The sequence below is a fragment of the Sebastes umbrosus genome, chromosome 7 (assembly GCF_015220745.1).
Source record: "Sebastes umbrosus isolate fSebUmb1 chromosome 7, fSebUmb1.pri, whole genome shotgun sequence".
Taxonomy (NCBI): Eukaryota; Metazoa; Chordata; class Actinopteri; order Perciformes; family Sebastidae; genus Sebastes; species Sebastes umbrosus.
The window spans coordinates 7,114,554-7,402,911 of NC_051275.1; the positions used below are offsets into that span (position 1 = coordinate 7,114,554).

Genomic DNA, 288,358 nt, shown 5'->3' on the forward strand with positions numbered 1-288,358 from the left:
TGAAAATAGCTACAGCAAAACAAACCCCTGATCATGACTTCCAGTGAATAGACTAGTGATAATATCAAACAAAAGTCCTTTCAAATAGCCTCCTGTTATTTTATTGTGGCCTAACATACAAGCTTTCACTAAAACATGTTGAGCTGTTATGTGTTAACCTGGTTCACTGATGTTATGTGTTAACCTGGTTCACTGATGTTATGTGTTAGTTCACTGATGTTATGTTATGATGTTATGTGTTAACCTGGTTCACTGATGCTTCACTCTGAGCAATGTCCACAGGCTGAAAGTGACGTCACTAACTAGCTAGCTAAGTTTATCTAGTGTTCGGTTCATCAGTTGTCTGTCAGGAGAACTGATGAGCCCTCACGGAGACAGTAAATGCCTTCACATTGAAGTAAGACATGAATGAAGCTGACACGTGGATAGTTTGTTTTACTGTGAATGAATGAAACTAATCACAGCAGCGGTGTGTTTCAACTCTCGTTCACGAGACTAGAGCAGCACGACACGAGCTAAATAAAACGTCAATACGGCGTCATGTTGAAGGAGAACATGAAGTTTTATTCTGTTTTACAGTCAGATAAAGTGGGTTTGTGGATAAAAGAAAAAGCCCAGCTCACCATAACAGTCGCTACTTCCGGCATTTGTCTCCATAGCAACCATAGTGACGCCTCGTTTTGCTTCTTCTTTTGACTTTAATGGCGGTTGGCAAACATCTTCCGGGTGCATTAACACCACCCGCTGATCTGGACTGTGGACTAAAGACCTACCAGAGCACTTCTCTAACCTAGACCACGAGGAGAACATTTTATTAATTCGTTCCCTCAAATTAGTAACTCAAGTTACTTCATAGTGCACTTCCTCCAATCATTCCAAGAGTTGCTAAATCGAGGGAACGAGTTACTAACTTTGAGTTACTAACTTGAGGGAACAAGTTATAACTTTGAGTTACTAACTTGAGGGAATGAGTTACTAACTTTGGGTTACTAACTAGAGGGAACAAGTTACTAACTTTGAGTTACTAACTTGAGGGAACAAGTTATAACTTTGAGTTACTAACTTGAGGGAACGAGTACTAACTTGAGGGAACAAGTTATAACTTTGAGTTACTAACTTGAGGGAACGAGTTACTAACTGAGTTACTAACTTGAGGGAACGAGTTACTAACTTTGAGTTACTAACTTGAGGGAACGAGTACTAACTTTGAGTTACTAACTTGAGGGAACGAGTTACTAACTTTGAGTTACTAACTTGAGGGAACAAGTTATAACTTTGAGTTACTAACTTGAGGGAATGAGTTACTAACTTTGGGTTACTAACTAGAGGGAACAAGTTACTAACTTTGAGTTACTAACTTGAGGGAACAAGTTATAATTTTGAGTTACTAACTTGAGGGAACGAGTACTAACTTGAGGGAACAAGTTATAACTTTGAGTTACTAACTTGAGGGAACGAGTTACTAACTGAGTTACTAACTTGAGGGAACGAGTTACTAACTTTGAGTTACTAACTTGAGGGAACGAGTACTAACTTTGAGTTACTAACTTGAGGGAATGAGTTACTAACTTTGAGTTACTAACTTGAGGGAACGAGTTACTAACTTTGAGTTACTAACTTGAGGGAACGAGTACTAACTTTGAGTTACTAACTTGAGGGAACGAGTTACTAACTTTGAGTTACTAACTTGAGGGAATGAGTTACTAACTTTGAGTTCCTAACTTGAGGGAACGAGTTACTAACTTTGAGTTACTAACTTGAGGGAACGAGTACTAACTTGAGGGAACAAGTTATAACTTTGAGTTACTAACTTGAGGGAACGAGTTACTAACTTTGAGTTACTAACTTGAGGGAACGAGTACTAACTTGAGGGAACAAGTTATAACTTTGAGTTACTAACTTGAGGGAACGAGTTACTAATTTTGAGTTACTAACTTGAGGGAACGAGTACTAACTTGAGGGAACAAGTTATAACTTTGAGTTACTAACTTGAGGGAACGAGTTACTAACTTTGAGTTACTAACTTGAGGGAACGAGTACTAACTTGAGGGAACAAGTTATAACTTTGAGTTACTAACTTGAGGGAACGAGTTAGTAACTTCGAGTTACTAACTTGAGGGAACGAGTTACTAACTTTAGACTAAATTGAGGGAACGAGTTACTAACTTGAGGGAACGAGTTACTAACTTTGAGTTACTAACTTGAGGGAACAATTTACTAACTTTAGGGAACAAGATACTAAATTGAGGGAACGAGTTACTAACTTGAGGGAACAAGATACTAAATTGAGGGAACAATTTACTAACTTTAGGGAACAAGATACTAAATTGAGGGAATCAGTTATTAATTTGAGGGAACAAGATACTAACTTGAGGGAACAAGATACTAAATTGAGGGAACGAGTTACTAAGTTGAGAAAACACAACGATTCTTATTTTCAGGTGATTATACACTTAAGAAAACATACTTATTAACATTAATATTATATTCCATTTCTGCCAATAGAGCCACCTAAATGTTACACACTGGTCCTTTAGCCTACAATTTCAACAAAAAATAAACAAAAACATTATAACCTTCATGAAGACAGGATTTATTGCAGGACTGTTGTATTAGATAGTATTCATTTTTGTTAGATGAATCCAATAAACTGGCAACTGAATAAAAATACAGCACAAGTCTCTTAAAGTGTCACTTCCTTCAAAATGTGACTTTGTATTTTCATCATCTGATCACTCACCACTGACCTTCGCTCTAACTCATCCTCTCCCCTTTGTCCAGCAGCTCACTGAGTCCATCAAAAGCAGTAGCCTAGTACTTCATTATGGTAATTAATTAACTGCTGAATCCAGCTTCCTCCCATGATGTCATGTCTATCAGGGGTTATTAAATATACTCTACGATCACCTTGTAGTTGAAACCTAAGGACAATGGGTTATAATTAGGGCTGTCAAAGTTAACATGATAATAACGCGTTAATGCAAATTTTGTTAACGCCACTAATTTCTTTTAACGATAAACGCAACTTGCAGTTTTTAGGTTGTAGCGGGCTCAGTTTTAAAGCTAGAGTGAAGATACTGGTATCAGATACTGGTAAACTAAGAAATCCATTGGTGCAAACCATGTCATACAAGCTTTTCGCAACTGGCCATTTTCAAAGGGGTTGCTTGACCTCTGACCTCAAGATATGTGAATGAAAATGGGTTCTATGGGTACCAACGAGTCTCCCCTTTACAGACTTGCCCACTTTCACATGCAGTTTGGGGCAAGTCATAGTCAAGTCAGCACACTGACACACTGACAGCTTTTGTTGCCTGTTGGGCTGCAGTTTGCCATGTTATGATTTGAGCATATTATTTTTTTATTCTAAATGCAGTACCTGTGAGGGTTTGTGGACAACATTTGTCATTGTTTTGTGTTGTTAATTGATTTCCAATAATAAATGTATTCACACATTTGCATAAAGCAGCATATTTGTCCACTCCTATGTTGATAAGTGTATTAAATACTTGACAGATCTCCCTTTAAGGTGAATTTTGAACAGATAAAAAATGTGTGATTGATTTGGGATTAATTGTGATTAACTATGGACAATCATGCCATCAACGGCGATTAATTATTTTAATTGATTGACAGCCCTAATTATAATATCACACATTTAACAGTTCAAGACACAGCTAATGCCCACATCATGTTAGTTGGGCAATAACGTTACTCAATTATTGTTCAGGCAGAATATTGACATATGTTTTGAGGACCCAAGACCATTTACACAGTTTATATATATATAATATATATACTGTATATCTCAGCTGTTCAGTCACAATCAGGCTCAACAGACACAACCAGAGCGGTCATATTGGACCTTTGGCGCCATCCTGTGGTGGCAGATAAGCACAACAGTAGCAACCTGTGGTGCAACAGAATGATTTCACTTTCTATTCTGGTGAATCGAGACGAAAATATCAAGTCAGACTTTTAAACTTCTTCTTCTTCTCCTGAGGATCATCACTGAAGGGTTTCTGTCGATGGAGAACAACGAGGAGGCAACACGCACCTGCGACAAGTGGTGAGAGTTTATTAGTTTATTGTGTCAAATGGCAAATTAACTTTAAAAGTCAGGTGGTTTCATGTTGTTTTGACAAGCAAATATAGGAGGCTACTGTACGAAGGGCGTGAAACAATCTGGACCTTTTACACATGGGTTGCAGTTAAAGTTCGCATAATTTAACTTTATATTGAATAATATTTAAGTCTCTGTATGATTTGGGCGGCTGTATTCCAACTAACACCTCACAAGGCAGTGGGATCAAGTCCTGCTTGGTGTATTATAGGTAATCTATGTCAGCCGATATTTGAAAGAAATTAGAAATCAAACACATTGTACTGGTGAATATGTGATGGAAAGGGAATATGAATTTGTAAAATGTTTTAATGGAGTTTTATACGAGTACTTTCATGAGAAAACATTAAGTGAAACAGAGGATACAAAGTGTCCTTTCACTTTCTATATTTAGTACGTCATGTTCCTGTCATGATACAGGATTGACAGGTTTGAATATATAATATAATAAAACGAAGGCTGTCAATCGATTAAAATATTTAATCGCATGATTGTCGCACATTTTTGAATCTGTTCAAAATATATCTTAAAGGGAGATTTGTCAAATATTTAATACTCTTATCAAAATGGGAGTGGGAAAATATGCTGCTTTATGCAAATGTATGTATATATTTAATATTTGAAATCAATTAACAACACAAAACAATGACAGATATTGTCCAGAAACCCTCACAGGTACTGCATTTAGCATAAAAAATATGATCAAATCATAGTGGCAAATTGCAGCCCAACAGGCAACAACAGCTGTCAGTGTGTCAGTGTGCTGACTTGACTATGACTTGCCCCAAACTGGATGTGATTATCATAAAGTGGGCATGTCTGTAAAGGGGAGACTCGTGGGTACCCATAGAACCCATTTACATTCACATATCTTGAGGTCAGAGGTCAAAGGAGCCCTTTGAAAATTGCCATGCCAGTTTTTCCTCGCCAAACATTTAGCATAAGTTTGGAGCGTTATATATAAGAGGAGGAAAACTGAGCAAATTATATTTATGTAGAGAGGGTGGTTGAATCTAAATATGATAGAATAATGTACGAACCCTTAAGGAAATACAGTAAATCTCTGCATATATAAGCAGTGGCTTTCTATTCCTTGTCATGATAGTTGTAATAAACCTTCCCCAAACAGAAAAGACAGAAGATGACCCTCTCTCTCTCTCTCTCTCTCTTCTCTTTAAGCCACAAAGAGGTTGCAGAAGCCAACTTCGCTCTGCATGAAACACACTGCAGACGCTTCTTATGTCTCTGTCCTGACTGTGAGGAATACGTTCCCAGAGAGCAACTGAACGAACACAGAGAGACACAGCACACCCTGGTACCCGCACGCACGCACGCACGCACACACGCACGCACGCACGCACGCGTACACATGATGGTGTATGTTCTGTAGGTTTACAACTCTGTATGTTTGCAGGTGAGGTGCTCCAAGTGTAACCAGAAGATGGAACGCTGTCAACTAACGGATCATGAGGTAAGTCCAGTAAATACTGTTGGTGCCGTTTGTCTGGACATAACGTATCGTATTGTACCGTCAAAGAACATATATTGCTAAGAAGTGAAAGTCAATTGTTCGTTCCATTGCAACGTCAGGGCCCAGCAGCAGAGCTACGCCTCTGAAAGCAACTATCGGACACCAGTAAAACGTCCTCCTACAAAGTGCCGTACAAAAGTAAAACAAAATGATTTCTATTCTATTGTCATAATTAATGTCTCTAATGAAATGGCCTGTATTGAACAATAACAATATTATAAAGACGCATACTATTATAACTATTTACTCACTTACTTATTTATTTACTAAACTTTTTTGCCCAGCTGCTTCCCAGAGGAGCATAAAGTAAGCGATGGACATAAATGGAAGTTAAAAAAATGCAGCACACAGATTTTGAGAGCGATCTCAAGCTTTTTCACGTCAAGGATCCAAAATGGAGTCCAATAGACCACAGACCATGGATGTATAAGAGGTTGTGTCCTGTGCTTTTGCCCTGCATGTTAGTTAATAGACTACAACTCCATTAAATTCTGTTTATGTCATGCTACTAGCACTACTAGCTACTGGCCGATAGCCGGTTGTTTGGGAACAGAGACGTTAGCACATCCACCAGGGTACAGGCTTACAGCATACAGCACATGGGTGTATTAATAAGATAATAAAAGTGATGAATTACAACCAATATATCCATTATTACAGCCGCATACAGCTAGCAGGAAGCTGGCAGAACCAAATATGTCATATGCAGGGCGGTGCAGTCCCCTGGGTCTGACTCTGGATTCAGCTATTAGTTAATTTTACAACTTTTAGGACATAAAGGTTTAAATGAGGGCTATTTAAGTGTTCGCACTGGGAAGTTGATTTACCTCGAAAAAAATTATCCTCTGATTTATAGACTCATTGGCGTTTTCAATCCAAAATGGCAGCAGCGCTACCGCAGCTGTTGTCAATAAAGCTCCAAAGTTTCGCCTCTTTGCTTCTATATTCTTTGGTATCGTACAGTAAAGGAAACATCTCTACTGATCTTGTTGCATTATGGGAACTGTAGGATCCAGTGTTTGTGGAGCTTAAGCCACACTAGGGATTAGAAGTTAGGATATTTAGGGCGCCGTTGCTTCAACTTGAACTATACTTTTTAAAACTGGTCTCTTGTCACGGTTTTCAAGGGTCGATAATATTTCTGGATTGAAACTTCAGATAATTCATCCACTTTCATGCCAAAAAATCCCAGAATATGCAAATATTCAGTTTTACCCCATAACTGAATTTCTGTCAATGTGAAAAAAAGAGCGAAAGCCTCCTAAAGATCAACACTGGCTAAAGGTTAAACACCTGTTCACCGGTCTGACTCTGCTCTGCTCCGTCTCCCAGTCCGATGAGTGCGTGGAGCGTCTGCAGTGCTGTCAGTTCTGCGAGCTGGAGCTGCCGGTGAAGGAGCTGGACGAACACTGTCTGGCCTGCGGAAGTCGAACTGAACTCTGCAGGGAGTGCGGCCGCTACGTCACCCTGAAGGACCAGCCCGAGCATGACTTGACCTGCTCAGCTGCTGACGATGACTCAGGTCCTCCTCAGACTACCAGCAAACTACCACCAAACAACAGTAAGGGGATGCAGGCTTTAAAGGTTTCTGCACAAACACCAACTAACTTCCACAATACTTTATTTTTCTTTAACTATCATCATGCCTGTTTTTTTTTTCCACAGCAACAACAACAGCGAGTTGTAGCAGATGTATGGTGTCATTACCAGCTGAGGAGATAGAAGAACATGAGGTATACGTTTTATGCAAGCATATCTCTTACATATTATGGGAAAAATTCCTGAAACTAAACATATGTTATGTGTTATATGTAATGATCTCACTCAAGAATGACTGGTATAAACGTGATAGACAGTTAGCAACTGGCTGGTGATCACAGTGGAACATTTAGCAGCTAAAAAGTCAGTATATGTCTCAGGAGTTAGTAGAGACCAACGACAGATTAAAGGAGAGTGAATATCGGACTCACCAGGTGGCCACAAACAAGACTACAATTTAATGATGTTGCTCTGTAACTACTGGATGTGTAAGTAATAGTGCTGTCAAACAATTAAAATATTTAATTGCGATTAATCGCATGATTGTCCATAGTTGAGTACTACATATTGCTCCTTTAAAAGGGACATTTGTCAAGTATTTAATACTCTTATCAACATGGGAGTGGACAAATATGCTTGCTTTAGGAAAATGTATGTATATATTTATTATTGGACATCAATTAAGAACACAGAGCAATGACAAATATTGTCCAGAAACCCTCACAGGTACTGTATTTAGCATAAAAAATATGCTCAAATCATAACATGGCAAACTCAAGCCCAACCACCATAAGCTACTGGTCATACCAGACCAAAGTAAGGCTGTGTCAGTAAAACCCCTGAGTGTACTGAATTGAGCAAAGGTGTGTTTAACTGCATTTCAACTTTTAATTTGCAAGAAAAAGAATGTTGTTCGTTCTTCTCACATCAGTGTGTAATACCTTTGTCTGTATCTCCCCCCCAAAACCAGCTGAAGTGTGTTCCAGCGAGCAGGTTGGACGATGAAGAGGCCGCGCCAGAGGAGGAAGAGAGCAAGGAAGAGGGCGAGGATGAGGGTGATTTCTCCGAGCAGGTGGCCACTCCTCGGCTAAGCAGCACCTATAAGGCGATGTCCCTGTCAAACGGACCCAGCAGAGGTCCCTGGGTCAATGGAGTTGACCCAGACCAGATCAGCACCTGCCCCCACTGTCACCTGGCCCTGCCCGTCTTCACACTACGTTGGCATCAGGTAACTCTCCTGCATCAGACAAGATTCATATATGCATTGTTAAAACGTTCCCATGGTAAGACGTTTCCTTTTCCTCTCTGTGTGTTTATAGGTGAAGTGCCAAATCCTCATTCACCTGAAATAAAGGGAGAGATGTCCTCTGAATGGATAAGCTGCTTCAGAGAGCTTTGATCAATACGTATTTAGCAAAGGGAGGGAAGACAAGTATTTGGGCTGTTCAAATGTAATTTCATCATTGGCCTACTTTAGAGTATTTTCTTTATGTTTATATGAAGGCTTAAATTTGGGTTTTTAGTTTTAGTTAGTGTGTGCATGACTTTGTGCTTGCATAAGAGAAAGTGGCTCAGAGACTCTGTATCTAAGTTAACTTGACACGCCTGATAACTTTGTAATGTTCCTTTTGTTAATTACAAATACTGATACTAAACTGTAATGCTAATTACCTCTGTTTAAACCAGTAAATATTATGTTTTGAGTCAGAAACATCATATGGAGCAATTTTCACAGTAATTAATGTTAAAAAAAAAAGTCTCCGTTAACAATAAAAGGTTTATGTTATAGTCTGAGATGCATTCATTTCAAATACATATTAAAGGTGCTAAGTTCCAAATTCAGAGCATTAATATGGCATGTAAAGATATAGAGTAATGTCTACCTGAGCAGAGAACGAAGTCACTCCCCCTCTGTGTGTGGTGTAATCTGAGCTTCTCTATGCTCTGAATTTGGAATTTTGCACCTTTAACATACGTAAGAAGTAAGTTCCTGTGACATATTGACACGATCTCACAAGGTGAACGCTTTTCTTTCATTGTTTGGAGTCCATATGAAGTTTAGTTAATAGTATTCATGTAATTTAGAGAAAGAGGACAAGATTAAGCTAATTTGACCAACGTCATTTAGGCTAATGTTATTAGTATTATGTAACTTGAGGTACATTGTGTGTTAACTTTGGGAAATATATATATTTTTTAAGTTTTAATTGTTGTCGAACCAAATTTTCATCAAGTGTCAGGTCAGATATGTTGACAATATTCCATGTTACCTCTTTTACAGTTCAATCTAGTTAAGAAAATAATATATTAACAAGCTAACCAGAGTTTTGTCGGTTGGTTCAGTTAGCTACGCAAAAGTTACACCGGGCAGTTACTAAGCCTAATTATTTAGTCATAGTTAATCTCTATGTAAGAACTAGCTTGTATGATGCCATTTTAATTAAGTAGCATGTAAATCTCCACTTAGTAAACACAACAGCTGGAGCAACTGGCTCTGGTTACTTGTTGCAGCTTTTGCTAAATATAATAAGATAATAAGATTCAGGGGTTTTGTAGGCCATATTAGGACAAATGTAAGCTTTTCATAAGAGGCTCAGACAAACTCATAGGATTGAAACCAGTGTAACCATTACTGAGAATTTGTTAGATCGCACAAAGAAAGTCTCTTACAGTGACATTTAGAATAAAGCGAAGAAAACACTATTGAAATTAAATTGAAACCCTATGAAAAAGAAATAGATTCACACATAGATTTTGAAGTGAACTTTATAAAACTGGATCTTGAAAAAAAACATAGTTGCTGTTGCTGACTGCTCAGAAGATATGTATAATAATAGGCTCCCTGTGCTGGGTGCAGATGACATGGTCAATATAGAGAACGCTGTCTGAGGGTTGTCTGAGTTGCACCATGTTAGCAAACAGGAGCACAACTATTTTTTTTTAAATCACAATCTGTGCAATCCATGTAAATCAGACATTTGCAACATGGCGGGTACTTTCTGAGCATTTATAGTAGTAATAATTCAATTTTCTTTTTTTACTGCTACTTTTTGAAAACCTTTATTATACGGTTATATATATACTTGTTAATTTTTTATGTCTCCGTGCTGGCAACAGCCGTGGCGTTATGTTTTTTGGTTGTCCGTCCGTCCGAACCATTCTCGTGAACACGATATCTCAGGGACACCTTCTTCATATTTGACACGAACGTCCACCTGGACTCCAGGATGAACTGATTCGACTTTGGTGATAAAAGGTCAAAGTCACATCAAGGTACGAGGTATGTATTCGGGAATTTCTTCAAATTTCACACAAACATCCACTTGGACTCAAGGATTAACTGATTAGAAGTTGGAGGTCAAAGGTCACTGTGACCTCACAAAACTAATGTTTTGCCATAACTGAAGAATTCATATGCTAATTATGACAATTTCACACAATGTCTAATAGAATGAAGTGATGACATTTTGGACAGACATGGATGCAAACCGCAACTTGACTGGTTGGTGGAGGCATACAGTTACAACCGTGAGGCGGTAATTCGAGTTTGACATGTTAAAATTGTCATTTGCATTATATTGTTTGAATTCTTCCCATATGGTGTATTTATATTGTAGATTTCTTGATTATAGCCTTTCTAAACTAGCAGGTATAATAGCCGTATGTCCACTGGCATCATTAAACTGTCTCACTTTAAAAACAGTTGTTGCCTTTTCCCCTTCTAATCAGAGGTGAGTGTGTCCTGGCCTTACTTGTTGATGAGAGCTGCTGGACCTCAGCGAGCAGCTGGGACCGTGCTGGATGATTGTGGCGTTGCTCTTTGGCAGGCCTCAGGAGGCAACAAAGCCAGCCGGACCTAGGCCAAACTCCAAACAAGTTCATTCTCTACGATGGCCGCTTGGAGATCATCTCTGATCCTCTGCTGGCCGGCAACCTCAGACAGAATCTAGAGGGGATGGAGAGGTGAAAATTAGATGGAAATGACATCAAGCTATTGCTACTCGAGACACAAAACTGTTGTATGCATGTGAAAAATAGATCCTAATCTGAGCTAGGAGATCATATTAAGAATGTCTATATAAGAACGGCTGATGAACTTTTAGAACTAGATTTTATTATAAATAATGTTTTGAAGGTTTTCTTGCAAAAGAATCCCAAGAATGTCATATTGGGAGTAATCCCTTAAGTCGTATTTGATGAATATTCTTTTGGTTACAGAAAGGAAATGTATAACAGCACACTAGTTTAATGAGGATGAACCTTCCACAGGAGAATAGACGAGCAGATTAAAAGGAACAGGAAGTAATTACCAATATACTAGAATTATAGATAAAGACATTTGAAAAAACAGAATGGCATCACTTATTACAAATCATTTAATGGGCCTCTGAAATGAAGTGAAACTGAAAAATTAATTTCTTTACAGCTTCTTTATACAAAAGAAATAGCAAAGACACATCATGGCTCCTCAGCAAAAAAAAAGTATCATCTTCAACCATACCTTGTTCGGGTGCAGTTGAAGACACCCAGATGTATCCGTTTTGATGTCTTCTGCCTCCTGCTCGAGGTCAAATGTATTTCAACAAATGGTTACTATGGCAACAGACGACATGTCATGACACGGTCATGTTTTCTGGTGCTGCAATCAATATCTTTACATTTGACTGTTCTGGTAAAATTAAATTCAAAGTAATAAGATAGAAGGTACTTAGAAAAAAAATTATACACCTAATGACTGGTAATAATAAAAATATTATTATTAAGAACAGAACAGTAATAAACCACACAAAGAATGAAGTGAGACTTATTTAATATTTCCATTTGCAAAGCTATAAATTTGTTGGTATTCTCTTACAGTACATTACAACATTTCATTTCTAGTTCAGAAAATAGCTCAATTTTTAGTAAAAAAAAAACAACAACAAAAAACATAAATTGGCAAATATAATTGATTCCAGCAAGCCAATAACAGTACTATTCAGTAGAAGAGATCTTTGTGTTGGTGGAAGTTTAGAACAGCAATATTTATAATCAAGAGGAACAAGAAGAGGCTGCCGTGTTAAGATAAATAATCTGATGAATATTAATAATACATATTGTATCATTGAGCAGCATAAGTACAGTACACTAAATATATAGCAACAATCATTTCAAAGGCACTTGCTGAATCCATATATTTTTCTGAAAACAAAATATTCTTTCTCACTACACACGAAAAAAATAACATGACAACCTATAAATAGTTATACGATAAACAGTGCAACATATCTTTATGTTCACCAATTCACTGTGATACCACAATCAGTATTAAAATGAAAAGAATAATATTTCTTTAACAGCTGCAATGTGCTGGTTGACTAATGAGACTGCAAGCAAGAAAATGAGCCACAGGTTCCACAAAATTTAAAAAAAAAAAGTTATGTTATATAATATAGCTATGTGTCAAGTCCTCCAGGAACAACTGAAGTTAGTTAAAATACTGTGAGGAGAAAATCAAAACTGATACGTTTTCCACAAATAAAAAGTAATGACTGTCCAGCTTACTTTTGAAGGAAGTCCTTGGTACTAAATCACGGATGATCAACGCATTTCGACTTAACAAGTCTTCATCAGAATTCAAAACGCGTTGGTCATCCATGATTTAAAAAGGGACAGTATGTAGGATTTGGCGGCATCTAGTGGTGTGGTTGCAGATTGCAACCAACTGAGTACCCCTCCGTTCACTCCTCCCTTTCCAAGACAGCAGTAACGTGAGCCGCCGAGTGTAAAACCGTGGTAACGCCGTTCGCCTCGCTCAGAGGCCATCCTCACCATAATAACACTACTTTAGGAGCAACGGAAGTCAGATGGCGTCTGGCGGTACCACGGTTTTACCCTCTGCGGTTCACGTTATCGCAGTTTCACAAGAGTGTCGGAGAACTACGGTGCCCTTCAGGTAACGTAAAAACATGAAAGTCTCTCTCTAGAGCCAGTGTTTGGTTTGTCCGTTCAGGGCTACTGTAGAAACATGGTGGACTCCGTGAAGAGGACCCGCTCCCTATGTAGATATGAAGGGGCTCATTCTAAGCTAACGGAAACGCAACGATTCTTAGTTTCAGGTGTTAAATGAAAACATGGTTATGAATATTATATTCCATTTCTGCTAATAGATCCCCCGAAATGTTACACACTGTTCCTTTAATAACAGATTTTTAACTTCAAATCAGAATGCCTCAGATGTTTTCCAGACTTCCAACTAATACCAAGGACTTCCTTCAAAAGTAAGCTGGACAATCATTGTTTTTTATTTGTACTCGACTACTTGCCCCTATCCTTGAAGAGCATCACCAACACCCAGTTTCTTGACCTATTCTTTTCTTCACAGCTAATCTTCTCTTATCTTCCTACAGCAGCCCATCCACAACACTTAAGGTGAGATATTCCCCTATGGCCCCTACGACCTCTACATACAAAACCTCTAAAACCATGAATACATTCAGCGTACATACTACAGCTATGCTTTCAGGACAGTGCACGGTGCATATTCCTAAATAAATATTTACTTTTTAGCCTATAATACAGGACAGTACAGGACTGTATACATAGAGTCAGATCTTCATCTTCTTCCTCAATACATTTTAATTTCTCTTTATTTCTGCCTTAAATAGTTTTATTTGTGTCATTATGTAATATTTACCTCCATGTCTGCAGGACCACCAAACCTACAAAGTATTACTGAACTACTCAAACTCCTGAAAGTTGGGCTGAATTTAAACAGTCGACAAAATACAGCATAAAATATCCATAATATATTTCTCCAATAACTGCATAATACAAATGTGTTGTCTTAAAATGGGTTTTGTCTAATTGTATCCTTTATTATCTTCACTTGCCATGCTCTGGCCACTTGCTACTTCCTACAGTGCTAGCAGATCACTGGTGGTAAGGAATGTTATTTCTGTGAGGAACTGTGATTGAACCACTGGATGTTCAATGACCCTAGCAACTTCTCAGGAGTTTCAGGTGACCTGGGTTCGATGTATAGCTTCCAAATTTTCATTTTAGGTGGAGCTTCACCTTTAAACCTTTCCTCCTTTGAACATGCACTTTATTTTAAAGCTTTAAATCAGACTCCAGCATCATATGGGCTTTGCCATTAAGTCGTTTATATCTACAGACTGGCTTCAAGGACATATATCTTTTAATATTTGTAAAGTGTGCAGTGGACATTGATTCGCTCATTTTGCTGCAAAATGACAACAAATGGTCTATGAGCTTTGTTAATCTTGTAATTCCCTTTTTCTCTTCGTAACTGTAGCAGTCAGGTGAAGTTTGGCCGGGGTGTTTTCACCCTTCAGAAACGAGCCAAATTTTAAATGTGTTCCAGCTTTTCTTTTCAGCCACACCGAAGCAGCTGCGAGAGCGTGAAGTTCAGCATTAAAACACGGAGTTTACGCAAATATTTTGATCCGTTAAACACAGCTTCCTTTCATCAACTGACACAAAGCAGCAGGCCTGTACAGAACCTACAACATACTTCCCCCTTCTGTTTCATCAACCTGTTACCTCCCGTTCCTCACTAACCAAACACGTAACATTCAATCAAAGCCCTTCATCATATCTTATAATGCCATCTAATACACAGTATAGTAAAGCTCAAGTTATACTTTCCGTGTCCGAGATGGTATGCGTGACGTAAATTTGTTGTGATCGCACTGAGAGTCCGAGTCCTACAAGCGGACAGTATGTACAGAACTACTACACGTGCGTTCATCTGTCCGTGTAAGCCTCTGTTTGGTAGTATAACCGAGGCTTTAGTTTGTCATTTTATCCTGCTTTAGTCCAGGACACGGAGCTGCCACTTCTTTGTTCAGTGGAAGGAAATTTGAGTTTCCATTCTAGGGAAACTCATTCTCAGGTTTTATGTCAGCTGATGAAGGATTGCTCATAGTTTCTGCTTTCCGTGATTTCAATCAGACCTTAAAGTCCACATATGTAGAAAAAAAAATGACCAGCCATGAAAAAGTGTACAAGAGGTGTAAATAACTACTAGCCACAGCGGCAGTATTAGAGAGGTCAGTGGAGATGTGAAACAGCCCTTCCTAATCTGCTCCTTTGGTGGCAAGTTAGGAAACACAGTGATTAAAAGCCTTGTTGAGGTTCAGACACATTTTTATATATCATACCACACTGAGAGGTCAGTTCAATAAGTCTTCACCCGCTATGGTTTTGTCAAGTCCGTTGATCCTCTCGGGCATCAAGCCTTCCTCGCTGGCTACCTTGGACTCATGTACCTACGAGAGAGACCAGCAGGTCAGACTGGTGCTTACTAACATGCCCAGGAAGTTTTCTGACAAATTAAATCATTTTCAAGTTGTCAAATAGGATGAAGGGGGAAAATAAATGTCTATTAGTGGATTCATCTTGGTATACAGTAGAGTGCTTAAAGCCTATTCTGGCATTTCTATAATATTTTATATTTAATTGAGTCATTTCCTGACTAAGCTGATAAGCCACACTGTTTGCCAATTTTTTTTGACGAATAACTTAATTTTGTGCTCAAAATAAAAAAATAAAAAAAGGTTGTTGCTAAAAAAGGAATATGACGTATGACTAGAATAGCAGCGGCAAGTCACACGTCATCCTTCAAGCTTGCGCAGGCGCATTCATGCTCATTTGCATCTGAGCAGCGACAGAATTAACACAACACACTGACCGTCTCTCACTCGCTCTCTTCTTTACCGTCTCCTCCTGGAGATAAATTAACGGAAAGCAGCCAATGCCATTTTGGAGGTTTGGGGACCTCTAAGAGGTCCGTACGACGGGGCGTGCACAACTTTCAGCCCAAGAGAAAACAAGAGAGAAGTCCCGTTAGAGAAATAGACGAATCACAGTGCAGCCAGGTGTGGTGTCGATGCTCCAAAACTGCATTTCAAATGGCGGACCTCGGCAACACGTCTATCCGTCCTCCGGTGTGCTGTGGCCCGGCGTGCAGCGGTGAGGCTCCTCGGTGCCGCAGCAGTCAGACGGCCGCCTCGCCAGGAGGAGACGGTGAAGAAGAGAGCGAGTGAGAGAGAGTCGGTGTGTTGTGCTAATTCTTGTCTCATTTGTGGTCTGATAAACAGTAAATTCATCTAAGATGGTTCCATCTAAACTGGGTTGAAAAACGATGCAATCTGGTTGCCATGGTAATGAATTACGTCTGACTATTAACCGCACCCCCATTCTCCGTTTGAGAAGGAACGTTAACCAAAAAACAGGAAGTGACACTGGCTGGAGATGGGCTTTAATACTCACCTTGAATGGTTCACTGATTCCAATGATGCACTGCAGAGTATGACTGTAGTAGCACAGCACACACTCTCCTCCCCGCACAGGGATTTCCTCTTTACTAACATATACCTACAAAAACAGAGACACTGTTGATTATTCATGTAATTTTATTATATCATCAGTGTTTTTTTCTGATGTCAGAATAGTCATCGGTACACATTGGAGTTAGTACCTGTATGAATTCTTCATTGAAGGCCACTTCGTCGTCTTTGACCCACGTGTAGGTGATGTAGTCCGACACGCTGGCGAATCCAACCTGAATTTCATACACATCACACACATTCAAGATATACATACTGAAATATCACATTTAAATAGCCAGTGGTAAATGGTTGTTGTTCAGCCAACCTTAAAGAGTCCGATCCAGTCCCATGTACTGGAGGGGAACGGCTGCAGAGGGCTGTAGAGAACCATGGCGTCGATGTCTGCGCTCCAGTCGCCCTCTGCCTGCAGAAGCACCAGAGGAGTCTCGTACATCTTCCTCAGCTGGACAGACGGAGAAATAAACTTTCGAAGGTAAATGTTATACAGTTTGATCTGTAAATGTATTTGCTGTCAAAGTTAACGCAATAGTAACGTGTTGCCGACTTTCAAAAGCCTGCCAATGGATCGGGATACACGGTACTTGTTAGAAAGTCAATTAATTGTTGGTTTGAGTCTTGATGGGATTTGTTCCCATAACAAAACAAGAATTTGACTATAAAATAAATATGTAATCCAACCAACTGCTTCACTGTCAGAAAGGAGAGGATAATGGGTGTGTGAGAGTGAAGTCAAGTAGGATGGCTGAGTGTATCTGTGTCACTCTGGCGAGCACAGTCAGTGTTCCAGTTTCTCACCTCCAGTGTGAAGACGCTGACGACAGGCTTGTGGTCACTGATGACGTACTCCATGTTGCTGGTGTACAAGTCCTGCCTGATCTTCAGCGGGTACTCCTCATCCTCTTCCACATGCCCGACATTCTTCGCATCCAGTCCAACCCTGTTGTCGTCTCGCTCGTCAGGGGGCGGGGCGTTGGGTCGGAGACGCCACAGAATCCTGTCGGTCCACGCGGGCTTACGCTTCTTTCCGCTGGACATTGTGTTTACGGACGATGAGCGGACAGAGAGTAGAAAAGTGGAAAGGCTTTAGTTGGGAGACAAAGTCAGCTCTTTATAGCAAGAATCAAGGGTGCTGTGAGGTGCATGACTGGGTGGTGGGGTGAAAAAGTGGAAGGAAATAAACAGACAAATGTGAAGGTATACAATATTGACACAAAACAAGGAACGTTATCTATTTCAAAGTGGCCTTGACCATGGGCTCACATGAACACATTTTGCTGTTTTTCCAACTCCATCTTACGTCTCTCACAAGCCTTTCTGCAATCATCAGGCTGCCACGTACATATTACAGTAGTAGCTGCTCTCTGACCAGCCTGATAATCAGACTTAATTGATATTTTGTTTCACTTCATTATTAAATTTGACATTGTGTTCATGTAAGCAGATTTCTGTTTGGGAGAGCAGTTAACTTAAAAATGTTCACAACTATGAAAGAAATATTCCAATTGTTGAGCTGTACGTAGTTGACTTACAACAACCTGTAGAGCAGAATCAATCCCATTCACCCTTGTCCCTATTTTTGTGGCCTGCATTTTTAATCTTGCCTCAAAGCACCAACTGGTCGGTTGTTTTTTAAACCCGGGAAACCAGTCTTCAACGATCCACAACATCAGACCTGATCAGAGAGGTCTGGAACCAGGCTACAGTCTGACCACTCTGTCATACATACAAATTAACACGATCAACTAATTGTACAGTAAACTGCTAGGTTTTTTTTTGCAATAATGTAATTTCACCGTATAACAGCATATCAGACAAAGTGCCAAACATGTTGCAAGCTTAGTGGACCTGTATATAGTACACACAGTACAACAGGTAAAGGTTTAATTTGTTCATGTACTGTAAATATGAAAGTATTACATTCCATCATACAAGCTGTTATTTTGTGCCATGGAATAAAATAGATATATTTCATGCTAATATTTGATATTATGTCTAGATAAAAAAAAAAAAGATTCTCGCCACATCTCAAAGATTTCTTCAGACATAAGAGTTTTCAAGAGTTAAACTGATTTTGATATGAGGAGATGTCGAAAATGACATGACTTAAAATATATTTACTAGAATGGAAGGCAAGGTAAGCTAGGCAGCTACAATTCACAATGATATATTAAAGGATATGGGTATATAATACAATTTAATCTTTGTTATAGTAAATGTGACATTTCTTTTTTTTTTTTTTTTTAAAAGAACAACACTTCATTGCAGATTTTTACAGACCACACAGTAGCCGTTGTCTGCCAGCAACCTCCATCATTGGTGGTACCATGTCTGGGTGATCCAATTATAATCCAACAACAACACATATTGAATTATCCATGGTCATAGATCCCGTAATACCAAAACATCTATTTCTGGCCATGCATGTTAGCCGTTATGTGTAGCAGCTGTTCTGGGACCCAGAGAGGTGTACAGCTTTTATACAGTATAAACAAGCTCTGAAAGCAGTAAGATGGTATTACACACTGTAGGTTAAATGCGGGTTAATATGGACTTACTGATATTTAGCTATTTAAAAGTACCCTGTGGAGTTTTTTTAAACAAACAGTTGTACTTACATTTAGTGTTTCTCATTAAAACACATGTATGCATCCTTAATGTTTTAAGGGATAGTTTGGATTGGGCTGTCTAAAGCGGTGAAAATATTCTTAATATAGCGCACCCTTAAATTGATATTGTTTTTTTTAGGTGAGCCTTTCTTTTAGGTTGCTAAAATACGTTTTGCTGCTGCCGCCACCCACAGCAGTACATTGCTTTGCTCCTGTGCAGTAACTCCTATCTGCTTCTCCAAACTGGGGGCGTGCCCTTCAAAAAATCCAAACTATCTACATTTTTTACATAGATGTTTGCTAGCTAGAAGTCCCTACATTTTGCATCTACCAACTGTCGATCAGTAGAATAACATGAAACCGTCGTAAGGACTGTGCATCTCGCCTGTGTCCTCATGCGCTCAACAATAATACAGAAAGAAAAAAAACAGGAATCCGTTCATAAGAACATCATTCCATAGTGCCACTAGTGGTCAAAAACTCCACAGGGTAGTTTTAACAGCATTAGTATTTGCTCCCAAAACAACAGGTCTGTGAGCTCAGACAACATTTTGTAAAATAAACAAGCATTTCAGTCTTTTCTTTGCACAGACAACAATCTGACATTTGTCTTGAAAAGACTGTTCGCTCCAACTGCTTGTTTGTTTCATTTGCAGGATGTTACAGATGACGATAATCTTTATCAAACCTTTGAAAAGTGGTTAAGACGTACGTTACTGCATAGAAAAAAAAAAGACACTACTTTTAGCATCTTGTTAAAAGTAGCATGTGTGCACATACTGGACTACAGTTAGGTGAATTAAGGGGTGACATGATATATTAAGAACTCTTACTTAAAGCCAAACCATGTCCTGTAGAGTCTGTGAAGTTGAAAAAAGGCGTAGATGAAATATATCCAAATTAACATTTTAAGAGGTAAATACTGGAAATAAAAAGAGATTTTAAAATTATGATTATGATTCATTAGGATGATGTTACTTGGAAACAGTTACCTGCTGTCGTATGTATCGGAGTTTAAGTCAAACTTGTACGTGGGTTGAAAGTCCAGAGGCCCTTCCTCAAACTCCTGGAGCATCTGTTCTTTCTTCTTCATCATGGTCAACTGAGAACGACAACACAAATATCATGACCTCCCAAACTCCCAAATGACTGTAATGAATCATGACTAATAATATTCTGGTTACTCATGCACAGATCATTCAAGTGTTGTGCATGTGAACCCTCATAAGAAACAGGAGCTGATTATGCTGTAAACAGATTAATGATTCTGGAAGTGTCAAACCTGGTCATTGCTCCACAGCAGGTTGTAGGTTTGATCGTTGATACAGGTGCGGACAAAGTGCATGCCGTGGTCATGAATTCGGAAGTTGAGATCTCCAAACCAGAACACCAGCCTGGATCAAGAGGGGGCGGGGGGAGCGGTTAATTGATAGAGAAATGAGAAATTTTGAAAAATTAAAGAAAGTGGATGTGAGACTGTACAGATTTTATACACGGACAACAAACCGATCTGGTCCACATGCTGTGAGATGAATGAAACTTAAAGAGCTCCTTTAAATGAAATAGTTCAGGCGTTTTGAAGTGGGGTTGTACGAGGACCTTATCCATAGTGAGAGTAGTTCTTCTCCAGTTTGGAGAAGCAGACAGGAGTACCGACACGGGAGCAAAGCGATGTACTGCTGTGGACAGAGGCCGGCAGCAAAACGTATTCTAGACACCTAAGAGAATCAATGTCAGTTTAAGAGTACGCTAAATTTAGAGTATTTTCGCCAGTTCATCTTGCCATGAGACAGGTATACAGTCTATGTTTCTGACTAGGAACTGAAGCTGTTTTCTATGCTCTCACCAAAGTAACCAGACTCCATTGAACATTTTTTTTAATTTTAGCTCACAGAACACGGGAGTTGCTGGTCTACTGCTGCCTCCATTGGTTAGTTTGTTTGTGTTATTGTAGGACTTTTGTTAGTTCGGATTCACCAAAGTCACACAATGACACAAAAAAACTAACCAATCAAGGCAGCAGTAGACCAGCAACACCCTTGTTCTGCAAGGTAAAATTACAGGTTTTATCAATGGAGTCTGGTGACTTTTGTGAGAGCATAGATGGATATAATGGCTTGAGTTCCCCGTCGGAAAGGGAGGTCTCATAGCAAGGTAAAGCTGTGAAAATATTCTAAATATAGCGTACACTTAAATTGATATTGATTTTTTTTTAGGTGACCCTTTCTTTTAGGTGTCTAAAAGATGTTTTGCTGCTGCCGTCGATCACAGCAGTACATCGCTTTGCTTCTGTGCGGTAACTCCTGTCTGCTTCACCAAGCTAGGGGAGTGCTCTTCAAAAAATCCAAACTATCTGCATTGTTTACATACATGTTTGCTAGCTAGAAGTCCCTGCATTTTGCATCGCTACGTTTCTTGATGCATTACCTCTACCAACTGTCAATCAGTAGAATAACATGAAACCATCGCCGACCGTCATCTACTGTAGGTAATACACTGACTATGGATAAGAACCTTATACAATCTCACTTCAAAAAACCCGAACTATCCCTTTAATATTAATATCCCTCTAATGTTTTTGAAAACATCTGTTTGGGTAAACTGGAGTTTGTATTCTGTGTATCTACTCACCGGTGGTCAACAATTCTCGGAGCCTTTTTACAGTCGAAGGTCTGCCTGTCCATGATGTACTCAAACTCATCCACTCTCTCTGTGGCGTATTTCATATGTGCAGCCAAGTGACAGTTGAGGAAACAGAGCATGTGGCCATAGAAGGACAGGCGAACGGACACGCCGCCTTTGTTACCCTGAGAGACAAACAGAAAGACATGAGAAGACAAAGAAACAACAACTTCTGTTGAACTACTCTGTTGCGCTGTTCACCAACGAACCAATGCTTTTACAACTAAGACAAAAGACAACATTATCAACTCGAGTGCAAGAACTCATGAGCTATTTTTGACATTTTGGAGGGAAAAAAAACAGCAAGTACAAACATGTACTTCTGCTTCTGTGGTTCAGTTCACAAATGTGACACAAGTGAAAAGAGAACTGTGCCAATTCTACATATTAGTGTTTTCATGTGTTGGGGAGTACTGCTGCCCTTTGTGGCTCCAGAGGAAGCTGTGTGGAGTTAGAAGGAAGTGAGCTTACTAGACCTATAGGGATGCGAATTTTGAAAAATGTACTTAACCGATAACCTACCCTCCTTAACCGATTATTAACCGACAAGATTTGTGCCTAGCATGCAGCGGTGCGCCAGCTGCAGTGTATGAGCACAACAGACAAGGGAGTCCCCAGTTCAGCGTCCGGGAGTTTGTCCGACAAACAGCTGTAGCTCTGCTGGTAGCTTCGTGCTCACCATTGTCACACACACACGGTCTGTCAGAGCAGCGAAACTTCAGCGAGTTTCCGACAGACCGTGTGTGTTTGGCGTTCTAGCTGTGAACGTAGGTGTAGCAGTCAGTGTGTGTACACTTTATTTGTCGGTGAATAAATGCTACGAGGCTACATCTCCTCCGCTCAAGCGAGCTCAAGACCCAGAGCCAACTTCCTGTATCTGTAACTCCGGCTCAGACTGTCTTAAGGTGGGCTCTTAAGGTGGACCAGCTTTTCCCCTTAAAGTGACATGTTTTTCTCAGTTTTTTAATTAATTGTTAACATTTCTTTTAATCGTTTTTAACCGATAACGTTAATCAGTTAAAATGCTTAATGTCAGTTAACGGTTAGTTATTAACATCCCTACTCTGTAGCCTGCTCTTCAACTCTGGATGAGGCTAGGGGCTGGAGGATAGATTAGCCACTACTAGCATAACACACCTGATTCTCTCACCAAACTGTCAGTGACAGCGGTTGATTGTATTTTGGGTACAGGAAGAATGCTCCTGCATCAATTTTGATCCCTTTTTTTTTTTTACTGTTCATCATGAGTCTGACAGTGTTTTAGAAGTACAATGCTAAATCAGTGGAGTACTGTGTGTGTGCGTTTGTGTGTGTTTCTCACCCAGTAACCGAAAATGCCTGTGCGTGTGTATGTGGCCTGGATGTCTCTGATGAAGGGGACGTGCTCCAGTTTGGAAAAGAAGAGCAGCAGCAGGCCCTGCATTCTGATGGATGACACCTGAAACACACATACAAATATAGCATGTACAGCATAATACTCTAATTAATAACTATCAAGGATTTACACTTAGTACAAGAAATAAACTTGAATCATCAATTTGTTAATGTTTACCTGTGAAAATGGATGTCACTTCTACTGTGTGTGCGTGTGTATGAGGGTGTTTTGAGAAGATTTGTACCTTAACGTATTTCCGTGGTGCCAAGGTGGTCATAAACAAATGACTCCACGGGTCATCAAACACAGTGTCTGACACAAACCTCAATGGCCCCGAGTACACCTCCTGCAAACTGGCACACACACACAGGGTCTTACTTGACAGTCACTCTGCCCCATATCCAGCTAGGCCCTGTTCAGACCTGGCATTAACATGCGTCTTGGGTGATCCGATCACAAGTAGACAGCTCTAAGTACGTCTGTTCACACCTGGCATTAGAATGCGTCTCCACATGCGTCTCGAGTGACCACCTGTGATCCGATATCACTACCCCGCTCTATATGCAAATAAACACATAGTTAACACATGGCTAATACAGCAGACCTTGTGACATAATATTAGAGGAATGTCAGTAGTGATATCCTACATATTCCTGAATTTGGGTACATTTATTAACATCAAAATATAAGGTTATTGTCTACGGGCGGTCCCCGTGGACCTCTGTGACGCCGGCACCGCCGCCTTTGCCAGAGGTACAGAGCTTCAGAGAGCAGGGAATGAGAGCGAGCGAGCGGGCGGGTGGGCGTCAGCTCTGTGCAGAGCACAGGAACAAAAACATGGACACATCTCCGACAGTATGGTAATAATGCACTTTGTATGCCTATAGTCTGATAGTCTGTAGATATGTAGCCTATAGTTGAGATACATTTTAATAAAATACAGTTGTACCGACAGGATACAGTAGAGCACAGAGGCCGTTTTCATGCCGCGAGGCAAACAAGCGCTTGCATCTGTCTGTCTATTCACATGAGGAGCGCAGAGAACCGCGGATCCAAGCAGCACGTCAGTTGAGTAGGCGGTCCTTAATGTGGCCCAGGACACATTTGCGTACACACTGCTAAAAGAATGTGGTCTGAAAGATCCGATCTCAATGCGTCTTGAGTGCGTTCGCACCTGTACTTAGAGCTATCCACTTGTGATCCGATCACTGAGGACGCATGTTAATACCAGTTCTGAACAGGGCCTTATATACACAACAATAGAGTGCCACAGGGATGATATACAGTATTTTTGTAGGCCAACCAGGAAGTTAGCATCGTCCTGGGTTCCCTCGACAAAAAGCCAATGGGATTTTTCCATTGGGTTTCGGATTATTGCAGAAAATAAGCTCCGTGGCAAACAAACGTTTATGACACTTAGACGTTTTGTTCAGTTAGATAATCTTTACAAATGATCACCACTTTTATGATTTTTGAAACGTAAATGAAATCGGCAGAAGTAAAAAGCTAACACGGTCGCATGAGCGCGAGTATACACAACGAGGCTGTAAAGGCAGAGGAGTCGGCGTGATGACGTTTGGTTGTCTCATTTAGGCACTTGTTAGCAACCACCTTTTTTAAGACGCATACAGGCTTCAAAATTCACAAGTGGGATATTTATTGCTGTATTTTATGTCGTAAAACAAAACGTTAAAATCTCTTAAGCGTGTGTTAACCAAAGACCTTATCTCATGCATCTAACTAAAAACCCATTCAAAAAACCCATTGACTTCCAGACGAGGGAACCGGAGGTGCTAAAATACTAACTCTTCTCCGGGTTTTAGGACTCATTCCTGTAGCATTCTATATATACTATATACAAAATACTGACTCCAACAATCAATTCACATTCCCTGCACCACCTACCCGATGACGTAGAGGTCTGGGCTCTTTGGGGAGTTCAGCTGGAGAAGCAAGGTCAGGTCATCTGGAGGATCAGCCGTGGCCACGTTCCACGTCACCATGTGCAGCCTGCGGACACGGGAGACGGAAGAATAGTCATTTGTGCAGCACTTTCATCCAAAAATATACATATTCCATCAATAATAGACGGACATAGATGGTTAGAACTAAACAAGCTATTGGGTATGACAATATACCTTCAAAATACAAGATTACCTTACGACTGAATTGAAAAAACATCCAAATACAAATCCAGCAGACAATCTAAGAGCTTCATTCAGTGTGGCAAAAACCACAGATAAGCACATCATCTGAGTGTAAAAGCCATCACAGTAAAAAGCACTGTTCAACTACCATAAGCAGGTCAGGCTGCTACAGTGAACACATAATGAGACCAGTCATCCTTTCAACCAAACTCGGAACATTCATAAGGTTGAATTTTCTGTGCTCAGCTACGACAGTAAAATGTCTGACAGAAATTCAAAAGAACAAAGTTCAACAGGAGGGTTTCAATTAGCAAGAATGAAGAGGGTCTTTTGTTGGCCAGCGTGATAGAGCAGTTCACTGAGCCCACAGAGGAGAAAAACAATCCATGAAGCATGTTAAAGAGAAAAGCATAAGAGAAAATAATATAGAGCTGAATATAAGCAGAGGAATATTATTCCTGTATGAAAAATCGCAAACTCTTTCCAGCTTCAGCACACAGAAAAGACATCGAAGAGGTGACATTTGTTCTCCACCTGAAACGGTCCTTTTTCAGCTTGTTGGCTCTCTTGCCACAGACGAGGAAGGCGTTATCTAGAGTCTTGACAATTTTCTCATGCAGCTTGTTTTGGGAATCTAAGTCATCCATGCATGTCATCAGCTGGTTGAGCCGATGGCGCAGAACCAGTTTGCCGACGGTTGACTGCGTGGCATCGCTGCCAAGGCTGTCAGAACGGACGCGCCCCATGGTGCCATACAGCCTACCGATATCATCCATTCTGGCTGGAACTATTAAATGCGGCACGGTCAGCTGTCTCCTTGAAAGCCTGAGTATTGTTGAAGTGGCAAAATACGAAAGCGCAAAGTATTTCCTAAAGGACCAAAAATTGTTGGCAGTATACCACAAAAAAAATCCAAATTTTTACAGTTTTAAGTATGTTTGTATTGCACAAAGAGAATCGAATGAGCAACAGTCCGAAGTTTTGGTTGTTTCTGTAGAATCAAACCACTGAGTGAAATGAGGAAAGTCCTGGTGCAAGGATTTGGGTGCTCTGGAGTTGGACAGAGTGATTGGGGAATTGGTTACAAGTCTTCTTTGTGTGCTAAAAACTCTGCATAATCTCATTGTAAAGTGTTTCAACATTAGGCCTATTAAACAATAGGGAAGCACAGCAAAGCATTGTTTTTTTCTTCAAATCCGCATTAGGTGTGTACTGTTGGGCAACCCTAATCCACCTGTCAGAATGCAGTCTGATTTGTAGACTGGCCAACATGGCACTGTGTTAAATCTTGGGAGCCCATTCAACCCTACATGAGACAGACAATTATGCTTTCAGGAAAGCCTTGAAGTTCTGGTACTGGCGGCAGGCACTGACAACTAATGATGTCACACCTTTAATTAAATGAATAGACTGGAATATTTTGCAACTGTAAACTTAAATGTCACATACAAAATGCAAGACTAAAGAGGTGAAGAGAAAAGAACTGAAGAATAATGTTGTTAAAGCCTGTCTTTCTGACTGACTTTAACCACCATCCAGCTATCCAACTGTTCCCTGACAGAGCAGTTTTCTTCCCACATACCATTACAGCAGGTAAGCCCACTTTATGGATCTGACAGCACAACTGTGCAATACTTACTTACACAACAGCAACACATACACACTCTTTCACATAACATGTCAACACTCTCATTTCAACAGGTGTTGTTGCAGTAGCTGTACGTAGTGCATCCATGATGGATTTGATGATTGTCTAGTGGGCAATATGTCAGGCCAAGGTCCATTCAGAAATCTGCTGCTTATTGGCAAAATGTCTGATACTGCTAGACTTAAACCTGCAGTAGGCTTAATGTCTTTGGCATCATTGGTAAAAAATTCCATAATAACCTTTCAGCAAATTGTAATTCAAGTGTTCTGAGAGAAAACTAGACTTCTGCACCTCCTCATGGCTGTTTCCCGTGACGGGAAACTTTTGCCGATCACAGGTAATTTCAGAGAGAGAGCGTTCCTATTGGCTGTTCATTCAACGGAGGCAGCTCTAAATCACTCGCAAACTCGTGTAAAATGTTTTCAGAAACATCTTGTAGTGTACTGTTTAGCTGTAAAATGAGAACGTTTGCTCCGGCTGGTGGGCGGTGCTTGATATTTCCTCAACATGGCTGCCGTGTCACAAACTTTCTCATTTTACAGCTAAGCAGTACACTACAATATGTTTCTGACAACATTTGAGGAGAGAAATAGGCATTACAGTAACAGAATATTGATTCGTATTTGATCAGCGCTGCCTAGATTGATTGTTTGGTCGGAGTTCGCAAGTGATTGACAGCTGCTCAGAGACGGCAAGACTCTAGATCAGCTCTGATTGGTTTATTTCTTCCTGTCTGTGACACCGGAGGACACAGAGGCACATGATTTTTATTTCAGATTACCTGTCTCATACACTACTGTCAGGATGCTTATTGCTTATATGCTTATTAGACACTTTAGTTACTTTTAATTAACTGTTAATTAAGGCCTATTAATACATTAACTCATGTTAATTAATGGACCCACTTTAGTTACTGTTAATTAACTGTTAATTAAGGCTTATTAATGCGTTAATAACGTCTTTTAAAACATTAAATAATGTATAAATGAATATCTTAGTTAACACCGTTAGTAAATGCTTATTAGACACTTTAGTTACTATTAATTAACTGTTAATGAAGGCTTATTAATGCATTAACTAATTTTAATTAATGTACCCTTATTGTAAAGTGTTACCGGATATAGTGACCATTAAATAAAAATAACTTTTTTAATCATATTTGCTCCAATTCCACCCACTGCAGCTTTAACATCTTTTTAAAACTCTGGTAAAACCTGGCATACCACTACATCATCAAGGAACACTTCACCGTGGTGGGCGGTGACCCTCAATGAAGCTGCATAAGGTTAAACTAGGAGGTCTGTGCATTATATATAATGTGCTAACGTGTTGGTTTGTTTGCAGAGAAGCATTGACTTTTCATGCAACACTGGTGGCAGGGCAGAGTCCAACCTGAAGCTGTCTGCCTCGTAGTTTCCCTTCCTCAAACTGAGGTCTGCCTGCTGGGCATCTGGCTGCTGCTCAGTCTCCTCCATCATCATCTCCACACCTGGAAGACAGTCAAGCAAATCACAGCTACAACTCACACTATGGCAGTACAACTACAGCTGGAGCCAGAACAAAGTAATAATAAATGCACCAGTAAAGCACCAACACTAGTCTAACCAACAGGTGTTCAGCCTCTATACTTTGTGAGAGAGCTGACTGTTGACAGGCATGTGTATCTGCCAGCTGATATATTTCCTCTCTGGCTGGAGCAGACTGGGTTATTACTCACCGTTAGTTAGCTGCTAACATGAATGTACGTGGAGCTGACTACACACAGCTAATGCACGCTGCTGAACGTACATGACGTTGCTATAGCTACATCACTCAGCTAGCTAAACAAGCCTTGTTGTTTTCTCCATCTAACTCTTATTAACACTGGAGTTACCAACCTGTAAGAGTGAGGGTGTTGCATCGTATATTACCTGCTATGCTTTGGTAGTACTTGTCTTCGTTGTTTATCTAAGGTTAGTAGAGTAGAGACGTCCAGTAGAGCCGCAGCAGCAGTCTGTCAGTACAGTAACAGTACAGTAGATGCTGTTGTTGTTATTGTTACCGCCTCTTAACCGGAACACTGCTTATTTGCCTTCAAAATAAGAGCGTGACGTTCTTTTTCTTCTTTGGTGTTTATTGGCGGTTGGCAAACCATCTTAGAGGTGCATTAACGCCACCATCTGGACTGCTGGAGGGTGGATCAGGAGATTGTGCAGAAACAAAATAAAAACATTTTTTAATTAAATAATAGTTTTAAAAAAAGTTCATCAGTTTCTCTTAAAGGTCCCTTATTATAAAAAAGAGAGATTTTCATGTTTTTTTATTATAAAGCAGGCTTTAGTCCTATATAAATACTGTGAAAGTATCGAAATGCTCAATCCACAGGGAAACACACACAGCCCGTATTTAGAAACTCTGAATTTGAAACAAGCTGACAGGATTTCTGCCCATTTGTGATGTCACAAATATACAATATTTAGACCATTACACAGATTTAAACATAAACATTCTAAATGTGTCCCAGTTTATTCCTGTTGCAGTGGATGTGAATGACATCAGCTGACAAGAAGTACACATGGACCCAAGCGGTTGCCTAGCAACGTAATTCTGTTGCAATTTCGCGCAATTCCGTCAAAATGCTCTAAAACAGAGCGTTTCAGATATGATCAGATGCAAATACAGGCATATTCAGGCCGACAGCATGAGGATAATAAAGTTTTTTTTCAACATTACAGCATGTAAACATGTTCTAGTAGAAACACAAAATACAAGTATGAACCTGAAAATGAGCACGATATGGGACCTTTAAAAACGGAATAATGTCACAGTATACAGTATGTTATCTGCTGCATTCCCCAATAGACCTGACAATGAAAAGTCATGATGTTTTGCCTTCCTTAGTGAAGCGTGACATTGTCAGGTAAATGAGAACTTAAAGAAAGATGAATTTAATAACACTTCCGTGTCAAAGTCGCATAATTAGACAGTATGCCTGACCGTCCTGAAGCATTTTGTGTCTAACACAGCTAAAGATTAATGTTATTGTGAGGATAGTGAAAATAAGCATTTTGACATAGTCTGTGCAGCTTTTATGTCAAATGAAGAGTTTTTAGTCAGTTAACACTTGTGGGAACTTAAACTTTATGAGTGTAGTCCTGAAATTTAGGCAAATAGCACACCTCCTAAAGAAACCAATTTTCAAACAAAACAACATAATAGCAAACCACCACGTTCTGAGAAGGAAAAGGAAACCGTGACTTTATGTGAGCATTTCGGACGCCAGACATTTCATCTGACTGAGTGATAATCTGTGAGTGATAATCTGTGAGTGCAATCAATGTGGTCTTTCCCAGTCTGTATGGGATGGGGTGTTAGCTGCCAGCAGAAGTACAGTGTACAAATATCCAAAAAGCAAGGAACATTTACAGTGTCTTTAATATACTACACAATCATATAACTCATAACATTAAAATCCAGGATATTTCATTCAGCACAGGACAAGATTTACAATGATGTCGGCCAAGTTTGGAATCCAAAACAGAACTGCTTCATGCGTCATTGTTATCATCATCATCATCATCATCATCATCATATTATTATTATTATCATCATCACCAACACTGAAAACTTCAACCCAAAGCTAGAATTACAGCCGCTGGCATCTTTGTATGAAGCTAAACCGACCACCTGACAAACACCAGGTGTAGTTAGACCAGCATTTACTATGTTCAATAAGATTAAATGTCTCTGATGGGAGTCTTTTCAAAGTAAATACCTCACATGTAATAGGTTTTATGTGGCCTCCAGCCACCATGTTATGATGAATCAAATTACTTGAGGGTGGAAGAATTTTCAGTTTAACAAAACAGAGCAATAAGTGCACTTGTGAGATCAGGAAATTAACAGATTTTTTTTTTTTTTTTCAAAAGCAATTGATCCTGGTAACCAGAGCTTTTGTGGATGTAGTCATGAGGCACAATTTTAAACAATAAATAAAAACCAAACAAATCACAGAGAACTGGAAAATACAAAATAAAGAAAAAGAACAAAACCCAAATAACTGCAATTAAAAAAGGATAACAGTAATCAGAAATGTTTCCTCAGAGAGAACCCGCACCTTTTCCCTAATGTTTTAAAATGTAAGAGGACCAATTAGGCGTAAGCAAGAACGCTTCACCCTCAAAACGGATCCCCAAACTTGCCCCTTAAAAAAAAAAAAAAAACTAAAATATGCTGTAATTGTATTCAAATGTAGTACATAAATACACAAAATTGCTTTACAATAATGAGCTCTTATTAAGAGCAAATTTTATTTGAATGTAAGTGTGGTGTTCTTGATTATGCCTATCAGGCTGTTCTAGGTCCAGTGTCCAAGGAGAGGAGTCTGAGCTTGCTAAATGGAGTCGAACCCTCCCGTATCAGAGTGATCTGAAGAGGTAAATGGAACAAGTAAAAAATGATCAATCCAAATTTGCAAATGTTAAATCTCACCAGAAACAATAGTGTAATACTCACTGTGTTAGCCTTCAACACTCATGCCTTTAATTTGATCATTGAGCCTCATCTATGAAATGGAGAGACACGTGTTACTGAGAAGTCAACACAAATACTGGATTTCTTTTATTCAGCACAAGCACTGCTGTTGAGGGCAAAGCAATAAATATATGGCAAAGTATACTGTGCTCAGTCACCTCATCCAGCTCCTTCTTTGTCTCGTCCTCCATGCGTCGTATGTCCTCCATCGTCAGACCGTGCCATTTGTCAATCCAGCAGAACAGCTGTCTGTGGAAGTGGGTGAATATACGCCTCTCCATCTGGACAGCCAGGGCAATATTTGAAAAAGACAGCGTGAGGACACAGATAAATAGAGGAGAGATTAGACCATAGTTACGTGGAGACATATAAACGTCACCTGAAGTACATCGGTGGCATTTCAACTCAAAGTTTTAAAAATGATTTTTTTTCTCAGTGCAGAAATTCATATAGTGGCCACCAGGAGGAAATCTCCTCTAAAATAAGGATGCACCAATCTCAGTCCTGATACCAATACGTGGGCTTTGGATATCGGCCGATAACGAGTACCGATCCGATAAGAGTGTTTAATTAATAAGCTGTATGCCTCACTGTGTGGAAGTCACTGGGATCATTCTTTTATGTGTAAGGCGACATCAGGCTTCACTTAAACATTGCTTTCCTAACTTTGTAAAACAAAAATGTAACAAATGTATACATAGATAAACATTTACTGAATTGTTATTAAAATAATAAGTACATATACACGCAACTTCGTAAAAACAAATCTTCAAAATTAACAGGAACCTGTTAAAACAATAACAACCAGTTTTAATGTAGCAAAAAATTGGTCAAAACTTAAACAGGAATTTAAATTCCAGTCTATAATGTATATAGTATGTAAACATAGAAGTGAATTGAATAGATCGGCAGCGTCACAATGCCCGATCCAACTGTTTGAGTCCGTATCAGCCCGATATCCGATCCGGTATCGGTGCATCCCTACTCTAAAACGACATAAAGAAAGCAACACTTGTTTACCTTCTGAATGATACTCTCCACAGTGTTCTGTAATCCAAACCAGACGAAATCAACACTGACTAGCTTGTAGGCACACATGTGTGGACAGTTGGGGTTGTCAGCGAGTTCTCCCTGTAAAAACACATAGATGCACAGATAATATAAAACACAAAGTCTCCAGGCCTTAAAAGACAATCTTTTCATTTCTTTAATGAAGTGAGCCACAGTGAAGAGCGACAGGAAGTGTAGTACCTGCCACTGAGGTCCCAGAGGCCCTCTACCTGTCTTCTCTGACTTAAAGATGGTTGGATCTTGATCCTCCTTGTAATCCTGAAGAACGAATGCAACCAATCAGTACAATGATATACAGTGTGGCCACGATAAACATGGAGCAAGCTAATAAGCAGCAGGTTTATTAGACTGAAGGTTCAGTAGATAAATGTGCTACTCAAACATAGAGAGTGTGACTCTAAGCAATTCCAAGAAGATGGTAAAACTCCCAAAACCTGGGCTTGTTTCAAAAAGCATGCAGAATTTTTGCCCTTACCTTTGGACTTATGCCTTTATTGTCAGCAATGTCAATGGGAATTACTTCCCTTTTCTCCAATTTTATACCCTCCAGTCCGTGTACCTGCAGCGAGGCAAAAAAATCAAACCATCAAGGTCAGTTGGTTGGTAAAGGCAGGGAACTAGGGCTGTGAATTGATTCAAATATCTAATCGCGTTTCATCACATGATTGTCCATAGTTAATCACCATTCATCACAAATTAATCAAACATTTTTTTATCTGTTCAAAATGTACCTTAAAGCAAGATTTATCAAGTATTTAATACTCTTATCAACATGGGAGTGGGCAAATATGCTGCTTTATACAAATGTATGTATATATTAATTATTGGAAATCAATTAACAACACAAAACAATGACAAATATTGTCCAGAAACCCTCACAGGTACATTCATAACATGGTAAACTCAAGCCCAAAGGGCAACAACAGCTGTCAGTGTGCTGACTTGACTATGACTTGCCCCAAACTGCATGTGATTATCATAAAGTGGGCGTGTCTGTAAAGGGGAGACTCGTGGGTACCCATAGAACCCATTTACATTCACATATCTTGAGGTCAGAGGTAATGATACCTGTAATGGATTTGCTTGTCCTACATGGAAGGTAAAGTATGACCACAATTAGTTACATGACTTACATTATCCTCCTGCCCCATGTCAGGCTTGTGCCACGTCTCAATCGTAATAGAGAACTTTTCTTTCATGTAGACATTCTGTAAGCATGAGACAGATACATGATAGGGTCAGTCAACAATCATAATCACACACACACAGTGATCTCCTTTCGTCTAACATGGTTACCAGCTCATCTTTCATCGTGTTAAGTTGAACAATGTTTCACTGAACACAGTTTTGATTCTACTCCCTATACTATATCATGAAAGTTAGTTAATCACAAAAACAATATACGTACCGTAATGACTGCATCAGAAGACAGGGTGGATGGTGATGGAAAGAGGATGGATCAGAAAGAGAAAGAGAGACGAGGTTTTAGATAATACACAGATTCCAAGCATCGCGCTTTTTGCTTGTGAAATTCCACAACACATACTGAAATTGTGCACTGTATATTCAAACAGCTAGGGTTGGTCTTTACTGTACAATGGGACCACAAGGCACTGAGAATGGGTTGCTAATTGTATTAGGGCTGCACAATTAATCGAATATTAATCGCGATCACGATTATGGCTTCCCACAATTAAATGGACATAAAATGTGTGCTCTGCTCATAGAAAACTCTGCTGCATAAATCAAGCACTTTCTAAACTAACAGCTAGATCAGTCAGCAGCCAATCGAAGGATGCAGCTATTCAGCAGTCTCATACATTAGATTTTTTGCCGGTCACACACACACACATGCGCAGTCGCCACATGATGGTTTTAGGTCGGCACACAGCAGCACAGTCAGTAACGTCTCGCACACAACACGTCGTCGGTGTGGAAGTTCTTCAGCGTGAGTGAAGAAGACATAAAGCTGCAATTTGTCACAACTGTAAGTCCGAAATAAGCCGTGGAGGAACTTCACTAAAAATATTTGAAACAACTAACTTAATCATACTCTTCTTATATCGTAGTTCATTCCCAGGATGCTGCTCAGAGTAATCACAGAGGTTCCATTGAGGTGTGTTCAAGCTCTACTCAGTACAAATGAGTATTGGGCGTTGGTAAATTCTAAACACTATCATGATGCGTTCAAATGTAATCTTGTAAAATGTAGTTTTTTGGCGAGAAACTTGAATAAATCTAGTTGATATGCTTGAAGGAGATGTTTTTACAGCAAGATAAAATAGATAATAAAGAGGGAATTATGACTTGTTTAACTTCCCAACACTACCTCTAAGCAACTTAAAATATATAATTAGAACTACTAATGACAAGATTTTTTTTTTTATCAAAGCAAATATTTAAATAAAAATACAATAATTTATTTCCTAATCATTTGAATTGTGTGTTTTTATGCAAGTAACCACTATAGATGGCAATAACAAAGTAAAAGGATAACATTTAGAGTGTTTGACTGTTGGAATGTAGCACAACATGTAAGTGAAAGCAGCGCTCTGTTTATTTAAATGTGAAATTGCAATAAAAATATTTTGTCCCTGATCTATAAATAATCGTGATCTCAATATCTCAAATCTTTTTCATAGTCACCCAACATGTCGTGTGTATGAGGTGGGACTCACCGGTTTTACAGTAAGGATATGCATTCCAGGCCTTCTCGTGAACCTCGAGAGAACCTTTCGGCGCGAGCCTAGCGATAATTCGTGGCACTTTACTGCAGAGACACAAACATGAATTGATAGCAGTCACACAAGTGGACACAATCACAAAACACAGATTCTTGTAGCTGAGACATAAAGAAATATTGGACTCATTAGGTACAATTTAGTAGTTTTTTTTATAGTGTCACTTTTTTATAAGTGCTTTTCCACTATAATCCTATAATGTCCTATCTATGATGTTTGCACTTTGACAGAATGTAGCTTAAGGTAAACAGAGCATGTTTTAGCTGCTGCTTTTGCGTTACTAAGCGCCTTGCGTTTTTCCTGTTCTATACGCCGTGAACACCTCGAGTTGAAAAAAAATCCAACTCAGAGCGGAAAATCGGCCAACGTCATTAGCAAAGAACATACACCTATCAGCCATAACATTAGGACAGCATGGGCACCCTGACCGGTCTGCGGCTACGCAGCCCCGTACGCAACAAACTGCGATGGGTTGTGTGTTCTGACACCTTTCTATCAGAACCAGCATTAACTTTTTCAGCAATTTGAGCTACAGTAGCTCTTCTATTGGATCAGACAACACGGGCCAGCCTTCGCTCCCCACATGCATCAATGAGCCTCCGGTCTGACCCTGTCGCCGTTTCACCGGTTTTCCTTCCTTGGACCACTTTTGGTAGGTCCTGACCGCTGCAGACCGGGAACATCCCGCAAGAGCTGAAGTTCTGGAGATGCTCTGACCCAGTCGTCTAGCTATCACAATTTGGCCCTTGTCAAAGTCGCTCACATCCTTACACTGGCCCATTTTTTTCTGCTTCCAACACAAAGTTCAAAATGTTCACTTGCTGTCCAATATATCCCCCCCCCCCACTGCCAGGTGCCATTTTAACGAGATAATCAATGTTATTCACTTCACCCGTCAGTGGTCTTAATGTTATGGCTGATCGGTGTGTATGAAGCATACTGCAAAAATCACGCTCTGTCTGTCCGGGCAATAAAGAGGCAGAGCGGTACAACGTGACATTCTGTTGAGGGTCTGGTCACACAGCGTTTAAACAAGCATTCCGCACCAAAATCACTTTGCATTTGCACATTTTTCCCCGTTGACTAATAGCAGGCTTTCTTGACAATGCTGACCTTTGAGGGAAAAGACATAAGACACAACAATAACAAAGCCATAGAGTCCAAAGGTGTGAGGTATGCAGTACGTAGCTGTGTGAATGTAGCCGTGCGGAGCTGCCTACCTCTTCAGGTGGTAGATCTTGTGGGTGTACTGTCCCTTCTCTCCATCATCGTTCTCATAGGGCTCGTTGACCAACACCTCCACGCCTTCTCCTCCACCCGTCTCATTCTTGCTGGCCTCTGCTACTGTATACAGCTGACCCACTTGGTACTGGGAGGACAGAAGAGGATGAGCATGGTTATTGTGGTTAACAGATACATTTATACAATAATGAATTCACTCAATTTTCTCATCCTGTGTAATGTGTTGGTGCCCTGTTCAGAGCCAAAACTGCATACTAATTTATGTGGTGGGCTCAAGGAAGTTTCCAAGGAAAAGCTGATCAAATCTGAGATTTTGGAAGGAATTACCCTTTAGTAATAAGCTTCCCTCCCTTGTTGAAGTAATGTTAACTGGTGACAGTTTGTGTAGTAATAGATCTTTTCCACAGCAGACATTTTTATCTTTTCATAGCAGGAAAAATACAGGTGGAACTACAGAAATAAGGTTAGGTTAATGGACATTAAAGATGCACTAATTCATATTTTTATATCAATGTTAGATCAAATTAGAGGCGTCAGCCCATCAACCTCGTTTTCAGCAAAAAAAAAGAAGTTTTCATACACTCACTGCACTAAATGACAGACAAAAGTTAGCTCCGTGTTTGCTGGATGTGTAAATAACACGTTCGCCAAACTTTGTACGACAACAATACATATGTTATTAGGGCTGTCAAACAATTCAAATATTTAATCGTGATTAATCGCGTGAAGTTCCATAGTTAATAGCGATTAATCACAAATGAATCACACGTTTTTATCTGTTCAAAATGTAACTTAAAGTGAGACTTGTCAAGTATTCAATACTCTTATGTATTTAATACTCTTATCAACATGGGAGTGGGCAAATCTGCTTGCTTTATGAAAATGTCGGTATATATGTATTAATGGAAATCAATTAACAACACAAAACAATGATGAATGTTGTCTAGAAACCCTCACAGGTACTGCATTTAACATAAAAAATATGCTCAAAAAATCATAACATGGCAAACTGCAGCCCAACAGGCAACAACAGCTGTCAGTGTGTCAGTGTGCTGACTTGACTATGACTTGCCCCAAACTGCATGTGATTATCATAAAGTGGGCATGTCTGTAAAGGGGAGACTCGTGGGTACCCATAGAACCCATTTACATTCACTGATCTTGAGGTCAGAGGTCAGCGGTCAAGGGACCCCTTTGAAAAGTATGTATATCAATGCTGTCTTTACAGCTTGTTCTGCCGCCCCCAAGTGGCCAAAACAATCTATTAATACACCTTTAAAAATGGGATTTCAGATGATTTCTTCCTTAACAATTTCTGTGTTTCACCATAGTGCTGATGTATTTCTGAAAAAGTACAGAAGTTTTGTTACACTACTGTAAAACTAAACGCCACAATAATAACCCAACAGAGACACAACAGAATGGAAAGACAAGTTCAAAGACCCCTGTTGAGAATCAATCTATCATGACTTTGAGCTAACCATTTCCCTTTCGATACCCCAGACACAGACCTCAGCGGCATAAAAGCAGCAGAGTAAGCCTTTTCTTAACGTTTTCCCCACCCTTCCCCTTACTCCTCCAACCCCCATAGGTCAGACCCTTCCTGAGTCAGGCAAAAGTGCTGTGACACTTGGAAAGAGTGACTCGTAACACTGGTGTCGTCAGCCTGGCCAGGCCCACACAAAGAGTTTCTGTGTGTGCGTTAAGTAGGAGTACTTAACGCACACACAGAAACTCTTTCTGAAGTTGCGCAAAAGATGTGTCATGCAAATGCTGAAACAGTGAATGTGGCTACTTTATGAGGGTAACTGAAGATCACTTCCTGCATTTGTCAAAATTTGGAGTGGATGGACAGCAATGCTGTAGTGATTTTAAATTTAAAAAAACAAAAACAGGACAGGACTTTTCTAGGACTGTCAATCGATAAACTATGAACAATCATGCGATTAATTGCCATTAAAATATTTATCGCAAATTGATCACACATTTTTTTATCTAATCAAAAATGAACCTTAAAAGGGAGATTTGTCAAGTATTTAATACTCTTATCAACATGGGAGTGGGCGAACATGCTTGCATTATGTAAATGTATGTGTATATGTTTACTAGAAATCAATTAACAACACAAAACAAAGACAAATATTGTCTGTAAAGGGGAGACTCGTGGGTACCCAGAGAACCCATTCAAATTCACATAGAGGTCAGAGGTCAAGGGTACATTTTAAACTGATAAATGTATGATTAATTTGCGATTAACTATGGACAATCATGTGATTAATCTTGATTAAATATTTTAATCAATTGACAGCCCTACTTTTTTTGCTTCATGCACCACTGAGCAACTTCCATAGGAATGAATGCTGTTCCTGTGTAGCGTAAATGAGCTGATAAATGATGTGACAACGTGATATTGGATCGGTGCATAGACTCGCACACTCGCCGATACCCCATCCAGCATTTTAGGTCGTATCTGAGGCACTGAACAACTATAAATTTGGGTGACAGTTGGTCACCCAGCAGACGCAGACCAGCCATGACACATCTGTAGTTTAGCTGGACAAAAATCTTGTAGCTGAATCAAGACAAGCCCTCTTCTTCCTAGCTTCACAGCGCTGCTACAGGTTAGTAACCTATTTTGGGTAGCTGTGGATGCTCCGCCTTGAAACTGTGAGCAGGAACTTAGGAATGTGACTTGTCGTGAATAACCAGAGTATCTTCTCATTGTCAAAGACAGTCAAACCAGACGTAATGCAGGCCTTTATGAGCAGCTCAGGGACAGGAGCACAACATTCGGCTGCAAACAACAAACAGGCTGAACCTGACGGGAGTTGGTCACCAATACTGGACAAAACATGTTGAGGCAACGTGCTGCCTGTCAAGTTTGTCAGAGAGAACGTAAACCTGCTGGTTCACAAAATGCCGTTTACTGACAAAAACAAGGTGTGGACCGCGAACAAACGTTATTATCATTGCTTTACAATAAGAACAACAATCACTGGGTTCAAATCTTATGCTGCTGGAGTGTGAAAGGTGTGGGCTCTATTGAGTTCCATTATGGGAAGCGTGAGATCCCGTGTTTTCCCATACAAGAGACTGAAACTTTTGGCCTCTGCTGCTTCGATTGTGACTGATTTGTTTTTGTAAGTTCCCTAACTTTATATAAGTGCAACACTAAAAAAAAACAATTAATGATTTACTCTATAAAATGTGAGAGAGCAGTTAAAAAAAATGCCCATTACAAGTTATGCAATAGTTACACATATGACAGGACATGCAGATTAGTCTCACAGTCTACAGAGCTAACTCCTGTTTCATTCAGATTTGATCCAGCTCAAGCGGTTCCAATTGTGACAGTTACTCAGCTAACACAGGAATCCAGCCAACGCGTCTACACTGAAAGGGATCAGATGGAAAAGCCGGTCACACAGCAAACGGTGATTACGTGGCTTGGTGAAATACCGGCTTCTGCTTTGTGTTAAGCAATGGTATAACAAAAGAGTACAGTGTTGTATGGAACATTTGGATTAAAACGTAGAATGAGCCAATAGCATTTAGGGTATAAAAAGGAAGGGGGTTGACACACAACTGCAGTGAGAAAAGGTTAATAAAAGCCCTGATGGTTCTTCCATAAAGCACACATCTAATGAAGGGAAAAGGTAAATAGACTGGAGCCTGCTCTCTTGATAACATGGTAGCAGCCAATGGTAAGGTAGATTGAACACAGCTAAATTAAATTCTGGACCTGATAACCAAGTGTTTCAAATGCAAGGGCATCTAAAGGCAGTCTAAAGTGACAGTCCTGAGAGTGGCTAACTCCAACAACAGCACACGTCAGGGCACAGTGTGTGTTGAGTGGTAGCCACTTAGTGTAGTATGTGTAAAATCCCATCTGCTCTGTTGTGCCTTTAATCATCTCTACAGGCAGTAAGATCAGATGCATAGTGATAACTGAAATATGTTTATCAGCACCCTGGAGAATTACAAAACAGCATTCCAGCGAGGAAAACTGAAGAGTATTTACTGTCACGGAGTGAAAAATAAGAACTGGTACTGCAAATGGCAAAAATCTCCACAATAATAGTCACGATTAAGAGGAAGTGATGAAAAATCATTGTGAAATGTGGACTTCATTTTATCGAATGCTTGGGAAAAACTACACTTTTTATACACAGAGTTTAGCCGGAAAAAAAATACAAACGTCAAATCAAACGTTTAATGTTGAGTTGTTCGCCAAGACGGAGTGCTCGCTGTGCTTCAAATGTGATGCAACTGTGTTCATAATACATGCTGTGGGCAGATATTCTAGGTTGTAATTGTCAACCGTGAGTCAAAACACACAGCCAACAGATGAGGGGACTGCAAATTAATTTAGCTATCTACCTAAATATTTACATGACATTTAAATCAAATTAAAATTAAAGCAAACAAATGAGTCCTTACCTCCTCCACTGAAATGGGCAGGACGATTTGGCTACAAGAGACAGGAAAAAAAACAAAAACAAGATATTAGGGCACAGATATCCCAATCAGCAATAAAACAGACAATGCAACAATGACATTTATACTTTTAACCTACAAGAAGTGGATGAGGATGTGTTATCGTTGGTCAACATATCAACATTTTGTTTCTAGGTTTAACTCACAGAGAACCGTCCAGAAACTGATTCTAGACGTGGAAATTTAAAGGAATACTTGGACATTTTGGGAAATTCACTCTATTGCCGAGAGTTGGATGAGAGGATAGATACAACTCTCATAACTGTAGGGTAAATATGAAGCCCTGAGCGAGCAGTCGGTTAGCTTAGCTTACCATTAACAGTGGAAAAAGAAGGAAACGGCTAGCTTGGCTGTCCAAAGATAACAGCACCTCTAAAGCTCGCTAACCTGTACAAAAGTATAAGTAAATGTAAGTATAATCTCAGTATAATAAAGACAATCCACTTTTTTATGGGGGGGTTATGTGGCAGACTGTTTCTTGGCCAGGCTAGCTGTTTCGCCCTATTTACAATCTTTCTTCTAAGATAAGCTAACCTGCTGCTGGCTCCAGCTAACGGTGCAAATTTCTGTATAGCCATGGGAGTGGTATCAAACTTCTCATCCAACTCTTAGCAAGAAAGAGAATAAGCGCATGTGTCAAACTATTGCTTTAACCTTTAGGATCAATATCATTAATCAACTTCAATTTTGTAATATATCGCACCTTTGCCTCTGTCAGCTTCTCTTTATGGGTATTTCTCTTTCGTACATACTTTATACATTTCTGATGATGAACGATTGACAGATGAATAGACTGATGAAATAATGACAGTCTACCGTAGCTCCCTACGCTGCCTACCCTCCAAAAATGGCGGAGCACCCCAGAATCAAGCCCCCAGAAAGTGTGTCGGTCGTTGATCCCAATTTTTTGTAGTGGCCAAACGGCGGTACTACGGCTTCCGTGTCCGTCACACGATGCCATTGTGCCCAAAAAGGCTTTTTCCAATAGACTTACATTGGAAAAGAGATGTCTGTAACTCAGCAGATATTTTCTTCTAGGTGAATCAACCTCCCAGTATGAACACTCTAATAGCCCTTATTTAAATCATTAAGTCCTAAAAGTTCTAAAATGCACAAATAGCCAAATCCAGAGTTATTTCCCTTCCTCCGTTCATGTGAATGAGACGCAGACCGAGGCTATAGCAGGAGCTGGGAGGCGGAGTTAGCAAGCCGTGACAACGCTGTGACGGCTGTGACCCCGTGACCAAGCCTTGTGACGGAGTGGACGCTACTGCGCCTGATCCATGGTCCCAATGGATGCGGAAGATCGCCGGAGGATCCGGGTACTTTTCCAGTCGGAAGTAGAGCCATTTTGACATCATGCGCCACTTAGCAACTTTCATAGGAATGAACGGGGCCCCGCCTCCAATGCTGTATCCAGTTCTCTTAATACATCCATGCCCAGAACGCTCCACGATTCCCATTCTCTATTTAAGAGGTATTGCTCTGCCACAGAGTTGGGGGACCCACAAGAGACGGATTTAGAAAAGAATGGTTTAAACTCAAGGCAGCAGAAGCCAAGCTATCCTTACTTTCAGCACCTAGTAGGCTAAAGGTCAAGCTCCAAAAACACTGGATCCTACACTTCCCATAATGCAACTCAACAGTGTCTTTCATTATATCCTCCCTGCTTCCTAAATACCTTTGTTAAGCTCACCCCAGAGCCACAGAAGACATTATACAGCCGTTTACCCATGCTGGATGGGTAGTACACCTCATGATGAGTAAACCGAGCACCATGTTGTAAAATCAGAGGAGTGCTCCTTTATCCAATCAGAGCTGAGGGCGTGGGTTTGATTTCAACACACATAAGAAATCTGACTTTTAGATAGATGTGACATGGAAAACAATCTTCCAGTGCAACTGCAGGAACAACAAGAATCAGTGGTTATCCAGCTGGCCTATGGAGTGCTACAGGAATAAGTCCTGAAATGTGGAAATGAGTTAGCATTTTAGGACTTCCAGTTCCCTCGTCTGGAAGTCAATGAGTTTTTTGAATGGGTTTTTAGTTAGATGCCTGAACTAAAAATACATCAATAAATACCCCACTTGTGAATTTTTAAGCCTTTATATGTGTCTTGAAAAAAGGCGGTTGCTAACAAATAGCTAAATGAGACTACTAAATGTCATCACGCCGATTCGTCCGCCTTTACAGCCTCGTTGTGTATATACTCGCACTCATGCCACCGTGGTGTATCGTTTATAGCCTTATGTTAGCTTTTTACTTCTACTCTTCACATTTACTCTTCAACAATCATAAAAGTGGTGTTAATTTGTTAAGATTATCTCGCTGAACAAAACGTGCAAGTATCATAAATGTTTGTTTGCCACGGAGCTTATTTTCTGCAATAATCCAATGTTTGTCGAGGGAACCAAGAGCACTCTATTGAGGTGACTGACAAGGACCTTATGAAACTACTAATGTCTCTCAGCACCTGGAGATTCAGCCATAAAAACAACAAAGATCACAAAATATGCCGTTCCTTCTCCCCAAGGCTCCGGCGTTGTCACACCCTGCACGATAACAACATCATGACTCAGGATTGTATTCAGGGCACTGCTTTGAAGAGTGTATTTGGGAAGTAGCAAGACAGTTAGTTCCCTGGTAGTCTCCCATTAATCATAGGGAACCTAGAGAAGAGGAAGAGGAAATTATAGACCTGTAATCAATGCTGCCACTGAGAGAGAACAAATAAACCTGGAATTTTTGGTGGAAACCCTGCATGTCTGTGTGTGTGTGTGTGTGTGTGTTCTCTGTGTATCCTTCTCTAGTGTGCCCTGATACAATAGCCAATTAATCGCCACCTGTTGCCAGCCTAGCAGAGCCTGAATATTTCATTAGAACAGATCAGAGTGAAAGAGGAGCCTTCCAGGCATGAACTTGATGGCGGCTGGTGTGATGAAAAATATATACTATTGCCTCATACACTCACAGAAAATGGTCCATTGATCTTATTTTACAGACAGTATTTTTTTTTTTTTGCTCCTAAGCATAAAAAAATGTAACATGGCTAAACTTTTAATGTACTTTGCCCCATGGTCAGATGACAGACAGCTACTGGATGTTGTTCCAGAGGTGGTGTGCACATGACATCACTGTCATAAAACTTCCTGGGTTAGGACTTACAAAAGGTGTCATTAAATCATACACTCCCTTTAACCAAGCCCATTTATGATTTGTGACATTTGGCTGACTTGAATTAATTTACTCCCGCCAAGCCCAAAAATCCCAGACCCCGTCCACATTTTTACCAATTTGAGATTTGCCACCCTTATAACTTCATGCAGGTGCCTTATGAAAAGTGAATTATACCTTTGACTAACACTCAAGACGAACTCTTCAAATCGGCACACATCAACACCTCAAATAATAAACTAAGTCAATGGAAATTGACCTCTGAATATTGTTTCGCCGCACCCATAGACGCCCTCTTCCTACCAAGCTACAGTGAAATGTCAGCAAGTTAGTCAACCTCTGTCTGTGGTGGGCAGTGTCAACCAAACCTAAACGTTTAGTGGAGTTAAATTAAACCGCTGTTTCAAACACATAGCTCAACACATCTATGCCGAAATTACTCTCATTCTCACAGTAATGTAACTAGTATACATAATAATGTATCTAGTACACATGTGTTTTCAGTAACAACCAATACACGTTAAAGTGACAGAATTCTCTATGGAGTTCTGAATGATCCAGCTGGAGTTCTAACAGCTCCACCAGGCTAAAGGTGCTGAACCGCGGGGAGGTTATTCACCGGTACAAAACACCGTTAACTAAGATAAAGACACGTTTAAGAACAACAGCAGCGTTATCACGGCCTCCTGTCCTCTGTTACGGTTAATAATTTAAGGAAAGTTGATGCGTTTTATCGACAGAAACGGAGCCAGTGTGTCTCTCCTGTCTGATAAGAAGAACAACGTAGTTTGATAAAGTTGAGATACTCACAACTCTTTAATCAACATGTTGACTGGTCACCGTCCAGACAGCAGCATACACGAGAGAGAGAGGGAAACCCGGGTAAAATCCTCTGGAAAGCTGCCGTTCATTCACCGCTTATGGCTGTTTTAATCCGGTGTTTCTTCCTGTTAGAGACGGTGTGAGCTGCTGTGTGATGGGCGCGGCCTCCAGAGAGGAGGAGACTCCACCTTTAGTTTCAGGTAACTCCATGGTGCGTTCAAGTGCAGCTGGTAGATCAGGTCTTACCAATGTGAATTTCATGTTGGGGTTATTTGCATGACAATACCCCTACACCAGGGGTCAGCGACCTTTACTATCAAAAGAGACATTTAAGGCAACAAAAAAAAAATCTGTCTGGAGCCGCAAAACATTTGAGCATTGTGATGAAGGTAACACAGTTTATAGTCTAAGTATATAGTATATAAGTCTAATGCAGTGAGGGCCAAAGAGACAATGTACTACAGAGTATTAGGGCCACATTGAGGGGAAAAAACATCTGAGATTTACAGAATAAAGTCATAATATTAGGAGAAAAATGTCAAAATATTACGAGAATAAAGTCATAACTTTACGAGAAAAAAGTCATAATATTACGAGAATAAAGTCATAACTTTACGAGAAAAAAAGGCGTAATATTACAAGAATAAAGTCATAACTTTACGAAAAAAAAGAAAATAACACGTAAAATTATTACTTTATAAACATGACTTTATTCTCATAATATTACGACTTTTTACTTTTAAACTTATGACTTTATTCTCATAATATTAAGACTTTTTTTTCTCGTGAACTTATGACTTTATTCTCATAATATGACTACTATTTTTCTCGTAAACCTATGGCTTTATTCTTGTAATGTTTCAATTTTATTCTTGAAATCTCAGATTTATTTTATTTCCTCAATGTGGCCCTAATACTCCGTCGTACCGTCGTACCATAGACCTACAACAACGATAAATAAAAATGCAAATGTAAAGAAAAAAAAGTTATTCATTTCCATTTTTAAAAATCCACAGGGAGCCACTGGAGAGGAGCTGAAGAGCCGCATGTGGCTCCGGAGACGCAGGATGCAGACCCCTGGACTACACTGTACTGCTTTTAATTACAAGGACAAGTTTCTACCTATTCTATTACTCCAACCACTGCTATCATTGCTGCTGCAACTAATATAAAACAACATTCATGATATTCATACTCATGGTGATACTGAGAATAATAGGTGGTGGTTTGACTTTAAGCACCAGCAGCCTCAACATTGACATGTTCCCTGTTGTGGTGTAGGTTAAAGCAGAAAGAATCACATGCCTTTTTATTTGCAGAATGGACTTTACCACATTGTCACATTGTCACATGACACAAAGATCCTCATGAGCCTAACAGATATTATCCTATGTGACATCAAACTGATGGAGATCATAAGGTTGACCTTTCACTTACTATTGAATTAATGATCATGTGTGTGTTAAACCATTACAGGGAGAAACCGCCCAATGTCGTTCGGGTTCAACCTGTTCATGAGACATCGCAGACAGTTCACGTCCTTTAAGGATGTTCCCTCTGTGGTTGCTGTTGCCAAACAGGTTTGCCTACAAAGTCGTCTCATGTAGGCCTATCAAAGTATGCATAGTATCAAGCAGACACTTCCACTCCATTTGACCCCACATACCATGAGTAGACCTGTCAGTATTATTACAGTGAGAGTCTGACCCCTGCTGCTCTTGTCCTTCCTCTACAACGGGGTTTCTCAAGGTGGGGTTTGGGGACCCCCCAGGGGTCTGTGGCACTCTGCCAGGGGGTCCGCGAAAAGTTTTCAGATTCATTCATTTAAACTACTACTTATAGTAGTACGGTCTAGACCTGCTTTATATGAAAAGCATCTCAAGATAATTTCTGTTATGATTTGACGCTATATACAAATAAATTGAATTGAATTGAAAATGATCATATCATTTTTAATAATATTTAAATTTTTAAATCTACACTTTCACTCAGGAGACCACCGTTAATGTCCCGTGTGAAACCAAAAGTAAACACTGACTTTACGCTTGTTGCGTACTGTTGTTTCACGTGGCCTAAGATTGTTTTACTTAACGTTGTTTTACATTAAATTTTTTTACATAATATTTTTTTACATAACGTTGTTTTACATAACATTTTTTTACATAACGTTGTTTTACTTAATGTTGTTTTACTTAATGTTGTTTTACTTAATGTTGTTTTACTTAACATTATTTTACGTAACGTTGTTTTCCGTAATGTTGTTTTCCGTTACGTTGTTTTCCGTTACGTTGTTTTCCGTTACATTGTTTTCCGTAACGTTGTTTTCCGTAACGTTGTTTTCCGTATCGTTGTTTCCCGTATCGTTGTTTCCCGTATCGTTGTTTCCCGTAGCCTAGCATTGTTTTCCGTAACGTTGTTTTCCGTTGTTTTCCGTAATGTTGTTTTCCGTATCATTGTTTTCCGTATCGTTGTTTTCCGTATCGTTGTTTTATGTTTCGCTGTTACGCTTGTTACGTAACGTTAAGTAAGAAAGTCCGCTTATTTTATACTTAACATTGTTTGCCGTAACATTTTATGTGTCGTTTTCCGTAACGTTGTTTTCCATATCATTGTTTTATGTATCGCTATTACGCTTGTTACGTAATGTTAAGTAAGAAAGTCCGCTAAGGGCGGCTTTTAACTTCACCAAGTAGTTTTGTTGTCGAAACCTAACCAATCGTTTGACGACATTAACCACGTATCATTGCGCATTTTTGCAAGCGAGATATGAGGCTGATATGAAACCAAGTCAACGTATCCCGTGGTTTGCAGAAATGCACAATACCAAAAAAAATTCTGGTGACTGGTTTGGTATAATAGTTCATAAATTGCGTTCTATTCTAACAAATCTATAACTCTTAGAATATGCAAATATGTTTAATGTCTAATATCTTTCTATTATATTTCTCTTGTGTTGTTCTTTCATATAACTAAGACTATAGAAGTGTGAAAAATAGGCTACGTCAAATTATTCCAAGATACATACATGAGGGGATCCCCGGTATATACAGTATATCTTGTTAGTCCTTGACTGAAAAAGGATTGAGAACCTCTGCTCTACAAGATCACAGAAGTGTGCACAGTGATCATTTGAAATAAGAGACACATTTATACAAATGATTGTGTTTATTTTGCTTCATATATTGATCTATTTTTTTTTTCTTTCAATTGAAACAACATGACTTGTCAATGGTAATGGTTATACTGTGGTACAAGACAAAAGAAAAACAAATATACAATATAAGACCATGAAAATACACATTCTTGTAAACAACAGAGGGGGAAAAAAGGCTTAATAAAAGACAATAAAACTAAACTGGAGCATGGTAGGTAGAAAAAAATACAAAAGGTACATGCCAGGGGGAGGGAAACAAGATGTCTGTGTTCCAACTGAAATCCCCCATTTCCTATCATCACACACAACCATAAAACACCCGCTGACGCTAGGAATCATCTCCAGAGAATACACAATTAATCAATACATCGATCAATAAACCAAACTACTGCAGAATTCCTATCCTAGGAGGCTGGGGTGAGACCGGGAAGGTGATGGCATTGAGGGCAGGGTGAGTCGTTTAAGGTACGGCAGTGAAGAAAGGTGCTTGAGGGAATGGAGATGTCACCTGGTAACTCGTCGCTCATACATCCGGGCTCAGCTACCACACGATGTTATACAGTAAATGAGCTAATCTCGCGTTAAACCGCAGAGTGAGTTCAACATGGGTTACCAGGCGAATGAAAAATCAACGTCCACCATCACCCACATTCATAGCGCTGGAGTAAAGTACTGCATCAGAGTGTATCTGTACCTGCCTGTCGTCTCTGTAGTCTCACAGGAGTATTAGTTACACACACACGCCAGGAGATACACCCTGTGGAGTTAAATTATTCACACGTGTTTTATAAGAATGGCAAATGTGAACAAGGTTCCGTGAAGTGAAAAACAAAAATTGTACTCTTATAATTAATGGATTTGTGGAAATACATTTACATTCCTATGCACAAAATCACATTGTTGTATCTCTCAAGTACAAAGCGGTATGCATTTAAGCATATGAGAATTTCCTCCCATACATTTCGAGGAATAATAGTGCAAAAACAATCAGCGTCACTGTGCGGGTTTGTATCTACAAAAAAAGATTGACAAAATTCAGAGAGGGACGTCCGGGTTTCCTTACTGACTTACTGAAATGGAGGAGAATAGGGATGCACCGATACTGGATCAGATATCGGGCCGATATTGATTCAAATAGCTGGATCGGATATCGACAACAATGGGGCAGATCTATTAAATTCAAATCTATGTTTATATATTATATACCTTACATACTGGAATTTTAATTCCTGTTTTTGTTTTGATTTTTGACTAATTTGTTGCATTTAAAAGGTTTACACTTGAATTGTAATCCTTGTTAAAATGGATGGATGGATCTGTTCTTGTTACACAAATTTTGCACTTTAGAGATACAACAATGTAAAAGTTTGGATTAAGAAATGCAAAATAGTTTAATAAAAAAACACAAAAGAATGTAATGAATTCCCGCACACTATCTGAGTAGGAAAATCAAACGTTTTGGTCATAGACTTTGGTCAGGACTTCAATGTCTGATGAATATCTATGACAAAAAAAGTGACTTTTTTTAAATAAATGGAGTGCTGGCACTGTGTGAGGACTCATTACTTTCTTCTGCATGAATACATTTTCCTTCCCAGCTGTGTACCAGGCGAGAACATCCCATTTGACATGCATAAAAATGTAGAATTTAGTTTCTATGCAAAAATGTATTTTTTTCCCACTATCTTCACATTTGTCATCTAACTAAACACATTTAAATAATCACTGCCAATTTTACTCCATATAATTCTCTTTTCCTCAAACTCATGCAATGAAGTAACAATGACTTTCTTTGCCTAACATCTGATTGGTATGTCCACGCGTATGACAGCTCCTGAACTGAGAGACTAGACTCTGCCACGCTGTCCGTGCACATAAAGGCGATATAATGTGAAGCAATAGTTTTCTTTTTTGAATCTATGATTATAAAAAAATAACAGCATCTTTCGGTTCCCGTGTCCTGAATTAAAAATCTAAGCTCTTGAGTATACATTCTTTGCATCATGCACCGCTAGTAAGCAGCCATGCACTGGGTGTACGATACAGTGTGGGCAGAAATGACATGACTGAGGTCCGTTTCTAGAGGTCTAAAGTGCGTCGTGTGCCATTCGTTTCATTTGGGAGCACCTGATGGCGGCGGAGGCTCGTCTCTCAGCTCCTGTCACCTGTCATCGGTAAACATTTCAAGGCGTGTTTGCGGACGGATGGGTGGATGAAAGTGATAGATGGATGGATGGATAGATGGAGGGAGGGAGAGAGGGACTGGGTGCGCCACATCCTGCCTGGATCCACTCCTCCTGTCTTCTGTACACATAGAGAGGCACTCTGAGGGTCATGGCTGTCTTTGGAAGTGCCTCTGTGAGTTACTGCCAGGCAGGAAATATCTGAGGAGCTTTCTCTGTATGGCATCTGAAGACAGCAGGCTGAATCAAACGGCTATTATTATGTACACACTCCTGTGCTTTTCCTTTCAAAGACAAAGACTCCTTATTGTCTGTGTTGAGTCTCATGACGCTTCACTTTTTTCAGAAGCTGCAGGAGTGCGTCTCTATCAGCCTGCTGCCAAGTAAATCTCCCTTAATGTCTGTAAAGAGGTGAATTCAAGTTTCCCAGAGCTGCTGCTGTAGTTGCACGTTGTGTTACCGTGCAGAATTACCACAAAACCGATAAACAAACCAAGAGCAAAGTGGTCATTTGAACCTGACTGATTCTTTGGAATCCACTGAATAAAGTAACAGCTCTTGTGAATAATTTGGTGGCAATTTGCTGCCTTTGTGGTAAAATGACCTTTAAAGCCACTTTAAATCAAAATGCAAAAAAAAAACACATTTCTGTGATTCAACTAGCACCTTTTCGATTTAGAAATACAGTTCATAAAATGTACACGTTATCCTGTCTGTGTGTGAGTGTGTGTTCCCCAGCACCTCACAGAAGCACTTATTGCTACAACGAATCAAGACTCCAAATGTTTTAGCGAGCGGACACTACTCCACGCCACTCTGACCTTTAAAAACACACCGCATCTAACGTCTTCGTCTCCGTCTACCTACTCTAAACACATTTCCTTCTCCAGATCATGTATGGGGAGCGAAGATTCAACAACGTATCTGCGATTCATATTGCAAGTAAATACATTTGAGGAGAAAAAAAAAACATATTTCAAACACACAAAAGGAATTCATGAGCAAAACAAAAAAACAAAAAAAGGTGTCTTCCTGAACTAGTGACTGAGTGAAATAGGACCAGCATTGTCTCTGGCATCATGCAGTGTCGTCTATCTGACCCCAGAAAGCAGTTTTTCTCACATTGCATTATGTAACACACACACGCAGAGATGCTGCTGCCGTGTTTTCTTCACTAACATTATCTGTGCATCGTGATTAAAAAGCCATCGTACTGTGATCTGTAATGCTACCAATACTGCTGTCTGTGGATTCAGTTAATGCCCTCGAGCACAAGAGGAAGCAGAGATGCCATGATCAAGGCTGCCACTTGTGTTAAGTCCTCAAAACTAAGACAGAAACCAAGCAGCCCCGTTAAACACTGTCTGAGAGAGATGACAGCTTACCGGGTGACAAACCTGGACCGATCAAAAAGCAAAGGTCGTCATGGTTACTGCGGTACAGTCAGTTTCTGTGAGGTCTCCTCTGAAATCTCCTCACTGTGGCTTTCCATTGGCTGGCATCTTCTTCTTCTGTGTTTTTTTAAGTTGGACTGGCAGAGGTTGAACCAGTCAACCGTCACCGACAGACGGAACAGCGAGAAATAAAAATGTCAAGTGAAGAAAAGATGTGTAGTGGAGTCATTTGGGGAGATATAAAAAAAAAAAGTCCGCCATTGCTTCTTTCTCCCATTAGTCTTTTTTCTTCTCAGTTCAGAGATGCAATGTCGATGGAGTGGGATTGCTCCATGTGTGTGTGTGTGTGTGTGTGTGTGTGCGTGTGTGTGTGTGTGTGTGTGTGTGTGTCAGGTTTCTCACAGTGTATAGTATCAGAGAGGGTGAGACTGGGTGTCACAGTGGTGTATTGTCATATTGACCAGATTGGCAGTAACACGGTGTGAAAGTGAAAGCGTGTTTATGGGAATGTGAGGGATCTGTGAGTCGTCTGAATGCAGACGAACCGAGAGAGGTGGCCTCCGCCACTCTCTCCTCTCCCCTCTCTTCTTCTCTTTTTCATTGTAGCTTGTACTCTCCGTTTTTTAAAAGATCATCGTTCTCTCCGCTCTCACTCCCGGTCTAGACAAAAGCCTCAGGCTTGCTGTCGTTGTTAATCTTGACGTAGATCTTGGGGTCTTCGTCGCGCTCGTCTCTGAGGCGCTGGAGGTAGCGGCTGTGGCACAGCAGGTAGAGGGGGAGGCAGAATCCCAGCATGCTCAGCACCAGCAGGCCCACGTTCACCTGAATGCAACATAAGGGTCAGACCAACGTCACGATACGGACATTTGACTAAAAAAAATCACAGCTCAAATAAAAAAATTTCCCACAGTACTCGCTCCTTTACTCATTTATGCTAATATCCACATGTTAGTGTCATCTCACCCATAAAGGGTCTCCCTCCAGGGGTCCAACCATAGCCATGAAGAGAGGCTGCTGGAGCAGGGCGAACAGAGCGCTGATCAGAGACTGCATGCCGGTCAGGCTGCCAAACTGAGAGGACGGGTACCTGCAAGGGACAAACAATGACTCAGAATTCAAACAAGTTTCATAACTAACCTAAGTATGTGGACACAATTTTAGTTTTTTCTTGGTTTGGACCAAAATCTTAAAGTTGCGATGAAATGATGCCTTTTAGATCACCTCCCTGGTCATATTGTGCACCTCTTTAGCAATATATGCACAAATAATACACAAAAAAAATCTATTTCTTTGTATTTTTATATCAAAATCCAATCATCTTGTCTTCCTGTAAATCAAAATGTGTGCTTACGTAAGCTAGTACTAACCAATTTCAACCAATAATATCATGACAGCCATGCATCAATCAATATGCAGTTTTTAGCAAAATGGGAGGTGTATGTGGAGGCGTGCTATATTCTAAGAACGTCCTCTTTTTAGCGTGACCCCAGAAGGTGGCGCCCTAGGCGACCGCCTATATGGCCTATGCCTTAAGCCGGCCTTGCCCTTATGTTTTGAACATGTCGACACTTACACAGCAGCATAGAGGCCTCCGACAGCAGAGTGGATGAAGCCTCTGACAATAGTGTGCAGGATGAAGGACAGAATCTGAGGAGGAACAGAAAAGTGAAACAAAAAGATTAATTTTGCATTAAGTACCAGATCAGTTCACAGCTGGCCTGTCCTCTCACTGAGAAATGGCTTTCGTCTTTAATAAATGAGATTCAGGATGAGTAAATAACACGCAATGACTATGTTGTCCAGTAGATGTCACCGAAGCACTTAGTGATGTCAGGGGCTGCATTGCCATGTGAGCCTCTCCTGTTTGAACATTGTGTTCACCTCTCAGTCTCCTCTTCTCTCTCTGCAGTGTTAGACTTGGAGGCTTAAGCAGCAGCACATGCTGAGAAATGTGCATCCCCCGAAAAGCTTCAAAGAAATAAGATAGTTCTTGCATCCTGTGTGTGTTTGTGTACCTGAAGTTGCAGGTTAGGGATGAGGCAGATGGCTCCAAAGCCGACCAGGAGCAGGTTGGTGAAGATGAAGGCTCTGGTGGCGTTGACGATCTTCTGAATCTGTTTGTCGGGGCGACGGGGCTGACCAGGCTCCCTATTAGAACACAACAGAATAAAATAGAGTCAGGCTTTTTTTATCGTATGCTTTTTCTTATTATTTTATTCGGCGTGTATTTTATGTGTGCATCCTCACCTCTTGCCACTCTTGTCACTGTCGTCCTCGCAGTCTTTGAGCTTCCAGTCCATGACTTGGCCGATCACAGGAGAGGTGACCAGACACAGAAGCTGGAGCACGCCAAAGATGGACGTGTAAACGCTCACTGAGAGACACACACCACAGTACAGACAGAGTTATTGTTGTGTATTTTATGCTATACTTTTGAACATGAAATGAAAGGTATGAAGAGTTTAGAGGGCATAGAAACAAGGAAACACAAAGAGGACAGGCAGTTGAGGAGAATCATGGCAGAAGAGGGTAGGTGGTTAGATCATTGTAAGTGAAGCCTGAGGTCTCTTACCCACTTGCATCTTCTCCACTGCAACAGCAGCAAGAAGCCGGCATGATAGGAGAAAGAGCAAGAGAGAAAAACGGAAAAGGAAAGACGGAGCTGAGTTAACAACAAGCAACAATGCGGTTTAGCTGAGAGGAAAGCAGCTGAGAGAGGATTGTTAGGTGTCAGACAGTCGAAAGACGAGACACAAATAGTCTCGAGAAGAGGTGCAACACGGTTGTCTGTGGTCAGATGTTAAAGATAAAAACGCATTCACAGACACACCACCTGTGTTCATAATACAGTTTAATCCACTATGTGCTGGCAACAACAGCGACACACACCTGTGCTGAGGTCTCCCTCCGTCAGGGACTCCAGGATGGTGTTCATGGCTCCCATGTAGAAGATGAGGCGCAGCTGGGTCACACACATGGTGATGAGGCTCAGCAAGAAGATGGTACTGAAGATACTCTTCATGAAGGACTGGGCTGCAAAGGAAATTAAAGAAGAGTCAGGGTTAGATCAGATCAGTTGGCTAATACATCTGGCTTCTTATCAAATACCAGATATTGGCTATGTCAGTTTTGTTGACAGAGATTCTTCCCTGAACACAGCAACATGAAAACTTATAATTAAGTGTTTTTTTAGGGCTGTCAATCGATTATTCAAATGATTGTTCATGATAAATCGCAATTAATTGCAAATTAATCAAAACATTTTTTATCTGTTCAAAATATTTGGATGGAAAAAAAATGGATTCAAAGAAAGGTGGGTTCTGGGAAAAGTTGATCATTAATCCAAGTTGTGAATATAAATGGAAATTGGACACAACTGCCCATATGTTGAAGCACTGGACAAACCAACTAATTGATGGAGCAGATGGGTTTATTACCAAGTACAGGTACCCATCTAAATTACAGGATACAGGAATTGTCCTGTAACAGGTCATGCTTGCAAGGCATTATAATGTTTCCTAGGCCCTTTTACACACACGTTGCATTTTTAAACATTAACAACTTATCTGTGATCAAATTAGAATATAAAGGCCCTAACACATCAAGCTGAGGGTCAGCCGTCAGCCAGTTTTGGGCCGTCGGTGAGCGTCTGTCGGCCTAGTTTTTGCGGTGTGTCCCGCACTGTTGGCTCTAATCTGCCCGTGTCGGAAGCTTTTCGGACAATTCTCAAACACAGATATTTTCGCAACAACATGGCCATCTGGAATGAAGCTAAGTGGTGAGTGAGAGTGGTGTGAAAACGGTCGGCAAACGCTGCTTTGTTTCATGAACGTATCATAACAACAGCTTGTATATCCACAGCACTCGGTCTTCCGGTTTCCCTTTCTGAATGACAAATACTATAATATTAGTTATTATAATTAGTTCTGAGGGGGTCCATGAATGTCTGTATCATTTCATGGGAATCAATCCAATAGTTCATCAAAACCACAAATATCAACTTCATGGTGGCGGCAGGAAAAGTCAATAGTTGTTCAGTGTGGCGTGGTTTGATACTCCTGCATTGATCAAGGTACTAGTAGCCATAACGCCATGAAGAGAAGCCCAAAGACCATTAGGTCCAAGACTCAAAGGAAAACACCTGAAGAGGCTGAGATTCTATCTATCTTCCATGCTAGCTCAAAATGTAGTTTACATACCAAACTAGCACACTGTGGCCATGCTGAGTGTTTCAGTGCAGCTACTTGAGCTGTTACTAATGATAGAATAAAAGAATGATATGTGTTCGAATTCAAATGCGGCCTTTCAGCTCTCAGGAGACCGGAGGAAAACAAACGATGCGTTATAAAGTAAATATTCTGCAACCTTCACAGCTGCCATCAAATTAGAGAGGAATGAGGCAGGTTGTAATTTGGGCCTCTTTAAAGCTCCTGACAAGACGGAACATGTCCAGCTGTTATGAAACCAACCATGGACGTCCTGACTGACCAAACACACACACACACAGCAACGGACACACACTCTGAACCGGATGACGTTTGGCCTTCAAACCACAACAATGCTTCTCTGGGGCTCCCTGCCAGCGCGCCACACACCTGCTGAGCGGCTTTTCTAGGAACGGGGTCCGAACCAATTCCACGGTCCATTTGCTACAAAAGAGACCCCTCTTCCCCCCACTGGGAGTCCCTGACCCTGGTGTAGAAGAGTCAGGAGGGCCTGAGGAGGCCTGGAGGTGTAGGGGTTACGGAGGTTAGCTTAGCGTGGATGTAGGGCGGAGGTTAAGGGGCATTTAAGGGGTGTTTGTGCCTGATTGTTGAGTACAGATGTAGGTCATGTGGACTTATCTGTGATGTAGAAAAGCTCTCTTTCTACAGTTGGATTTCCTGTCTCTCTGGTTACTTTCACTGCCACCTTCCTACAGATTCCTAACATTACAGAACTTCTATGATCTACTTTGTTTCAGACTTACTCTCCTCCTTGGGCTTGCAATTCACCTCCAGGTCGACGGTGGACAGGCACAGCTTGTTGGCCTCCTGTGTGGCCAGGTCTCTGCCCGGCTGGTTCGGCTGCTTTATGGAGTTGCCGACGCTGAGGCGGCGTCCCACTGTGGTCACCTGCCGATAAAACTGCTTCCCTGTGATCTTGTGGTCAAAGCCCAGCCAGCTGAACTTGATCTTCACCCTGAAGGAACGATGGAAAGAGAAGAGAGGGTGAAAGTGTGATTGAGGGCACAAAATACAGAGCATGGAAAACTGTCAAATGAAAGGAGGTGGAGAGCAAGAAAGAAGTGAAAAAAAGTGAGCAGAGAAAGAGAGGAAAAGGAGGATCCAGGTGATTGAGAGCAAAGCCAGCTGAAGATCTGGTTTTAGAGTCTTTCCTGCCTTTAGGGCTCACTTGGCCTCTGCTGCATTACACTGGGATTTATTGCGCGTGAGTGTGTGAGCGTGCATGTCTATATGCAATCTGTGTGTAATGCAGTGATCTCTGTGCAGAACACAGGCTGTCTGGGCTCACCTGGAATCCCTTTACAGCAGGTATAACCTGAGGTCAGGTAGTAGCATTACGATGGCTGCCTAATAATGATAGCTGGAGGCTACAGAAATGTTTATATGACTTTGTGTGTGCGAGAGCGACTGCGCCTATCCGTCTTACGTGTAGTCCATGTCCTCTGGGCCGGGGAAGGGCTCCAGTGGCCAGTTGACGAAGCAGTTTAAGAAGACGAGGCAGGCGCACGCGGCCCAAACCAGCAGGATGATGATGAAGGTGGCACCCAGATCATAGATCACCTAGAGGCGGGCAGACAGTACCCAAACAGACACATTATAATGGAGAATCAATAACCCATTCTGTGCTGGCAGTGTCATTCTTTATGTGAATCCTTACAGGATGGATGAAGACAAATGAATGAATATTTTGGGGTATATCCAGAATCCATGAATCAAATGTTACCTTGATGCCGGGGAAAGTGACAGCGGAGGAGGCGTAGGATCCAATCATCAGGGCAATGAAGGTCGACCTCAGGTCTCCAAACATGTTGGGGAGCTATGGAGAGAACAGAAAGAACAGGTTAGGTGACTAACTTAAACATAATACAGAGCAAGTTCATATATGTACATACAAACATAAGTTCATACAAGTACACATATACATAAAAGATTCATTTAAAACTCGTTATAACATCTGAATATTATTTAAACCCCTGTGAAACACGATTAGCCTGGGGCTTCAAGGAGAAAAGTCAATTACCCACTTGCTAAAACAACATGCAAAAGCACAGACTGGTCTTGAATTTCCCTGCGGAAGTAGAGGACAAATCTTTCTCAAGTGTTCACTTCAGTGCTTTGGTGATGGAACTAGGAGGTCTTTTTCTTTGACACCCCACAAAATAAGCGGCACGGGCACAGACAGTACTACAGAGTCTGATTGCTGACTTTGAGAAGAGTTCTTCTCTGTGCGAATTTGTTTAGACCAGTGGGCAACCTCCGCGTCTGAAAAGTGAAGCCAACGCTGAAGTGCCTTAAACTTGCATTCTTTCTAACAGCCAGCAGGGGGCGACTCCTCTGGTTGCAAAAAGAAGTCTGATTGTATAGAAGTCTATGAGAAAATGAGCCTACTTCTCACTTGATTTATTACCTCAGTATACATTGTAAACATGATTTTATGGTCTCAATCGCTAATTTCAAGTCTTCTTCAATACAGCATGATGTTCATTTCGTAAATTATGGTCCCATTTAGAGTCAAATAGACCATAAAGCAGGGGATGCTTTAGGGCGGGGCTATGTTGTGATTGACAGGTCGCTACCACGGCGTTGTCCGGTCTGGGTGTTGTCTGCGTTTTCGACGTAGAACTTTAACCCTTTCACAGTGTGTTAATTGTTAATTTTGGTTGCCTGGAAATGTCTTATTCAGCATTCGGCTGTACTTAACTCCACTCTCTTGTGTTGCTTCTGGTTGCAAAACACCAAGATGACGACAGCCAAAATGCTGAGCTCGAGACTTAAAAACGGAAGTTCACAAACTGATGGGTGATGTCATGGTTACTACGTCCACTTCTTGTGCAGGTTGCGACCGGGTGGACAAGTCTAGACAAGTCCGCGCAGTCACAGCAAATTGGCCACTACTCTTGGTGGTAGTGTAGGAATGTACTGTATAGGCTATGTGGGGAACGCACCCTCAAATCTGACAATATAATGCTGTTAGCTTGCACATTGATATTTGTTGACATATTTCCTTTTCCCACAACCCACATGATCTCTGACTGTTAAAAATTTAGCAAATTGCACACATCCAGGCAAATACTTCACCTCAGTGCTCTACAAAATTGACTATTGATAGGCTTGTCTGCACAAAGTACACCATGTAGGGGAGAGTGGGGTAAGATGAGCCAATTTTTACTTATGCTGTCCTCGAGGTTAGGAAAAATGAGACAGAAGCAGAATGAAAACTTGAACCTTAAATTCAGGATCTCTCCTATCAAATGAAATGATCAGCATGCATCCATCACAAAGCTGTCTGGAAAAAATGACCTTCCCAAAAAAAGTGCTCCTGTGGCTCAACTTGCCCCAGGTAAGGGGTAAGTTGATCCGAGTCAGTGGGTAAGTTGAGCCATCGTGGGGTAAACTGAACATCTGAGTTTTTAAGTTTAAACCTCAGCATAAGTGTGTTAACAAACAGTTTCACAGTTATGAACTTGTGAGAACAAACCACCTGTGAGTTTTAAGACCATTGAACAATCAAAATATCATTCAATATTCGACAATATTCCAGTCGTCAAGGTTGCAGTGAAATATGAACTGTTGCTCCCTCCTTGCAGTTCCTCCAGCCTTTTGAGGTTGAGGTAGCTCCTTCAGCACATCACTCAGTGGAAAAGATGCCTCATCCTTTTCCTTGAATACAAAGGTGGGCTTCTCACGTCAAGTGTTCCCCCGGATTCTTCTGAGAAATCTTGCACTCACTTCGTTGCCCTCCAGGCTCTCAACCAAGCCAATGTAATGGTAGCTTCTGCCTTTGGATACAAAGTTTACTATGACAAAGTCACCAACTGACAGATCTGAGATGTCTGATTCACTTCTCTCATCATTAGAACTCTCATGCTCAGAAGTGTCATCAAATGGGATGGCATCACACTCTCCTCAGAACTGCTGTACGCTGTGATTTTCGTCTTGGTCTTTGGTTTGACCTAGGCCTACCTGCTAAACCCTGCTCTTTCCAGTTGTTGGGGACAGGAAGGTTGTTCTTTCTGCCAATTCCAATGCCAGTTCACAGCATTTCTTTGGAGTAAGGCCGTGGAACTGTTCAGCCAGCTTCTTGATATGGTCTGCAAGCTTCTTCTCTACCTCCTCTGTGAGGACCCTCTTTGCCTCTGCTGTTCCACTATAACCAACTGTGTTAACTTCCTTTATCTCCCTCTTCTATAAAGGTTAACACATAAAAAAATCAAACCAAGTTGTGTAACACTCAACAGTAATACCATTTTATACATCAGAGAATTAATTTGGTTAATTTATGGTGGGGTAAGTTGAGCCAGTGGCTCGGAATAATAGTAGAATATTAGTGAGCCAGTGGCTCAACTTACCCCATAGCCTTTGGCTCACTTTGCCCCATAGCTACCATTTTGGAAAAAATGGCCCAGTTTAGCAATTCAGGCTAATCTTTAGCGAAGGGATTAACATGGTGTTATATCTTAGTAAATCACCAACATGTATAATATATTTTTTTAGACCTGGATAAATTTGCTTTGACCTAACATTCATTATTCCTGACATGCAGAAAATTTACTTTGATAGGGAAAAAACTGTTTTTGGTGTAAAAAAGTACTTACTATTTCTCCCATGTGCTTGACTCCATCACAGCAAGATAGAAATGATGGGTACTTCCTGAATTTATGGTCACATGACAAAACATAATCACAGTTGCCAAGATACAGGGGGTGGGTCAACTTACCCACTGGCTCATCTTACCCCACTCTCCCCTACTGTATGCAGCAGGGTGTTGCTTGTTTTTGTAGCAGCATTTGAAGTGGAGCAGAGACAGAAAAAGCCAGAGAGAGTCTTGCACAATGACGCTCAACCCTCAACTTGAGACAAGAGAGGCACATGCTGTTCTTAACTCAGCAACTTCAAAGCGTAAACAGCCTTCTTCAAGAGGCAAGAAAAGAGAAAGAGCAAGACATGGCAACAGAGAGCGTGAGAGCAACGTGTGGCTGAGATATTTATTGCCTGTATCAGTTTGCTGTTTCATCTGTGCCATCTGGAGAACATATAGTTTTATCATGGAGGAGAGGAGCTCAAACTGATGTGGGAGGGAGTTAAAAATTGGGTTGTAACATTATTATGGGTCGTAAATAGCCAAGCATTCCCCTCCCATTGTCCTCATCTGTCCGTCCACGCGTCCATCCGGCCGCTGTTCTCACCACAGGGGTGCAGCTTGTTAAGCAGCTGCTTGAACCCTTTCACCCCACACGGACGTCACTCCCCAGATTAATTGGACCAAAGGTGAGCTACGAAAATCACTACATCCCTGCCATGACATCCAAAACAACAAGGGCTCCACTCCTGTTTCTCTGTAGCAGCGCTCAACTGGAAGGATCCAGTTGTGACACTTTACGGGAGGAGACTAACTGACTGACTGCATCAGGAGTAAAATGGGTCAGATGGAGGAGAGGAGGGGGAAGCACAAATCACACAGCAGCTCAGCTTGTGTCTAGCTCAGCAGACTTGTTGCAGTCATGACGCATCAAGGCCTTGATAGACGCAGAGTCAACAGGTTCAGATTTCCTCAACTGCCACTCTATCACTTACTCATCCTCTAGCCTGGGTCATTTTTCATGTTCAGTCTTTTGCAAGAGCTCTATCAATAGCGGAAATCTTGAAAAGAATTTGGTATGCTGTGGAGTAAGGGACTGTATGAAAATTATTATTATTATCAGCCTTCCTTTGTAATATAGTTAATAGTTACATTAACAATCAAAAAATAAAACTTTCACTTGTGCCATGAATCATAAAGGCACACTTTGCAATATGAAGAGGACAGCAGTTCTCTCTGAAACAGGGTTTTATTAAGTTGTACATTATAAGTTAGGGATAGAGATTGGGATAGATGATAAAACAAGTATTGTGAATTTAACATTTTGTGGTCAATTTATGCGGTCATCTGTCCAATAAAGGCAAAAATGCCAAAAAGACTAGTCTTTTAAAATTAAAAAGTTCTATTATTTTAATATGTTGTGATGTGTTCTTTTCTAAGTCAAGAGGGGGGTTCAAAGAAAACATTAATAACCTTGGCCTTGCTTTTTTTTACATAAAAAAGTACATATTCGGCTCCACTCACCACCTCAATCATTTTCATACAGTCCTTAAGTCACCGGTTCAAATAAGCATTCACCTCCTTGGTGTCTCTCCCACTAGGATAGTACAACCAGGCTTGTTTATTCACTCTGGGAACAGGTTCATTTGAGAGCAGCACTGTTGCCACTGACGATAACTTCTGCAAGCCCACGGGTGACGGGGAGAAAACAAAATCACGTGAGGGAACGGTGCAGTGCCAGAGCGAAAAACCTCAAACCATCTGTGTGTGCAGCAGCATGCCCAAACTGGAGTCAAAACCACATCTAGTCCTTGTGATGCTGAGCGTTGGCCTGAAAGCCATTACGTCACACCTGGAGTTTCTCTGGGTTACTAGGTCTGACTCACAGTCAGCTGCAACCACTGCTTCCCAAAAAACATGTCACAAACCGGTTTGGTCTACTCATCATGAAAGAAGAAGTGGATTAATGGGCTCAGCAGCGTGAGGATAACGTTAGGGTGAGTGTGTTGAAGGGAGGAGTAGCTGTCAGGCTTGGCGAGGAGCAGATAACAGTGTTATTGGAGCTGGAATCAATAACACATCAGTCAAGCGGACAGGTGAGTTTGTGACTGTTAAACACCAGAGGACAAAGAATCCTCTGTGGCTTCAGGCGCTAACAGACACACAACAAGCAACCGTAACTGTACACAGTCACAAGATAACAGACATGATGAATGTTACTGCCATGATATGTTATAAACACATTTGACCCTATAGATGAGCTTTTTGGCCTAGGAAAACCCACTAGCTTTATATAATAAAGATATATATATTCTGCCGTGTTTTGGATAGGAATCATTCTGTAAAAGTAGCTAAATTCTACAAATGTATTGTTGTCAGTTTAAAAAGAGTCGACAGCCAGCATGGCAGACTCCGTAAGCCCCTGCAGTGTTTAGGCAACATCATGGTTTGGGTTAAAATAACTACAAAAGTGGCTTTACTTAAGTACGGAAATTACGTGAAAAATAAGTCAACATTTAGGTTAAAATAATTACGGAAGTGTCGACACTTAAGTACGGAAGTTACGTGACAAATAAGTCAACGTTGATTTCTGGTTTCACGCGGGACACAAACGTGGTCTCCTGGGGAAAAAGTCTGTTATTTTTAGACCCACCCGTCCACCCTGACCACCTCCGTACGCTGACTTTATCGCTCTATTCTACATGGCCTGTCCTGGCTCACGATTACGTGGATTACATACGAATTGTATGCGTGGGATATATATACGAATTATAGTGCATTACTGTTCGTAGGTAGAGCTACGAACAGTGTATGAGAACAGCCTGAACAAAGTACTGCTGAAACTGATGGGAATGTTGTTAGTTTTTTAGGTATTTGTTCATAAACCAAATTATTAGACACATTTTGACCTAATGGTGGCACAAGATGAAAAGTTAAGGGATCACCAAAGTGATTAAAATTCCTCCTAAGGTGAACAGTGTGTGTAGCTGTCCAACATTGCCATTCCTAAATCCACACTTCTGGCTAGTTAGCTAGTGATTTTCTAATCATCAAAGGAATGTATCGGCCGTGTTTCTCAGTCGTCAAGGTACGGTATGTGATTACGTAGTTGCTAATCAGAGGCATTCCCAGTGTTTGTTCTGGAGATTTCACCTCATTCCCTCACCTACCCTTTTCTACCTCATTAAACACCACAGGCTTTATTAATCTCCTAACTACTTCTACTAGTCTCCTAATCTCAGTTACATCATGAATATAAGAGTCAGCAGGGGAGCGACTGAGAGCAGTCCTGTGTCTTTAAAATAATAACACCCACCATATATCTTGTTATTGCTCCTTCCCTGAATAGCTCTTTTGTTAGCTCTGTGGTCGGAGTGTATCCATGCAGAGAGTGGCAGGGTACACACACAGATGGGCTCAGTGTTTAGACAGCCACTAAAGGTCTATTTCAGCTTCAGGGCAGTCAGCTGGAGATAAGAGCTCAGGGTTCAGTGGGTGGCACGGTTCGGTTAGAGGCAGGTGGAGAGTTTATTTTAGGGGGATGCAGGCGTTCATCAATAAGTGGATCTGTGCATGTCGGGGTTTTGTTTGAACAGTATCCAGGTAACTCAGTATTTAATACAAGCACCGCTGTTTGTCATGACTCAGCATGACATTTTGTTTAGGAAAATGCACTTGCTGGCCAAACTTGAACTGAACAAAACAAAAAAAATGGGTTAAAGACTTCCCTTTTTGGCTAATCTCGAGACATTTACACCCAACAGCTCTTGAGCCACTGCCAAAATGTCCTGGAGCAATGTAAATGCTTTTAAATGTCCCTGGATTTGCCAATACAACAGCAGCTTCTGAACGGGCTGCACAGAGGTCAGCAAAGAAGTGATCGAAGGAGAGTGAACTCACTTAACCCAACCTGCTAAATGGCAATTGTGAGCATGTTAGCATTTAGTACAAGTTTGGCATCATTGGGCAAAAATTCCATAATGACCTTTCAGCATATTGTAATTCAAGTGTTCTGAGAGAAAACTAGACTTCTGCTCCTCCTCATGGCTCTGTTTTCAGGCTTTAAAACATCTAGCCCGTGACGGGAGACTTTGACCAATCACAGGTCATTTCAGAAAGAAAGTGTTCCTATTGGCTGTTCATTCAACGGAGGCAGCTGTCAATCACTAACGAACTCCGATCAACCGGTCAAACTAGGCAGCGCTGATCAAATATGAATCAATATTCTATTACTGTAATGCTGTTCGTGAGTGATTGACAGCTGCTCAGAGACGGCAAGGCTCCAGATCAGCTCTGACTGCTTGTTTTCCTCCGGTCTGTGAAATCCTTTAGATGCCATTAGGAGCACCGAAGGACACCGGAGGACACAGAGGCACATGATTTCTTTCAGATTACCTGTCTCATGCACTACTGTCAGGATATAGCGACCGTTTTATAAAAATAACTTTTTTTAATCATATTTGCTCCAATCTGCCTACTGCAGCTTTAATACTGTGCAACATGTTTCTAGGTTTATGTTTCTAGGTTTAATTAAGGTAAGGGCCTTATGAAACCTGTTCAGCTGTGATTGGATCTTGTTTCGGTCAGAGTGCTGAATGTTATCAGTACACACTGTACACCATGTGACCTACTAACATATAATCAGTATATTTACTTGTTGATGATATTTGAGCAGAGTTTCAGGCTAGACTGTTCTGATCTTTTCCACAGTCTAGTTCTGTCTCGTTTCAACCCTTAACTCTTCGTTGGGCACATGTTTTGAATGTAATAATATGTAAATGTAAAATGTAAATGTATTCTACGGGGTGTGAGAGATACTGTAAGTCTGGAATCATATAAGGGCGCTAAACCTCTCATGTTGGACTTGGTGAATGAACTTAATTCTAACTTCTCGCTAAAAAGTTTTGATGCTTGCTTAGTTCAAAGTTTCCCCTGTGACTGCAAACTTTTTTAGCCATACTGCACGTATTTTGTAAGTCTGGATAAGAGCATGTGCTGAGTGTTGAAAATGGAAATGGAAAAGGCAGCTTGAGGTGACAAAGAGGGTTAGGGAGTGAGAAAACTTGCTGAGCCTAGAGGCAGACGGGTGGAGAAAGAGGAAACTGGACGGGGCAGTTTGGGAGGAAAGAACAGAGAAACGAAAGGAGGAAGAGGGTTTTGCTGCAGCAAGTGGAAACTTCGGCTGCCTGCTGGCGGACCATTGAGAACCAGCTCTGACCGGTCCTGTCCTGCACACAGGATGGAACTCGCTCCATCCATCATAAAGAGCAGCCGAGTGGGCTGTAAGATTAGCAAACACCAGCTGACGAACACCAGGCTGCATACCTCCATCGACCTGACGTCATCTTTTTAGGAGTCCAATAAATCTCAAGGCTGAGCTTTGATATATATTTGGACTGAAACCAATTCGACTTCAATGCAAAACATTTGAGCGTTATCACCAGAAACAAGTTTTTTGGAAGGGTGGAGAGATGAGAGACCCCTCTGAGTCTGGAAGGGATTTACATTCACTCTAGCTGCACAAAAAAAAAACTAAAACCTGGATCCAGCAACCAGCTGGAACAGACATTCACACCACTACACAAAACCACATCCACATGCGCCTGACATCAGCAACTGCCGCTGTCTGGCTATAGCTCGGATCTCAAATGACTTGACCTTTGGCATTCAATCATCTTTTTTTTTTCCCCCTCAAATCTCCCCCTCCCTTCATTTCATGTGGTCAAATGCTAACAGAGCATGTACTGTACTTCCTCCATCTCAGCATGGTAAAAAAAAAATAGTTCACATGCGGATCTCACTGCCTTTTTGCTCTCACCCTTTCACCAAGTATGAAATACTGCATGTGTGCGCTTCATGAATTTTCCACCTTACAAGAAATCACTCAGTCGCTGGTGGAGAAAATGTTCAGGACATTTAGAAAAACACATCTATGGCCATTTTGTTGACAGTTTTTCACGCAGACAGGGAATCAGTCAGACCATCAGTGAGGCTTTTAAGAGCGTCCCCAGATGGACCGGTGACACAGAAAAAAAAAGGGGGGATTGGGAACAGAGGAAATGCACGTTGCAGATAGAAAGTAGATTATGGCAGCGAGCAGAGCATCAGACAGGGAGACCAAGCCCAGGAAGCAGAGGGGGCTCCAACACGTGCCACGGACGGGAGGAAGGACAAGGGGAGGAGCTTCATGTCTGCTTGTGGGTGTGTCTGGATATATGTTTACATGTGTATGTAGAGGCGGGCCTGTTAGTAAGAAGGAGGAGAGATTCTCAGAAACATGAAGCTGTGTACAAGCACAGAATAGGAGGAATGTTGAGCAGAGAGGCAATCAAGCACCCCATCCTCCTCCTCCTCCTCCTCCTCCTCCTCCTCAGCTTCATTTGCTGTTTTATCATCATGTCACCGAGTGCTGAGTGTGCATCCGCTGGAGAACACGAGGAAGTGACGCAACGATTGATAAAGAGAAGAAATAACAGAGAAAGAGGGCGAGGAGCCAAACAGCACACTTTGAGCTCATTAAGAAAGGAGCAGAGACAAAGAACGATAAGGATGAAAGATAAGGATGAAAGATGAGGATGAAAGAAATATTCTAGTCCCAAAAAGGACTAGAACGCACAGTCACTAAGTGAATTAGGTGGGTCACCATGACCTGAGGAGTTTCAATAACTCATGATGCTGCGTCAGAGCGTTTTACCCCCTGATACATAAAGATTACAGGTTTCTGAAAATAGCTGTTTTCCTCGACCCAGAAGATTCAGGAAAGGGCAGGGAGAAGGAAGAGCCCGAGCAAAGCATCCTCACAACCTCGCTTACTACTTACTCTGTCTCGATCTCTTTCTCTCTCATACATACACACACCGAAACGCGCACACCGAGGCAGTAGGGCTGCGCATTGGCAAAAATCTGGCGATACGATACGTATCACGATACAGGCGTTACGATTCAATATATTGCGATACTGTAAGCAAGGTGATATATTGCGATTTATGAAATATAATTTTAGGAAAACAGTCAGTATAAAGAACACATCACCATATGCATAAAATCTGAGTAAAATCTTTACTTTTCTTCTGCAGTCAGAACAGTGGGATCTGTATTTGTATTTTTCAGTCCCTGTAACATCCAACATCATAGAACTACTTTGAGAGGGCAAATACACTGAGAGGTAGCTTCTCTTTGTAAATTAAATAAAGTATTGACTGAGTTAATCTTTGCATGTGAACTCTTAATTAAAAATCGATACAGTGTTTTTGAGAACCAATACAGTATCACAAAACGTAATATTGCGACATTCGATATTTTCTTACACCCCTACGAGGCACGTAGTATAAAGCAGGGGTTCTCAAACTTTATTGGGCCAGGGACCCCTTACAGGGGAGGGCATTTTCCATGGACCACTCATAATCGTAACACCGATCAAGCATAAAGCTTAGCACCATTTGTACTCTTAGATGCCATTGGAACTATTTGTATTTGAAAACTTTACAACCTAAATACTTCCGACCTGTATCATAGTGATAAACAGAAACACATTTCAATTTGAACCATGTTAAGATAAGATGCGATAATCCTTTCATTAGTCCCACAGCGGGGAAATTTGCCATGTTATTTAATGTTACTACCATTTATTTAACTTTAAAAAGAGGGTGATTTTACTCAAATTGCATTTGGACTCATAGTCCAACTTAAAAATGATGAATTCATCACTGTGTATCACAATCATATCAGAGTTTCTATTGGTCCGAAGCTAACGTGGGTGGGAGTAATGGACATCCAATATGCTTGTTGTATTGGTGCAAATGATCCCCATCTGTAGATATGTACTTTTTAATGATACAGCCCAATTTTATTAGTTATAGCAAATTATTTCACGGACCCCTGAGAGATTGCCACGGACCCCACTTTGAGAATCACTGGTATAAACTAAACATTTGTCGAGGCCTGCAGGGAGCTGTAACTCAGCCCGCTGAAGGTCCGAGTCGCTCAACAGCTAACACAACACCAGCAGTGCTGACACACAGTAACATACAGTACTCTGCACACAAGACTGTTTTGGCAGTTGTGTGTACACGTCCAGTCTTGCTGAGGGAGGGCAGCTGAAACTGGAGAAGACAAAAACAACCAGACTAAAGACTGGGCGGTCGGGTGGAGATTGGGGGGGGGCACAGTAGGATGAAACCAGCTGAGCAACTTCTGTGTGTGTGTGTGTGTGTGTCAGTCAGGGTCCCAGTGGGCAGCCTGAATAGGAAACAGCACAGCATGGGTGGGGAGTCGCACGCAGACACGCACGCACCCGGTTGCTGCTTCCTGTTTGTCTCCTCTGTGACAGACTGTCCCTGCTCTGCTTTGTGATAAAGCAACAGACTGTTGAGGCCACGAGCAACAAAGAAATATCTACCGTAACAAAGTAACACATAATATTCAACAATCCACGGCTGATGTTAATGGTTATGATACAGTTTGTTGACATGTTTATCATCTCAGAATTTTTTTTTTTGACACCTTCAGTGCTTCAACTCTATTGTGCTGTTAGAACAACGACACATCTGTAGACTTGCCCTGTAAACAACACACACTATATAGATCCGTGTGTCCTTGTGTGGATGAATTAGTAATGAGCAGAGGTCTTTTTTTGGCTCGCAGCCAGAGCGGCAGAGAAGGAGTGAATAATAAATGACTAATGCAGACTAGCTCTCTCCCCGTGTCTCTCTCTCTCACGTGGCCTCTCCTGTGATGCAGCACTTTCTCTGACTGATGAGCTCATCCCGATCACTGGCTTTCACTCATCCGCTCCATCCCTCCCTCTCCTCCCGTCTGCACATCAGTGCTCATGCCTTTCTCCCAGCGGTCTCTTGTCAACTGCTCAGCCATCTTTTCCAATGTTCCCTCTCTCTGGCGCGTCTGTCTTTCTGCCCGTCTCTGTCTCTAGCCACTCTTGGTTTGTCCTCTCTTCATCAGTGTCTGATGCTATCACTTCACAGCGCTCTAATCCACTCTCCTGCCTCTCTGTCTTCTCTGTCTCCTCTTCCTCCTCACCCACTCCTCTTCATTTCATTTCCCCTCACACAACATCTACAGTATGCATGATGCTTGTCTTTTGGTTTGCTGGTATTTACATTTTATTAGAAACTGGCTTTCTGTCACTCAGTGTTGTTTCTTTTGACTTGTCAGACGCTAAATAAACTAATCTTAATAAAGTGTTTTAGTGTCGGTCATATAAGAGAAAGTGGCATCAAGAAATGTATTCGTTAGGGCTGTCAAAGTTTACGTGATAATAACGTGTTGACGCAAATTCGTTTTAACGCCAATTTCTCTGACCTCGAGATATGTGAATGAAAATGGGTTCTGTGGGTACCCACGAGTCTCCCCTTTACAGACATGCCCACTTATGGGGTTTATAAGTAATGTAATCTTAATAAAGCTTTGATACTCACTGTCAGAGAAGTGAAGGTCATGCACATGCCTCCAAAGCCATTTATCGCCAAAGCAAAGAAGATCAGGATGGACAGATCTGCAGGAAAAAGAGCAGATTAGTAACATAGATAGACACTCTGCTGACACAAAGTGTCCTGTCTGATTGATTAAAGTGTCACCAATGCATCGATACACTGCATGTGCCTGTGCGTAAACATGCTGTTCAATGTGGCTCACATACATAAGCAACATGATCGAGATCAGCGAAGCAGTACAGCCTCAGGGTGAACACGTGATGCCGTTAAAGTGATGTATGTGAGATGATATGAGTAGAGATACGTACTGTTGGGATCATTGGCACCGTAGGCGATGAGGAGGCAGGAGAAGGCAAAGCAGGCACTGGGAAACACAAAGCAATGGGTATGAATAAGGCAATAAATAAACCGAACAGACCATTACCGTCTGATAGTATATCATATCAAGTGGAAAATGGATTTAGACGTTCTTCTCAAGGCTCACCTGCCCAGAAGTCGTAGCTTCCTTGGACCATATTTGTCCATGACGATGCCCATGGGCAGGGTGATGGCAGACAGCAGGAAGGAGCCAACGGTGAAGGCCAAGTTCAGCATCTCGTCCTGGTCTTTGCAGATGGGCCAGCCATTCATCTCCAGGTACTCCTCATCATCAGACGGCTCAGAGGTGGACATGTTGGAGAGGTTGAGACTGGAGCTGTTGTCTGGATGGGGAGAAAAATGAGAGAGCGAAGAGGTAAATACTTCAGATTTCAACTGTTAGATGAGGAAACCCTTTCTTAACTGGATTTTAAAATGCAGCAACTAAGTTTGGAGCGTCATTTAGCCTGCTTCGCGACTTAAAACTGAGCTCGCTACAACCTAAAAATGGCAAGTTGTGTAATGCGTTAAAGAAGTTGGTGCCGTTAAAACAAATTTGCATTAACACGTTAACTTTGACAGCCCTAATGTTTACATAAAAATATATGACCTGTATATAAAATACAAAGCATTTTCATAGATTAAACACATACATTAGTTCCACTCCAGACTGCAACATTAGAATGCTGCTTGCACATTCATGCATTATTAATAATAATCTAATAATAGCCTATAATTTATACAATAATAGAACACTCTGAACACTTTTAATTGGACTTCTGCTTGTAATTAAGTACTTTTAAATGGTAATATAGCCGTTCTGGCAGTTTCGGTGTGATCTAAAATGATTCTTGGTATTTCAAGGGATCTAATTTCTAATGTTGCCTTTTGAGGTGTGAGTTTCTACATTTACCCCTCCCTCTCTGAGAGCTGAGCTGCTGATCAGCAAACCAGGAGACTTATTAAAGGTCAAGTAAACACACCGGACGGAAAACAACACAACGCCGGGTAAACAGACTCCGACTGAACCCCCGCACGGTGGAGGGGAACTCTCTGTAACAGTTTCACACGGACAGACGGCGACTCAGTCTGAATCACTGGTAAACACAGTCCACTGGGTTCATGGGGAGTCTATTTTAGTCTATCTGCTCTATTAGGGCGTTGCCTCCGGTGAAACTCTGCTGGGATCAACAGACAGAAAGACGGGGGATGAGGAGGAGGAAAACAACTCCTCACTCACCTTGACTTGTTTTTGGTTAAAGAGCCAGGAGAACAATAGAGGCAGACTCAGCAGTTACCACATATTTAATGTGTGGAGGAGGGAGGGAGGTACGAAGGCCTTAGTCATCAGAGTGTTTTCCTCATTTCAGTCCTGGGGGCAAGTTGTCAACAGCAGCTAGTCTCGGCTGTGTCTAATAAACAACAGAGCTGAAAATCTGCTTTCAAACTATGTTCTTAGAGGGGTGTGTGATGTTGACATTTGGCCTCTGTTGACCAGCTTAAGGCAAAAGGTGGGATGGAGGAAGTGTTGACGCTGGTCTCTGGGCCAAGGGGAGGATTTAGAGTAACAACAGGAAGCTATTGTGTCATATTTAATGCATCCTGGTGCCCAAAATTAGCCCATGCCCTGTGAGGATGGAAGTAGGTGAAAGGTAAGGTTGTAGTGTTGTTTTAATGATGGTACATACATTCACTGAGAGCTGCAGAAAGGACTAGTTTGATTTAACATGAGGATGCAGAGCGATTATGATCTGTGGGCTTTTATTTAAAGTCTGTGATGCATTCAAGTACACAAAGTAGTCTATTGGGATAACCTTCACCTGAATGGATTTCCATGCAAACAGAAGAGAGTTTTAGAGTCTTTTAAAAGTGTTGTTGTCCAACCTAATGGGACATTCCATCCCTCCTCAGCCTAGGCTGATGGGAATGACTGTAGTTTCACAGGCACGCCTGATAATGACGCTAGAACCATGTACCATGAACGTCTGAACAAAGGTTTGTGCCAGCTCATCTAGCAGACGTGGACACATTACACTGGACACGTGATAAACGTCTGTACAAAATATCAAGCCAATGCATTCAATAGAGATATTTCAAGTGGTGGAACGATGGCCGGCATTGCGAATGACGGTCTAGCGCATAAGTTGCAGTTTGAACTTTAAGGTTGGGAGTTCACAAATAAAAAATCTAGAGGAAATGTAATGAAACAGTGGCTTTGTTTACATAAAATTCATAATCAGGCACCAGTAGGTACATTTTTTATATCCAGACTAATATGCCCAATGATGAGTGATGGAATATTGTGAGAATTACCATAAAAAACGAACTCACACAAACCGCAAAAGCCAACAGTAAACCGGAGATGAGGCCTGCAGACTCGTTGATTGACCTTAACAGTAGGCTACCTGGTGGTGTCTAATGGCATATATGGTAAAACACAGAGAGGTCTAGTGTATTGAGATGCTGTGTGTTAGGGCTGTGTATTGGTAAGAATCTGGTGATACTATATGTGTCGTGACACAGGGGTTACGTTTCAATATATCGCGATATATTTATATCATACCGTAAACAAAGTGATATATTGACATTTTTTAAATCTAAGTTTAGGAAAACTGTCATAAAATAAAGAACATACCGCCATATGCATAAAATCTTTTTTACTTTTTTATGCAATTTACATTTATCACAGACCCTGTAACATCCAACATCATAGTACTACTTTGAGTGGACACATACACTGAGAGGTCGCTTGTCTTTGCAAATTAGATAAAGTATTCACTGAGTAAATGTTTGCATGTAAACTATGAATTAAAAAATGTATACAGTGTTTTTTGAGAATCGATACTGTATCACAAAACAAAATATTGCGATACTCAATATTTTCTTTCACCCCTAATGTGTATACTAATAACTGAAAGTGGCGCGAGCGAGCGTGAGCGACAAAATCAGTTTGATGACGTTGTTTTCTACTGGAATGTCCTAACTGGCCGTGAGTGACGCAGCACTGTGCAAAGCGACCTTTAGAGCTGAACATTTGTCAGATGCTGTTCCTATTTATTCCTGTCGCTCTCATTGAAAGGTCTCTAACTCCAGTGTGATCTCGAGCGCACAGCTGATCGGTACGTGGTTTGCTTACATGACGTAACCGAACAGAGAGCTCCGATGTTATTATAAGTAAATAAAAAGACCACAAAAAGTTATCGTGTTGGTTTCTTATTCTGTCAATAAGAAGACACAACAAGGTCAATAATATTATAATATTCATCATTACATTAATTATTAGTTCTGTGTTATTATAAAAGATAATATTTAAATCCCTACATGTACTTTTGGCTCCGGCCACTAGTGGGTTCAGTGAACCAACACAAGCTGCGCCTATGTCCCAGCATGGCTAAAACCTCCAAAAGATGGACTTCGTATCAGCACTTTGTGATCAAACATCTCTGTCAATATGTTGATCTTGTGCTCGATCCTCTCGGGCTGGTATTTGAGATGTATTGCAGCATTAAGTGCTGACTGTTGGACTAACAGAAGATAGCAGCATCTGTCCCCCAGCGGTCTCGGCTGCTGACTAATCAAATGGTCGCAGCGAACCTGAGTCAATAAGGAAAGAGCCCCGACCAAACATACACAGACACACACAGAGAGGCAAATACACTCCAGGGTATAGCCTAAAGGCTGACTGATCTTCTGTGAGAAGCTCTTTCTGGGGAATCACACTGTGTGCTATCCTTCAGAGGCTGTTTCTCATTCATGTCAACGACATAAAGGCTTTTTTGTGTGTGTATGTTTCGCCAAATTTTTGCTTTTTTTACGCCACTCCCTTCTCTCCTATAAGCTTCCCCAGTACATACAGCTGATGTCAAACCCACCCACCTCCTACAGAGTCAGTTTAATAATTACCAGGCTGCACCAACAGATTTGTTTCCTCGGCTTCAAAGTTGTCCCTCAGATAGCACCAAGATTACACAACGCAACCTGATTGTCAGCGTATTAAAACAATGCACTGACAGTCGAGTAGTCAATCACACAGGATGTTATAGGAGGAATAATGCTGACGGATCCTGCAGTACACAAACCTCTTCAATGTAATAGAGGACATGTCAACAAAGGCTCTGCTCCTCATGATTAGAGGCTGCTTGTATAAGGAAACAGTCCGTATTGTGTAAAGGTGACGAGGTCAAGTGATGGTTAGCAGGTCGTATTTAACAGCCTCAAGGCAACGTGCACAAGTGGATACGCAGAGCGTTCAAGAAGATGAGAAAGGGAAACAAAGCAAATCCTTTCCTTTCGGGGATGACGTACATTCTGTCCACACTGAGCAGGAACAACATTTTCTAGTGACGGAGCAAACAGAGTCATACACACATTTTATCTGGCAGAAACAAGCAATCAGTTCTCAGTGAGAGAACCGTGCTGACGGGCCCAGTCATCATGAGAAACAAAGCCAGACTAAAGGGAGGCGAGCGTTGATGAGTTAGACGTAGGAGTGTACACCTTTCTCTTTCCGCTGCGGGACACAAACACACACACACACACACACACACACCTCACACCAGCAACCACAACCTAACGTGGGAGAGAACACTGAGCTGTGCTGATGAACAACAGAGTTTCATCAAAACATTTGAACGTCAAAACAGAGCCACAGTGGAGGAATAGAAACGTTTAGGGAAGGTTTACATGCAAATTAAACATACAGCTAATTCAAACGTGGCGTGTGTGACCTGATATGTGTCCTATGTGCTTAACTGTAGGTGAAATGCCACTTTGGTGAAATTCCCCGACACATTCTGGAGCTGTGTTTTGTCTCCTCAGCCAAACGCTGGACCACCTTTTACAAAGTGCAGAACAGCTGTAGTCTGGCCAGCTCGGCCTCTGACTCAGTGTCGTCTCGTTAGCCTTTTGACATGAGCAGTGACAGCCCAGTCGCACAACAGTTTCACGAAATGTAATGTATTGATTCATGTACATAGACACAAATTTCAAAACATATTTTCGTGATGGTCAGCATGAAATCAATTTGTATGTAATCCACGTAATTGTGAACCGGGAAGGGAGGAGGGTCAGGGTGGATGGGTGGGTCAAAAAACACAGGACTTTCACCCAGAAGACTGGTGTTTGTGTCCTGTGTGGAACCACAAGTCAAAGTTGATTTATTTGTCGCGTAACTTCTGTACTTAAGTTACAGCACTTCCGGTGTTATTTTAACCCAAACCGAGATATTTTCCTAAGCCTAACTAAGTAGTTTGTTGCCTAAGCCTAACCAAGTCGATCTTTTCCTTAACCTAACTAAGTAGTTTTATTTTGAAATGGAGCGGAAATTGACACGTGCGTCATGTGTTGCTGGACATTCGTAGGAAAAAGCACAAAAATACGTTGTCGAAAGTCGAGCTGAGCGTCACAAAAAAAAAAGTGAAATTTGTGTCAATGTACATGAATCAAATAGATTAAATTTCGGGACTATTTCACAAACTGCTGTGTTGGCTGTAGATGGAAGCACAGGTGGTTATGTGCTGCCTAGAGACTGTGTTGGCTGTAACAGTTTTTAAAGAGGAATTCCAACAATTTTACACATCAAAGTCTGAGAAAGAGGAGGAGGGTTGATTACAGTGACCAATAACTGTTTCAATGCTCATATGGGCATGCAGGTATTGTTTCAAGATAGAATAAAACAAAAAATGAACCTTTCCTTTAATCTGATCTCTTTATAACTTCAGACTGAAAAGGCTTCACAACAATAGTAGCATGGTAGGGCTCAACTTTTTTGCCAAGTTCTCCACAATGTCAAACATTTCACAATGTTATTTCAACCTATTAATGAATGCAAACAGCTCCTGTGCACACTAGAAGTAGGACAATGCAATGTGTTTGCACCGAGGACAGAGAAACACATTATTGACTACACTGTGAGTGAAGACATACACAAAAACAGCGCATGTAGCACCTTCTTGACCTGATTTCAGACTTCTCGCCACACCAAAAAACTGCTGATTCAACACCACTTATCAGGTCAGAGAGCTGGGACCTGTAGTGATGGGGCTGGGGTCAGGTCACTGTGGAAGGAGCTGAGTCATTGGCAAGAGATCCCTAAACCTAATCCGATCAGATGAACAGGCTATAATAAAACATCGATGGATAATCAGCTTTCATTCTTGGTAGATTACACAATGCTGTATCCACTGATAGACAAAGAAATGAGAGTGATCTACCAGCAGTTAACACAGCTAACGCTGCAGTGGGTGGAAATGGCACAAAGATGATTAAAAAAGGTTATTTTTATTAAAAAAAATTGCTATATCCTGACAGTAGTGCATGAAACAGGTAATCTAAAATCCTGTGTTCCAAATGGTATCTGCAAGATTTCACAGACTGGAGAAAAACAACCAATCAGAGCTGATCTGGAGCCTTGCCGTCTCTGAGCAGCTGTCAATCACTCGCAAACTCTGATCAAACGGTCAAACTAGGCAGCTTTGTTTGTGACAAACGGGCAGCCATGTTGAGATCAGTTGAGGAAATACCAAGCACCACCCACCAGCCAGAACAAACTTTCTCATTTTACAGCTAAACAGTACACTACAAGATGTTTCTGAAAACATTTTACAAAAGAAATAGACATTACAGTAACAGAATATTGATTCATATTTGATCCGCGCTGCCTAGTTTGACTGTTTGATCGGAGTTTGCGAGTGATTGACAGCTGCATCTGTTGAATGAACAGCCAATAGGAGCGCTCTCTCTCTGAAATGACCTGTGATTGGCCAACGATTTTTGAAAGCCTGAAAACAGAGCCATGAGGAGGAGCAGAAGTCTAGTTTTCTCTCAGAACACTTGAATTACAATACGCTGAAAGGTTATTACGGATTTATTGACCAATGATACTGAAAAAATTCTGCCTACTGCCGCTTTAATGCAGACCTACAGTCATGTTTTCTCTACAGTGACAATGCTCTCATGTCAAGGAGTGAATGTGTGAGAGCGATAGAACCATTAAAAAGGTTCATATGCGCAGATGAACCCTTCGAGGCTTTCATCGCAGCTGCTTTGTAGGATACAAAGACAGAAATACACAGACAGACACAATCAAACGATCAAAGAGACTAAAGCAACCCGCGTGATAATAATGAATGGTCTCATTCACGCATCGATCAGCTGCCTGGCAATAGAGACAACCACAAACCCCTCTGATGATGAATATGATGATTATTAACTGCTGTTTTAGTATCTCGTTGTTATGTTTAATCTGACCTACATTGCTCCTATATGACAAAAGAGTTGTTCCCAAATCCTGCAAAGAGGAACCAAAGTCCTCATCTGACCCAAGCAGAAGCAATTTTGTGTCATAAAGACAAAAACTAATAATGACTGGCTGAGTGCAGCAGCTCCCTGCATCACCTTTGATCATAGAGAACTGAGGACAGAATAAAATAATATTAAAATAACTGAATCTGATCTGTCTGATAGGAGCACTTCATAGCTGCTTTTGAAGCTTGTGTGGAGCCTGGCTGCTGCTGGCATATTGACTTGTCTTCCAAGAGGAAATCCCAACTGTTGGATCAATACGAAATCTTGTGTGTTTGCTTATATGCAGGTAGCTGCTTCTCTCAAAGGTCGCTGTCTTCACTGACGAATAACACTTGAGTAACACGAATGAGAACTGTAGAATATGGAGAGGCTGTTTCTGAAGTGAAACCTGAGCACTTCCTGAAAAAGCCTTTTGTACACGTGTTTGTGTGTCCTTAAATCTCCATAATCCCACCACACCCGCTCAGCAAAAAGAACCCCAGAGTGTCACAATCAGTCTGCTGAAAGCTTTTGGTTACCCAGCAGCTAGTAGAGAGATACTCGGGGCGTCGTCGTGTAAGGTCGTGTCATTAACATCCCATTCAAACTCTAATTGAATCCGAAAAGCCCAGAATGAGGCTGTTTTTGTAAAATACTGGAGGCAAACAGGACTGTCTGCCTGAGATGAGCTATATGGAGCTTCTTTGCATGACAATGTGTTCATGTTAGTAGCAGCAGTCGTAGTAGTGGAAGTAGTGGTAATAGTATCAGTGAAGCAAGTGATGAAATAAACTGTTTGCTACCACTTTACTTATTATAGTTTCTAATATGATCAACTAAAATACAAGTAATTTATATCAAGTTTATCACATAGTCATTCATCTGATTGCAGTGCTATTACATACAATATGTTCTTCCAGGGGTCCAGTGGTGTGAGAAGTATTCAGATCCTTTACTTAAAGCTAGGGTTGGTAATGTTGACAAAACTAGCAAGAGTACGCTAGATTTTTAAAAAATGATCCAAGCCCAGTGTTACCAACTCTGTTCCAATGAAAGTAGCTAGCAGCACTAGCTCCAAAAGTCCCTAAATCTAGCAAGAAAGTCAGCAAGTCAGCAACACTGACAGTCCGTCCCTTCAGGCCTCCCTCTAAAGGGTTAGGCTTAGGTTAGGCTTTAGGTTGTAGCGGACTCTGTTTTAAAGCTGGAGTGAAGATAGTGTCATACTAGCTTGTCGCAAAGGAGGGTCAATAACGCTCCAAACTTACGCGAAAGTTTTTCCTCGCTAAATTTTGGCGAGTAAAAACTGGCATGGCCGTTTCAAAGCGGTCCCTTGACCTCTGACCTCAAGATATGTGAATGAAAATGGGTTCTATGGGTACCCACGAGTCTCCCCGTTACAGACATGCCCACTTTATGATAATCACATGCAGTTTGAGGCAAGTCATAGTCAAGTCAGCACCCTGATGTTATGTTATGATTTGAGCATATTTTTTATGCTAAATGCAGTACCTGTGAGGGTTTCTGGACAATATTTGTCATTGTTTTGTGTTGTTAATTGATTTACAATAATACATATAGACATACATTTGCATGAAGGAAGCATATTTGTCCACCACCATGTTGATAAGAGTATTAAATTCTTGACAAATCTCCCTTTAAGGTACATTTTGAACAGATAAAAAAATGTGTGATTAATTTGTGATTAATCACGATTAAATATTGTAATCTTACAGCCCTAATAATGCGTAGCCTAATGTAGGTGGCAGTTTTTGATATCAGTAACAGCAAATAAATGTAGTGGAGTAGATTTATAAAGTTGCATAAAATGTAAATACTCAAGTTAAGTACAAGTACCTTGAAACTGTACTTAAGCACAGTACTTGAGTAAATGTAGTCAACTTTCCACCACTAACGGGGTCAAACAGTTCTGCAGCCTCCCTCATCTAAAACAACTCACCCACAACCTCCCCGTCCTCCTGCTAATGATAACCATATAAAGCTGCTGACTCACCCAGTCCCTTGCACATGTAGGAGTAGAATCCCTCAGACTTCAGCATGATGAGCAGGGATCCCCAGCCCAGCAGCACGGCAGAGAAAAGCAGGTTCTCAATGACCGCCGTCACCGCCATCCACCAGCGGCGGGCGAACGCCGTGGCCAGCGTGGGAGCCATCTCGGCTGGGTCGGAGGCAGCACTTCACCGGCCTGACTGGAAGTGAGGGAGGCTGCTGGAGCCTGGAGGAATAGACGGGAGGGATAGTGATGAGAAGATGAGCATGTTATTAAGGATCCTTCTGGGGTTAAACGTTCAACAAGATAGAAAAAATTATGCCAAATAACGTATTATTTTGATACTCACTGGGAACTTTAGCTATGACAGATATTATTAAGGATGCACCGATACAGGATTTAATATCGGGCCAATACTGACTCAAATAGCTGGATCGGGTATCGGTGACAATGGGGCCGATCTATTAAATGAATTTCATTCAATTCTATTTTTATATAACATATACATTATATACTGGAATATCAATTCCTGTTTAAGTTTGGACCAACTTGCTGCTGCATTAAAAAGGTTCGCACTTGAATTGTAATTCCTGTTATTTTTGCCGATTTATTTTACAAGTTGCTGGTGTACGATTTATTATTTGAATAATGAAGAACAATTCACTAAGTTTATATCTAAATATTTATTTGTTTCATTTAGGTTTACAAAGTTAAGAAAGTAATGTTTTAAGTCAAGCCTGATGTTGCACACATCAAAGAATGATCCCAGTCACTTCCACACAGTGAGGCATACAGATTATTAATTAAACACTGGTATCGGCCGATACCCAAAGCCCAGTTATCGCTATCGATATCTGGACTGAAAAAGTCGAATCGGTGCATCCCTAGATATCATCACACACTATACCAAATGGTCAGTTGTTTACAGCACTCTTGGACTTTTGCATTCTTTTCACAGAGAATTCACAGAAAATTGACTTGTAAATAGACATCGTGGTTCATTGTTACTTTTTATACATATTCATACATGCACCTACTTGTATATGCACATAATAGTCTTTGTTGAGCTGTGTCGTCCTTGTTTTTAGCTGTAATGTCTATTTCTATGTATCAGCCTGAAAACTGTTCTTGGAACTGCGTTTAAGTAGGTTTAGAGCAACTTAAAGCCAGAGACAAATTCTTTGTATGTGTGCACATACTTGGTTAATAAAGCTGCTTAATTTCACAATAAAGTGTTTTGGATGACTCTCTGGGCCTGGATCATATACATGTCTTTGTTCATGCCTGATGATGATGATGATGATGGTGGTGGTGGTGGTGGAGGTCTAGATGAAGACTCCCACAAACTGTAAACAGCTGAGGCCTTTGAGGAGCATTATATATAAAGCCCTCCTATAAATATGAATAAGTCCCGCCCCCTGACTTATCTGATTGGCTCCACGGTTTATCAGCTCTTCTCCTATTGGCTGCCAGTGACATCGCTCGTGCAGCAGCTACACGTGAGGTTGATGTTGCATTCAGGCCCCGTGGGGAAACACTGTGGAGGCTCTTTATTGTTAGGTAATTATGACTCTGTTGGGCTTTAACGTTAAAGAAAATCAATAGAGTTCATGATTTTCACGCTAGAGCTTCCAAATGCATTAACTCCAGCTTTCTAAATTTCGATGTCAACAAATCTCAGATAAAAACAAACAAACACATGTAATGTACCGTCATTTGTTGCTTTAAAATCACCTCGACATGACAGATACTACCTGCTTTATATTCCTTTGTTTGTATGGAAACATGACTGTTTCACTGTTAAAGTGGATGTCTGTCGAGTGTAACAAAGCTACTTTGGTCAAAACAAGGGTGTGTTTACAGAAAACCCCACTGCACGTGAAGGCAGCGCCGAGCTCCAGCCGGTTCGAACCAGCGCGGCGCGAGATTCACGGTGTCATTCAGCTGTCAGCGCGAGCGCAACTGCCCCTGCACATCTGTTATAGCCTATAGGGTTATTACAGCCTGCTATTACACTGTGGAGAACCGCACTAGGAATTAATAATAAAATCATAAATATACATACAAAAATAACAATAAACCCTCGAGATAAATAAAAAATGAAGTCTAATTTGTATAATTCACCAATATCTAAAACAAATTTAGGCCTACTTTACTGCAAAGGTCAAAACAATAAAATCACTTATTGAAAAAAGTGAGGAAATATGTGCCATGTTATTGTGTAGCCTAATGTGGGAACTTTCAGATGTTACAGGGTTCACATACAAACATGACCTGATTTTAATACATAATAGAAATTACTCGCATTAGCAGGCGTTTTTCATTATATTCTGTTATATACAGCTAATAACTATTGAAGAATTTAACACTGTCCTCCTGTTGTTTGTCATACTGTTTTTGTCTGATGAAGAACTTGATGTGACTCATCGCCCCCAGCAGCTCTGAGGACCATGAACAATAAGCAGACTATGTGACATGCAGACTTCACTTGTATTATAAAGTGTTTTTTAATCAGTAGAATACATCACAGCCTGCACACTGACAACAACAATAACACTAAGTATATTGCGGTGAATGAAGAGCAGCGCTGGAACTGGTCTGAACTGGACTGAAATCATCCGCAACAATACACCCCCCTACCAACCCCAATCTGCATCTCTAGTCCCCCTCCCTCCATGCATCCATGCTCTCTGCACAGAGACAAGCCAGACACAATACTACATACGGGTTCCGGTTGGTGCTCTCAAAATAAAGGTCGAGAGAGTGTTACTGCTTATGAGTGAATTTTTTGTTTTTGTTTTTTTTTTACATTTATCCTTTGATATTGCAATATATTGTTATTAATTGTTTTTTTTATTTGTTTGTTTGTTTTATTGACACAACAAACTTGTTTGATATCTATAAATATCTATATAAATATCTATGTATTGTAATTTGCTTAATGAATTGTATACATGTATATATATGTTTTTGTTTTTATTTCGTTCTTTTTATTATTTGTATTTATTATTGAATTGACGCTTTGGCAATATTGTTCACCTGACAGTCATGCCAATAAAGCAAATTGAATTGAATTGAATTGAGTTGATTAAAAAAAAATTAAATGTAGGTAAACCTAAAGCTTAGTCTTACTCTGACTTTGCTTTTATCATTATAATCAAGAAAAACAAATAAATAAATAAAATTAGGTAGCCTAGAATAAACGAAAAACGACCTTGTTACGGATATGAGTAATAACATATGCTGATCACACTGTGCAATAATTATATAATTATCTGACGGACACTTTGTTCAATAATCTGGCAAAACTGTCATCTCATCAAAATACATTGTATTTTTATATTTTATATTGTATTATCTTTTATATGGGATTGTCACAATCTAATTTCGTTGTACTACACAATGACAATAAAAGGCTTGAGTCTTGAATAAAGCATTGTGTAAATTCCACTACAATATAGAAGGCCATAATACAACAATTCATAAAAGTAAGTAATGTATTTGAGTGCGACTGATAGAGGACGTTTAACATCATTTGAAAGCAGAACAAAGACCCTGAATACTTCAAAAAAACTCAATTTTCTTCTGCCTTTTTCCGAATGTATTTTTTATGCTTTTATTTTGAAAACAACATCTGTAGTTTCCCGGTATCACACGGCTCGTTTATCCGGTGTCTTGACTTACATCTACACTAGACGCGCTCAGCTGTTCAGTATCAACAACAGTAAAACGGGGGAATCACCATCAGAGCTGCTGAAACAAAGACACTTAACTAGAAGCAAACCTGGCAACAAAAACGCCTCCGCATACATACACAGAGTCTCTGCTGTTATTCCGCCTTCTCATCACCCACTCCTATAGAGACATACAGACGCTTATCTTTAAAAACTCAAATTAAATCATACCTTTCATGCAACTGTCGTCACCGTGGCGACATAAAGGGAAACGGAAGAAGTGAGGAAGACTGAAAGAAACAATTGATCTAATCTAATACACTGAGTGTGTTTAGCAGTAAATGAACAGAATGAAGAACAGGGACTTAAAGTTGCTAAGAGTCTGTTGCAGCTTCAGTTTCCTCTCTGCCACCAGCCAAACAAAGGACAACACAGAGAGGAAGACGCTCAAAGTGAAGAAGACTTTGCAGCAGAATGACTCCCATGATAAACGGTGTCACAGTGAGATGATGAGTCCTTGTATGAAACCAGCCAACAACATGAGTCATCCTCCCCTCCAGTAGTGAGGTGTGTGAGTGAGTGAGTGTGTGGAGCATCCTCTGGTGAGGTCTTACCTGAGAGTCTGTGGATTCAAGGGGGACAATAGAGACGCTCAGTCCTCGGTCAAATCCTCCTCCTCAGGTCCAAATGTCCCTCGACGACAGTCACACAGAGCAGCTGTGGACACTTCACACGTAGGACGCGTGTTTGGTGTGTTTGACTCACTATAGTCCTCTCTTCATCCTTCATCATCTCTGCTGCTCTTTATAGCAGCAGCAGCGGTGCACAAACAAAGGAGCCCTCCTATTGGCTGCAGGCTGAGCTAGAGACCAGCAGCAGCCAATCACAGCGAGGCAATATTATTACGTGTGTGGTGTTTCTCAATACTGACTGAGATGTTGGGGGAACAGGTATGTTTGGACACAGCCTGATGATTATTTGACTCAAGATAACCTCTACTTTGAAACAAAAGCACTGATGTGACAACACAGAGATGCGTTTAATTATGTTGCCATTATCAAAAAACTGAACTACAAGCCAATAAAATCACTAAAGGTTTGGCAGGAGAACAATGTTGAATGTTGGCTTCAATGTAGATAAGATAAGATAAGATAAGATGAACCTTTATTAATCTCTGTAGGGAAATTCAGGTGTCAAAGCAGCATCATCAGCAAACATCAGCAAACAGAGTGAAACACAAATGACAGTAAATGCACCTAAAATGATGATTAGTACAACAAAATGACTATTAACTTGTAACAATAGGCCTAACAGAACCATTTTTGGTGCAACAACACCATTGATAGAACGTCTTCTGTGCGTTAATGGGGTCGAGTCTAGATGGTAAACACCCATTCTAAGAAAATCCTATACCTGTCTGTTCTGATTTGAGTATTCCGTGAATGAACTGTGACCCAATGACCCCTACTTGTTTTCAGTGTGTAACAAATGTCTACAGGGCTCCTATAAGCGCTGCTGCAGCACCTACAGCACACGCAGGCAATAAATCCTCACATCAGCTTGTGAGGTGACTCACTGTTTACTTCCAACAACAGACAAAAACTTGCAATTCCTAGAAATACAGGAGAGGAGTGTTCACATGGTCCAGTGGAAAAGACACCTGAAAACAAAAAACCCCACCTGAGGGAGATATTCACACTGAGGGCGACACCTGGTGGCTGCTTCAAACCAGGCTTCATACTGTCAACAAAAAGGTTACAAAATGAAGAGCCATATTTGGTTGAAAACTAACTGAACTTCAGTATTTGGGGATACCAAAGCTTCTTTCCACACCAGATCCACATATTGTATATAATACTATAGGATTGTATTAATATAATACAGAATAATATAGCAAAGCATCAAATGGAACATTTAATGAAGGTTATATTTTTTTAAAGGTGAGTTATTCCACTGTCAAACACTGAGTTATTAATTTTATTGTAGCCTTGGTATTGACTAAAGTGGTGTTATGTTGGAAAAAAATAAACAAAAAATATAATAAAATAAATATCGCATCAGGCGGATCAGTTTGGTTTGTATGAGGTCCTCCCTTCTATTGATAAAAAATATATATATTTTTATGCAATTTTCAGAGTACAGCAACAATAAAACATAATCTTGCAACATGCTAATGAGGTCAGTATTTGAGATTGATAAAGTAAAGAAAAAGGGAGTAAAAAACAGTCCACATTACAGTCAACAGGTCATCCAGTCAAATACCCCGTAGACGTTAAGCAAATCATTGTTCACCAGACAATTGTAGAAAGAATGCTGGATCTTATCAGCATCTCTACTCCCTTGACTTTTGTAAGAGAAATGTTAATAACAGTCCCTCCATAAAGAGGCTCGGGCCTAGGCTCTGTGCCTGGTGGTCCGGTGTTTTAATCCATTAAAAGCAGTGGAATGTAATTTAATAGTAAATTTATTAAATTACATTCTTAAGTACAATTTTGAAATATCTGTATCTGTGTATTTCCCTTTTATTCAACCATACTTACTCTACTCCATTTATTTGACAGCTTGTTACTTTGCAGTTTATATAATATGATGCATTGCTATAGATAAAACAAATAGTATTAGCTAAAACATTAAAATGCTATATAATAATAAAATAATTATGGATTAATAATAATCCACAGATATACATCACCATTCTACATAATGAGTACTTTTGATACTTTAAGTACATTTTGCTGATAATACTACAGTACCTTTAAAGCTGCTATAATCAATATCTTTATAATAACAATGAATCACATCACACCAAATCTATGTGTGTTTACATTGTTTGATCATTAGAAGATCATCATTTATTAGGAGTTTAATTAGCCCATTCCTTAGTTATGTCTTGTTAAGCACAGAAACACTTATTTTGTTAAAAAAAAGTTTCAAACTGAATAAATAAAGAGGTTAAATGCAACATTGTATTTATTAAAACAATAATGTACTGGGATTAAAAAGGTGTATTGTTTTCACATTTAAATTCCTAGTTTAGCGGATCAGATAGGAAATGTTGTTCAAATCTGGCCCTTTTAAAAAGTAACTGAATAAGCCTGACCTACAGAGAGTTATCACATGAATCTGCAGCTCCTCTCGTCTTTTCACAGTCGTAAAGTGAGTTTCAGCTCATTGTTTAGACTGACTGCTACCAACTCAGTATCCCCCCGCTCACTCCTCCCTTTTCAAGACTAATGGTGCCTTCAAAGGAATCTCGTGAGCTTGTGTGTACAATATGGGAAGACCTGTACACGATATGCTTGGCCTTCAAGTGGTTAAAGGTCTCATATTGTAAAAAGTGAGATTTGCATGTCTTTTATATTATAAAGCAGGTTTAAGTGCTATATAAATACTGTTAAACTATCAAAACGCTCAATATACGGAGAAATACTCACAGCCCGTATTCAGAAATTGTGCGTTTGAAACAAGCCGTTAGGATTTCTGTCCATTTGTGATGTCACAAATCTACAATATTTAGACCATTACGTGGTTTTAAACGTAAATATTCTAAATGTGTCCCAGTTTATTTCCTGTTGCAGTATATGTAAATAACATCAGCTGACAGGAAGTAAACATGGACCCAAGCTGTTGCCTAGCAACGCAATTCCGTTGAAATGTACTAAAACGGAGCGTTTCAGACAGAGGGTGCATACAGGTATATTCAGGTAGACAGTACGAGGAAAATAATGTGTTTTTTTACTGCATGTAAACATGTTCTAGTAGAAACACAAAAATACGAGTATGAACCTGAAAATGAGCACGATATGGGACCTTTAAATTGTGAGAACACCACTGCTAAGCAACGGCAATATAAACGTTACTGTCTGCGTAGAAGCCACAGAGGCTAACAATTTAGCAAGCTAGCAAGTGGGTAACATAATGCAGTAAATGCAAAGACATAATGACAGAAGAGAAAGATGAGGCCGTTGGGAATATCAATATTTTCCTCAGACCTATTATAAAATTACGAAGAAAAACAATATACGACTAAAATTATAATATATTAACTTATTATGTACTGAAAAAATATCTTCCATAACTTCCGCCATTTCTGTCATCATGAAAAAACACGTCACAAGTCGATAATTCGAAAATTTCAGAAACTTTCCACTTCCGAGGTTGTGAATACGACATGAACTAGTAAACACGACCCCATTTGAGGGCACCAAAATGTAACGTGAGCCGCCGAGTGCAAAGCCGTGTTAATGCCGTTCGCCTTGTTTAGAAGCCATCCTTACCGTAATAACACTACTATAGTTGGACGGCGGTTTTGCACCCTGCAGCTCACGTTTCTGCAGGTTCACAAGCGTGACGGAGAACTACGGTGGCCTTCAGGTAACGTAAAAACTTGAAAGGCTCTCTCTAGAGCCAGTGTTTGGTTTGTCCGTTCTGGGCTACTGTAGAAACATGGTGGAGCAACATGGTGGACTCCGTGAAGAGGACCCGCTCCCTATGTTGATATGAATGACTCATTCTAAGCTAACGAAAAACACAACGATTCTTAGTTTCAGGTGATTATACACTAATGAAAACATAGAATATTATATTCCGTTTCTGATAATAGATCCCCCTAAATGTTACATACTGGACCTTTAAAACAGTCAAACGGACCTTTCTGCTTCCTGTTTACATGGTATCTGACAGTAAATTGGTGTCAGTTTCTCCCTTAATCCATATACTATTACTCCCAAAAGTTTTAAGATTGAGTTATTAACATTGAAACGTAGAATACAAAGACACTGAACAGGGATGACGAAACAAACCACAAACAGCCATTCATCAGTTTGTATTTACTTTTCAAATTTATTTTTAAATCTTTAGTATCTTATCTTTTAGTGTGTCGGTATAATTCTACATTGGTTTGGTGCATACAGTAAGTCAGGACCGATAACAGGAGTGCATCTGTAAATCAACGGACAAACTTAGGATTTGGTTTGAATGAAGCTTATACACACAGAGCAGAGGGAGGAAACCTTTAGGCGCTGCTGGGAAACTTTCAGAAACGGCCCGACAGCCGTCGTCGGCCGAGGACTCTGGCAGGGAGGTATTTCTCTTAGAATTCCACACAAATCTGCTGTATTGCTATCCAACAAGGCACACGGACGAGTTTGCGTCAACAAACAATACTAGAAGCTTTTTTTTTTCTCCCCGAATGTTTCACATCAACAAACCTCACTTGGCTTGAATCTCTCATTTATAACACAGAACACAAACTGTACATACAGATCTCCCTCCTGAAAAAAACAACATAACATTCAGAACAATAATATCATATAAATCATACAAACACAGAATCACTAGAAATCAACAGGGTCTTTGGCTAGTATATTTTTAAGTGCAGTAGCACAGTCCTGCCTGGGTCCGCCTCGCCACCCAGAGCCATGCAGAGAAAAAGTTCTGTCATTGAGCGAGAACAAAAATAAAAACTAACTTGGAAACATTTTGGAGCTCCTCTCAAAAGTTTTCAATGACACAACTTTTCCAGGATCAGTCTTTGGTCAAAGTTAGACAGAGATATTTATAATAGAACTGTTCTATAGGAGGCCCTTCATCTGAACTGGTTAGATCTTTAGTGTTGCATGATTTTAGAATGTAATTCCAGATGTTTTCTACCCTGAAAAGGGCAAAATTATGGAGAGAACTCTGGATATTTATATTTTTTGGCACTAAAGGAATAGTCATACATTTCAAGAAATGCACTAATGCGAGAGTTAGATGAGAAGATCGATACAACTTTCATATCTGTACGATAAAAATATGAAGCTACAGCCAGGAGACGGTTAGATTAGCTTAGCATAAAGACTGGAAACGGGGGCAAACAGCTGGCCTTTGTAGGTCGATTTTTTCTTACCTTTGGACAGAGCTAATCTAGCTGTTTCCCCCTAAGATAAAATAGCAATCCCCTGGCTGTGGCTTCCTAGTTAGCATACAGACAAGTGGTATCAATCTTATCTAACTCTCCGGCAGGAAGTGATTACGCGCGTTTCCCAAAAGGTCAAACTATTCCTTTAAAAATGTCACATTTAATCATGTCAATCATCTAGAGTCTAGACAATATGCAGCTTTTAGTAGCTTCAACTGTTTTTGGCCTTTACACCCAGATTAAGTAGTCCAAAAGTTCAATAACATGGCTTCAAACTGTGAGTTATAGTTTCACATTTTGGTCTAAATGCTGTTTTCAAAGACATAGAACTGTAAAAAAATGGAGAAATATATTGAATATAAGCCCAAAACAACAACATGTAGCCATCAGACCAGCTCAGTCAAAGCCCCAGTTCTCTTAACAGACAACAGGCGTGAGGTGAGGGAGGAGGCCGGAGAGGCAAAGCAGAGAGGAGGAGAGGTGGAGGGAGAGAGATGCTGAGGCCTTAAACACAGTCAGAGCTGGTTATGTGGTTCTGAACAAAGAGAAGAAGTTGTACAGGCAGCTGCTGCTGAACATGATCCCAGTCAGAGGACGACGGGTTTCTATCTACACTGAACTCGACTCATTCTCACGCTGAGTGTCATGGTTTTCATACATCGATATACAGCTCAACTCATTTACTATGAATAAATTAGAGAAAGGCACAAGCATCTGGCGTCAAGGCAATTAACTGCAGCGTTCTTTCACCTTTCTCTTCTCACCAACTTCTCACGTACTTTTACACTGTTTTATGTAGTGAATCCCTCGACAAACTTCCTTCTCATTTAAACACTGCACAAATAGACTTGTGAAATATATTCAGTAGTACATCCAACTATTTGTTCTGATTTAGAGAACCACAGCCTGACACTACCAGCCTTTGATTGAAAAGTGGTTCTTCCTCATCCCCGGACCTCTCAAACAGCTGTCCTACATACCGCCAGCCTTGTTCTACACACCTTCAAGCTTCGATAACGAGACATCCACCCCAGTTAGAAAAGTCAGCAAGACAATCAAGCCTATAAGTCGAGCAGGAAATAGTAAACAGGAAAAAAAAAAGAGGCAGCAGGCAACAACTAACCCTGATTTTCATCAACAACAATCCCCTTCTTCTCATTGTTGTCTCTTATTCTGACTCTTCCCTCATTGTTTTCTTGGTCATGTTCCCAAATAAAGCACAATAAACACACACGGTGCCAGAAAAATGCACCAAAAATATTTGTTATTCCTTGGCCTCATATATAAAATCAGAATATTCAAACAGCAACAGTATTAATCCCCAAAAATATAATATATAAACATAAATATATCAATTAGTTTTGCTGGATTTTTATTTATTTATTTGTTTTTTTGTTTTTTTAATTGGAAGCACATGCCACCTAGTGACAGCTGGCGTCTGATTGGCTTAGGCAGAGCGGGGTCTGCGGTCATGTGATTGGAGGATGGGAGAGGTCAGGAGCGCTTAGTTCCTGGTGGATGTGGTCAGAGGTGGCCATCATCTGGAGTTGAGTCTGGGAGCCGTCTGGAAGAAAAACATCACGTCACGTCAGAGGTCAACAGAGTGACCTCGGCTCTCCGGACAGGAAGTAACCACACGACAACAACAACAACAGTAACTTAGATTCTGTGAATCTAATTTCTCCATTCACATCTCATTCCAAATAACACAACATTGATGTTTTGATGTTTTTGAATCTGTCAAATTTAAAGATACTGGCAAAGAGTATAGAAGCAAAGAGATGAAACTCCGGTGCATTTTTGACAATAGCAGCTGGATAGCGCTGCGGTAGCGTTGCTGCCATTTTGGACTGTAAACGCCAATGAGTCCGTTGCCATGGATGAATAAAGACACGTCTGTAAATCACACAATTCTTTTTTTTTACGTTAATCAACTTCCCAGTACGAACACTTAAATAGCCCTCATTTAAATCATTATGTCCTAAAAGTTGTAAAATGAACTAACAGCTGAATCCAGAGTTATTTTCCTCGGCATAATGAACGTGCATCAAACCCACGGGACTGCACCGCCCTGCACTCTCATATGACATATCCGGTTCTGATGCGACCCGGCAAAAAAGTTGAATAAATACAGTAAGTAAGTAAGTTAATAGTTATAATAGTATGCATATTTATAATATTTCTATCGTTCAATACAGGCCATTTGGGTAGAGACATTAAATATATGACATATAGAATAGAAATTATGTTGTTTTACTTTTTTTACGGCACTTTGTAGGCGGATGTTTTACTGGTGTTCGGTAGCCGCTTTCAGTCCAAAATGGCGGAGACGTAGCTCTGCTGCTGGGCGCTGATGTTGCAATGTAACGACCAATTGGCTTTCACTTCTTAGCAATATATGTTCTTTCATTATAGCGAAGTGTCGTTCGGGACGTGGCCGTTTGGAACGGGCCGTTTGCTTGGCCGCTCATCGCTCGTTGACTCCAGGGAAGTGAAGAAGAGTTCAGTTGTAACGTTAGTAGCCTACAGTATATCCATCCAGCAGCAAAAGTGATCTGCAGTCGCGGTCCGTAAAGGCCCGCCCCGCTGCGGACGATATGCTCGCCTCAGTCTGCAGATCCCTGAAGTCCAGCCCCCCCGTACAGTGCGTTATTCTTGTTGATTCAAAGTTTGTTACTACTAAACATGTTGACATTGCAGCAACTTGGACACTGCATGTCCTTGGGTCCCCAGCAATACACCCGCCAAGTGTGAAGTAGATCTGATGAACAGTTCTCAAGATATGCGAAGGATTCCTTGCTTTATAGTTACATATGCTTTAATCTAGCCATTAATTGATTTTTTTAGCCACTTGAAGGCTGTGCAACAAGCTGTAATCACAACATTAAAGGGACTGTTTGTAACTTCTTACGCGTATAGATCAATCCGGGTCGGTGTCCCATGCGCGCTCGCGTGTGGCTACGCTGTTCAGACAAGACTCCAACACAAACTACACGGAAGCACCAAAACCGCAAAGTTATATCTAGTGCAGCCCGTCTGTTAAACAGTGTTTGGCCGCGGTCGGAGGACGCGGGGGAGACCGTAGCTTTGGTCTCCAGGGCCGGAGTCTCTGCTGTACTCTACTCCTCTGATTGCCTTCATTCACACAGCACGCTCGTTACTTGCTCAGCTCTCTCCACCTCTACACGTGCATGCGTGCACACTCCACACTGCAGAAGAGTTAGTTTAGCTCTGAGAATATCTAGTGAATGTACAGTGGAAGTTTGTGCAGAAATAAATGCTGCAGCTCCTCCAGGACCAACAGAGGATTTTCGTGTTTTGTGAAGTGACGGGGCTCCGCAGCGAGAAACGTTATCGTCTCCGACCGAGTGCCGGTGTCTCCCTCCGGCCGCGGTCGGGAGGCTGAAGCAGGAAAAGCCAACACTAGGATCAGCATTGATTCATGGAGAGACCTTCGTCTGGTCAGTTAACATTACTGCCAAGCAGCTGAAATATAGAGTGATATTGTGGTTTTAGCTGACGTGTGTCGCCTCACTGTGTTGAGCGATGTTCGTTCATGTCTATTTAGAGCGAGCAAGGGAGAGTCCCTTTAAAGGCCCTGAAAACCTATTTTCTCAACCAGCTTCTTACTGTGAGCGGTGAAGTTTTATAATTTATTAGCACAATATTTTCTGCCAAAGTTGGAACAGTTTTTGGTTATTTCACGAGAGGTTTCTGTATTCTTTTTGTTTGTGTGTGTGTGGAGTTAAGTGGGTGGGACTCAGTTAGGAAAAGGTGATGTCATATATTTCTGTGCACCAATCAGGATAGAGCAACGTTTGAATTAAAATCAGATGACAGCTGTGGGGTTGTAGTTTTTGAGTGTTACATTTTTAATAAATAATACCAATTTTGTTTTAATATATTCTTTCCCAAGCTTCACTCATGGTGACCAGCATAAACATTTTTCAAATTCTATCAGTTAGGATTAAGAAAATCAAATGTATTTACATTTCAGTTTTCAATTTAGAAAAAAAAAAACATGAGAAAGGAAGCACTCACCACAGACAGGTGTCCGTTCTTAGCCTTGGCCACCAGTAGTTCTGATCCAGGTGTGAAGTCTATGATCCCCTCTTTCCCCTGACCCACTGTAAACGTTATACTGGAGGAGGAACAGAGGGAGGGTTAGACAGCTCTTCCTGCTTTTTACCACCTGCAGATGCTTGAGTGTGTAGGAGTAGAGGTTTATTTTGAAGAGTTATACTGCTGTTAGCATTACGTAAGCACAGACACACACACACAGAGAAAAACAGAATGAAGCTTTAATTAAAGAGCGCAGTGTTACTGTAGCAATGCTCTACTTCTCACCTGCCCTGGTTGATGTTGATGCTGTTTACTTTTTCAGAACAGATCGCAATCTTGGTCAAGGTCTCGATCACATGGTCGCTCTGCAGAACCACATCTCCCTGAGGAAGAGAGCATCAAACGCATAGTGAGAACTCACAGCAAAACTGTCATACAAAGCCACATGAGATCTGGTTCATTTATAATGATTCATGTATATATTATAGTCTTGGTTTCACCTTCTGTTTGTTGTCGTCACTGGGCACGTGCAGAACAAACAAGCCGTCGCTGAGAGAGCTGACTGAGATACCTGCAGGGAACGGACAGTCTTAATGAGTATGGAGTAAGGTACTGCATTTAGCATTAAAAATATGCTCCAATCATAACATGACAAACTGCAGCCCAACAGGCAACAACAGCTGTCAGTGTGTCAGTGTGCTGACTTGACTATGACTTGCCCCAAACTGCATGTGATTATCATAAAGTGGGCATGTCTGTAAAGGGGAGACTCGTGGGTACCCATAGAACCCATTTTCATTCACAGTTTTTCCTCGCCAAAATTTAGCGCAAGGTTGGAGCGTTATTTAGCTTCCTTTGCGACAAGCTAATATGACATGGTTGGTGCCAATGGATTCCTTAGGTTTTTTAGTTTTATATGATGCCATGTATGCGTGTATCTTCACTCTAGCTTTAAAACTGTGACCGCAACAACCTAAAAAATCACAAGTTGTGTTAATGCGTTAAAGAAATTAGCGGCGTTAAAACCAATTTGCATTAACACGTTATCGTGTTAACTTTGACAGCCCTAATGTTTTACTGCAAGTCAAATTAATTTATAATTAAGAATGTATTAATGCAAATCCAAAAGTTTTGTTTGCACATTCAAATCAAAACATCCAGCATAACTTTTGGATTTGTGTTAATACATTTTTAATCATAAATTTATTTATACAAACATTTGTTGATTGCTCTCAAACCTATTCTGTTTGACTGGATGATAAAGACACAAAACTACCTCCATGAATGAGAACCAACACTGTCCACATCCAAAACAAACAACCCCCCTTCGCAAATAATGACTGGCTGTTGACCTCTGACCTTTCAGAGCCCCGTAGTCAATGCGCTGCTTGAGTTTGGCCTCCTCCACGATAACGGCACTGTTGGCGGTGAGCAGCAGCTGGCGGGGCCGAGCCTTGTAGCCCTTTCTGTCGTACTTGGTGACTGGCACTGCATACTGGGAACAGAAGGACAACGGTCAGGACGCTACATGAATACACTTTCAAACCACCCTTTGCTTTGTTGATTCTGCTCCACTAACCTTCATCTTCTCGCTGCCCAGAGCCTGCACCACCTTGGGGTTAATATCCTCGCCGTCTGAACGAAGAAGAGACATGCTGCTAAAAATCTTTTACACGTTGTGCAATACGAGAAGCCTGTACAAGTTTCACAACTCATGTGTCGTAGTAGGAAAAATGTCTTACTGAGTCTTGTGCTGACAAACAGTTTGGGGACGCTCTGCGGGTAGTTGTCCTTCTTGTCCTTGAAGAGCTCACTGGCGATCATCTTCTGCTCCATCTATTCACATAGATTAGAGAACAGTGAAGCAAAGGAAAGAAGCAGCAAACAAAGAGACCTTATGGGACAGTACTCACCTGGTGTTTCCACTCAGGACTGATCTTCTTGCAGTAGCTCCACACCATGTTCTGCATGCACAGCTTACGCAAGTGCTCCGAAGCCTAAAGACACAGACAATGTTTTCACAATACACCTTTTACAGCTCACTCAAGCCAAGTGCACTACCATGTTGATCTGTGTGTGTGTGTGTTGTATAGTCTCACCTCAGTGAGAGCAGCCGGAGGTGTCGGCCAGCTCTTGTCCAGGACGTTCTTGGGCAGGTTCCTGCGCAGCTTCATGAGGAAGGAGTAACGCACATAATCCAGGAAGTACTCGTTCTCTGGACAGCGCTCTCTGTGGCGGTAGATGAAGCCTTTGATGAACCTGAGGATGGGACAAGGAAAGGAATCAGAAATTTAAAACAAAGTCTATACATGTTGTGCTCATTTTAAAAATCACGTTTTCTTTCAGACTGAGGTGTATTCATCACACAGTGAGTGTATTGCGCCATCTGCTGGTCAGGTCCTGTAAGGTCTGTTACCTGCGGATAGTATCAGCAGCCTGTCGCCTGCGTCGGGCTCTCCTCCTGGCCAGGATCCCTCTCCACCATGCCTGGATGGCAATAGCTGCGAGGTACATTATATACACGATCACATTTCAACTCACAAAGAATGGTTGTAAACTCTAACATGACATTAGCAGGAGAAAAAAGCTAAATGATCCCAGTGGAGATGCGAGTAAGTTTCCTCACCTGAGGTTCTGAGTTTTTGGAATTTGGACTTTTGGCTGTAGCCTCTCCATCCTGCCTGCAGCTTGGTGGCTGTGGGGGGGAAAAGAAGACAAATGGTTCAAGTTTGTGGCAATAATGAAAACTATTTGGCTCAAATCATCGGTTGTGTCAGAGGCTCTCACCCAGACTATGTTTCCTGGTCTCTAGTGCTTCCTCAGTGGCAAACAAGGTCTTTGGGAAACGGATGAAGATTTTGGATCTAAAAGGTTGAGTTTAAAGTAAAATATGTATTAAATCAAATACATTTTAAAATGCAGTTCAGGGTCAGGAAGAAGCACAGGGAAGACAACAAACATCATAACATCAGGGCTATGAAGAGAAAAATCAATTTAAAAAATGCGTGTTTAAAAAGATGTTCCACACTACTTCTTAAAGTTACAACGCGGAACTTTCATTTTGTGCTGATCTTGACAGTCCCTGTGGACAAAGTGTTTCCAAGAACCACAGTCCCTTTACAAAATCTCTCATTTTACTGCAACAGGCTCTGACAGTCTGCCCCGTGCAGTCCTGGTTCTGGTTCTCCCTTGCCTCTCTTCCTTCAAATGGGCCCAGCAATACGGTCTGGGCCTCCAGCAGCGTGGTGTCAATGTTGGCTTCCAGCGGGGACTGGCGGAGCAGCGAGGCAAAGCTCTGCTCCTGGCCGGATGAGGAGCCGCTGCTGCCGGGCGCAGAGCTCTCCACCTCCCGCCAGAGCTCTGACTGCAGGTCGAGGGCAGCAGCAAAGCCAGATCTGGGTTTGTCAGTGGCGGGCCGGTCGCTGCTGGAGGCCCCGCTTGAGTCTGAGCTGAAGGAGATTCTTCTGATTTTGTCGGAATCGGACCCGGTGGCACCGATGACAAGCATTAAGAGATAACCAACCAATCTTCTCACTGATGGTCTCGTTTACTTAGTAGGTCGTATAGAGGCATCACTATTAAATGTAGACTGTTTCATAACCAGATAAAGGTTCCTCACAGTAACTTAAAGCTTGTACCACATGATCCGAGACATCGATTTGACTCATATGAAAGTGTCTTTATACGTTTGTGTGTTGCTGACCTGCCCAGTTTGTACTCCTCAGGCTTGTATCCCAGGTGTTTGACCAGTGTGGCCACTCCATCAGACAGTTTCCCCTGCCAGTTAGGCCATGTGTCTGGACACAGGGACTTGTACCTAAACAGACACAAACACAAGTAAATACTGGAACACTGGTTCAGGAATGAAGCTTAAAGGTTAGAAAGCACACCCCGTGTTTCAATCTGCACCACCTCTATAGCTCGATCGGCATCACACAAGCTCTCAGCTCAGTTTAGGAATAAAGCTGACACTCATGTTCGAAGCAGTGAATGTGCTAGTAGGGGACGAGTGTCTTGGACTGAACCCCTTATATAAAGGCAGGACACCAGTAAACTGTTGCACCTGGAGGACCAATACTACTAGTGCAACAGAAGGTATTTACTTTTAGACTGTAGGGGTTCATTAATATTGAGGTCAAAGGAATATTCCAGATCATTCTCTCAAAAATCTGAACCAAATCAGTGCTTCAGTGCAGTCAAATAAACTGTGTGGGGTGGACTGACAAACCTGTATCCTTTACTGATGTTCTCACTTCACTTCTCGTTGTGTCTTTTGTGTACTGCTTGTATGTCTACTCTGGACAATTTGACTGAATTGACAAGTCATATTGGTTGTGTACAAGAATACATGAAGGGCATATATACTTGATTATACTGGTAAAAAAAATAAAAAAAATAAAAGAGAGAGTAGCGGATCACCTCTGTAGGAAGACCTCGTAGCGGCGTCTGTAAGCAAATCCGGCCCTCCTCACCCTCAGATTCTCCATCAGCCCCAGATACTTGACCTGGTGGCGGATCAGCACCTCGTCAAATCGACCTGGGACGGGAGGAGAGAGAGAGGGAGAGAGAGAGAGAGCTCGGTCAAATCAGTCCGAGAAAAATGTAAAGTCTGTTGGACAAAATGAACCAGAGAAAACCAGTAAATGCTAAACAAGAGAAGTAGGAGTCACGAAGGACAGAGAAACAGTGTGAAACTAACAAAAGGCCAACTGTGGAGGGAAACAAAGGCCGGCCCGATATACTGACGACCACACGGAGAGAGGTACACTGCGGCCGCTCACGCCGATGAAAACAAACTGTTTTGGTTGGAATTAGTGAAAGCCCGGGAGTAACACAAAGTTTCTGGGAAATATTAGCTTGTTGAAGCTGCTAGGCTGCTTTAACTCTGTGTTTACAAGCGCTGGCATCAAACCATTGAAAACTATTAGTGCATGGAAGTAAATAATAGCCATAATCATTTGAATCAAATGAGTCATTTCATGTTATGCAAAAAAATTTCAAAATTCAGGATGAAAAACTCAAATTTGAACATCCGGGTTACGAAGGATGACGAATCAAGTCTGGATGGAATCAATCAGACCTCTATCAGGTGCTATCAGGTTAAATATCACCAATCCACTTGATCTGAAATATTTGATCACAGTTTTACTTATTGAATCGAAGCAACATAGTGTTTTGATCGTCACATACTTGAAATTACTGTCTGAAACTTTCACAAAGGGGAATTCCAATCACATAAATTCATGTTTTCAAAGTAAAAGTACATTTCACTGCCATAACATTCAGTGATATTTATATTTCAACTTGAAACAATTCACAATTATATATTCAGTTGCTGATACGATTCAAACGATTACAGCTATTATTTGCTTCCATATTAGTGTTAGACCTGCCAAGTTGTACTGTGTGTATGGAATTGTACAAAATGTAGACTGAAATATTTGGAAAAGTGGGTTTTCACAAAATAGCAGAAAGTTCCATAGGTTCATCTTCACTCCACCCTGACCACCTCCTCTCTCCCACTGTCAAGTCCAGTTACTTTTACTGACCTATATTAATGCAATTTTTTTATACAACGGCATATTAGGGCCATTATATGAAAAAAAAAAAATTACGGAGCCAGGGGAGGGGGGTAATATTCCGAGAAAAAAATTCAGAATTTTCCAGATTAAAGTCGGGAATTTTCGAGAAAAAAAACTTGGATATTCTCTGAGATTAAAGTGGTAAATTTACAAGAAAAAACTAAATAATTTACGAGAAATAAACTTGATATATATATACATATATACATTTAATATACATAAACTTAAAATACTTCATTGTCTTTACTCGACTTTTTGCGTATAAAAGACAGAAATTTGTCTTTGGATTTGTATGTGAAAAAACTGCTATTAAAAAGGGTATATTAAAACTCAACATATCACATCCAGACAGGACACATTAAAACATATTAAAACATATTTACATAAAAACACACTACACCAATACGAGCTACATTAAAAAGGAGCACCGTGCACTCAATGGTGAGTACTGAATCAAGGTTAAATAAACAGATATAAAATGCTGTGCTGTGCTGACGTAGCAGGCTGGCTTAAAAAAATGTATGAGAAAAACCTCAAACATTGTGTTTCTTTTGTCGAGGAACTGCATTGCTTCACTTTACAAGGTCGGATCAACCTCATCACACCACAGACGCCGCCGCTTGCCGTGTATTATGCCTGCAGTGGACGACCTTACAAATTATAATTTGCAATTGGATTTAGCATTAACGAAATACTACTGATTTTATCCCAGAAACATCATTTTATTATAAGAATCCGGACTTGGGCATATTCAGAAGAAAACAACCTACTGATGTGAGTGTTTTTCTTGTAAATTTGTGAATTGTTTTCTCGTAAATTTATCACTTTAAATCTTGGACATTCTGAGTTTTTTTCTCAGAATATAACTCCCCTCGCCCAGCTCCGTAATTATTATTTTATTACCTACAATGGCCCCTAATACGCCGTCATATCGTATCGTTCCATTATGGAAAAGGGTATATAAATGTGTGTGCTGATAAATGGCTCAATGGCAAATGCTACTGGACTTAGAGTACTTTGATAATCATGTCCAAAAAGTATGCAATCGTGAGGATATGCAATAAAATAATCCGTGATGTAATGCACACACTAGTTGTCACAATGACTGAATGGTCTTATGATGAGCTTATTGGTTTCTGAAATTGAGATGATTTTGGTTTAAATTCCACAAATGACTATTTTTATACTCATTACTTACAACTTGTGGATGGATTACACTATGATGAGTCTGTTCCACCCTGATAACTCAGTATTTGAATGGATACTCCTTCCTATCTTTTTCTATACTAAGCAAAAACAAAGAGTTGACTTCATACCTGATTGCTTGGAGTCATTGGGCTTGATGCAGCGGACGTACGACGGCTCCTTCGACATGAGGATCTCCATGAGTTTCGCCAGGCTTGCTTTGAACTGGGTGGCTGCCTGGAGGGGCAGACACAGACAGATAGACAGCGGAGAGAAGCTGGTTAGGAACTGGATGAAGAGATGAAGGTAAGAGGATGGGAAAGGAAGCTAGTCGGTAACCGGAGGTAGAAAACTGGAGAGGAGGAGAGAGAGCGTGTGTCGAAGCCCGCGGGCAGAGATGACGACCTAAGAGGAGCTACGCAAGCAGAGTGGAGGCTGGTGTGACTGGCAGCCCAGTGGAGACTGAACACTGGGCACAGTGTGGAGGACTGGGAATCTAACTTGCCAGCCTGTGACAGTACCCTGTTCAAGTGTGTGTGTGTGTGTGTGTGTGTGTGTGAAGGGCATACAAGTGTCAGGGCATTCCTCAGAGAGTGGGAGGCCGCAGAGAATCCCCATCAGACCACCCACTCAACAGCGGAGAGGGGAAACACACCACTGTTTGTTTTGCTGTGGGAAAGTATGTTGGGATGCATGAGAGTAAGATTTATAAGAGAGAAACCCTAAGGACACAAATAGGGAATACACACACGAACAACACCAACACCTATCTCACCGTTTCTGGACGTTTCTTGTCACTCAGCTCCTCTCGGTCAAAACACTGGTTCAGGATCTTGTTCTCTGACATACACATGACCTGTTAAACATACACAAAAGGGGCATATTTTTAACAGTGTATAACTTTCCACAAATCTATCACACTGTCAAAGTGAAATGCAGTTTACTGCTTTGACTTATAATCCTCCCGATTCATCATATTCATGTTCATTTTAAACTCTCGTCTCACCTCTTTTAAGTTCCTGAAGAGCAGGTCGTTGTTCTTGTCCAAGAATCCTGAGAGAGAGAAGATGGAATTTGATCACTTTCACTGCGGGAGGGCCTCACAGTGTGACTTGTCACTGGCTATATCCAGTAAAGTCTGATCCCATTGTTGAATATATTCAATTAATATGGTTCAATTGTCATTTTTACCTCCGCCAAGGCCAAAGGCCTAGGAAGGAGGTTATGTTTTTACCGCCGTTGGTTTGTTTGTTGGTTTGTTGGTTTGTTTATTTGTTTATTTGTCAAGCTAATTTTTTAAATCAAGATCTTTTTATTTGGGTTTTGCAGTATATAGCAAAAGTACAGCGCTATTCGATAACCAAAGAGGAATGACAGGTATGAGTATACTTTATTAGCAGCTGGCACCAATGCCAACAAATAAACAAGTCAAAACAAAGGATGTATATAATCTATGCATATCAACAATAGAACAATCCCTCCCCAGTCACTGCCAGCACGCCATACAGAAAGCCAACTGTCACGCCAAGGACTTGCGATGAATAATTGAATACTGTGTGATGTAGTCGAGCTGCACTTAGTAATCAAGTATTTACAGTGTCTGGAATGTATCTAAAAAAGGGCCCCATGCTTTCAGGAATTTCCCATGTGAAATATGTGAATCCCACCTGAGATAAAGTGTGAAAGATCTCCGTCCAATAGTTTGTAAGACTAGGGCATGACCAGTACATGTGAGTAAAGGAGGCTTCAAGCTAATTTTTAAACCAATAATCATCGTCAAGTCGATAGACGGTGGGTTCCCAGATTGCATTTCAGCCAATGCGTTCCGCCTCTTTTGCTCTCCACACGGACTGTTTACCTGCATTCAACCAAAGCGTGCTCAAGCATGATTGGTCAATACTACTCGGACTAAAAACAGAAACGAGAACGCTTCTGATTCCAAAATCTAGTCCCGTTTCCTACAGATTCTGTATGTGAATGCAGAATCTGTTTATAGAGATTAGAGTGCAGGTAACTCTCACCAGGTCTTTATCTAACTTCCTTCCCATTGTAAAGAATAGGTATACGATCAGGTTGTTTGAGATTGTTATATTTAACAAATGGTATTGGTGTTTAGTACTGGAAATTAGTTTTGCATGCCTGACCTCCAAACACACAGAGACTAGAGGTCATACTGGTTTTGCTTCATCTGCTTGTTTGCAGTTACAAAAAAGAGGAGGGAGAGTTTCAATATGGTTTGGGTTTGTAGCAGCACACACACACACACACACACACAGACACACATACCGTTGACATTGTAGTTGACCTCTCCAGCGTAATGCAGCAGTCTGAATTCGTCACGGCCCATTACTTTCCGGGTCTTTGCATCAGCCAGCTTGTGACTGCAGGGAAACACACACAGCATGGATACATCAATAGATGGACAGGACACATATTCAATAATTACCAGTCCGGTACCAGAATCCAGACAACAGCCACACCTAACTCCTTCTGGGTATATCTGAGGCATTGCAGTCATCATACAAGACAAGAATAGGAAACAAACTAACGTGACAAAGTGTGCGTGTCCTCCCACAGTGTCCTCCAGCTTCTCCAGGAAGGTGAGATCACTGGCGTCTCCGGGTCTCAGACACTCCTCATCCTGTGATAGGAGGACAAAAAGAGCAGCGATCAATCATTGTCTAACAAAAGCAAAAAAAACAATCCCAGGACTAAGTTCCCATATCATTTTACATTAACTTGATACTAAGATATTCAATAACTTCAGTATTACGCAGTGTAGTACCACCGAAATCACTTCACACATCTATGGCCTCTTCATGATTATACCTATTAAACTAATTAAGACATTTTGATGGCACTACCTGCAGCTCGGAGGCAGTCTCGTTTTGATTAAAATTAGGTTGTAGCTCGTTGTCTACCTTACTACGGTTAGAAAGAGCCGTCGTTTGTGTTTTAACAACGTGTTGGTTATGAGTTATTGATCCAGGAAGTTTGAATCTATCAATATCTTTCCAACTTTACCGAAGTACAACATCAGCAATGCGTGGACTGTCAGGAATGATTGGAAGAAGTGCACTATGAAGTAACTCTATGAGTTACCTAACTCGAAGGAACGAGTTAATAAAAAATTTCTCCTAGGGGGTTTTGGGGGGCTTACTTTGGGTATTTTATATTTTGACAGTAAGCCACTTCCAGAATGAATTTAATAAGTGAGCTTTCCTTTGAAATAAAATCTTAGTTTCAAAGGCTGTAAGACGTCCGTAGCAGAGACAGAGCGCAGCGTGTCTCCTCACCAGGATGGAGATGATGCCTTTGAACTTCTCCTCCACCAGGTCACAGATGATCTTGTTGTTGAAGTACTGCACCGGCTCCCACTGCAAAGACACAAACAAGACCATGAGTAAAATCAACCCTATCGTGGGGATTAATTGGCTTTGCTTGGCATAATGAACAGAATAAAAATGTCTTTTGAAGACGGACGTTTATCTCCCTGTCTGAACTTTGATGTCCCAAAAAAAAAACCTTCTAGGTAGGGCTGTCAATCGATTCAAACATTTGATCACGAGTAATTGCATGATTGTCCACAGTTAATTGTGATAAATCATAAATTAACGCATTTAGCACATTTATTATCTGTTGAAAATGTACCTTAAAGGGAGATTTGTCAAGTATCTAATACTCTTATCAACATGGAAGTGGGCAAAAATGCTGCTTTATGCAAATGTATGTATATATGTATTATTGGAAATCAATTAACAACACAAAACAATGACAGATATTGTTCAGAAACCCTCAAAGGTACTGCATTTAGCATAGAAAATGTGCTCAAATCATAACAAGGCAAACTGCAGCCCAACAGGCAACAACAGCTGTCAGTGTGTCAGTGTGCTGACTTGACTATGACTTGCCCCAAACTGCATGTGATTATCATAAAGTGGGCATGTCTGTAAAGGGGAGACTCGTGGGTACCCAGAGAACCCATTTTCATTCATATATCTTGAGGTCAGAGGTCAAGGAACCCCTTTGAAAATGGCCATGGCAGTTTTTCCTCGCCAAAATTGATCGTAAGTTTGGAGCGTTACTTAGCCTCGTTCATAACAATCTAGTATGACATGGTTGGTACCAACAGAATCCTTAGGTTTTCTTGTTTCATATAATGCCAGTATCTTCACTCTAGCTTTAAAGCTGAGTCCGCTACAACCTAAAAATCTAAAAAATAAATTAGTGGCGTTTATGATTTTGCGTTATTATCGCGTTAACTTCGACAGTCCTACTTCTAGGACATAAATCTTGCCCAATATCTCAGTCTAAACCTGATACAATTACAACTGTTCTAAGCTATTGAATGGCCGTAAAGTCCATCATCTGCAGAATCCCAGGAATCCTGGCACACAGACACGCTGCTCACCCACTCGCATGTGGACACACACACGCATGAACACAGAGCTCCACATGCTGAGTGCAGCAGTGTCGGGTTATGTTTGCGCATAATTTCCACAGAGATGACAGAGAGCGCGGCCCACGGTCCTGATGTCAGATGATAATGGGCTCTTTGAGAGGTGAGTCCAAGTTTCTCCCACGACCTGCTCTCTGACCACTGCATTTATATTAGACTGAACAACAAGAGGCTCTTGTTCCAAAGGAGCAAAACCAAACAATATAAATGAATATAAATGGGGCAAAGACAAAAGGGAGCAAGTGAGAAGATCTTGAATTAGATATCATTTTGCAATGCAGACCTCTTTTTGACATGTAATTTTCTTAAGAGGTACCATTTAAGACTTTAACTGTGAATAAATAAAATACACCATAATTCCAACAATAGCAGAGTTAATTTCTAATGGGGGCAACATCTTCTAAAAATATGTGCACTTACTTTAAATCACTTTAAGTAAAAGCATCAGCAGAGTGATAAATTAAATTACCAATTTCACATTGAAAAAAACCCCCAAAACTGCAACCACAATCACATTAGGAGCTCTTTGCAAAGCCTAAATCCTGACTGACGAACGAGAAAAGGGCTGATAATGGAAGGTGAAAATTAAATTTCAAAACAGCATGATAAAGGTGCACAGAGACTAATAGGACCAGAGGAAGAAAAGCAAATCAAAACGATTCATCAGAGGCCTGTACTACGAAGCAGGATTTGGGGTTAGAGAGGTAACTTCAGGGTTAACTCTGGGTTTTCAGTCCTACAACGGTGGGTCACTTCTTACCGGGGTTGATCACCATGGTAACTTACGCTGAAAACCTGACCTGCTCCGGAGCAGGTTATGTTCCAGATAAGAGATCAACTCGTATAAAAGCATCGCCTACTGACCAGTCAGAGCTCAGTGCGCAGATTGTAAAATGATATTACACAAATACGAAGAAGTTAAAGTCATAATGCAGGCTGAAAGCAGCAGTTTAATCTGACAAATGCAGGAGGGACAGCTGGCTGTTATGCTTTGGGTGCTTACCGCTTTGAATTATGTTTTTATATTTATTTTTTAATTTGCTCCCAAATCCGTTTCACACCGCCGGAGACGGGGACGCAGCTCAGAGAAGGCTGAAATAGTCATACACGCTACAACTTTACCAAAGGGCATAATGAGGTGTAATTCATTCTATTTTGAAAGCTATTTATAAATCACTGCCCCATCTAGACGGCTATATCTGACTTTAGAGTATTCTGTTAAATTAATAAGTCTGTTAATTTATGCATTCACACATTGGCAATTTCTTCTTTTGCCAGCTGTCCTTCCTGCATTTGGCAGCTTCAACTGTGTTACATGTAGTCATTATGTGTTTAACTTCTTCATATGTCTAATATTATAGTTTGCTCTTGGTTTGTAAAATGTGCCGCTCTGATGACAGTAGACTTGTCCATGTTTGTGATTGGTCAGATGCTGCAAACCCCGCCCCTTCTATGTGAACGCGCTCACAGCCAGATTGAGAAACCCTGGGTTGATTTAACGAGTTGATAACCAGCGTCATAGAACCGGTTTGCGGGATCGCGGTTGTTAGAGTTAGTTAAGCCAGATAACGAGAAGACATCCTGGGTATGTTGAACTGGCTTCGTAGTACAGGCCTCTGATGAAGGTGGATCCACATAAATCCATACAAGTGTAAATGCAGCTAAGGTGCGTAAACATCTGGAATAAACAACGGAGGCGGTGAGAGGGTGGAGACTGACCGTGATGCCTTCGGCCTCGTACTCCTCCTGCTCCGACTTGAGGGTGAGCTCAATGAAGAGCTGCTGCAGCTTCTCATTACAGTAGTTGATACAGAACTGCTCAAAGCTGCAACACACAACAATACACACAATGAAAAAAGGTCAAAAAAGGTTTTTGATTTTCTTACTAATTCATATTATTTTGCCAGTGGGTGAATAATATTACCCTCATATGGTGGTCTTACACACATAATTCATGTACCATATACAAATATTAGGGCTGTCAAAGTTAACGCAATAATAACACATGAACGCGTTAAAGCTAGAGTGAAGATACTGGCATCATATGAAACTAGAAAACCCAATGAATCCATTGGTACCAAGCATGTCATACTAGCTTGTCGCAAAGGACACTCCAAACTTAAAAAAAATAATTAATTAATAAGCTGTATGCTTCACTGTGTGCAAGTGACTAGGATCATTCTTTTATGTGTAAGGTAACATCAAGTGCGACTTAAACATCGCTTTCCTACCTTTGTAAAAACAAAATATGACGAATAAATACATCGATATAAATGTGCTGAATTGTTATTTATAGTATCTGTTACCAGATCGGCTCCTTTGTCATAGGTACCCAATCCCGCTATTTGTGTCAGTATCGGACACATATCAGTATTGATGCGTCTCTAAAAAATTCCTTGCATGAGGTCCACTTCCTGGAAATTTCTTGAGCTTTCAGCTGCATCTCAGCATATGCAGTTTACTCAGGAAGCTCAAAAACCAAATGAGGAAACTCCAGCAGCCGATGAAGGCCATGAGATGCAGCTGAAAGCCCCGGGAAATCCAGGAGGTAGACATTGTGCAAAAATTTCAAATAATAATAATAATAAAACAGTGTGAGTTGGTTTTCAGTGTTCTTTTTTTGTTTTTTTTTTGCTCCATTACTTTCAGGTTTAGATGGATATGTTTACTTACAGCAGTAACAAACATCATTAATACTGTACCTGTTGTGCTGGAAGACCTCAAAGCCGTAGATGTCCAGCAGGCCAATGACTGAGCAATTCTTGTAGGAGTCATCCTGTCAGAGAATCAGAACAAAACTCATCTTCATATCTGTTTGAAAGCGAAAACTCAACTACACATACAGCCTTAAACTAAAGAGTTAACTTAAAAAAAATCAGGATTTAAGATTGAATAAAATGTGCATTGAAATAAAATCAGAAAAGCATATATTTTGAGAATAATATCAGGGTGGTGTTCGCGACAGACAGAACACGTCACGGTTTCTCAGCCTGCTTGCTTTTTGTGGCTGTAAATAGAACTTTTGGCCCTATTCCCAGAACAAACAGCTGTTTCTACGCGCCTCCCCCTGCTGATTTGGAGTGATTATTGAGAATGTTCTGACTAATAAATGTAAATAAATAATGCTTTGTTTGTGATGACAAACACAAATTACATCACTGATATGGGTGATGTAATGTAAAACCATTCTGCAGTCTAAAATATGCTATGTTATGTTTATTTATAATATAATATTTTATTTTTTTTCTCCTCAACGAAACTGGGGACCCCCCCGAAAATGATCTCGCAACTCTCCAGGTTGAGAACCACTGCTATAAAATATTGAGTTATGTTCAACTTGTGGATTTGTAAATGTCCACAAGGTGGAGCCGTGCAGTAACAGAATGAAGGGAGACATCAACATGCTCTGCACTACAGTGTTTGATAGTGTCTGGGATTTAGTTTGACAAAACTTAGTGTGAATGATATAATGTCAAAACTAGAATTACAGCCTCACGGTTGTATGCCCCCGCCAACAAGTCAAGTTGCAGTTTACATCCACGTCTGTCCAAAATGTCATCACTACATCACTTTATCCTGTTAGACATTTGTGTGAAATGGTCATAATTAGCATACAGTATGAACTCTTGAGTTACGGCCAAAAAACGTGGTTTGTGAGGTTCACAGTGACCTTGGATCATCAAAATCTAATCAGTTCATCCTTAAGTCCAAGTAGGCATTTGTGCCAAATTTGAAGACATTCCCTCCGGGCGTTCCTGAGATATCACGTTCACGAGAATAGAACGGACGAACATATGTACGTATGTACCTGAAAACATAACGCCTCCGGCCACGGCTGACACAGGCGCTGAGGCATAAAAAGTATGATGACGAGTGAAAATGTATGAGTACCGTGTATGTCAGCGAAGCATTGATCTTGTTAACCAGCCAGGTGAAGGTGCGTCCGTACACCGCCTTGGACAAAGCATCCCGAGCCGATGACGCTTGCTCTAGATTCAGAGGGCTCATCAGCTGATGAAGACACACACACACACACACACACACACACACACACACACACACAGACAGGAAGGAGAGACAGGCAGAGACAGACAATAACAGAGTTACACAGAGTTCAGCACAGACAGTTAGACAAGTTACAATATAATTACACTGGACCAGACCAGACATTACACAGACAGGAAAGCTTTGTATATAAATGCTTATCTCACACTCCCGCTACAATGAGAGTGTGTATCCAAACCTACCTCCTCTCCCTTGGCAATTATCTTCTTGTGTGTGAGCGCCTCTGTCAGCACTGCCCCATTCACTCCTAACAACTGGAAAAGCACAACAACGTTAGCACGCGCACCACGGCACCACCAACGACTCCTCATGTAAACAGACAGACGTCATGTCGTTCAGCAGCAGTGATGTCCTGGCTGTGGTATCTTTTGATTAAGTCTCATGGAGTATAATTGGAAAATTGGGGTGGGAAGGAACGGGGGATGTTTCTGATCCACATTTCTGAAGCAGTGTGCAGACTATTTCAATGAATATGTTTTCACCAGTATTTGCAGGATACATGGGTATGTAAATTCTAAAGAGAACGTGCGGCTGAGGCTTAACCACAGCTCTATGAATTTCAAACTCAAGTCCAAGCCTGTATTTATGAGGAGTTACCAGGAGATGGTGTTCAGGCAGAAACAATGAGTGGGAGGAGAGATATTCTGTGAAATGCTAAAATAAATAAAAATAAATGATTCATTAAAAGATCATTTTGGCAAAATTTTATGATTTTTGTGACTGACTTTGTGTATAGCTTAAAGTAAGGCATAATAGTTATAACAGTTAGCTACAGTAAAAGTATTGAATAAGCAGATTTTTAGTAGAAAGCTAAACGTAATGGACAACCAGTTTAAAAGTGTGCTAAAGATAATGGGTAAACAACTGAAACAGTTAGCTAGAAGTAATGGATAAATGGTTGAAACAGTCAGCTAAATGTAATGGATAAATAGCTGAAATAGTTAGCCTAAAGTAATGTTTAAATGGTTGAAAAAGTTAGCTAAAATAAATAAAAAAATAGTTGAAGTAGTTAGCTAAAAGTAATTAATAAATGGTTGAAATAGTTAGCTAAAAGTAATGGATAAATCGTTGAAAAGGTTAGCTACAAGTTATGAATAAATGGCTGAAATAGTTGGCTAAAATTAATGGATAACTGTTTGAAATAGTTAATGCATTTCCAGATTAAAACTACAATACATCATCATAATTTCTGCCTTGCAGCTGAGTATCTTAAAACAGCAATGTTGCACCCTCTCCTCGCTGAAAGGAAGTCTAAGAAGACTTCATAAATAACTTAACTTTAAGTGCTATTCCTAAGAGATGCTTGATAAATACGGGCCAAAAAAAAAATCCATCTCCCTTTGGCCTGTTAGGAGTGTTTATGAACCTGCTCGGTGCAGTATCTTACCCTGGCCAGGTACTTTATCTGTGTGTCAGAAGTGATGCAGGCATTGCCTTCTTCCGCGCCGTACTGCACATTCCCCAGGTGGAGCACACTGGCAATTATGTTTAACAACTCCTACAGAGAGAAAAAACACAGAGAGGGACGGGGTGAGAAAAATAAGGACAAGAAAGAACAGAATGGGAAGAAAAAAAGAAGGATAAATTGTTACGAAGAGGTGGAGAGTGGGGTCAGAGAAGGAGGGACGGAGAGAACAAAGGTAAAGAGACGAGAGGCTGCAGCACGATAACATTATACAGATCTGAAGTTACTGATCTTTATGACCGACTTGGCAGATAAGGGTGTCTTTGATTAAAATTAGGTTTTGTATTGAACAGGACAGGAATGTAGCAATGTGCAAGTGTCATAGTAGAGCTGCACACACTCACACCTGCTCTCCGCTCCGTAAGAAGTGGGAGATCTAAAAAGCTCTGGAAGCAAGCCCAGACTCATGTAGGAAGACTCCCACGCTGAGGACAAATAAGTTCTCACCGTATAATAACAGCCACACACAAGGGCTAAAAACTTTGAAATACAAACATCCACGGTGCAAGTCTGAAACAGAAACAGCCTCAGCCCCCTCAGGCACATGGAGTACTTTACTGTTCATAGTAAAAACCTGTGGTGTATGGCCAGTAACACACTTAGGGGGGGGGGGGTGTAATATTTGCTAAAGTTTAAACCTCAACTTTTTTTGTTTCATGAATTCAGTAGTTGACAGAGTGAAAATGTAACATATTCCGTGGATAAGCTTCATACAGCCTTTAGAAATGTAGGGAGGAAGGGGTCATAGCTTCAACTTACTCTGTCTATTTCAGGGAAAAAAAGAGACTGTTGCTAAAAGTTTCTTAAGTTTACCCACACTACTTAAGGTGAAAACCCAAATTTACAAAGCTCTGACTTACCTCCACGTCGTCCTCGTTGAAGCCAATCACAGTCAAGGCTTTCCTCACCATCTTCCAATCACTGCGATCGTTGATGGAGCTCACTTTGGGACAGTTACCCTTTGGAAAACACACATACACAACAAAACCTAAATCTCTCTGACACATACACTATATATTTATCATCTACTTCAGCCTTTTATTTCCTAGTAAAGTTGTGAAAATGTCCAGCGAAACCCATAAAGTAGGTGATGGTGTAAATAGGTGTTTACTTTACATGTAAACACCTATTTATATGTGATGTAAACACCTACTTGGACAAACACATAGGAGGTGTTTGTGCTCGGTAGCTGTTGGTGTGTGTGTGCGTGTGTTCATCAAGGGGAGGGTTCAGCAAGTGCCTTAAGGCAGATTTCCCCCCCTGAAGAAAGCTCCTCTCGCTGCACTGAGAGTCCCTGACTGAGAGCCTATTAACCAGAAGTCCCACTGGGACACCCACACACAAACACAGTACAGACCAATGGCTTATGATAGGAGAGAGAGAGAGAGAGAGAGAGAGAGAGAGAGAGAACTAGAGTGAGAGAAAGATTTACTGCAACTTCCCTGCAGTATTTACAGTACAGATGATTTATATTCATCTACAGGTTTCTCTCCGGGGCCTGAGGTGTGGCTCGTAAATGACTTCATTGAGACTTACTGAATTGGCATTGTTGCAGGTTTATGAAGACTTTTTATCAAAGAACCAGATATTTTTTAAAGGAGTTCTTAATCATTTGTACTAATGATTTAACAGGGAGAGTTCCATGTCCATGTGAGTCAAGTAACATTGTCTATGGGAAAAATAAATGGGGCTTTTACTTCGGATTCAAGGGCATCCTGCCATTTCACAACTCTATTAAAGAGATAGAGATTTTTTTGAAGTGGGGTTGTATGAGGTACTTATTCATAGTCAGTGTATTACCTACAGCAGATGGCGGTCGGCACGCCCCCAGTTTGAAGAATCAGACAGGAATACGCTATATTTAGAATATTTTCACCTCTTTACCTTGCCATGAGACAGCCCTTTCCGACGGGGAACTGAAGCTGTTATATCCATCTATGCTTTCTTCAAAGCCACCACACTCCAATGACAAAAACAGTAGTTTTACCCTGCAGAACACAGGGGTTGCTGGTCTACTGCTGCATTGATCAGTTAGTTTGTTTGTGTTATTGTGTGACTTTGGTGAATCCAAACTAACCCTTTAAAACACCAAAGTCACACAGTAACACAAACGAACTAACCGATCGAGGCAACAGCAGACCGGCAACTTCTGTGTTCTGCAAGGTAAAATCACTGTTTTTGTCAAAGGAGTCTGGTAGCTTTGAAGAGAGCATAGATAACGTCTTCGGTTACCCATCGGAAAGGGTTATCTGACAGCAAGGTAAAGCGGAAAAAATATTCTATAGTATAGCGTACACATAATTAATATATATTTTTTAGGTGGGTCTTTCTTTTGGGTGGCTGAAATACGCTTTGCGCTGCCCCCATCCACAGCAGTACATCGCTTTGCTCCCGTACTCCTGTCTGTTTCCAAATTGGGGGTGTGCCGACCGTCATCTATTGTAGGAAATACACTGACTTTAAGTACCTCATACGACAAAAAATTCTAATTATCCCTTTAAAGTACAAGATACTGTACTCACTTTGACCAGGTACTGGTACTGCTGAGGGTTCCTCTCCAGGCCCAGGCGTCTCAGCAGGTCCTCCTCCCCTCCCTCGATCAGCTGATAGAAAATGTGGAAGTTCCTCTCCCCGTGGTTCTGGTGGACCACGCGGGACTTCTCCAGCAGGTAGTTGATGATGTGGCCTCCAACTGGGGCACCCTGCCGACGGGATAAAGGCCAAGGAAGGAAGGGGGAAGGAGAGGAGGAGGAGGAGGAGGAGATAAGGCTGGGGTACTGAGGTATGATGTGGGGTTTATATAACATGCAGGTCGACAGGGATTTTGTAGTCCATAACATATTTTGTGTACCCACAAAAAAGGGATACGGGAGGAGTGGTGTGGGTAATTACACAAAAAATAGATTCTATGCAAAAATACAGAGTTTCAACAAAAACAAAAGTATATTTTCATTGTTAATATTATCATGACAACAATATGATTTGAGGTAACAATATTTTTTTTTGCTTGCAATGGTCTGCGTCCCCCTGAAGGGACTTGTTACAGTGTTAACTCTTGCGTAAAGTAGTTGCCAGTGTAAATCAGACTGTCCTACTCACCTTGAAGTCAAACTGGATGTCCATGTACTTGCCAAAGCGGCTCGAGTTGTCGTTACGCAACGTCTTGGCATTGCCAAAAGCCTGGAGAGAGGATAGAGTGGGATAAAGAAAGGAGAGGCGTGATGATTGACGGATTAAGAGGTGGAGAGATAACAGGGAGCAGGGAGAAAACGTGTGATAAAGACAGGATGGCAGATGAGGAGGTAGCGGTGAAACAGAGAGAAAGCCACGGACATTAGAGTCCCTGCAGTGTTTTGTCTGGGACAGTAGCACAGATTACAGGGCATAGTGTACACTCACACACTTATACACATCTGGAAACCATCTGGCGGAGACATGCCAGACATCTAAACAAGCGTTTCCGCACCTCTCTATTTGCCTTCATTCTCCAAAAACACTGGCTTTTAACCAAACACAGAAACAATCACCACTCTATTCTTCACAAACATTCACAGTTTTCCTGTTGTTTTATTTGACTCTTGTCAGAGTGGAAGCATTTGGACTACGGGACATTCGATTGCTCCAATAAAAATCCAGGATAATCAAAGACTGCATCTCACCTCCAGCACGGGGTTGGACTGCAGCAGGCGGTCTTTGATGGTCTGCACCTGCTCGCTGGCTGGACAGGTGATGGCGTAGTACTGCAGGATCTTCTTGGACGCCTCCGTCTTCCCGGCGCCGCTCTCTCCGGAGATGAGGATGCACTGGTCCTTTCTCTCTGTCCTCATGGAACGATATGAGTTGTCTGCCACTGCATAGCTGGAGGAGTGGAGGGAGAGACGGGGTCAGGCAGACGTTCGGCAGGAAGAGTTAAAGAGGTAACATTTAAAGGAGCAATATGTAGCACTGAGAGCTAGTGTTTAAAATGGGTAACAGCAGTCCAAATTCAAAATATTGGAGCTGTGGCCTGTCCACTCTTCCGGTGTAATTGGTAGCATTTAGCGCACGTTTTCGCAATTTGAGGGTTACCTTCTAGACACAACCACGTTAGCCTCTGGCCAGCAGTAGTCGGAATCCCTTCCCTTCGCTGCCTTGATAAGCAGCTGCACACGGACCACAGAGAGATGTGCCAAGGCTTTTAAGGTCGGGTAGAATCTAACGTTAACGTTATCTCTGTTGATCCAGTTTGTTTGCTTGCTCCCATGGCTGCAGGAGGCTGTGTTTGTGTGCCAATTTATTTCCATGTGGCAACAGGGTGTTGAAAAGGGATCACACACATCCAAAACAAAAACAGACGTTCCGGACCGGAATGGAAATAACTTAGCATGTTTCCTTAATCTCTGATGACATATCATTGTGATTTTATGATTTATTACAGTAAATATATTACATATTAGTCCTTTAATGTAAACAGAAACTTTGTTTGTTTACAAGAAAATTCCACAGGGTACCTTTAAGTTTCATTTATTCATGCATCTAAAAGCATTTTGGTGCTCTGTAGAATTGGGGAACTGCCGAGTTGGGTGATAATTCTGTGGGTTTGTCACTATAAGCCACCCTTTTCCAATTACACATAGTCATTTCATCCGTTGAAAAACAAATATCAGTCAAACAGCTATCACATAATTAAAGAGAAGAAAATGTATGCAAGAAATATTATTAATAAATAGAATTTTATTAAATTAAATATTAGAAACATGGATTTATGCGTATATTATTAAACTGAACTGAATGAATGGGTAAAATAAAAAATATGCATTGACACACTTCAGTACATCTGAGTGCTGACAAAACAGCAAAATGTCTTGGAAAACTTGAGTCTGAACATGTGATAGCATCCCATAGTGTGTGGACATGGAAAGACACCAGTATGAATCATAGAGTCCAGAGTGGACAGCGAGCGCAGCCGGTTTTAGTTACAGTATCATTTGTCAGCCCCTTTGCTGCTATCAGCTCTGCTATGTTGTTTCAGCCTGTTTGGACACATTTCTGACACCAGACTAATTGCTGGAAGATAGAAACCACCAGCTTGGCCATAACGGCAAAGCACTCTATGTGTGTGTACTGTATGTGTGTGATATTGGGGAGGTGGGTCAGGCTCAGGTCAGAGGAATTCCCTCTCAAGGGAGGAAATCTCTTTCCTGGTACCATCATTTGCTTACTTTTCTTTCCACCTCTCCCTCCCGTTTTCCCTCTCTAACCCTCCACCTCTACTTGCCAAAGCACATCTTTCTTTCCACTCAGATGGAGAGAAAACATTTGGCCCTACGCGCAAGTGTTGAAGTAAAGAGAGAAAGAAACCCACCAGTGGTACCAGAGAGAGAGAGAGCTAGTGAGAGATTCTGAAATGCTACGATGACGCCACTTCAAGTCTCCATAATGCACTTGATTGTTTAGTAGCTGACCTATGGGGACTGGGAGGACTTAACAGGGAATTCCCTGACCATTCCTGTGGCAACCTTTCAAACAAACACTCTGCCTCATGCCATGACGTCTTGCAAACAGTCTGACTGACAGAGAAAAGGATAGTCAGACCATGAGAGCATTACGGTAGCTGGTTGACTGAGAGAGCGGCGCTTAGGGCAAATATTCCCGTACGCCCTAAACGTACACACTGTGACAACATTTAGAAGGCAGGTGCAACAAATGTTATGTCATCCTCGGGTAAAAAAAAGCTTCACAAAGCATCAACAGTCTCCTTCTTTTAGAGGTACAGAGTAAAAACAAGGCAACAGTAAACATGCTGTCCACCATGAATGACGTTTCGGCCAATCAGAAAAAAATGTTTCACCTGTAATAGCAAAGGACTGCAATGAATCATTCCACTCGGCTTTCACTCATTTTTGTAATGATGCATTCATGGCCAGGCACCAAAAGGATGACATGACGGATTGCTTTTAATGATTGTATCTAACTGTAAAGAAAGAAATCTGTCTTTCTGTCATGTCGCATATCTCGAGAACCGCTCATCCGATCAATTTCAAGATTGGTGAGTGTATTGCTCAGGATCCCAGGGAGTGCAGCGTCTAAGTTGGTGACATTTAGCCAGATGGTGGCGCAATAACAACAAACTTTACATTTTGGCCTGTAACTTTTGAACCATAAGTATTTTTCCTGGAATCTGTGGGTCCAGACGAATCTATCCATTTAAGCCACGCCCATTTGCATCTAGATCGTTTTCCCGCCGTTTTGAATTGTGTCCAAATCGTTTTTTTCTGCTACTCCTCCTATAAATTTTGAGCAATCGTCACCAAATTTGGTACAGGACATCTCTGGACCAAGTCAGAAAAAGTTGGATTGTTGATGTTCCATATAGTTTTGCTAAAGCTGGTCCTCACAGTTTGCTCAAATACTGTGGGCAGGGCTTATATTACAAAAAAAATCATATCTCCTAAACACTTTAAGATATGGGACATGTGTAGATATGATGTCAAATTTGGTACCATTTGGCCAATAGGTAGGGCTGTAGCAGCATCATCTAACTATAAAGCTAGGAATTTATGTCTGTCTGTATGTGTGTGTGTGTCCTTCGCATAACTCAAGAACTGTTCATCCGGTCTACTTCACACTGGGTGGGTGTATCGCTGAGGACCCAAGGACGTGCCGAACGGCCCCCTGCCCCGAACAGGCACTGCACTAGTGTATTCTTATTTGCTGAAACCAGCTCCGTTGAATTGCTGTGTGTCTTTCATAACTTTTCAGTAAGTCATTTGGCTGAAAATGTAAAGTTAATGTATAGCTGAGCTGAATACTGAAAGGTGTGCAGAGGTTGTGTACTCACATGTGTGGTGAGACCTCGTAGAAGTTGACTCCACGGTATCGCTCCATGTGGTTCTTGGTGTAGATCTCCAGGTCTCTGTACGGGTTAACTGACACCAGAACTGAACCAATGTATGTCTGGTGGAGAGGGAGCATACGGTCACGTTACATGACAAACACTTTATTGTAGTAGTGTACTGTTAAATTTTCAGACAACTATTCGTGTGAGTATTTAATTCAAACTTTAAAAATTTGTTGAGTCATTTTGCAGTGAGAATATTTAAGTTCAGTTAAGACCAAACAGCTGTCTGCCTCACCCACAGGTCTCGGCCCGCTTCCAAGTGAAACCTAACGCTGCTTATTGGAGTGGAAATACAGTCTAATTCTAATCAACTAAAGGAATCCACCATGAAGGTCAAGGTGAAAATGGTTAAAGAAGAGGCTTATAGCTCATTCTGTCGTGTTTTTAACTACTAATGAACAGCAAAGAAGTCATTTTCAGACAAATCAAATCTCTCACTAGGATAGAGAGTATTTTAAAAGATCTAGTCCACTTTAAATTGGGCAATTTGCATCTAAATGAACCAAATATGCAAATGATAAGGTCGATTTTTCACTGTGACTCTGGGAAACTGGCTGAAAATCTTGCTGAAAATCGTGCTTAGTGTCACGAAAAAAAGGGAAATTTGTGTCTGTGTAAACGAATCAAATAGATTAAGTTTCGTGACTATTTGACAAACTGGCGTGAGACTGTGTTGCCCCGCTACATATCAATGTTAATACACACAGAGCACTGACAAGTTGATTTTTCAATTTTACAACATTCTGCTCAGCATATATCTTCGTCACAATTCTTTAATAACCATCTTTATTAAAAATGTTTATGTGATATATGTTATTTCCTCTTCACTCCAACCACTCACATAGATGAGGTTCTCTTTGAAGCGTTTGCGCAGGTTCTCTATGAAGGCGGCCTCGCTGGTGTAGTTCTCCAGCAGGACAAAGTCCTGCACGCCCACCCGGTCTCTGGCTGTCAGGGCCGACTCCATCATAGCCCGCACCCCGTCACTGGCCACCACCTAGAGGAGGACAAGCAGGGAGGAGGTGGAGTTAGTGACTGAACGTGACAGCATAACCTATGTCGTGTAACACTTCATCAATCAAAGGAGAAATCAGAGAAACGAAGAAGGGAGGGACCGACGGACACATCACGCTCACATAATCCATCCTCATTAGGGAAGAAGGAATGAGGGGACTAGAAGAGACCAGAAATTCAAATCATAAATCAGTGCTGCACCAACTGGGAGACAAATGACCAGTAAAAAGCTGTGGAAACAGTGTACTGCCTTGTTTAACACCAATATAAAAGCCACTGAGAGGCAGGTACACATAAAAGTATCAAGTACATGTGGAATTCAAACTGTGATGCATGAACAGCTTCCACTGAACTGTGATTAATTGAATAAAGAGCACGTCAGGCACATCTCTGTCGTCAGTCTCTCGTGCGTCTGACGGAACAGATAGATAATCGACCCAGCTGTCTACACAGGCTGCAGAACATCTTGTGGTTTACTCAAACTATACTTGCGTAAACGTGACCCAAGCAGTATTTTAAAGGTCTAGTGTGTAGGATCTGGCGGTATCTAGCGGTAAGGTGAGGAGATTACAGCCAACTGAAGCCTCTCCCAAGTGAGCCAAGCATGTAGGATTGCTACGGTGGCCAACGTGAAAACGTGAATGTCCTTCTCTAGAGCCAGTTGTTGTAAGAGAAGCAGAGCTTAGAGTGTGTGTGTATGTGGGAGGTGAGTGGTGAAGCAAGAGAGAGAGAGAGCGTCGACGACGGGAGTGAGTAACGTTATCGACTCCGGCCCAAGCAGGAAAAGTTAACAGAGTTTGGTTTGTCCGTTCTGGGCTATTGTAGAAACATGGCGGTGCAACATGGCGGACTCCGTGGAAAGAGGACCCGCTCACTATGTAGATACGAACGGTTCATTCTAAGGTAACGAAAACACAACGATTACTATTATCAGGTGATAATACACTATACTTATTGATATTATATTCCATTCCTGCCAATAGATCCCCCTAATTGTTTCACATTGGTCCTTTAACGCTTCAGGTCTATTTTCTTCTATTTTCTGCACATAAATACAGCGATCATGTGTTGGTCTCTGAGCGCTGCCCAAACGCAGTTGACCTACACTCATCACTGTGCCTGAAGGCATCCTGTGTAGACACAGATGGAGCACTAAAGCTGCGGGGTCTTGCCATAAACTCAAAAAACGTCAAATTTAAAGATATAAGTAGGTAAGTAGGACTGCAACTAATTATTATTTTCATTATCAGTTAATCTGCAGATTATTTTCTTGATTGTTTGACTATTTCTTTAGTCTACAAAATGGCAAAATAGGATAGAAATGAGTGAATTTGCAACAGCTGCAACCACGTACGCGTGACGCCTCCCACTAGGGCTGGGAAATCAACATTTTTAATACCTCGATATCTATATTGTGATGATGTTGTAGGATTGACCACGGACGCTTTTACAAAATATTCACACAATGAGATTCTTGATAAATAATCATCAGTAATGTGGATATAATGAACAAGGGGGTAAAAGCAAATAAGAGAACAGCTAGAAAAGTCTGGTAAGTTCACATTAGCTATTCACACCCACACACTTGATCTCCATGCCAAATGTTAGCCTCCTAGGGCGAAAACTGTGGCTGCCAAAGGGTGGGGACATTTTTGCGGACCTACCGACCGATCGGCCGACAGAGTGAGTTATAGAGCTCGCTGGACGTGCCCATAACAATTTCTCTGGACCCAAAGTGATGTCTTCAGGCATCTTATTTCTGACCAGCAGTTGACAAGATATTTGGTTTACGAAGATATAAAACAGAGAAAAACAAGAGAAACTGGATCAATAGAATGAGTGCTTTTGCTTGAAAAATGACTTAAAAGATGAATCAATTATCAAAATAGTTGCCATGTAATGTACATGTAAGGCCGAGTTATCAGATGTCATCATCTTTAACACAGAAATAAGTTGCATCCTGGAATCAAAATTTGTGCTAGTAGAACCATTTCTTCCTGTCCCATAAGCTCTCATCACATCTTTTAGGACTTAAAGAAAGTCCCCACAGCTGTCAACCCTACAATAGTGCACATTCAGACCAATGGCACAAACTGCACTGTTTGAGGTATAAAAAGCCATTCATTCAAACACATACGATAAAATAGAGAGGATATTTTCTGTTTGTATATATCGCCCAAAGTTGTCTTTATAACAGCCCCTAAGTGACCTTCTCACCTCTAAAAGTTGAGATGGAGCCAAACCCCTGAAGTGTGAGGGAGGAAATGTATCACTTCGACCAAAGTGCCCCACCCAGGTTGCACATACACAGCACACATTTAGAATGAGAATCGAAATTAAATTGCAACACTTACATTTTTGAGCTCATCGACACGGTTGCCCAGGAAGCCGTGTTCTAAGATAGAGGCTTGAGTTTTGCGCATAAGATTGCGAATGTCACCCAAATCCATGTTTAACATGTACTGAGTTGGACAGAACTAAAACCAACTCGACTTTGTGCTGAGGGTAGAGGCAGAGACAACCTGTGCAGGGACAGGGACAGACAACACACACACACACACACACACACACACACACACACACACACACACAAAGTACAGCAGGTGTTGTTTTTGTGCTAAGCAGTACGGTCCTCTTCATCCCTCAGGAGACCGTGAAGAAGAGACGGAGAAAGAAAGAGGAGAAAGCTTGAGGGACGAGAGAACATATTAATTAGCGCAGGGCGAGACAGGTGGGAAAAATACAGAGGAGAGAAGTGTAAGGGTGAAGAAGAGAGAGGAGATGATGGATGCCAGGTTATGACTCCAGTCCTGTATTTAAACTGGACTGGAAAGTTAACAATACTCCCTGAAATTCCACACAGCAGCGCCCTCACCGACACTAACACCGAGCCCATTAAATCACTTCATCGCCGGTCAGAACACAAAGAAGTGCACAACATCTTGATCTGATTTCATTGCGTGTGCGTGTTTGATCCTGGGTTTCAAAGGGAGGAATCATGCTTCACACATGAGGAGAAGCCGTGGGACACTGGTGTGGACCTGGATCTGTGTCTGTAACTCCACATAAAGGAGGCAGAAGTGACAGCGCAGCAGGTAACAGTGACCCTAATAACATTACCGAGCACCGCCTGTTATGTTTATGCTCTTTAATGAACTGAGCAACCCCCCTGCACTTTATCTTTACTGCCTTTCAAAAGAGCAGAGTGGCCTGGCTAAGAGAGGGAGGCTGTTAGAGCTGACTCACATCTCATCTTTATGATCTGATGAGGAGGACTCAATCTTTCATCTGTGCACTTTAACTTCTTACTCCAGGCTGCAAAATCTGCGACAGCATATGTGTGCACGCGTCCTCATAAGGACACAACAATGGCACAAAACCAAAGTGTGGACAAGTCAATTTCATCTCTTTAGAAGAGACGGCTTTTACTGTTAGATTTTACAAGGCCACACAATATACAACTCTCACAATAAAGAGACTTTCGATAGAGTATGCAATGGATATCAGCATTGCTTTTCATGACGCATTGGCTATACATTCACTGTATAGGCTTCTTCAGCACCTCTCGAGGCTTTACAGATGCATTTAGTTTGCTTTGAAGCAGACTAAATGCTGCACACATCAAGAAGACTGGCAAGTGATGAGGAAAGGAAGCTGACACACTGACAGGAGTGGTAGATGTAGGTAACAATATACTCAAAGCTTAAAGGAACAGTGTGTAACATTTCAGGGGATCTATTAGCAGAAATGGCATATAATATTCATAACTATGTTTTCGTTAGTGTATAATCACCTGAAACTAAGAATCATTGTACCTGTAAATGAGTATGATATGTCCCCTTTAAGGTTTACAGCTTTAAGGGAAGGGAAAGTTGAGGATGGAATGCATTGAATCAGTGCTGTATTGATACAAGTATTCACATGTTTTTCAAGTATTAATATCAGCATGTGAGAGTTCACATGTCCCACGTCCCATACATCCTTGTTTCTCTCACCCCTGGATGCCATGAGCTCTGGTGACCCATTGTTTCACACATTTCTATAGAAAGCAAAGAAACTGCAGCTGTGTGTGTGTGTGTGTGTGACTAACATTCCTTGTTAACAGTCTCTGCACTTCTCACCTGTCAATCAAACAGTATGGCTGGTGTTTTGACCCGTTTGTTTTGTTTTTTTTGGTGATTTCTGTACTTATCTGTTCAGCTATTTATCTATTGCTGCTATAACTAACTAACCACTTATTTTTCTTAATGCAAAACACACTGCTGTTGCTGCAGCTGGAAACATATGAAACATACTGTATATGACTTTCTATGTAGCAGAGGATTTTTCCTGGGAAAGATTTACAAGACAGCGAGTGTTTAGACCAAACGTAAAGGACTCCATCATCTGGGAACAGGTCAAATCACCGTTAGGAGTGGCACAACGGACATTTACATTAAGGTGTCATGGTTTAGTACAAAACCCTCCAAATATTATGGCGCCGTGGAGGAAAGAAACCAGAGCCTTATTTCCTCACCTCACCTCTCCCCTCTTCTTCCTCCTCTATACATTCCATCTCTCATTCACTTTCCCTGCTTGTTTCAGTCTCTCTCTCTCCATTACTTCATTGTTTCCCAATGCCGCTTTCACTGTTTGGCTTTCCTGCGTGTAGTGCCGCACACCGGACCTCCACCCGGTCTCAGGAACACGCCAAGTACGTGCCTACCCGGTTCCTACAGTACATGTCGTCATGTTTTCCAAATCCTTTGCAGCAAACAAGGCAGCCTGGGGCCAGATTAGCAGCAGGAGACCTGAAGAGGTACGACTCTCTGCCTCATGCTACGTTCACACTACGAACGACAAAACGGCAAGCGGGGTCGGCTACAGCGTCGCCGAGTCGCCGTTGAGGTGTTGCTTAAGTGCTCGTTGATGTGGCTATGTTGTTATTGGAGGGCTGAAAAAAAGTTGAGGTCAGCTCAACTTTGATTTGACTTGTAGCCTGTTGCTGTGTCACTCACAGTGTGAACGAAGCTTCTGCTATAGCGTCTGACTCGTGTGAGTTTTCGAGCCATGAAAACAAACGAACTGCAGCACATTATTCATATCAGAGATTAAGAAGAGCAATTGGCTGATAACTTTTTCCCAAAACAGTTATCTGCCCAGTAGATTAGTCTGAAACAATGCTCTACCACGCTGCCCCTTCTCCCCTATCGGTCTACTTTTCTCATCCATTCTTAAGCTCCCACATCTTCTCACAATACCATCCACTAAGGGGGTTTCATAAACCATAGTCCGTTTGGCTAGTCCGAATCACAGTTAAATTGATACTTTTGGTTTGTTTTCTATTTAGTCTGGTTCGGTTTCACAGTGCACAAATCAAAGAGGACCAAATAAATTAAATAAATGAGTTGCTGAGGGGAGTGTATGAAGCAGTGAATTTATCTTTTTCATCTCGAGAGCTGCCACTTCTATGTAGGGAATCGTGGACTTTGATGCTGTCAATGTATTTTCACTTTGACTTGGCACTGATCGATTGCAAACAAATCCCTTCTCCTCCAGTTTATTTGGAATGACTTTATAAACGTCACTATTTTTGTGGACTTTATTAAGCATATTCTGTATGTTCTCTTCGGCCCAGATGTCAAACCTGTTGTTTACCTGTGTCCATCTCAACAAATGCCGGCACAGGCAGCCTGCAATTTGGTTTGCATAGAGACCACCTCTGTTCGGTCTGTGCCAGAGTACGATTACTGCGTTCACAACCACTCAAACAAACCGCACCAGAGGTTGAGCCGCAAAAAAGCGGACTTGTTGGCTCGTGAAAGCGCTCTAAAATAACAAATCCCTAGAGAAAATGTATAGAACACCAGGACTCACAAAAAGTCTAACTGCAGAGAACAATTAGGGCTGGGTATCATTTGAAATGTTGAGCCACGCTAGAAGCAATGTCGGTTGTTCGGTCCTCAACTGTGGTCCAGACTGGAATATCTCAACATCTGCTGAATGGATTGGCACAACATTTTGTACAGACATTCATGGGTCTCAGTCTATGAATCTTACTAACTATGGTAATCCCCTGACAAAAAGATTTTTCATATACCTTATTTCGAGAAATATATTGTTTTTTCTACAAAACCCTTTTTTCCATTCACTGGCAAACGATGACTTAAATCAGGAACTATCTGATCAAAGAATACGTTAACAAGACAATCAGCATGTAAATTGGCTAACACAGAAACTGATCCAAAATACTAGGTATTTACAGTAACTGTTCCTCATGCCACCTAGTATTATTTCGCGAACCCATTTTACTGTATGGGTGTATTCACCATATCTTGAATCTCACTCACTATTCTTATACTATTTCTTATTCCCATTTCCTTTCTCCTCCCTTTAGTCCCTCATTCCTCTTTCAAAAGGACAGATTGAACCAGCAACCACGTCTAAGAGAAGCTGAGAAAGGAGGTGAAAGCAGAGGGATTTGATCATCCAGCCAGCCTGTGAACAATAGCAATTTGACCTTTACATCGCCCCGGGTGCGCTCGCAGAGCTCAGATGTCACACTGTTTATGTAAACCTCATCTAACCTGCTGCTTTCACTGCACCATACAGTGCTCATGATGGAAGCACGGATGGATAATGATGAGAATTTAACAGCCATCTAAACCTACATAACTAGGCTTGAAATAAGACACGTTTGAATGTGCTTCCACTTTACTGGCTTATTTGTGTTGGCGTGTTGCACCAGTGCTGCTTTACTTACTGTATATTAGTCAATATCAAGCACCTCTCTTCTCAATAGCTTTTTTTAACTTTATACATACCTGTCAACAAAGAGCATAGGTTTTGTGTATTCACTTTTTCTACATTTAAGAGCTATAAACTTCTACGAGTTCACCACTAATTTTAAAGTGTTTCCATGGCAACCATGATTAAAAAAAGATGGCTGTGTGACTCAACTCCACTTCTTTACAGACATTTTTTAGTATGTTGAACTCTAGTATATCTATAATAGTACTGTACTGGCAAATCTCATCTTTCTACATGTGTTTAGTGTACAAACTGAGATTTGAGATTAAACAATTTGTTACCTAATTGATAAGTAAATCGATAGAAAATGAATCCACAACAATTCATTGACAAATGATTAATAATTTTTCAAGCATTTCAATAGTGATAAAAATCATTAGTGGCAGTCCTACAATAATTACCTATTTGGATTTTTTTTTTAAATTAAAGGTGCACTGCATATTCATAAAGATGGAAGACTCACAAGAGAGAGATTTTAAAGAGGACCTATTATGGTTTTGTGTTTTTTGCTTTCCTTTAGAGCGCTATATTGTTTTTTGTGCATGTAAATGGTCTGCATCAAGTTACAAAGCCCAAACAGCACTTTCTTGGGTCCAAGCAATCGCTCCGAACGTCCACACCAGAACGGGCATTGCACTAGTGTCTATAAATAGGGAAATAATTAGCTACTATTGTTTGATGTGTTAATACCACCAAAGGAAAATGAGCTCACATCGCATGCTCAGAATCTTCTTCTCTGGTATTTGACGTATCGTTGACGTAGTCTTTATCGACACCTACTGGTCCGCCTCTCTAGTTTGGATGGGGATATTCTTTAAAACGAAGGTCGTGTGGGCAGTTTTTTTTTTAATTTTTTGATTCAAAGTGCTAAGAAACAAATCAGGCCCCGGGGCGCTGAAACCAATTGGAGTTAAATATTTGAGCATGTAAAAGATCCAATTTAAATATGCAAAAAGGAGAACAGAGGTGTGTAGCAGTCAGTCCTGTTAGAGAAAATAAACTCACTTCTTCCGACTTCTGTTTCACATGATTTGTGTAATGACAATCAATCTCATGAAGAAATGGTTAGCTACTTGCAGAGTGTTTTGCCCTTTTTTTCTGCATTTTTCCATTATAAATCAGTTGTCTGGCACCGATTTCTCCTCTTCTCTTATGTGTTCAGCAGTAGCTGGCAGAAAGGAAGTGGCATGAAGTGAAGAAATACAGAACGTCTAGATTCATTTTTGAGACGTGAATGTCGTCCTTGTGTAAATGTAGTAAGGTCATAATGATGCCAAGTGTGACATCAGAAGTCATGCAGGAGCGGATGGCGTCCTATTAGTCAAAGACTGACTTTCATTGAGACTTGAAGCCAATGAAGTAGAATACACACTCTATGTGTGTAATATGTCTAAGTGGAGGTGAGTTATATCCTCTATAACAGATGTGCTACAGGTGAGTATTAATAAGTATTTTCCCATCCCACACCTGTACAGGATCAAAGCTTATTTTTCTACATTTTTTTTTGTACATTTAAATCCCGAGAGACTGTGGAGTTGCTCTGCAGAGCAGTCAGACAGGTGGGACGAGCTAGCTGAGTCTCCCGCATGAACTAAACCAGCCTAACTGAGGACATGCGGGCCAAAACAACACAATTATCAGCTGGGAGTCTTGGAGTATTCGATGTGTTGTACTGTGTCACTACTAAACTAAGGCCCCCATATGATTAAGTGCTCCTGAGCACTACTCTGCTGCGTTCTTACCCGCTCCAGGTGAGCCATTCTATAGCTTATCCTGGACTTTGGTCTCCCTGGAGGGGGCAGGGAGCAAGTGAACGGAAAACTTCCCTAATGTGGATTCACATAAGTAATCGATGCAGCTAGGGATGCACCGATACCGGATGGGATATCGGGCCGATACTGACTCAAATAGCTAGATCGGATATTAGCGATAATGGGGCCAATCTATTAAAATCACTTCTATGTTTATACAGTATACAATATACATTATGTACTGGAATTGTAATTCCTATTTAATTTTTGACCATTTAGTTGCTGCATTAAAAATGTTCACACCTGAATTGTAACTATTATTTCCAATAATAACTATATACATACATTTGCATGAAGCAGCATATTTGCCCACTCCCATGTTGATAAGAGTATTAAATACTTGACATATCTCCCTTTAAGGTACATTTTGAACAGATACTAAATGTGTGATTAATTGCTATTAAATATTTTAATCGATTGACAGGCCTACACAAAATGTTTAAAATCGTGATAATATTGTATCGTGGGACCTCTGGGGATTCACCCACCCACCCCCAATAAGTATCACATTTTTGTCACTTATTACAACCATTAATAAAACAAATATATTTGTCACTTTTACAAATATAGCCTTGTGTAGAAGTGAAATGTTGCTATGCTATGTCAAAATCGACTCCACCAAAAGTAAAAAGAAGTTGATATTAAAAGCACAAAATACATCTAAAACTACTGATTCAAAACCTCTCATATTAGTACAGGTACACACAAAAAACACAGCTAGAATAATAAGAGAGATTTCATTCATCCATAGTGGACAGGCAGCCCGAGTAGTAGAGCAGGCTGGTTAACACTGAAACTCCAGTTAGCATTAACTCAACTATAAGCTGACATGAATCCTTTACTCTGTCACTTTAAGTTGAGCAACTACCTTTAATTGGAACCTTCAAATCACACATTTGTCAATTTTATGAGACATTTATGAGTCGGTTAGTCAGTCAGACACAAGTATTTAGCAACACTAACTTACCCGACCCCAACGATACTCCATAGACAAACAGCTTTGAGGTTTTCAAGTCATCAGGTTTGAATTCCACATACAATGAGCTATAGTTTACCAAGCCACTCAGAAGCTCTTCACTTGTCAAACTTCATCTCCACTGAGACCTGACGTAGCCTAGAAAGTGACTAGGGTGGATAGCCTGAGGAGAGCGAGGCGAGCCCTACATAAACTACCTATTGAACTGAAGTCAGACGCCCTGCAGGCAGCAATGACAACTGTGTCAGGAATCTCTCAGGGCATTGTGTCATCCTGACAAATCTGATAGTCCTACATAGAGCTGTCCTTAACCAAAGAAATTCTTAGTTAACTAGCACTCACGCGATTTTGACGAATAATCGATTAGTTGATTTAATCGACAGATCTGTAAAACTGGGTTTCCCTACAAAGGATCACACAAAAGCACTGCTTTATATCTTGTGTTTACCAGAGATGTGCTCAACAGTTTCTTGGAGAAAAAAAAAGCACAAAAAATGACTACCCAACTAAAGAAATCTTAGTTTACCAAGACCAAAACGTCCGTTTAGTCGACAAATCGACTCAGAGGGGGCAGCCCTAGTCCTCCACACACACACTGTTGTAGGAGCAGAGAAGGCTCTTAACAATTGATCAAATCCTCATGGATGCATGTGCCAGAATGTGAGGGTTAATACTTCTATACAAGTTCAACTGTAGGAGTTCCAGCATACGCTATCATCAGTAAGAGAAAATACGTGCAGCACCAAAAAGAAGGTTTTAAGTCACACACACACACACACACACACACACACACTCATACATCACTGATACAACACACACTTTTCTGATTAACATGCTTCACTGTTACTCCCGGTGAATGCCAAAGAATGCTGCCCGGCCACACAACACCACCATGTGATTGCCTCGCCCTGGGGCGGCGCAAACACACACACACACACACACACACACACACACACAGACACACCCACACACACACACACACACACACACACACACACACACACACACCCACAGCGATGAGGACACACCTTCTCGGATATCAAACAGATTCAAATTCAAATGGCTCTGACATCAACATGACAAATACAGAGTGAGGGTGAAGAAGGATGCTGAGATGAAGGAGGAGCGTGATGACTAAAAACAGTTGAGGTAAGCATGAGAAAGGTAATGTCAGGTGAGCAACAAACCCCGCCACAACGCAGGCTGTTACGGCTCTAGCTTTCACCTGCCTCTCTCTCACCTGCGTCCTTGAGGTTCAAGATCATGCTGTCAAGGTTGTCACACAATTTGAATGCAACTGTAAGTACTCATTACAAAGCTCCTAAAAACTTTCTCTATCACTCCAATAAACTCCATCCCCCACTTCAATAGCCTGACCAAAAGTGAACCCCACCTAACTCCTTACCTTTCAGAGTGCAAACCTGTAGAGCAATTCTTGACTAACACTAAACCATCAAAAGGTGCCCTGATTTGCTCCACATTCTGACTGACGTTTTCTGCAAGATGAACGTGAGGTCTTACCAAAGGTCTGTACTTCATGGCTCCTGACCTGCTCTCGAGTGATTTGGACGGGGGTTTTTTTTGCTCCCACCGACCGCGCCGATAGTCCAGCTATAAGAATGTGGCCTCCAGCGCCGCGTCACGACCACTATTTAGTCGAGAGTTTGTTTTTAGAAGCTCTCCCCTTCGTCCTGAGAGCCAGCTGCCATAGCTTCTCCCCTTACTGCTGCTCACACAGGCACACACCTCACTCTGTCTCTCTTGCTCGCCACTCGTTCACCCACTTTTCTTCTCCCTACCTTCCTCCCTCCCTCCCTCCAGAGGAAATAGTCCCTGTGTTGGGTGACACATAACCCCCCCTCCTTCCCTCTCTCTCTCTCTCCGCTTTTTTCGCCCTCTCCTCAATCCAACAGGCATTTATGCTAAGAAAACTTACCAGAGTTCCTCTCATTTTTCCTCTATTCTTGCTCTCTCTCTGCTCTTAAGAGAAGGGAGCTAACACATCTCTTATCATGCACACACACACACACACGCACATCTGGCCCTAACCACCCCTGGAGAGAAAAAAGGATGGGAAAGGAAGAAATGTGTCCCGATGCCAAAGGGGTAAAGAGTGTGAGCGCACCCAAGCGTGCCTGTGTGAAAAAGGGAAACTCTTAAGTAGTAAAATGCAGCATGAGCCAATAAATGATCACCTATTTGAGCCAAAAGAGTTTCCTTTTTCCTTCCCTCCCCTCTCCCCACTCTGCCGTTTACAAGCCAAGGCAGAAACCAGACAGGCAGCCAAGAGCTCCGCTGTCATAAATACGTCTCTTAATGCTTACTGCAGCCAGCTCACACACACATAGATGTATACAATGATGCTCGCATGCATGCACAGGGACTTATCATCATTAGTCCAATGTCATTATAGGGAGTGTAATTACTCCAGACCAGTGTATACACTGAGCCGCTGCAGATCAAAGGCCTCAGCAGTCTAATGCATCTGCTTGTTAACACTAATAACAACTGACAGCGTACATGCAATGGGCGTGTGCTGCTGGGAACAAAGAGGAAGTTTCCATCACAGTTACTGGACTAATGCTCGGACATTAATGAGGGATAGTTTGAAATCACCTGTTTGTAAGCCTTTTACTGAATGTCTGCTTAGTTTATTTGTTGAGGTGAGGATGAACTTGGGCAGCCCAAACTTAAAGGAATAGTTTGACATTTTTGGAAATACAGTTATTTGCTTACTTGCCAAAAGTTAGATGATAAGATCAATACCACTCTCAAACATGGAGGACGGAATCTGCCAAAATAAAAAATAAATGAATGAAAAAATAAATGATTCGATAAATAAATAAATATATCATAAATGTAGCAAAGATAATGTGAAAAATATAGCCATTAAGTAATTGATAAAAGGTGACATAAATTGATATTTCTGTTTTAATTTGCTACTTTGTTTATTTATCTTTGTATTAATTTCCTTATTTATTTACTCTTCTGTTTATTTATTATTTATTTTTATTAATTTAAAATGTATTTATTAATTTTTGCATTTTTTATTTATTCATTCTTTTACATTTATTTATTTATTATGAATTTATTATGAATTAATTTACAATTATTTTATATTTATTTTTAAATGTATGTATTTATTTATTTATGCATGATTTTCCCTTTGCGTGTCACCCCTTATTTATTTCCCAAAACGTATTTATTTCTGTATTCTTTTCTTTACACATTTTCTTTTTACATTTCTTTATGCACTTCTGCCTCATTATGCAAATGAGGGGGCCGTCACTCAATAAAACAGAAATATCAATCTATGTCACATTTTATCAAATGGCTACATTTATTTTTAATATTATTTTTGCTACATTTAATGATATATTTATTTATTTATCAAGTCATTTATTTATTCATTCATTCATTTTTTATTTTGGCAGGTTCCGTCCTCCCTACTCATATCTGTCAATCTTCACATCTAACTTTAGAAAAAAAAAGTTGGATTATTCCTTTAATGTGCCAAGATGCATAAAAAAGCTGTTATATCCCTTTTTCAAGAAAACGTACAGTGTAATTTGTCAGGAGTGTGAAAGCAATGCCAAACATTGACAACAAACAACAGCAAAAACACAAGGGATTATAAGAGTATAAGGGAGGTCTGTGGTAGCAGGTTTAGTATTAGTAAGGACATTTCTTCGATAGGTTTCAGACATGAAAGAGATCTCAAGAGTTCCTGGTGCTGGACAAAGTGGGGCATTCTAGTCTATGTGGAAGAGGCTTCAAAGAGCAAAGCAGCAGCAGCAGCAGCAGGAAAGCCAGCTTTTATAGGCCTCATTAGGATGACTCCCTCCTTCCTGCTGATCTAAGAGAATAGGCCCATAAATCCAAAGACGTGGCGCTTGCTGGTACTATATATTCCATGTTTAGGTCCATTTTAGTCCATTATGTCTCCCATACACTAGAGACTTTGAAAAGACTTTTAAAAGACTGAAGTCTGACACCTTCTCACATCTAAAGGCTGTCCGTTTTTTAGTCACAGACTAGAAGATTTTGCAAAGACTGGGGATCGTGCAGGGTCACTATTTACAAGACTACAACTAGATTCCTTTTGAGATGATGTCACATCCTGCTCCTGGTGGAAATTTACAAGACGAAAAACTGTTGAGAAAGAAGTGGACAGAAATCGCTGCAGTCCTCAAAATCCCCAGTGAGTATGCTATAGCTAGCTAGCTACCTAGTTAACCACTGTCCCGAATAAACTTATGAGCACATCTCTGGTAAGCACACGATTTGAAGTGATGCTTTTGTGGGATTCTTTGTGGAGAAACTCAATTTTACAGATCTGCTGATTAAATCAGGTCATTGATTAGTTGACAAAATCTTGTGAGTGTTAGTCGACTAACAATTTATTTGGTCAAGTACAGCCGTAATTTTAACTTCATCTTCTGCCAAAACACACCTGAAAGAGAGAACTGTGTAGGTCCAGTAGGTTTTTTTCATCATGACAGGAGTAATAATAGAAAGGGAGCTGGTGGGAAAAGTAGAGGAAAGTTAGAAATGAGGAAGGAGAGAAGAAGTGAATGAGAGAATGACAGGGCAGGTAAACATAGAGGCAGAGAATGGCTTTAATTTCTCTTGTTTCAGAAATTTGAACTGCCGTCACCTTCCTCATCTGCTCTGAGGCTCACAGAGCTCAGGTAAAGTCTTGGTCAAGGTCATTCTATTCCTGCTTCCGTGTAGCTCTTCCAGACCAAGACCAGTTAGCACAAAGGTTCTTTATAAAATGGTAAATTGAGCAGAAGAACCCAGTTTTCATTTAGTCTAACAGTCTTCACATCAGCATGAACCTAATGCCAGGTACACACTACACGAGAATCAAGCTGATTTTGGGCCTGATTCCCCCCCTCCTGACGATCGTCAGCAAAGCCCTAATTTTTTGATGGTTCTAAAGATTATTTTTCCAGATATTCATGTGGCGTGAGGTACGTTAAGAGTGTTTTTTTACATCCCCAATCTGCTCGGAAGTTCATCCTGGCCGCACCGATCTCAAATCGTAAATATTAAACATGCTCAATATTTACGATGGGATATCCTGTTGTGTGTGGGGAACCCCGAGGACAGCCGATGGCGCAGTCACGTGGGAAAGAACGATAGCCAATTAAGAACCAAGCTGACTGAAGCGGAAGGACAACCACCACCGTCATGGCGACCTTGGCTATTGCATGAGTTAATGCAAAACGTGAAGCATAAAGTAGTAGTAAAATGGAGCTCAGAAATGGAGGACCAACTTGTTGATTTGTGGCAACAACACAAGTGTTTATTTAACGTGTCTCCATGACTTCATCCATCCATTCTTCGTGAATTTTCAGTACAGAGTAGTGCAGAAACTAACACTGCTAATTCTTCCTGCTCGTCGTCCGACATGTTTGTTTACACTGAAGTCACATTTGATCGCGAAGGATTTTGCAAAATTTCTGTTTTTTTAGTCGGGACTCTTGTTGTTCATGAATGAATCTGTTAGTGCGTGGTGTGCTGTTTTAGTCAAATCGTTGCTCACCACACACAATATAGGCACTAACCTGTTAAATTTATCATAACACGTCGTTATGTGTGGGGTCTCTCACATTTTCAAAATCTGTTTGAAAAATCTTTAAGTGTGAGCCAGCCTTAAGCTATGAAGAATCATTAAAAGAACATCAAGAGTGTTCACTCATTCACAGAGAGAGAGAGGTGTAACTTCCGTCTCTTATCAAAGAGTGCTATAAGGACAATGTAGGAGAACACACCCTTGGACAACAAGGAAGACTGATGGCAAACAAACACACACTCTCTCTCTCTCTCTCTCTCTCTCTCTTTCACACCGCCCTCTACTGGTCACCCCCATCTGAATGAAACTCAATACCGAGCCATCGGGTTTTTGCTGAGGCAGACATCAAAATGCCTGAAAATAACTCTCCGTCTCTCCATCTCCCTGCATGCCAAGAAAAGACACACACTTTGTACAGGACTTAGCAGTGTCTGTGTCAGAGATTAAACATCTCGTTTGATGCCCCCCTCTCCCCCAACCCCCTCTCAACTCCTTTCTTTCTCTCTCTCTTCATTGCCAGTATAATCAGAGCCCCTGCTGCAGGAATCTGAGTAATGTTTTCCAGACGCTCTCTCCCTTTCTGTGTGTGTGTGTCTCTATCACCGCTGTGTGATAATACACTGGACAGACTGACGGAGGGAAGCAGGCAAAGATACATGAGAAGATAGAGGGCTGCAGTTGTTGAACACCCAACATATCAACTAGATTCATCCGTTTATTCATCTGTGCTAATATCTCCGGCTAAAACGGACTTTTGGGAAGTGTGCAGACTGTAAAGGTGTGTGTGTCTGTGTGTGTGTGTGTGTGTGTGTGTGTGTGTTTCTGCAGGCTCATGCTGAGGCAGCATATTTGTGCCGAGTTGGAGGAAGGCGGGGCTGTATCTGACCACCCGTATCTCGCTCAGCTGTCAGACTTTAACCCTTTCTTATCCACTTTTCTTATCCCCAACTCTCCTTAACACTTTAAGTTTTAAATCATTGGACATTATAGATTGAAACCGGATTTATAAACACCCAAACAACGAGACAAACATATGTATTACACAGAATAACAAATTATTATGCAGCCTAATGGTATCAGATTTGTATTTGTCCTCTCCACCCACCCACACTCTGCCTGACAGCCCCTCCTGCCTACACACACACAATGAGGCCACAATACAGCATATTCAATCTGTCTTTTATAGCTCTGAGACTATAAATGATATGACATGAAAAGCACTAAGAGGGGCATAAAGCCATGGGAACAATACAAACATTGTTTTATATGTGCCATTTGGCAAGCGGAGGAGTTTTACAACTACAGGCTCTGATGCAACCTTTTTGGCCAGCGGTGCCAAAGCAGGTGCATCGAATGTTGTTATTTCATTTAGTAGGAGGACTGTGGTTAATATATTGTCCAGGTATGAGGTCCCTGAAGGGATAATGATTGTAGGGTATACCTAATAATCTACGTGGGTGTTTATGAGTGTGTTAGGTCATTAAAAGAAGCCAGAATCCTATTTTAAGACCAGCCTGTGTTGATGTACACACACAGACCACTTTGGGGAAAAGCACCAAATTAAACATCATGTTGTTTAGATTTGAGGGAAGAAAAAAAAAAAAAAGGTTAAATCCCACTGACCACTTTCAGGGAAATGCATGTGACCTTGACTCCGTGGGAAATCAGAAATGGAAACTTGACTTTCTCTCTTTCTCTCTCTCTCTCTCTCTCTCTCTCTCTCTCTCTCTCTCTCTCTCTCTCTCTCCCCTCCATGTGTGTTCCCCTCCCCTTAAATACTTCTTTCCTCTCTCACTTCCTCTCCAGCAAAGTTTGTTCAGAGTTATCTTGGATATATATAGCAATTTTCCACTCTCCCTCCATTGCCCATGCGGTCCAGAAAAAAATAAGGCATGGGAACGTGTCGTCATGTGACATCATGTCACGCTAATGTGCCATATTTATTAGAAGCTAATACCAAACTGCAATGCCTTGGCCTGTAGAAGGAACTTCTGCAATACTGTCTTCTCTTGCTTGTAGCTTTAGCCATAGAAAGGCAAAGTCCCTCCCCTTCCGGTGGACCACCATGGGATCTTATTTCATAAAAAATATGAATGGTAGTCAACGGCGAGAGACAAATAATTGTTTGATCCTGTTTGAATTGCGCGGTGAATCACACATATATGATGTTTGTCAATTTAAAACATAATTTTGCAAGTCAATAAAGTCGCAGTTTGTCGTAGCGTTATTCAGTTTTGTGTGAAACCGCTCAGTGAACTACATCTCTCGTCTCGCACAATATACGTCACCAACACTAGCTAGCTATCTAACTTAGATATTCCACACACAAATGGAACGTTATCTAACCTGATGTGTTTTATCCAGCGACTCCTGGTCTTTTTATCAGCCGGGAAGAGAAAGAACGATCAGACCCGTTGCTGGTGTGAGTTCATCCCAGTAGGAAACACACCGGCATCATAGCTTCAGAGAGAGAGACGTCTTATGTGACTTTAGTCTTTCTAATTACGTATTTTCCCAGTCTGATACTTCAACAGTTTTACAACAAACTCAGACTTTCTTGACTTGCAAAAATAATGTTTTCAATTGACAAACATCATATGTTTGTTGTAAAACTCTTGCACGCCTGTGTGTTTTCGTACTGGGATGTACTCACACAAGCAACGGGTTTCGCTCGTTCTTTCGCTTGATAAAACAGGTGAGATAACGTTTCATCTGTGCGTGGAACATAGCTTAAGTTAAGCTGTTCCGTGTAAACCTAAGACTACTGCAGCCACACATGGCAGATTGCTCTGTGGAGCAGCACCCACAATGCAGCGTGTTACAACATCTATTTCTAATTTCTACACTAATCACAGCATCCTGGACATGTTCAATTCGATTAGGTCAAACTGTGATCATATCAATGACTCATGTGCACGCCATATTGCTTAATAAAGTTGTGTCATGAGAAAATGCTGCTCACAGACTGAATACAGAGGATTTCAACATGTGCAACGTACTAATATCGTATTAATATCTATAAATACAACAGAGGCATGTCCGTTCACTTATTGACTTCATGAAACCATAGTTTCCTACACTAGTATTAGGCCATGGCATTGTTTGCTCTTCCACCAGGCAGATATTGGTCTTTCAGTAGACATTAGGGATGCACTGACCCGATACGGCCGATCATTAGAGGCACAGATACTGACCTTATTAAGCAGAGTGGATGCGTGTTTTGTTTGTATAAGGACACAAATGCTGCGCGAGCGATGTGGCTCGCTTCCTGCCGTCAGTTTCATGCTATTCCGCTGATCAACAGCTAGTAGCAGTAATGTGCTCAGTAAGGCAGTGAAGAAGACGGCAAGCAAGTAAACATGGATGAAAACAATGCACAATGTGACGTAAATTCAACAACAGAAGTTGCGTGACAAATAAACACGCGGTACGAACACCGGGTGAAAGTCCGGTGTTATTTTACCCACCCATCCACCCCGACCTCCTCCCTACACAGTGTTTGTCTCTTTACACTTCCTGGTTCACGATTGCGTGCATTACATACTAATTGATTTCCTGGGATATACAGTATACAAATTACAGTGCATTACTTTTCAGTGTATGAGAACAGTCTGTTTGGAGGTAGTGGAAATGTTTTTGTACAAAGACGATAAAAGTTAAGGACACTGAATATCCTAAAATACAGCATCTGCTAGAAGCAGCTTCAAGCAAAAATCTGTATCAACCTTCGCAATCCTAAATGAGTGAAAGCCTAGAGAAAAGCCATAGCTCTAACAGGACTTATAAGCTTTTCAGATCTCTATCAATGCTGCACTGTTGCAGCATGTTGAGCACACCCTTCATTGTGAGGTTGCACAGGTTCATTCTCAGCCGATGCTGTAAAGGTTTCATCACACTGATGAATCCCAGGCGTTAAGGATGCTGATATATACTAGGCTATGACATCAGCAATGCAAGATGGGACCAGCCTTTGTTGCTATACAGCACCATAAACCAAATTCACCTTTGGAGTCAGGAGGATTAGCCTGGTACGGAACGATACTGGTGCAGAGCTGCTAAAGTAGCAGATAGCAAAATATGTAAAAGTTAGCACATCTGCAGTTCAGGCAAGATGGGAAACTACAAAATGATGTTTACATTTAGTCCTCTGGGTTGAAATGTATCAAACAAAACTCCTCTCGACAGTAATGTCCTCTATAAGAACATTGGCAGTAAAGTACAGTCCATATGATGACTCCACCCGGCCGTCTCTATTACAATATCATCTAAAACCTCAGTCCCAGTGGGCAGAATTACACTATAGCTGGCTTTCAACCAAAAGCAATATGTCTGCTCCTCTAAGCTGAGTTATAAGTTATGTTAAAGGGAAACGCCTAGTTTTGGGGAATTTTGGCTTATTTTTGGCTTCTTAGCTGTGATGAGATATTGTCCAATAATCTACCAAGAACACTCTGTCCCTGGTAGATCATTGATGCCAAAACTTAACCACATGCAATGAAAGGAGCTTTAAAAAGCAAAGTGGAAAAGGGGTGTGAAAAATACTGATTCACCTACAGTATGTATCGCAATTTTTTTTTTTTTACAATTTTGAAATCAATTGCTTCATTTGATTCAATGTAGAGGTAGAAGGAAGTTACCGCTTTTATTGTTGTAGTCAGAGTAACGTTGCGTATCCATCAAAAACCAAATCAGGAGGGTCCGCGTGGATACGACCTGCACCCTCACATTTTAAATCCAGCGTGGTAAACACTACACATACGGTAAAGTATGGAAACACTTTGGGTTTCACACATTACCAGGAAAAGCAGAGCTAGACATCACTGCTAAAGCTGCATGCTAACTCTGTCATGGACAGGAAATGTTATCGTATCGCGGTAACGTGCGGTGAAGCCGTCCGTCACTCTCATCTCCATGGTCAAATCGCCCGACACTACAACTGTAGAGCACCCATGTACTGTCATTTATGTTAAATGCATTCAAAGAGCCCCGATGGAGCTGACCATGGATGTATAAAGAGAACGGAGTTGACGGGGAGAGCTATCAACTTGGCGAAGTATACATGTGTGACTACGTCCAGTTTCCAAAATATGGTGTTAACAAATGGAACTGTATATACAAAATACATATATAGACATAAGATTGATTGGATTATATTCACCAGAAGTATTAAACATTACATGTCCCTTATATATTAAAAAGAAAATACCACTAATTTGTGATGGAAATGTTATTTTTCTTTGATTTTTGGGTTGGTGGAAAAAATGTAATAAATAATTCCTGACAATTGACTTCAGGACATCTCTGATTACGTACATGTTGAAAATCAAACATTTTTACTGTATTCATTTAGATATTTTCCAAAGTAAAACTCCCTAGAAGTGTATGAATTAAATTTTTCCCATGGTCTAGTGTTAAAAAAGTTAACAAATACCTTAATAAATCGTAATATTGAATTGCAATACTTGTAGAATCGCAATACATATCGAATCGGCAACCAAGTATCGTGACAGTATCGAATCAGGAGATAGATGTATCGTCCCAGCCCTAGTGGAAAGTGAGATGAGTGACTTGCAAAGCATCAAGTTTGTCAGTTTTGTGACTCCCTCTAAGCATCAGGTCGCAAGTTACACACAGTGCTAAAAGTGCACTATAACTTTATTTTGCCATCTCCTCCCTGAATGTCTTTCTCTGGTTGTTTCTGTGTATCGTTACGTTCCAGCAGGCCTGGCTGTCTTCCTGACACCCCGCAGGTTCTTCCACCATAACAAAGTTAGCCTTGTAATTGGTACTAATACAAGACATTACAATAGCTTTAGCTATAAATATTGCATGAACCTTTGGCCCGTCTTTGCTGTGGAATACAACTGTCAATGCTGTGAGAGAAAAGCCAGGGATGGATCAAACCTTAACCCACTGGCTACAAATCAAAGAATAAAGAAAAAACTGAGCGTCTCAAAGTGGCCCTTTGAACTATTAAACGCCTGCTCAAAGTCGCTGTAAATCTGTGTGTATCCCCCCCACCAGCCAAACCACACTCATGCTAACAAGATCTTGACACTAGCCAGACTGTCATTCCATCACCATCTCCTGCCTTCACCTTTTTACTTTCCCTCTCTCCCACGTTGTTCCCCTCACTCTCCTTTCCCATTTCTCTCTCTTTTACAATCGTACGTACATTAGTGCAAGACATATCAACAATCACCGGTTGCTTTAGTCCTGTCTGCCTACCACTGAACCTGAATGGTGCCTTGCAAATGAGGCAAGGGACCAAAGAGAATCAGACCAAAAAAAATGAAGAGAAAAAATAAATGGCAGAGCAGGGCGGCTGTGATGTCAGAGCAAAAGAATGCAAGCCATGTGGGCGGCAAACAAGAGTCAGGAAACAGAGACTAGAGGGCAGGAGAGAGAGAGAGAGAGAGAGAGAGAGAGAGAGAGAGAGAGAGAGAGAGAGAGAGAACTACGATGACAAAGAAGTATCAAGAAAGAGGATGAGAGACAGGAAGTTGATGACAGATGGTGAACGTGTCACAGTAAGGAGGAATTACGATATTGAATGAGGGTGGATGACTGTGTGTGTGTTTTCTGACAGGCTGTCAGCTTATGGTGGCCCTGCACTATATTGACACAAGGGGGTTCCCAGGGGCTAGTCACACTGTTCCCCTTTCTCTCTCTCTCTCTCTGCAACCTACTTAGTGTTCCTCCCTCACTGCTCTGGGTGAAGTGAATCACCACAACGTGTGTCTGTGTGAGAACCAGACCATAGCAGAGTGAGATGTTTCCACCGTGAACACATGTGAGACCAAGAGACTGAAGAGTAAAGCAGCAGGCTTGAAATTAAGTTAATAAGGGAAACTGGGCTATAGTGCTTTTTTCTTTTTTTTTTCAATTCACACACACACCAAATATGGAGACACTCCCTGTCCTTCACACACATACACACCCACTTTTCCACCGTGGCAGCACTTTGGTCGTGCAGGCATTTCCTAAAACGTCTAGCGTCTTCTATAAAGGCGTAATCCTAGGCTGAGTTGAGTAGGCGGTTGAATCTTTCAGAGGAGATTTCTGTGTGGATGAATGGAAGCTGGTACCGGCTCTCCTACAGAATCTCCAGACTGATTACAACCTCTGATATAAGGCTCCGACCGCCAAATACCGCTCTAAATTAACACCCTATTTTAAACCTGGGGGGGTTTAAACAGCTGGTGATGTCAGCGTGGTACAGGCACTGTTTGAGGTCAACAAGTTTGACACTTGGCAGTGAGTTTGCCTTCATATACAGACGTACATCTACGCTGTGTACTGGACCCTTGTCACAGAGGACGTTTTGACAAGTCACAGTAAGAGAAGCACAGGTGTAAATAATAGGGCTGTCAAAGTTAAAGCGATAATAATGCATTAACGCAAATTTGTTTTAAAGCCACTAATTTCTTTAACACATTGACGCAACTTGCAATTTTTAGGTTGTAGCGGCTCAGTTTGTCGCGACGGAGGATAAATGGCAAAATTTTGGCGAGGAAAAACTGGCATGGCCATTTTCAAAGGGGTCCCTTGACCTCTGACCTCAAGATATGTGAATGAACATGGGTTCTATGGGTACCCACGAGTCTCCCCTTTACAGACATGCCCACTTTATGATAATCACATGCAGTTTGGGTCAAGTCATAGTCAAGTCAGCACACTGACACACTGACAGCTGTTGTTGCCTGATGGGCTGCAGTTTGCCATGTTATGATTTGAGGATATTTTTCTATGCAATCAATTTTTCATATCAATATTTAAATGCAGTACCTGTGAGGCTTTCTGGAAAATATTTGTCATTGTTTTGTGTTGTTAATTGATTTCCAATAATAAATATATACATACATTTGCATAAAGTAAGTATATTTGCCCACTTGACAAATCTCCCTTTAGGGTACATTTTGATTAGATAAAAAAATATATTTGCGATTAATCATGATTAAATATTTCAATCGTTTGACAGCCCTAGTAAATATTAAAATGAATGATGGCTGAATTCCATTTAGTTGCATCAGTTTTGTCTCTGATAGTGTGCAGCCTGGCTCGCCGTCATGGCTTACTGAATAGAACGGAGCCATCGTTAATGTTATTAGTACCAGTGCTTTACCTCATATGAAAAGTCAAAATGTCTGCTGTTGAAATGGGCCTATTCTTTGAGTCATTAAAGAGATCATTGCATAACTGGTAAGATGTCAAATTGACCAAGGCTAAATCTGGTAGATCATTGGCTCTCGCTCTCCATGCCAAACCTTAATAAGTACACTACAATGAATGATAGCAGGGCTCCAGCTAATGTTTATTTCCATTATCAATTAATCTGCAGATTAAGTACTCAATTAAATACTTAATCATTTAGTCTAAAAATGTCAGAAAATAGTGAAAATATCAGAGTCCAAGGTCATCTGCAAATGTCTTGTTTTGTCTGACCAACAGTCAAAAAAAAACAAAATATTAAATTTACAGAAACATAAAACTGAGAAAAGCTTTGAGTAGCTAAAAACAGCAATTTTGGGGCATTTATGCTTGATTGATCAACTAATCCGAGAAGTTTCAGCCCAAAATGATAGTACACTACTAAAATCTCAGTTGCAAGACAAGCCTTCCAGTAATAATAAAGTTTATAAGGTTTTCCACAACATGGGTTGATGCATAATACTGTTGTAAATGAAAGATTATTAAATAAGTATAGTAAGATGTTTAATGTTTTACCTGTCTGTCACTCATTTACCATTCTTTCCTCATTTTGTTAGTAGCTATCTATTACTTGACCTGACATCCATTGACTACCTAATCTGTGTTCTAATCTTAACTTTAAACTTTAAGTCTAAACCATAAACTAACCCCTTGCAGAAAGCGGGAACTGACGAAATGTCCCTCATACAGATATGGAGGTAAAAGAAAACTCTCCCACAGTCGACAGGCCCTTCCAGTCAACAGGGCAGGTGGTGACTTGCTGAGAAGGAACTCAAAACATTAGGAGCATTCTACCTCTCCAACCCCCCGTTCCCACCCTTTTCTACCTACAGCGCTTATGTATCCTGCTACTTCTCTGGTCTCTCTTTCTCCTCCTTCACTACTTGTCTTTTTCCACTTCTCTCTATCACGTTTTCCTTCCTCTTCTCTGTCTCTACCCCTTTCTATTATCACTACTCCATCTCTCCTTATCTCTTATTCCTTCTGCTCTTATTCTCTTTCTTCCACATCTCTCCTCAGTCTTCTCCTCCCCTATGGATAGAGGGCCTCTCGGTCTTATTTATACCCAGCAGGCCTTATATGGAGAAGAGCTTTAGTTGTAGGTTAAAACAATGCTGGCCAGCCTGCACCCTGCAGCCCAACCCCATGACACAATAGCCTCTGGGACTGATACAGGCTTGTTAAACCAATGCTGATTACTATGTTAATAAAATCCTTACAAGTTTCTTATAATTGTTTATTATGACATTGTTAAACCTTTACTAAGCTTTTTTTGCTGCTTCATTAAGATTAATACATACTTTATTATGCATTTATTAGCAGTTAACTATGCACTTATTAACAGTTAAGTATGATTTTTGCAGCTACCGGATCTAAAAGACATCCTGAATACGTGACATAAAACATCACTAATCACATCAACAACAACAAAAAATTGTGCAATTGTAACATATTTGTAACATAAATTGTCCTTTATCATAAACAATTTACCTCACTGTTGAAAGATACTGTAACTGTACAAACTATGGTACTGTTTTTTATTGTACTGTTGTACCTGTTTGAGGCTATGTTTTATAGAACGTTCTCTTTGTGGCCACATGTGGCTGCCATTTCTGTGAAAATGATAGAAAGTTAAGAAAAATAATAATTAAACAGTGCTTTTGTGCTTCACCGCAAAAACTAAATTGCCAAATTGTAATTATATGTAATTCTTTATTCACATTTGCTCAACCTTGACAACATATAGTGCTCATTCCAGATGGGGGAGCTGTGAGAAGCATAGTTAACTGTTAATAAGTGCATAATAAATGATTTATTAACCTTCATAAGGCATTGTTTGACGGTAGATGCGGTATTATTAAAACATAATAATGTTAACAAGCATCTTATAAGGGCCTTATTACCTATTAAAAAACGCTTATTACAAGGACCTTATTATGAAGCGTTACCCAATTTGATTGTGTTTTTTTATTAATACTGACAAAAACACTATCTGCAACTTCAAACTAAAAATTGGGATACTACCCAGCAATTTCACATTTTCCTCCTCCCCCACCTCTTCCTGTTCCTGTTCCTCTTCTCTTCCGTTTTGCGTCCTTCTTTGCATTACCTCGTATACGCCAGTTAGTTGAACCACCGAACAAAGTCGCAGCCAAAAATGTTTGGATTGCACAAAGTCAATAAGGAAGTATTTCATCAGAGTCAACTGACTGTTAGAAATGTGGGCCTATCAACATGTGTCCTGTCCTCAGTTATTGTATGGCTAATACTACGTTATAACAGCTTGAACAAAGCTGCTACATTTCCAAACAGTGCATTTCCTGTTTACTATAAGCACTTCCTCTTTGCTGATTAGATATCCATAACAGCTGAGTCGCGGGACAAAACAAAACTAGACAATTAGAACAAACAGACATAAACATAGTATTCAGAGGAGTGTTGAACATTATTTCTCTTCCCTCCCTCTTGTCCATCTTTTTCCTGCTTTTTTTAACATAGTTTTAACATTCAGAAGCCATCTTCTTCTTACATCTTAATGTAACAAGACAGGATTATTTGTAGCAATCCCCTCGGCTGACATACATCAGACCGGCACATACGGGTACTTCGCAAAAAGTCAAGTCCACGCCCCATTTTGGGGGATAGAAAACCAAAGATCCCATAGACCTAAATGCAATTTGACTTGACTTTGGATTTATTGTTGGTGCAACCAACTACACAGCACCTCTTCAGGTCTTTATTACTATTACCGGTTTGTTTAAAGTAGAAGTTTGGAGACATGTTTCAACTTCCTCTGTTTACGCTGTTACCGTCTACAAGGGACACGGAATTGTTTTCAATTGTTTTTTGCAGGGGGACTATTTGATGGAAAGATAGAAAAATGAGAAAGATTTGAAAGGAAGTGTGACATTTCGGAGAGATGGTTCCTCAGAGGCCATCGGTTTCTCATTAAAGCGCTGTTGACATGTCAGCATCCACCTATATTAACCCTGACAAATGGATGGGAATTTATGTGTGAACTGCTTGAACTCTGAGAGGAATCTCTGGAGAAAGTAACTTAACACAGACCATCTCTCGACACAAGAGGATAGCTCAGCAATTTGGTCACACAGTTCACTGCAAAATCTCTGGAATCTCCTTAGAGATTTATTACCAAGGGTTGGGCTGCTGAGACAGAAAATATACAAACAACTGCTCCCAGGGCACACATGCTCATTGCTCTATGCTAAGAGGATCATCCATTCATTCACTACACTCATTTGAAAACATACAAAACCTTCTTTTTTTTTTAATTCAACTCTCATTTTACATCTCATTTTCATCTACACATACACACACGGCTTTGAGTGAAAATCATGGGACAAAGCCAAGAAATAATGGGCATGCAGCACACACACTATTGTTGTACAGGATGTCGTAGGTCATTTGGTTACAGTCAGCGAGCGGTGACCAGACAGCTACACAACCCTTACAGCACACCGACATCCCCATGACAATGATGACATTTTACACACTGCCAGGCCTGAGGACTAGTGTCTCCTGAGACTGAGAGACAAACATAGAGACAGAGAGGCAGTGTGTGGGTGGCTGGTGGACCATGTGTGGATGCCACTAAATGTAAACAATGAGAGCATATGCTTGAGATGAAGGCAGACTATATCACACAACTGTAGTATTGTTAGTGTTAGGGTTTAGTAAAAACTAGGGCTGTCAAAGTTAACACCATAATAACGCATTAACACAAAGTAGTTTTAACGCCATTCATTTCTTTAACACATTGACGTAACTTGTGATTTTTAGGTCATAGTGGGCTCAGTTTTAAAGCTAGAGAGAAGATACTGGCATCATATGAAACTAGAAAACCTAAGGAATCCACTGGTACCAACCATGTCATACTAGCTTGTCACAAAGGAGGCTAAATAACGCTCCAAACTTACGCTAAATTTTGGCGAGAAAAAACTGGCATGGCCATTTTCAAAGGGGTCCCTTGACCTCTGACCTCTAGATATGTGAATGAAAATGGGTTCTATGGGTACCCACGAGTCACCCCTTTACAGACATGCCCACTTTATGATAATCACATGCAGTTTGGGGCAAGTCATAGTCAAGTCAGCACACTGACACACTGACAGCTGTTGTTGCCTGTTGGGCTGCAGTTTGCCATGTTATGATTTGAGCATATTTTTTTACGCTAAATGTAGTACCTGTGAGGGTTTCTGGACAATATTTGTCATTGTTTTGTGTTATTAATTGATTTCCAATAATAAATGTATACATACATTTCCATGAAGGAAGCATATTTGCCCACTCCTATGTTGATAAGAGTATTAAATACTTAAATCTCCCTTTAAGGTACATTTTGAACAGATACAAAATGTGCGATTAATTTGCAATTAACTATTTGAATTGATTGACAGCCCTACTAAAAACTAAAGACTACGCTTCACATGTATAAAAAAAAAAAAGGTATTTAAATTCAAGTGGACTTTAAGAATGTCCTCAATGAAGTTCAGTGCCACACCCGCAACAATTTCACCCCACTGGGAATGGATTTAAAAGAACAGTTGTTCCAACTCTCTTTAAAACTGCAGAAGAGTCCCTCTCTCACACACACACACACACACACACACACCTCCATCCAACCACTTGTCATAGTTAGACTGGGCAGGGCTGCTGTGGTATGTCAGATAGTGAGCTTTGATTATTTGCGTTTGTTAAGGAGCTATGCGGCTCACAGCTGTGTTGAGGATAAAAATACATCAATTAGAAAACAACTGTGAAATCCTGGTGGCCTAGGGGTTTAACATGCTGACCATGTAATCACAACGTTCCTGAGTTGAGTTCTGCTGGCAAACGCAGCTTCCCTGAGAAAGCAATTATTTAGGTACTTAGGCACAGTCGTGCTTTGAGCTAAATGCTAACGTCAGTATGTTAACATGCCCACAATGATTATGCTAACATGATCAGGTAATGTTTAATTAGTTCTAGGGCTGTCAATCAGACACTTAGCAAAACAGGTGAACATTACCTAATCTCTTAAGAGGCGGGTAACGCACCATACGAACTGCAAGTGAGAGGGAGAGTGGTCTGATAACAATTTCACTTGGTAGCATGTACTATCTGTTCTTGACACTCTGTGTCAACTCTGTCATGAATTGCTCACTAGTCCAGGGTGTTAACCTGCTTTACATTAAATCCGTGCTGGGATACATGTCAGCATACTTTCACCTTCACCTTCAATAGCAATGAGCAGGTAAAGACCAAAGGCCTGTACTACGAAGCAGGATTTGTGGTTATCGAGGTAACTTCAGGGTTAACTCTGGGTTTTCGGTACTACGAAGCTGGTTCACTTCTTACCGGGGTAGATCTCCATGGTAACTGATGCTGAACGGCTAACCTGCTCCAGAGCAGGTTATGTTCCAGATAAGAGATCGACTCGTATAAAAACACCGCCTACTGACCAATCAGAGCTCTTTGCGGTGATTGTATGATGGTAAGTCATAATCCAGACTAAAAACAACACAGTTTAAACTGACAAATGCAGGAAGGACAGCTGAATTTATGCTGTTGGTGTTTACCGCTTTGAATTATATTTTTATATATATTTTTGTTTACTTCCTCTTGAGTCCGTTTCACACCATCAGAGAGGGGGGAAGCAGCTGAAAGGATGTTTAAATACTCATAGACGCCATGTGGTATTCGTAGGGTAAAAAGAAGTGTATTCCAGTTATTTATTATTCTCATAAACGCTATTTATATTTAGACAAGCATTCTTTACTTTTGAGTATTCCGTTAAATTAATAAATCTGTCAATTTACGCATTCACACATTCGTAGTTTTTTCTTTTACCAGCTGTCCTTCCTGCATTTGGCAGCTTCAACTGTGTTACTTTTAGCCTGGATTAAGTGTTTAATTTCTTCGTATTTGTCTAACATAGTTTACTCTTCCTTTGTAAAATGTGCCGCTCAGCCTGTCCGTCAGTAGACTTGTCCATGTCTGTGATTGGTCAGATGCAGCAAACACCTCCTTGATCATGTGAACATGCTCATAACGAGATTGGAAAACCCTGGCTTACCGAGTTGATAACCAGCTTCGTAGTACAGTTTAGCGAGATCTCGTTTGTTTGGTTAAGTGAAGCCAGATAACGAGAACATACCCTGGGTATGTTGAACTCGCTTCGTAGTACAGGCCTCAGGAATGAATGAATATTGCTCAGGTGTGTGTATCAGCCCAGAGAAAGGTCCTTATCAGTCAAAGGCCAGTTTGTACCAGCCATCTTAACCTCGTTCATCAACTATGTTTGCACTCCTTCAGGCTCTACAGGCTGCTTTCTTCTCTCCTTTCTTTCTGCTGCTATCTGGCTATGCTTTCATGACACATTTACTTTTTCTTCTCGCAACCTCACAACACAGATCAAGATATTTATACACCACTCTTTTCTGCCATTTCCCACATTCTACCTCCTACTCCACCACCTCATACTCTTCCTTCATGTCACTCCTCCCTTTTCTCTCTCTCTCTCTCTCTCTGGGTCCAAGGCCACACCTGTTCGTACTGTACTGACATTATCAAAGGTCCGTGGAAAGATTTGGTTAAAGGTTAACAAAAGGTACTGAGTGAGAGAGGAAGCTTTCATAGTCTTAACCAAGGACGTTTGCTGTATTGTCACCGTAGTCAAGGCTATGGAAAACACACACACACAGTTTTTTCCCGCTAAATTACACGACTACCCATTCAGAGAACTCCTCTTGTCCTGCAGGAGGATTTGGTAATACACAGTTTGAATCATTTTGAAAATACATAGTAATGTTAAACCTATAGCAAGCCATCTTGACACTGCTGACCTTTGAAGGAATGGAGCACTAGAGAGTCCAAAATGGCGGAAGCTATCGTTGCTTATTAGGGCTGGGACGATATGCCTATCTCCCGATATGATACTATCACCATACTTGGGTGCCGATTCGGTATGTATTGCAATTTTAAAGTGTTACGATTCTACAAGTATTGCGATTCAATATTACGATTTATTGCGTTTTTTTGTTAACTTTTTTAACCATGGGAAAAAGTTGAATCATACACTTCTAGGGACTTTTACTTTGGAAAATCTCTAAATTAATACAGTAAAAATGTTTGATTTTCAGCTTGTATGTAGTCAGAGAGTCCTCAAATTAAATATATCAGTCATTGTCAGGAATTATTTATTACATTTTTCCAGCAACGCAAAAATCAAAGAATAAAGATATTTCCCTCAAACATTATTGGTATTTTCTTTTTAATTTATAAGGGACATGTAATGTTTTATACTTCTGGTGAATATAATCCAATCAATCTTATTTCCATATATGTATTTAGTATATACAGTTCCCTTTATTACACGCTATTTTGAAAACCGGACGTAGTCACACGTTTATACTTTCGCAAACTTTGCAAAGTCCGTCTCTAGCTCTCCCCGTCAACTCCGTTCTCTTTCTGTCCATGACAGAGTTAGCATGCAGCATTAGCCATGATGTCTAGCTCTGCTTTTCCTGTCAATGTGTGAAACCCAAAGTGTTTCCATACTTCACTGGATGTGTAGTGTTTACCACTTTGGATTTAATAGGTGAGGTTGCAGGTTGTATCCACTCTCTTTTTTTTTATTGAAACGCATATACCAGAGTAAAAACTGCTCCATCAAAGCACTTTCATCAAAACGGCGATGAGACCGGAGTTGATGGTACAAATATGTTTCTTGAATAAACTGTGTGATTTATGTCCCATTAGCGACTGAGCTAACAACCTTTCGAAATGACAGTTGGCAAGCTAGATGGCTAGCTCTGAGAGCTTTCTTCCGCTCTTCATTCACTTTTTTTATTGGGTAAAATGATGTACAAAGAGCAAAAGGCCAGGGGGAGTAAACTGGCCAGTAAAAAGGGAACAGAAAGAAGATCCAAGAGCTGTTCTCACAGACGAGTGCTAACATGTTCCTCACTTTAGTTTGCCAGCTACAGTAGTTTACCAACTAGCCCTGCGAGTAGCCTCTAACTCACCAAGCCTCTAGCACTGCCTATTTCGCAAAGATGTGCAAATTAATCTTGCTACCACTTTGTGGAGAGAATGTTTATCTAAATATGTAGAAATGTGTCTGCACTTTCCTGATAAGGCAGCTATTAGTCACCCACATGGCAAAGTAAATTGCGTTTGAATGCTCAAATCAAGCCATCAAGCTCATTTTATGCTATTCATCATAGTCCAACTTTACCTTTCCCATGTCATTTCCAGTCACAAGATGATTCCTCATTCTCTCCACCTCCTCCCCACTCTTTCAATTTGAGCACATCTAACATGAATGAGAGATATGGGGCTAGCTAAAAATAGTAAAACTAGAGTTTATCTTAGTTTAAAAGGGGTTGGGTACGGGGTGGTTAGGAGAGGAATTTATTTGGTGATTATTTCCGTCTGTTGAATTCTGCTTCAGTAGGAGTTGCTTTAAAATGTTCCAATGTGCTCCAGAGTCTCCCATCAATCCAACACAAACACACACAAACACGGGACACACCATATGAGCCCTTGTTTGAACAAACACTGAGATTTGCCTTTGGGTGTCATATCACAGCAAACAGAGTGGACCAAGGGTGTGTCTCAACACTTGACGGTATAGTTAGGAAGCAGTGTGAAAATCACAGGTACACAGGAGAGGAGCTGACGTAATTACTGTCATCATGTAGTACAGGATTCAGAGGGCTCAGGTCTGTTTGTCATGATTACTGGAGAGGGAGGATGGATGATCGCACACACACTGTGTGTAGAAAACATACAGGACGCTAAACAGGTGAACTCAGACAAGTCACAAACAAGTATAACTCTGTAACTGAAGGTGGTCCTAATGTTTTGCTCACTAAAGGTACATTTACAGAGGCCTGTACTATGAAGCGAGTTCAACATACCCAGGATATCTTCTCGTTATCTGGCTTAACTAACCATAACAACCGTGATCCCGCTAAGCGGTCCTAAAACGGTGGTTATCAACTCGATAAATCAACCCAGGGGTTCTCAATCTGTATGTCGGCAATGACTTGTTCACATGAAAGGGGTTGCGTTTGCAGCATATGACCAATCACAAACATGGACAAGTCTACTGTCAGCAGAGCGGCACATTTTACAAACCAAGAGCAAACTATAATATGAGACAAATATGAAGATGTTAAACACATAATCCGGGCTAAAAGTAACACAGTTGAAGCTGCCAAATGCAGGAAGGACAGCTCGCAAAAGAAACAATTGCCGATGTGTGAATGCATAAATTAACAGACTTATTAATTTAATACTCAAAAGTTAGATATAGTCATGTAGATGGGATAGTGATATATAAATAGCTTTCAAAATAGAATGGATTAATAGATTACACTTCATAATGCCCTTTGGTAACGATGTGTCATGTATGTCTATTTCAGCCTTCTTCCAAACGGATTTGGGAGCAAATAAAAAAAGAAATCTAAAAACATAATTCAAAGCGGTAAGCACCCACAGCATAACAGCCAGCTGTCCTTCCTGCATTTGTCAGATTATACTGTTGCTTTTAGCCTGCATTATGACTTTCAGTTCTTTGTATTTGTGTAATATTATCATACAATCTGCGCACCGAGCTTTGATTGGTGAGTAGGCAGTGCTTTTAGGCAAGTTGATGTCTTATCTCCAACATAAGCTGCTCCAGAGCAGGCTAAGGAGAGTGGTTTCTATTCCTTAGACCACCTACCTTCTCCGTGTGTGGGAGACAGGGCTGGAATACAATCATTCCCATTAATAGGTATTCAAATAAACACTGTAGTCTATTATTGTACATGGATTATTGTTGTAACTAACATGGGGTTAAGGGCTCAAGTAACGTCCAAAAGGTTTCTGGAAAATTAGTCCAGTAAAATATCCAGAATGTCAAAACAGGATTAAATGAGCCGATTCAACAGAACATCCTCCAAAAAACAGACCCAGAAATTTAGGCACACATGTTCCACCACACTCTAAAAACCCACAGAGCTCCTCTCCTCTGGCCTGAAGATGTGATGAAATTGGATTACCAGTTAACTGGTATTATCTGGTTAATCTGAATGAAGGTGTGCCGGTCAAGTGAGAGTATAGATTGGAACCGGATTAGGGAGTGTGAGCTAGTCAGCACTGTCATAAAACATGTCAAACATGAATGAGCAGTTCTGTCCTCAGCTAACACAAACTTCATCCTGTCAGACAGACTAGAACGAGGGACGAAGGCCGGAGAAAGGGACAGGGGAAATGGACAACAACAGTCCTTGAAGCATTGGTTAAATCCCTTACACGACTTCCAATCAATGTATTGCATTGTGTTCCACTGATTTTTAAGGCTCTAGATTAATAGAAACAGATAAATGCCTACATCCTAAAAAGTTTAATCAAGTCAAATATAATTGAAATGATAGGAATCTAAAACAATGATGACAAAATAAAAAAAAAAATTGTATTGTATTAACTGTTTTGTAGCCTTTGGTCATAAGCATATATATTCAAGTCATTTGAGGACTTCCCAGCTCCTGCAGGCACACTGCATATACAAAAGTGGCAGTGAAGCTGGCGAGGCTTTTGAGTCATTTCCAGGGTGGTTTCTGGTCCCACAGCAGTCAAGGCTGTAATACTGAAGAGAAGCCGGACTCAGTCACTCATAACGTTTATTCCCAGCAGGGCGGGGCTCGCTCTACCGCTGGGCCAGCTTTGGGATGTGGGAAAAAAAAGAAAGAAATCACATGGAAAAGCTACAGCAGCTGCCCACAGCAGCGGGCTACAACTAACCAGGCACACACATATACTGTACCCTCCAAGACTGTGAGTCATCAACATACAGGTAACACATAGTCTGAGTCACTGCCAGACACTTATTATTTCCATTCCACTAGACCCTGTTCTTACTTTACGAAGTGTTTCTGTGTAATTTCCAACTCATTCTGCATCTCTCTGCCATCTGAGACCATTAAAGGCAAGATCCTTATATGAAAACACACCTAAATTGCAGAAAAATGGTGCTACAGCACTAAAGAGAGAAATGCTCACTAATTGAGATGCTCTACATTAATCCTGATTAACCCAAATAGAATTAGGGCTGCACAATTAATCTAAATGTTATCAAAATCGCAATATGGCCTACTGCAATTTCAAAATCGCAATATTTGTTAAAGGCGAAATGTGTGTCCAAATACCATTTTAAATCAAATATTGTGGTGCTGCAGAGATGTCCTGGCCTACATTTCATACTCTACAGGCTTAAGAAAACACCTTTATTTGGTACGAATCTCCGCAAAAAGAAAATCACACCATAATCATTTTAATATGCTTTTCAATGAAAATGACAATAATGATGTAAAAATTATTTATTAATTAATATTATCGCCAATCTTATCGCAATTGCAATATCAGTCAAAATAATTGCAATTAGATATTTTTTCAAAATTGTGCAACCATAAATACAATTATTATTTGTTTGGCATTAAATCTTTTAAAGGCATAATCCATTGAACTCTCTTCAGCGCTTCCACCTCAACTGAAATTTCAACTACCTTTTCCACTTACACATCAATAGACATTACAACTGCAATCATCTTTTACTGGCATTTAAACTGCTTCTTTATTTTACTCTTCAACTGCTTTCATTTCTTACTCTTACATTAGAAATTTAACTGCTTTTACCACTTACACATCAACAGCATCCATCTCTTTCTCTTCTCCTTTCAATGTAACACTTCGACTGACACTTCAAACTATTTCAGCTTTGAATGACAAAAAAAACTTCTTCAGCTCTACTAACTCCAAACACGTTCATATTCAAGTTACTTCAATGTTTACACTTTAACATCATCATACACTTCAACATTGAACATTTCACTTCAACTGACACTTCCAGCTTGTTTATCAACTATACTTTGGCTGACATTTAAACTCCTTTCAGAACTTTAACTTTAACTGAACTCCTTGTAACACTTTCATTACACTTAAATTGACACCTCAGCTTCATTCAGTGCTTATACTTGAACTGAAGCTTTCAGTTCCATTTTAACTGCCATTTCAACACCTTTCAGTATTTATTTTTCAACTACAACTTCAAGTGTTTCAGAATTATTTCTAATGCAAAGGTTCAACAGTGAGCACAGGTTAGTTCGCCTATGTAGTTTTTGATTTTGTCATTGTTAACATCAATATTATTATTAAACTTAAACTTAATTTTTGAAATAATCACTTGAACCAAAAAAAGATTTCTTAATACTGAAGTTCAAACCATTTTTAAAACACTGACCTCTAACTAAAATTCACAGCAGCCAATATTCAAAGTGCAGCTTTAGAGTAAATTTGTAACTTCCATGATGCTGAATGTTAATATTCACTATCCACAGAGTATCTGATATATCAATATTAGCTTTAAAAAGGTTGAGATAAATCTAAAGAACAAAAAGTTGAGTGGGCTAAGTTGATAAAAAAAAAACACTACATCTCTTCTTAAGACAACCATGTGCTCAAATGGTGAAACACGCTCAGATGCAAATGCTACCTCTCATCATATATCTGTATCTGTGTGTCTGAGAAAGACTAGATCAATAGCCATTCCCGTCCGGTGTGTCCAGCACATTCCCATCTCCATGTCTGACTCAACTTCCCATATACTCGAAGTCACTATCGGCGGTAGTCATCATCTAAACAACCTCCCACACATACCAACAACATTACCAACTAAAGCTCAGTTTATCCACTCAATTTAATTATCACCTAACCTGATCTTTGATTCATCTCAGTCTCATTCCTTAGTTATCCCTCACAGGAAATAAGGAGTGCTCGAGCCATATGTCAGTTTACAGACACTGAATATCTGATATTTGTGTCGCCCACCTCTGATGGAGATTTGGCATGACCACAGCTGGGGATAACAGTTTCTCAGCCATTTGTTGTGTAATACATATAACAAATGGCGGAGAAACTGTTATAGAGAGACGAAGTTCCGCCTCTAACAACCAGTGGTTTCGGTGGAACCATGATGGTCCAACGAAACCAACGTTTTTTTTTTTGTTTTTTTTGTCTCTCGCCGTTGACTACTGCACATATTTTTTCCGAAATTTGGTCCCATGGGGTCCACCGGTAGGGCACGGACTTTGCCTCTCTATAGTACCAAATCTAAGTGTCCTCCTGTTTCAAAGGCTCAGAAAAGTGGAACTGTAGCTGTACTGTCTTACAACCGAGGAGCGTAGTCTAGAAAAAGATGGAGAGGAAGAACCAATTCAGTCTCTTGTTCTTGTTATCATTATTTCAACCTCATGTAAGCTTTCTTCAAAAAATGTAATTTGTCATTTAATCTGCTTCTTTACCACACTGTAAAACAATTTAGGGCATGACAACTGTCAAATTTAAAAAAAAATTACAATATCATCAGCCTTGGGCAGGAAATCTGATTTTCTCAACAACCCACGTTGACCCAACTCTTCATGTCTTAAGAAATGAGTGCAAAGGCCATGAATATACTTTGAACTTGAAACTGCTGTTGCATTAGAACCTTATCAGTCCTACTCCAGGCTTAGTCTAGAGTGATATCTGTGCTTAATGTTATCAGAGCAACGTGTCCAAAGCCCTGACCATATCTTCATGCTTGGGTTCATACAGATGCCGGGTTTTAAACTAGGCATGTCTAGCTTAATGTGTATGACAAGGAGCAGCTGTATAACCCATGACTGAACTTTACATTAAGTTGTGCAAGCTCTCAGTTAGCTGGCCTAGTAGATACATCACTTCTAGGCATTTTTCCTGTTCCCGCCTGCTCTTTCATGTCTTCCAAGTCTTAAAGGGATAGTTCAACAATTTTGGGAAATGAAGTTTAGCGAAAGTTTAGTGAAATATGAGTATTCACTTTCTTGCTGAAGGTTAGGAGAGATGACTAATAACATTCTCATCATGTCTGTATGATAAATATGAAGCTACAGTCAGAAGCTTAGCTTAGCATAAATACTGGAATCAGGGGGAAACAGCTAGACTGGCTCTGACTAACGACAAAGAATGTATATTGCCAAGAAGTGAAAGTCAAAGCTTGCAATGGTGGATGACGAAAGGATGGTAAAACTACTGATATTTGAAAAAGCTACATGCTTGCCTAAATCCTAACCCTCAGTGCAGGCGGCCCAATCAACTAGGAGGACTAAAGCCAGACATACCAGTCTCTGCTGTGATGGTCTGTGTGTTTTGCCCATTTCTTTCATTTGTGTGCAGTGTAAACTTCCCTCAGCATGACAGCTGCATTATTAGCGGCCATGCCATTTGATCTTGTCCACAGGTTTGATATGACAGGATCACATTAAAAGGTCATAAAAGTAACACAGTTCAAGTACATGGGTCTGTGTGAGCACATATGCATGCAGGAGAGTCTTCCTGTTGTAGAGGTGATGGTGAAGGTCTGGCTAACAGCTAGACAGTCAGGTGTATCCTATAGGTTCCTCCCAGGATCCACAACATGTTTAGCTGAGAGACTACATGACCAGGAAAGCCTTCACCCTGTCAACAGCAGATGCTATATCCGTCAAAACAGAAAGCAGTGGTTCTGGGGAGGTTCCAGGGATCCCTTAGCACATTCGATTCCACTATAATGTAGGGCAGTTGCAATAACTGTAATATTGCAATACCACACTATTGACAAGCCAACCGCCACAATCGCGTTTTTTCTTTTTTAAATTTTTTGAATAACACAATGCTACAAACGCTAGCACGAAGCACTGAGCGTCTATTCTGCGATGAGCGCTGCACGTTTGGTGTGTTTTTCTGGTCGCCAAGAGATGAAAAATGTTCAACTCTGGATAAAACGAGGAGGGGCCAGACAAATACCACAAAGACCAACCGTCACATCCTACATGATGGAAATTAATACATTTATACCGGCGGGTCCGTCCTCTCTCCCTACGTGTTTCGGCCTTCCCTTCATCCAGAGCAAGCACTCTACCTTGTGCCGACATTTTAACTCCTGCGGATATTCCGTATCATAGCAACCAGACACAACCAAAGCATGGCAGCTGAAAAAACGATGCGCCTCATTGCCCTTCTGTGTTCTACATTTAACAATGAACAAGTATTTAATTAGTTTTAAAACTGACATCTTTGTCATATAAAAAACAACAATATACGTAATATTTAATGCCTAACAATAAAGCATATTTATATAACACTAAAAATCAGGATAAATTAAGTAATTTGCAAAAAGAAAAAAGGCAATAATATTGCATATCATGCTGTTGAGCCAATCATTATCACCGTAGCAGAAATTCCAGCTATAATGTATTTTACTAGCTCACTACTAGTACTACTGCTACTCAATGGATGCATACTCTTTGAAATATGGAATCTGAAAGATAAGGAATCTGCAATGAAGGAATGCACTAACTATCATAACAATGTGGGCAAAGTCAGCCTGCAAGCCAGGGCCAATCTGTGAAACCTTAGGAGCTCCTCGCATAAAATGATACTGGTGGCAAAGACGCCCATTAGCCTTGGTGGCCATGTGTCTTTGCTTACATACAGTAAGTATACAGAGCCAAAGGGAAAAATGCCTAACCATGCAGAAGCAGGTTGACATTTGGGGTAAAAAGCTCATTCTAGATCCAAACTACACCACCAAACTACACCACAACTCTGTCACAGCCACGAGCCAGAAATACTACCAAAGACCCAGCCCATCGAGATTAAAAAAAGCTTGAAGCGAAGCACCAAGGGAAAAATCTGCCTTACAGCATCTGCGCGACATCAGTCCAATGGAAACTACAGCTGAACACATCTCACCAGGGAGTACACGACAGGGCTTTGGAAAAATGTATTGACAACAGCACGTTGATGTGTGTTTTTTGTGCCAAGTCGGATAACGGTGCAGACTATGCATGCTGGTGAATAGTCTGCACTGAGTGTCGTCTTTGAATCGCTACCAATACTCTTAAATTAGACCTTTACATTGCAGGTCAAAATGAACATCCCGTGCAGGACAATGCTGCAACACTGCTGTCTTTGCTACTCTGGCTTCAAAGCCAATCATCTCCAATAACAAGCTGTCATGTAAAGGAGCTTACATCAAACTTACAGCAGTGTCAACTTAGTGGCAGCTGCAGGCAGCCAGTGAATGTTGGGAGGTCCTGCCCTCCAGGTGACCTTGAAGCAACAGGTCAGCTGTTCTAAGCACTTTGACCCCTGAGGAATATGTCGTCCAACCTAGCTCATTCCTTCCCACTTTTCCAAGCTGGTTTCAATGTGCATCCTCCAATGTAGGAGGCTATTTTGCCTTTTCTTCCCCGCTGGGTGGGTAATCTCTCTGACTCACTACAAGGATGAAGATCAGCCGATTATAAAGCCAAAAGAGAAAGAAAGTATATCTCCAATTGGAAACCAATGTAAGCAGTGGTAAGAAATCCAGAATGAAAAAAACATTTAATTTACCAAGCCCACATCTGCATATTCATATTAGATTTCTATGTCCTTTTTTTTCAGTTACAGCATCCCACAATGATCTTCATTAGATTCTTGTCCGTTTACTACCATAGTACTCTCATGTTTGGGCATCAACAGGTTCTGCCAGGTGTTTCCTTGTGTTTACATCATATACAAACCACACACACACACATTAGCAGGTGGGCAGGAATGTTGACTAAGCCTTCCTTGCAGAGACACTTTCACACCCAGAGCCAGACAGCTGCGAAATATTTATAGGAACAAAATACAACGTTCTGTCAAACTGACCAATGTTGAATGTGAATTTGGTATTTTAGGGGAAAACAGTCAACATGTTAGTGGTTGGTATACTTAAGATGGAGATCATTTACCACAACAACAACAACAGTGATTATGGCTTGTTGTTGCACTTGGAAAAGAACACATGCTCCACTCCCTCCTGACAGGGATACAACACATCTAGTATGTTTTCAGCAGATCTGTGCTCACAGGTCTCAGGTGTGACAGGCTGGGAGGTTAGTTAACTAATCTGTGTCTGTCTGGCGTCTATTAAAAGACAAGCCCAACAACCTCAAGGATTTCAAGTTGTAGGCTACAGGCCAAATCAGTACGTGGCTAAAAGTTCACAACACTGCCTTCAAGGATTGTCAGATAGCCCTTACAAGTCCTAGTTGTCACGTAAACCAAGCTCCATTCAAAAATACACCTAAACTTAGGTTACTTCTTCTTTGCTTGACGACAGCCCAAACTGAAGACATATTCAGAAATCATAGCATTAGTTCCTTAAATCGGCACACACACACAAATACACACAAGACCACATTAAAGAAAGTGTTCAACTTCTGCACTCTGCACCACAGTATCACAATATCACAGTATCACAGCACAACTCAACATGTTAGTAGTGAGAAATGTGGAGTATCGGTGTGTAAACTCTTAAATATGGTCAAAGTAACACAACGCAGACATGTTGAACATAAGCCGAACTGAGCAGTAGGCTCTCACCGAGGTGTCTCAGCTCCTCACGGATGTTTTACCGGGTAAATGAGTCTCCAGCGGACAGTACAACGTTAAATTAACACATTTTTGAATGAGATTTGGCGTAGCGTTTTTATCTCCATATGGCACACACATCAGCCCACTCACTCAGGCATGCTGCAGTGTCACAAAATTACTCTGGAAACTTTTCCAAATGTCACAAACTGTGACTAAACAACACCCTTTAACCATTAGCTACCGTTCAAGAAAGGCTACGTAAACGAAAGTGAACAGTTAGCTACAGAACAGTAAGGATGAAAGTGACGTTGACTGCGCGGTAAAGCAGGCGGTTTGCTCCTAAAGTTAACATAAAACATACCTTAAAACAGTCAAACGCAGTGTGGTAGTCTCTCTCCTCTTTGACTGACTTCTTCTGGTCCAGATAGACTAGGTTTAGTGGAGGTATGTGGTTCAGTGTGTCAGTCCGGTCCGTCAGTGAGTGACTGGTGTCTACCGGGAGGTAACGTACAGTAACTAACGCACCGCACCGCACCGCCGGCTGTTTCCTTCTGACTGACCCTCCCACCGCTCCCACCGCTCCTCTAGGCTCTCTGTCTGTGTGGGTTCAGCCTCCAGCACAGCACTTCACCTCCTCTACCGGGACACTGTCTTAATATTAATATCTCAGTGGTGAATTATATTAGTCTTCTTCATGTGAATAAACTGTGAGTGTGTTTTAGTTTGGACTCAGTTCCCCTAAACCCCTCTCTATGGGAGTGGTGGTGTGTCTTCCTCCTCCTCTGTCACTGCAGGGCAGATCAGCCCTGTAACACCAGGAAGTTACCCAAATAAAATGCATGAGTGATGTGGTTTATTTTAGCCAAGCCTTGCACCATGTCGTCATTGTTTTCTCTACAAACACTTGTACAAGGCAAAGCAGCCTTGTAATCTTCCGTGTCCACTGAACAATACCTGCAGCACTGCTCACATCTGGTCTGGGTATCCTTCACACATACTATATGAGTAGTCCTGTAAGAATAAGTTATCATGGTTGGATGAATCTAAGTGTGCCAGGTTCACCCCAGACTAAAGCCAGTTCCGTGCTGGGCTCATGTGGAATAATACATTTCATGGCTGAGAGGGAATAATAACCTAATTACATATCAAAGCCAAACTGTATTAGAAAATGTAGACTTTTATTTTTTGTGGGCTACTAATCCGCAATCTGACACATCTGGCTGAGCACAAGTCAATTAGATTCAGAGGGGGAAAAATCGGCATCCATCGGCACTTAAAAAAACAAAAAAGTTAAACTTTTACAACTGACTGATACCGCTGGATGATAAAGTAGGCAGCGTGTGCGCACATGTAAGACATTATTAAAATAACCATTTATTTGAGTGGAGTTTGGCGCTGTCGCTTACAATGAATCTCTACAAAGGTTGAGGGTGTACCCAGTGTAATTCAGCTGCACATTACACCACAGTGGCAGTAAGTAATACCAGGGTTGCATCAAACTGCTCTCATCATATCAGATTCAAAGAGTTATCGTACCCTCTACCGTCACTACAGCCGTCACTGCAGCTTCACACTGACTGAGAGGCTGCAGACTGTGCACAGCTGAGAGTCCAGTCTCCTCCTTCATGAATTATGATTTTGAAAAGTGTTTATCATTACAGACATAACTTTTCTATTCTATTCAAAACAAAAAAATCTCTAAATCAGTATAAGAGAGTCCAGGCACCTCCCGGTGGTCCTTGGATGAATTGTAAGGTGTCCTACCAGTAACAGTTTCACTTTCATTATTTATTCTTTTATTATTTATTATTTATCACTCCCTAGAATTCACAGTGACAGAACTTGAGAGAGGCTATGTGATTACCACTTTACCATTGTCACTTTACCTTTATTTACCTTAAACCTGCAGTAGGAAGTATATTTTTGGCATCATTGGGCAAAAAATCCATATTAACCTTTCAGCATATTGTAATTCAAGTGTTCTGAGAGAAAACTAGACTTCTGCACCTCCTCATGGCTCTGTTTTCAGGCTTTAGAAAATCTAGCCTGTGATGGGAGACTTTGGCCAATCACAGGTCATTTCAGAGAGAGAGCGCTCCTATTGGCTGTTCATTCAATGGAGTCAGCTGTCAATCACTCGCAAACAATATGTTTTACATGAGAAATAGGCATTGCAGTAACAGAATATTGATTTATATTTGATCAGCGCTGCCTCGTTTGACCGTTTGATCCAATCTCGCGAGTGATTGACAACTGCTCAGAGACGGCAAGGCTCCAGCTCGGCTCTGATTGGTTGTTTTCTTCCGGTCTGTGAAATCTTGCAGATGCCATTAGGAGCATCAGAGGACACCGGAGGACACCGTAGGACACCGGAGGACACAGAGGCACATGATTCTTTTCAGATTACCTGTCTCATGTACTACTGTCAGGATATAGTTTTATAAAAATAACTTTTTTTTTTTATCATATTTACTCCAACCTGCCTACTTCAGCATTAAACTAAAAATACTGAGGTCATGACCTCAGTGTCCTCAGCAGTATACATCCCTGGTAGTGTGCATCTGTTTCCCTCAAAGTTTGGGAGTTCAATGTACTGTATATGGCATGTCAAGAAAGAAAGAAAGTACTCCCCAACAGCCCTCTTATCATTTCAGATATCACTGCAGAGTTATGCAACGCTTGCCGTGCCCATGTGAAGGTGACCTCAACCGGCTGGTCAGCTGGCGGTCGATGCCTGAGCTGGACTGTAATATGTCTGCACTGCCAGAGGGGGGAGTGATCGATTCAGCCTCAAACAGCCCACAACCAATGGCAAACACTGACACAAACACACACGCACACACACACACACACACACACACACACACACACACACACAGGTTATTTCCTGTTGACAAGGTGATCTTAGACATACAGACTGTACTGGACGGAAAGGCCGATCGTGACACTGACCCCCTCACTCTCCCCACTCCACCTCTGTGGAACCAAAACCAGAAAACGCTGCCAAAACGCTGCCACGCACATTTATTAATTTTTTTCATTCAGATTAAAAGCCAATTAACTCCACAGTATTTTCTTTGTTTAATTTACAAGAACTTCTCCAGACCTTAAATTGATATTGAATTTCCATTATTATATAATGCAATGAGGAGATAGAACAATCCATTGGCCATATAAACCCTACGTGATCAGTCATTGTCCCTATAGCAACCTGATCCATATAAAAAGGTTGCAAATTATCAATGCCGAATGACAAACATAGGATACAGGGTCTTGGTTATAGTTTAGTAAACAATTGATGACCCTGACACACACACAGAGACACAGGGTTAGACTACTGTAATTATTTGTATGTTAGTGTAGAACAGTCGTCTCTTCATCGTCTGCAGTTAGTAGCCGCTGACTGGTTAAAGAATTTGGCCTCCCTCCACTGGCTTGCTGTCAGTTTCAGGATTGATTTTGAGATTTCATTACTTGTTTCTAAGGTTTTAAATGGGCTGACACTCCCTTATCTATCTTTAAATGTGCTCTCCAAATAAAGTTTTACTTGACATAATTTGACCCCGGAGGAATGTGGAAAGGGGAAAAAAATGAAGCTGTGTACAGGAATGTCTTTGTTGTTTCCTCCCGTCCAGGCTACAGTACATTCCACACCTCCCCAATCATCACTGACTGGCACACAACAGGCTGCATTAACCACCACATTCCTTTCACTATACATCCTAATCCTGGGTCAGCCCACGCTGAACTGTACCAAATGGTACCTTATACCACGGAAGGATTGATTTGTGAGAAGCCCACTCCCTTCATTCCATAGATACAGTATATATAGATATTACACATCAGCTGTCTTTATTACTACCCTCCTACATAAGACAAGAACATCAAGTATGTAACACAGGTCAAAATATCTTAAACGTGCAGTATGCAGAATATCTTTTGGCATCATTGGGCAAAAAATTCCATAATAACCTCTCAGAATATTGTAATTCAAGTGTTCTGAGAGAAAACTAGACTTCTGCATCTCCTCATGGCTCTGTTTTCAGGCTTTAGAAAATCTGACGGGAGACTGGGACGTGAGACTTTGGCTAATTACAGGCCATTTCAGAGAGAGAGCGTTCCTATTGGCTGTGCTCCGGCTGGTGGGCGGTGCTTGGTATTTCTTTAACTGATCTCAACATGGCTGCCGGGTCATAAACTTTCTAATTTTACAGCTTAACAGTACACTACAAGATGTTTCTGAAAACATTTTATGTGAGAAATAGGCATTACAGTAACAGAATATTGATTTATATTTGATCAGCGCGGCCTAGTTCGACCGTTTGATCGGAGTTGGTGAGTGATTGACAGCTGCTCAGAGACGGCAGGTACCAGGTCAGCTCTGATTGGTTGTTTTCCTCCGGTCTGTGAAATCTTGCAGATGCCATTAGGAGCACCAGAGGACACAGAGGCACATGATTTTTGTCAGAATTACCTGTCTCATGCATGTGAACATTGTTCAAAAAAATATTTTTTTTTAATCATATTTGCTCCATTTCTACCCACTGCAGCTTTAAAACAATGGATGTCTCCTTCATGTCTCATTCCTGTATGGAAACATCACTAAGGCAAAACTGCAGAAGCTACAAGCTGAGTTCTTTCAAACCCGATGCTGATGATGTAACGCAGGCTTTCTGGTATATTATTATATAAATTATATACAGTGTTGCCAGATTGGGCTGGTTTCTGCCCAGCTGAGCTACTTTTGATTAAGTTGGGCTGAGAAAAATAGCGTTGGGCTGGAAGATGAAACTTAGACTGCTTTTGTCAACATTTGGCAGAGTTTTGAAAATATTGTGAAAACAATATTACCAAACAAGCTGTCATTTGATGGTCAAAAACACAGATACAAAATCCAGTAAACTTCGTTGTGTCCACTCACCCATATTATTGACTCATTTAATTTGAGAAATATTCAAATTGTATTCAGTCGTCGTTGGGGATAACGGAGGACCTTACCTTGACGTCATTGACATCGACATGGCAGTTAATGTATTTGGTTGCGATAGAGTATTTATCTAACATTTATCATTTATTTATCTTTGGTTATTAGATGCAGATATGAAGCTTTCTGAGGCTTATGATGTGTTATCTATTGCACGTGTAATGGTTTTATGGTTTTACATGGGTTTCTGGCAAGGTTATCATTTGGGCTGGTTTTTATCGAATTGAGCGTGTTTTAAGATAAGTAACGCTGACATATCATCACCTCTCACATTCATTTGGTCGCCTTGTTAGCAAACATTTAGCTATTTGCACATCCAGCAAACACGGAGCAACATTAGCATTTATTACGAGTTTTTACATGTTTCTAGCCATCTGACAAATATAAGTCCAATATTCTTCACTCTCATTCTCCATTAACTCCTGTTGAAAATATCTGGCTCTTTAGCTGCTAAATGCTCCACTATTCATAGTCCAGGTGCTAAGCAGTGGCTTTGTTTATAGATTTTTTTCTTTTATTGAAAACAATAAAGTATAATTAGTATTAAGTACAATAAAGAAGCAGACATTACAACCCAAACAACCAATTCAAAGATGCTAAAGCAGTCTGTAGAACTGAGGAGAGCTGAGTAGTGATAGTCACGTTGAATTAAAGATAACGAACCATCCTTTTCTTATTAGATGTTATTTGATCCATTGCTGATATAAACATTTATAGAAGCTTTAAAACGCAACAGCCTGTGTGGCTGCATTGGATTCTGAGGCTACAACTGGTGCAGAAATCAGTGTCTGAGCTTCTTCTATAATGGAATTCTCCAACATGAATACTGACCCAAAATTGAATATCTCTCTCTATATACTGTATATATATATTAATCATGTGGGACTGACACTAAACCTGACTTTTACAGTTTTGAATCAAACTCAGTTGTGACATAAAGTTGTCGACATTTGTTCAATTATCAGTGAAAATGAGGAAAATCACCACCAAACAACTGTTTAGAACCTGAAATGCATTGTGCATCAACAAGGAAGACACTTTTAATGTGGAATTGATATTTTATGAACTGTAAACTTTAAAATCTTAAATAGATTTTCTTATCTGCTGTATTCAACACACGCAGGGTTCTTGGTATGTTACTTACTACCGATGTCTGTAACAAATCTAGTTATGTTGCATGGACTTTGCATAAATCACATCCTATTCATGCCAATACAAGCTGTGTGTTTATATCTCATTGTGTTTTAGTAGGAGTCCACAGAGGCAGCCCTTGTTTACATGTACAACCAACTATATGAGTAATGCTTATTATAATTCTGAGAGCACTGCTCAGAGCCAAAGGGAATTTAAACTTATTTACTAAACACAGCTGTTCAGATTTATCGATGCAATTTAAATGGCAGACAGTTCTTCAGATTATGTAAATGTTTCTCCTCCTCATCCCTGTGGGAGATGAACCCCATAACATCAGCTGTGTCAGCACCAATTTCCATCTCAGACCTGCATGGCCACAGTGTGTGTACTGACCTTGCAGCCATGGCAGTAGTTTTCTCCGTTCTTCCCCGGAGGAAGGATGATTTCCCCTGTCGGGATCAGCTGGATCCTCAATTCCATCATGGTTCCCTTTTTCTCCTTTTTCCCCCCCGTCCCTTTTCTTGAAGTGATTCCGACTTGTTTGGTGCTGTCTGAGTCTCTCACAAAATATCACACTCAGGTCCGTTGGCAAATCCTAAGGTCAGGTAGAATGAGAATGTGCCATGAAGACTATCCCAAACGATGCCTGAAAAGCAAAAACACAACTATCAGACCTTTACTCTCATCAGAAATACATGCAAATGGATTATACATTTCTCTCCTACATGCATATGAAGAGAAATACCTTATCTTTCAAGTAGAAGTTCTTACCTGACAGAGAAATTTGACTTCCTGACACGCAGATCAAAAAGTGGAAAGCGGTGATTGCAGATTTGCAGCTGTGGCTCTGAGTTGGGGTGTTACCTGTTGCAGAGCGGAGAGCGGAGAATCACAGTGAGGCCAGCTTCCCTTCGCTGCAGCCAGAGGATGTTGCCTCTCTAGTTGAGGGATCATGGAGAGGATATGCAGCTCAGCTTGGCCTGAGATGGATGTCACATGCAGAGGATATGTGTCTTTGTCTTACTGGCGTGTGTGTGTGTGTGGGGGGGGGAGATAAAAGAATGTGCTCATAGGGAGTGGTAAACATGTGTCTTGTATGATATTATATGTCACGCTGTATGTAAAGTCTTAGGTAGGGAATTGATTTTCTTTCTTTTTGTTTAATCCCAGAACTCTAACAAAAGGAGATGTGTAGTTCAGTTATTCACAACCTTTTGTTGTCTGATGTACCCCTCACGCTCTGTCAGATGAACACAAGTACTCATTCCTCGACACCAGCCATCATGTTCCAAATGTGTTCATTTGAATTGATGTTAAACTGGATTTTATTTAACATTATTAATTCTATTAAAGTGGATAGGACCTATTGCTACATTATTTCTTTTACATTCAATTGAACTGTCAATGTTTAGATTTTACTTTTAGCTTACTTGTTCAACCATTTATCCATTACCAATTAGTTGGCCATCTATTTCAGCTGTTTACTCACAACTTTTAGCTAACATTTCAACTATTTAATGTGATAACTGATTCAATATGTGGATATCTATTCCACATACCGCCTGGCAACTACAGAAGAACCCCCTAAGGTACAAATACCCCTGGTTAGGAGTCACCAGTCTATTTAATCTTGTTGTTTTCCCTCAGCTCCTATGTGATGATTGATGACACTGTGTCCAACTTTAGCAAGGCACGAACACACACTGACACACACACACACACACACACACGGGGCTGGGCTGAACAGGGTTTCCTCCACCTAGCATCCTGCCTCAAACATTCCCAGTACCCGCCCAGTAGATTGAGTGTGTGTGTGACGTATGTGTGTGTTAGTGTGTGTGCATGACGGAACCCACTGCTTCCCCGTGGATATACAAGCAAGAGGCACGCGTATGCACACACTTTCTAACAACAAATAAGGGACTTGTGCTCTCGTAGCGGTGCACATCCTGTCCCCAAGGACTAGACGGACCAGAGCCTCTTGACACTCAACACACACATACTGATTCAAACACACACACACCATATTGATAGAGGGGTGACGGGGTAAAATTTGACACTGTGGCCATAATGTTCTGTCATTGTGACAGAGAAATATAAACAGCTTCACTCTGGTAGATAAACATACATCATTTAGATGACCTTCCTGACCCGTCTGATGACTCCAGACCTCTCCCTGCATTCCTGTTTGCTCACTGTCAGCACTGAGAGACACATCCAGCTACTCGTGCACATTATGCAATGTGCCTTTTTTGAACATTTCATCATATTTTCTGGGGATGAAATGTGGCCTGACTTCGCAATAAGCCAGCTAAAGTTGCCAAATGATTAACGGGATAGGAAAGCAGCAAAATGTATTCAGGGTAGAATTGCTTTTTTCTGTTGAATAAATGCAACATGTGATGAAAGGTCAAATACACACATCATTTCATTAATTGGGTAAAAAAATCTAAAAAGTAAAAAAAACAAAAAAACAACAGTTTCCATCGCCGACCTACAGACGAGGAATCCAGAAGAATGGGGCTGAGAAACAAAATATAACTCACCAAAACCGTTGTCGTTAGCCTTTCCAACAATCCCCCCAATGCCTGCTATTGTCTATATATTAAGGACCCTCTCGCCCGCCTTCCTGCTTTATCACCTAGGATGAGATCGGCGCATGATGCGCGCATATACAGACATAGATATGAAACAGTTTTATATGTATACAGATTTCTCTCCTGTAAGGGGTCCCTGGCCCCAAAAATTTTGAGAACCTCTATTCTAATTTACTGTGTAACAATTAATCCCCATGAAAAAAATCTGATGATGGGTGTCCCTGCCACCTGTCACTGCAATGTCCATGGTTCGATTCTGGCTGGAGACCCTTGCTGCATGTCATACCCACTCCTCTCTCTTCCCAAACATTTTCTGTCTGTGTCTGTCAAAAAAAAAAAAAAAAAAAATCTTTAAAAAAAGAGAAGGAATCCAGTCTAGCTCATCGGTATATTCCATTCTAATGAAGACACCACATCTGGCAACACCTCCCTGGTGTTGCCAGATGTGGTTGCTGGGAGATTTATCTCGCAGCTGCCAAGCCTTAAAGCATCTCACGCGCAGCTCGGCTGCGTGTCAGCTGCGTGTCAGCTGCGTCTCTTCTAGGGATTCAAGGTCTTGCCTACTTTTGACTCGAGCCGCGCGCGGTTCAAAGCAGCAACATACAGTGAAAGTGATCTATTGATTGTATATTAACATCATACCAGCAACATAACTACAGTTTCGATGTCTAGACATCTGTAGAATATGTTATGGACATGAAAAAATGTAAAGATTTATTTTTAAATCAACATTTCCTTCTTTCATTTAAAAATAAGAGCCTTCAAGTGTTTTTTCTGTGTACAGAATTCCTTCATTTGTTATCACAAGGCTTTTATTCTGAAATATGTACAGGATAGTGTTGTAGAACATGCAGTGACTTGTAGAGCTCCATGAATGAATATAGCACGGGGTTTTAATGGTGGATTATTGCTATTATTTACAAATTACAACAAAATAAATATAAATTACATTTATAATGAAATTAAATGGCCAATATGAAAGGCAAACTCTATATAGAAATAAAAGGCTGGCAGCAGCAGAAACGCAGCAGATACGCAGCTGGTGTGAACACCCGATGCGTGAATCACGCAGCCACCGTTGAGGCAGCACCACGCGAGCCGCCACGCGAGACGCATCGCACTCCTGACGTGTCTAGTCTGTCCCCAACGTTAATGATGAGCTTTCTTTGCTTAAACAAGTCAAGATTTAAACAGGATTTCACCGTGTGCTCTGTTTTGTGTGGAGGGGCATCGCAGGCTGCTGGTGAGAGGGGGGGAAGTGACAGTGACACACATCCTTTGACCTCTGACCCCGGCTGGAGGCATTCCTGAAAGCCTGGCATCAACAGGAAATCTGTGGCCTTGACACACACACACACACACACACACACACACACACACACACACTGCTTTGCCCAGTTTTATTCTAAAATAAGAACACATAGTTTGGAAGCGACTGACTTCCAAGATAAACACACTACTGTTGCTTCACGTAGAATGAAAGTGAAATGAAACAACGCAGTGATCACAAACAAAGGTCATTTGTGATGAAATAATAAGGAGAGATTACAGAGATGAATACCATCTACTGCACCTGGTGCCAAAAAACAATCTTAATGATCAGGCTGTAGCTTCCTTTACAGTTACAGTAAATTCATGTCACAGAGCGCTTGTAAAAGCACTTGTTTTCCTACTTTCCTGCCTGGACCATCACATCTGTTGTTCTACTAAAACTGTGGAGATTACATTTCCTTTCCTTTCTATTGCCTTTGAGAAATATTGGAGGGGTTACAGTCTTCTATTTACTTTGCGTGTATAGTGTGTGTGTGTGTGTGTGTGTGTGTGTGTGTGTGTCAACGTGTGTTTCCTTTGCTTCAACGGATTGAAGATGAGTCACGATGAGAAGACAGAGGAAGATCCTGCCAGGGACTCTGGGATCAACCTGCCAGTGTCAACACACAAACACACACACACACAAACTGATATGGGATTTTCAAGGCCCATACAGAATGATCTGATTCACACCACCAACAGCTGTGAAAACAACAATAATCTAACAACAATTAGGCCATTTTAATCCCATAATAATCAGATTGATTACCAAGATTATAACCATCCAGTAAACCGTGGGAGAGTTTAACTTGAATTGACTCAAATGGAATCTCCCCTCAAACCTCTCAGGATTAAAGGACCAGTGTGTAACAATCAGGGTGATCTATTGGCAGAAATGGAATATAATATCAATAAGTATGTTTTCTTTAGTGTTTAATCGCCTGATAATAAGAATCATTGTGTTTTCGCTATCTTAGAATGAGCCGTTTATATCTACATAGGGAGCGGATCCTCTCTCCATGGAGTCTGCCATGTTTCTACAGAACGGACAAACTCTGTTAACTTTTCCTGCTTTGGCTGGAGTCGATAACGTTACTCACTCCAGTCGCCGCCACTCTCTCTCTCTTGATTCATCATTCACTTCCCACAAAAACACACACTCTACGCACTGGCTCTGGTCCAAATTACCTACTCTTATAACAACTGGCTCTAGAGAGGGCCATTCGCGTTTTTGTGAAAATCTGGTTTTATCATTTTACCCATAGAACCCATTTTCATTCACATATCTTGAGGTCAGAGGTCAAGGGACCCCTTTGAAAATGGCCATGGCAGTTTTTCCTCGCCAAAATTTAGCATAAGTTTGGAGCGTTATTTATCCTCCTTCGCTACAAGCTAGTATGACATGGTTGGTACCAATGGATTCCTTATGTTTTTCTAGTTTCATATGATGCCAGTATCTTAACTCTAGCTTTAAAACCGAGCCCGCTACGACCTAAAAATCGCAAGTTGTGTTAATGTATTAAAGAAATTAGTGCCATTAAAATGAATCCCAAAATATAAGTCAGTTGTAACACCTATTAACTGTGTGGATGAAGGGTCACTTGAGTTCTGTGGGGATACATCTGACTATAAATGCTGGGAACCAGATCCATTCCCTCTGTGACCTCTGTACACAGATACAGTATCAGATTTTTAACAAGGAGCCAGTACATTGGTTTAACCCACACACCTTTCCTGCAATCAATCCTGTCTGCTCTGGAGAGAGATGGATTGTGGGAGCATAACTGCGTGCTCATAATGCACAGGTACACTGAAGCGCACTTCATTGTACAGTATGTGTCTGTTCTATGGACAGAGGGCACTGCAGGGCAGTTTGAGAGCAAGCTGTAGTTCACAGGCTCATCCTGCTGTGTATTTGTGGTACAGTCCTGCAACCAGATCCCACATGGAGGCTCAGCCCAGACCAGATCAGACCAGACCAGAGTAAATCTCACAAGTGTTGCCTGAAAATAACCCCGGCTATTTATAACTGCTGTCTCTGCAGCAGAGGAGGAAGTTCATAATATTTCATTGACGTTTGTTCCCTGGGTCGCACTCTGCGAGCAGTAATCTCGCTCCGACAACAGAACACCGTGGCAGTTTTCAGTTTCCACAGGAAGGCAGAGGAAGCTAGAGGACGCCGATTAGGCTGCGGATGGAGTAGTGGAGGCCACCGACTCTCCAACCAGAACACACCCTCTGGAGAAAAGTCGCACAGTCGGAGAAACTGTTGCACTTTGTTATGTTCCCTCGGAGCACATCCACCATCCATCCTCTGGTGGAAATATGGAAATGATTTTAGGCTGAGTGATGTATTGTCAGATTAGCTGGAACTTGCTGCCCTCTTGAGGTTTCATGTTACAACAAGCTGCTCAGTGGAGGAGAAACCACAAGGTGCCATGGTAACCTGACTGTACACAATCCCCTCATCATGACGGTCTGTTTGTATGACAGAAGTTTAGTTTGACATCACTGACTGAGAAGTTCTGCAGCATAACCTGACTGAGCAAAAACTATGGATAAATACTGAAGAACCCTGCAATAAAATGCTCCCAAAAGAGTGTTGTATTGCATTGTAGATCTAGATGGCGTTGTAAAGAACCATCTGACAATCTATAAAATACTGCAGATAAGTAATATCACCACAAGGGCAAAAGCAAGAAAGTGTCAGTAGGCAGTATATTTTTGGCATCATTGGGCAAAAAAAATCCATAATAACCTTTCAGCATATTGTATTTCAAGTGTTCTGAGGGCAAACTAGACTTCTGCTCCTCCTCATGGCTCTGTTTTCAGGCTATCTAGCCCGTGACGGGAGACTTTGGCCAATCACAGGTCATTTCAGAGAGAGAGAGCGTTCCTATTGGCTGTGCTCCGGCTGGTGGGCGGTGCTTGGTATTTTTTCATCATATCAACATGGCTGCCGGGTCACAAACTTTCTCATTTTACAGCTAAACAGGACACTACAAGATGTTTCTGAAAACATTTGAGGAGAGAAATAGTCATTACACCCTCTCCAATGAATCGCCACCTTAACGTGGTGGAGGGGTTTGTGTGCCCCAGTGATCCTGGGAGCTGTGTTGTCGGGGCATTAGCTCCTGGTAGGGTCTCCCAAGGCAAAGTGTTCCCAGGCGAAGGACCAGACCAAGAGCGATTCAAAGACCCCTGATGATACGGACTGGACAGACTAGTGTGACCTCCCCCAGGACTAGGGAAACCGGGGTCCCCTCCTGGAGCCAGACCTGAGATTGGAGCTCGCCGGCGAGCGTCTGGTGGCCGGGCCTTGGCCCATGGGGCCCGGCCGGGCACAGCCCGAAACAGCTACATGGAGCTGCCATCCTGTGGGCCCACCACCTACAGGGATAGGCATCGGGGTCGGGTGCAGTGCCAGCGGACACTCTCGCAGACTGGCTCTTGGCACGTGGAACGTCACCTCTCTGGCGGGTGGGAACCGGAGCTGGTGTGGGAGGTGGAGCAGTACCAAGGCTCACCTCCACGCATAGCTCTGGTTCTGGAACCAAACTCCTGGAGAGGGGCTGGACTCTCGCCTTTTCTGGAGTCACCCAGGGTGAGAGAGGCACCGGGCGGGTGTGGGGATACTCACGAGCCCCCGGCTGAGCGCTGCTGTGTTGGAGTTCTCCCCGGAGAATGAGAGGGTCACCTCTCTGTAGCTGCGAGTCCCTGAGAGGAAGTCTCTGACTGTCGTTTGTGCTTATGCACCAAACGGCAGCTCAGAGTACCCGGCCTTCTTGGAGTCTCTGGCTGACGTCCTGGAAAGGGCGCCGACTGGCTCCAGCTCTTCTGATTGGTTGTTTTCCTCCGGTCTGTGAAATCTTGCAGATGCTGTTAGGAGCACCGGAGGACACAGAGGCACATTATTTTTTTCAGATTACCTGTCTCATGCACTACTGTCAGGATATAGTGAAATAACTTTTTTTAATCATATTTGCTCCATTTCTACCCACTGCAGCTTTAATTATTTTTATTTTATTTTAAAGTAAAGTTGTGTTTCATAAAATGTCCACCAACTAACTGACACCAAAGATATCCTGGGTAAATCCTGGTAATTCCAGTATAGTAGTACTGGTTGGTTCCTGGTTCTCTGTTATGTGCACAGCACTTAATGGGAACATTGCCAGCAGCAAATGTTCAATATCATTTGTGCTCCCAATCATCTCATCATTGGCCCCAACGTCCTCTTTCTTGTTGTGTCAGATGTGACCTGCAGAGGGCACTGCAGGAGCTGCTGCACAACCGTCTAGTCAGAGTATGAAGTTCCCTCCCATAGCTAAATAAGAAAAGATATATATACAATATATAATAAACTGTCTCATTGTCTCAGATCATAGGCTCTTCTGTGTGCAGGTATGCTGTCACTATTATTTAACCCCCACCCTTGTTACAGTACACTGAGTTAGTAGAGACAAGATGGATGTTAAATCATAGTAAATGAATTAAAAAGGGGGAAACCCTCTATATACAGACCCCTATATCAAAGTGTCAGAAATCTGCCTTTAGAAAGATGTTAGAAACAGACCCTCTGCTCTCTTCACTGCATTTTCTCTTCCATTATCTTATCCACCAGGATCTCTTCCATCAGCCCTCCTGCCTCAGGCCTACCTCAGGGCTCAACACTAACTCTTTCATTTAGGTGCACCCACATTTTTTCACCACTCCTTTTTGCCGCAATAATACATGTTAAGTGTTTTTGACACATTATGTAAATGATTGAAAACAGGATTAAAGGTACAGATAAAAGTTTTTTGTTTTCTTTGAGTCAGATGAGGCCATTCCTGTCCCCGGGCCTCTCAGTACAGATGTTACGTGCTGTGCTGCCGAGGCTTGGGAGCGTGCCTCAAGTAATCAGGGAAGTTTTCAGTGAAGCGCGTATCGAGCAAGCCCCCAGGAAGAGCGCCGGTCGTTAATACTAATTTTGGTAGTGGCCAAACGGTGGTAATACAACTTCTGTGTCCGTCACGTGACGCCATCGGGCCCAGAGACTTTCCCTTACATTGGAAAAGAGACGCTTGTCACTCAGCCGAATTTTTTTTTTTTAGGTGAATCACCTTCCCAGTACAAACACTCTAATAGTCCTTATTTAAATAATTAGGTCCTGAAAGTTGTAAAATGCAGTAAAAGCTGAATCCAGAGTTATTTCCCTTCCTCCGTTCACGTGAATGAGACCCAGACCGAGAGCTGGAGCGAGGGCCGGGAAGCGGAGTTAGCAAGCCGTGACGAAAATGGCCATGCCAGTTATTCTTTACCAAAATTTAGCGTAACTTTGTAGCGTTCTTTCCGACACGCTAGCATGACATGGTTGGTACCAATGGATTCCTTAGGTTTTTCTAGTTTCATATGCGACCAGTTTACATTAACGTAACAGAATATTTATTCATATTTGATCAGCGCTGCCTAGTTTGACCGTTTGGTCGGTGTTTGCGAGTGATTGACAGCCGGCTCTCATAGACAGCAGATGGACAGCAGACCTCAGATCAGCTCTTACTGCTTGTTTTCCTCCGGTCTGTGAAATCTTGCAGATGACGTTAGGAGCACCGGAGGACACAGAGGCACATCATTATTTTCAGGTTACCTGAAAAAAAAAAAATTGTAATCATTTTTGCTCCGATCTTGCCTACTGCAGCTTTAAGGGGTTATTGTACCTTGTCACAGCCCAAAGAGAGACATTCTGATCACGTCTTGCACGCTGCCCACTTTCTGCCAGGGCGACTCCTCCACTTTCACCTGCGAGTCTAAATTTAGGCCAGCCACTGAGCTCCGGCTGTTATTATGGGTGATGTAACAGTAGCATAGGTTGCATCTGCTACAGAGGTTACAAGCAACTGAAACCTAGTGAGGCAAAAGGTTAAGGCTTCAGAGTCCTCCCACAATGCACACATACGTATGTATGTGTGAGCGCTTGAAAAATAAACCGTGTTAAGAGGTAAAGGTTGGTTTTACGAACACACAGTCAAGATAATGGCATGTATTAGTCACTAATCGGTGATAAATCACGGCGGCAACACAAAATACACCATCTTTGTCTCACAGAGAGACATTTGTGTGAAAGCGTTGACGATTCCTCCGTAAATGTCACCAGACGTCTGCCGCTTCCTTCAGCAGCTACACGGTCACAGCAGAACCACAGCAGGCATTAAGATTGCATTTGTCTCTCAAACACTATAAATAGAACATATAAATTTATGATTACGCTCACAGTTGCCAACTCCAGACTCCAGCAGCAACATCTGCTCTGTGTGGCAGCACTGTGCTGCGGTTCATCTGATTTTGGAAAGCCAGTATAGACGAGTGAATTTTAATTTCTGAAGAAACACCTGTGCTAATGTACAATACAACTGATTATGACAAGGCTGTAGTGCAGGTTTGGATGTGCTGCAGTAGTTATAACACACCAGGACTCACAAGAATATCGTATCTTATCTTATTCATTATCTAGTTTGAACAGTCCCATCATGGATTGTATTTGTTCAACAGCTGTCAATTGATTAAAATAGTTAATCGTGATTAATCGCACATATTTTATCTGTTCAAAATGTACCTTGAAGGGAGATTTGTCAAGTATTTAAAATTTAATATTATCAATATGGGAGAGGACAAATATGCTGCTTTATGCAAATGTATGTATCTAGTTATTATTGGAAATCAATTAAGAACACAAAGCAATCACAAATATTGTCCATAAACCCTCACAGGTACTACATTTAGCATAAAAAATATGCTCAAAATCATAACATGGCAAACTGCAGCCCAACAGACAACAACAGCTGTCAGTGTGTCAGTGTGCTGACTTGACTATGACTTGCCCCAAACTGCATGTGAGTATCATAAAGTGGGCATGTCTGTAAAGGGGAGACTCGTGGGTACCCATAGAACCCATTTTCATTCACATATCTTGAGGTCAGAGGTCAAGAGACTCCTTTGAAAATGGCCATGACAGTTTTTCTTTGCCAAAATTTAGCGTAAGTTTGGAGCGTTATTTAGTCTCATTCGCTAAGCTAGTATGACATGGCTGGTATCAATGGATTCCTTAGGTTTTCTAGTTTCATATGATGCCAGCAGTATCTTCCCTCTAGTTTGATGGCGTTAAAACAAATTTGCGTTAACGCGCGTTTATCGGGTTAAATTTGACAGCACTAATTTGTTTACTTAACACTGATCCTAAGATAAGAAGCCGTCTTCTAAAAGCAAATGAAATCATAAACACGAGTCAGTTTGTAATGTTTAATTTAGATTGTTTAATGTTAATTCCATGCTGTGTTTCAGTAAGAACAATACAGATTCCCTGTCTGTGGCTCCAGTCAGATATCCAGTAGTACAAATCAGCTCCAAGTTACACATAATGAAGCAAAACAAGAAGAGAAATGAAGGAAAACAGCGAAGAAAGAAAACCTCCGAAACCAAGAGGAGCTTTAGTAAAAAGTAGGGGAGAAGCAGCAGAAGAGAATATGTTTTTAACTCATGCAAGCACCAACAATCCTTTCCATTTTAGGGCTCTCTGTCGAGGAGCGGGGCCAAATTGAGACTTGTCTTTTACTTAAGTGTGAAATCTCCCAAGTTGTTTTTTTTTTTTCGTTTTTTTTTTATGTTTTTTAAATTACAACCACCACCTAGCTATAAGTCAACCTTCAGAGATTCAGCATGTGTGCACAGTTACAGTATTTCAGCACAAATACAGTCCAAGGACAACTACAAAAACATGACAACAGAATCACTATGGTGTAAAAGTTAAGCACTTCTTTGCTCCACGTGGATATCGCGAATTTTGCCAACTTCCTCTGAAAACCTAAGTTAACAAAAAGGGCACTTGTAGTTTTTCCAAATTGCCCATATAAAGGTAAAATGATTCGCATGACGTTTCACTAAAAACAGAGATAAAATAGCTCCCATAACTAATAGTCAACATTATCAGTAATAAAAGTTAATTTCTTTAATTACATTAAGAAAAAAAATTCTCAATACATCCAGCAACTGATAAAAATATTGAGGAAAAAGCAAAAAACAGAACAAAAATACAATAATGAAAACAAAGATAACATTTCAGAACCGCTTGTACCAGGACAAAAAACACAAAAACAACCCAGGGACTCTCTTTATCTTTGTCTTTCTAACATTGTATTTCCTGTCTCAATTAAGTGCTATTTACTTGAATGATGTAAGGGCTAATATAAAAATAAAAAAGAAGAGAAAGAGAAAAATAAACTTGTTAACTCCTTGGCCCTGCTGGGTCACGGAGCTGCAGAGGTGGAAGAAAGGAAAGGGAAGGGAAGGGAGAGGAGGAAGAGGAAGGGGACTGGCAGAAAGGGAAGAAGAGTTGGAGGGAGAAAGGGGTGGGGTTGGAGCAGGCTGCAGGTGGAGGGACGAGGAGTGTGAGGAGGTGGGGGGGTGGAGGGAGAGGGTCTCAAGTTGTTGGCTGTTGGTGGCGTCGTCTCACTAGTCATCAGCCTCAACGTCTTGCACTTGTTGCTCTGGTCCGGTGGTTGTCTCGTCACCTGGTCAAGAGAAAAGATATGGTCAGTGTTTTTTGTTTTTTTCAAACTGTCTCCAGGACTGCCAAGAACAAACCGTGGGCCATTATTTTCCATTTTTATAAATAACAAAATACTGGAATTAATATCAAAAAGCAGGTGAAAGAGAAAATCAACAATAATAAAGGGCTTGACCTAATTCAGCCCTTCATTTCTATTTTTTCCCCCCTTTCTGTCTTCATTTTCTATTAGGAGCTGCATTTTCTGAGCCATCTTTGCTGTAAGAGGATCTTGTTTAATGTGACTGGTGAACAGTGGTGGAACGAGTATTCAGAGCCTTTTATTTGAGTAAAAGTAGCAATACAAAAGTACAAAGTATTCCTTAAGGAAAAGTCCTGCATTTCAAAATTATGCTAAAGCAAAAGTGCAAAAGTATTATCAAATGTACTTTAATAGTAGGGCTGTCATGTCAACGCAAATTTGTTTTAACGACCACTAATTTCTTTAATGCAACTTTTAGGTTGTAGCGGGCTCAGTTTTGTTAATTGATTTCCAATAATAAATATATACATACATTTGCATAAAGCAGCATATTTGCCCACTCCCATGTTGATAAGAGAATTAAATACTTGACAAATCTCCAATTAAGGTACATTTTGAAAAGATAAAAAAAAAGTGTGATTTATTTGCGATTAATCACGATTAACTATGGACAATCATGCGATTAATTGTGATTAAATATTTTTAATCGACTGACAGCCCTAATTTTAATACTTAAAATGATCAGAAGTGAAAGTACCCGTTATGCATGTATGATGGTCAGCTGTATCTTGCAACGCCGGCTCAGACACTCTTAAGGTGGGCTGTTCAGGGAGCTGTCCACTTGTGATCAGATCACTGAGGACGCATTAATACCAGGTCTGAACAGGGCCTACGTTCACAGGGTTTCTTGATAGCTAATCTGGGTTTGAAGTAAGTTAACATCGCGTGAAAACACACACTATCACGATCGAGAAACCCTGTTTGAACTGGCTGTGGTGCAGCCTCTTACAGAGTTAATACAGTTAGTTAATACAGAATCCAACAGAATGAGTGTGACAAAGCAACAGGTGAGTGGGATGAATTATTAAACCATGACACAGCAAGGCTTGGGTGAGCAACACTTACAAAGTACAGTTAACATGGGAAATGAACAGTCAGGTTAGTTTCCTTTAGGTCTCTAGAGCAGAGGGAATGAGGAAAAACACAAAAAGAGTAATAAGAGTAGTAAGAGTGACGAGTCACGGAGAAATAAAAAGGTGCCGGTGGACGGCCTGCAACACAGCCAATGCAAACCATGAAGGAATAGAAAGTGAAAAACGAAGCTGAAAGGTTGAGTGGTTTTACATTGAAATCATAATTATGTAAAATAAAACTACAGGTTTTGGGACTTTCCAGTGTAACAAGCTGTAGCTCAATGTTTATTCAGTGAGATATAGTGACTGTTGTCTTTTTGCTGTTTATAAGAAGAACCAAGTGTGGTGAGACTTTTTCTACATAACTTCAGGTAGCTTGGCAGTTGTCGAGTGCAAACATTAAAGCTCAAAATCAGGACCACCAGTATTCAGAGCTGGGAAGCAGCTCGTCCTGTCGGTCTGTAAAGCAAACGTTAGCTCAAGCAGCTTAAGTGCAGAGCTGTCAACAGCAGCGCTAGGGGCCCAGTCCAGTGTACGAGCTTAAACCGGTTGAACCGGCATTTGTCATTATGACACTTTCTGTCCTCTTTGAGCGACATCACAACCTTAACTTGTTTTTCTGTCAAGAAAAATGCTGCGGTCCCCAGGGCTCTGAACGGCCCAGCCCAGACCCGACATCATCGGCGGGAGGTTAACTGTGAACCCACCTGTCTAACCACTTATTTCTTCTCTGCTCTGATGATCGCCAAACAGCTGATCTGCTCTGAGCACATCTCTCTCTCTGTCACTCGACAGCACACTCGTGCACACATTACGCTTCTCTTACTGTATACCAACACAATATGTAAACAAGTGGATGGCACTTAAACACGGCCTTGGCCATTTTCACACAGCAGTAATGTGAGCATCAAAGCTTGGCGTGGCATTTGACACGTTTCCTTCATCTGCTCTCATTCGGAATGGGACTCTTGGACCCCCTACTTCCAATGCCATTCTGATCCAAGATGGTGGAGATGGCCTCATCGGACTCAAAAAACACTGCACCTTTATTCCTGCTTACAATCCTTTACATAATGTGTTGAGAAATTACCAACATGTATGGGAACTGACAACAAAGGTAATGCTAAAAAAATTATTATTGTGGTACCAAAAGGCTGGGTGAATGTAAAAGTTAGGTGCACCAGTGCAACCAATGTAAAAAGTGAGTCTGGAGCCCTGCCTAACAATCAACTGTATTTCTCCATCTGTAGTTTAGTAGTTTATTCTGTGTAGTTTAATCTACGGCAATTTAAAATACAATATTGGTCAGGGAAATTGGTTAGATATTTTCCTCAAATTGTTCAGTCTGGAATCAAATGCTTCAAGGTGGAAAAGCAGGTGATCTTTGTTAGGTAGGATGGTTATGACTTTTAGCTCTAGAAGGCCGACTTCAGCTCAGCCACATGGACACCAGTAAGACAGAACAGAACTTCTGTAACAGACCAACTTCGAACCCGGGCATGCACACTGTGAGCAGCAGGATCCAGGTCCTGAAAGCTTAAGCTGATACCAAGGCTGGCTTTTTAAGTCATGGCTTAACTTTTCACCGTCTCTGACCTTCAATAACCAGATTTCCTTGTTGCAAGTATTGTCAAACATACATCTATATATCAGGCAAAATCACATTGCCTTCACTTGGATCGCTATCGGACAGGAGCAGATCCTCTGTGGCCATTGTAGCTGAATGAATAGAAAACGCTAAATAAAGAGAAAAAAAGCTGCGCAGCATTCAAATGTTGATTTTAGAATTCAAATGTCAATGTTATGAATGAAACTTTGAAGCTTCAGACTATTTGGTACAGCCCTAGAAATTGGAATCATGTAGCCCAAGAAAATCACACCCAATTACAATTACTTAAGGCTGTTATTCAGTTGTACTGGGGTCCAATACACAAAGCTGTGTATAGAACCAGATTAGAAACCAAACCTGCGGGCACAGTGGTAACGAACGCAACATGACAATTTTGATTTCCTATTTGGCTGATTGCTGTAGTTATTACCAGCCGTGACAAATGTGGCTGGTATTGTTTTCACCTTGTGAGTCATCACAGCAAAATGTGGCCATGATGATGGCAAAACCTACTGTAGCGGGGACACCATATTTCTTTCTATCTGTCTGTCTGTAGACAGATTTTGTCACCGTTCAAGATGCAGTCATGAAACTTTAGTTAGTTTAGTTGAGATCAAAATGAAGACCGAGTTCGAAGATCACGATTCTTTATAGATTAGGGACAAAATATTTTTTTCACATTTAAATAAACAGAGTGCTGCTTTCACTTCCATGTGGTGCTACATTCCAACAGTCAAAAACCCCAAATGTTATCCTTTTACTTTGTTATTGTCATCTATAGTGGTTATTTGCATAAAAACAGAATTCAAATGATTAGGAAATAAATAATTGTATTTTTATTTAAATATTGGCATTCTAATTATGTATTATAAGCTGCTTAGAGCTAGTGTTATGAAGTTAAACAGGTCATTATTCTCTCTCTAATAACAATCTTTTCTTGCTGTGAAAACATCTCCTTTAAACAACTGGATTTATTCAAGTTTCTCGCCAAAAAATGCATTTTACAAGATTACATTTGAACGCATCATGACAGTGTTATAATTTACCATTGCCCAATACTCATTTGTACTGAGTAGAGCTTCAACGCACCATAATAATGGAACCTCAGTGATTACTATGAGCAGCATCCTGGGAATGAATTACAATATAAGTTAGTTGTTCCAAATGTTTTAAGGTTGCTCCTCCCCGGCTTATTTTGGACTTACAGTTGTGACAAATTGCAGCTTTGTGTCATCTTCATTCACACTGAAGAACTTCCACACTGACGACATGTGTGTGTGTGTGTGCTACAGACTGTGCTGCTGTGTGTGCCAACATAAAACCATCATGTGGCGGCCGCACGTGTGTGTGTGTGTGTGACCGTCAAAAAAATCTGATATACGAGACTGCTGAAAACCGTCCGTCTTCGATCGGCTGCTGACTGACGGTGCATCTCTAGCTGTTAGTTTAGGAAGCGCTTGATTTATGCAGCAGTTTTCTATGAACGGAGCACACATTTTAAAACGTCAATATCGTAGTCGATCATGTTCATTTAATGGTGGGAAGCCAAAATTGTGATCGCAACTAATATTCGATTAATTGTGCACCCCTAATGTCTTAAAGCTACAATCAGCAATTCAATGTAAAGCTTACTTTGCCATGTAAAAGCATGCTACCAATCAGTGTGTTTTGCACTGGTAATGACTGGACAACATTACATCAATCAAGCTGCTCACAGTATTAACACATGTTATAAATTCAGTGTAAAAAGGTTTTTAGGCAGGTAAGATGAGTGAGTTAGTTCATCAGTGTATCAGCATCTAGTTCTGGAAGAAAAGGTTCTGCAGTGACAAACAGGTAGATTGCAGACACAGCGCAATGCCCTAGATTAGTATTATGAATGGGGGCACCGTGAGATGAGGCTCTTACCGTCTCCCTGCATATCTGAAGTCCATAGTGTCAGGTTGTCACGTAACAACTGCATGATAAGTGTGGAGTCCTTGTAGCTGTCTTCATTCAGTGTGTCCAGTTCTGCGATGGCGTCATCAAACGCAGCCTTTGCCAACCTGAGCAAAACATACTTGTGTTGGAATCACTTCATACTTTAACTGCATCAGAACATGTACTCACACTTAACATTTTACTGGTTGTTTTTCAAGCTGCCATGGTAACCGTCTGTGTCATATGTATATGTGAACACAAAAGCTACACAGGAATGGCTTAAACACAACAATGTTAATGTGGCAAAGTCGAGGTCTAGCTCTCAATCCAATTCAGAATAGGCAGGAGTTGGAACTTGCCGTTCAATCACTATTAGCATGCAACCTGGCGGAGTTAAGGCCCTGACACACCAGGCCGACGGTCGACCGTCGGACAGTTCGGCGCTGTCTGTGAGCGTCTGACGGCCTACTTTTTGCGGTGTGTCCCGCATCTTCGGCTCTAGTCTTCCCGTGTCTAAGGTTAACACATCGGTGAGAGAAATCACTCTTGATTGGCTGTTCAGCTTATAGGAATTAGTGCACGAGAAGAGAAACGGAAGTGAGAAAAGCCAATGAGTAAAGTCAAGAGCGCACACACAAAAGGCTCTTCTCATTTTTCATTTTCATCCCATCTGATCATTCCAACAGATATTATATTATATATTCAACGGATATTTTCACAACAACACGGCCATCTGGAATGAAGCTAAGTGGTGAGTGAGAGCGGTGTGAAAACGGTCGGCAAAACGCTGCTTTGTTTCATGCAAGTATCATAAAAACGGCTTGTATATCTGCAGTCCTTGGTCTTCTGGTTTCCCTTTTTGAATGACGAATACAGGCTACCGCCACCTGCTGGTGTGGAGAGTTATTTCCTCTCATGCAGGCGCAGAACGTACATGCTAACTGGCCGTCAGTTGTAGTCTTTGCGGCGTGTTCAAATGCAACTTTTTGGCTGAAAGAAAGGCGACAGAGGCGACGCAACAGTCGTCCTTCATCACCGCTAGTTCTTTGATGACGGTTTGGTGTGTACTGGCCATTATAGCAATGAAAAATTGCAGTGTACAAAGGTGCCACGCCTAAATACTGAGGTGGGTGAATATTATTAACCATTTTGTGTTACAGACTTGCACTTAATTTAGATCAATCTGTAGAGGTTTGTTTTATTTAGTTAAATAAATGTAAATTTATAGTAGTATGGAGTAGTTACGGATGGCAACCGCGAAAGAGTAGTGAAGGTGGACTAAAAACGAAAGATGGCACTGAGGTTCTTCATCGACTCAGAGCTCCTACACTTTGAATCTTTAAAAAAACAAAAAACGTCTGATCATGTTCTGGAAGGTGCTATGTACATAAAAGATTATACTCCGCTTTACCTTTGTTGATGAAACTAAAGACAAACAGAAAAAAAGTACTGCAGAAACAGTAACCTGCAAGCGCGGTCAGGAGAGTTTAGGATCTCATAGTAGAACACGGAGAAGTTGAGGGCAAGGCCGAGGCGGATGGGATGCGTGGGTTGCAGCTCCGACATGGCTATGTCGGTGGCAGATTTGTAGGCCACCAGGCTGTTCTCTGCTGCCGCTTTTCTTTCGTTGCCAGTGGCAAACTCTGCCAGGTACCTGTGGTAGTCACCCTTCCTGCAATTTGGGAAAAAAACAAATGGCCACAAAATTAGCTTTCACAATTATAGTGTTTTCTTTGGATGGAAGTTCATTACAAGTTCATTGTTGTGCTGTTTATGGTCTTGATGGAGCTAGCTGTGCAACTTATTACACAAGCCTTCACATTAGGGATGTCACCATGCCAGAAATGTAGTAGTCAATACCTCAAGTCCAAGATCCTCGATACTAATTCGATTCCACGGCAAAAACAAAAGTAAAACAATAAATCCCATGTACTTCAACATATACTCCATTATTACCGTTTGCATACTGGTTTTTGTTAGGAAGACAAACAGGTCCTGAGACTTGTGCGATTCATTTGCAATTAACTATGGACAATCATGCAATTAATCATGATTGAATATTCAAATCGATTGACAGCCCTAAGTTGAACACATGATACCGTTATAATTTACCTTCGCCCAATAATCATTTATTATTTATATAATTTTTTTTACTGAATAGAGCTTGAACGCCTTATAATGTAAATGTAATGGCACATCCCATTAACATTAGGTGTTAGCTCCGTGCAGGACTGCGCTGCTTACTGCTAACAGCTAATATTAACTAGCTCTTGTCGTGCCAATTTCAACATGGATTTGTTGATCACAATGTAGTATTATCAGGATAAGAATAGGGTGCGTCCCCTGGATGCATTGGTAATGAGTTTACTGTGTCCCAAACCCATTTTCTATTGTCCCCGGGACGCCGTTAGTCTTGAGCAAAGTATTGGATCTCAGACATACCTACTTCACTTTATATACACTGCAAGATATTCCTAAAGTGTCCCATTTGTGAACCTCCCTGATATGGCCATGGTTTCCACAGATACTTTGTCAAATTTCCAGACCTTTGCTGTCTCGAATTTGCCAGTCAATATTCCATTTTTAACCTTATGAATATGTCAAATAATGCTCAAGCACAAAAACATACTCATCGTTCAGTGCAAGGACGGGAGACGGTTCATCTATTCCTCTACTAATTTACATTCAGACCCCAAAACACTTACATTTTGTGGTAGAAGACCCTAGACTCTCCTATGCCAGCAGAGGGGATTAGGTGCTTGTCCAGTGCAGTCAGAATGTCTTCACAGATTGACTTCAGCTCCGTCTCAACCTGCCACCAAACAAACAAACCAAATAAATATGATATTTCAATCAGAAAAAACATTTTGATTATTTTCCACTGAAGCCCTCCCCCAAGTCCAAATTATACTTTCTGCCTCTGTGTTGGTTCCGGGGTCCATGTAAAGTAAATTTAGTTATTTGCACATGTTTATGAGGACCAAATGTATGACTGCGTATGTGCTGACAAACATTTGTGACACCCACTGTAGCTGCCCGTGTCCTTTTTGGGATTATATCTACCCTTTTATACCCCATGCTATCAACCTGTAACAATTGTGTCCCCCAAGGGAGTTTGAGAACGACAAAAGAAATGAAGGTACAACAACAGGATTACCCATCTCTGAATCCCATTAGATCATTGACTACAGCCCAACCGCCTCTCCCATCTCTCTGACACACTCTGGCCCCTCCCAGATTAATAGCCAGCTCTTATTACCCTTCATAAAGGCAAGAGAGAGTGGGGGCTTTGCCAACTATGACTCAGATGCAGTCTGTCCAGTAGCTGCTCATAGTGTGTATTATTAATATGAGCTAGTGATCTCACATTAGCACAGCAAATCTGAGATTCTTTGAAACATATTTGGGACAATGGGACATGGTGAATCCATGTACGTGCTCCTGACTCACACTGTCTAAATACAAATGTTAAGCTTGTTTGCTTACCGTTTGCCTGTATTCCTGGATCATCTTTGCCTTCTGGTCCCCGCCCTTGTCACCTCCCCTCGATTCGATACTGCTGATTATCCTCCAGGAGGCTCTCCGAGCTCCAATCACATTCTTGTAGGCCACCGATAATAGGTTCCTCTCCTCCACTGTGAGCTCCACGTCCATGCCTGCCACGTCCTTCATAGAGTTCACCATCTCTGTTGAGGAGACACATGTAACACTCCTTTAAGAACTTCTCATCAACCTTACATCTTGAGAGTGACTACACCTAACAACTAGCTGTTGCCATCTTCTCATCATGTTGTCTGACTAATGTGTCTAAAAACGTGAGATTTGATGTCTGATCTCTTCAATCTATAGCATCAATTCCATTATTATGCTGTGACATAACATCTCAAACTAGCAAACAGAGATTCAGATGTATTCGGGTTACTACCAATATTATGCCATTTCCACATACTTTAAAATATTTTAATTTGAAAATATGCATTAAAGAACTGAAGGCAAATAAATGAGATTTACAAATCCATGAGTTTTTGGTTGGGCAAAAACTTGCATTATAGATGAAGCGTTCAAGCTTACAGAATATGCAAGTCAGGTTTAATCATTACAGGACAGAGGGTGTTAAGAGTACATGTTAAGGCGGCTTCTTTACCAGCATCAAACCTCCATCTATTCTCTGGCAACAATCAAAAATACATGCACATGGCCCGTCGCTAAGGAGGGGCATTGACGCCGTCGCCCGCCCATGGCCCACACTTCAACCTCCAAAAAACTAATTTTCAAGTAAAAAGAAACAACTTGACTGATTAACAACGGCTGCATCCACAGCAATGTGTGAAAATTTATTGTGAGAGTTTTTATTAACAAGTGTTGATTGATGCACAATGTACGGTAAGTAAGGCACAGCTGGTCCAGAGGACATTCCACACAAAGTGTCGCCCTCAAACACACAGCCACGGGAAGGAAAGGGTTCTGCAGCAACGCCCCACCCTCAGGTAGCTAAGGTATATTATGTGCATTGTTTTCTTCCCTGTCACATCACGCCCCACCTCTACTGGTATCTGTCATCTCTGATATCTTTTGTTTTAATTATTGCAATCAGTGCATGCTTTCCAGATGGTTTCCTATAATATGCTGTGCAGTGTCCTGTAGGCCTATTGATCTGCTGTGGCAGAAAGGTTTGGACCGGATACAGACAGCCTCCGTGGCATGAACAAAATATAATTCAAATGCAGCTTAACCATCGGCAGCACTTAAAATATGTGCGTTTGTCCTGAGTGACAACTCTGAGCTGTCAGAGTAGTTACACTGGTTCTCTTTTTTGTTTTGTTAAATGTTTTCTTTTGTACATGTTATGTACTTGTAAGTTGTCTTTAGAACAGAGAAATCAAGGGCCCAGCTTCTCTCGAAGTGGATTTGTGGTAAATGCCCTTGAAAATGTGAGATGTCTTTATTATAAAAGACATAAAGCACAAAAAAAGTGTAGTTATACCGATGGCAAAAGCTCCTTACATGTCTAAATATTGCTGTTTTCATACAGTCATATTGTTTGGTGCTGTTAAAGATGTGATTCTAACAATGGTGCAAGGGAATTATGAGTCTTTTGCACAACAGTACAATTTGGTTTAAATATCATGCTGTGGGTTTTTCTCACTTCATTGATATGTAGCTATTGTACTTCTCAGGTTAAAGTGTATTTGCATTGTATGGTATCACTTTAAGATAACGACTAACTTTGTGGGTTAAATGGTTAAAACGTGCAGGCTAGATTAGAATCAGGCTGATATATAAATAGCTAATGTATGACTTCTCCCAGGCAAAGCTATGAAGCACTTTAAAGATTCACCTTTAAAAAAGGTATGTTAACATTTGATAACCTATTTGCAGAATAACAATATGAATTGGACTACAGCAAGGTTACCATTTACCCAGTAAACCATCAATCACTCCGTAAATACACTCTCGGTCCCAATCCTGTGAATGACTCATGGCACATTCACTTAACATTACCGGGCAACATATGACCAGTGTGCAAAGGCAGCCGTCTAAAAACAGCATCTGCAAAGGCCTGTAATGGTATGACAGTCTGACGGGAGTGCAGCACCACAGAGAGAGAGAGAGAGAGAGAGAGGAAGAGGGAGTGATTCTCGCCAATCGATCCGTATTAGCCTGTTTGCAGTGGAACAACCCCACCAAGTGAACAGCTGCCCTCCCACTCCCACTCACTGCTAACACACAGCCAAGGCCCATGGAGGGAGGTTTGGACACGGGTCTTGGGTGTGAGGGTATAACGCATGCGCAGTGTAACTGAAACTGCGGTCGTGCGTTTCGATCGGCTCAATTTCAGACCAGATTCTACTGCGCATGTGTGGTACCGCGGAGCTATGACGTCTTGATGACGCGTGTCCTAACCTCCTTCTATAGGCCTTGCACACAGCTAGCTTCAAGTAGCTAACCTTGCGATGCAGCTAACGCCTAGATAATGCTTAAGGTGGATAGCATCAGTAACAGAAGCACGCACACACACTGTAATGCGTTATTATGCGTATACAAAGACAGTACCATGACAGTTTATGTTGCTTATAGTTAGCTAACTGCACCAGTATCTCCAGTGTGGAGCTAGAACCGTTAGCATGCTGCACTAGCATGGGAGGCGACTCCTGACAGCTCCAGTTGTCCGCCATTTTGTTGTGGCCCCTCCGCTAGCCGTTAGCCACCGTCACTCACATTTCTACCATTTTACCTAAAAACACAGGCACTTTATGACATTTAGTCGTGTTTAAATATCACACTAGCTAGTTTTAACCAACACATTTGCCATGTCAGTGAATAGTTAGCCTAAAAGACGACGACGGCCGCGTTAGCTCCACAGCTAGCCACGGCTAACATTGCGCTACCTAGCAACGTGAGCTCGCTCAGCTCGCAGTAGAAAGCCTCCCTCCTCGCGGTGAACATGTCTGCACTCAGAACCACTCAGAACCACGCAGAACCAGCAGCTCTCCGGGAAGAACAAGAGGGTCTTACCGTCATATCGCTCTGCTTGCTCGGCGAGTTTCGCCTGGTAAACTAGGCCTTCTCGATCTGCCATTGTGTGTCGAGATGCAGCTACAGAGGAGAACTAATCAAACACTGACTGTATCTGTAGTGAACAACACAGTGTTGGGTTGCCAGGTCTGTGTGTCGGTGGTTCCTAGAGATCTACCGGGTCGGTGATGATGATGATGAAGGCTGAGTGTGTTCCGCCCCACCGGTAGCGATGTGAGCAGGGATGGAGTAAAGATGGCGACCAGCCGGAGTACTGCCTACTGCACATACGCACATGAATCACCAGCTCGGTCACCTCCCACTGATACGTGTTTCTGTTGTAAAGACAGAACAGTAATTAGAACCTATGCAAGCTTATTTAGGTATACAACAACATTTAGTGTGTATTTAATGTTGTTTTCTACCCTAAATACAACAACATTTAGTGTGTATTTAATGTTGTTTTCTACTCTAAATACAACAACATTAAGTGTGTATTTAATGTTGTTTTCTACCCTAGATACAACAACATTAAGTGTGTATTTAATGTTGTTTTCTACTCTAAATACAACAACATTTAGTGTGTATTTAATGTTGTTTTCTACTCTAAATACAACAACATTAAGTGTGTATTTAATGTTGTTTTCTACTCTAAATACAACATTAAGTGTGTATTTAATGTTGTTTTCTACCCTAAATACAACAACATTTAGTGTGTATTTAATGTTGTTTTGTACTCTAAATACAACAACATTAAGTGTGTATTTAATGTTGTTTTCTACTCTAAATACAACAACATTAAGTGTGTATTTAATGTTGTTTTCTACTCTAAATACAACATTAAGTGTGTATTTAATGTTGTTTTCTACCCTAAATACAACAACATTAAGTGTGTATTTAATGTTGTTTTCTACTCTAAATACAACAACATTAAGTGTGTATTTAATGTTGTTTTCTACTCTAAATACAACATTAAGTGTGTATTTAATGTTGTTTTCTACCCTAAATACAACATTAAGTGTATTTAATGTTGTTTTCTACCCTAAATACAACAGCATTAAGTGTGTATTTCATGTTGTTTTCTACTTTACAGTCATTATATTTTTCTATCAGTTCATTCTGATATAGACTTTGTCCAGAAACAACTGAACGTGATGTCCCCAAAGTACAATGTGATGCAACTGTGGAGCTCAAAGTAGTGAAAATAATAGTTGAAAAATGTAACAGCAAAGGACATGTTTATGGGAAAGTTTTGAGATGTCACCCTTCACTGCTTTATTAAATCATTCATATGAAATCCTATTTAGCTCCAATAGGGTAGAAAACATTAAATACACACTTTACAGTCATTATATTATTCAGTTATTATTATTAATCGGTTAATTCTGATAGAGACTTTTACCAGAATCAACTGAATAACTAAAGTGATGTCCCCAAAGTACAAGGCAATGTGATGCAACTGTGGAGCTCACAGTAGTGAAAAGAATAGTTGAAAAATTGAACAGCAAAGGACATGTTTATGGGAAAAAAGCTTTGAAATGTCTTCACTGCTTTAAGCGGCACATTTTAAATCCTATTTAGCTCCATTATTGGTTGATGTTTCTATCATTACTTTCTCAAATATTTATCAATAGGCGACCTTATTATTTACTTTTTGAGTGTTCTTTAATTTAATCTAAAATTCTTTATTTTAGCACATTTCTCTCATGACAAAACACTAGTCAATTAATAACAGAACATTAAAGTAAAAGGCAAGGCGACTGAAAAAAAACAAACATGTTAAAACAAATGTTTTCACTGCCAATTAGTTACTTATCATGAAATTAGCATAACAAATAAACAAAAGCCAATTAATTTCCTCTATAATTTAGCTGTGTCTTTTCAATTTAATTTGAATTCCTGTAGTAATATCCTTTTACTGTATGTTAAAAGTCATTTTGTTTGTGATTGTCAATATGGGAGACAATGCTGTTAGGAACGGATAGACCATATTTCATAGCAGTTTTCTTGCTGGCTGCACTGTATGTGCGGTGTATAAGGGAGTCCATACTAGCTATATGATGCACATACTGTTAAAACTTGTTTGGATACATTCCTACTGTACATTGACGCTACAGTTACCCAACGTCATACTGTGTTACTAAAAATACCCCCTGGTAATATGAATGGCAATCATTTCTGTAGCTAGGCAACTGCCATGTGCAGCATGAATGAAAAAGGTTTTTTGGTCATGAATTGTACAGTTAAAACAACGAGCATTCAAATATTTGTTAGACTCACAATATCTTTAAAGTCATGTTGTGGTTAATATGAAATGCTGAGTTAAGTTTTCCTGATACTCGTTTTAACAAAAAAAAGTCAATACATAAAACAAATCAGTTGTCATGGGTTTGACTTTATTTACTAGTATATTAACACATTACATGCTACAGAAAATAAAAAGGTAATTTCAATTGTCTTGAAAGAATATAGTGTTATAATAAAATGGCACATTTTGATATTAACACAGTTTCCACTGGCATTTTGCCACCCCCTTCCTTTTTTATGAAAGGAAATGAATGACTACATGCAGGGCTACTAAAAAAAAAAAAAAAAAAAATACTTCTTGGTGGTTTTCATTGGCAACGCGATTTATAACATAATGATTTATGTAGCTAAGCACCTGCCATGTGCAGTGTGAGTGGCTTGATTTAATCAAAACTACAGATAGAAATGTCAAAAGCTGGCAGTACACAAATGTTACTTTCCTTGGCCAGATTTGTCCAAGAAGTCAACCACATATTTTTAAATAGTAAATATTATTACATCGGTTTGGATGATGGCCAACATAAAAATGAAATGTGAAAGCAGGACAGAGCTCGTCAGGCAAAGCTATAAGATCCTGGAAATTAATGTGTTGTTGGAGCAATCAAGGATAATTAAAAACCCTAAAAAAAAAAAAAAAGAAGGTCAGTTTAAAAGCAGTAAGTGCATTCTGTTAAAAATCAAATGTCATCTCCTTTAATCTCATAAGCACTGGCAGAATATCCTTTCAGGAGGACCCCATCTCTCTGAGTGCTGTTATAGTGCCACCTAAAGGTGACACGGTGTGCTGGCCAGAAGTATTGTACCATGACATCTGAGAGGAAAGTCCTCGCTTGGAAGAGACAGCGAGTTCTCACAGCTCAAATTCAAAGTGGCCCAACTCTGGCAACGGTCTACACCACACACCCAGCCTGCTTCAATCCAAACCAGTCTGCATTATGATACACGAGGGGGATGATTGTCAGGTGTCAACAAATAGATTGATTCAATCTCAACAGAAAACAAACCTCTTGGGGGACGACGACGACGACGACAATCTGGACTACAACATAATTTGCTGTTCTATTTGCCGGATCTCTTGGCAATGCAGACATGGCAGAAGGTAGAGGTGACATAAAAAGTCCATGTTGACTTGTGCATCATAAATGGACAAGGCTTTAAATAATAATAAAAAAAAAAGAGTGGCAGAGGATTAAGTGAGGAAGCACAAAAGAAAGCTGACAAACCAGAGGATTAAAAGAACAAAACGGTGCAAGGTGGCAACAAGATTATTAAAAGGTTAAAAACAAAAGGGCAGATACCAAATAATACCACTTTCTTGGACACATTTGAACACGGAGCAGTTGGTTTTTCTAAAGGTATATTCAATGAACTGAATGGAGAGCACAAACATGAGAAGACAGTACTAACTAACATGGTGGACAGCCTACATTCACTCCGTTCAACTTCATTCAGATTTAGAATGAGAACACGTGGCCTTGTGAGAGCTGGGGTAGGGGGGGCAACAGATGGGCCCCCCCCACCCCCTTGAGTCAGTTTATCCATTTTGCACCAGCGACTCATCGCTCGCTCCCAACATGCAGCAGTAAAAAGTGTACATCGAAACAGTTTCCTCCCGGACAAAAATCAGCTATGAAGAAAACTACAAAGACAACAAAAAAAAACAACATTTGAGCATGTAATGATAATCACATAGTACATCATTTCATAACAATATGTTCTTTTTTCTTACAAAAGACTACTTGGTGGTACTTGGTTGTAGGTGATGGGTGGATGGGGCGGAGGTGAGCCAAGGTGGGAGGTGTGGAGAGGTTGAATGTAGTGTTACCTTTGTCTCCACCTCAACAATAGTCTTGAAGTTTGTCAACTTCACTGCTGGGGTCTGCTCTACGGCTACAACTACATGAAGTCGCTCCTAGTTGCTGGTCTCCACTCAGTTTTTGTTTTCTCCATATGGTATTTGGTAAATGGGGGGCGGGGGTGCTGGACTGGTCCTTGGTCTGCTCCTTGAGGAGAACTGTACACCTCCAGTTGACTTAGCTCTTTCATTTCTTTCTGAGACACAACATTCCTCTGTTAAATCTTCATAGTGATAAAATTCTGCGTCTGTATTTGAGCCTCGCTGCTCTCGTCACTCGCTGTCTGGGGTTACCCTAAAATAATGCTGCATTCATGTCCGATACGAACAATGGTAGATGCAAACTTTTAAACTACAAAATACCCTTAACCTCAACTTAGGTAGGTGGTAAACACTGCCAGAGAATATCGTTAAGTCCAGTTGTGGAGATGTAAATGTCCAATTCCTTCAACAACAACATTTTTAGAATTAAATATTAGTCTTTAATTTGAAGTGAATGAAGACATCAACACCAAGAAGATACCAGTTTGGACAAATGAAGGGCAAATGTAGAAAAAAAATAATGCTGCCATGGCAGGTTTGAGCGAATCAATTGTCGAACTGAATCAAACTGAATCGTCTGTGTGGTCGACTTTGCAGGTTTGTGCTCAAATTCATCACTCACTACATGCATGCATCGTAAGTGTGAAACAAGCAGATCATGATTGAAAGAATAGTTGGGATATAGTCACTTTCTTGCAGAGTTAGATGAGAAGATCAGTGTGATTCTCATGTTTATATAGTAACTATAATAGCTTAGCTTAGCCTGGCTCTTGGTGCCTTCAAATGGGGTCGTGTTTACCGTGTCCATATGAACGCCCCCCCCTTCCCCTCTTGTGGTATTCACAACCTCGTAAGTGGAAAGTTTCTGAAAGCTCAGAGTTCACAAGTTGTGCCGTGTTTGTTGACGTTGTCAGAAATGGCGAAAGTCAATTTTTCGGTGCATAAAAAATGAATATATTGTAATTTTAGCCGTATATTGTTTTTCTTTGTAATTTTACAATATGTCTGAGGAAAATGTTGATATTCCCAACGACTCAATCCTTTTTCATTATACCTTTACATTTACTGCATTATGTTACCCACTTGTTAGCTCGCTAAGTTGTTAGCCCTCGTGGCTTCTAGACGCCGACAGTAACGTTAATATTGCCGTTGCTTAGCAGCGGTGTTCTCACAAATGAACCACTTGGACGCCAAGCATATTGTGTGCACGACTTCCCATGTTGTAAACACGAGCTCACGAGTTTCATTTGAAGGCACCATCTGTCCAAATGTGAGTTACTATTTGAGTTACAGCAAACATAAAGATGAAGATTATGTACTGGACTATTTTTTTGCAACTGGTCTCAGCCAAGAAATAGTCCAGGACATAATCTCCATAAAACTGAACTGTCTTTTTAATCTTTTGTTTTTTCTACGGTTTAAACAAAACAAGATAGAATGCTTTAATTAGTGACCTTTAGAGGTGCTGGTAAGTGGATTTTGTTACGTTAGCCCAGAGCTAGGCTAGCAGTTTCCCCCTGCTTCCAATCTTTATGCTAAGCTAGGCTACGCTAATCGGCTGCTGGCGGTGGCTTCATTTCTACCGTGCAGACTCAGAGTAGTATCAATGCTCTAATCTAACTCTTGGCAAGAAAATGAATAAGCATTTTCTAAAAATGTCAAACTATTGTTTTTAACAAAGACTGTCAAAAAAATCAATAATGGCACCAAAACAGCTTTAAACAAGACAGAACACATGAAAACTGTGTTGTTACCCTTCAACTTGTTACTGTATTCCCATCTGACATGAATGCAGCACGAGTGATCCTACAGCGCTGTAACCATGGTGACGGATGAGGATGAAAAATGACACAGCGCTGAGCAGTTATCTCCTGGCTCCAACACAGGAAGAGGAAGTGGTTGAACTCTGCGGCGAAGAGTCTCCTGAGGAGTGAGTGTTGATAATGTGTCCACGGCAAGACGAGGGGAGGATCTAAAGGGTGTTGCCACTTCCATGGAACGGAGATTCAGTTTACAGTTCCACTGTAGAGTACATCAGTCAGTCAGTCAGAGCAGGAGAAGGGCGGGCATGATTATTCAGAGGGGTAGAAACGGAGGGTGTGTGTGCGCATTACAAGGGTCCAACGAGGGCCTGTTTGCTTTGTTCTCAGTGATTCTCTGAAACTGTACTTGGTGCAGGTAAAACCTGGAACAGATGTGAGGGAGGGGGGGGAGCCGGTGAGCGTGTGGAATGGGAAGGAAGGGAGGTAGGGAACGGTGAGGAAGGGTCTAATACTAGTGTCCAGGTTGCGGCCTGGCCGTCCGCCCTCAGCTCAGTTCATCCTCGGCGTTGTGCTGGTCCAGCAGTTTGACGTGCGTGAAGGGAAAGTGGCCGCGCTTGCCTTTACATTCACCTTCCCACTGGCCGTTCACGTTTATTTTGGTCACCTTCACCATATCGCCCACCTGGGGAGGGAGGGGAGAGAGTTCAGCGTCATTATGTGACAGACAAAGCGACAAGATTTATTATCATCATTAAGAACAGATAATCCTTTAATCCTCTCGAATCCATTGTTGCCAGAGAGCTGAAACAATTATTGGATCAACAGAAAATTATCATTCATTTATTGTTTCAGTCATTTATCAAACAAAAGCGGCAAATCTCCACAGGGTCTAGTTCCTCAGAAATTATATAGATACTGGCATGTCATACTAGCTAGCATACTTGCGAGGAAAAACTGGCATTGCCATTTTCAAAGGGGTCTCTTGACCTCTGACCTCAAGATATGTGAATGAAAATAGGTTCTATGGGTACCCACGAGTCTCCCCTTTACAGACATGCCCACTTTGTGATCACATGCAGTTTGGGGCAAGTCATAGTCAAGTCAGCACACTGACACACTGACAGCTGCTGTTGTCTGTTGGGCTGCAGTTTGCCATGTTATGATTTTGAGCATATTTTTTATGCTAAATGTAGTACCTGTGAGGGTTTCTGGACAATATTTGTGATTGCTTTGTGTTCTTAATTGATTTCCAATAATAACTAGATACATACATTTGCATAAAGCAGCATATTTGTCCTCTCCCATATTGGCTTCGTCCAAAATCACATACTATGCACTACATACTGTGTACTATCGTTCAACATACTTTTGTGTGAATAAACTGTAGTTTTTATCTTTTCGGACGCACTGAGTAGTAATTGAGAGACTCCTTGCCGGTTGCAGACGTGTAACCATGGTAACCCGTGCCAACGTCATGTGATGAAAACGACTGTTTGTGAGAATCAAAGTCTGAACTAATCTAATATATATATTACGCCAAGCAAAGTGAAATCTTACACTTACAGTTAAATTGAAGCGTTATTGACGTGATAGAGCTGTCTGTCAACGTCCGTCATGAACGTTGTCGTTACTGACGCATTGCATTGTGGGACATTTATGCTGCCATAGTGTCTAGTGTTACATACTGTAATAATTCACCGAAAATAGTATGCAATCCGCGTATTATTGGTTTCATACTAAGGTTTCGGACATACTAAAATATCTCAAATGCTGTTTTTTACTAAATGGCATGTTAGTATGGAATTTCGGATGCAACCATAGTCAAGTCAGCACACAGAGCGGTTGTTGCCTGTTGGGCTGCAGTTTGCCATGTTATGATTTGAGCATATTTTCTATGCTAAATGCAGTACCTGTGAGGGTTTCTGGACAAAATTCATCATTGTTTTGTGTTGTTTATTCACTTCCAATAATAAATACATACATGCATTTGCATAAAGCAGCATATTTGCTCACTCCCATGTTGATAAGAGTATTAAATACTTGACATATCTCCCTTTAAGGTACATTTTGACTATGGACAATCATGCAATTAATCGCAATTAAATATTTTAATGGATTGACAGCCCTACTGTAAATAGAATATGTTTTGGTTTAGGGACTGATGGTCAGAGGACACTAACTACAAGGCATTTTTCACTATTTTCTGACATTCTATAGACTAAATGATTAATGGAAATTAAATGAGAAATAAACCCCAGAAAATGTAACGTTAGTTGCAGCCCTACTGTCAGGTGCTAGCATGTGTGATTACAATTGACCTGGACAGACAGAGGAGTGGCTGTTCCTGTGTCACTGAACCTGAGCAAACAAGGACTAACAGACAGTTCCAAAGTTCATGTTGATGTGACTGACGACTGAATAGTCAGGGGTTAAGGCTGTGAGGGCACGCTCAAAGCTTACACTCTGACACTCCTCCAGGGCTCAGTATCAGTTTGATGACCCGTTACCAGTTAAGACTTAATCTTCCTTGTGTTAAATGTGTAACTGGCAGCATGACTCAACTGAGGTTTTTTTTCTGCTGCTGATGCAAGAGCTTTGATTTTTTTGTATTCTTTTTTTTCCACCTAATGCAGCTGCACAGTGCACACTTAAAATGAAATCAGAAAAGTCCTTTAGGTATGTTCGACAGTTAAAGGGCTCTGCATTTCCTTCAATGATTTCCTTTAGTATTTTGTATAGTCCTAAATTGTTTTATATGCAACTAGAAAATGTTTTCATTGTCGACTAACCCACAGTCTTTTTGATTAATCATTTATTCTATCAAATTGTAAAAAATAGTGAAAAATGTCGAAGGTGACGTCTTCAAATAGCTTTCCATTGTCCCACCACTAGATTATATTTCCAATCAAAGAACAGGAATTTTTGAGAATCCACTAGGACTTAATATGGTATTCTAAAAAGATGAAGATAATGTTGTTATGTATACTTCCTAGGTATGGTGATTCATAAGTCACAGAACTGATCAATGGGCTGTATATAAGGAAACCGGAAACAATCTCAGACACCACTCTGAAGGAGACAGCTTGACATGTTTGAATAAAGTGTACATAGTGTACTGGAGAAGAGTTGTGCAAAGTCTTTTACATTTTGATGTCTGTCTAATAGTCCAAAACCCAAACATATTTAGTTTGAAATCACGTCAGACAAAGAGCATCAACTCTCACATTTGAGTAGGGATGCACCGATACTGGATCAGATATCGAACTGATACTGACTTATATAGCTGGATCGGGTATCGGTGACAATGGGGCCGATCTATTCAATTCAACTCTATGTTTATACACTATATACATTATTTACTGGAATTTTAATTGCTGTTTAAGTTTTGACCAATTTTGAAGATTTTTTTTACCAAGTTGCTGGTGTGCGATTTATTATTTTAATGATAAATTACAATTCAGTAAATGTATATCTATGTATTTATTTGTCATGTTTTGTTTTACAAATTTAGGATATCAATGTTTAAGTGAAGCCTGATGTTGCCTTACACATAATAGAATGATCCTAGTCACTTCCACACAGTGAGGCATACAGCTTATTAATTAAACACTGGTGTCGGAACAGTACTCGGTATCGGCCGATACACAAAGCCCAGATATTGCTATTGATATCGGGTAAGTGTGTAAGAAAATATCGGGAAAAAAATCGAATATCGCGATATTATGTTTTATGATACTGCATTGATTCTCAAAAACACTATTGATTTTTAACTAATAGTTTACATGCAAAGATTCACTCAGTCAATACTTTAATTTAGTTGCAAAGATATGACAGTTGACAGTTTTCCTAGAATTAGATTTTTTTATTTTAAATCACGATATATCTCAATATATTGAATCGTTACCCCTGTATCATGATTCGTATCGTATCGACAGATTCTTGCCAATAGACAGCCCTAATATCGGGACTGAAAAAGTGGGATTGGTGCATCCCTACATTTGAGGGAATATTGGGCATCTTTGCTTCAAACATGACTTCAAAACTTTAAAAAACAGCATCAACTCAAAGTGACTTTGCTTAGCTATGTGTGTTTTGTGGGTCACTCGTTCGCAACTGTGTTAGCGTTAGGAAACAATGTTTTAACGGAGCAAACTGTGGCGTTTTTCCACAAAAAATTTACCTGTACAGCGAGCAAAGGATTAGTAATGAATAAGTCTTTATACAGCAGGTACCAAAGCATTCAAAAAGACCTTAGTATCGACTCAGGGCATCCTTAGGCATTACATTGAGGATTCTTTAAATAGAGGTGCTGATGTGTCTGTATGGTGAAAAGTATGAAGACTTTATCATTATTATGTAACAAGCCACAGACACATACTGGTCACAGCCATTTGTTGATGTAGTGGATCTGGTGCCATTTTGGATCCCTATATAGAGTATATAGGGGAAAATGCCATAAACACCAATATGATGCAGTTGAATACAGCATCACCACAAGCCTTGGCCTCAAAATTACCACACAGTTGAAGAAATACCTCTTTGACACAAAAACTGAACAGAATAAGCCTCAGTCTGTATGCTAGAGCTGACTCAATCAATGATAAATAAATCATCAGCAATATCTTTGGGTTTTGGACTCTGGAGAGAAACTGTGGTTTGAAGTAGGGCTGCCCCCTCTTAGTCAATTACTTAAACCAAAAAAAAAAAAAAAAAAAAAAAAAAAAGGGGAAAGAAAAGATTAGTTGACTAGTTGATCTGTCGTTTTGGTCTTAGTCAGTTGTTTTTATGCTTTAGTCATGCTGAATGACTTATTTCCAAGAAACTTATGAGCACATCTCTGGTAAACACAAGATATAAAATAGTGCTCTTGTGTGATTCTTTGTGGAGAAACTCAGTTTTATAGATCTGTTGATTAAATCAACTAATTGATTAGTCGACAAAGTCGTATGAGTGTTTGTCAACTAAGAATTTCTTTGGTCGAGGAAGCCCTAGTTTGAAGACTTCACCTTAGGCTTTGGGAAAGTGTGATGGATCATTTTTAGAACTTAATTGACATTTCATAAAACAAACAGTTACCCGTTAATCGAGAAAATAATCTGCAGATTCATCACTAATGCAAAAAAGTTATGTTAATAGCCCCCCTACTTTGCTTGATGGCTATTGAAGTGGACTGATTAAAATTGCAGGGATGTTATTATGTCCTATGCCTTTATCTTTATCAACTATATGCACGGACTGGAATCTTCACAAAGAGTGAAATTACAGTTTAGGTCCAATGTTGTAATAGCCTGTAACCACTGCCACAACTTTATGATGCTGAAATCTTTTCTGTGTCTCAGAATTTAGAAAACAAGTAACAGCATTATGGACATGAAAATGTTATGAAGACACAGATGCAGCTGGTATATACAATGAAATTAAACTAATATGTGATTTAGGAGTTAGTTGGTTTCATTTACTGAAGATAAAGAGTGATCTTCACAATCGGAAGGTTTTCTGAAGACAACGAACAAGGAAATGTTAGCTAATTATTAACTGTCCAGTGCCGCGTTGCTGAGTCACTACTACCCAACTAGAGTGGAGGAAACAAGCAGCCTCACATAGGTCAAAGCCAGACAGGTCTACCACAGGTGGGAGTGCCAGAAACCAACTCATACAAAAGGATCTACCCGTCATATGTAACTGAGCAAACTTAAAACAGACCAAAGTTTCCCCTAGCTGACAAATAAGCTGGAGAAAGACAAATCATCCAGCAGCAGCAGGCTTGAGGTTTGACTTCACAAAAAAAAAGCAAGAAAAGGGTACAGATTTGAGGAGTCCAAGGATGGATCTGTATTGGTATCTTTAGCGTTACAGTCCAGCAGGGCAGGAGAGACAAGAGCATACTCCGACTAGCCTGCCTCGCAGTCCCACTCCTGGCTCAGCTTGACTCCTGGCTTCACAGAGACCAGAGGAAATGGTCCTGTTCCCAAACACAAACTATTTCCTTCCCCCAACGACCTGCTCCGTGGGAGCCCCGCTCTCGCTTCCGGACAGTTTAACAGCCCAGCCACCGCGAGCAGGGAGCAGAACTTAATGGCAGTTTTCATATTGGGGTACCCTATTAGACTGAAATCATCTTTCTTTTCTAGTCCAGAAAGAGAACGCCAGTGAGTTAGTACACATTTTGGGCAGACTTTATAATGTCACTGGACTGATCTCTGCAGAAGAGATATTAAATGACCAGATTATCTAGAAAACTACACGGAGAGCTGGCTGAGCACTCTCTGACCTTGATTCCTCTTCACCCTGCTCAACACATAGTGAGGAAGAAATAGTCAAAAGCACAATAGGGAAGAAAGCGAAAGAATGTGAGCTCAGTCTTGATAAGCTTAAAAGGGCTGGTCCTATATTCTTCTTCACTAACCGTCTCCTTTCCTCCAGCACGTTAAAAGGATGCATGAAATTAAGACAAAACACAACACACACGTTTATATTTACCTCTAAGGCCAGGGCTGTCTTGTCGTATGCATTGGGCACCCTCTTCTGTATGGCCCTGGCATAGACAGGTCCATTCTGGAGATTTGGGAGGGGGGTGGGCTGGGCGTACTGGCTCGGGTCTCCCAGCAGCGGAGCGCCGGATTGGGCTGTAGAGCCGTCAGAGTTCCCTAGCATCGCCATTCCTCCCGGCGGCCCCCCAGGCACGCCGGGCCCCGCCCCCGAACTCGGAGACGCCGGTCGGTACTTCTCAACGTACGGCACTGGGATCATCCCCGCCCGGCCTTCAGAGTTCTGGGCGTTCCACCACTGCTCCTCTGGCTTCTCCAGAACTCGGAGAATATCACCCTTCCTAAACGGGAGATCCTCCTCGTCATTGCCAGGGAAATCGAAAAGTGCTCGAACATACTCGTCTTCCAGGCGCGGCGGGGGGCCGCCGGGGCCGACGCTGATGAAGGAGGTGTGTTTGGACTTGTTGATGGGTTCTATTAAGGTGGTGGTGTCCAAGTAGTGGATTTTATAGAACTCTAGCAAAGCGGGGAGAGCGTCGAACTCCTGGTCACCGATACGGAACCTCGGATGGGCCAAACCTGGTGAAAATGAGGGAGGATGGAAGAGGAGTCAGAAAGTGATATGACTTCTTATCCAACACACTACCTGCTCTTGCATGTTCAAATCTGGCAGATGTGAAGCTGATCTATTTATGTAACAAAGCATAATGATGGAGGTGCTTTCCAGAATGACCAGCCAGGAAGGATTTTTGTTTCCTTATTTCTCATTTCTTTCTCTCTGTCATATTGGATTTTGTTCCTTCCGACAACAGGTATGTATTTTTGAAAAAGGCATGAGGAAAAACAAAAAAAATATTCTCCTGCATTGCCTTCCCAGGAAAACCCCCAGCAGAGGCAGCGGACAACATCTGGTCAAAGTGTAATAAAACCAGGCATTATGACAGACTTTTGAACATTTACAACTCTCTCGGGGTCAGCTGGTAAATTAGGCTCATTTTAAAAAGGTGCACCAGGGACAGAACTCAATGCCATTTGAAAACACCACCCACCACGATGGATTTAAGTGACACCAATCTAGCATTTACTGAATCAATGTGTTGCATAATCTCCAGTGAGTTGTCTGTCTGAGTACTCGCACAAGGTCTGAAACCATGACCAGAGGTATATGTACCAGAGGTATATTCACCAGAGGTGTATATTCACCAGAGGTATATTCACCAGAGGTATATGTACCAAAGGTATATGTACCAAAGGTATATGTACCAGAGGTATATTCACCAGAGGTATATTCACCAGAGGTGTATGTACCAGAGGTGTATGTACCAGAGGTGTATGTACCAGAGGTGTATGTACCAGAGGTATATTAACCAGAGGTATATTCACCAGAGGTATATGTACCAGAGGTGTATGTATCAGAGGTGTATGTACCAGAGGTGTATGTACCAGAGGTATATTCACCAGAGGTATATGTACCAGAGGTGTATGTACCAGCAGTGTATGTACCAGAGGTATATGTACCAGAGGTGTATGTACCAGAGGTATATTCACCAGAGGTATATGTACTAGAGGTATATTTACCAGAGGTATATTCACCAGAGGTGTATGTACCAGAGGTATATTCACCAAAGGTATATGTATTAGAGGTGTATGTACCAGAGGTGTATGTACCAGAGGTATATTCACCAGAGGTATATGTACTAGAGGTATATTTACCAGAGGTATATTTACCAGAGGTATATGTACCAGAGGTATATGTACCAGAGGTATATTCACCAGAGGTATATTCACCAGAGGTGTATGTACCAGAGGTATATTCACCAGAGGTATATTCACCAGAGGTATATGTACCAGAGGTATATGTATTAGAGGTGTATGTACCAGAGGTGTATGTACTAGAGGTATATTTACCAGAGGTATATTTACCAGAGGTATATGTACCAGAGGTATATGTACCAGAGGTATATTCACCAGAGGTGTATGTACCAGAGGTATATGTACCAGAGGTATATTCACCAGAGGTGTATGTACCAGAGGTATATTTACCAGAGGTGTATGTACCAGAGGTATATTTACCAGAGGTATATGTACCAGAGGTGTATGTACCAGAGGTATATATTCACCAGAGGTATATATATATACAACCCCACATGTTTCAGGGAGTCTGGCCTCTCCACACAACCGATAGGAACATGTACTATTGCGCATCCCTCTTTGGTGCAAGTCATGCAAGAACGGTCACATCAGCATCTCCATAACAACACCGAGCCACCACTGAACCCACTCCCGTTATCTCACCTGGACCGGACTGTCGGTTGTTGCTGATGCTGTTAATGATGTAATGCGAGACTTTGGAGTTCTCGGACACGGAGAGCACGTAGTCTCCGGGGCTGGTGATGGAGTCCCGGACCAGAAACACGCCGTGCCGCTGCCCCTGCAGCAGAGACACAGCCTCCTGACGGCTCAGCCGGCCCCAGTACCAGCTGCCTCGGTCCTCCGCGTCAAAATTGCCGGCCATGGTAACCAGTCCAGAGCCGAGGCTTCACCGGGGCCTTCCCGTGTCTCCCTCCCGTTATCCTCCAGCAGAGCCTTCAACTCATACACAAACTTTAGCGCCTAGAGCACGTTTAGTAAACACTAGAGCTCCAGCAGCCGGCTGTTTAGACATCAATACACCGAGATAGAGCCACAACCACCACATAAAAAGCACTGCTGTTTGGTTTATGAGCGGTATTAAGCTCCACTAGTCATATTAACGCGTTTTAGAGACTGAATTCCAGCTACAATCCAGCGACCGATGACAACTAACTTCAAAAACTGAAATGGCGGATACGGGAACACAAAAAAAGACCCCACTCACCGGATGTGACGTAGTAACTATGTGCACCAGACGCACCAGTGTGAAGCTCGTGAGAATATAAGAGAGTAACACAACACTTCCTGCAAGTCATTATCTGTTAGGTTTAAACAGGACATCAATGTAAACTGTTCTTTCTGTGATGTACTCCCAGAAACTGAAACATGCTGAGGAAGGACTTGAGTAGATTCATTATTGATAATATTGACCCTGGTTTTATTCTATGTCTAGAGAATGTTTTGTTTGGTTTCCATAAAGGTAACAGTAAAATCAAAGAACATTATATTATTAATCTGATTATTCTCTTAGCTAAATTTCATATACATAAATCCAAATTTAGTAAATCTAAACCTTCATTTTTTGTATTTGAACATGAAACCAAACAATACATTAAATTGATTCTCTCCTCCGAAAACAAAAAAAAGCTATTAAGACGGTAACTTTATGCACCTCCTTTAATATATTTATCTAAATGCTTATTTTCCCTGGCTTTGTACTTGTAAGTTGTAAGCTGTTTATCCCCTGGCATCTGTTATTTTGTCTTGATGTTCTTTTTACAGTTTTGCACGTCTTTGTATTTGAACCTGTATGACCAGTTTGTGAAATAAAGGCAATAAAAAACAAACAAAAAAAAACAAAAAAACACAACAGTTCCTTCTGCGAATCACATCATGAAACTTGCTCTCATTTATCCTGGTCCTGTAAATTTACATGTGAATTGTGGAAAGTTGTCAATAATTTTATACTTGTTAACATTTTCTGAGATTTTGCACTGTACTATAGAAATAATATATTTGGTTGCTATGATTACAGTGACAAAGACAATAATGCATTTTTTCTTATTAATTGAAATTTAATGTGTGTAAAAGTGTAAATTTACCCCCCAAAAAAGCCTAACTTCTTTGTATTTATGAAAGAAATGGAATTAAATCTGTCAACTATTTCTTCCTCACAAAACAAAAAGCAATGAAAACAATGAATGTATGCAATATCTTTAAAGTTTTTAAGTGAAATTATTGTCATACTCTCGCGTGGTCTTTTTTTATTATTATCTATTTATTTATTTATTTTTATTGGGGTTTTTTTTAATTTTATGTTGGTTTTATTTAATTTCTGTTGTCCTTTTATGTTTGGCACAGCTCTTTGTTTACGTTTTTGCTATGCTTCTTTTGTATGTAAATGTTTTTAATGTTTTCTGCTGTTACTATGGATACTGTCATTTTGAAATAGTAAAAAAAACAAAAACAAAAAAATAACACTGAGCCGCACAATAATCACACAAGCTTATAATTATCAGATAAAGTAAAAATATAACAATACCATTTGGTGTATATTCTATTATAAACTTACCATGAAACATTTAGGTGTATATTTTATTTTTCTAAAGTGACAAATTTGTAAGCTCTTATTTTGAAGCGAGGTGCTCTTCCTGTTTGTGTGTTAACTCCGTGTAACTTGACAGCCCTGTCCTTCATGCTGGTGGGTTGTTGGGAAAGCTGAAGCTTTGCCTCTTTATTGCACCAGATCAGCCTCAGTGTGCTGTTATACACTGCGGACACACACACTTCATGTTTTGTTCCCACAAGCATTTAGAAGGTCTCAAAAATATATCTAGCACATTTTACCCGGTAAATAGAGGCTTGGTTGCAATTTGTAAGCTTAGCCTCTAGATGTCAGCCAAATACTAGAATATCCATATTGTTATACTAACACTGTTGTGGTTTGATATCCACCATCAGAACCTTTGTCCTCCATAAATAATAGAACTAATAAAGGATTAACTTGAAAAAAAATAAAAACACAAATAAACCTTTTTCTTGCTACAGACAGAAACCAAGGCACTATTCACTGAACTAACACCACCAACATACTGTATAAACTATATTTAGAGGCAACAGGTCTTGTGGGGCAAGTAGGACTAGTGTGGCAAAGCCAATGCTTGCAACAGAAAAAAGTGTGGTTTTAGTGGTCAAGTCAATTTGATCTGTATAGCCCAAAATCACAAATCACAAATTTGCCTCAGGGGGCTTTACGATCATGTACAAGGACACCCTCTGTCTTTTACAGGGCAACCCTCTGTTATTCATCATTATTCTAAGGCTAGCTGCTTGCTTGTTATAGTCAGAGAAGAAGAGCAGGCTTTTAGGATCTCAAGCATCTATCTGAGAGGATTAAACATGAAAGCAGCAGAACATCGTAGTAAAATAACGGTTTATAACTGTTTATCAATGACTTACTAACATTTATAACTGCAGACTAGATGGTTTATAACTGTTTATTAATGACTTACTGGCATTTACTGTAAAACCTGAGACTCAGTGTTTTATAACTGTTTATTAATGACTTACTAACATTTATAACTGCAGACTAGATGGTTTAAAACTGTTTATTAATGACTAACTAACATTTATAACTGCAGACTAGATGGTTTATAACTGTTTATTAATGACTTAACAACATGTATAATTGCAGACTAGATGGTTTATAACTGTTTATTAATGACTTACTAACATTTATGATTGCAGACTAGATGGTTTATTACTGTTTATTAATGACTTACTAACATTTATAACTGCAGAGTAGATGGTTTATAACTGTTTATTAATGACTTACTGGCATTTACTGTAAAACTGGAGACTCAGTGTTTTATAACTGTTTATTAATGGCTTACCAACATTTATAATTGCAGACTAGATGGTTTATTACTGTTTATTAATGACTTACTAACATTTATAACTGCAGACTAGATGGTTTATAACTGTTTATTAATGACTTAACAACATGTATAATTGCAGACTAGATGGTTTATAACTGTTTATTAATGACTTAACAACATTTATAATTGCAGACTAGATGGTTTATAACTGTCTATAACCATCAAGTCTACAGATAAAAATCAAATAATAGATTTTCCAAAAAGGATGCATAAATACGTCCATTGTAAGTTACTACCAGGTATTGGAATAAGTAAAACACATACTACTCTTTTCAGTATGTACCACTAGCCACAGCTACCACCAGCTGAACAGATGGATGCTGAATCAGCGTGGTTGATGGATGCTCCTCCACATCGAGGTCTGTGTAGTCTGCTGTTCTCTGGGCCTGAACACTGGATGCAGCTGACACCTACAATCCATGAAGTATAAGCAGTCATAATATTCAAACATAAAAGTGAGAAAATGCATTTGTTTTTGTATCATAGAATTTATTGGGATCCATGGCATAACAGAAAATGATACGTTTTACAATTTCATCTGTAAATGAATGCACAGCGCATTCTTTTCAAAGGATCCTCTTGATAAAGTGGCATGGAAATAAAAGAGCTTTGGGGAAAGAAGAAGAAGACACTGTATAGAGAACAATACACAAGTGTACTGTAGATTGAGAAATATATATTGAAGAAAGACTCATTGAGAGAGAAAAGACCCAAGGCTACAGACACTCATGCCTTCAGATTCACATTACCATGTTTCTTTTTACATACTGTATATCAGCAGAGTCTTTGAGCAACACATACATTTGCATCTTCACATCTATAGTATTCATAGCTCCTCCTGCTCTACGAGTCCACGGTAAACACAACGATCATGTCACATTTTACTGCAACGTATGAAAGGATTAGTCATTCTGTCTGTAGTGACGAGCAGAGAGACGCTTCAGTCACTGTGCCTGACCTCTGTACAAAGAGCCAATGGTGAAACAAACATACAGAGCACAAAATTACAATTTGAATGACATATCTTTATGTTCAAGCAAGTTATTCCGTGTTGCAAACACACTTGATTCTTGTTAGGATGGACAACTCTTGAGACGATTTCAAGAAACCTGCATTCTTGTGTGGAATCAGATCAAAGTGCAGCATCGGTTCAGGTTAATGTCTTCCAATCAGTTTGAGATCAAACTGCACTGAATCCTTCATATCAAAGGTGGATGACACTGTGGGAACGAAAGGTTTCAAATTAGAAGCGCACATCCATGTTGATGTATTAGTCTGATTCCAGTTGTGATCTCTTTGCTTTGATTTGCAGTGACCTTAACATAAAAGCAGACAAGAGCATGGCTTCAGCGCATTATAAACATGACTCTGATCTCCACTGTACAACTCTCTCTCTCTCTCTGTCTGCAGTCAGGAGTTGTGTTTCAGTAGCAGGCAGGAAACCACAGTAAACCTGAGAATAGTGAGTCAGTTTGACCCTGAGCATCGGGTCCGACCACTAACTGTATACTGGATCTAATGCGCAGTGATCCACACTGACCAATAGTTTATGGTATACAAACATTCACGTCACAATCTGAACTCACTATAGCGATCACAATTTGATGTGAATCCACACAATGGCTTGTGTTTTTCAGTGGTTTTCAAGGACAATCTCAGCTGACTCAGCTGACCTGCCCGCTGCCCGTCTGCCTCTGTTTAAAGGGTTCGTCGTACTGAGATGTTTGTAAAAATTGATTTTGCAGGGACAATGCAATAATAGCTTATCGTAAAGGTAGCTTAAAAGGAAATTTCTCTTTGTAATCAGCTTCAAGTGCAATGCCACTGAATTGTTTCAGGCTAGTTTGTATTGATGAGGTGCGAGGGAACTGTTTGCTGCATGGAGAGCTTTCAGGTGGCATCTACAGGATCCACAGTCACGTTGTTGCCACTGACCACACCCGCAAAAGACATAAGTTATCCCTTGTTCACTGATAAACAGATGCAATACAGAGTAGGTTAATACAGACTGTGACTTTAAGTGGCTTTATAGGGTTGTCCTGGGCAACAATTTATATTAATATTATTAAATATGAATATGTAAAAACGTAATAGCTAAATGCTTCATTTAGTTGTTTTCAAAATTGCACATGCTAAATTGCTGAAGTTGCTGGATTGCTATTTGAAATGTATAGGATAACTTTTAAAGGGCCAGTGTGTAACATTTAAGGGGATCTATTGGCAGAAATGGAATATAATATTAATGAGTATGTTGTCTTTTGTGTATATTCACCTGAAAATGAGGGGTTTCCTCCAAAGAATATAGAAGCACAGAGACGAAACTCTGGTGCTTCATTGACAACAGCCACTAGATGGCGCTGCGGTAGCGCTGCCGACATTTGGGACTGAAACCGCCAATGAGTCCTTGGCCATGGATGTATAAAGAGATGTCTGTAAATCACAGGATAATTATTTTTTTAGGTAAATCAACTTCCCAGTATGAACACTTAAACATCCCTCATTTAAATCATTATGTCCTAAAAGTTGTAAAATGAACTAATAGCTGTATCCAGAGTTATTTTCCTCGGCATAATGAAAGCGCATCAGACCCACGGGACTGCACCGCCCTGCAGGCTCATAGGACATATCCGGTTCTGCCGGCTTCCTGCTAGCTGTATGCGGCTGTAATAATAGATATATATAGTGTAATTCATCACTTTTATGATCTTATTAATACATCCATGGGCTGTATGCTGTAAGCCTGTACAATGGTGGATGTATTAACGTCTCTGTTCCCAAACAACCGGCTATCGGCCAGTAGCTAGTAGTGCTAGTAGCACGACATAATGTAGGCTATTTACTAACACGCAGGGCAAAAGCACAGGACACAACCTCTTATACATCCATGGTCTGTGGTCTATTGGACATGGATTTTGGAGGTCTTTGACATGAAAAAGATTGAGGTTGCTCTCAAAATCTGTGTGTTGGATTTTTCTAACTTCTATTTATGCTCCTCTGGGAAGCGGCCGGGCAAATAGTTTGATAAATAAATAAGTAAGTAAATAGTTATAATAGTATGCATATTTATGATATTTTCATTGTTCAACACAGGATATTTTGGTGGAGACATTAAATTATGACAATAGAAATATTTTTGTTTTACTTTTGTACGGCACTTTGTAGGTGGACGTTTTATTGGCGTCTGGTAGTCGCTTTCAGTCCAAAATGGCAGAGGAGTAGCTCTGCTGCTGGGCGCTGACGCTGCAATGGAATGAACAATTGACTTTCACTTCTTAGCAATATACGTTCTTCGGGTCCTCTTCAAGGAGCCGGCCACCGTGTTTCTACAGTAGCCCAGAATGGACAAACCAAACACTGGCTCTAGATAGGGCCATTTGCGTTTTTGCGTTGGCCACCGTAGTTCTCCTGCACGCTTGGCACACAGGAGAAGTTTGGTTGGTTGCAATCTGCAACCTCACTGCTAGATGTTGCCAAATCCTACACACTGCACCTTTAAATGAATGCTTGCTTTGCTTTTAGCGTCTCTAAATGTAAATGGTATCCATTCATTTTAATGACACCATGCCTTATTTGTAAGTCAGCCTTTGAAATAAAATTCAATCAACTCACATAAAGTTATTTATACTGATACGATCTGATCAGATATTTTACTTTAAATTCTCCTTTTCAGACATTTAATTTTAGTTTCTAGAGATTATTTCTTGTTTATCAGAATATGGTTTCCATAAAATATTTCAGACAAGAAGAAAATAGCTTTGTATGTGAGAACTGACTGTCATTCAGTACAGTACCTCTGCCAATGCTATACAATTGTCAAGATATTCTAGTTCGACATGTTGGATTCTCGCCACGTTCACCCACTGACCTTTCCATAAAGTCTTATGCCAATACTTTCAGAGGTAATATATCCTGCTAGCAGAAAGACATAATGAAATGAAAACATGGATCCCATCCAGCGTCTGTTGGTGGGATTCTGCATAAACAAGCAACAACTACTGTATTGTAAAGGGGGACTCCAGCAGAGCGCAATTTCAAAGAAGTTCTTGCTCACTAAAACGTCTACGTGACAGGTGCGCAGACAAACATGCTTGTCTATGTATATGAGATCTGCCTGACGATGTGTTGCAACTGCAAATATCAGCATGTCATTAAAGGCCTTCATTTTTTATGCCACACACGTTAACAGCTGCAAAGGTGAATGAAGTGGCAGCTGTCTTGGGGAAAAGTATAAAGCATTTATTCATTTTTTAACTGCGTTAGGATGAAGGTTTTTTTTCTACACGTGTTAATATTCTCCTCATTTCCATTTCAAAATAGCCTTTCCAATGAGTGCCTTTTTATAGTATCACAAATTAAGAGATTGGTTCCCCTTTTTCCCAGCTTTTAAGTATTATTCATGAATATAGCTTGAACTATCCCAGACCACAAAAATAACATGCATGAATCATTGAATTGAGTGGCATTCCTCTTTAAATAGCTAATCTACAATCTACATAATTGCCCCTGCACAGATAAAAACATATATATACTGTACATCCAAAAATATTTCTTAAAGCTTTGCATTGGACTATAAGTGACACATGGAATGGAAAGCACAGGCCGGGTGAGAGCTACATACTGCATAAGGATATAATCTGTTGTAACCCAGCGGGCAGCATACGTGAATGTGGTCATAGCTGCGGCCTATATATAAACACAGCACTGTAAGCATATGACGCACTCTAGCGTGCAGTACCGTGGAGTGAAACATGACCTGGATTATGAGAGAAAGGCTACTCAATATTTCAACTTGATACCCCAGCACTTTGCATTGGGACACATGGCAATACGATTATCACATCTATCCGCTGTACATGGACACCACAGCAAGCCCTCGTCCTTCCAAAACGGGACACCTTTTTACTGCTTTCCTTATGGTACATGTCCACAAGGGGCGTTTTTTATCGCGAGGGATCGCCTCGCTTCCCAGCATGGGACGCTTGATGGGCTCCACTAGACACAAGGCACTCGGCACCTGATTAGACGAACGCTTTCCCTCGTGGGCTGCTGCTCCCATCTTTCAAATTGGAACCAAGACGGTTCCTCATTTCTTTCTTACTTTCTTCTCTTATTCACCTTATTCTTTACCTGAACTAGGCTGCTTCTGCATTGCGTCATGTTGTGTTCACACTTCTGTTTAGAGCGGAAGTGCCATTATTTGCTTAGCGTTGCTAGCATAGTGGTAACACATCCATGGTTCATCATCTTTTACTTGCCAAAAAGCAGTTTTTAAGCCTTAAACAAGCTGTTGTTATGTTCTTTTAGGCGATAAAGTAACCATTTAGATTTCCAATATGTGATCAGTTTAACCAAATATATTTGGAAATGAATTAATTATGTTTTCGGAGCTGCTGGCTGTGTGAGACCAGTCGGTCAGCGCACATAAGCACATGTCAACAGTGTTTTTGTAATTACTCTCACTGCTAGAAGAGGTAGACACAGGTCCACACTGCAGGTTTAACTATTGGGTACTAAAAACAATAATAATACAGTTAAATTACATCGTCCTCCCAGTCAATGATGGCTGATGGATGTAGTATTGCAAAACCGTCTCTGGTAAAAGCATCCGATCGCCGAAATGTAGCTGCTTAATAGCACTGCTGGCACTTAACTGGAAGAACTAACGCAATTGCGTTCGAACCAGAAGTGAAAAAATAGGCAGGGCAGCATGAGGTGAATATCACGAAATGTGTTTCTGAAAACATTTTATGCAAGAAATAAGCCATGCAGTTGCTGAATCTGTCTTTATTTTGGATCAACAACGGTTAGTTTAAAAGTTTCGAGGGAGTTTCCATAAGCGGCGAGTTGCGCCGTACGCCCCCTGATTTGCATAAAGTAGCCGAGACCTCAACTTTATGCAAACGAGGAGCGGCCGACGTGACACCCCGTCTCTCGAATTGCGCCGCCACGCTACCAGAATGCATTGAACGGCTGCTTACATGGACAATGAATGGGAAGCGTGGAAAGGACGGAGGCTGTGGACACGTACCACTACAGTCATCAGGCCTTTACTGTGTCCTTTTCTTTATCACTTGTTTATCTCTTTTGGTTTCAGCTGACTAATTTCATCTTCAGTGCACTGCTCTTCCACTAAAGCACGGTGCATCTGTTCATTCGTTAAGAAGCAACCGACTTCCACGACGCAGTCGGCTTGACTCTTGATTCCCGTCTGTCTTCCGATCCATCTGGCTAGCTGTGGACGTATGTGGGAGGGAAACATTTTCCACTTCTAGCTTTTTGGCAAAAACATTTTCAAAAGGTTTAAGGGCCCTGACTAGTTTGTGTGTATCTCTGCTTTTATATTTTCTGGTCTCTTGTTTATCATAAACACACACTCTTAACCAGTAACGGGACGGGTCACAGGCACATGTAGGTATCACCAGGGTTACCGGGAGGAAAGGACCTGAATAAAGATTAACATTCTATACATAAAAGCCTCATGTGATATAATCAGTCTATTCTATGCATTAGCATCTTAGCGTCTATTGGTACTTTGAAAAAACAGACAGTTACGATAAAACAGACGTCCTGTTGCGGATTGTCTTCTCATGTTCCAGTCACCAAGAGTCACCTAGGTCCAGCTGTCACTCTGCCAGTATCCGAGCGCTGCGGTGGCTGGTCACAAATCAGATCAGTAGATGGAGTATCCAGTAGCGTGTTCATATGGATTACAGCCCGTTTGACTTTGAGTCAGTTATCCTCTGCAGGAGACAAAGTCTTCTCTCTCCTCCTTCCACACAGGACTCGACACAGAAAGGGAAACATAAGCAGAGCGGGGCAAGGAGCAGCAATCAGGTCAAGTGGTCTGATTGGCCCGTCACCTCATCTAAGTCCTCCACTCTCATTGGCTCAGCGGCTCCAGAGGAGTGTTGTGACTGGCTGGAGCAGGACAGGTGGGAGGAGCGGCTGTGCGTGTCGTCGCCATCGTCCGCCATCGCCGCCCTCCTGCCTGGCCGCAGCTCTTTCCTCTGTGCCTCCTTCTCTTTCTCCGCCCTCTCCACCTCCTCCTCCTCCTCCCCTCTCCACCCCCTCCTCCTTCCCCCTTTCCTCTGCTCCTCCACCGTCCACATGCTCTCGTCCTCGTCCTCCCTCCCTGCAACCTCCCTGTCGAAGTCCAGCAGCTCCTCCATCATCTCCTCTATCTCCATCTCTCCGTCCAGCTCCTCCTCCACCTCCGACCGGAGCTCGCCCAGGCTCTCGGTTCGGTTGGTGTCGTCCGTCTCCTCCTCTTCCCCGAGCCCCCTCAGCCTCTCGGGGGCGTCGCTGGCCTGACTCTCTCCGAACTCCAGGATGGTGGGCAAGTTTCCCTGCTTGGGACAGCGCTTTCTCAGGCTGACCAGGAAGGGCTGCGGCAGGGAGAAGATGTCCACGTTGTTGCCGAGGTCAATCCATGTCACGCTGGGGAAACTGCCAGGATCCTGGGGTAGAAAATATCAACATATACTGTATTCAAATATTATCATCACATTTTATTTTAAGTAAATTACTGCAAGCTAATGAAATCACTGACAAAACAAGTGTCCACATCTACCAGCCTTCACACACACTTGCAATGCAGAAAGAGTGAAATGATGCAGAAATGATGATCTCAATAGTTTAAGTCATCATGTGTTCATTTTTTAAAATGTTCTTAAACTGTGGCCAGCATTGTTGTTGTTGTTGTTGTTGCTACAGTGCGAATCTTGTTACTATCACCAGGCGGTGCCAAAGAAAGAAATGTTTTTAGGGCATTTCCTCGGGAACCAAGAACATTTTGAGAAAACTCAGCAACTTTACCTGTGTTTTGATCAGAGGAACCAGGAACTAAATTTAGCTCCTCCAGCTGGAACTAAACCAGCAGCACCTCGAGTTTCACATGCCAAAAAAAAACTTAATCTGGGGGTAGTACCCTCTGGTGGTTCAGGAACAACTGGAGTAAGGATTGCGATTGGTCAAACAAAGCTTGTGCAGCACCTCTGTACAGTGTGTCTCCTTTTAATGTGTTTTTTCTTTGGAACAGAAAGCAAGGAATCTCTTTAAACTACACCAATACTGATACTATGCTAGTATGTTGTAATTAGTGCATATTTGACAAATATATGAAAATATTCAAAAGATATGCGCCATGCTGACCTTCAGGGCGTCGGTCACCTCTTTCAGAACAGCTCTGGTCAGCCTGTTCCCGTTCAGCGCCAGGGTCTCCAGGTGTGGCAGGGCGGCCAGCGTGGGCAGGAGCAGGAGGAAGGCCTCGTCCGTCAGCTCGCTGAAGCCCAGCTCCAGGCTGACCACGATGGACGCATGGCGCTGCAGATGTGCACACAGACGCTCCATGTCCCGAGCCGCCAGAGGGATACCGGACAGATCCAACGCCCCACTGGACAGAGGGGCCGACAGCACCGCCTTCAAACTGGAGATGGACACATGAGCAAATATTAGAGCCAATGTGCTGATAAGGGCCCGCAGAGAGATTGTTGGTTTGTAGCTAATATTTTGTGCCAATTATGCATCTGATTAAGTTGATTTTTTTCTTCCAATCTTAAGGTAATTCTTTGTACTGTTCATCTATTTACCAATAAATGCCAAGAGCGCATTATCTTTCATTATATTGCATTTTTGTACTGCACTTGTAACCATTTTCATTCCATACCAGTAGATGCACATTATAATTATATACAACAACATCACACATTTATCCACCTCCCTTAATCACATAAAACCTGCCACTTCACACTTCGCACATGCTGTCACACAAGTGACAGCATGGCAACATGGTATTGTTTCCATTTCCATGTTTGCGTCCTATAGCCTGTAATTTCTTCACTGAGAAGAACCCTTTGCATTAGACAATAGGTTGCTTCGTTAACTGTAATGGACTTCACTGCTTCTTTCTTTGAATGTTTGTTCTTGTTTATGCGCCCGGGTTTTGAGCAGACCCTCTTAATGTTACACCCTGACCCGACAAATAGTTGCAACTGGCAATATCCACCAATAAAACGCTGTTTTTTGGTGAGAACATTTGGGCGCTGGTCGGCCATGCAGACAGGATGTAGAACCACAATTGGAGGAATAGTTTGACATTTTGGAAAATAGGCTTTCCTGCCGAGCGTTAGATGAGAAGATCAATATCACTCTCATATCTGTTTGTTCAAAATGTAGCTGGAGCCAGCAGCAGTTAGCTTTAGGGAAGTCACGATAACAGAAATTTAGTAGTCGATATCAATACCAGTGAATCTCCACGATTCTCGATACTAATTTGATACCACGGTAAAAAACAAAAGTAAAACAATAAATACCATCAACATCCACTCCTTTATTACCATTTGCATACTGGTGTTTATTATTAAGTTAAACAGATCATAATTCCCTCTCTGATATCTATTTTATCTTGCTTTGAAAACATCTCCTTCAAACAACTGGATTTATTCAAGTTTCTCATCAAAAACTAAATTTTACAAGATTACATTTGAACGCATCATGATAACGTTAGAATTTACCTTCGCCCAATACTCATTTTTACTGAATAGAGAACTGAACGCATCCTAATGTAAATCAACGGCACCTTGCATGTTGAAATCGCTAACGTTAACTAGCTCTCATCCTGACGATTTCAGCACAGATTTGTTGTTCGCGATGTAGCATTATCAGGGAAAAAAATAGTGTGCGTCGATAGTGAGTTTACTCAGGCCCCAAACACATTTTCTATCGTCGCCAGGACAACGGGAATTTGTTAGTCCCGAGCCCTAAAGGTACTTCAGAATGGTAGCCTACTGTAGAAAAACGAGTGCTGAAGTAAAAAATGTAAATGTAAAAATGTAAATCCAATTTTATTGTCACACATTGTTCCCAAGCCAAGTCCCCACGGACTGAGCTACTGCCGCCCGCAAGTATCGGTTCTTGTGACATCCCTAGTTAGCTTAGCTTATCACAAAGACTGGAAACAGGGGGAAACAGCTAGCCTGGCTCTGTCCAAAGTAAAAAAAATCTTCTAAAGCTCACTAATTAACATGTTTGTGTGATATTGATCTTTTCATCTGACTTTCGGCAAGAAATCGTATTACCCAAAATGTCAAATTATTCCTTTAGGTGGAAACTTCAGGTATCAGCACGACTTCAAACCAATATCCAAAAGTAATGCCAGCTGCATCTGTTCATTAAAGCCCCGTGGTGAACCCTACTGTGGAGTAATGATTGCAAAGACAGAGAGAAAATGAAGAAAAGTCCACACTGCATGAGGTAATGTGCACAGAAAGTATGCATTGTACCTGACATCTAATGGAAACTACATAAACCACACAAACACTGCAGCTCTGGAGACACACAGGCAAAGACAGAGAGATACTGAGGGGGTTTACTGTAGGGCTTAAGAAACTGAAGTTTGGGGAATGAGAAATGGCTGCGAAACACTTAAAGCTATACTCTCCAACCACATGGTCCGAACTAAAAATAAACCCAGTGGGGCGCCTGGATTTGGCAGAGAATTAAGTGAGTGGAGCACAAAGGACTGATCTGGGGTCTGGGCCATAAAAAGACCAATTTTTCCAGCTTACAAATGAAAACAATACTTGTAATTCACACTGGACATGAGGGCCAATGGCGATGATCGCCCACAAATAACACTTACGCAAGTGAGGTTTAGGGACACACACACACACACACACTCAGTGTAGTTCTTCATTTAGGATTAACCCGCTGGCAGTAAATCTGCTTCTGCTGTACATTGACAGAACATGAGCTGCAGCAGAGACCTACAGGTCTGATCAGCACAAAGCTGGCCAAACAAAGAGCGGGATTCAACTATTATCATCAGTTAACAGCTGAATATGTTGTGTTGTGTATCTATTCACGTACCAGACAGACTTCAGTGGAATCTAGGCCAGAGCAGCCCAAAGCAAAGCAGTGAGCGTGGGTCAAATTTAGCCCTCCAAAAGTGTTTTACTCACTCTCCCGAGGGTTACACAGAGCGATCTGTCACTGTGTTGTATTTTTGGTTTGATTGTTGAGGGCAAAACATGAAACCAGCTGTCAATCTACCAACATCATTTGGGATCGGGTGGTCGAGAAATAGGTAGAAATTGTGTTGATTCTTTTTATCCTGAAGTATCTTTACTGGATGGATTGGCATGGAATTTTGTACAAACATTTATGGTTTCCAGAGGATGAATCCTACTGACTTTGGGGATCCTCTGACATTTCCATCTAGCGGCATCATCATGTCAAACTTTTAATTTGTCCAATACTTTGGTTTTTGACCAAATACCTGCAGACATTCCCATCAGTGTTTGTTTTGTGTTGGTCCTTGTGGACAAAAGCGGTAGTGTTTCCAAGCACCAGATTCCCTTTTAGAAAACCTCTCATTTTACTGCAGCAGGGTCTGACAGTCTGCCCCGTGCAGTCCTGGTTCTGGTTCACCCGTGCCTCTCTTCCCTCCAGCGAGCCCAGCAATATGGCCTGGTCCTCCAGCAGCGTGGTGTGAGCTCCCAGCAAGGACCGGCAGAGCAGCGAGGCGAAGCTCTGCTCCTGGCCGGAGGAGGAGAGGCTGCAGCTGCCGCCGGGCGCCAAGCTCTCCACCTCCTGCTGGAGCTCTGACTGCAGCGAAGCCGGATCTGGGTCTGTCCGTGGTGGGCTGCTGCTGCCGGAGGCCCCGCTGGAGTTTGAATTGAAAGAACTTCTCTTGAACCTGCATGAATCCGACCCGGTGGCACAGATGACGAGCATTAAGAATAACTTCATAGAAATAGCCAATCATCTCACTGATGGTTTTGTTAACTTATGTAAGTCATATAGATTCATCAGTATTACATTGAGACTGTTTCTTAACCAGCAGTCCAAATCCCAAATATATTCAGTGTCGGCAGTGTGTCCCTGCCTTCTGCCAGTCACCTGACTCCCAACCTGCCTGCACACCTGCAGCCAGGTGGATTATCCCCCAGAGATACACCTGCCCTCTAGTCCGAGTTCTCTGCCAGATCGCAAATTGTGCGTCACAACCTTCCAGCCTTCTGTTTCTCTGTCTGCCTGCGTGCACAAAGGGCCTGTTTATGGGCTGCCTGGCTTGTTTGCCAGTCCTGTCTGCCTACCTGTTGCCAAACCTGATCCTGTCCAAATAAACCCTGTTTTAATCCTGTTGAGTCTTGTGGTTACTTGGCCTAGAGACGTTCCAACCACTATAAGAGGTCTGAGAGGTCATCTCAAGACAACGTGCATGCTACAAGAAAAATCCAAGTCTTAATTAGGCTGAAAGTAGCAATTATCAATTCATAATGACATTTACATCACTCACTTTTGAGAGGATGGAACTAGAGAATTTTTGTAATTTTTCTTGAAAAATGACTTTAATAAATCTCATCACTTCCTGCAGTAAGTGTATACTGTATATTTAGTGGATACTTCATGCTAGTAATTCATTTATGAAAGTTCTATATGACATTACAGACTGTTGGACAACCACACCACCTCATCATACCTCATATGAGATCTTCAACATCAAAACTAACATACAGACGAGTGGCAACATACTGTAGTTTGGTGTTATTTCTAGGGCTGTCAAAGTTAACGCAATAATCGTTTTAACGCCACTCGAATTAACACAACTTGCGATTTTTAGGTTGTAGCGGGCTCAGTTATGAAGCTTAAGCGTAAATTCAGACAGGAAGACTAGGGGTGCAAGCTCATTCATTCTCATTCATTCTGGTTCTCTCTCTCTCATGGGCTATTAATATGTCAGCTGATTATGGGCGTCTCTCTTTTCAGTGACCAATCAGAGCTTGCCATATCTCCCTCAACCAATAACATGCTGCTGTCAAAAGTTTAAAAACCATTCTCCTCTATGAGTTTTCAGTGTCAGCATTCAGCACTAATGGACGCGACCCTCCACCACCCCATCACCTCCAGATTCATCACATCAGAGTAATCCTGCTCCACTTCATTCATCGGATCTGCATCAGTCTTCACCACCACCACCACCACCAGTGTCTAGACCCGGGGGGAATATTTCTACATCCTACTACAGCTTCACTTCCCCTTCATTATTTCACATCGGGTCTAAATCGCCAAAGACTGTTACTATTCATAATTCGTGCACTTTGTAATAAATCATCATTCAATTCATACGAGTCTTTCCTGATTGAATTAAAGCTAGAGTGAAGATGGCATATGAAACTAGAAAACCTGAGGAATCCATTGTTACCCACCAATATCAATCTCAGTGATTAATTAAGCTTAAATAATAGTGTTAAATACAAGACACTTCTGTGGCAGATATGTACAGAAATAAACACATTTGGCATTGTAAGTGTGGTTCACTGGCGCTTGCTCTAATGCTCTACAAACCACTGCATAAGAACACATTTTGCTGTGATAAACTACACACTCTCACATACACACACACGCATTCATACATTTATATCAGTGAGCCACAGACAAGGCATGTGTTTATAAAAGAAAATTAACCCTCCTGTTACCTTCAAATTTACTAACATCTTTTATCCTTGGGGTCAATTTGACCCTAGCAATTTAAACCTCCAGAAAATTATTATAATTCAAATTGTTACCCGAGTTTATGTGTCAGGTACTTTATGTTTGTTTGTTGACTACCTAAATAGCCCTTTAAATAAAATCAATATCTTCACGGGAACCATATTTTGCCGCCCCCAAAACGTGGGGAAATATCAAGGTTTTCGCGAGAATGATGTTTCCCCTCCCCCATGTCGTGTGAACTATCAGTGGTTCTCGCACTACTACAGTTATGGTTATGTTAGGTTAGGGCCCTAAAGCTTTTTGAAGATTATAAAGTTGCATGTTATAGTGACCTCAATATCATCCAAAACAAATGTGTGTAAAATGTTGATATTTTTTATGTTGTTTATGTTACTATGTTTTATACAGCTAAAACAGTCTGGGGTCAAATTGACCCCAAAGAACACCGATGTGTACAGCATGTATACAGGACATTGAAAACATATTATCATTTTAATTTTATGTTTACCCAGTTGTCCCCATTAAATTAGGAAAAGTCATTCAATATGAAGCAAAAAAAATGATGTGGTCAATCATTTATTAGATGTTAAACATTGAATGGGGTCAAATTGACCCCAAAGATAATAGGAGGGTTAAAAGCAAAGAGAAACAATCCATTTACAACCGAGAGTTTTAGGCACAGTCTCTTCCTGTTTTATAAATACATGTCAAGTACAACTGCTTCTCGACAGGAACTCTTCACGTTTGTGCTAACTTCTTTTTTCTTTTTTCTTTTTTTTAAAACACAGTTACGTAACTACCACTTCATTATTACATAGTCATTATTGCATAGTCGCTCCAAACTTGCGCTATATTTTGGCGTGGACATTTTACAGACGTCTCTTTCCCAATGTAAGTCTATGGGAAAGTCTTTTTGGGCCCAATGGCATCACGTGACAGACACAGATGTTGTAGCACCGCCGTTTGGACACTACGAAAATTGGGATCAACGACCGGCGCTCTTCCTGGGGGCTTGGGAAAAACTGTCATGGCCATTTTCAAAGGGGTCCCTTGACCTCTGACCTCAAGATATGTGAATGAAAATGGGTTCTCTGGGTACCCAGGAGTCTCCCCTTTACAGACATGCTCACTTTATGATAATCACATGCAGTTTGGGGCAAGTAATAGTCAAGTCAGCACACTGACACACTGACAGCTGTTGTTGCCTGTTGGTCTGCAGTTTGCCATGTTATGATTTGAGCATATTTTTTATTCTAAATGCAGTACCTGTGAGGGTTTATGGACAATATTTGTCTTAGTTTTGTGTTGTTAATTGATTTTCAGTAACAAATATATACATATATTTGCATAAAGCAGCATATTTGGCCACTCCCATGTTGATAAGGGTATTACATATCCTTTTAAAATCTCCCTTAAAGGTACATTTTAAACAGATAAATGTGCGAATAATTTGTGATTAATCATGATTAAATATTTGAATCGATTGACAGCCCTAGTTATTTCTAACACCTTTTAGTGACTGAGTTTATTTGGAAGCTCAGGTTTATCCTCAAGTTACTGAGACACAGCTTGGGTTTACAATGGGAAACATTACTTACTCCACACTACAAGTAACCGTGGTCCATGTGACATCATGTTAAAAGCATGCTAGAAGTCTGGATAGTTCTCATGTGGTTTATGCCCCTTTCACATAACCTTTTTTTTGTTTTTCTATTATGAACATTCCTCTCTGTGATGGGATTTGAAAAAGTCTCTCGTGATGTACACAGTCAGTGATCTCAAGAGACCTCAACATGTCACTGCAGTTTCTTTAGCAGTCACTTACATCTCCAGTTCAAATGTGACCAAAACAAAACTCTGGCTCCTACAGCACTTTATGATCAAGGCAGGAAATAGAGTAAACATTGATCCATATTTCTGTTAAAGTACCTCAAATTATTTATGTCAAGCTGCTGCAAAACATACTACTCCAGTTGCTTCCCCTTCATCATTGTCACCATCACCACTCTAACACATTCCCTGTGGGAAACCTGGATATTCAAGCACAGCTGGATGTGCTCACAATTTCAGCAGAAGCAAAATGAAAACTAGAATGGCATTCAGAGAGCGCTACCTCCGCCAAGCTGCCCGAGTACATTCAAATCTATCACAGACTTTTGGAGTAATCCTGCTAACAGACAAACCAACAAACCAACAAACCAACGCCGGTGAAAACATAACCTCCTTCCGAGGCCTTTGGTCTTGGCGGAGGTAATTAGCATTACATGGACCAAAACACACAGTAAACAACCACGTATGTTAGATACTTGCATTCATTGATGTTTTGGCCACTTCAGGGAAGCAAAACAAACTGAGGGGATCTGCAGAGTTGAGTAATAATTATCTGTGGGTTAGTAACTAACTAATAGTTTACTAATGTAATCAGAATGTAATTCTTATCATCTCTGTATCATAATTGTAATGGAGGACGGAATCTGCCAAAATCCAAAATGAATAAATAAATGAATAAATAAATGACTCGATAAATAAATAAATATGTCATTAAATGTAGCAAAAATACACTACGACACATGTTGAGTGGCATAATGAGGCAGAAATGTAAAGGCATGTAAATAGAAATGTATAAAGATAAGAATACAGAAATAAATAACTTTGGGGAAATAAACAAGGGGTGAAATGCAAAGGGAAAAATCATGCATAAATAAATAAATAAATAAATAGATAAATGCATAAAAACATAAATTAATACATACATTTAAAAATAAATATAAAATAAAATATAAATAAATAAAATCCCAAAACAAATAAAAAGTAAATGCAAAAATAAATAAATACATTTAAAAATTAATGAAACTAAATACATAAACAAATAAAAGGGAAAATTAAACAGAAGAGTAAAAAAATACGGGAATTAAAACAAAGATGAATAAATAAAGAACCAAATTACAATAGAAACTTCAATTTATGTCACCTTTTATCAATTAATCAATGGCTGATATTATTTTTGCTTCATTTAATGACATATTTATTTATTTATTGAGTCATTTATTTATTTATTGATTTATTCTTTGTTTTGGCAAAAAGCACCTTGAGGCTAATGAGGCTACCTCTCTCTGTCTGGCTAAGTAGTCTATAACCACTTCCCACAGACGCCCCTGGAGGTTTGCGCTCCAACCCAACTCTACGCAGCAGCCCATGAGTGAACGCGTGCTAATTAGTTAACAAAGCTGCTGGTGCAGCAATGCCCCCGGCTGTCCGTGACGCGTGGTTTGAGACCACCCATCTAATCGTGACGGCTCATATTCTCCTCCCATGCTCTGTGTGTTTATCTGCACTCAACAGGAAAACAGGGACAGATGATTCCAGAAAAGTAACATCACACACGTCGACCTTCGTCTGATGTGCAACAAACATGGGGAAATGTTGCTTTCCCATGCTTCACCCCGTCTCTCTGTCCTTACCCAGACAATCTACCACTTCACCCCAACAACACTCCGCCCTTCTTCATCTAAAGCAATAAACAAGACAAGGCAAGACCAGAGCAGTGTGCAAATAAAAAGCAGATGAGACGCTGAGAGAGCTCATGATGTATTTGGCTTAGGACCAGAATCCCACGCTAAAGAGAGAGAGACACACCCCCGCTCTGAACTGAGGTCATCCACCCGTTTGGACAACAACCAGCGGGGTGGTGGGACGGAGGGCTGGTATGTCATCCCAAACATACATACATAACTGTGACTCATAGTATATTGTTACTTTCAGATGATCAGAGGTTGAACAGTTAGTTACTGTTGCTATGCCTGTCAGGCTTTCCATTCCAGCACAGCACAATCTGACTATCTGAGGAAGAAATAGTTGCCTCATTAATCTTCATACTGCGACATGAACGTGATCCTGGTAACGATTCACGAATAAATTAGAAAACAACACTCTGTTGTTTGTTGCAACACCACTATAAAATGTAACTAGCAGTCTCTATCACATCGTTGCTCATCACAGCCATACCTGTATTGTAATTAAAAACGTGGAGCTCAAGGCGGTATGGACGGAGACACCGGGGGAGGACGGGCAGACGGTCCTGAGGGAGTAAATAACTGAGAGAAGTTTTAATAGATCTGTGATTTTTAATGGGACTGTGTGAACTGTTTTCAATGCGTACATCTCCAGCACACCTGTTGATTTACACTGCAGTCGATCTGCAAGGAGGTTTCTGTTTATTTTACAACCTTGTGGTTCTTTTAATAGCAGCTTAGTCAAGCTTTGTGCATAATCAAAGCTTGACGGTGACAGTGTGTAACATTGCTCCAGTTAGAGACTGATCGACCACTTACATGCAGCCTTTAGATGGCTATAAAGAGAGTCAATAGTGTAAAGGAAAGGCCGGCGTCAGTAAAGGCTGACAACTGTTGTGGCTGCTGCTAAGAATCACTCTTCAGCAAGAAGAATTTTTTTGGCATCATTGGGCACAAATTCCATAATAACCTTTCAGCATATTGTAATTCAAGTGTTCTGAGAGATAACTAGACTTCTGCACCTCCTCATGGCTCTGTTTTCAGGCTTTAGAAAATCTAGCCCGTGACGGGAGACACTTCGGCCAATCACAGGTCATTTCAGAGAGAGAGAGCGTTCCTATTGGCTGTTTATTCAATGGGGAGGCAGCTGTCAATCACTCATGTTTTGTGTATCGATTTGTGTACATAGACACAAATTTCACACTTTTTTCGTGATTGTCAGCACAAAATCAATTCGTATGTATCAATGTATGTGTAATCCACATAATGTGGAACCGGGAAGTATAGAGAGCAGTGAACGCTGCGTAGGGAGGAGGTCAGGGTGGATGGGTAAGTCAAAAAACACACAACTTTCACCCAGGAGACCGGTGTTCGTGTTCCGTGTGAAATCACAAGTCAAAGTTTATTTATTTGTCACGTAATTACCGTACTTAAATTATAGCACTTCTGGAGTTATTTGAACCCAAACCGTGATAGATTTAACTAAGTAGTTTGTTGCCTTAGCCTAACCAAGTTGATCTTTTCCTAAACCTAACTAAGTAGTTTTATTTTGAAAAGACTGGAGCGGAAATTGACACATGCGTCATGCGTTGCTGGACATTTGTAGGAAAACGCACAAAAAATAAGTTGTTAAAGTATGAGCATCACTAAAAAAAGGGAAATTCGCATCTATGCATGAATCAAATAGATTCGATTTTGTGACTATTTCACAAATTGGCGTGAGACTGTGTTGGTGCGTGACATCATTATTTTCATTTTTGTCACTTTTCTCCTTCTCTCTTAAGCATAAACAGAAGGTGGCCTAGCTGAGTATGACACTGACGTATTTATAATAGCGGGAAAAGATGGACCAGATGTTCTCATATTTGGAACCAAAAGGGATTATCCAGGCCCAACGTTCCCATGCTGATAGCCTGATGAGCTCCGTACCTCTAATTATCACACTCACAGAATAATATCTTGTGAATCATAAGCTGCTCCTCCAGTTATCCCAAGAAATGTAGTCTGTATGAAGACACGGGGAGCTTGTCACGGCCTGGATCTCATATCGCATCTCTGAAAGTGCCACTTTTGTCTCAGCTCTTCTTGGGTGCGTCACCAGCACGAGGCTTAACTGTCTTTCACCTCCATCTCTCTGTCCCTGTAGCTCTCTATGTGATCCGTCCAGCCACATACATCCACAATGCTCTCCCCTCTCTGCCTGATCTCTTTCTCTGAAAGATGTGAAACCACCCACTTGTTTCCCGAAGCAGACTCACACAGTGAATCCAGGTGAAAGTGACAACATGTCACCAGCTGCATCCTCTTCAGACATGGGATGTCTATAAATGAAGGTGGTTTTTAAGATAATACATTTAATTAGAAGTATATGGCTCCAAATGCTGTCCTTAGTTCCCCTCTCTCCCTGCCTGCCTGCCTGTGTTTCTGTCCCCCCCCAGAGATCATTTATCACCCAGTCAGCTGGTGTGTGTGCGCACACCGAAGACAGCGGGGCTCCTTTTGCCTCCTCTTTCCTCTCCTCTCCTCTCCTCTCCTGTGACAGAGAAGGCGAGAACACACCTCCTCCTTCCTCTCCTCCTGTGTTCAACAAGCTTAACACAGGTAGCAGAGAAGGTGTCAGCGGTTATGTTTATGTCTGCCTGACTGTGTTACTTTTCTTATCCACAGTAGACGAGCAGGAGGAACATTTCATGTCACATGCAGGATTATTCTCCGTCTGAACGGACAGTTGTGACATATTTCAAGAGACATCACTGACTCCAGTAATTAGTTATGTGCCACCAGGAGCTGTATTTTATGCAGAGTCACATTCCAAGCAATCACTCCAGCATCTGATTACACTGATTAAACCAACTTCAACTGGAGAGGAGGAGTCTGGGAAATCAGCTGCTGGAGTGCTCAGGTGGAAAAAGATCCAGCAAAGGCGTCATTGTTCCTCATGACACTGGTTGGACACTATATATCTGCCAAAATCAGAAATAAATGAATAAATAAATAAATGACTCGATGATTAAATAAATGTCATTAAATGCAGCAAAAATAATATGTGTCAACTAAATGTAGCCATTAATTAATTGATAAAATGTGACATAAATTGATATTTCTGTTTTTAATTTGCTTCTTTATTTATTCATCTTTATATTAATTATCATCCTAATTTATTTACTCTTCTGTTTAATTTTCCTTTTTATTTATTAAAATAAATTAAACTGTATCTATTTTGCATTAATTCTTTATTTATTTTTAAATGTATGTATTTATTTATGCACAATTTTCCCTTTAAATAAATAAAAGGGAAAATTAAACAGAAGAGAAAATAAATAAGGGAATTAATACAAAGATAAATAAATAAATAAAAACTGAAATCATTTTATGTCACATTTTATCAATTAATGAATGGCTAAATTTATTTGTATTATTTTTGCTGCATTTAATGACATATTTATTTATTAATCAAATTATTTATTTATTTTTGATTTTAGCATAGGACACCACCTGCTCATCATTTCCTGATGAAGCAACATCATGTCTATTGTTCCCTCTTGTCCGAGTGACCCATGAGTATCTGTCTGGCAGTGGTGGAAGAAGTACTCAGATCTTTTACTTGAGTCAAAGTAGCAATACTACAGTGTAAAAGTACTGCATTCAAAATATTTTACTTAAGTAAAAGTACAAAAGTACTCATTATGCAGAATGGCCCATTTCAGAATGATATAAATAATATCATTGGATGTTGTAGCTGGTAAATGTGGAGCTAATTTGAACTACTGTATATACTGCTGCATAGCTTATTCTGTAATATTACATCATAAATTATTAGTTGAGTTATATTTTGTATTAAAGGTGCTAAATTAGAAACTCAGTGTTTATTTATTGCCTCCACACGGCTCTCATCATGGCGACGGCTGAGCCTGCGGCTAGCAGCTTATGGTGCTAGCTGCGCCAACAGTTCAAACAGTGCAAACAATAATGTACTGTTTAGAGCTGCAACGATTATTCGGTTAATCAATTAGTTGATCGACAGAAAATTAATCTGTAACTACTTTTCTTATTGATTGATCATTTCAGCAAGCAAAAATGCAAAACACTCTGGTTTTAGCTCCTCTAATGTGATGATTTGCTGTTTTTCAATACTTAGCTGCCGTCACCACCAGAGTCTACTGTCCACCAGGGGCAGGAAACTGAGCAGCTTTTTCATATATTTGAACATCAAATCCATGTAAAAATGACTTTAAACCAAACTTTTATCTCAAAGAAAAGACTTTCTGACGCTGTCGGAAACTTCCTCTTTTAGCTGAATAACGTGAAGAAGAAACTGTGACCGAAACAGTTGGCTTCCATTCAGTTATTCATCCAGAAAATATACTGGGAACAATCAAGAGTGTCTCTGTACAAAGTGCCTTTATCAATGTCAGGCAGCGGTGGAGCTCAGTGGGTAATACCACCATTATTCACACAGCTACAAGAGGTCACTGGTCCGCTGGGAATAAACATGAGTCACAGCGAGGCACAAACAAATGACGGTGTTGTATTGTGGAGGAGGCTGGAGATGGCGAACCATCGGTCCTGCTTTATCTGATTCAAACGCTCTTATGAATTCATATTCAGCCGAGCCAATGCATTCAAAGCAGATGACTGGTGTGGCCCCGTGTCACCGTGCAGCATCATGGACACACACAGCAAAGGTTACATTTGAATTTCTCTGCTCCGCCACAATACTTTATATGACTGTGTGCTGCATAATGCAAGGAAATGTATCTTTTTGTTTCAAACAAGCATATGTTTTGTGCACGAGAGGGTACAGTCCACAGCTTTTTGAGCGTTTTGAGACTCGTTGAAGTGAGAAGGAAGTGTTGGGATTAAACACATATTCCTCTGCACCATCTGGACTCACAGGTTTTTCTTCTAAGCCCTGTGAGAGCAGATCATTCAAATTTATCAAAAACATAATCCGCCTGAATCACCTCTTCTACCGTATCTTTTATTGTTTCCTTCCTCACACAGCATCGCCACCGGTCCTGTCATAATCTCATATATTTTTAGAGATGGGTGTTTCATTGTTTTGCCAGTGTGCTATGAACACAGAGTTATTGTAAAGCCAGCGACAGCCTCGGGGTAACTACGCTGCTCAGTGAGGGGAAACAGAAGTGGACAATTCAGGGGGCAGAGAGAGAGAGAGAATGATTCAGAGGACAAGTCAAGGGAAAGAGAAAAAAAAAAAGATTTGGATTAAAATGAGAAAAGGAAGAGAAAGACAATGAATCCAAAGCGCTTTTGAAGTGCTCAGATTAATTTTGAAACTTCATTATCTCCAGTGTGTAAGTTATAGCCTGCATTAATATTTGAAGACTGAAGTTAACGCTCCCACTCCAAACTCATTTTGAAAGCTGCGAGCATGTGGGGCTGCTCAAATTCAGAACAGACACCTTTGCAATGAATTCAAGAAGTGAAGCCGAATAAAATGGAATGAAAATAGTGTCAAGACAAAAGGGAGAAGTCCTCTTTTATGCACAATAACACAGGTGTACTGGCTCTGTGGATACCAGTCCAGAGGGAGAAAAGGGCCTCGCGGCAAGCCAACATATTAAACACCACAGGACACAAATCAATCAGCCATAAGGAGGGATTTACAGTGATAACAGCAGCACAGGGAAATAGAGGGACGAGAGGAAGACAAAAGGGAAGCGGGAGCTGTGGTCCTGCTAGAAGAATACATTGTGCTTTAACTGTACTTTTCTTATCTGCATTCAAACACAGAAAAACTGACATGACATCGAGGTATTTGCAATGCAACACTGGAGTTTAAACCTTACCAGGAAACAGAAATAGCAAGGGCTCTTTTCTTAAAGGACACATATCTTGCCCATTTTTCATGTCAAAGTTGTATTTTGGGTTTCTACTAGAACATGTTTACATGCTTTAATGTTAAAAAAAAAACATATTCTTTTTCTCATACTGTCTGTCTGAACCCTCTGTGTGCCTGTCTCTTTTTTTCAGTGAACAAACGCTGTGAAACACACTGTACGCTACCTCACCAGCACTAAACGGTACACAGACATAGTGAGGAACTAGCTGGTGAACATATTGAAGCATTTAGTAGCTAAATTATGTATTTTCCTCAGATGTTGGTGGAGACCAAAACAGAGCTAAAAGGAGTGATTGAACTTACATTCTTACTTACATTCACCAAGTGGACGGAAACACAACTCCAAATGAATGCTAGTGTTGCTCCGTTTTAGCTGGATGAGTAAATAGGCAACTATATGCTAACATGCAACTTAAAATATGATGTCAATGTTGTGTTTACAGCTCGTCTCTGCTGCCCCCAAGTGGTAAGTTATTGCAGTGTGGTTTAAACTAGTCATTGGAGGATTTGGATACGAGATTGGCGCACAAAATGTTTATGAAAAAAAAAGAACTGGGAATTTTATTAGTTGAATTAATGACTTTGATAATCAACAGAAATTCAATTGGTGGTTGAAACGAGATACAACGATCAACTTTTTTTCCGATCCAATCCCATTCTGATACCTACCGATAATGATACCGATACCAGAGCTCTTTTTGCATCAAATTTGCACTTTACTGCAATTTTGCATTTAATTTAAAGCTATATTATTAAGAGTGCTCACAAGGTTCTGGGCTTGGAGCAGCCACTCGACCTCCGTGCTAAAGACGCTAGCGTAGCTAACTAGCTTCTTTGCAGCCGTCCCAACACAGCCGGAGGGACATTCTCCACCATTATTACATTTTCATATGGGTCGGTACGTGGATTGGTGATGTCAGTCCGATATCCAATGGGTGAATCACGTCAGTGTCAGAACCCGACACTGATATTGGATCGGATCGGCCCCGTCTCTAGTTCAAACCCTATAAAATGGACAAAAGTATGTATTATACAGTATCTTCTCCTTTCCACAGCCAATGTGTTTAGCTGCTCTGCATCAGTAAGGGTTTGTAGCTTCCACTGCCTCACCATGCTTTCTTCAACAAATAATACTAAACTTCTTCTACCGTCAGAGCTTTCTCCAGGAGCCGATCGGTATTAACAAATGCTTGTGAAAGGTTCGCAACAAAAGCAGCAGGGTACGAGCTGGCCAATCAATGACTTCCTACAGGCAGGAAAATAGCTTAGAAACTAGCAAAGCAACATTGCCAATAATTACTTTTTGCCTGATTGTCCGTCTGACGGGGTTTTGTTAAATCATGCAGGTTCTTAATGAGTGGCTTTAAAAAAATGCTTCACATTAACCCTTTAATGTCCTCACTAAGAAAAAAGCAATGGAAACATTTTCTCTTTGTGTTTTTTATGTCCTTGCGGCAATTATGACAACAATCAATGTGTTTTGTTTTTTTTCACACACCCCACAGTGATTTTAAAATAGGCCTCTACCAAGTGGTTGATGACGCTTGATGGTAAAAGAAAAATACAAACCATGTACTGTTATTATGCAGTAATAGGTTAATATACCAACATATGTCAATTTCTTACCATGGAATTAGTATTACCAGTACTAGTATTATTTCCATGCATTTATATCCAAGCTACTTTGAAAACATCTCAGAAATAGGGAAAAACTAAATATATATATATAATTATATAACGCGATAATAACGCGTCAATGCAAATTTCAACAGCCACTAATTTTAACGCATTAATACAAACGATCTTTCAGAAGTTGTAGCGGGCTCCGTTTTAAAAGCTAGAGTGAAGATACTGGTATCATATGAAACTAAAAAACTGAATGAATCCATTGGTACCAACCATGTCATACTAGTTTGTTGCAAAGGAGGTTAAATAACACTCGAAAGTTATGCTAAATTTTAGCGAGGAAAAACTGGCATGGCCATTTTCAAGGTGGTCCCTTAACCTCTGACCTCCAGATATGTGAATGAAAATGGGTTCTATGGGTACCCACGAGTCTCCCCTTTACAGACATGCCCACTTTATGATAATAACATGCAGTTTGGGGCAAGTCATAGTCAAGTCAGCACACTGAAACACTGACAGCTGTTGTTGTCTGTTGAGCTGTAGTTTGCCATGTTATGATTTGAGCATATTTTTTACGCTAAATGCAGTACCTGTGAGGGTTTCTGGACAATATTTGTCATTGTTTTGTGTTGTTATTTGATTTCCAATAATAAATATATACATACATTTGCATAAAGCAGCTTATTTCCCCACTCCCATGTTTGAACAGATTAAAAATGTGTGATTAACTTGAGATTAATCACGATTAAATATTTTCAACCCTAGTAATAACATTAAACATATAATATTAACAAATCTATTAACAACATTGAAGTTTTTTATTTCATGAAAATTGTAAATTTATTACCTTAAAATCACTACTTTTACCCGTACAGGACAATTCAACCGTTTGGTCGAGCATGTGTTTTGACAATAAAAAAAATCCTACTTATTAAATTATTTCTGCATAAATATAATGGAATAACATTAAATGCACCATATTAACAACAATGAATAATACAAAATTGTTTAATTTAGTAGAAAATAGTACATTTTAATTATTAGCTTTACTAGCTTTACGATAAAAGGACAACTGAACCGTTTGGTAGAGCATGTTTTTAGAAAATGATTTGACCCTTATTAGACTTTTTATTTTAGTATCAAGTTACATAATTCTGTTCAGTAAGACCTCTGAAACTATGATATGTCGAAAGAATATGCCGACCTTTGAAAATGAGACCAAGAATAGTCCTCATGTCTGGAGTGACTTTTTTGTTGCTAACTTCCTGTAAGGAGGGGGACTAAAAAAGGCTATTTAAAGACACAGCGACATCTAGTGGAATTTTTCAGCATAACATACCTAAACTGAGTTGTAGAGACGGCTCAATCAGGTTGAGTTAAGTTCAACACATTTTCCAATAAGATATAGTGACTCAAAATGTGCTCTACCAAATGGTCGAGCAGTACATTAAAGGGAACGCTATATTCCCGTTAACTGGCTGCTTAATTCTTCATATTCTTCCCTGACACAGAAATGCAAATATATATCAGGGCTAATATCCTCCCCGCTTGGTTTTGCCTGCTGGTGAGACGAAGCAGACGAGGCACAGACATCCACTCAACTTCCCTCCCTGCCGGCTGTCAGAGCACAGGTGGGAGGCAGCCAATAAATCTGTCGGTGCAGCGGTCACAGCCAGCCAATCAGCAGGCGGCAGACAGACAGAACAAGACGTTGGTAGGCAGACAGCACGAGAAGGTAAATGCATTATTAGTGACCATTTCTATGTGTGTGTGTGTGTGTGAGTGCAGGCGTATAACAGTGTGTCATGAGTTTCCATGGCAAACGATGTTATGGTCAAGCAAAACCTCAGCTAGACCTCATTATTTCCCCTTCCAACATCATGAAAATTAAACGAGCCATTTGAAAAAAAACCCCCACAAAGATGTGAGACCCAGAGGAGGCACACAGGCAGACAGACAGATTCAAGTGCAGGGCCAAACGGTCGACAGACAGGCGGTTGTTTACTCGCTGGTTGTCAGTCAACATCTTGCTTGCTGAAGCTTTCTGGCTTGCTGCTGCTAGAAGCCAGTGGATGATATATGCTGGACCATCTCCGGCCACTTGATTTACTTCCAACAGTAAGAGCATGGTGGGCAAAACTGGGGGGCAACATTGTTTCAACTACCCTGTGATTATTTCATATTGAGGAGCCAAACATGTTGTGGAGCAGAAAGGTTTTTTATCAGTGTTTCACTTCACTTTGCATCATTCACAAAGCATGGGGTGGCCACCTGTATCCAATAGAGTGCTGCAGGAATGAGTCCTAAAACCCAGAAATGAGTTTTAGCACTTCCGGTTCCCTCGTCTGGAAGTCAATGGGTTTTTGGTAGGGCCGTCAAAGTTAACGTGCCAATGCAAATTTGTTTTAATGCCACTAATTTCTTTAATGCATTAACGCGATCGATATTTTGGAGGTTGTGGCGGGCTCAGTTTTAAAGGTAGAGTGAAGAAGGAGGCTAAATAATGCTCCAAACTTACACTACATTTTGGCGAGGCCATTTTCAAAGGGGTCCCTTGACCTCTGACCTCAAGATATGTGAATGTAAACGGGTTCTATGGGTACCCACGAGTCTCCCCTTTACAGACATGCCCAATTTATGATAATCACATGCAGTTTGGGGCAAGTCATAGTCAAGTCAGCACACTGACACACTGACAGCTGTTGTTGCCTGTTGGGCTACAGTTTGCCATGTTATGATTTGAGCCTATTTTTTTATGCTCAATACTCCCATGTTGATAAGAGTATTATACTTGACAAATCTACAGTTACATTTTGAACGGATAAAAAATGTGCGATTTATTTGCGATTAACTATGGACAATCATGCGATTAATCCCGATTAAATATTTGAATCGTTTGACGGCCACAGTTTAAAGAAATACAAAAAGCCTGAGCAATTTTCCCCTTATACCAAAATGATAATGAGCCAGACCTTTGTTTAGTGCTAACACAGCGCTGTAGAGATAGGTCTGGCTATGCGAGACCAGTAAAAATCCCACTTGAGAATTTTGAAGCTTGTTCGTGTCTTGAAAAAGGCGAAAGTGGCTAAATGAGACTACTAAACGTCATCACGCCGACTCGTCTGCCGTGACAGTCTCATTGTGTTTATATCTGTGTTCATGCGACCGTGGTGTAGTTTGTTTATAGCCTAATGTTAGCTTTTAACTTCTGGCGATTGCATTCACACTTCAAAAAACGATTAGACGGAACAAAACGTGTAAGTATCATATACGTTTGTTAGCCACAGAATTTATAATCCAAAATCCAATGGAACAATCCCATTGGCTTTTAGTCGAGGGAACCAGTGTGATGCCAACTTCTGGGTTGGCCTACGAAAATACGCCATCCCTGCAGCTCTCTATACAGACTAACATAATGATGCTGACCTGTAACTTTAAAGCTGCACTGACTCGTTTCTCTAACCTGGGGGCTTGTTTACGACCTATATTTGGGGAGTTTTTCTCGTCTCCATCTGCTTCTCCGTCTCCTGACTCGCTCTTCATACCCAGAGTAGGACTTCAATCAAACACAGCTGATGGGCAAATAAAGCAAATTCCTCTTTAGGGAGAAATGTCTCGTCCTCAATGTAACCCGGCCCTGAGAATATATGCTGTCACACTGTTTACCTCACAGCTCTCTCTGCAGGGGGTCTCAGGCTGGTTGTAAATCAGAGAGGAGAGCAGGTCTGCTGGCTGCACCACACATTCAGCCGTGTTCAGCTGCCTCATCTGAAACCACTGAGTGGACTTGTTGAGCACACTGAAAGGAGCCGTTGTTGAGCAGCCAGACAACGAACAGTGAGCCTTGTTAATCCTGCTTTGTTTTCATGATTCACAACCACAACTACTCTTGTTGAATAGACAATAACAAACTGCCGGCCAGTTGATTTACATGTTATATACGCTCCTTCCTTAAAGGCAAAGATGATGATTTTCAGATTTTGATCACTGTGATCTCGAGATAAAATTCAGATCAGATCAGCTCCGGAGCTGCCAGATCCCAGCTGGGTCTGATCACGGCCTCCGTCAGTGATGTAAGAATCTGGGAGTTTGAGAGCAAACAGAGAGCTTCATCCAAAAGAGACAAATTATACTGTAATGCTGTTTGTTTTGCAGAAGACGCCAATCTGGAGGATCACCAACTTTTCCAACTCCTTCTGCTTTTGCTCGTATTTCACTGCTGATAAAACAAATATAGGAATCATTTGCATAAGAGTAAGTAAGTAACTATTTAGTCATTTTCTCTTTCTGCGTTTGCATCTTTATCTTTATTCTTCTGAAATCGGAGTCATGCTGTGTAACATTTAGTGGTTTTAACTCAAATTGTGGTACAACATAATAAAAAAACACTGATTAAGGTTCCAATGTTGGCCTGATAGAGATGCTATTGAGCCAAAGAGAATGTCGTCCGTCCATGGAAATAAAATAGGAGTAGAAGGGTCACCGAGCTGTTTGCGGTTGTAATTTGATTAGTACAAAAGAAAATGGTTATTGTTGTTAGTTGTTATGGTGACAACAGAACCCTCGTAAAGTGGGAAGAGACAGGAAGGGAATGGACGCAGCTCCCGGAGACAGCTGGCTGGCTATTTTGCTAGGTAGCTTGTTCCCAGGCGGAGGGACCGTTTAGAGCTGCTGGCCACCAGTCCATTGGCCACCAGTTCGCTGGCCACCAGTTCGCTGGCCACCAGTCCCCTGGCCACCAGTCCCCTAGCCACCAGTTCGCTGGCCACCAGTTCGCTGGCCACCAGTCCCCTGGCCACCAGTCCATTGGCCACCAGTCTGCTGGCCACCAGTCCGTTACCATAACATTACCACTCCACTGCTCATTTAGTCATCGTTACTGCAAAACCTTCACCTCAGTGAGTCCGCGACTTACCGCAAGTCGCTTTAGTTTATGCAGGAGTCGGCCCACTACAACGGTCGCTATGGCAACGGTACACATAAAAATTTTTTTTTTTTCATTCTTCTACGTTGATTTGAATGGGAATATCCGTTCTACTCCTATATTCTATTTCTATGGGTCTGTCACACAGAGACGATCCCAAACCCACATCTTAAATTCTCCTCACTGAAATAAATATAAACTACAACGACATGAATTTACTGACTGAATAATTAAAACCTGACAAACAATGAAAAATAAGTTCTGCAGGAAATTCAATTCATCAATGATGAACAAAATACAGATTTTAGGAGATATATTGGCACTTATAAAGGGAGAGGGGTATTTTCATTATCATTAGGGTTTTAAATTATTCATGAAGGCTACAGTAGTGTGTGTGGTGGGAGGTCAGACCTTTACATTAGTGAGATATATTCCTGGGAGCCAATATCTGTTTCAATTACTGCAGGCTTAATTAAAAATCTCTCTTTAACCTGTCTGCCATTAACATCTCAGCTTTATGACTATTTAAATCTGTACAACACGCTCCATTTCATTTAAAAAAGATATCTTATTGCTACCTGCGTCTAGGGCTGTCGCAATAACGGCAATATTGCAATACTGCGCTATTGACAAGTCAACCGCAGGGGATGGCAAGCAACCGCCAAGACCGCAATGTTCAAGTTTTTTCTTTGCAATGGGAGTGCCACGGCAGCAGCGTGACCAGGTATTTTACCCTGAGTGATGCACATTTGGTGTTCAGGCCCGTCGTCCGCCACGTTTGTTTACACTAAAGTCACGTTTGATCCTGAGATATTCCGCGAGATTTACGTTTTTTTGTAGTCGGGACTCTTGTTGTTCATGAATGAATCTGTTAGTGTGTGGTGTGCTGTTTTGGCCCAATCGTTGCTCTCCACACACTATAGGAACAAAACTGTTAACATAACAGTTTTGTTCCTAGATTTAACATAACATGTCGTTATGTGTGGGGTCTCTCACATTTTCAAAATCTATAAAGATTTTGAAAATCTTTTAGTGTGGGCCTTAAGGTGTGTGTGTGTGTGTATATGTAGGGAGGGCATTAATGGCGTGTGTTCCATGCAAAAAGATGATTCAATCTCATCGGTTGCCCTGAGACTCAGAGTAAATGGAGCCTGTCTCTCCTCTGGCTAATCACTCTGACTGGAGTTCATGACAGCCTGAAGTGCCGACTGCAGCGCTGCGTTGATTAAATCTCCTCCGCCAGTCCAGAATTACTTACGATAATTACCAAACTCATTTCCATTTTCGTCTCCAGCCATCGTTTAATTCCATTATAGGTGAGGTCCTGCTTCAACAGCAACTTTTTGAGCTCGCTATTTGATGAAAACAAAAGAAACCAATCATTTGGGTTGACTGTGGAGGTGCTGACACACACCCAAACACAGTCAGCAGGGATCCAATCTTACGGTCCATATTGAGTTGTTATTTTCCCCCTCTACACTCGTGCATTTGTCTGCAAACTGTTTTATAGAGAAGGAGACACCTGGCGCTCATGATAACAGCTGAGGAGAGATTTCCATTTCCTACTGATCCTTCGTTCACACAGCAGTGGGAATCCTCTCTCCAAATGTGTCCTGCTCCAATGTCATTTGTGTACCATCTGCTCCCAGCAGGATGCATGTTATAGGTTTAGGTTGTGCAGCATCACACAGTGATCAGGTTTACAGTGACGGCAAGTCGGGGGAATAGAAGAAGTCTTTTCATCCCTTTAGAATAAAACTTTGTCGATTATGGATACAAATGTGTTTATATTATAACTATTTACCATGTTGTTACTGAAATAGTTGATATCTTTAAAGGAGCAATTTCTCATTTAACACCCCGTAAAATAAGATAAAAATAATTGTATTTTTACGGTCAACAAGTCAAACTTGATGGCCAAGTCTACACGTGTAAAATGTATTTACTAGGGCTGTCAATCGATTCAAATATTTAATCGTGATTAATTGCATGATTGTCCATAGTTAATCACAAATGAATCGCACATTTTTTATCTGTTCAAAATGTACCCTAAAGGGAGATTTGTCAAGTATTTTATACTCTTATCAACATGGGAGTGGGCTAATATGCTGCTTTATGTAAATGTATGTATATTTGGTATTGAAAATCAATTAACAACACAAAACAATGACAGATATTGTTCAGAAACCCTCACAGGTACTGCATTTAGCATAAAAAATATGCTCAAATCATAACATGGCAAACTGCAGCCCAACAGACAACAACAGCTGTCAGTGTGTCAGTGTGCTGACTTGACTATGACTTGCCCCAAACTGCATGTGATTATCATAAAGTGGGCATGTCTGTAAAGGGGAGACTCGTGGGTACCCATAGAACCCATTTTCATTCACATATCTGGAGGTCAGAGGTCAAGGGACCCCTTTGGAAATGGTCATGCAAGTTTTTTCCTCGCCAAAATGTAGTGTAAGTTTGGAGCGTTATTTAGCCTCCTTCGAGACAAGCTATTATGACATGGTTGGTACCAATGGATTCCTTAGGTTTTATAGTTTCATATGATGCCAGTATCTTCACTCTAGCTTTAAAACGTATTATAAAAGTATTATCACATTAACTTTGACAGCCCTTGGCACCCCATACAACTAAACTGCATTCTCAAATACGTTTCAAGAGATACAGTGTGTAGTGTGCGCGCATGCACGATAGAGGTGAAGCGAGTAAGAACGAGCGCAGTGTGTGAGTGAAGGCAGGTAGACAGAGGAGCAGAGGAGCAGAGCAGCATTGACTCCGGCCCTGGAGATCAAAGCTACGGTCTCCCCTGTGTCTTCTGACCGCGGTTGGGAGCAGGAAGAGTTAACACTGTTTTGCAAGACGGGCTTAACTAGATATAACTTTTCGGTTTTGGTGCTTCCGTGTAGTTTGTGTTGGAGTCTGAGTCTGAACAGCGTAGCCACACGCGAGCGCACATGGGACACCAACCCACAATGATTTATACGTTCCATACTACAAAGCCTAATCAATTCTTGCGTCAAGAAAAAAATCAAGTAGATTGATCTCCTGACAACAGACTGAAGTGTGACTGGTTCTGTGTTTTATCATTTGAGCATGTCTATAAGAGACTTCAATTCAATTAAATTCAATTCTCCACAGCGAGATAAGAAAATAGTATTCATAAGAAGTTGTAATATTCTTATTTTAATGAAGATAATTCGTTGTCACACCACAACTGACACAGAGAAGCTACATGTTACCACATAATCTCACCAGTAACAAAGATTTTAAGTGTCCAAATTATGTTAGCAGGACAAAATGTACTTTGGGAAAAGAGACATTCGTAGATAATACGTTAAGCCTCAAATATCTTGTTCAGGAAAGTAAAACAGAACAGCGATCAAATGTGTCAGACGGGATGGAAGGAGCAGAACGAGGGTAAATAACACCTCTACGTCTCCCCCTGTACTCTCATTTTCATTCACATATTTTGAGGTCAGAGGTCAAGGGACCCCTTTGAAAATGGCCATGCCAGTTTTTTCCTCGCCAAAATTTAGCGTAAGTTTGGAGCGTTTTTTATACTCCTTCGCGCGACAAGCTAGTATGACATTGTTGGTACCGATAAATTCCTTAGATTTTCTAGATTCATATGATGCCAGTATCTTCACTCTAGCTTTAAAACTGAGCTACAACCTAAAAATCACAGTGCGTTAAAGAAATTAGTGGCGTTAAAACGAATTTGCGTTAACGCGTTATCATATTATCTTTGACAGTCCTATGTATTTACTCAAATTTTGATTATCTCCACATATCAGTCAAAAAACATGGCTTAAAGGGAAAATTCACCACCTTTTATGTGGTTGTCCAATCAGTGTTGATGATAAATGTAGTCGATTGAAGCAATAAATTCCTCAGTGCTTGTTTAGTCCCAGACTTTTAGTCCCTAGAACTACTTTTCAAGAGACTAAAAGGTTCCTTCAGCCCACTGTTGTCTGCATTTTCACCGCGGTCTAAAGACCTGTGAAGATTAGACAAATTATTCTGCGACGTATGAAAAAGCAACATGACGTGAGACGAGGGCTGCTGGTGGTCACAGCAGTAAACACACTCTGCAGCCTGCAGTTCAGTGTGCCCGCCTGTTTCATCTAAAAACACGCTGGTCGTCTCACTGCAATGATATTTACTGCTGTATATATTTACTGATGGATGTTGGATGTAATGAATGAAATGCAGCAGAGGAAAATGAAACTAAGAGTCTGTCTCCACAGTAAATCATCTGTTGAGTGTTTGAGGGTTATTTATTTGTGCTTTAGATCGTAACCGCTGTGAAACAATCAGAAAATAATGTTTCTTTCTCTGTCACAGCACCGCCGTGCTACGTCTCCCTCTCTTCTACCGCTCGCTCGCATGATCCCTCTCTCTTTTTCTCTATGTCTGTTTTTTAATGAGTCAGGAAGCCGACAGCAGAGCCTAACTTTACTTTTAATGGTATCAAACAAAGACAAATGTCCCTCATCCTAAAATGCTCCTAAATCGATACTAGAGTACTTCATTGTTTATGAATGAAGTGGTACAGTCGAAGCAGCGGTGCTGTGTTTGTGTTTGACCAATCAGCGACGGTCATCCCTGCAAACTCCACCCCGAAACTTCCGGTACTTTCAGAAAATACTACACCCCGACCAGGACATTTTTTTGAGGGGGAAAAAGGACTTAATTTAGACCCTGGTTCCTGAGGTCGAAATACAATGAGTTCCTCAAAAGGTTCTTAGTTCCGGAGAAAGTTCCTGCAGTGGAAACGGGGCTATAGTAGCTGGTATAGCTGTAAGCCTTAGAGTTCTCCACCATTTTATCATTGCACTCCTATAGCATTGTTGGACTCATGATGGACAATTAAAAAAATAAAAAAAGGATAAAAATCAATGCAGCAGAACCAGAAATATGGTCTTTTGTTATTCAACGCATTCTTCATTCTTGTCCAAACCTGGTGACTACATTACCCACAATGAAACAAGCGAATCTCGGTTGGAGATTTGTGGAGGTGGTGTGTTATGATGGTAGCGGCTAATGTAGCCTCGAGCAGCGCTGAGCAGCGGGCTACAGAGGTCTGGTAAACTCACGTCTTTCGAACTCTGCCACATTGCCGGTTTGTTTGTTTTTCCTTCAGCATCAAAACCGACTCAGGTGACATCACTTGAGGTAATCCATCAGCCGTCACACAGCTCCAACAAAGTAGTTCTTAAGGAGGCAGATGCTTTCAAAATACAGCTTAATTGGGACTCAAAGTTGAACACAGTGGTTGGCATATGCAAAATATTTCATAGTGAGAACAGCTTTCAATAGTCTGAAGATAATTCTTTGGTGGCTGTGCTTTAAAGAGCTGGGGAAACGTGGATTAGTAGTTTATAGTTGCTTTTCAGGACTGATTTGCATATTTTGTAATACTGCTGTATATATTAAATCCCTCCAAATCTTTCCTCTGGCTGCAGACCTTCAAAATGAGGTTTGTGCATAATGCAGGTGCAAAGAGGAAGAGAGGAGAGCAAGCTAACTGCCGCTATGCATAGTGAATAAAAATTACAGCCACAGGTGCAACTTCAAATGCAGACTTAGCTGTGTGGTTGGTACTGAAAGTCACACTGAAAGCCAAACAACATAATGCAAATAGAAAAACAATGTAGGCAATAATGTATGCATAAATATGGGAACTATTTGACAGTGAGAAGGAGACAAAAAGGCAAACTGAAGGTGACACAGAAGGATTTCATCTCCGACTGTTTCCATGAGACGGCGAGAAAATGAAAGCGACAGAGACATCAGTGGATTTTTCCATGGCACCCAAAGGGGCAGCAGATGATGACACATTGGTGACACACTGAGATGTTAACAGAAACAGAAGACACATACTGTATCATAGCCACACACACACACACACACACACACACACACACACACACACACAGACTCAGAGCCACTCACCAGGCCTGAGGTTTCCTCTTGAGCAGGCCCTGTCTCCTCCACTGAGAGTGGGGGCTGAGGTGGTAGGTCAGCTGACGGCAAACTTTCTCCATCGCCCCGAGAGAGTCGCCCTCCTGTTGGACACACAGAGACAGAGACACACAAACCATCAGCTCAATTACAGAGGGTTGTCGGGTGATGTGAAAAAAAAACTTCCTGTGGCCATGTTGGAGGGATTCAGCTCTACAGCAGAACAGTATCTAAACTTCCAACAGACCAAAATAGACACGATTCATTTCTGTGAAAGGGATTTCCCTATGACGGTGTATTAGGGACATTGTAGGTTAAAAAAAAAATGAAGGAGCCGGGGGAGGGGGGTAGGATCCTGAGGAAAACTCTGAATTTCTGAGATTAACACCGTAAATTCACGAAGAAAACCTTGAATATTCTCTGAGATTAAAGTGGCAGATTTACGAGAAAAAAACTGTTCTCTGAGACTACCGAGTCATAAATTTGCAATAAAAACACACAAATTTACGACAAAAAAATGTTGTTTTTTGGTCAAGAAACTACATCGCTTCACTTGGATCATAAGGATGGAACGACCACAGACGCCACTGTTAAACTGCGGTAACGCCGCTGAGAGCCAAACCGTGGTAATGCCAGACGCCGTTTGAATTTCGTTGCACCTAAAGTAGTGTTAACGTGGTAAGGATGGCTTCTGAGTGAGGCAAAGGTCTTGAAAGATTACATATATGCATTTTTTTCATGTTCTTTCTGTGCTATTTTATGAACATAATGCTGACATCGGGATTCATCGTTCTTTATCCTCATGTAAGACCTGTTGTACGTTTTATTTTGCCAATGTGTTATCAGATAAATCCTAAAGATTGTTGTTTACGATCTCCTCTCTGACAGACGGAATTTTTTTTTCAGTTCAGTTTTAAAGATAGAGTGAAGATAATGGCATCATATGAAACATCAATATCATCGGACAGCTGTTGTTGCCTGTTGGGCAGCAGTTTGCCATGTTATGATTTGAGCATATTAACCGCACATTTCTTATCTGTTCAAAATGTACCTTAAAGGCAGATTTGTCATGTATTTAACACTCGTATCAACATGGGAGTGGACAAATGCTTGCTTTAAGCAAGTGTATGTATATATTTATTATTGGAAATCAATTGACAACACAAAACAATGACAAATATTGTCCAGAAACCCTCACAGGTACTGCATTTAGCATAAAATATGCTCAAATCATAACATGGCAAACTGCAGCCCAACAGGCAACAACAGCTGTCAGTGTGTCAGTGTGCTGACTTGACTATGACTTGCCCCAAACTGCATGTGATTATCATAAAGTGGGCATGTCTGTAAAGGGGAGACTCGTGGGTACCCATAGAACCCATTTTCATTCACATATCCTGAGGTCAGAGGTCGAGGGACCCCTTTGAAAATGGCCATGCCAGTTTTTCCAAGCCCCCAGGAAGAGCGCCGGTCGTTGATCCCAAATTTCATAGTGGTCAAACGGCGATGCCACAACTTCTGTGTCTGTCACGTGATGCCATTGGGCCCAAAAATACTTTTTTCCCATAGACTTACATTGGTTTATTCCTCGCCAAAGTTTAGCGTACGTTTTGAACGTTATTTAGTCTTCTTCCCAACAAGCTAGTATGACATGGTTGGTACCAATGGATTCCTTGGGTTTTCATACAATACCAGTATCTTCACTACGTTTAAAACTGAGCCTGCTACAACCTAAAAATTACAAATTGCGTTAATGCGTTAAAGAAATTAGTGGCATTAACGCGTTATTGCGTTAACGTTTACAGCCCTAGTTTGGAAGACCTTTGTGGGGATTTGAACATTAAATAACAACACCTCAGTCGGACATGTAAAATCTTAATTGATGATTGTCTATGATGTATTGTCAGTCATCCCTCCCTCAGATATTTTATTGTAAAATGACTAGAGACTCTTCTGTAAATGAGCAACAAGTGGTGCGTACTTGGTTTAAAAACAGAAATAAGTGACAGGTATGTATATGTAACAGGTATACAGAGGTAGTGGGAGAGGGAGGGGAAATGTCATGTTGGTCACGACATTATGACAGAATAATAAGACAGAGCAGTGAAGTGTTACAGCAGCAACAGACAGGAGAAAGACACGAGGATGTCATTAGAGGATTTGAGGACCACTGGAGCAAAGAATTAGCAAACACACCTTCCGTCTATATTAATTGTCTGATTTGACAGAACACACACACACACACACACACACACACACACACTGTGAAGCTGGGGAATTCAATGCTGCATTGATTGGCTGTGTCCATAATCAACTCCCTAGTTGCTACCCAGTATGCTACATTACATTCACTTTGTGCCATTATGTGTCTGAATTGTATGTTTCTGCTCCATGTAGTGCACTTAAACATGATTAAAGATGAAATAGAAAATGTTCTGAACAAAGCAAGTAAACGACTTTACAACGATGAAGTGATTCTCCTCAGCACCTCAGATGACTGGCATGTAAATTACAGTCACGTGAAACTACATTTGTTGGTTGCGACGCAAAATAACGATGAAATCTCAAACGTCCGACATCTAAATTTACTGCTGGATGTAATGAACCCTTCGGGGTTTTCATCATGTGGAGAATAGTAAACAAGGAAGCAATTTCAGCTACCGTGTTACTGACGCACCGCTTCCTCTCTACCCATCACCACCACAACCCTCCACAGTAGCATAACTGCATATGTGTGTGAGTATATTGAAATGCATTTATTCAGGTGGTGAGTCAGGTTTGCGGGGTCCCCAGTATCCAATCTAAAACAGATGGTGAGGGGAAGAAGTGATATCAACAAAGACACTCAGTTCCCTAAACTGTGAGGTACCACATTGTTGTTCATGTCTGTGTGTGTGTGTGTGTGTGTGTGTGTGTGTGTGTGTGCGTGTGTGTGTGCGTGTGTGTGTGTGTGTGTATGTTTTGTTTGGTAAAATACTGAAGGGCAGAAATTGAATAGTTAAGAAGAAAAAAACAATTTTCTAGCAGACAGCCTTTGTGAAAGTGAATGAATTGATGCCCGGAGGGAAGCAGAGAACAAGTTCTTCCATTTCTTTGGCTGCCGTTCTCATCTTTCAAATGAAATGAAGCGATAATGATCCCCGTAGAGAAACTGTGAAGATGTCCTCGTAAATGTGTCTCTGTGGTCAGACGTTGTTGAGGACACTTTGTATTTATTGTGTAAATTCATATTTTTAGATTCACAGTGAAAGAACTCATTTTCATAATTTTTCATATTGCCTCGTCTCTACTCAGCTCTGCTGCTCAGCTAACTGTAACGGCTTCTTTTCCTTAGTTGGTGCCTCCATCTATTAATTCCTCATAATGGACACCTTGTCCTTACTTCTAACACGGTGACTACTCAATTCTGATTGACTGCAGGGTGTCCATTAATTCCTGATAATGCAGCGGTTCCCAACCCGGGTGCCGCGCCAATGATTGCAGGGAGTGCGCCAGGATTTGTCCGCTCTGAACTTGTCAAAATTAGTTTTACACATGTATAATTAAAATAATAATAACCTGATAATTTAAACAAAATCTGTATATAAAAGTATAGTAAAGTAAATATGTTTTTTGCCACTTAGTAGGCCACATTCTGTTTAAACCCAGTATTTCTGCACAGTTACAGATAACGTTCAGGCTACACTAACATTATTAGTATTATACTATTTATAGAATTCAATTCCAGTGGTGGCTGCGTAGGATTGTTTGTGACTCCAGGGATCCAGGCATTTCCAAATATATATATATATATATATATATATATATATATATAAACTGGGGAAAAAAAGTTTGGAAACTTGTGTTTGGTGGATTATTTCTCTGTTGTTACAATGCTAATGGTCATTGTATTTTACATCGTTGGAAAGCCTGTTTATTTACCTTCACAATGATGTCCAACTTGTAAGGATCATGCATTTGTGGGATGAGCAGCACAGCTGATTATGTGGGTAGTGCCCAAGAAAAATTTGCCAAAATGCTCTTCTAATGGTGAACAGTGTATTCTCCTGTTGGTACTGACTCTTGTTTTGAGTTGTTTCGTGGATTGGATGAATGAACTCTCTATCAGTAACAAGGAACAAACAAGACATATTGGTTATTTTACACTTTATTCATTTAATACACCGTCAGGAGCCTCAGTAGCGGTGGAAGATCCATACGCAGCCACAACAGCCTGGCACCTCCTCCTCATGCTGGTCACCAACCTGGTCACACGTTGATGTGGGATGGCGTTCCATTCCTCAACCAGGATTCGTTGCAGGTCAGCCAGCGTGGTTGTGTTGGTCACTCTAACACGTACAGCACGCCCAAGCTCATCCCACAAGTGTTCAATTGGGTTGAGGTCTGGACTCTTGGCAGGCCGTTCCATTCTCTCTACTCCCACATTGTGGAGGTAGTCTGTGATAACCTTGGCTCTGTGGGGGCGAGCGTTGTCATCTTGGAGGCTGAAGTTAGGTGCCAGATTGTGGAGATATGGGATCGCCACTGGCTGCAGAATCTCATCCCGATATCCCACTGCATTGAGATGGCCTTCAATGATGACAAGCCTTGTTTTGCCAGTGAGGGAGATGCCGACCACCAAAAGCTGTTACTCCATCGGTGCAACAATCAGCATAGCGTTCTCCGCGTCGTCTCCATACTTTGACACTGCCATCCAGCTTTGGCAGACAGAACCTGGACTCATCACTGAACATGACATTCACCCACATGTTCAGGTTCCATTGTCTGTGTTGTCGACACCAGCGCAAATGGGCCTGACAGTGAAGGGCAGTCATTGCAGGCTTCCTGGTAGCCTTATGAGAATATACTGTTTACCATTGGCAGAGCATTTTGGCAAATTTTTCTTCGGCGCTACCCACATAATCAGCTGTGCTGCTCGTCCCACAAATGCATGATCCTTACAAGTTGGACATCATTGTAAAGGTAAATAAACAGGCTTTCCAACCATGTAAAATACAATGCCAATTAGCATTGTAACAACAGAGAAATAATCCACCAATCACAAGTTTCCGAACTTTTTTTCCCCAGTTTATATATTGTTATATATATATATATATATAATATATATAATTAATTTCGGTGTATGATCACCTGAAACTAGGAATTGTTGTGTTTTCGTTAGCTTAGAATGAGCCCTTCATATCTACATAGGGAGCGGGTCCTCTTTACGGAGTCCGCCATGTTTCTACTGTAGCCCAGAACGGACAAACCAAACACTGGCTCTAGAGAGAGCCTTTAGTGTTCTTACGTTACCTGAAGCCCACCGTAGTTCTCCCACACACTTGTGAAACGGCGGAGCCGCAGAGTGCAAAACCGTGGTATCACCAGCCGCCGCCTGACTTCCAAAGTAGTGTTATTATGATAAGGATGGCCTCTGAGCGAGGCGAACGGCGTTACCATGATTTTCACTCGGGAGCTCAGGTAAGCACAGTTTTTGAAAGGAAGGAGTGAGCGGAGGAGTACTCAGTTGGTACCGCACCTTTAAGGGTCAATAACCTCTAACTAATATTCTATTTTTCAGACAAACATTGTGGACCTAAGTCGCCGTGCTTATCTCTGTAGTCTTAGTTGAGACGTATTGATGTTTTGTTTTGTACCGACACTCTTAGTAATGCACAGTAAAGAGAGGTCTCATCATGTCAATAAAGCTCCATGAATTGAATAGTGTTGAAGTGAATGAGAGAGAGCTCGGGTCGATGACAACAGCAGCTGCAGCATCCGGTTGGAGCCTTGTGGTTTCACTGTGGCCTTTCTTACATTTCACTGCATCCAGCTCTCACTCTCTCTCATCCTTTTCTCTTTTGCTATTCCCATCTCTTCTTCTCCTTTGTTAGTCTTCCTCGGTTGTCCCGCTTCCCTCTCTCTTCCTCCCCTCCTCTCTCTTGTTACATTATTGATACAGAACCCATCTATGAATCTTTCCAGTCTCCAGAGAGCCGATGACCTCTCCTCTGTCTCCATCCCTCTGTCTTATTTATCGGTCTGCTCCATCTCTATTCCTTCCCCTTCAGGGCCAGCCTGCTGATGAAGTTATTTTGCACAATACAAATAGAACCATTACTTTACTCCTATTTTTCACTGCATGCCCTGCCGTGGTCTGGTAGATTACTGCAAAAATTGTTCCTCCATTCTGAAGACGAATTGTTTGGATAATTCAATCTTATTGCTCTCGTTTCAGCGGTCAGGAGGTGCAGGGGAAGACCTGGCTGACAGCTGACTCACAATCGTGGCCGGATCTCAGATCACTTTATGTGCTCTACAGGAGCGTAGATTTCACAGGGAATTTGGGGTCGAGTGGGAGTTACCTTCTACAACTGAAAGTCATATAGGGTGGAATTTTTTTAAAAGCTATTTCAGTGTTTGTTGCACTCACTAAATAAAAATAAAAGATCCAAAGGTGGAAATCAAAATCTTATTTCAGATTCAGATTACTTTATAGTTCATCAGATTTGCATAAAATGTAAATTTGTCTTTGGCACTGGCATACAAGGCAACACACACCATACACAACAACAGCCAACAATTCACAACAATTATGCATCTTAAAATCCGAAAGTGTAAGGGTGTAAGGCTGTAATTTCGATACATTTTTCTATTTAGAATCAACATCGTGACACCCCTAACCCCCTGAGACCTGCTTTACTGTCTTTTAGAGGCTGTAGAGTGAAGGTACAAATAGCATATACAATTAGAAAAACATAAGGAATCCATCGGTACCAACCATGTCGTACTAGCTTGTCGTGAAGGAGGCTAAATAACGCTCCAAACTTACGCTAAATTTTGGTGAGGAAAAACTTGCATGGACATTTTCAAAGGGGTCCCTTGACCTCTGACCTCAAGATATGTGAATGAAAATGGTTCTATGGGTACCCACGAGTCTCCCCTTTACAGACATGCCCACCTTATGATAATCACATGCAGTTTGGGGGTAAGTCATGTCCAGGCCGGCACACTGACACACTGACAGCTGTTGTTGCCTGTTGGGCTGCAGTTTGCCATGTTATGATTTGAGCATATTTTTATGCTAAATGCAGTACCTGTGAGGGTTTCTGGACAATATTTCTTATTGTTTTGTGATGTTAATTGATTTCCAATAATAAATATATACATGCATTTGCATAAAGCAGCATATTTGCTCACTCCCATGTTGATAAGAGTATTAAATACTTGACAAATCTCCCTTTAAGGTACATTTTGAACAGATAAAAACTGTGCAATTAATCATGGACAATCATGCGATTAATCGCGAGTAAATATTTTAATCAATTGACAGCCCTATAGTTTGACTGAAGTGTTTAATTTTGTAAAAGATCTGAGGTGTTTTGCTACTTTTGTGTATGGTCGTGTCAATTGTGTTTAGTGTTTTGACAAAATGCGCCCTGTTTTTAAACTCGTGACTAAGCAATCGTTAAAAAAAAAAGTGTAATAAAAAGGGGAATGTTAATTGCAAGAGTATCACAGGATTCAAACTCTGGTCTGACATCCTGCACACCATCCACCACTGCGACCTCCACACCGAGAGGCACTGGGCTGACACTGGTAAAAGAAACCCCGTGACCCTGCGGCATTTGAGCCACATGACCTTCACAGTGACGGATCAGACACCATATATCAGAGCTGACTGGTTTATATCTGACATGTCATAAACAGTCAGTATATCAGTACTGTCAAACATACACACACAGACACAAATACTGTCTTTTGAGCACCGAGCTGTTGGATTCACACGGAGGGATGGATGGAACGACACAGAAGATAAGTGGGAAACAGAGATGACTTAGCCTGCAGAGAGGAGACAGAAGAGGTGTGAGATGGGAAGAATAAAGGAGGTAAAAGAGAAAATAAAAAGAGAGAGAATCACAGCAGCTGCGGTGACAAAGCAGCGAAGTTTTCAGCTGCTGTAAGGAAGAGATTCACAAGCTTAGCTGGAGTCACACTGCAATGAATAGACCTTTCAACACACTCTATGGAGGCTGCTGTGTGAGAGCGAGGAGGAGAATGAGGATGAGCGAGTGTGAGGAAGTGTGTGTGAGCATTTTTTTAACCAGCAGAGTGAGGATTAGATAGTTAACAAGATGTGTTAAACTGAAATTCAGATTCTTTTCCCGAAGCTAACCACGATAGCTCTGAGTTGGCTTTTGCCATTTACTCTGGGCCATAGACTGTATAGAAAGATGGACGACGTGCCTCCACTTCCTCCCACTGTACAGAAGTGAAGCCAAAATATCCCGGATACCGGAGCCGCCATATTGAGATTTTGACGTCATTTGGAGCCAGAGTCTGCGCAGTAGTGGAGCCGCGGTTCCACTCATCGTCACGAGTGCTCCTCTATCGGCGCATTTCCACAAGATCCGGTGACGGAGTTTGTCTCAACGCTTTCCTTTCATTTCATATGGCAAGCAGGAGAAGCAGTATGCACTGGTATGCACTGGTGGGAGTGTTGCGGCGAGTTGGAGAGGGTCTATATTTGCCTAAAGTTGAAAAATCCAATTTTATGCAAATGAGCCCGTCCAGTGCGATGCGTCCAGCTCACGAAACTTGGACCAAGCTGTCAAACTAGACGATCTAGTTCTAAAATGAATCCAGATTCAGCAGTGGCATCATCGCCTATTTCTCACTTAAAATGTTCTCAGAAGTAGATTTTGGTCGATTGTTTAGACGGAATAACAGGAAGTTTACGAGCAGGCCGCCATATTGTTTCCTGTTTGAAACGGAAAGCAGAAAAACCAGGAACTGGTCATGTGCATTCCACGATCGGGTACGTCACCGCTTGAAACAAACATGAAGTAATGAATAATGTACAGCGAGCAGGTCATTGTTGTGAAAGAATACCAGACGGCGATACGGGTCTCTCATCGCCCTGAAGGGGATTCTTTCACAACAATGACCCGCTAGCTGTACATTATCCCGCTTATTACACAGCTACTTACTGAAGAAATCAATAGTTTGACACAAAAACGGTCCTCCAGAGTCCAATATCAGAGCTGCGCCCATAGCAACAGTCTGTTAAACATAGCAACGGTCTGTTATAGAGAAATTACAGACCGCAGAACGCCGTGATTGACCAATCAGAGTCAAGTATTCAACACAGCCGTGTAATAAGCATTATTAACTGTGTCCATCAAACTCATTCATCTCGACCTTTGTCTTTCTAGTCCGGGATCCTCAGTTGTTTGTCAAGTTGACCAACTTCAGATCGCTTTTCTTGTGTACAGCTCTTTGAACAGGACCCTTCCCTCATATTTCCATGAACAGCATTCAATTAATCAACAATTCCACAATCATTTGACTCGAAATAACTCCAAACTCAGACCTCCTCTGTGTCGAACATCTCAGTTGCAGTTTGGTTTAATTTACCGAGGTTCAGTGATATGGAACACTTTGCCATCTCATGTGTTAAAGTTGGCACCAGTACAGTTTATGAAAGCCATTAAAGGTTTGTTTTTATCTCCCCAATGTTTGTTTTGTGGTGGATTATCTCTGTTAATTGCTTAATAATAATGAGTATTCATTGAAGATATAATAATGTGAATCTTAATTCTATTTCATCACTTTGTCTCTGTGTGTGTGTAATCTCATCTTTTTCTTTTTTTCCTCTCCGTCCTCTCTTTACCATCCTTTTTAACATTTTATAATTGATTAAGGTGTGCACAGTAGAGTGCCCTGATCAAGCCCATCTGAGGTTTTTTTGCACCACTCCATCACATTTGTTGTTGTTTATGTAACATCAACTTGTACCTTTTTTTATATGTGTAAACAAATAATATCTAAATCTAAATCAGGGATAACAAACATGCACACAAACCGTGTTCTCTTTTTACATTATTGTGATATGATATGAAAGTAAGTAAAATCCAATAACTCAACACAGTGCTTTATATTAAGACCAATATATTCACTTCCCAATATTGACATTTAATTAAACAGCACTTATTTTAATTTGATTTGGATGATGGATATGATGCAGTTTGATTGATTTTATATTTACTGTGGAAATCGATCAATAACACCCCCGGCTGCTGTCTATGAGAATAACTCATACTGGATTGAATGCAATCTAATTACACACCAGTGTGCATGAGTGTGTTTTATTATTGATAGTAGCAGCATCATCCATTCACCGGAGTGTGTGTGATGTATGCGTAATACTGCAACCTAAATGAAATCACTGCATTCTTTGGATAAAACACTGTGTGGATATTGAAATATAGAATATTTTGCTGCTGTTTGTTGCATGTAATGACTTTTTTGAGTGATTTATTCTCTTTTTCTTACTTGTTTCAGGGTCTCCTCCTATCTCCCTGAATGATCTATAAATGCATAGAGAGGATTATACACTGATGTAATTGATGATTATATTTCTATTTATGCGCCACCACAATACCTCAATCTATTAATCCTGTCTTTTGACTTAACAGGTTTCCAGTCCCTCTGTTTATTTGTGGAAAGGTGTTATTAATCCTCCAGCTGTTTAGCTGTGTTTATATTAATCAGACAGATGAATCAGGCGAGGTGGGTACAGTCCATTCAATTAGTTCTCTGTTCTCTGACTGAAAGAGGACATCCATTTCAAGTCACACTATGCATTCTCAGTACAGACCGTAACAACAACATTACAACAGCAATCTCCACAACCACAGCTGTATAAAATAACACAGAGGTGGGTGGAAGTGAAGCCAACTGTGCAGAAAATGGCCAGCACTCAGTGAATGTCGCGTTGGGGAAGACAGCAATCTTAAAACATGTTTCCTCTGCACAACTGGAGTTGTCAGCAGCCTGAAGGCACAGCAGGTTGTGTGTGTGCTGGCTATGAGGAGTCTCTGAGGATACTCCTGATGGAAATTTCCTCTGTGGAGGAAGGTTGATAACCGGTGTGTCTGTATGGCTTTGAACTCTTTCGGGCTGCAGGGATGAATAGGATGTAGGGATGTAAAATCTAAGGAGTAATGTACCTCTAGAAACTTAAATCCACTATTTTGGGTCAGTAATTTATACGTTCAATCACTTTATTAGATCATCAATTGATTTTGAGGAGGGCTGTCAATTGATTAAAATAGTTAATCAGAATTAATCGCAAATTTATCACACTTTTTTTTTTTATCTTTTCAAAATGTACCTTAAAGGGAGATTTGTCTAGTATCTAATACACTTATCAAGATGGGAGTGGACAAATATGCTGCTTTATAAAAATATATGCATATATTTATTCTGGGAGTATTCTATATTTATACTGACTGCATCAAGGCTGTTAGACTTATGAACTGCCTTTTCTTTATTTCAATTGTATGTTAGTAGAAGTTAAACACCATGAAATATTTTGCTTGCACAAAAAAATATTTTGTTGGTTATTTTATGTTTGTCATTACGTTCCCTTTGCTGCAGGTAAAGTAAATTATAGTCTATTATATATTTATATACATTTGGGCTGTCAATCGATTAAAATATTTAATTGCCATTATACATGGACAATCATGCGATTAATCGCAAATTAATTGCATATTTTTGTATCTGTTCAAAATGTACCTCAAAGAAAGGAAATCAATTAACAACACAAAACAATGACAGATATTGTCCAGAAACCATCACAGGTACTGCATTGAGCATAAAAAATATGCTCAAATCATAACATGGCAAACTGCAGCCCAACAGGCAACAACAGCTGTCAGTGTGTCAGTGTGCTGACTTGACTATGACTTGTCCCAAACAGCATGTGATTATCATAAAGTGGGCATGTCTGTAAAGGGGAGACTCGTGGGTACCCATAGAACCCATTTTCATTCACATATCATGAGGTCAGAGGTCAAGGGACCCCTTTGAAAATGGCCATGACAGTTTTTCCTCGCTAAAATTTAGCATAAGTCTGGAGCATTATTTAGCCTCCTTTGTGACAAGCTAGTATGACATGGTTGGTACCAATGGATTCTTTAGGTTTTATAGTTTCATATGATACCAGTATCTTCACTCTAGCTTTAAAACTGAGCCCGCTACAACCTAAAAATCTCAAGTTGCGTTAATGCGTTAAAAAAATTAGTGGCTTTAAAATTAAAATTTACATTAATGCACTATTATCATGTTAACTTTGACAGCCCTTGTTCCCATACAACTAAACTGCATTCTCAATTACGTTTCAAGAGATACAGTGTGTAGTGTGCGCGCATGCACGTCAGAGGTGAAGCGAGTGAGAACGAGCGCGGTGTGTGAGTGAAGGCAGGTAGACAGAGGAGCAGAGTACAGCATGGACTCCGGCCCTGGAAATCAAAGCTACGGTCTCCCCTGTGTCTTCTGACCGCGGTCGGGAGGCTGAAGCAGGAGGAGTTGACAATGTTTTACAAGACGGGCTTCACTAGATATAACTTTTCGGTTTTGGTGCTTCCGTGTAGTTTGTGTTGGAGTCTGAGTCTGAACAGCGTAGCCACACCCGAGCGAAGTTTGTAAGAAGTTACAAACAGTATCTTTAACATTAAAAATAATAATTTTGCACATGTTCCATACTACAAAGCCTAACCAATTCTTGCGTCAAGAAAAAAATCAAGTAGATTGATCTCCTGACAACAGACTGAAGTGTGACTGGTTCTGTGTTTTATCATTTGAGCATGTCTATAAGAGACTTCAATTCAATTAAATTCAATTCTCCACAGCGAGATAAGAAAATAGTATTCATAAGAAGTTGTAATATTCTTATTTAAATGAAGATAATTCATTGTCACACCACAACTGACTGGGAGAAGCTACATGTTACCACATAATCTCACCAGTAACAAAGATTTTAAGTGTCCAAATTATCTTTGCAGGACAAAATGTACTTTGGAAAAAGAGACATTCGTAGATGCTGCATTAACATTTTATGAAGGCCCATCAAAAGAGAAGCCTCAAATATCTTGTTCAGGAAAGTAAAACAGAACAGCGATCAAATGTGTCAGACGGGATGGAAGAAGCAGAACGAGGGGAAATAACACCTCTACGTCTCCTCCTGTACCTCCTCTGTCTCTTTCTTGTTGCTTTTCTCTCCGCACATAACAACACCCCGCCTTGTGTTTCTATCATACTCTTTCTCAGCCTCTCTCTGTTCACCTATCATGAACTGTACACAAAACCCTTATCTTCTATTTCCTCTGCAGCATCAGCATGTCTGAAGAGCCTCTCGCAGAATGTGGCTTGTACACCGATAACAAGCATTTTTCAGCTCCCGTGATGCATTCGACATACATACAAATCATTTTTCAGTGAATACAGCATTTTCAGACGTAAAATATCAAAATAAAAGATTTTTTAGGCAACAATAGCTGAACACATGTTAATCTAGTGTTCCTTAGTGGAACCTTTAGTCTCATTTGATCCTTCAGAAGCTGTATTCACTCACCTGTTCACTAAAATACAATCAATCAATCAGACTTTATTTATATAGCACCTTTCAACAAGTCAAATGCAATTCAAAGTGCCGGACAGACGATTGACAAAAATATAGAGTGTTAAAAATGGATTGAGAGACTAATGCACACAATATAAAAGTTCATTGAATAAGAAAGCAATAAAAGATGGCTATTTAAAACATTAAAAGATAAATAAAATACAAGGAAATAAAAAAAACAATAAAAATAAATAAATACAAATTATGAAACTACACAAAATAAGCAGATTGTATTAAAATAATGACATTCTAATAAAATAAAATAGAATAAAGGAGATAATATTGATCAGCAGTAAAATGTTGATTAAATAAAATATAGTAAAATAAACACTATAATGATGATGATAAATAAGATAAGTATTAACAATAAAAAACATAAAACTATAAAACTATAAAACACTACATAAAAGCCAGCCTAAATAGATGGGTTTTTAGTTTATGTTTAAAAATATCAATATTTTCAGCTCCTCTCAGTTCCTCTGGAAGGTTGTTCCAGTGGCTGGGAGCGTAACGGCTGAAAGCAGCATCACCAAATGTTTTTGTTCTGCTTTGTGGAACAACTAAAAGAGAAGAACTGGAGGATCTGAGGGGCCGTCCTGGTTCATAAACCAAAAGCATTTCTGCAAGGCAGCCTGGTGCAAGGCCATGTAGTGCCTTATTATAAACTAATAAAAGAATTTAAAAATCAACACGAAAACTAAAAGATAACCAACCAGTGTAAAGACTTTAAAATAGGCGTAATGTGTGCTCTCCTTTTGGTTTTAGTCAGCACTCGTGCAGCAGAATTTTGAATGAATTGTAGCTGATTTATTGTATTCTTTGGGAGCGTTACAATAGTCCAGCCTTCTAGTTATAAAAGCGTGCATCAGTCTCTCTGTGTTGCTCAGAGAAAGAAATGGCCTCACTCTGGAGATATTCTTCAGATGATAAAATGCTGTTTTTGTGATACTCCGGACATGAGCCTTGACATTAAAATCAGAATCAAAAATCACTCCCATATTTTTTGCTTCTTGACTTGGCTTGAGTCCTTGTGTATTTAGTTTGGAGGCCTTTCCTAGCTAGATTGACAATAAGGGGGTGTCTGAGCAGTTTCCAGAACAGAAGCGCTCACCATCCTATCGCCGAAAAATACAATTCTTGCAGAAATCTCCAAAATGTCAAAAGTTTTTGATAACAAATCAGAGCATGGCTTTTTCTATGGTGTTCCTCAAGGTCTTGATGTCTTAATGTGGTATTTTGGAGGGATTATTAATAATTTCTATCAATTCTCGAGTGGTAAAAGAAAGGGGGAGAGAGAGAGGGTATGACATGCAGCGAAGGGCCACAGGTCGGATTCGAACCCAGGGCCGCTGCGGTAAGGACTGAGCCTTGATACAGGGTTGAAAAAAACAGAGTTGGGGGGCGCCCCGGTAGCTCACCTGGTGATGCGGGCGCCCCCCAACTCTGTTTTTGACAGTGCTGAGCTGCACCTCAAATTAATCTCCAGGTTCCCAGCTATCAGATGATGTACACCACTTCTATGTGACATCTACTGTTGACTCTTTATCTAACCCTGAACATCCCCTCTAAAAAAAAAGGGGTGGAATGGTCAGTGGTTAAAGGTACAGTGTGTTGGATCTGGAGGCATCCAGCGGTGAGGTTGCAGATTGCAACTAACTTAAACTTCTCCTGTGTGCCAAGCTTGTAGGAGAACTACGGTGGCCGACACGTAAACATGAAAACGCGAATCTGGGCTACTGTAGAAACATGACAGCCGGCTCCGTGAAGAGGACCAACTCCCTATGTAGATATAAACTGCTCATTCTTAGGTAACGAAAACACAATTCTCATTTTCAGGTGATTATACACTAAAGAAAAGAAAATTATTATTATATTCCATTTTCTTCCAATAGAACCCCCTAAATGTTACACACTGGTCCTTTAAATTCCTATTAAAAAATCCCTTACTGTATTTCTCCGGCATCCTGTTTTCACAGGAAATACATCAAATTAAGGAGGCAAGATGGTGTTTCATGAGGTCTTGGCGAGGTCAGGGGAAAAATGTAATAGACACAGATTAGAACAATTAGCTTATCCTCTCAGAAATGTACTTGCATCACTCAAGGCGGGAGGAATGATGTCATCCAGAGGTCTAGAAATCATACGATAGCTGTTTCTCAGGTCTACATGACTTTCAAATAGATTAAAAATGCAGCCAGCATTGGGGCAACAGTGTTTCAGCACAAAGCATGCTACAATTACACACCAGGCCTTTTAATTACTATCTTCATCTCCATCACTCCTTCTTCCTCCCTTCCCCCATTGATTCATCCAGTATGGCTGCTGTCACGCTTTCTTTCCCCTCTCTCTCTCTCCCCTCAATGACATACTGGACTACATGAATGAACAAACACAAGGAGCTGCGTTTCCCTCAAGGACACACAGAGCCACACAACCACTTAAGAGCACTTCCGTAACCTAATAGTGTCAGACGAAATGAGTCGGGAGATCATCTGATAGCAGCAACAAAATGATTCATATCGGTCTGTGTGTGTGTGTGTACTGTATGTGAGCATGCACAAATGTGTTTACTGTAATCGCCACTATTTACAAAGTATGTTTCACGTTAGATGATTTTATGTATGTGAGGGTGTGTGTGTGTCCTACCGTCTTGGGGCAGTGGACATATCGTGCCAGGCTGATAATCAGGTCATGCGTGATGGGGTCAACCAGGTTTCTGAAGCTGGCGTAGCGGTACAACACGTCATCCAGAGATGTTGACTCCATGCCCAGGTCCTACACACACACACAAACACATACATACATTAAATAAGACCATCATATTCTCCCTTATGCAACTGTCCATACAGTACTTATGTAGGCAACACTCATAAAAGCGAAGCAAGGCAATTTATTTATATACTAGATTTCATACACATGGGAAAACTCAATGGGCTTTACATTAAAACAAAAAAAAAGAAAAGAAAAGAGCATTCAAACACAGGAAAGCACATAAAATACACAATACAGATATAATAATTATTGATCACACATACACTACATTTGCTTTCCTTTATAAGCAAACATAAAAAGTTGGGTTGTCAATCGATTCAAATAGTTAATCGCAAATTAATCACACATTTTGTATCTGTTTTAAATTCATTCATGCACATGGGAATACAAGCATACACGTAAATCTCTTGGAAGTGCAAGGCTTTTACATCTTCCATGCTGCTCTGTGAACTCACTGACCCCCTAAAGCATTAAATTGAAGCCTGTTGCATCTCTTCCCGCTGTCTGACTGTCTGCTTGCCGGTGGGGGAAAATGAAAATTTGTCACATCTCAAGCACCATCAAAGCTTAGGAATCATCGACCTGTTGGCAGAGCGTCATGCATGAACAGCGGTATTGTTAAAGTAAATCTTAAAAAAGTCAACATGAATGACAGCTCCGCTTCAAAACAAATACACAGGAGAAGATTGGACATTTTGAGAACTCTAACAAAGCTGCTGTCACGGACTCTAAGTCAAAGCAAAGTGCTGTCTGTAGAAATTCACCATTTGTTTGACATTAATAATTTAGATTATCCATCATGCTCCATTATAGGCATCCAAAAAACATACTTTGTTTGGGAACAAGATTAAAAGTCTAGAGCACCATTAGCACCCTGTAAAAGCTGTTCCTTCATACCACAATATGAAAGTGCTGGACACAATGAGTGATGTCAAGGCAGTTTGGCAGTTCGTAGAGCCGTACTCGTAGTGTGGGAGTAAAAGGAAAGGTCATGGGCTCCCTTGGTCGCATGAATGTGCTCATTTCATGGCAGCCGCCCTATTAGATCATGAGAAATCCTCCTTGTTCACAGTGTGCAAAATGGAAAGGTTCAATCCTCTGTGGGGCATGAATGTGGTCAGTAAAAGTCGGGGTAATCTGCTCATCTGATATTGACATTTCTAAAAATACAAGTGGAAAATTTAGCTTGATACAGAAAAAGTTGGAGTCACCAAAATAATCGGCATTTACCTGCTGGGGGGGTCTAAAGGACCAGTGTAGGATTTGGCCCACTGTTATGACTCTTTAAACTCCCCTCCAGCTCCACTCTAACTAGCTTTGTTTGAGGGCGTGCCTAACTAGCCGTTATGCAAACGTGTTACTTGACGACATCACCACGTTACAAGAAGAAAAGGCGGGACTTCAAGCGAGGTGTTACCGGCAGTTCAGGAGCAGTGTTTCTGTGGGGGAGAGGAACTCCCTTTGGTGTGGACTTTGGGCTTTGTATCTCTCTAACAAACACATTGACTACATGCACACTCAAAACAGGATCATGCACGTGAGGAAGGATTGTTGTTGGCTTTTCCCTGTGGAGAAGATTACTGGCTATTTAATAATTAAGGTTTAAGGTACATTTTGAACAGGTAAAATAAATGTGTGATTAATTTGCGATTAATCAAGATTAATATTTGAATCGATTGACAGCCCTAATTATAATACTATTCTGACTCATGCTTTCTTGATTTTTGCCTTTTTTTGTCTCAGTAACCATCATGAGGACACCAGCCATGGAGTTTATGACCAGCTGTTGGATAATTGACACACATATGAACGGGTGTATTCATCCTTCGTACTGTATAGGGCTCTATAAGCATGTGTGTGAATGTATTTTAGTCTGCAGGTAAGTGCAGGCTCATTGTGTCTGCAGGTAGATTTCTGTGTGTGTTTGGGTTTTTGTTTGTGCAAACAGTTCACCAGTTAAGTGGCAACAGGGCCGGGCATGTTCGGAGAGAGAGAGAGAGAAAGAGAGAGAGAGAGATCGCTCTCCTGCAGAGCGGTATGACTCACTGAGGTTTCCATGCTGCCTATTGTTTTGCGTAGGAGGGGGCAGGCGCTCTGACTGAATGACACACATGAATCAGCTGCTGTATTTTCAGATGAGAGCGACATTAATAGCAACACAGCACATGAGAGAAACCTATGATTAGTGCATCAACAGGTGTATGTTGTGATATGTCCTGTTGGTGACCAGGATACACACACTCACACAGTTTCCAGGTGAGATCACCCAATCACACGAGATGCATTGTCTTTTAATAAAGTCTCTCCATGATGGAAGACTTATTATTATTCTATCAGCTGCAGTTTCTGAAGTGTGTTCAAGTGCAAATATTCAGGGTGACCTCAGGTGATGTAGTGTTTGACATACTTTCTTCCAGGTTATCTTGGTGTGTCACTGAACAGTCAGATAGATTGGAGTTTTAGAAATCTGATATTGACATTTTTGCATTGAAGCTAGGGGTGTAAGAAAATATGGAAAACATTGAATACCTCGATAGTCTGTGATATTGTATCAATTCTCAAAAACACTATCAATTTTTAATTAATAGTTAACATGCAAAGATTAACTCAGTCAAGAATTTGCAAAGAGATGCGCCCTCTCAGAGTAGTACTATGATGTTAGACGTTACAGTTACTGTGATAAATGCAAATGCAGATCCCACTGTTCTGATTGGATAAGAAAAGTAAACTTTTTTTTACTCAGATTTTACACATATGGTGGTGTGTTCTTTATACTATGACAGTTTTCCTAAAATTAAAGTAAAAAAACACAATATATCGCCTTGCTTACAGTATTGCAATATATTGAATCGTAACCCCTGTATCATGATACGTATCGTATCGCCAGACTCTTGCCAATACACAGCTCTAAATGAAGCTGCCAAAAGGTGATGGATTCAGATAAAAATGAGAGATCTCATCTCTGGCCTACATATATTCGTATAATCGGATACATTTATACTCTGTTTGACCCCTTTCAATGTTAAAAATAAGCTTGTTAGTTAAAGGAACATAGAAGATACAGTAGATACCACTCTCATACCTGTGCATTAGCTTAGTTTATCTTACAGACAACAAACGGGGGTAACAGTTAGCCTGGCTCTGTTAAAGGTAAAAAAAAAACAGTGTATCAAGTAGGGCTGTCAAAGTTAACGCCATAATAACGTGTTAACGCAAATTCGCTTTAACACCACTAATTTCTTTAACTCATTAACGCAATTAATCTTTGTTTTCTATGTGTCTATCTGTTCTTTGTGTTCTTTAGTTTTAAAGCTAGAGGGAAGATACTGGCATCATATGAAACTAGAAAACCTAAAGGAATCCATTGGTACCAACCATGTCATACTAGGTCGAAGGAGGCTAAATAACGGTCCAAACTTATGCGAGGAAAAACTGGCACGACCACTTTCAAAGGGGTCCCTTGACCTCTGACCTCCAGATAGGTTCTATGGGTACCCACGAGTCTCCCCTTTACAGACATGCCCACTTTATGATAATCACATGCAGTTTGGGGCAAGTCATAGTCAAGTCAGCACACTGACACACTGACAGCTGTTGTTGCCTGTTGTGCTGCAGGTTGCCATGTTATGATTTGAGCATATTTTTTATGCTAAATGCAGTACCTGTGAGGGTTTCTGGACAATATTTGTCATTGTTATGTGTTGTTAATTGACTTACAATAATAAATATATACATATATTTGCATAAAGCAGCATATTTGCTCTCTCCCATGTTGATAAGAGCATTAAATACTTGACAAATCTTCCTTTAAGGTACATTTTGAACAGATAAAAAATGTGCAATTAATCGCGATTAAATATTTAAATCGATTGACAGCCCTAGTAAATATGTGTCGTAATAAGCTGCTCGTACAAACAACCTATGGGGTCATTTTTTGGGGGGAGGAGGACAGTCTCTAGAATAATCAAACCAGTTTCTGGCTCTAGATACATACAGTATGTGTAGAGATGAGTGATATCAATCTTCTCATGTCTCTCGGTAAGAAGGCGAATAACCTTTTTCCCAAAATGTCAAACTATTCCCTGAAATGGCAAATGATGACAATTCAATACTTCCCTCAATGGAAATATGTCCACTATAAAAGGAGACACAAAGTTCAATATAAATGTAACATTTGGATGTTTTTTGATAAATTGTCATGCCTTAGAAAAACACACTGGTACCAAAAAACCCAAAGCAATACAGAGCATTTATATGTGTGTGTGTGTGTGTGTGTGTGTGTGTGTGTGTGTGTGTGTGTGGGTGAGTCACAGGAGCACACATTGTGTCTTTCCTCATAAGTGTGATAAGGATTTGAGGCTCTATGTAAATACTTGTAGATCAACCCTGAATGGAAATGAATCTTCCAGCTCTCTCTAATCTGAACCCAGACACAAGAAGGTTTACGAAGCAGCCATTACTGTATTCACAACAGAGAGCTGACGATGTGTGTGTGCGTTTAGTAAGAAGGTCTGCAGTGGTAAAAAGTAAAAAAATTGTAGAACAGGGCGCCCCGATAGCTCAGTTAGTGGAGCGGGCGCCCATATGACAAGGCTGAGTCCTAACCTCTCTCTCTCCCCCTTTCTAAAAAAACAGTCTGCTGTCGTATCAATAAAGGTTTGAAAATGCCAAAAAAAAAATATAATAATTAAAAATAAATTGTGGAACACATTGAAACAATAGCAATCATTTGTTTGCAAGGTGTTCATGTACATAAATGGAATTCACTCTCCAGAAAAGCCATACATTATTAACAGTGGCCCCTCATGAAATATACATGACGAGGACATAATAAAAATGCACTGTCTACTTTCTTGAACTCTAAGGGCATAGTGTGTTGAGCTCACACACACACACACACACACACACATACATAAACCATTTATGCTATGAGGAAAACAGTGTGGGCTTTTCTTTCATTAGAAAGCACCACCCACACTACTTAGCGGCGGTCAACATCAGAGCAGTGGTCTGAAACCAGCTGAACACGAAAAAAGACGGAGCTGGAGACAGACGCGGGAAACAAGAGGGCTCAAGTGCAGGCTCTCGGTTAAATGAGAGGAAATGGCAGCCGGGGCAGGAGGACCCGTATATGAAGCCGGTACTGACCTTTAATAAAGATCACATACTGACCCGACAGTGTCGGCCACCTCTGCCATGACGGAGGCTCTCTGACCGTAGCTGAAGAATTAATTAGGTTATTAATAGTTCCATATTAAAGACTTCTTCTCGGGTTGACATTTTGATACGTCATAGTGTAATTAATAAAATTAATGATTGCTGCATTCCAGGTGCAGGGGTCCTGGTATTTTGCATGTTGGAACACTACTCACAGTGATGGAATTAACCCATCATTAGTGTTATCAGTTCCACATAATATGACAAATCAAAAGAGCTGCAAGGAAAAAGGTCCTTAGCGTCTCCTTCCCTGGGCCTGCCATGCATACTGAGTACACTGAGATGGCATCATGGGAAAAGAAAGCTTTCATTTCAGAATCAGAATCAGATTGAATTGCCAAGTAGATACATACAAGGAATTTGACTCCTGTTTTATGCATCTGTCTCAATGTACTGATACAAAAATAGAAGTAACAGTTAGGAACAATGACAACAAAGCTGAACAAATAAAGGTAAGGAATAGTCCAAATAAAATATATTAATATATATATACAGTATATTTGGTCTGTCAATCAATTAAAATATTTAATGGTGATTAATCATTTGATGGTCCATAGTTAATCGCGATTAATCACAAATTAATCACACATGTTTTATCTGTTCAAAATGTACCTTAAAGGGACTATTTGTAACTTTCAGAAATGCTTCTTAACAGCGACACCTGTGGCCGTGAAATCAACGAAAGTCAGCGTCGGGCTCGCGCTTGCTCGCTCTAAATATACCTGAACGAGCATCACTCAAAACAGTGAGGCGACACACGTCAGTTAAAACCACAATATCACTCTATATTTCAGCTGCTTGACAGTAATGTTAGCTGACCAGACGAAGGTCTCTCCATGAACATGATTTAGATCTGATCCTAGTGTTGGCTAAACTCTTCTGCAGTGTGGAGTGAGCGCGCGTTCACGTCTAGAGGTGGAGCGAGACAGCGAGGACGCGCGCGCATTCTGAGTGAAGGAGAGCATGCAGACGAGGCTCCAGCCACACGCGAGCATGCATATGCGAATGCGCATTGTGTGACGACCCGCTACATTTATGCGCGTACAAAGTTACAAATAGTCCCTTTAAAGGGAGATTTGTCAAGTATTTAATACTCTTATCAACATGGGAGTGGGCAAATATGCTGCTTTATGCAAAACTTGTGGGTACCCAGAGAACTAATTTTGAAAAAAACAAAATGTAACAAATAAATACATCGATATAAATTCACTGAATAATTATTAATTATTAAAATAATAAATCGTACACCAATAATTTGGTAAAAAAATCTTGAAAATGAATTACCATTCAAGTTTAAACATTTTTAATGCAGCAACAAATTGCTCAAAACTTAAACGGGAATTAAAATTCCAGTATATGAATATAGTATATAAACATACAATTGAATAGAATAAGATTGGCCCCATTGTCACCCATTGATACCCGATACAGCTATTTGTTCTTTTTTTTTGATCATATTACACTTTTGTAGCTGTTTGTTAACAAGTGACCAGATACAAATGTATAAATGTAGTGTATAGCTTTTTATAAAACAAATTACCGGCCCCTCTAAACACATAACTGCAGATATCTCACATCCAGTACACACTCAGAGATTGAGCTGCTCCCGTCTGGCCATCACAATAGGATCACAAGGTCCAGCCAGAACATTCTGTACATAAGAAGTCTTTTATTCCCTACAGGCACTGAACACAGAACGACTGCATCAGGGAAGGGCATCAAATGTGCTCGCTTATATTATTTATATAATCTTCCCATTTGCACAATACTGTATATTGTATACTGTATATTTGCATGTTTTTATTGGTGTGTCGTGTGTATTGTACGTATGTTTGCTGTACTTGGAGAAGCCAAAGATAAATTTCCTCTGTGGTGGACAATAAAGCCAATCTATTTACCTAAAGCTCATTAATTAACACATTATTTCTCATTTGTAACCAGCACAGCAATCACTGTGTTTTAGGCCAATAAATTGTTTCTGCACGTAACGCCCTGTAAAACCACAAATTGTCATTTTTACATTTTGTTTTTTGTACAAATTAAACATACAACATATAGGGATGCAAATTGTAAGCACTTTCCTTAATCGATCATTGGTAACACTAACGATCGATTAATCGTAATTAAAAAAACATACAAATTGTGCACGTACCAAACAATACCAAATGCGTCAAAGCCTTATTTCCACCGTCACGTATTGCATATTCTCTGACAGCAATGCATAGCCTATGAAACATATAAAGATAGAGGCCTTGACACATGCTTTGAAAAATACTCCATTCTACCGCTATCTAGAATGTAACTACGCGTTGTTTGTACTTCAGATCTTTATTTGATAGTAGACCGATTAAATGTCACGTACTCGATCAATTAATCGATCGGCGATTAATCGTCAACGCCCCAAACAAGATATGATGTGCTGATTAGTGAGCTTCAGAGGTGCTGGTGGGGAGATTCTATTTAACTTTGGAAAGAGCAATGCCAGCTGTTTCCCTCTGCTTCCAGTATTTACGCTAAACTAGGCTAATCACCTCCTTGCATCATAGTTACCATACAGACATGGGAGCAGTATCGGACTTCTCATCTAACTATTGGCAAGAATGTGAAAAAGTGTATTCACAAAATGTCAAACTATTCCTTTAATTAGCTAAATTGATTATATCAGTGTTGATTTGGAATATTATTTTGATGAAACTGCGAGCAATCGTTGGCCTTTCAGCCACTTTTCCACAGATGTATTGATACTGCTCTTCTCGCCAAGTGGGGAGATATCATAGCTGTGAGAAATTCCTGATATTAACGACTTTGAATTAAGACTAGGAAGCTAATGCATTTTCCCGTCTGTGTTTAAACCTAATGGTGGCAAATCTATTTTTTACGTGGCAAAGTAGGTTGTGCTAATCATGTGGCTGCATTAATAACATGGCGCTGACATCTTTGCTGTAATTTGAACATCATGTCAACGTGACAGCATACAGAAACTGGCACAACGTTGAATGTATCTCTGTGTGAAAACTGCACTTGAAAGAACTTAAATTAGCCGGCGATGGAACAGACTGTACAGACGGCAGGCAGCACTCGCACCACTGTGATTCAAAGTGCAGCCAAAACAGGGCTGAATCAATCAAACAGCACCATGTTGAGACACAGCCCTTCAGACGCCGATAAGACCGGAGGAAAAAAGAAAAAGGAGGATGTGCGATTAGCAGTACAATGTATGGAAAAGGTTGTTGTCCTTTACGCCATAAATTTCAACAAGAGAGATTTTAAAGAGCACATATTGTGCTTATTTTCAGGTGCAAAACTTGTATTTTAGGTTTCTACCAGAACATGTTTACATTCTTTAATGTTAAAAAGACATTTTACTTTTCTCATACCGGCTGTGCTGCAGCACCTCTTCTAAATACTTGAAAAATCTCCCTTTAAGGTACATTTTGAACAGATAAAAAAATGTGTGATTAATTTGGGATTAATCGCGATTAACTATGAACAATCATGAGATTAATCGTGACTAAATATTTGAATCGATTGACAGCCTTAATTTATATCTACATAGGGAGCGGGTCCTCTTCATGGAGTTCGCCATGTTGCAACGCCATGTTTTCTACAGTAGCCCAGAACGGACAAACCAAACTGTTAACTTTTCCTGCTTGTGCTGGAGTCGATAACGTTACTCACTCCTGTCGTTGCCACTCTCTCTCTCTCTTGCTTCACCACTCACTTCCCACATACACACATACTCTACGCACTGGCTCTGCTCAAAATGACCAACGCTACTCTTACAACAACTGGCTCTAGAGAGGGCTTTTTGGTGTCGGCCACCGTAGTTCTCCAACACGCTTGGTGCACGCTAGAGGTTTCAGTTGGTTGCAATCTCCTCACCTCAGCGCTAGATACCACCAGATCCTACACACTGGACCTTTAATAGTTTAATCAACACAGAGCGCAGCACGCAGAGGTTTTGAGCTTGAAAACAAAAATAATGGGCACAAATGATAATGGGACAAAAATATATAACTAAAACAAACGTCATGCAAAATTCCTATTCCGTTGACCATATCATCATCATCACGGCTTCGCTTTTAAAATATTAATGGCGACCACAACACAACAGCCTCTCATTATCTGACAAAACACTGGTCACATACCAGAAGAGGAGTTAACAACCCCACACACTGAACCGCTGAGGATACATTTAGAGCCCGTGTTGGTTTCCACAGACGATGTTGGTTATAGTTTAGCGATCAGCTTGGAGGCAGCCCAGAGGGGAAGTGGTGAGGAGACGCTAGCCTGGGTGTCAACTTAATTGAAGGGCGGTGATTAAGAAGGTGGCCTCCTCATTAGCTCTTAACAGAGCGCCCGCTTGATTAATCAATGTCTATTTAGTCCGAGCCCTCCGGCCATCGCCATGGTTTCCGGGCAACGTGGAGGAGAACCTGGTAACCGTAGAAGAGTGACTCTCCTCACAAACAAGCTCTCTCCTCTCTTTTTCTTCCTCTCTTTCTTTTTCTAAGTATCTTCTAATGTCTCTATAATCACTCACCGCCGCTGCCTCTCTTATTCTTCATCAGTGTCTGTTGCAGTTTCACCCTCATGGTGTTTTTCCCCTCTCTGCTCTCTTTATCCTCAGTAATTGTCTTTATCCAATTCATTGTGTGATCTGTCCGTCATGTACTGTTCTACCAGAGCACAACCCCCCCCCCCAACCCCAGAATATGAAGCTGACTGATGGTTATGTCATGACCCAACATGAAAACCTGTTGTTTTCTTCCTTCAGCCTCCTCTAGGCCTCTCTGCTGATAAAAAAATAAATGACCCATCCTTCAATCTGAAATATCGTGTCTGTCCATATCGTTAACTTTGACCTAGTTGGAGTGCGTCGTGCTTGTGGACGTTTCCTTTTCCCTAATCCCCAGCTCCACAAACAGCAGCAGGGAAAAAATCCTTCAGAGATCAGAAGATCCTGACCTCAACCCGTCACCCACTGGATCAAAGCGAGGCCATGCGGCCTGCTGTTTACACAGCTCTACCTTCTCCTTGCTATTGATACTACAGCACAAGCAACACTCAACAGAGTGAATTTCATCATTATGAAGAATGGACGCACTGATGAGATAAGGAAATATCCTAAGTTTGTAAATTGTGCACCAGTTGTGTAACGACAGGAGAAGTAGTCCACTAAGTGCCGATAGAGGCTTCATAGTTCACCACAAATCTCCCAGCAGCTCTATCTGGGGCCATAATGGAGGTCCAATGGAGAGTGGCTGTTTGCAAATAATGCTTAAATGTGTTACACTGAGGCCAGATACTGACAATTTAAACTGCTCTCTTCAGATGAGCTATACCAGCAGAATAAAAGTAAAAATTCTCCACCTCTTAGGCCTTTACACATGTTTTATTTTGAGCGATTAATTCACACATCAATATATATTTTTGAAGCTGTTGTTTTTGCCATGAATACTTTCACACAGTACGCAAATATTGCGCAGTGAAAAATCAACAACATTTTTCCAGAACGAGGGAGATTTTTTGGGAGCTTTTGCACCACGAATAAAGGCATCAACCAATCACATTGTGCGGAATGGGTTGAGTTGCGCCTACATTTATGAAACAACAACACTAGGGCTGTGTATTGGCAAGAATCTGGTGATACGATAAGTATCATGGTACAGGGGTTACGATTCAATATATTGCGATATATTGCAATATTGTAAGTAAGGCGATATATTGCGATTTTTCTAAAATCTAATTTTAGGAAAACTGTCAGTATAAAGAACACTGTCATAAGCATACAATCTGAGTAAAAACAGCTTACTTTTTTTCAGCAGTCAGAACATCTGCATCTTCATTTATCCCAGTCCCTGTAACATCCAACATCATAGAACTACTTTGAGAGGGAACATACACTGAGAGGGAGAATATCTTTGCAAAAGAAATAAAGTATTGACTGAGTTAATCTTTGCATGTAAACTATTAATCAAAAACCGATAGTGTTTTTGAGAACCAATACAGTATCACAAAACATAATATCCCGATATATTTTTTCGATATTTTCTTACACCCCTATACAACACGCAGGCTCAGTAGTCCGAACCATGACGGCAGACTTTATTACTCCTTTCACAGCCGATTAGACTGTTGTCAAGCTATTAAAGTCGCTATAAGTCCCATAGATGTGGGCTTCAGTTTGCCATGTTATGATTTCAGCATATTTTTTTTATGCTAAATGCAGTACCTGTGAGGGTTTCTGAACAATATGTATCATTGTTTTGTGTTGTTAATTGATTTCCAATAATAAATATATACATACATTTGCATAAAGCAGCATATTTGCCCATTCCCATATTGATAAGAGTATTAAATACTTGACCTTTAAGGTACATTCTGAACAGATACAAAAATGTGATTCATTTGCAATTCAATATTTTAATCTATTGACAGCCCTAATTTATGTGGACCGGTACGTGGACCGATAACCTCAGGCCAATATCTGATACGTAAATTACGTCAGTGTCAGAACACCAAGAACTTCCTTTTTCAACCAAATTGAATCCAGTTTTAACATGGGTGTATTTTACCCTGCACATCACAGAATCAGTGCTTACTAGGAAGGACCAGAACCACACTGCTGTGTTGTTGGTGCCTTCACTGTCAGACTAGAGACCACTCTCCTCTGGGGTATCATAGCTTAACCAAGCAGTGTCAGAGATGGTAATCCCCTGTTCTTAACGATGATGGATGGAGAGGTGTCCTCCGTCTTTAAGCCTGTTTGCTTTGCTCCGCTGTTTTCTATTGATTCAAGGATTAACAATCTAAATGGGTTTGATCAGAAAACTGTAAATAGTAACACAAAGGAGCTGATGGAAATCTCCAAAGCCCGAACAATAAACTGTGAGAGCAGTGTGTGCGTATAAGCGGGAGGCTCTGTTCCCTGTGGTTGAGTCATAGGGGGATAAACAGTGAACACTAGCAGCATATGGATATGGAATATGGATTGTGTGCAGTGCTGTCTACAGGGATGAGAGCTTACGTTACGTCTGTTTCTCCCAACACTATCTTCTCTAGCCTCTCTCTCCAGGCCCTTCTCATCACAATGATTAACATGTATTAGATTAACTTTGGCTCAGATCCTCCCTGTCTTTGCAGCTCTCCAAATCCTCCAATTCAAGTGGTGGTGTTTTCATTTTCCTGCTTCTCTTTTGTTTCTCACCACCACACCAGATTCTTCCAGTCTGCTGCTGGGCTTTCCCTTCTGTCTGTAGCAACAGCAGCAGCAGCAGCAGCAGCAGCAGCAGCAGCAAGCAGCCAGCCAAGCGCTGCAAATGTCTTGAAAATCATAAGAGAGGCTGTAAATCTCCACACTGTACTAGCACAGCAGAGCCAGGCTGAGCACAACAGGTCCAGCCAACCAGCCAGCCAGCCAGCCAGCCAGCCAGGGGGCTCATGTTCAGTCACACAGGCAGAGAGGCGCTCTATTCATCAGTAATATACGCAGTCAATTGCTGAATCAGTTTATGTGTCAACGGTCAGTCGGTCTGAGCCTGGCTTCTGTTTCAGCATCAGTGATGACATCAACCAACATGCTTACACAGAGAGAAATGAATAGAGGAAGGAAAAAAGAAAAGCAAGCCAAGCAGAGATGTTGTGGTTTGTTAAGACCCAGACACACCAACCCATCAGAGACACATAATAACGCCACAACAGCAGGTGGCGGTAGTCTGTATTCGTCATTCAAAAAAGGGAAACCGGAAGACCGAGGACGGCGAATATACAAGCCGTTGTTATGATGCATACACGAAACAAAGCGGTGTCTGACGACCATTTTCACACCACTCTCACTCACCACTTAGCTTCACTCCAGACGGCCATGTCGCTGTGCCAATATCCGTGTCGTTGGAATGATCAGATGAGACGAAGATGAAAAGTGAGAAGAGCATTCTGTGTGCGTCCTCTTGACTTTACTCGTTACTGGAAAAACTTTGACGCGGGCAGATTAGAGCAGACGGTGCGCGACACACTGCAAAAACTAGGCCGTCGGCCGCTCACCGACGGCCCCAAACTGGCCGACCGTCGGCTTGGTGTGCCAGGGCCCGTCGGCTCTAATCTGCCCGTGTCTGAGTTTTTTCGGCTGATTCAGCATGTTGAACGTTTCATGTACGCATCATACCAACGGTTTGTATATCTACCATCCTCGGTCTTCCGGTTTCCCTTTTTTAATGACGAATACGGATTACCGCCGCCTGCTGGTCTGGAGAGTTATTTCCTCTCACGCAGGTGCAGAACGTACGTGGTAGTTGGCCGTCAGCTGTCGTCTTTGTGGCGTGTTCGAGTGCAACTTTTTGCCCGAGACTGAAGACGACGTGAGGCGACTCTCACAACTAGTGGCCTTCGTCGCCGCTAGTTCTTTGATGTCGGCTTGGTGTGTCCACTCCCTAGCTTTAGAAATGTGACCTTCTGACCCCTGAGAGCTTCACTCACTCTCCAACACACACACACACACACACACACAAAGCCGCTACCTGTCGGAGTGTCTTCAGCATCTCCGTGGCCTCGTCCTGCTTGCCCTGCTTGGCCATCAGCATCATCTCCTGGATCATGCCGATGCGCCGCTGGTAGGGCGGCGGAGGCGTCCCGCCACGGCTCAGCCGGTCCCCTGACTTCAGCATGAGGGAAGCCAGGATGTCGCCCCGCTCCTTGGTGGGTGTTCGCTTCCAGCCGTGCTGGGGGCTGGCTCCTCCGGCCTCCTGGCCTTTGGTCTGCTTGGCACCCATGGTGTGCTGCGTTTAACGTGAACTGTGATAGCAACAACAAGACCGGTCCCACCGATCCACCGGTCATGCAGAGGCAAGGTCTGATAATTAATGTTGGAGACTTTACTTTTGCTCATCAAAGTGTCTGCAGCTCATCACATCTTTCTAACTGGGGCTGATGATGTGTGAGGCACTGTGAGCAAAACACCTCCAAACTGCTCATGAAGAATGTTCCTTATCACCCAGTTACACAGAGTACAAAATAATACTCCAAAACAGGAAGAAGTGGAGTTGCCTGCTTTGGGGAACTTGTTAATCCCAGAGAGTGCAGCTCAGGTCGGGAACAGGTCGGATGATGCTGCCTGCAGCATGGCCGCAAAACATGGACAGAGCAAAGTCAGGATGTAGGAGAACCAGAGTCAGGATGCAGGAGAACCAGAGTCAGGATGCAGGAGAACCAGAGTCAGGATGCAGGAGAATCAGAGCCAGGATGCAGGAGAGAACCAGTGTCAGGATGCAGGAGAACCAGAGTCAGGATGCAGGAGAACCAGAGTCAGGATGCAGGAGAATCAGAGCCAGGATGCAGGAGAGAACCAGTGTCAGGATGCAGGAGAACCAGAGTCAGGATGCAGGAGAATCAGAGCCAGGATGCAGGAGAACCAGAGCCAGGATGCAGGAGAACCAGAGTCAGGATGCAGGAGAGAACCAGAGTCAGGATGCAGGAGAACCAGAGTCAGGATGCAGGAAAGAACCAGGGTCAGGATGCAGGAGAATCAGAGCCAGGATGCAGGAGAGAACCAGAGTGGCCCGCCGCAGCCTCCTATCCCAAACACAACTTCACCACAATATTTACCTTCGACAACAGCGTGATGCTCTCTTCCTCTCCTCTGCTGTTATCCTCTAAAACTGAGCCCAGAGGAGGAGGAGGTGGTGCATGAAGCAGGGCATGGCAATGTTTACGTCTCCTGCAGCTCAGCAGCGCTCCTCGCTCTGCCCTGTCCTCCTTCCTCGCAGTATAAGGTGGACCAAACCCCGCATTCGTCCTTCTCTTCTTCCCAAGGTTGCTGCTCCATCCGCTCCGGAGCAGGAAGCAGCCGCAGCGGCGTCTCAGGAGCCCGTCACCGGCTGTGTGAAGGGCTGCAGGAGGAGAGAGGCTGAACTGAGGTGTTCCTTTACTGGGACTGAATTATGTATTGCACCCTCTGTTACACTGAATGGGGGCGCGCAGCGAGTGCACGTGAGCACAAGGGAAGGGCGAGAGGAGAGCACGAGCACTGCCAAAGTTTGCAGTTTCTTTAGCTGTCCAAGGGGAAAGCAGACGTGCCAGGCTCCATTAATGAACGGGTCATTTTAATGAATGGTTGCTCCTTTCAACACATGTATGTGTCTGGTCAAAATGATTCATATTTTTTACAGTCATGTGTGGTCTAATAGAAAATTCGGGATGTAGTTTTTTTTAAATTTATAATATGTTTTTGGGGTTTTCTTATTTTCACAAACACAATAAGAATAAAAACAAAACAACAACACACAAACAAACACTGGTACAGCACAGATCAGAAAAATATATATAGGAAGGAGGTCATAGGAAATAGTCCATAGTGCAGGGAAATCACAGGATATATGAGTTCATGTTCAAGAGACTCCTTGTGAGATAATGGAGGAGAGATCAGGTCCAATATAATTCAGATAGGGCTGCCAAATATTGTAGAACTGATCTACTTTGGCTTGTAGAATATTTGTAAGATATTCCAAAGGGACCATCTCAAATATGACTTTACGCCAGCCTTGGACAGAGGGTTTCTTATCACTGATCCACTGTAGTATTATAAAATGTAGTTGATTGTCAAATATAGTTGATTGTCAAAGCATCAATAAATGATAATTAAAAACACAATATAAATTAGCTATTTGATTCATGCTGGCTATAGCACATTGAGGCAGAAGTAGGTCACATAACCTCTACAACCAGACCTTAAAAGTTAGTATTTTAATAAAGTAGGTGCAATACTGTACAATGGATTCTACCGCATAGAAAACTAGAAGCAATATAAGTTAATTTAGTAATTTATAAATGGACAGGAGTCTTATTCTGTCTTTCCCATAAAGCAAGATAGCATTACTTTTAAACAGGCAGCTTTTCCTATCTAGTTTGGTGTTTTGCATATAGGATAGAAGAAACAAGGCAGTATCAGACTTATATATTCATTTAAAAGGCTAACATGAATTAGGATAAAGTAGGCTTATTATTATTATTAATAATATTAATAATATTATTATCATATTAGCCTACTATATAATGCAGTTTTACCTGTGTATGCTTTACCTATAGGCACATGAATTTTTTTTTATAGTAGCCTTTAATTTCCACTTACACTGAAACATTCATGTGGACGAGTCCATTTTATAAAGGAGATAAACTTGGGAGTTATTTCCATGTTATCAGCATTCAGTGCAGTAAATGTGATCACATGGTTCATACACTACTGATCTAGATGTAGTCAGTGACCAAGGAAAGGACTGCACTGACCTCTGGTGGTGGCTCTTTGGAATTCATAAATTATAATGTGGGTGTTGTAACACACACACAATAGCTATAATTTGTAGTAGTAGTAGTATTACAGTATAAAGAGGAAGAAGATGTACTTTCTTTGTTGTTTTTTTGCTTTTGAGCTTTCAATGTTTTAAAAAAAAGTTAAAAAAATATGCCAGCTTTGATTAAAGGGGACATATCATGCTCATTTTCAGGTTCATACTTGTATTTTGGGTTTCTACTAGAACATGTTTACATGCTGTAATGTTCAAAAAACAAATTATTTTTCTCATACTGTCTGTCTGAATATACCTGTACTCACCTGTTTGAAACGCACCTGTCTGAAATGCTCCGTTTTAGCGCCTGTCTCTTTAAGACCCCCTCCTGAAAAAGCCCAGTCTGCTCTGATTGGCTTGTGAGAGAAATATGGTGCACCTTTGCAAAGGTAGTTCACAAGCTGTGGGCAGTATATTCTAATGAGCCTGCATGTGAATAGGATCCTTCGACGAGATCAGGTGGCGGCACTAGCAGCAGGGGGGGCGGTGACAAAAAAGCTGCGGTCAAGTCGGACAGTTTCCAGCGGCCTTGAAAGAATTTACAGGAAGCCAAAGCAATAGTTACATCCTGTTTGATCTGATCTGTAGGATACTTGTAGTTTGCAGACCACATTTGGATTTATCTATATTTGTTTGTAAATACATGTGGAAATGTGCGTATATCTGGCATTGGATCCTATCCTTTATTATGTTTATGTCTGCCTTGTAAAGCACTTTGTAATGAGCTCATTTTTATAAGTGTTATAACCTTCATTATTATTATTATCAATATCAACCACACAAATATGTTTAACAGATTAAACCTTCATTGCACAACATGAAACTAATAGCCTAGCGATACATATGACACAAAGTATTCAGACTTTCTACTGCACGAGCCAATCAGCTCTTTGATCAGGCGACAGCCAGGCGTTTCCCATAATGCCCCGGGTCTTGCAGTCGGTGGAGACCAACTGTGGCGGCCGCCTCGATCTCGTGAGGTTATCGTTGCCTACATGTGCATGACGACAGATCAAGTCAGGATCAAATCGGACACAAATCTAACAGGCATGCAAGGTGCGACGATCAATTCTGTGAAGGCCTGGGCTCATCTCGAAAGAACCTAACGGCTTGTTTAATCACATGATTTCTGATCGAGGCAGCCCACAATAAACTGTCTGGGTTGTCTTATTTCACAGTTTGTGGGTTGGTAGGCACTCCAGATCCCCAAATGGATGTTCACAAGCACTGAAAAGGGAGATTTTCGTAATTTTGTCTCCTTTAAAGCTCATTCAACAGATAAAAAACAAACACATTTTCTACTTTTTTGCATGATCAGACAAAACACCTGTTTAGACCTTACAGGAGTATGTTGGAGACTGACAGCTACACGAATAAAAAAACAACAACGTACAAAATAAATGCCAAAATGTACTTTTCAAAAAAGGTATCATTTATTTATTTATTTGTTTTGCCTTTAATTACATCTCTATTTACAGTAGTATTTCAACCATTATAGTTGCTTCAAATCACTTATTAAAACAAATATGTTAGTTTCTTTCCTCACTTTACCAGAGAGAAATTCTAGGCTCATCTTAACTTTTCTTGACACAGAGCTCGCTCGCAAAGTCAAACAGTCAGCCTTAACGAACGACATCCAGCATGTGTGTAGAGGATGAAGACTTCATTCTGGTTTTTACAGAGAGCAGAGAAGAAAACACACACTCTCCTCTCCTGTTAGCCACAGCACTGGCTGCCAAGGGCTTGGTTTAATTACTTTATGATGTGCTGCAATTGTTATTCAAAGACAACTAAGACCTGACTCACCTCCTTTCCAGCAAAGGAGGGATTCCTTTTTGGCTGTCAACACGTACAGTTCACTGCTTATAAAAAGTATTCAGCCCCCCACCCCCCCTTGACTCTTTTAGTTTGATCTTTCACAACATTGAATCACAGTGGATGGAATTACGAGTTTTGAAGCGCTGATCAAGAGAACAGGACTTTAAATGTCAAAGAGGAACCAGATCTCTTCAAACATGATCTAACTCATATACAAATATAAACATTATAATTACATATAATTGATGGTGTAAGTATTCACTCTCTTTAAAAGTGTCACACCTAAATTATATCTGGAGCAGCTAACTGTTTTATAAGATGCATTATCCTTTAAATAGAGATCCGTGTGCATTCAAGATGAGACAAGTGCTTGTTTTTCTCTTTCCCTGGGGCATCAAAAATGACCACTCAGAGGAACGATACCAGAGAGGCCCAATCTTGATGTCCCCCCCTAAGGCCTTAAGCCCTGAACCCTCAGGAACTTGACTGACGTCACCTGGTAAAGGTCGAGTGCGAGAGGCTGCAAAAGATTGAAATGGTACAAATATAAATGGGACAGCACTTTGCGGCGACATATCACGTTACCTTGACAATGCCAATTGTGGGTTTTTAATTTTACATTTTTTACTGCCTATTTGAACGTCTTTCAAGCTCTTGCCTTACGAGATTAGAGGTAACTTCATTAAACAAAATTAAAAGAAGTGATTGATGAATAAACCAGGTGTGTAATATAGTCTAATGTGTTTTATGTACCATCTTAAATCCTTAATGTTAATGTTTCTGTATAAGTTTAAATATGCCTGGCTGAACACCCGTGTGCCGTCCTCCTTATTTATCGTTTTTTTTACACCTCCGGGCTTCCCCTGGTAACCATGTGTGTAACATCACAGCACTATGAATTGTGGGTAATACCCTCAGGCAAAGTCTGCAGAAATGTGGACTTACGGAAAGTGCTCAAAATGTCGATGCAAGAGAGCGCTCAAGCACTTGATGATTTGACATAGGGACGCCGCTGTAAATGTGTCTAAGGCGAGCCGTCTTCAAAAACTGCGTATCCATGTGAGAAAGGAACTAAGAGACGTGAGGCTGTTTACTAAGAAGTACTTGTACTGTAGAACACTTTAGACGGTTATAATCACTGTCAAAGGTGCATCTACTAAATTACGTGAAGAGGAATATAAAAAATACTGTTTTACATTTTTACTTAAAATCCTTTGTAGACATTTGATTTAATTTTCACATTGAAGTCTTTTTTTCTGTTGATCTGCGTCAAACAGCCCCTGACTCCATCCACTGTGCTTCAATGTTATAAAACTCTGTAACTTCAGCACTATAACCAGCCCAGATTTCAATCTGAATTCCCTCTCATAAGTGTCCCACAGAGGTCTGACATAACTGAACTGTGAAAGGGCAGTATTATACTTAAAAACATGACAGAAAAATAGAGTGCGGGATAAGTCATGAGTCATGTTTTCGTAAATTCAAACAAAAATAATCAAGGAGGAGTTTGTAGCATGTAGTTTAAGTGACGGCTTACTTGTTGACTTGAAGTGTCCGACTGAGGCCTCAGTATGAAGGTCAGCTGGAGTTGTTGTTCTGTTCATGAACCCAAAGCTCAGCAGGAAATACATTAAAAACAACCTGCTCAATATTTCAGCTACTGGATGCACAGCATGTCCAGCTCAGCTCGGCAACATTGACTCCCCTCCCTACCTCCCAACGCTCTTCCGCTTGACTGTGCATGTCTCTTCAAACACAACATGGAGCGAAGACGCACGCGACAGCCAATAATATCTCTATAGGATTTAATCAATGACATACTGCTGTTGATGCACTCTCACAGGAAAAGGCCAAGGTGGGCCTGCGTTTGGATGATCTAGAAAAGGCTATATTTCCCCTTTGTATAACCTGACTCGCGCTATTCTTATGCTGAAGGCTGAAGCAATTTAACAGGGGGAGAACAATTCTAGACAACCCAGACAGGACCAGGACTGACGGCGTGTCCGGGGCCTCGCAGGTGGGAGGTGACTACTCGCAGTTAGAATGTGTAGCCAGCGGGGGGCGCTTTGTCGTCTTTGTTGCTCTCCAGGGAGAAAGGAGGAATGCGAACGTCGAAGTGGGAGCCATCAGTCCTTTCAATACGAAACGTCCCCCTAAACACAAATAATAGAAAGAGTTCAAAATTGCAAGCAGTAAATAAGTGACAACAAAAAGACTGGTGAATACTGTTCACATTTAAAAATGACACAACCAGCCAGTCAAATAGGCCTCTGGAGGATGTACTAAACAGTAGAATATGTAGCAGTGATGTGATTTGTGTAACAGTTAACTGATGTAAGAATGAGCCAACTCACCACATGTGACCACTGGGGGCTTGTAGAGACACATGGCTGCTGTACTGAAAGGCTGGCTGTTCTTTAGACAACACCGGCTCCTGTGACCACACACAAATACAAATACAATTTGACCAGGTTACACACACGCTATGGAGGACGGAACCTGCCAAAATAAAAAATAAAACGACTTAATAAGTAAATAAATATGTCATTAAATGAATGGTGATTGGAGGACTCAGCCTTTGGTACATGGGGCGCCCACTAGACCAGGTGAGCTACCGCGGCGCCCCACAGCTAACAACTTTAACAGTATTTTTATGTGTTCTGTTAAATGTGTAATATTTAAAGACTTTAAAAAAAGTATAAAAATATATTGTTTAAAGTGGCAGTAGGCAACAATATTTTGGCATAATTTGGCAAAAATTCCATAATAACCTTTCAGCATATTGTAATTCAAGTGATCTGAGAGAAAACTACACCTCTGCACCTCCTCATGGCTCTGTTTACAGGCTTTAGAACATCTTGCCCGTGACGGCAGACTTTGACCAATCACAGGGCATTTCAGAGAGAGCGTTCCTATTGGCTGTTCCACAAAAGGAGATGCGCGTTCACGTCTGGTCTCTGCAGATAGTGAAAGCCTCGGTCAATGGCGGAACAACCTACTGGAAAGCTTGCTATTCCAGCATTGGCAGCAACTGCCTACACCTCAAAACAACCCAAAAAAAGAAAGACAGACTTTCAAAAAGACAGTCCAAACTGTTGATGTCGTTAGAAGGTAATGTGTAGCTCGCTGCGGTAGCCTCCTCAGATGTAGCGAGCACGTATGAAGCGCGTGCATATGCCCGTTCTCGTGTGGGGGGAGGGGCTTCGGACAGAGAGCGGAGAGAGGAGAGAGGAGAGAGAGGAGAGAGCAGCTCGAGGGGATGCAGGATTTTGCGTTTTCCAGATTTCTACGCACTGCAGCTTTAACTTTGTAAAAAAGGTAAACTGACACGGTCTCCAGATGGTCGCCATCTTGGATACTGCATATGTGTGTGTGTGGTGTACTAACCCTGCCAACGACTCCTCGTCCTCGGACCGTCTCCAGGGTTCCTGACAGGCTGAAGATCCTCCAGTGCCGCTCTCTCAGCTGAACCACCTCGTTACCCATGTTCTCCAGACGGATACAGTAGCGCCACTGCAGGAAGATAACACACACAAACATGTTAATACACTAAATCTGCTGGCACAGGTAAGGCTAATAGTCACCATGAAGTATACCAGTGCCTGACTTGCAGCTGGTGTTAATTTCCCACAGTGACTGTCCTTGTGGACCACTCCACATGATGTTCCCCACAGGTAAGAAAAATCTGCTACTCACCCAGTAAACATGGGAGTTCTGAGCCTCCTGAGAACAAGAACGAATTTCCATTAGCATTTACAGAACCAAACAAAACAGAAAAAAAGCTACAAGAAGCCTGCAGACCAGGGTTTTGATTGGCAGACCCAAAATGGCACCAATGCAATGTAGACAAGCTTTATACTGTTTTTATGTAAGAGTAGCGCTGCTCATTTACCCTCATGCCCATGTAGAAGGGGATGACGGTGACCCGGATGTTCTCGGTGGTCTCCCTGTGGACGTCTGAGAGCTCCAGCCAGGGGTGGTTCTTCTCCTGCCACGCCTTCAGCGTGTCTCTGGATGTGAACGGAGGAGCTACAGGAGGACGACAAAGCACATAAATATTTATGCTTATAAAAAAACAAATACAAAATCTAAAAACATTCAGCTACACAACCAACCAGCACAGATATTAATCACTGTGAAAATACAGAAATGAGTAACACCTAAACTTACATCAAACTGCATGGAAGATCTACATGATGCAATCTTTACAAAAATGTATTATTAACTACTTATAATACCAATATTCAACTTGGAATAAAACACTGTTTGGACCATATGAAATAGCAATGACATTAGTGCAGTAGGGCTGGGATGATACACCTATCTCCCGATACGATACTATCACGATACTTGGTGCCGATTCGATATGTATTGCCTTTTTTAAGTATTGCAATTCTATTTTACGATTTACCGCTTTTTTTTTCTTTTCTAGATCATGGGAAAAAGTATATGGGTGCTCTACAGTCGTAGCGTCGGCCGATTTGACCACGGAGATGAGTGGCGGCCGGCTTGACCGCACGTTACCGCAATACGATAACGTTTCCTGTCCATGACAGAGTTAGCATGCAGCTCTAGCCGTGATGTCTAGCTCTGCTTTTCCTGGCAATGTGTGAAACCCAAAGTGTTTCCATACTTTACTGGATGTGTAGTGGTTACCACGCTGGATTTAAAATTTGAGGTTGCAGGTCGTATGCACGTGGACCCTCCACCGTTTTCTACTTTCTCGTTTCGGCTCGCAGAGGTTTGTTTTGGTTGAAGGATACGGAACGGATATGACGTCACGTTACTCTGACTACAACAATAAAAGCGGTAACTTCCTTCTACCTCTGCATAGACTCAAATGAAGCAAATATATTGATTCCGGCATTAAAAATCGTAAAAGATGTTTTCCCCACCCCTATAGTGCAGGATGAAATACATTATGAGAATTATAGTAGGAACATGGCTGTGTATATACACAATCACTGAAGTGAACCTCTGGGCATTGTAAAAGGTTTGAGTGAAGAATGATGCTGAAAGCTGAAGCGGACAGTGTAGAAGAGTGTTTACTTTTGGCAGGGTTGAACATGAGGAAGCGCTCAAACAGCTCGTGCTGGATGGGGATCTGCTCTGCAGAGTTATAGGGCAGGATGTCTTCATGGCTCACATAGTCCAGACCTGAAGGGGAGAAGCGCAGACACATGGTCACATGGGGATGAGACAGAGAACAATTATATCCACCTCAAATGGGAAGTTTGGTGAACTGAACTGTTTTCAGAAAACGAGAATCTGAATGTTTTATCCTGAAGTGGAATAAGGTGCTGAGCTGGACCATATCTTCAGTAGGATTGTAATAGCTTCCATCTTTCTTCCATTTCAGTTTTTTTCAGGATATATACAGGGACCACCAAGGATATTATGTGGCCAACATAATGTCAGTAACTTATCAATGAAGTCTGGCATCCTGACCAGTTTACATACCTGGGATAGCGTACAGGGCTCTGCTGTCATCATGGTTGGCCAGAAACGTCACTGCCTCTGTCTGGGACCTCTGAGACTGTCAAACACAACATTTGGGGGTGAACTGTTTAAGGTGTACTACAACCTCTTTATTAGCGGTAGGTATTAACCCAAAGACCAGTCACATGCTCTTAGCAAATATCCATCCCACTGGCCTGTGTGAGTGACAGTGCAACAACTAGGAATTAAATAATTAGGATTTCATCGATACCAGAATGTGTGATCAATGTGCCCATTATTCAGATTACATTTTTTGGCAAAGTGATTTTGGCTTACTGTTAATTGTTCACCACGAGGGACAATTGTGCCAACCTGCTCATCAGGTTCTTGTGACAAGTGTGTGAGATCTGGACTGATGCCTGGCTGTCCAACTTACTCATGGTTTATACAAGAAAAACAACAAGTCTTCTCCTCTGGATGGAGGCTCATATGTTGAAAGACGTGACTCAATATATGTGCACAGGTAGTTAGTTACTTCAAAAACAGGTAACATCAGATTGTAAACACACCAACGAGGTAGTTGCACAACGCCAAGAACTGCATTATTATCAACGGACTGCTGCTGATCGTTAAAAGAACGGAAAAATTACGTTCAAAAAGCGGTACTGACGGCTGCAGTAGCGGCTCTATACTGTTCTGACCAATCAGAAACAAGTACCAATTTAAGACTTGGTACCCATCCCTAGTAACAACCTAAAGGACTCCTGTTTGGAGTTTATTCTAGTGTTAGTATTAGTGTTCCATGGTGAAAGTGATGATTCAGAGGCTTTTTCATCCTGTCATGAACAACATTGTTTGGCATTTAAAACTATGCAGTAAATATACTAAACAATGGTAAAATGACTCATTACTGAAATTCCAAAATGATCCGTTGTTATTAAGCTTCAACACAACATCATCTAAAGATGCTTGACTGTCTGGACGCCCTCTAAAAATCTCTAGGGGCAATAAAGATGTATGTGAAGTGTAAGGTAGTTGGTGGTCCTAAAGCAAAAGCATACTGTGTATACGGTGACTTACTATGTGAGGGCAGTCCCTAGTGTCAATCAGGACTTGGTAGTAGGTGTGAGTCTTCCCCTTCACCTCCTTAGAGCCGTGGGCTCCTGGAGGCTCAGGTTTGCTGGAGGAAGAAAGGGAGAGAGACAAAAGGAACTCAGTTATACAAGTCTCACCCACAAAACACACCATCAAGCCTGTTTGGTGCAGTCTGCAGCCAGAGATGGAGGTTTACCTTTCAGACATGGGAGGGGTGATGTCTCTGTCATAAAGTCGGGCGTGCCAGGGAAACAAGACGATGCCTCTGTAACCAAACACGCTGTGGAGAAACAGCTGAGGAGAGCACAACAACAACAAGAAAACATTGGATGAGTTGCTGTGAGATTATATCTGTAGGAGGTTTAATAAAGCATAAATTAGATGGGATTACATTCACTTGACAGGATCAGGCAAGTGCTCTTGCAAGTGTGCCATCGTAACAATACAAAGTTACGGATTTATCAAAACTTAAAAACAGACCAGATAACGTAGGACTTGGGCTGTACCAAATAGTTGGAAGTTTCATTCATAACGTTGATATTCAAATTCTTAATTAACATACCAAAGGTGAGGCTACGCTAATATCATTAATATACTATTTGTAGAATTAGATTCAAATGGTGGCTGTGTAGGATTTTTCCGACTCGTATGATACAAACATTTCCAATAACTCCAGAGCGTTGAGAATAAGTATTAATAATTCATGTTGGATATGAATACTGAATGATGTTTTGGGATTATTCCTTATTTCATGGTCTATTTGGGGATTTATACATTATTATAACATACTTAAATAAAAAACGAAGCATTCGATACTGATTTGGAGGTCGATTACCATGGCAATGGTCGACGCTTCGAAGCATTTGGGTCAGCCCTCACAAAATTCACAAGATGTTTTTATCTAACGAAATATTCTGCTGCAATTTATATTTGCCGTTTACTCTCCCGCTCGCCGCACACAAAGGGAGGCACACACCTGCATTAACGGGGCTGTCTAGCAGCAATCTACCAGCACCATGAATTACATTTATATAACCACAATAACAAAAAATCCTTTGATGTCATAAAATATGACAACAGACATTTTAAGCTTAATTTCAAAACCTCAATAGAAGCTTCAAATGTAAAAAAAAATAAATAAAAAATGACATTCGGTACAGCCCCATGCAGGACAGTGCAGTAATATTCAAAAATAAGTCTAAATATTCTAATGGGGGAGAAGGCCCATCTGTGATGGTGTGTGTGTGTGTGTTTGGTGACTGAAAGTGACTTACCTGTCCGGTTTCATATTTGCCGTGCTGCTTCACAGCCTCAAACACTCCCACTGTCTCCAGGATCTTCCCTTCAGGCCTGCTCCTGCCAAAAACAGGCAACACCATTACACACTGGACCCTGTGCATGTGTGTGTACATGTGTAACCAACTTTAACCATAAAAAAAAAAAAACATATGACCACAAACTAACATACAGGTCTGTATACGCAACACAGTCTCACGACAGTTTGTGAAATAGTCACAAAATTTAATTTATTTCATTCGTGTACATAGACACAAATTTCCCCTTTTTTGATGACGCTCAGCACGACTTTCATCAACGTATTTTTTGTGCATTTTCATACGAATGTCCAGCAACATGTGACGCACGTGTCAATTTCCGCTCTAGTGTTTTCAAAATAAAACTACTTAGGTTTAGAAATAGATCGACTTGGTTAGGCTTAGGCAACAAACTACTTAGTTAGGCTTCGGAAAAGATTGCGGTTTGGGTTAAACACCAGAAGTGCTGTAACTTAAGTACAGAACTTGCGTGACAAATAAATCAACTTTGACTTGTGGTTTCACACGGGACACGAACACTGGTCTCCGAAAGTCGTGTGTTTTTTGACCCAACCATCCACCCCGATCTCAATCTTATTACACGGCTGTGTTGAATACTTGATATTGATTGGTCAAACACGGCGTTTTACGGTCTGTTATTTCTTTATAGCAGACCGTTGCTATGGGCGCAGTTCTGATGTCGGACTCTGGCGGACCGTTCTTAAGTTAGTAGCAGTGTAATAAGCGGTATAATGTACATTTAGCAGGTCCTTGTTGTGAAAGAAGTAAGTAGCCGTGTAATAAGCCTGTGTCTATGTACACGAATCAATAGATTAACGATTGTGACTATTTCACGAACTGCTGTGCGACTGGGCTGGTATACAAAACATGGGGACAGAGATCAAAACAACATCCTATATGAACAAACACAAACAGTCTTTAAGTTCCAGAGGAGCCCCGACAGGAAATCCCACAGACTTCAGGATTTTCCCTCCTATGGAGGCGAATTACATTGATCCCTATAGGGAAAATCCTGCTGCCTCCCTTCAACAGTCGTAATCCCAATCACAACTTTGACAAGATTGAATAAAACACCTCGACTTGTCAGATGTCAACAAACAGGAAAACCATTCTAATCTCTATGTCCTCGCCTGCAGCCTCATAACACACACACAGACTTACAGTAGATATCACCGCTGACAACAACAGCTGGTCTCTTCAAATAAATAACACGCATACTTCTGGGCTCCCTGCAAAGCTAATCTTCACAACAGAGATGAAGAGTGGGGATTAATGAGGTGGATCTATGGACAGTGGGATTAAATATTACACTGTAGGTTGCTTTCAGGTTATTTGCGTATCATGGGGGTATTGCGCAAGAATAATCACATAACCTGAGGTAACCTGACTACGAGAAATATGGTTTAAGTCCAACTGAAATCAAATTGCATTTTTGTTTGTCTGCTACAGCATTTATATCTCTTCTGTAAATCACTTGTCCTGTGTTCAGGACAATCAGTAACCAGGAGGGAAAAAGTTTTGTATTTCATATTTTTTCGTTTCATGATTGCGGCCCCTAGTTTTGCGGTGATTTGTCAGAATAACGTCAGGTCAATACAGATGGAGACCATATTTCGATACAGCCAATCACCATCAATCAAAACATTTGCAAAGCTGATGTTTAAAAATATTTTCCATCATGCAGTCTTCACATCCATGTTTCCTTGCTAGCAGTCGTCTTCTTTACTGCCTTTATTGGCGCATCGCGATGTTTGTTGGTGCATTACTTCCACCAACTGTCAATCAGCAAAACGGAAAGCAGGATGTGAATCCTCAATCCTGGTGCCTGTGCACGATACGAACAAAATGGGGATCCTCTCACTCAAACATGGCTTCATAGGGCTTTTAGAGGTACAAAAAAACACTCCACTGGGTAAAAGTCTATATAAAATCTTTTGGTCAAACAGACCCCCCTCAGGGAAAGTATATGTTTAATAATTTTAATTGCTACAAAGGTGTGGAAAACTTAACATTATAAAATCCCGTACACCAAGTTTTCTCTGAGGATTGTAAACATGTTAAAAGTAGGGCTGTCAAACTTAACACGATAACGCAAATTTGTTAAAAAGGCTAAATAACGCTCCAAACTTGCGCTAAATTTTGGCGAGGAAAAACTGGCAACCCATTTTCAAAGGAGTCCCTTGACCTCTGACCTCAAGATATGTGAATGAAAATGGGTTCTATGGGTACCCACGAGTCTCCCCTTTACAGACATGCCCACTTTATGATAATCACATGCAGTTTGGGGCAAGTCATAGTGAAATCAGCTCACTGACACACTGACAGCTGTTGTTGCCTGTTGGGCTGCAGTTTGCCATGTTATGATTTGAGCATATTTTTTATGCTAAATGCAGTACCTGTGAGGGTTTCTGGACAATATTTGTCATTGTTCAATGATTTACAATAATAAATATATAAGTACATTTGCATAAAGCAAGCATATTTGTCCACTCCCATGTTGATAAGAGTATTAAATACTTGATAAATCTCCTTTTAAGGTACATTCTGAACAGATAAAAATGGACAATCATGCGATTAATCATGATTAAATATTAAATATTTAGTTAGATTGACAGCCCTAGTTAAAAGGAACATTGTTGATAAGATGGCAGATAACAGCTGTCAAATATTTTTGGGGCTGAAAGATCGTGCCCGTTTCCTACTTGCATTTCTGTATTATTGCAGTTCTTCTGAAATGAATCAAGGGTTTCCAACATTTCTTGAATGCAGCATTGCATCTACTGTATGTGTTTATTCATAGGATGTCAAGTAACACTGACTGAGCTCCCCTGAGGTGGCGCTATGAATCCCTTCCATTGCACTGAATATAGACAGTGTTGATGCAACCTAAAGAGAAATTAGGAAAGCTTTGTTTGATGCAACACATCTCAGAATTATGGCAATAAAAAAAACGAGATTGCCTATAGATATAACTCAAAATGACCAAGCTATTTTTATTACTTCCACCCTATCAAACATTCTCGACTTTGTGCAGACATTCGCCTGCACTGTAGTCGGTGGCCGTGGTTTTTGATTGACATTTTGGGCAGAAGTAATAAAAATTGTGTGCTATAAACGATAAATGTCAATGGATGTTGTGAATGACAAATGGTCGACTGCTGATTATCACAGTAACACTGTCTGTCAACAATTGAGCTATCGGGGCGTCCCTTCAGCTCATTTTTAACATGAACTCACTCTTCTGTTGCTTCTACCTCGGCAACAATCTGAGAAATGTCAATACACTGTGTGGCCAGACATAATCAGATCTAAATATAGCCAACCCATTGCAAACCCTGGAACCAGCCTCAGCCAACAGCTAACCCTGGTCAACAACTTGCCCTGCCAATAAGCACAGAAACTCACCCTTTCACATCACCCTTTTCATTTTGTACTGGGGAGTGAAGCCAGGTCATTGTGCCACTGAGCTGTCATCATGTCGGGGAAAGGTTGGCAACAACAGCAACACGACAGGAGATATGATTACATAATGAAAAGGTTACGTAAACTAAAGCGAGAGATACAAGCTGGTGGTGAATCACTGCTGCTATTCCAACCACTGAGGGGGCACTCAGTCACCCACCTTAACTTTCTCTCACATTTTACAAGAAAACTTTCTGTCATGATCCAACCAGATTTCTTACAGCAACTTTTTTCCTGGTTGATCAGATGGAGGCAGCTACAGAAACAACAAGACCCACTGGTTTCTCTCTGCACTGGACCACAGCCAAGATCATTTTATTCCAGTGTAGCCGACATACATTGCTGCTGCACCACCACCACCACCACATAACAACAAAGAAATGACGGATAAGCTAAAAAATGTCTGGGCTAAATGACTAAATTATCATCAGTGTGCAGAGTC

The 288,358-nt window shown here is 40.9% G+C and overlaps 9 protein-coding genes and 3 long non-coding RNA genes across 17 annotated transcripts in view; 2 read left to right on the top strand and 10 right to left on the bottom strand.

Moving 5' to 3' along the window:
* Window positions 1-3,902: 3,902 nt before the first annotated feature.
* Window positions 3,903-8,974, top strand: xaf1 (XIAP associated factor 1). Its single transcript, XM_037774299.1, has 7 exons — window positions 3,903-4,069; window positions 5,303-5,438; window positions 5,538-5,594; window positions 6,987-7,215; window positions 7,320-7,387; window positions 8,164-8,421; window positions 8,513-8,974. The coding sequence occupies exons 1-7, from the start codon at window positions 4,029-4,031 to the stop codon at window positions 8,543-8,545; spliced, it is 822 nt and encodes a 273-aa protein (XP_037630227.1). The 5' UTR covers window positions 3,903-4,028; the 3' UTR covers window positions 8,546-8,974.
* A 1,263-nt stretch (window positions 8,975-10,237) lies between these two features.
* On the bottom strand, window positions 10,238-12,970 carry LOC119490815. Its single transcript, XR_005207483.1, has 2 exons — window positions 10,946-12,970; window positions 10,238-10,434 (listed from the first exon to the last, which is right to left on the bottom strand). It is a non-coding gene; the product is annotated as an uncharacterized LOC119490815 (long non-coding RNA).
* A 2,356-nt stretch (window positions 12,971-15,326) lies between these two features.
* On the bottom strand, window positions 15,327-29,090 carry inpp5ka (inositol polyphosphate-5-phosphatase Ka). 2 transcript variants are annotated; one of them, XM_037774281.1, is made up of 14 exons: window positions 28,918-29,090; window positions 28,400-28,496; window positions 25,118-25,222; window positions 23,457-23,565; window positions 23,159-23,275; window positions 21,787-21,962; window positions 20,438-20,549; window positions 20,148-20,257; window positions 19,989-20,015; window positions 17,345-17,576; window positions 16,854-16,991; window positions 16,678-16,761; window positions 16,470-16,574; window positions 15,327-15,466 (listed from the first exon to the last, which is right to left on the bottom strand). In XM_037774281.1, the coding sequence occupies exons 2-14, from the start codon at window positions 28,486-28,488 to the stop codon at window positions 15,371-15,373; spliced, it is 1,500 nt and encodes a 499-aa protein (XP_037630209.1). In that variant the 5' UTR covers window positions 28,489-28,496; window positions 28,918-29,090; the 3' UTR covers window positions 15,327-15,370. The 2 variants fall into 2 exon arrangements, with proteins under 2 accessions (XP_037630209.1, XP_037630210.1); XM_037774282.1 differs by lacking the exon at window positions 19,989-20,015.
* On the bottom strand, window positions 15,702-16,322 carry LOC119490819. Its single transcript, XR_005207487.1, has 2 exons — window positions 16,118-16,322; window positions 15,702-16,008 (listed from the first exon to the last, which is right to left on the bottom strand). It is a non-coding gene; the product is annotated as an uncharacterized LOC119490819 (long non-coding RNA).
* Window positions 29,091-30,403: 1,313 nt separating the features above from the next.
* LOC119490809 (phosphatidylinositol transfer protein alpha isoform-like) lies at window positions 30,404-45,266 on the bottom strand. The gene is made up of 12 exons (XM_037774300.1): window positions 45,056-45,266; window positions 41,014-41,044; window positions 36,552-36,700; window positions 35,269-35,360; window positions 33,999-34,006; window positions 33,724-33,798; window positions 33,066-33,149; window positions 32,771-32,848; window positions 32,540-32,650; window positions 31,678-31,800; window positions 31,502-31,550; window positions 30,404-31,414 (listed from the first exon to the last, which is right to left on the bottom strand). Exons 1-11 carry the CDS (start codon window positions 45,070-45,072, stop codon window positions 31,506-31,508), a joined length of 813 nt encoding a protein of 270 aa, XP_037630228.1. The 5' UTR covers window positions 45,073-45,266; the 3' UTR covers window positions 30,404-31,414; window positions 31,502-31,505.
* Window positions 45,267-49,899: 4,633 nt separating this feature from the next.
* LOC119491205 (large neutral amino acids transporter small subunit 4-like) lies at window positions 49,900-84,165 on the bottom strand. 2 transcript variants are annotated; one of them, XM_037774945.1, is made up of 15 exons: window positions 83,990-84,165; window positions 79,705-79,926; window positions 70,537-70,753; window positions 70,361-70,416; window positions 70,038-70,114; window positions 57,748-57,840; window positions 57,451-57,584; window positions 56,768-56,979; window positions 54,688-54,831; window positions 54,371-54,388; window positions 54,046-54,172; window positions 53,814-53,946; window positions 53,372-53,445; window positions 52,762-52,885; window positions 49,900-52,620 (listed from the first exon to the last, which is right to left on the bottom strand). In XM_037774945.1, the coding sequence occupies exons 2-15, from the start codon at window positions 79,862-79,864 to the stop codon at window positions 52,459-52,461; spliced, it is 1,731 nt and encodes a 576-aa protein (XP_037630873.1). In that variant the 5' UTR covers window positions 79,865-79,926; window positions 83,990-84,165; the 3' UTR covers window positions 49,900-52,458. The 2 variants fall into 2 exon arrangements, with proteins under 2 accessions (XP_037630873.1, XP_037630874.1); XM_037774946.1 differs by lacking the exon at window positions 54,371-54,388 and having other exon boundaries at window positions 83,990-84,164.
* Window positions 84,166-88,193: 4,028 nt separating this feature from the next.
* Window positions 88,194-165,855, bottom strand: LOC119491162 (unconventional myosin-Ic-like). Of its 3 annotated transcripts, XM_037774867.1 has the most exons (33): window positions 165,698-165,855; window positions 165,320-165,572; window positions 117,817-117,972; window positions 116,916-117,031; window positions 113,755-113,953; window positions 113,195-113,275; window positions 112,618-112,797; window positions 110,956-111,054; window positions 110,018-110,128; window positions 108,813-108,884; window positions 108,457-108,576; window positions 107,268-107,341; window positions 106,285-106,390; window positions 103,403-103,483; window positions 102,656-102,747; window positions 102,393-102,487; window positions 101,113-101,159; window positions 100,882-100,962; window positions 100,238-100,343; window positions 97,759-97,876; window positions 97,043-97,156; window positions 96,127-96,203; window positions 95,966-96,034; window positions 95,756-95,840; window positions 95,439-95,598; window positions 95,253-95,336; window positions 95,082-95,175; window positions 94,919-94,974; window positions 94,699-94,834; window positions 93,840-93,910; window positions 93,625-93,722; window positions 93,319-93,418; window positions 88,194-90,841 (listed from the first exon to the last, which is right to left on the bottom strand). In XM_037774867.1, the coding sequence occupies exons 2-33, from the start codon at window positions 165,407-165,409 to the stop codon at window positions 90,815-90,817; spliced, it is 3,195 nt and encodes a 1,064-aa protein (XP_037630795.1). In that variant the 5' UTR covers window positions 165,410-165,572; window positions 165,698-165,855; the 3' UTR covers window positions 88,194-90,814. The 3 variants fall into 3 exon arrangements, with proteins under 3 accessions (XP_037630795.1, XP_037630797.1, XP_037630796.1); XM_037774869.1 differs by lacking the exons at window positions 165,320-165,572; window positions 165,698-165,855 and adding an exon at window positions 159,170-159,364; XM_037774868.1 differs by lacking the exons at window positions 165,320-165,572; window positions 165,698-165,855 and adding an exon at window positions 129,087-129,298.
* Window positions 165,856-176,099: 10,244 nt separating this feature from the next.
* ywhae1 (tyrosine 3-monooxygenase/tryptophan 5-monooxygenase activation protein, epsilon polypeptide 1) lies at window positions 176,100-188,853 on the bottom strand. The gene is made up of 6 exons (XM_037774352.1): window positions 188,574-188,853; window positions 185,544-185,743; window positions 184,763-184,869; window positions 183,523-183,729; window positions 182,046-182,182; window positions 176,100-177,377 (listed from the first exon to the last, which is right to left on the bottom strand). Exons 1-6 carry the CDS (start codon window positions 188,635-188,637, stop codon window positions 177,319-177,321), a joined length of 774 nt encoding a protein of 257 aa, XP_037630280.1. The 5' UTR covers window positions 188,638-188,853; the 3' UTR covers window positions 176,100-177,318.
* A 4,935-nt stretch (window positions 188,854-193,788) lies between these two features.
* Window positions 193,789-203,972, bottom strand: crk (v-crk avian sarcoma virus CT10 oncogene homolog). Its single transcript, XM_037774351.1, has 3 exons — window positions 203,324-203,972; window positions 201,021-201,607; window positions 193,789-195,222 (listed from the first exon to the last, which is right to left on the bottom strand). The coding sequence occupies exons 1-3, from the start codon at window positions 203,541-203,543 to the stop codon at window positions 195,085-195,087; spliced, it is 945 nt and encodes a 314-aa protein (XP_037630279.1). The 5' UTR covers window positions 203,544-203,972; the 3' UTR covers window positions 193,789-195,084.
* A 6,032-nt stretch (window positions 203,973-210,004) lies between these two features.
* lrrc75a (leucine rich repeat containing 75A) lies at window positions 210,005-273,359 on the bottom strand. The gene is made up of 5 exons (XM_037776248.1): window positions 271,949-273,359; window positions 258,087-258,215; window positions 241,985-242,097; window positions 214,750-215,023; window positions 210,005-214,055 (listed from the first exon to the last, which is right to left on the bottom strand). The coding sequence occupies exons 1-5, from the start codon at window positions 272,198-272,200 to the stop codon at window positions 213,429-213,431; spliced, it is 1,395 nt and encodes a 464-aa protein (XP_037632176.1). The 5' UTR covers window positions 272,201-273,359; the 3' UTR covers window positions 210,005-213,428.
* On the top strand, window positions 217,535-240,095 carry LOC119491960. Its single transcript, XR_005207688.1, has 3 exons — window positions 217,535-217,545; window positions 218,746-218,752; window positions 239,941-240,095. It is a non-coding gene; the product is annotated as an uncharacterized LOC119491960 (long non-coding RNA).
* Window positions 273,360-276,179: 2,820 nt separating the features above from the next.
* poldip2 (polymerase (DNA-directed), delta interacting protein 2) overlaps window positions 276,180-288,358 on the bottom strand; it is a 16,061-nt gene continuing 3,882 nt past the window's right edge. Inside the window, exons 2-11 of one of the 2 annotated variants that reach the window (XM_037775246.1) lie at window positions 284,395-284,476; window positions 283,317-283,414; window positions 283,106-283,205; window positions 282,047-282,122; window positions 281,636-281,743; window positions 280,479-280,615; window positions 280,283-280,309; window positions 279,974-280,099; window positions 278,941-279,020; window positions 276,180-278,739 (exon numbers count right to left, since the gene is read on the bottom strand). In XM_037775246.1, coding sequence (XP_037631174.1) covers window positions 278,625-278,739; window positions 278,941-279,020; window positions 279,974-280,099; window positions 280,283-280,309; window positions 280,479-280,615; window positions 281,636-281,743; window positions 282,047-282,122; window positions 283,106-283,205; window positions 283,317-283,414; window positions 284,395-284,476 — 949 coding nt within the window. In that variant the 3' untranslated portion in view covers window positions 276,180-278,624. The remainder of the gene's footprint in view (window positions 278,740-278,940; window positions 279,021-279,973; window positions 280,100-280,282; window positions 280,310-280,478; window positions 280,616-281,635; window positions 281,744-282,046; window positions 282,123-283,105; window positions 283,206-283,316; window positions 283,415-284,394; window positions 284,477-288,358) is intronic. The other variant, XM_037775247.1, reaches the window with a different exon arrangement.

Bases quoted from the DNA above. Each gene is read 5' to 3' on its own strand.
- xaf1 (XM_037774299.1), top strand. From the start codon at position 4,029: ATGGAGAACAACGAGGAGGCAACACGCACCTGCGACAAGTG. The intron at 7,216-7,319 runs GTAAGGGGATGC...TTTTTTCCACAG, and splicing joins CAAACTACCACCAAACAACA to CAACAACAACAGCGAGTTGT. The intron at 7,388-8,163 runs GTATACGTTTTA...CCCCAAAACCAG, and splicing joins AGGAGATAGAAGAACATGAG to CTGAAGTGTGTTCCAGCGAG.
- inpp5ka (XM_037774281.1), bottom strand. From the start codon at position 28,488: ATGATGATGGAGGAGACTGAGCAGCAGCCAGATGCCCAGCAGGCAGAC. The intron at 20,016-20,147 runs GTAACTGTTTCC...TCAACTTCACAG, and splicing joins TCCGATACATACGACAGCAG to ACTCTACAGGACATGGTTTG. The intron at 16,762-16,853 runs GTTGGCTGAACA...TATGAAATTCAG, and splicing joins ACTGGATCGGACTCTTTAAG to GTTGGATTCGCCAGCGTGTC.
- LOC119490809 (XM_037774300.1), bottom strand. The intron at 36,701-41,013 runs GTAAGGACTCAT...CTGTCCTCCCAG, and splicing joins TGCCCATTTCAGTGGAGGAG to TACCAAGTGGGTCAGCTGTA. The intron at 32,651-32,770 runs GTACTACACTTC...GTGTTTTTACAG, and splicing joins CTCTGGGACCTCAGTGGCAG to GGAGAACTCGCTGACAACCC.
- LOC119491205 (XM_037774945.1), bottom strand. From the start codon at position 79,864: ATGGCTCCCACGCTGGCCACGGCGTTCGCCCGCCGCTGGTGGATGGCG. The intron at 70,417-70,536 runs GTGAGCCTTGAG...TGTGTTTCCCAG, and splicing joins AAGCTACGACTTCTGGGCAG to TGCCTGCTTTGCCTTCTCCT. The intron at 57,841-70,037 runs GTGAGTATCAAA...TTCTCTCCATAG, and splicing joins TGACCTTCACTTCTCTGACA to CTCCCCAACATGTTTGGAGA.
- LOC119491162 (XM_037774867.1), bottom strand. From the start codon at position 165,409: ATGATGGAATTGAGGATCCAGCTGATCCCGACAGGGGAAATCATCCTT. The intron at 107,342-108,456 runs GTACTCATACAT...ATTCTCTGACAG, and splicing joins ATGCTTCGCTGACATACACG to GATGACTCCTACAAGAATTG. The intron at 97,157-97,758 runs GTGATCCGCTAC...GTGTCTGTTTAG, and splicing joins TACGAGGTCTTCCTACAGAG to GTACAAGTCCCTGTGTCCAG.
- ywhae1 (XM_037774352.1), bottom strand. From the start codon at position 188,637: ATGGCAGATCGAGAAGGCCTAGTTTACCAGGCGAAACTCGCCGAGCAA. The intron at 185,744-188,573 runs GTAAGACCCTCT...TCTCCTCAACAG, and splicing joins GCAAGCAGAGCGATATGACG to AGATGGTGAACTCTATGAAG. The intron at 182,183-183,522 runs GTTACTGTTTCT...TGTTTTGCTCAG, and splicing joins TCTCCTGACCGCGCTTGCAG to GTTGGCAAAGGCTGCGTTTG.
- crk (XM_037774351.1), bottom strand. From the start codon at position 203,543: ATGGCCGGCAATTTTGACGCGGAGGACCGAGGCAGCTGGTACTGGGGC. The intron at 201,608-203,323 runs GTGAGATAACGG...CATTTTCACCAG, and splicing joins CAACCGACAGTCCGGTCCAG to GTTTGGCCCATCCGAGGTTC. The intron at 195,223-201,020 runs GTAAATATAAAC...CTCCCTCCCCAG, and splicing joins AGACAGCCCTGGCCTTAGAG to GTGGGCGATATGGTGAAGGT.
- lrrc75a (XM_037776248.1), bottom strand. From the start codon at position 272,200: ATGGGTGCCAAGCAGACCAAAGGCCAGGAGGCCGGAGGAGCCAGCCCC. The intron at 258,216-271,948 runs GTAGCGGCTTTG...GTGTGTGTGTAG, and splicing joins TGCTGAAGACACTCCGACAG to GACCTGGGCATGGAGTCAAC. The intron at 215,024-241,984 runs GTGAGTGGCTCT...GTCCATCTCCAG, and splicing joins AAGAGGAAACCTCAGGCCTG to TTTGAAGGCGGTGCTGTCGG.